The following is a 253,447-nucleotide window of genomic DNA, read 5'->3' on the forward strand; positions in this document are numbered from 1 at the left end:
AGCACAGATTATTTCCACTTTTAAGATCTGCACTTTATTGATTTTCTCATTTACATAGTAAGGTTGAATAAAGACACCAGTCCAACCTGAGTGTCTACAATTGTCCCTATGCCTGTACATTGCACACTCACATCGGTCCCTACCCTCAAGGAGCCAACAATCCAAGGTCCCCATTCATATACTAGTGCCAATTTTGGACAGAAGCCAATTAACCTACCGGCATGTCTTTGGAGTGTGGGAGGAAACCGGAGTTCCCCGAGGAGGCCCACACAGGCACAGGGAGAACATGCAAAAGTAGTGTCGTGCTTTGGATTCGAACCAGCGACCCTTTTTACTGCTAGGTGAGAGTGCTAACCCCTACACCACTGTGCCGCTCATTGCTCATTAATAATTTCTCACACTTAAGCATCTTATTTTTAGACACATTGATTATGTCTATATAGAATCATTTATGCACTGCACAGCTTACACATCATATTTTTATGATTAGGTTTAGTAGCGGGTGTAACAGGTTTTGGTTGAGACATTATCTGATTTGAATTGCTTCTCCTTTCTTTGTAATAATACTAAATAAAGCACATGCAGCACATATATTTAAATTGGAAGGTAAAAGAACAGGCCAAGATGTTATAAAAGGCCAGTGGGTAGTACAGGTAATCAATTCCTACATGTTTCGCCAAAGCATTGGCTTCCTCAGGGAAATGATGTATGCCTGTGCCAAAATCGTAACCTTTTGTTGGACTTGAGGGGCGTCTGATTGTGGCAGCTTAGTGACACAGTGCTACACCTTTGTCAAATATAGGTTGCTAGCCCTTGCCGCAAGCTGACACCATACAATATCCTTCCCTTCTGGGTGATCTCTATATCTCAAATAGGGATTACCGTTTTTTTCCTTTTCTTTTTTGGTTTGCCATCTAATTTCTAGTTACACATTTAAGGAGACCGATTACACATGAATCTCCCTATCAAAATACCCCCGTCATCCATACTTCCCGGCGCCCCTCCTTTGATATTGGTTTTTAATATATATCCGTCTTTGTCTGCTCCCACGGCACAACTTTGTTTACCATCGTGGGGTATCTTCCTCTTGTCATTCCATCTGGAGCGAAGGGAATTTACAATTTTGGCACAGGCATATATCATTTCCCTGAGGAAGCCAATGCTTTGGCGAAATATGTAGGAATTGATTACCTGTACTACCGACTGGCCTTTATAACATCTTGGCCTGTTCTTCTACCTTCCAATTTAAATTTATGTGCCGCATGTGCTCACACCCTTGAATGTATATTTATCGATACCCTTTTGTATATATGTAATAAAGTAAATGGATTTTTTTACTCTTCTATATCTGACACCGCTATAATCCCTTCTTCCTGTCCTTATCCTACCAATATTTTGCCATATTTATTGGGATGAGGTGCCATATATTCTGAGGATTCCCCAGCCACACCCCTTATGCAATGTGCATGGATAAGAATTATACAAAATCAGTAACCAAAACCAATAAAAATTTATTGAAAGAAAAATATTGTGTGACTAGCAGACAGAGGGAGCTTATGCAGTGTGCACAGTTAAATTTTGGGGAGTTTTGGTGCTGTCACAACAGGGTTTGCTTCCTGCAGATGCCTTCTTCCTGCAGTCTTGTAATCATATGTACAGTTGTGAGTTTCTGCGTATCGATGAGTGGCACAAAAGTTATTTCCACATCTAAAAAATAAAATAAAAAGTATTTATTGAGTGAAAATAGCCAGTATTTTAAAAGGAAGCGACCATCATTTATTAAGAAGGGATAAAGCAATAATTTTGCCCAGGATTGTGCACATTTAAAGACGAACTCCACCCCGCCCCCCCACAAAAAAAAAAAAAATGCAGGCAATGTTACACCACAAAGCAGATGCTTATGTCCTGTACAGGTTTTAGCCAAATAGTCGCTGTTAAATGGAGACCCATATTTCCAGCTGCTGCTAGAACGAACCATCTATTGCACAAGAAAAAAATAAAAATAAAATCTTTGCCAATATAGTTCACCTTGAAAAAAATCCAGTACCATGGATGGAGTCCCACTACTTTAGCTGCAAGGCAAAAGGGAATAATGGACAAGGCAAAATGCACACTACTAGGAGATCTCACAACAGAGTCCCACAAAAGTATATATGGCCAGCATAAACTCCAACACATCAGTCTCAGCAAAATCTGAATTCGAATATTGGGCTGTATGCCACCAAAATGTCTGTTAAAATCAGCAAGAGATAAAAACTGGGTATATGTGTGTGCATATATCTATAATATATACAGTATCTCACAAAAGTGATTATGCTCACATTTTTGTAATTTTTTTTATTATATTTTTTCATGTGACAACACTGAAGAGATTGTTACAATGTAAAATAGTGAGTGTATAACATGTATAGATTGTATAACAGTGCATAACTGTATGATAGTGTAAATGTGCTCTTCCCTCAAAATAACTCACGCAGCCATAAATGTCTAAATCGCTGGCAACAAAAGTGAGTACACCCCTAAGTGAAAATGTCCAAATTGGGCCCAATTAACCATTTTCCCACCCCGGTGTCATGTGTATAAGAAGGCTACCAAGACCCTGAAACCGAGCTGCAGCACAGAGGCCAAGACCATACAGAGGTTTAATAGGACAGGTTCCACTCAGAACAGGCATAGCTATGGCCAACCAAAGAAGTTGAGTGCATGTGCTCAGCGTCCTATCCAGAAGTTGTCTTTGTGAAATAGACGTATGAGTGCTGCCAGCATTGCTGCAGAGGTTGAAGGGGTGGGGGATCAGCCTGTCAGTGCTCAAACTATACACCGCACACTGCATCAAAATTGGTCTGCATGGCTGTCATCCCAGAAGGAAGCCTCTTCTAAAGATGATGCACAAGAAAGTCCAGAAACAGTTTGCTGAAGACAAGAAGACTAAGGACATGGATTACTGGAACAATGTCCTGGGGTCTGATTGAGACCAAGATAAACGTATTTGGTTCAGTTTGTGTCAAGCGTGTGTGGCGGCAAGCAGGTAAGGAGTACAAAGACAAGTGTGTCTTGCTTACAGTCAAGCATGCTGGTGGGAGTGTCATGGTCTGGGGCTGCATAAGTGCTGCTGCCACTGGGACACTACAGTTCATTGAGGGAACCATGAATGCCAACATGTACTGTGACATAGTGGAGCAGAGCATGATCCTCTTCCCTTCGGAAACTGGGCCACAGGGCAGTATTCCAACATAAGACCCCAAACACACATCCAAGATGACCACTGCCCTGCTAAAGAAGCTGAGGGTAAAAGTGATGGACTGGCCAAGCATGTCTCCAGACCTAAACCCCCTATTGAGCATCCTCAAACGGAAGGTGGAGGAGCGCAAGGTCTTTAACATCCACCAGCTCCGTGATGTCGTCATGGAGGAGTGGAAGAGGACTCCATTGGCAACCTGTGACGCTCTGGTGAATTCCATCCCCAAAAGGGTTAAGGCAGTGCTGGAAAATAATGATGGCCACACAAAATATTGACACTTTGGGCCCAATTTGGACATTTTCACTTAGAGGTGTACTCACTTTTGTTGCCAGCGATTTAGCCATTAATAGCTGTGTGTCAAGTTATTTTGAGGGGACAGCAAATATACACCGTTATACAAGCTGTACACTCACTACTTTACATTGTAGCAAAGTGTCATTTCTTCAGTGCTGTCACACGAAAAGACATAAAATATTTACAAAAATGTGAGGGTGTACACACTTTTGTCAGATACTGTATATACATACACAATGTATATGCAAAATGGCAAATTGCTCCTTTTTTAATCGATTGTATTTTAATAAGATGCTTGTACTTAAAGAATCTGGGCAAGTACCAACCACCCATAGCACTGGGTGGTGGTAGTGGTGGTCATCACTGGTGAAAGCAACACAGATTTAGCAACCTAATGTTATTACATTTTTTTTTTCTTTTTTTAAACGTTTTTTTTAAAAAGGGACGCCCTGAATGTAAATGATCACCTGCACTCGAAGCTTGTTGCCAAATTGGTTCTTTTACGACACAGGAAACAGTGCTTAGTCGTTTTCTTCTTATTGCGAAAGGCAGGCTTTACAGGAGGAAAAAGATGTGTTGCTTCAACTGTGAAGAAGACAGAAGAATACATCTTTATAGGTCACTTACAGCACTGTGGTACCCATGAAAGAAAGAAATTCCCTCCCAGAACACACACAAAGAAGCAGTTCTTTGGATAAAAACCACTTCATGCCCTTATCAAGATATTTGCTCGGGTTTTGTGCTACAATAGAGAAAACTGCAATTTCTGTGCCAGGAATAGCAATCGTTTTAAAAACAAGCTCTAAAATTTGAGGGCAGGAACAAAGGTGTATCTTTTGTGATTAGAACATCAGGGTAGATACAAATGGCTTTTGGGTTTGACTCCATTCCCCACTGGTGTGTTTGTGTATATTATATAAAAATAAAAAACACATACTCCATACACTGTTGTAAATACCAAGTATAAAAAGTAAATGGTATCAACTGGTGAAAAAAAGCCAATTCATTAATGAAAAATACACCCGTTTTAACATTGGTAAAACTATAAAAAAATAACAAAACAAAAAAAAAAAAAACACAAAAACAGTGCACTTTCAGGAGATATATAAAGCTTACCTGTAGGTAAAATGCATATAAGTGACTACAGCTTTAAAAACAAATACTGAGGCCAACAGTCTCCCTTTTGCAAAATGGTATGGAAAGCATCAATACAAAATGCTTGTGGGGGTCCAGAAGGGTGAATGTGGATGCCTATGGGATGGGAATCGCTTGGGAGGTTGATTGTACTGTACAGTCACTCAGTCCATTATAGTAAGAGAAGAGAATAAAAATATGGAACATGGAAATGCTGCAGCATGAATACGGTGTAACATTAGCTGCATGCATGGCATTTTTTTTCTTGCAGTGTATGTTATCAGAAAACCCCTGGAATTAATTTATAGCAGTTGCTCAGCCCAGGGTTTCTGGACCTGCAGACCCATCCTGATACCTGAAGTTGCTAGAATCATCCATTGATAATTCTATGAACTGGATGACACATAGCCCTTACCCATTTTCTTTCCAAAATCTGCACTGGCCTCACTCTCTCCAAGTCCATGAGAAGTCTAGGGAAAGATTACAGAAAAATAGTATTTATCTTTGATGTGGATGAAAACAAATATTCACATTGATGACAAAAAGATAATCACGTTTTGTCAATAAAAGAAATTGGCAAAAAGTGTAATTAACTATTAACAGATTTATATTACTTTAACCACTTACCCACTGGGCACTTAAACCCCCTTCCTAACCAGACCAATTTTCAGCTTTCAGTGATCTCACATTTTGAATAACAATTAATCAGTCATGCAACACGGTACACCCACATAACATTTTTGTCCTTTTTTTCACACAGCTTTCTTTTGGTGGTATTTAATCACCACTGTTTTTTTGTTTTTTTTGCGCTATAAATATATAAATAAAAAAAAATTATAATTTTTTTTTTTTTATAAAAAAAAAAAAAAGATAAATTTTTCTTCGTTTGTTATAAAATTTTGCAAATTGGTAATTTTTCTTCATAAATTTTGGCCAAAATTTATACTGCTACATATCTTTGGCAAAAATAACCTAAATTAGTGTAAATTATTTGGTCTTTGTGAACGTTAGAGAGTCTACAAGCTATGGTGCCAATCTCTGAAAATTGCTCATACCTGATGTACTTAAGGCCTATCTTATTTCATGAGACCCCCAACAAGCCAGGACAGTACACATACCCCCCAAATGACCCCTTTTTGGAAAGTAGACATTTAAAGGTATTTAGTAAGAGGCATAGGGAGTTTTTTTTATGTTATTTTTTCCCACAATTCTTTGCAAAATTAAGATTCTCTCTCCCCCCTCCACAAAATTGTTTTTAGCAGGTTATTTCTCACACACAGCATATGCATACCACAAATGACAACCCAAAACATATTCTGTTACTTCTCTTGAGTATGGCGATAGCCCATGTGTGAGACTTTTACAGCATTTCCTGACAACTTATAACACCTCTGAAGGCCCTGGAGCAGCAGGACAATGGAAATGCCCACAAAATGACCCAATTTGCAAACCAAACATGTCATTTTTTTACATACATTTTTGGAAAGTGTGGAAAGAAAATGAAAACGCATTATAAAATAAATGTTTTATGGCACTGATGAGTATCCACTGATAGTGTGGCACTGATGAGCACTATTGGGCACTGATGGGGCGTTGTTGGGCACCGAGACACAAATGTGCACTCATGGGGCACCAATGTGGTAATGCTGGGTACTGATGGGGCACGATTTGGATACTGATAGGCACATATCTGGCACAGATGTACACTGCTGGACACTCGCAATTTGGGGGAAAAGTAAAACAAAAAAAACACACAGCCTCCCGTTGCAGCTTCTCCCTCTGCTCTTCACATCGATCGTTCACCGATCGAGAACTGGACACAACGCCGGTTTGTTGACAGTGATCACTCAGTCATTAAACGGAGGAAGAATGTGGTAAAGGGCTGCTCTCATTGGCCCTTTACCCTGACCTTTGACCCTCTGTGTTCCGTGAACCTGGCGGGCACAGACGGCCCTGTGTGTGTGATCCAGGGGGCACGATTCTGGGAGGATGTCATAATTACACCCTCACAGAGTTATCGAGCCACGCTGTAGCCGTCATTCGGCTATGTCACAGTTATTAAGTGGTTAAGGGGACTTCAATCTTTTTTAGACAACCCATTTTACAGCACATGAGCACCAGTTGACCATTTTGCTACCAGGCCCTGCTCTGGATTTTTCATCTTAGGTGGCTAGGCCATTTTTGCAATTCTTCACTTACAGCTTCCAGAGTTTGTAAAAGACCATACATTTCTGAAAGCACTGGACAAACAGAATTAATATATGGTACTACTGATTTTGTAGACCCCATTATAGTTAACAAAAAACAAACAAAACAAAAAACACAAATGGTTAATAATGTACATAAACACAACATAACTATAAACATTCCTACTGTCAGCCTGAGGGACTTAAATTGTCTGCCTCCTATGCATTTACCGCAATGCAGCTTTACATTGCATGGCAATAAGCTACCATGCTTAGAATATGCCATGCATTTTAAATTGTTCATATACATCTTAAAATAAAGTTTGCATAACTGTGCCCATTGATGCACATGACAAATTAGGTTGGAGTTCTAGGATCAAAAATTCCCCATTATTAGTGGTCAGAAAATAAATAAATAAATAAATAATAATTTAAAAAAAAGTACCAGCATTGGTCAGAACAGAGATGCAACTATAATTTCCAGAAGGAGAGGTCAGCAATAACAGCAGCCATGTATCCCTTATGACAAGTTTCCAATAACTACTTTTGAGAGAAGATATTGGCCCCATAGAGAATGGTATTATAAAATGGTTGATTCATAGAACTGCACTGTGAGTAGGAGCAGTAAAGGACAGCCCTTGTGTAGCACTGCAAAGCAAAAAAGCAGAGCCTGTGTATGTAATGAACAAATAAAGTCTGACCCCCCCATGCACATATATAAAATTACAAAATTGTACAAAGAAACAAGGATTATAAAATAAAAACATTAAAGATGGAATTACAGCTTAAACCTAACTTAAAACGAAAACTGAATATATATTACACCCACACTCAAACCAAAATATATATGCCAAAAATAAAAATCGAAATGAAGAACAAGAAAAAAAAAAAAAAAAAGAAAGAAGAACAAAAAGGAAGCTGTCGTCAAGCAATATAAATAAATACCCCAATTTAGGGTAAAGACAGCACTCTACATCTACTATAAATATCAATGCTTATAGTGTATAAATTCACAATTATAATTCACGTGTATAAAATGCTTGGAGCATAAAAAGTCAATCCACATAAACGTGCATCGTGCCCAGTCAAAAGTGTGCCCTCTCCTCCGTGCCTTTAAAATATATACACTGCACACACAAGACATTATTGACTTAATATGAAGTCAAGTGGTGTTTTGGTAACTGATGGTCCTTTTGGTAACTGTTGGTCCTTTTAAGCTTCAGCCTCTGGGTCCTTTGCCTTTTCAGGTCTTGAATATGCCTCCCTTTAAGAACACTCAATAGTAAAGTACATACTAATGCACTTTATACATGTAGATTATAATTGTGAACTTATTTATACACTATATGCATTGATATTTATGGTACATGTAGAGAGCTGCCTTTATCCTAATTTAGGGTATTTATTCAGATGTGCTCTGCTTGTGTCCCATCAATCTCCAGGATTTTCCTTTAATCCAACTGTCAGCAGATGAATTCCAGAAAAAAAAATAAACAATTGTATTATTTTTAGAGAAAATATATAAAATAATTTGAGAAACACATGACATGTTAATCATGGCAGTAACTAATTACCACGTGGAGACCGTGGAGTCACAAAGCAAACAAATTAAATACTTACAATGAAGATGCTCCCTTTGTCATTAAGAGAGGAAACCTTCTCATTCTGAAGATAAGCTGAAGGAGCAACAACAGTGCGGAATCTGGAGTTTTCCCTACTTCCACTTCGAGCCAGCGAAGCAAAAAATCTCAGGTTAAGTGAGCCCACGGGTTCCTGTGATGATTTGCTGGCTACCTCAGTCGCTTCACTAGTTTCCACTTTCGCAACCGCACTGGATCTCTTTCTTGGAGATTCCACTCTAACCCCTCTAAATCTAGACGTCCTAGAAAAAGTGGGATCAGCCATGCTTCGGAGCTGCAGAGAATGGAAAAGATTGTGTGACGCAGGTGGCCTCAAGCCTCCTAAATCAAAGCATTTAGGTTGTCTCTGTGTTTTTGGGAAGACATTATCATTGATTGGGCTATAAAAGTGAATGGGAGACAGAAATTTCTTCCTTGGAGGACTCACTTCTGTTGCATTAATAATCCCAGTCTCCATCAAATCAGAGTTTAGAGCATTTGGGACTGAGGCTTGGTGGGTCTCAATGGTTGGAGCCTCTTTTTCTGTTTCAGCCAGTTCAAATTCTGACTTTACCTTCCCCAAACTGCACAGTTCCTCATACTGCTCTGAAGGTCCCACATCTGTTAACAGTGCAAAGCACTCTGTGTCTGATCTAGTTGCTTCTTCGGAAGAAATTATGTTTAGATTTGAATGCAAGCTTGAGTCATTATCTTTTTTCAATATATCTTTTTTAGGTAAGGAATTAATATGGGGGATGACAGTTTTTGTCAAAAGTTGGGCATTTTCAAGTTCTATCGGGGTTACTTTGGGGGGGAAGGTAATACTCGCAAGTGACGAAATCACAGCTGAACTTTCCAACGTCTCCTCTTCCTTTAGATTATTACCAGCAGCAGCAGTTAGAATAGAAAGTGCATTGTGGGAAGGCCCAGAAGCATGTAGGGTCCCAGGAGGTAGGCACGTCTGTCCAATGTGCGGAAGGACTTTTAACAGCCTCTGACGACCAGATACCACTGAACCATTAGAGGGACGTGGAGCCATAGGGGGTCGTGGTCTCAAGATTGAAGATCTCCTCAGCTAAAAATTAAAAAAAAGTATATATATAAAAAAGAAGACGACCAAATAGAGACAGTCAACATTTCCTGAACAGGGTAAAAAGAGAACAAGTATGCACAGATTGGCTGGAACAGGTTATGACAATTTTCTATGTACCTAAAGCTACCCATTGATGAGACAAACTCAAAGATATCAAAAGATCTTCCCATTGTTTCTGCTACTCTACACTAAGCTCACTTAGACATTTCTACCTGACTTGGGGGAGAAACTTGTGTACATGTGCTGCAAAAAGAAAACTTTCGGTATTAGCAAAAAAATAAAAAAAAAAGGGAGTAATTTTGAGATAGCTTCAGAGACTTTTCAATGCAGGGAAAATATTTGTAACCAATAATGAAGATTGTGAATCCAAAGCACTCAACACATTGGAAAAATCCTGAGATGGAGCACCAAAATTCAGCATATACTGCTTCTGTTAGCCAAGATGGGTAGAGGAGCATAGGAGTCAGACAGTATGCATATACGCGTATCTGTCTTTGTGCAGTGCACTCCCGCACCAGGAGCCCCAGGTCCTGTACCAAGGATCGGGACCTGAAACTCCTGGTTCCAGGTCACCTGATCGCTGCGATAGGCTCTGATTGGCTATTACAGTGGTCAATGTGAAGCCTGCCCCTGTATTTCTCTCTGTGAATGGAGAGGAAAAATATATTGCATCTCCTAAAATACCTAGATCAAGATTTGATCTAGGTCAATGTCAGAGTTCATGCTTGGGTAAAGTAAGGGTTAAAGGTCAAAGATCAGTCAATTAGGATCAGTGTGTTTTAGGTAGGATAAAAAAAAAAAATTATATATATTATATATATATATATATATATATATATATATATATATATAATAATTCTCACTAATGTTTTTGGGCCATACTATGGGTACAAACTAACAAATACATATGTATCGCTGCGATCATATTGTAGGGAGAAGAATTTGTTTTGCATTGTTCTTTGGTGGTAGGTTATGGTAGAAAAGAAGAAATATATAGGTAAATTAAAAATAAAAATGATTTTTTTTCCCCACTATTTTGGGCCAGCTTTCCTTTGAAAAAATAAAAAATTAAATGAGTTATAATCCACCTGAATGTACAAAGTAGTTGTGACGATGTGTGGGTTTATTAACACATGTCAAAGTTGTCAAATTGTGCTTGGGCATTAACTAAGGTTATACCCTCGGCGCAAAGGGATTAAGGAGTAGGCTTTTCAATTTAAAGTTGAACTATAGGCAACGTTTTTTTTTTCATTTTGGTTAGAGAAAGGGAGGTTGCCATAACCCGCCAGATTTTTTCTTTTGCCATCTGTGCCCCATTGGGGAGATTTCCCTTTGCTTCCTGTCCCATAACCAAACAGGAAGCGAGAGGAAATCCCTGCAACTTAAGGGAGTTTTTTGGGGACCCCCAGGTCACCAGAACTAGTGTCCCCATTGGAATATTTCCCCTCAATTCCGAATTTTGGGTTGTCCCCAGCAAAGTAATCGTTTACTTTCACCTTCAACGTTAATGGTCACCAGGGCAAATAGAGGGCGAGTTTCCTTAATGGGGGCACATACAGCAATAAAAACTGACAAGAGTTCTAATCCCCTCCACTATATCCAAAACAAAAGACAAAAAAAAAGTACTAAAAAAAAAAAAAATGCAGCCCTCCATTGCTTCTGCCATGTTCATGAGTAATGCTTTTCTTTGCTGTAAGTGACAACCCCCTCCTCGTTATATGCTTGTCTTGTTTGTATTTTTCACTTGCTTTACCCGCAAATAATTGATATGCGAGCCAAACCTTCAAAATTCACAAATGTAACCTTCCCTTATTTCTAGATCTTTGTATTGTTACTTTAATGACCCCAATGAGATTTCCATCACTGTGAACATTTTTTTTTCCTTAAACATTGTTGGTCTCCGTTTTGGATGCCAAATCTTAAAAAAAATTGATTTTCAAAGAAAAAAAAAAATTTTGCTTTTAGTTACACTTTAAGGAGCCTTTTATTCCAGAGTTGGTTTACCTCCCCCTGTTAATCACCTAAATTCCAACTAACCCGGCAATCTAAGGCCTGATTACGGGATAACCTTTATAGACTCTTAAATGCACTGGCTTGCTGCCTTTGTCATCTTTGGTCTTCTGTTATGTGGTCAAAAAAGACAGGCATGAGGAAAGAGAAAAAAAAAAAAAAGAAATAGAAAAGACAGGAGAAAGGACAAGTTAAAAAAAAGAAAAAAGTAAAAAAGGATTATGAAAGATGAAATGTTGTACAGGGGGCCATTCAGGAGGTTTGCCTAGATTGGTGGAGGATGGCACCTTTCCCTTTCACAGAATTGTATTTTCACTGTGCACTGGACTGATGAGTCGCTTGGTGGCGGTTCATGGACTTTCTTATTATTATCACATTTACATAGCTTATTCATATTTGTCACATGCATATGTTTATATGAGTAATTTATATGGAATAATTTGGATTATTGAGCTCGGTATGACATTTTTCAATTTCTTTTTTCAAAACAAAATATTAGCGGACAAGGGTGACCCTGTTAAGGGTAATTATCGCCACGTATAAAATGAAACCGGATACTCCATCACAATTATGGTTTTGAAAAGGGACAGGTGAAATGCACAAAAACATAGGATGACAATATGAACTTGTGTGCATGTAGTAGAGTGTGTAATGTAGAAAGAAGAATGCTAGTTAAAAGGAATTTTTGATTTATTCTGTCACATTTAAAGACCTTTTTATTGAGGTCCATGCTCTCCATCTTTGATTTCAACAACTTCATTTTGATCCTAGTGATTGAATTATCTATTATTTGATCAGCAGATGGAGAAGCCTCAATTTCATCCTCATCTTCGGCGTACAAGTTATTGGCCGAACCTCCACTACAGAGAAGACAAAAATAGAACACTTTACAGAAGAAACACAAGCTGCACACATACACAAGCATAGCCTCCCATATAAGATCATACATCCACCTTCACCTTTATTTCACGCAATTCAAAAATGGGTTACAGAGCTACTAAGAACTTAACCTTAGCATTATCATTTTATAGAGAACATTATAGTCTGTAGTTGTATTTAAAATTTGGATGTGTCTTTGGTGGGAGATATAAAGGAAAGTATTTAATTGTCAATGTATAAATTAAATCATATTGAGAATGGCCCATTGCCCTTATCTGTGGATCTAAATGTTATCATTGTAAGAAATCAACTCTCCATATATTTTCAATATGTGGCAAGGTTTTAAAAACCTGGAATGTTTAATTTGAAACCATCTACACATAGGCAGCCAAACTTGCTCATTGCAGATTCAACATCTTCCTCAAAATACAAGTATACTGCATGTGTGTCAACTGACCCCTTAAAAAATAAAAAACGCATTTCACTTCCTATGGGGCAAACTTTTTACTAAAAGAAAAGTTGGGCTTTTTTTTATTTTTCAAAAATCATACTCGCCTAGGTGGATGGAGCATCGGTCAGATGCTGCATCTCCCCCTGGCGGCTTTAAGGCCAAGAACCGAGCGATCAAACACTGCTGATTGTTTGGTTCTCAGAGCTCCGTGTGCAGAGAGCTGGTGAATGTCAGTCGCCGCTCTCTGCTCTGCCCTCTCCTCCCTCACTGGAGCGCTGGGCTGGGATGGAGGTGGGAGTAGACAGATCAGGGTCTTAGCGGCTCACTGAGAGGCTGATCTGGGCGGCATTCCAGGCATGTGGGCAGATCCCGACTATATCTTGCCTGAGCCTGGACCGGTACTGACACATCAGCCGACAGCAGCCTGCTGTCTGCAGAAAATGGGTCACAGGATTGCAGAACAAACTGCACTCCTGTGATCCACAGGAGAAGTACAGCCAAACAAGCTTTGGCTGTACTTCTCTAAGAAATGATGCATAGTGATGGCAGATAGAATAAACGTGTCCTCTATTATTTCAAAAATTATTTTATTTTTTAGTCCTGCCCATAATAAAATGATGTAAATAAAACACATAACCACAATATATTCCTTTTCAGAAAGGGAGAACAAGGCTCATCTTGTGATCCTACCAGGAACACTTCCTGTCCTAGGGTGACAACGCCTGCTCATTGTCCTCCAAGTATCCAAGTACAGTGTTGTCATCCTAGGCTGCTCTCCTTATTTGGACTACAAGCACTGCCCTCCGCTTCCCTGCCCATCTACATAACATAGGGAGGAAGTGTATAGTTACTTCATAGAAATTAGCTGACAAAGCTGATAACATTAGTTAAGCTTTTAGTTCAATGCACAGACATTACAAGGACACTGTGTGAACATAGAATTAGATTATAATTATGCCGAGTGAAGCAAGGCCATGCCCAAAGCGTGGCAAGGGCCTCTGTGTTGGAATGTGTTGGAATATGGCGTTGCGCATGCGCACTCCAGCGGGTAGAAAAATGTGATGGGTAGCCGAATGTGACGTGACAGGGGCAGCAGTGCTGAATTCTGTCGTTTGTACAACTGTTATTTGTACTGCTTAGTGCAGGGGTAGGCAACCTTGGCCCTCCAGCTGTGGTGAAAGTACAAGTCCCATGAGACATTGCAAGACCCTGACAATCACAGGCGTGACTCCTAGAGGCAGATGCATGATGGGATTTGTAGTTTCACCACAGCTGGAGTGCCGAGGTTACCTGCCCCTGGCTTAGTGCATAAGCCTAAAAGTGTAATGTTTTTGCCAAAGGTTGTATGGGCATGTGCAGATAGATACAAAAATTACAAACCTTCACATGGGTCCCGGGCCCTAATTATATTGTCTAAAGAGAAGGAAATGGATAACTTCTTTCAATGGCAATCTCATTTTAACCACTGACCTTTCTGCTTCCATTTTACCAGCGCACATAGGAATAGGCAGGCTGATAATGGACTGATGTCCACCGGGAATACTATTATTTTTGAAAGTCAAATTTTTGTAACGCAGTCCTTTTAACAAGAACCTGATCACATGACTTTTCATATAAACCCACGATTTACCTGAGAGATTCTGATAACGGAGTTAAAGCGCCGTTCCTTTTGTCCACCACGCGAAAGAAATTCATCTGATCTCCATCACGGTATACCAAAAATGTAACCTGCTTATTAGAGGAGAGCTTTTCCTGCATTTCATCTTGTACAGGATCCACAAATTCAGCCAGCTCTCTGATCGGGTCCTCCAGAGGAACTGGATACAGCAAACAAAGCAACGCATGTTTAAAGTAACAAAAAAAAAAGAACAAACATTAGCCCTAAAGTGTTGGTGAAGTTTAGGTAACTAAGAACACACACTCATTTCCACACCATTATTGTTTTTTAACGCTAAATATTAAAAAGGAGACGTCCAGCCAAAGCTGGTTTGGCTGGGCTTCTCCTATGGATCATAGGAGTGCAATTCATTTTGCACTCCTGTGACCCATTTTCAGCAGAGAGTGTGACGTCACCGATTTCAGACTGACACAAGTCTCAGCCTCTCAGTGAGCAGCTGAGAGCCCGAGATGGCCGCTCCCCACCCCCTCTATAGTTCAGCGCTCCAGTGAGCGTGGAGGGAGATGAGCAGGAAACTGTGACTGACAGTCTACAGCTCTCTGTTCACAGAGCTGGGAAAACCGAGCGATCAGCGGTGTTCGATGCAGAGGCGTCGGGTACAGATGCAGCATCGGACCCATGCTGCATCCACCTAGGGAAGTATAAATAGGAAAAGAGGAAAAAATGAAACCCATACTTCTTTTTTATGGTCTTCAAAAGTCCCAACACGGAACGGTTTGCTTTTAGTACTGATGTTTTAGTTAACCAAAGTAAAGATTCTGATGTTAATTAGTGTTAGAGATTTGATTAGGAATTACGTCAAGCCTGGTACACACCACTGTTTTTTGTTTTTTTTTCCTCCAATGGGGGAAGAAAAAAAAAAAAAAAAAGAGAAGGACGGACAGCTCCGTTTGGAGCGGCTGTACCAACAATTCAATGTTAGTAAAGCGATCTCCCCTGCTGTTCTATTGTGTTCCGATAGGGGGATTGCCCCTCTCGCCAGAACACTCTGATCAGTGCCATCAGCCATTGGTTAAATTCTTACAGGATTACCAGTTTAGAGTTAGAGAAGGTCTAGCACTAGAACTATACAACATTTGTGGTGTTACCCCACATGCATGGTGCGAACACCATTTACATATGTGATGGGGACACTTAAAAAAATAAATAAAAATGTTTTAATTACTTTTATTACACTGTCCCTTTAATTTTTTATCAATCCTATCACAAGAAACGTAAACATCCCTTATGATAGCAATAAGGGAAGACAGGTCATCTTTACTGCATCATCTGGGTTCTATGAGATCCCAGACCTCTTCTCTACCCTGAAAAGCATGAGATCAATAAAAAAAGGCAGCGTTTACATCTGCCTAATCGGAAGTGACGTCATGATGTTGCTTCTAGCTTCCTAGACCATAGAGATGGCCAGGGACCTTCTAGTCTGGTCCCTGGCCAGCTCCGATCACCCAGTGGCACCGCTGTATCAGATTAGGGCTACAACGATTATTTTCATAATCAATTAATTGTCAGATTATTGTTTCAAATTAATTTGTTAATAACCTTAAAAAAAAGAAAAAAAAAAAAAAAAAAAAAAAGTGTGGTGTATAATTTAGTTAATATGTAATGTTTTTTTTTAAAAAAAAAAGGCAATTTATTCTTAAATATCTCTATGCAGTGGTAAATATAAATAACCAACTACATGGTTAGAGAGCAAAATCTCTAATCCACTCTGAGAATAACAGACAGAAGAGATATACTGTATATACTATTAGAAGAGATATACTATTAGAGGGTGAAGCTGGTAAATATCATCGCACTGCAAGATCACTTTTTTTATTTAAAAAAAAAAAAGTTAGACTGTTTTGCAGATTTTCAAAACAGAACTGAAATATATTATATTATATGTTGGCCATACAAAAACAATGTCTTCCTTCTTTTGAACTTTTCTTTGATTTTCTAATAGTTAGTGGGGTCAAATCAACGTTTGTTTTCAAATTGGGCGGCACAGTGGTGTAGTGGTTAGCACTTTCGCCTAGCAGTAAGGGTCACTGGTTCAAATCCCAACCACGACACTACCTGCCTGGAGTTTGCATGTTCTCCCTGTGCCTGCGTGGGTTTCCTCTGGGTACTCCGGTTTCCTCCCACACTCCAAAGACATGCCGGTAGGTTAATTGAATCCTGTCTAAATTGTCCCTAGTATGTATGAATGCAAGTTAGGGACCTTAGATTGTAAGCTCCTTGAGGGTAGGGACTGATGTGAATGTACAATGTATATGTAAAAGCGCTGTGTAAATTGATGGCGCTATATAAGTAACTGAAATAAAAATAAAATAAACAAACCACAGTGAGGAGAAAATTTTGAAATAGAAAGCTTCTTGTGTATATGGTTTTCGTTCAGAAAATCACATTCATTTTAAAACAGAATGTTAAAAGCAAGTGAAATTTTCAAACATTCTTTCATTCAGTGAACATACAGAGATTTTTCGTATGAATATTCTCGTCTGAAAATTGATCCGTGTGACCAGAATAAGGCATGGTGCACACTTATGCAGTTCGCTTTTCATCTGTTTCTGTAGTGCTTTTTGCTGTGCATTTTGATTTTTGCAAACGTGATTTTGCTGCGATTTGCATTTTTTTTTTTTGCTAAATTTGTTGTTGGGCAGATAAAAAAAAAAAAAAAAAAAAAACACAAAATTGCTGCAAAAACAAAAAACTTGCTTTTCTGCAGCTTCTCCATTAAAGTAAAGTATATTGAACCAAAAAAAAAAGCACGGTTTTGCGTTGAAAAAAAGTCCTTGACCCTTTCCAAATAGGCAGCAGCTGAAAAAAAAAAAAAAAAAAAAAGCATAGATGCGAACGTGTCCCATAGGAAACCATGTTAAATGAACTATAGTGCGTTTCTGCAAAAAAACACATAGGTGTGAACCAGGCCTAAGACATTTAGTAAAATAATGGGGTTAAAAAAAAATAAAAAAAATAAAATGAACCCTTTATAGTACAAAAAGAGCAAATCAATACTGTAAGGGTTTTTTTTTTTTTTACTGTGGAAAAGTGAAAGTAATATTTAGAGTAGCCACTATTTGTTCTTTTTGTACTAGAAAGGGCTAATTTTTGTTTTTTTAACCTCATTATGTTACTGGCTGATTAATTGATTATGAAAATGGTAATTGATTAATTTCACAATCGATTCGTTGTTGATCAATCAATTAGTTGTTTTGGCCCTATATCAGATACTGGGCTCTCCTGCACAGGAGGGCCCGGAGAAGCGCCACTGGGCAGCAGCCTGTAAAGGCAATCTGGTAGTAGGGCTGGGGGGGAAAAAAATAAATAAAATAGATTTGAATCTTGAATCGAGTTGAGAGGTCAAATCTATTAAAATTTTCAGCAAAATCGATTTTTTAGATTTATTTTACCAGGACTGGTGCTGACACCGCGCCGGTCCTGAGGAGCTGCGGGCAGGAGCTTTTAGGCGAGGCCGCGGCCTCGGCCTAGTCTAAAAACTCTTGCCCGCGGCTCCTCAGGACCGGCGCGGTTTTTTTGGAGAAAATCTGCCAGCTCTATCCAGCTTATCAGCTGCTAGGATTGCGTATAGAGGAAAGAGCATATCCAACTGTACAAAATGTATACATAAAATATTCACACCGGGGTTATGGGATACAGCTGCACACATAACCCCAGTATAACCACCTGAAGCCAATCACGTACACCTGTACGATTAGACGTCAATTGGTTAATTTATTTGAAATATTCAAAAGCAAACTCACCCATCTATCCAGGTTTTATATTGCTGAGAATTCACTTTGAAATATACCCACCTAGCATTTCTGGCCATCTTAAGTGAGGGCAGATGATTAATGTAGCATTTACTTACTGGAATCCATCTGCCATTAGCCCTGGCATACATGCAGGAGGGTGTGCTTAGCTCAAAATGTATGACATAATTTACCTAGGCCAGGAAACCAGTAGGTAACTGAAGAAATGTAATAATAATAATAAATAATTAAATATATATAATATCCATTTATTAATGCTAGCAGAATTACAAATAGTCAGTGTTGATTGAGAGAGTGAAGTTCCCCTTTAAAGCCCAACTAAACCCTTCAAAAAAATAAATAAAAAGCTTATACTTCTGGCTGCCTGCAGAGCTATAGCTCTGACAAGGGGTCATGTCAGATCTCTGCAGAGAGACCGCTGCTTCTGCACAGGGAAGACGGTCCTTCTCTGCAGCATTCTGGCAGGGAAAATGCTTTTCAACTTTCTAAAGAAAACAAAAATTACAAGACACTGATTTGATGCATCTGGAATTGATGTAGCTATTTATCCTGAAAGTTCAATTAGGTTTTAAAGTCCTCCTTTCCCAAAACATTAAACTTTATGCATTCATCAGTAAAAACATTTGCACTTTCATTTCTGTCATCTTTCCACTGTCCATTATTTGAGCCACAGTTACCTTTGTGTACCAATTCCCTTACCTGACAATGGATTCCTAAAACCTTAAACCGACTAAAAAACATGGCAAGAGTTGCTTGCCTTTAGACATGCTGTCTCTCATTGAAAATGTGAATAAAAAAACAGCACAGATGGGGGGGAGGTCGCTGCTTTGACACATTTACTTTTATGTGTTTTCAAGTTATTTTTTTTACAGAAGTAGAAAGTAAGGAGAATCTGGAAAACTGAACCATTAGTGCCACCTGCTGGCTGGATAGTAGACTGCATATTTATATGCGATGTAAACCTGTCACAATGAATATATAAAGAGTCTTTTATTGCTTACTTTCTCAAAAATGTTGGTTACCTGGTTGTTATGCTGACCCATAATTTCTGACTCATTAACCTGCAGTTAGCATCCAGATCAGTATATCTGCCCCAGGTCAGGGACACAAAATATAAAATAAAAAGGATCATCAGGGCAACCAGGTGACCGGAAAAGGTAAGCAATGACAACTCAAAAAACAAAGCCACATTGATTTGTGTCTCTTAGATCTGCCACGAGTTCACCTTTAATGAGAGATATTTTTATAATTATATTATATTATATATATATATATATATATATATATATATATATATTTTTTTTTTTTTTTGTTTTTTTTTTAGGGAACTGAAAGTGTTTGAACATTTTTTTCGTTACATCACAGTATCATTCAGCAGCACTTTTTCTAAGCCGCATTCGACAGTCATGTATGGATTTCAGAGTTCAGTGGCTTTAAATGACTTCTATTTAAATTCAGGTGGTTTCATGTGTACAGAACCACGGATGTTCTTTTCCGAGAAGCTTCCTTTTTGGAAACGCCTTTTGGCAATAAAAACAACAAATTCAACTTAACTGGCCCGGTGAATGTATAAATATTTATGAAAACAATCTTACATTGGAAAGTTGTTTTTTTCCCCCTTGCGTTCATTGTTTTTTCTTGTTTTCAGGATTTGACAGATCCAGATTGTCTGCTTTAGTTTGACATCAGGCCTTACCTTTACTTTAGTCTTGCACACTTGGCCACAAGTCTCCACGTACACACGGTCGGATTTTCCGGCGAAAAATGTTCGATGGGAGCTTTTTGGCAGATTTCTGACAGTGTGTGGGCTCCATCGGACATTTTCCATCAGAATTTCCGACACAAAAATTTGAGATCTGGTTCTCAAATTTTCCAGACAACAAAATCCGTTGTCGGAAATTCCAACGCACAAAGTTCTACGAATGTCGAGAGTCAAGCAGAAGAGCCGCACTGGCTATTGAACTTTAATTTTCTCTGCTCGTCGTACGTCACTGCGTTCTTGATGTTCGGAATTTCTGACATTGTGTGACCGTGTGTATGCAAGACAAGTTGCCAACATCCGTCTGAAATAAATCCCATGGATTTTGTTGTCGGAATGTCTGATCGCGTGTACACGGCAATAGTGTGCATTAGAAGCTACAGCAAGTCAGATAAAACCCGACTCATTTTCTGTCTGGAGGACATCCAGCGTTATCTACCCCCCCCGAGCCCGACCATCCATGAGCCACCCCTTTCATTCATTGGATTTCAGTTCCTTCACTCATGAAGGCTCAGCATCACATGTAAAATCCAGTCTTAAAAGGGGACTTTGAACACTGCTTTTTTTTTTTTTCCCCCTAAATAACAAAAATCTCATACTTCTCTCCACTGTACAAGGAAAACTCAAAAGAAAACAAATCAGCACAATAAAATACCACTAAAATATTAGCTGCTAATATAGACCAAGGGTAAAAATTTCAATTCCCCCAAGATAAAAATCACAAGAAAGGCGGGGAGGGGTGCTTGGTTACATGACATAAATTTTTCACCTTAAATGCATAAGATGGAGAAAAAAAAAAAAAAAAACACCAGCCTTTAAAACCCCTTTAACCACTTGCCTACCAGGCCAATTCTGACACTTCTCTACTACATGTAAAAATCATAATTTCTTGCTAGAAAACAGTTTCATGGAAAAAAAATAAAAAATAAAAAAAAATAAACAGTAAAGTTAGCCAATTTTTTTGCATAATTGCAAAGATGATGTTACGCCGAATAGATAAATACCTAACATGTCATGCTTTAAAATTGCGCACACTCATGGAATGGCATCAAAAAAATCTTCATAGGCGCTTTAAAAAATATTTACAGGTTACCTGTTGAGAGTTACAGAGGAGGTCTTGGGATAGAATTATTGCTCTCGCTCTAACATTCGCAGTGATACGTCACATGTGTGGTTTGAACCCGGTTAACATATGTGGGCACGATCTACGTATGCGTTCGTTTTTGCGAGTGAGCACGCAGGGACAGGGGCTCTTAAAAAAAAAAAAAAAATTGTTCATTTTACTTTTATTTTTTCTATTTTTACCCTTTTTTTATTTTAAATCACTTTTATTCCTATTACAAGGAATTTAAACATCCCTTGTAATAGGAATAGGGCATAACAGGTTCTATTCATAGCAAGATCTGGGGTTTATAAAGTCCCCAGATTTCACCTCTAGGCTGGAAAGCTTTTCAAATGCAGAGGTTGGACATGACGTCATAACATTGCACCCAGCCTCCAAAAGGGACAGAGACTTCCGGAGACCATCTGGCCTGCCAGATTCTCTAGGATCAACTTCCGGCGCTGGCTGATTCCTTCTCTGGTTCACCGATCGCACGGGTGAGCCGGTAGAAGCACCAGAGGGCGGCCCGGGGGGAGAATGTCCCTTCCGCCGCCTATAAAATCAAACCACTGAACAGCCGCTACGATTGTTTTTATGGTGCTGGGAATCGCCAGCTGTAAAAGAGGATACTGGAATGATGCCTATAAATGCAGGCATCATTCAAACATCAACAAAGTCTGCGATATCATATGATGGCGTGGGGGTGGGAAGTGGCTAAACTTTCTAAACAAAGGGCCAGATTATTCACTTTCAGACTTTAGAGGGACTGAACTGTGGCTAGTAGGGGTAGAAAATGTCCTGTGTCGGTAATAATGCCCCATCATTGGTGTCCCCGTGGGAGCAATAGTGCCCCATCATTGGTGTCCCCGTGGGAGCAATAGTGCCCCATCATTGGTGTCCCCGTGGGAGCAATTGTGCCCCATCATTGGTGTCCCCGTGGGAGCAATAGTGCCCCATCATTGGTGTCCCCGTGGGAGCAATAGTGCCCCATCATTGGTGTCCCTTTGGAAGCAATAGTGTCCCATCATTGGTGTCCCTGTGGGAGCAATAGTGCCCCCATCATTGGTGTCCCCGTGGGAGCATGAATGAACGAAGCACACTAAAAACTCAGAACTTAAAGAGTTCCAGTCCCTTTTAGGAGCATTACTATATAGTAAATCTCTGGATAGTCCTGACTGAGGTGACGGTGGGCATTACAGACATTTATTATAAGTCATAATTGTTAGGCCTCTTGCATACGATATGTATTTTCACACATTTTCAAGCACATGCGTCAGCACAAATTTCCGTGCATGCGTGGAAACTTGTTCTCGCATTGACAATGTCAATGGTCAAATCTGTGCAATTTGCGAGCTTCCTCCTTCCTGTGTAAACAATACACAGTGGGAGGAAGCTTCTCATTGGCCAGGAGCGATCCACAGGGGGTGGCCGAAAACCAACGGCCATCCCCTCATCACGGAACGCTCCTGGAGCGAACCGGACCGTCGTATCCAGCGGGAGGGGGTCCGATCGGACCCCCCACCCGCTGGAAGGCAGGCACGTACATCTACGTCATTGTGCCTGCCTGTGCCATTGTGATGACGTACAATGGCAATACGGCGGCCCTTAAGTGGTTAAATTACTGACCAAAAATGCAGATTTTTCTAAAAAAAGAAGAAGCTGTATTGAGCATTTTCAGGCTGCGGTGTGCAAGAGGCCTTAGTGTGAATGTTTGAGATTTTACAATAAAAATATCTGATGGCAGTGATTAAAATTGGTGTAGAAAGGGTTAAATTGCTTAGTTAACCAAACCCAGGTACGATTACAGTCTGCTGGCATTTGATTGCAGTCCCGCAAGCTAGAAAATCTTTGTGCAAGGTGAGGCCGAGAGTGTCATTGGGGGTTATTTACTAAAGGCCAATGTATATCAGTGATAGAGCAGTGCGAGTTTGACCAGTCATTTGCCACAAGTTGGTGAAGGCGGCCATGGTTTGATGCCATGCCCGTCACACTACATACTGTATAACTCTCTGGGCAGACTGTTTCATAGACATGCTCATTTAAAAAAAAAAAGTTTCAATTAGGATCATGGTACTTTTATGGGTACTAAAACAAGAAAATAAGAGAAAATAATAAAAAGAGTATAATGCTAAACACAATCTGAAAAATGGCCAATGTACAATGAGCCTTTTTAGTAATTTCCAACTTGGGTGAGGAATAAAGTATGGCTAGAACACAGAGAATTTGCATCAGTTTAATACCTTTATAAGAACAATACAACAAAGCCAATGAAAATAGCAAGCAAGGATTGTATTTATTTAGAATTAGTGGTCATATCATAAGTATTTGGTGACAAGGGTGAAGAGGAACAAGAGGAAAAGTGGAGAACAAAACAAAATTAAGCACTAAAGAGAGCGAGTAGGTGTAACTTCCCCCACCATATGTGGACTGCAAAGTAAGATTTGAGATTCTCAGGAGACCCCTCTACTGCTTTTCTTATATATTCTAATGGCCAAGGATACAAATCACTATGTTTCTTTGATTCAGCTGTAAAGGTCTAGCTTTGGCAGGGTGTCAATCACCTTCATTTCAACAGATACTAAGCAGCACTCTTTGTCTAGACATGGGAACAACTTTTCCGGACGTCTACATACATCAACTGGTAGGCCTATAAAGAGGAGATCTACGGTTTTCATTGGGGCAAAGCAGTCAGTCATTTTATACATGAAGAAATTGGCCGACTTCTATCCATTACGTGTAAATTCCAGGAAAAGTCTGAAATGCACTGAAGAGGGCAAAGCAGTCAGTCAATCATTTCATACATGAAGAAGTTGACCAAATTCTTTACGTATATACTCCAGGCTAGTATAGAAGAGAACTTTCTGAAAATCAAACAAGAGAAAAAAAAAAAAAAAAAAAAAAAAAAAAAAGAGAGAGAAGGGGGAGACATCACCAGCACTTCATTGCAAACATACACACTCATTTATTAGTGCAATGTCACATCAGCCTAATGAGCCAAAGCCTAAGGCCGCGTACACACGGGCGGACTGTTTGCCCAACTTTGTCCGCTGAACAGTGTTTCAGCGGACAGTCCGCTCGTTTGTGGGCTTCAGCGGACAGTTTCAGCGGACAGTCTGACGAACAAAGTTTTTCGGAATTTCCGTAAGACAGTCCGCTGAAACTTGGTTTCAGCGGACAGTCCGCTCGTGTGTAGGCTTGTTCGACAAACTAAGTTTCGCGCATGCTCAGAAAGGATTTACACGGCGAAGGTTGCATTGCAGTGTATTGGACGTCGTATTTCTAGTCCCGTCGTACGTGCCGTTCACGTCATCGCGCACGCTTTCAGCGGACTGTTCGTTCATCGTGTGTGGTCAAGTCCGTTCATGCAAATTTTGAGCGGACTGTTTGACGAACAAAGTTGGGCGAACAGTCCGCCCGTGTGTACGCGGCCTAAGGGGCTGTGAAAGGTCTCTTGCCTTTTCCCTTCCATATTGGCAAAAAGCAGTGTTCGCCAAGTATCCCCACAGCCCATGTTTTGATCATTTCCCTTAGAGATAAGATAATGTCAATGCCAGCTAAATACTATTTGGAGAATAGTTAAAAATGTTTTATTAATATATATATCTTGGAAAAACCAGTGTGCCTAGAATAAAAGCCTGGAAAGCCTTAAGGCCTCATTCACATGAGCGTACTTAAGCACTAATCCATGCAAAGAGTCATGTTTACCTGCAAGGGATGCATAGGTTTTCCATGCATCCAGTCCTATTCTGGTCTCAACAAAAAAAGAAAGGGTGCCCCGACCTAGTGCATTACCAACATAACCATTTTTTATTGAGTAATAAAATGTAATCTACTTACAAACACTTAACAAGCATAGGCATTTAAAACGGTGCAGAAGAGACCACCGCAAAATTCCACAGTGTTCGGCCAGCGGTGTGGAAAGCCCTCATAGAATCCAAAGGTTTACACATTTCAATTGGCAAGCCTTCTTCATCAGAGCCCAACCAGTCCTACTGGGACACAGCCGCTGCTTCCAATTTGACATCTGTGTGGATGCGTCTCTCTCAACTCTTACAGTGACTGTGGGGGCACACACCCACACAGATGTCATATTGAATGTGCATACAGCATATAGATGTCCATACAGCTGCTGTGTTCCAATAGACATGTATGGGATGGCCTGCACATCTGTGCATCCCTGCATCTGCTGCGTTCCAATAGACATCAATGGGACTGCCACCAGGCAGATGCATAGAACACCTGATGCATTCAGTGTGGTCAAACGTCGCCCCTCGCACAGATATATGAAAGTTTGCCCGAGTGAATGAGGCAATTTATAAGGTTACCTATTGCTAACAGAGCTGTATTTTCCATGCTTGACAAAGTCTGGGGCTGCTGAACAAATCCCACCAAGTAATGTGCCGATTAAGACAGAATATCAACATTATAGCACCTCACCACAGAACTAAACCTGGTCTCTGAATTTTGGAGCCAGGCCCAGCGCTATTTCGGGCCGCATGGTGCCTCTGGGACAGATTTTTATCATTTCTAGCAGGATTACAGTATTAGTCACAGGTGTGTTTTTTTTTAAATGTTGTCTGACTTGAAGTTTACTGCATATTAAAATCTCAATAAAAAATATGCGCATCCCACATCATCTAAAGGGTTAGGTAGTATACACGACTGGTACAAATACGATATGCTATATATTGTATGCACACGGCCTGAAGAAACTGGTTGTTGCATCTGATCTGACACACTAACACCAATAAAGAAATGTGTGCACACTCACTAAATGCGGTACTAAATATTACAGCCAATGGACTAAAAAAAAAAAAAAAAAAATAATCAGCTAGACATCTAGTCTTTACTACTGCCGTAGTCGCACATATTTATTTGGCATATATAATTCTGCACTAGAGCTCCTGAATTCTACATGGATTTATCGACATCTGCTTTATAGGTATATTAGCTGTGCTTGTTTAGATGTAGGTTGTTAAAAACCTCACTGTTGTACAGATTTTGCGCCTCACTTTACAATGCTTATGTAACTGTCTGGAAAACTAAACAGCGCTACACACAAATGGAAAAAGGATTCCCTTACCAACATGCAAAATGCTGCCAAATATTATTGCTGGGCAAATCCCAGAGATGCAGCACCAGTGCCAAGTACATTAATACTCGACCTCATTAATTTCACATTATACTGTTAACCCCTTGAAATACCTCTAAACTGGAAGCTTTCCTGCACCACAAAATAAACTGGAATACCTATAATGAAACAATATCTTGTATGTCATTAGGCAAAGCCTAAAGCTTTAACAAGACCACCTTTGACAGAAACATGTAGAAAGTTTTGTTAGTGACTGTCTGAAAGTATATGCTAACCGAGAATTTAATATTTCAGTGATGTGACTGGGTGCATGTTTTTATAAAAAAAAGCTTTTTCTCTCTTAATTCATTATTTTCAAGACAAATACCTGGTTATCTTGCCAGTTGACCTTTACCCAGGTTTAATCTGACCATGCCAAGCACAGAACCACATCCATGCTGGCAGGGTCAGCTTTGTACCTCCTGCTTTGGAGGTACAGGATTCCATGTAACTTCTATACTATGTAAACAGCTACCCCAGCCCTGTCTTGATTGACAGAAGCCCCCAGCAGGACCCTTATTGTCAAACCGTAAACACCAAGCTTATGCGATGTCATCACACCCGCATACTGACATGCATTCTTCTTGATATACAGAACAGGAACCTATGAGAAGGCTTGCCATCACATGACCCTACAATAAAAAAAAAGTAAAAACCCTTTTTTTACTTTAAAAGAGAAGTATGTTTTTTTTTTGGATTCATACTTGGGTGGATGCGGCATCAGTCCGGTGCCTCTAACACTGAGAACTAATCGAACACCGCCGATCGCTCGGTTCCCACAGCTTGCCGAGCAGAGAGCTGCTGACTGTCAGTAGCTCTCTACTTTGCCCCCTCCTTGCTCACTGAAGCGTTGCGCTGTGGAGGCTTACCGAGAGGCTGAGCCGGGTGTAGGTCCAGGGATCTAGGCATATCCAGACTCCATGGTTGTGATGACGCCTGAGACTGGACCGACTCCGACTTCAGCAGAAAGCGGACTTCAGCCCGATCTAGGCCGAAAATGGGATACAGGAGCGCAAAACAAAACTGCACTCTTGTGGATTCATAGAAATACAGCCAAACAAGCTTTGGCAGTAGTACCCCTTTAAATATCATTATGGCAGGGCTTGACAAATTTGTTTCGAATCTAGGAGCCAGCTAAAAAAACTTAGGAGCCAGTTTGTGCGTGGCGATATGCAACGTGTATCACAATGAAAAATTTTTTATGCATAGATGCCACAACGCGTGCGTTTGTAAGTTATGCATGTGCATGTCTCCCATGTGGTCCACTGAATTTAATGCAGATTGCACTGCATTACATTCTTTCTCAGCCTTGCTGGCCGGGGAAACTGAACAGGGATCCGGAAGTGATGTCATACACATCACTTCTGAGTCAGGAATAAGATCTACCCTGCGGCACACGCTATGCCGATCCCAGGCTCGTAGAGCCCGGGATACATAGTGGGGGCATTTTACGCAAAGCAGCAGAAGGCATGTGGACCATCCCGAGTAAAAAACAGGCCCAAAGCAGAAAGACAGCATCACAGCCTGTCAGGCACCTGGCCACCATATGCATGTAAAGCCCCCCCCCCCCCCCCAAAAAAAAAAAAAAAACACGGGTGTTAGTACAGGGATCTCCCCCACTTAGCTATTGTGTTTTGACAGGGGGGCGGCCCCCCAGAACACAAGTCAGCGCTCTCGGCTGCTGATTTTCCAGTTTTACCGGCTTCTGATGAACCAGCTGCCATACACACGGGCCAAATGTCGGCAAGTTTTCATTGAACCGCCCGATGTTGCATTGCATTCGGCCTGTGTATACAGGGCTAGATGGGGTGATGGGCCGCAGCTCACTAGGGAAGGACAGTGCAGCAAGGTGGGGGGCAATAGGAGATCCAGCGACTCATGCTACTTTAGGCCCCTTTCACGCGAGCGTCTCCGCTAAGCAGAATCAGCTTGCTCCGCAGGGGCTCTCTCCGCTAATCCCCATTGAACATGATGATACCAGGTGTGTGTCTGCTCCGCTATGCAGAGCAGACATGGACAAAATCATGCTCTCCTCTTTGGGGCAATCGAATGGAAAAGCACCACCTATCCATTGCCATCCGATCTGGAAAATAGGATCACCATCCATCTGTTTTTGGCGGACAGGATCGGATCAGATCGAATGGCGATGGACGTCAGCGGACATGTGTCCGCTGAATTCCGCCTGTCCATAGAAGAGACGGAAGGATCAGATCAGGTTCGCCTGAAAAAACGGACAGGTGGACCTGATCAGTCAGCTCATGTGAAAGGGGCCTTCAGTTGTGTGGTGGCTGTGGCAGTGCAAACTGAAAATGAATTTTAATGAAAAAAAAAAATGGAAAACTGGTTCCATCTTTGTGAGGGAGGGACAAGACATCTGCTGCAGTCTATCTCAGGCGCCAATGCGACCTGGGGTTTGTTGAGCCCTGAATTATGGTAGAGATTAAATAATTCCTCCTACATTTTACTGTGGCTTTTTTATAGCAAGTTCACATATTCTTTAATGTGGTTCTAAAGTCAGAAGATTTTCTACCCGCGTGCATTCAAGTATAAAAATAAAATAAAAACAAACATCTGTGTACAGCTCCCCCCAAAGGAAGGAGCCAGGAGCACTGGCAGGCGACCTGAGAAGAGGAGGAACAGGGCTGCTCTGTGCAAAGCCATTGCACAGAGCAGATAAATATATCATGTTTGTTATGAAAAGAAAAGAAAAAGAAAAGAAAGAAAAGAAAAAAACACACCTTTACAATCACTTTCAACACATTTCTCCATAGTTTTATAGCATATACTGATTTGTTACTAATGATAAGATATAATATGTATACCTCAAGAAGGGAAGAAAAAAAAAAATAAATAAATAAAAAACACCCCACCACATACACACACCTGTCTTGCAATAATGCAATAACAGACTACAGGATCAATTCGCAAAGCTTAGCAAAAAAGGATAAAGATTTTTATTATAGCAATGCGATTGTAATGTTCAAACACCACTGGGCTCAATGAGGCAATAAATGCCTTTTTTAAAAAAAATAAAGAATCTCATCCTGGTGTGCAAGCTTTGTGAACTGAGCCTTATATAGGCCAATAGGCCCATTCCTGCTATTCAGGGGAATGTGCAAAACAATACAAGCTAGTGCGATGCAGTGCTATTCATTATAAAATGGCACTCCAACACAGCTTGCCAATGGATGTGCGCTGCAAGACACAATGCATGCTAACACACTACTATTCCTGGAAGGAAGGAAGGAAGGAAGGAAGGAAGGAAGGAAGGAAAGGAAAGGAAGGAAGGAAGGAAGGAAGGAAGGAAGGAAGGAAGGAAGGAAGGAAGGAAGGAAGGAAGGAAGGAAGGAAGGAAGGAAGGAAGGAAAGGAAAGGAAAGGAAGGAAGGAAGGAAGGAAGGAAGGAAGGAAGGAAGGAAGGAAGGAAGGAATGGAAAGAAAGGAAAGAAAGGAAAGAAAGGAAAGAAAGAAAAAAGGAGTATATGCATCTTTTTTGGTGTGCTAGGTAGCCTATTTAAAATTGACTAGCTGCTTTTTACACAATGCATGTTAAGGAAGAACTCTAAACTCAACATAGAACATTTTTGATTCTTATGCTGCAAGCATTCGTAAATAGTCAGGAAAGTAGATCATATTTACTGGTTTTAAACTCCCCCCCCTACATTTATTCAGTTGCTTCCCGGTTTCTAGGCCTAGGGCAGGGCAAATGTCTTACATCCCAGGAGCTTTCAAGAGGGGTTTTCTCAGGCAAGCACACCCTCCTGCCTGTATGGCTGCCAGGAAGTAAATACTACATGAATCATCTGCCTTTACTCAAGAAGGCCATGGCAAGAAATGAGGGGGGTTGTTTTTCAAAGATTTCCGAGTATAATAAAGCATGGAGACATGGATTGATGGGTGCGTTTGCTTTGAATATAAAAAATGAATAAAATATAATTTTTGGCTTTGTGATGCTCAGAAGAAGCAAAGTTCCAATTTAATGACTGTGTTCTACTATGGTGCAGCAGCATGAAAGAAACACAATAAAACTTTACCCGTTTACGGTAACATCACCTAAAGTAAACTGACATGGGAGCCTACCCAGGATGGATTCCTGCAGTGGGGAGGCAGCAAGAAGCGCGATTGGAGAGTATGTGTTGTGTAGTGGCCTCTCGGGGGATGCACTTTGCAAAAATTAGCATTTGTAACAGGCAGATTTTTTACTACTACTGTACATTAAGTAGTTATTACAGAACCAATTGTTTTATGTAGAATAGATTAGTAGATAGAAGTTTCTGCACATACCTCTACGAGTGTTAATTGGGCCTGCTCTCATTGCCAACACCAACTTTAATGTACAGCCTTCCGAGATCCTTGGGAGGAAAACACAGTTCCATGTTTAATTCAACAGAAAATACAGCTTTCACCATTAAATGGACAGCACACATTATTTCAGTATACTTACATGTAATCATTTAGGCAAACATCATCCTTGAGATCAATATTATTCCATATTAAGTGTTGCTGGGTTATTGGAATACCTGAAAATAAAACCATCAATTAGTCAAGATTTATTATCTGGAGGGATAAAAAATAAATAAAAATATTGAATTACAAACCTTAAAAGATAATTGGGACATTATAACAAAAAAGTAGCATACTGTGCAGAAACCGCAGATATTTTGGCAGCACCCAGGGAGATGACCAGATGTTAATCAAGCAACTTTTTTGCGCCAAGATTTTGAAGGGAAGTCTGTATTTAAAGTGGAACATCAGGCTTTCAATCAACACTGACCATTTTAATCCTTATGCTGTTAGCATTAGTAAATAGATAAGTGAATATGATATACTTTCCCGTTTTAAACTTGTTTTTATATCTTTCTTCAGTTACTTCCCATTTCCAGGCCTAGGCAAATGATGCAACACATCCCAGGAGTCTTTGCGGGGGGGGGGGTTTCACAGCCAAGTACACCCTCCTGCATGCTTCAGCTAAAGAAAACATGGATTCCAGAAAGTAAATGCTACATGAATCATCTGTCCTTATTCAAGATGGCCACAGCCAGAAATGCTAGGGGTTTTTTTCAACGCGATTTCACAGGGAAATTAAGCATGGAGAGATGGCTGGATAGGAGAGTTTGCTTTGAATATTATACATTTATTAAATTACATTTTTTGTTTGTGGTGCTCAAAGGTTGTGTAGGTATGCGTGAAGTATGAAAGTATTCCCCCTAAATATACTAGTTCTTTGGAATTAAAAAGATCCAAAGGCTTCAAAACTTTTGAAGGCCTCTTTCACATGACCTGCTAAGGAAGATCAGAGTGGTACAATGTCAAATTTGTGACATCCCTGTACGTTCCAATTTTCCCTGGACCCATATAATCCTTATGGTGGGTGGATGTAAGCGGACTTGCTTATGCCTATATGCCCCCACATCAGGTCCAGTCAGTAGAATTTTTCGGAAGTCTCATACCAATAAAAACGTTACCCTAAAAGTTTCAAGAGCCCAGAGGCGGTCTTTTTCACGGTGACCACCATGCTCTTGAAACATTGGTTTACCTGTTTTGTCATGCTCCCACCCTTCGCAAGGGTTACCAAAGCATGGCTGTGTGGTTTGGCTTGATTATTAGCAATAAAGTCCCTAGGCTTTAGATATTGATTAATGCTTTGATGTAAGATATGGTGACCTCTTTAGGCTTTAATCCAGGTTCTTGTGTTATGTTACACCTATACCTCCTTTACACAAAGGAATAAATAGGGTTTGCTCAAAAATGTAGTTTGGATGAAAAATTTCTACTACCACAATTCAACGGCAACACAAAAATAAATTTAATTGTGCAAATGAAGGACATGGACAATAAAAAACAAAAATGACCTTTAACAAATGTCACAGTTATAGTTGAGTTTTATCAATGGCTGGAACTCAGCAGGGGGGAAAGAAAGTGGACTTACTGGAAGTATTGTTTACACCATGTCCCCTAGTGACAATACAATAATTAGCGCTTGTAGAAGGACATAGTGACAGAAAAGGACGTAAACAGATCAGCCAAGCCTACCTGCTAAATGTCAGCTCAGACTAATGTGCTAAACATGCCCTATTCTGTACTACAAACAAGGATGATCCATAGCAAAATGTATTATACGCAACTTTATCACCAATAAGGGAAAGTGCTGCATACCAAGATATCCCCCGCACCATCCTTAGAAGTGTTTTTCAATTTTTGCAGCTGAAGTTGAGAAAACCACCACTGTATGCAAGTTATGAGTTCCCATTCAAACGGCATACCTAAACATAATTTAAAAGCGGATCCACCTTTTACATCGGGTTACATCTGTATTTAGCGTGCAACACGTAGCATAATGCAAATGGTAACCCCCCCCATCTCTATTGGCACATGGCCAACAGACGGATGGGGAACAGATTTTTCTGTTTTTAGAGGATAGGATTGGATCGGATCGGATGGCCAATAGGTGTAAATGGACAGGCGATCTGTTTACATCCGACCTCCCATACAGGACAGTGGGCTGTGTCTGCAAAAGTGGAGTGGACACGTACAAGCTATTTGCCTACTAGCAGAGTCCGACCCATGAAAAAACTAGCCTAATAGGAGGGGACATCTTCCATTGAGGACGCCACTTCTGGTGATATCTAATCATTCCCTCACTTTGCAGGTATTTCCACTCACTTCCAGTTTTGGCTGTGAGAGAGGAAGTGTATCGAAAAACTGACTCTGAAGATCCCTACGCAATTACCGTACTTGAATTCTGTGATGTGTATTCACTATGCCCTGTGAGTAGGCACTGCTGTGTCACACATTTCACAGAGCCTGCCTTCTGAATTACAGAAGTGCTGAGAGGAGGAGTTTCAGGAGGCGAGGTCAGTACAAAAATCAGGCAGCAATGTATCATGGGATATGTAGTCCTTAGAAGTTAGTAGACAGGAAGAACTTAACATGAAAAAGGAGATTTTTCAAGCAAGCCTCTAATGAATTGTCAAACATAATTACAAATTGTATCCCAAAAAAGCAATTCATGAAAGCAATAAAAACAGGTTCACCATTGCCAATCATACTATTATTCCCCGCTGTGTAAGAACCACTTTGTAAGCTGGAAATGCCAGTGTGTACATCCTACTGAATATTAGACAGGTATAGATGAAGTATAGTAGTACAAATGAGGAAATATGCTGCCCTGATAATACACTCAGTCCTAGGCTGAGATCTTTCAGCCAACAAAAGACATCTACTGATATGCCTCTTAACTATTAGCTTTCCCAAGATGTAAACTGGGGTATCTCACGGAATGTAACATGTACCATCTTCATTCCCTGGTCTCCGGTCAGAGCAAGTAAACCACGATTCTCAGGTTATGTATGTCAGCAAGGTGAATCCTAAGTCATTTCTCAGCTGTCAATTCTACCTAGGTTAACCAATCAGTAGGAGGTATGTATTTTGTAATGACAGCACAGGAATTTCCCATTACTGGAAGGGAAACAGCTCAGGTCAGAATAAATATTGGAAACCAGCTCTCATACAAAACACTAAGTAGCCCAAGGCCCCTTTCACACAAGTGGACCGATAGGTCCGCCTGTCAGTTTTTCGGGTGGACCCTTCATTCCCCTCTATGGAGTGGCAGGTGTAAACAAACACGTGTCGGTTTACAACCACTGACATCTAATCCGATATGCTAAAAACAGTTCCCCTTCCATCTAGCGGATCAAAATGGCAGTCCATATACATCCGACTGCCCAAAGAAGAGAGCGGGCTGGCCAAGGCGTGCATTCTTCTATGCTGGAAATCCACACAACCCCCATCCATAGGTCTATGGTTCAAAAAAGTGGAGGAAATCAACAAAATGGAGGATCTGATCCTCACAGCCCGCCATTAACGTGAACACTCTGGAACACATTTGCCTTCTCTGATGAGAGACGAGCCCTCTTTGAAAGTGACACAGTAGACTACTGCAACCCTAGTATAGCCATGATGGACGTCTGTAGCCTGCTGACGCTATTCACCGACCCTTCCAGCTTGTACTGCAACACCTCCACCCTGCCCCATCCCACCCACTACTCTCCCTTCCCTTTTCATCCCCCTCCCTCTGTGCCCCAATACCTTCTTTCCTCCCTCACGCTTCCTGTGGTTTTCTCTTTTTTCCCCCCCTTCAGTTTCTATTTTTATTTTATCTACAGATATATATCTTACTACTGTTTTATAATATTTGAAAAAGGTTGGGGCGGGGGTCCACGAAACCACCCATTGCAGTACATTGAATCCCAGGGAAATAGATATTCAATGATTCAGTTGTAAGGGTTCTCAACCACATTCTCTCAGACCCTTCAAAGGGTATACATTTCATGTGAAGAACAAAAGATGTGCTTGTCGGGTTATGCTTACTTGTATTTAGCAATTCTGTTTATGACATGGTATGTGGTTTTACCTCATCCTATACTGTACCATACCTCTTTCATGCAACTGAAGATGCTGGGTTTCGTGCGCCTTTGCATCTTTCAATAAAAAAAAAATATAATATATATATATATATATTTTAAAAGGGAAGAGAGCGGGGCTGTGTCTGTTCTGCAAAGGCAGAGTGGAAACAGACCAGCGATCTGCCTGCTCAGCAGAGATCATCTGACAGAACCTCTGCTGAACAAGCGGAGCCAATCCCGATGTAGTAGGGGGTACGAAGGATGACTTTACCAGTTCATAAGGCAGGGGGAATGTTTATTTTTTAAACATATATAAAACAAATTGAACACACAAATTTAATTTGCTTCTGTGGACAATGAAAATTGTAGAATTACAAATCTGACCAATATGGGTTCTTGCACATAGACACCTAAAAATGGCAATATGTAGTGCATAAACTTGCACTACATATAGATAAAAAAATAAATAAAAAAAAAGTTACACACATACACTATAATATATACAGTGCGTGAACTCCACAAATCTGGCCTTTATGGAAGAATGGCAAGAACAAAGCCATTGTTATAAGAAAGTCATAAGAAGTCCCGTTTGTAGTTCGCGAGAAGCGATGTGAGGGACACAGCAAACATGTGGAAGAAGGTGCTCTGGTCAGATGAGACCAAAGTTTAACATTTTGGCCTAAAAGCAAAACGCTATGTGTGGCAGAAAACTAACACTGCACATCACCCTGAACACACCATCCCCACAGTGAAACATGGTGGTGGTAGAATGTTGTGGGGATGCTTTTCTTCAGCAGGGACAGGGAAGCTGGTCAGAGTTGATGGGAAGATGGATGGAGCCAAATACAGAACAATCTTAGAAGAAAACCTGTTAGAGTCTGTAAAAGACTCGAGACTGGAGTGGAGGTTCACCTTCCAGCAGGACAACGACCCTAAACATACAGCCAGAGCTACAATGGAATGGTTTAGATCAGTGATTCTCAACCAGGGTTTCTCCAGAGGTTGCTAGGGGTTCCTTCAACATTGGGAAATTTCTGTTGTAGAGATCTAATTTTTAGCAGGGGCTCCTTGAGACCGGAGAACTATTTAAAGGGTCCCTCTGTGTTGAAAAGGTTGAGAAAGGATGGTTTAGATCAAAGCATATTCATGTGTTAGAATGGCCCAGTCAAAGTCTAGATCTAAATCCTATTAAGAATCTGTGGCAAGGCTTGAAAATTGCTGTTCACAGACACTGTCCATCCAATCTGACAGAGCTTGAGCTATTTTGCAAAGAAGAATGGGCAAAAATGTCACTCTCTAGATGTGCAAAGCTGGTAGAGATATCCCAAAAAAGACTTGAAGCTGTAATTACAGTGAAAGGTGGTTCTACAAAAAGTATTGACTAAGGCCGCGTACACACGCGGGGACTGTTCGCCCAACTTTGTCCGTCAAACAGTTTCGGCAAACAGTCCGCTCAAACTTAGCATGGACGGACATGGCCACACACGACGGACGAACAGTTTGCTGAAACCGTGCGCGATGACGTGAACGGCACGTACGACGGGACGAAAAATACGACGTCCTATACACTGCATTATAGCTTTCGGCGTGAAAATCCTTTCTGAGCATGCGCGCAACTTTGTTTGACGAACAAGCCTACACACGAGCGGACTGTTCGCTGAAACAAGGTTTCAGCGGACAGTTTTTCGGAAATTCCGAAAAACCTTGTCCGTCAAACTGTCCGCTGAAACTGTCCGCTGAAAGCCCACACACGAGCGGACTGTCCGCCCAAACACTGTTCAGCGGACAAAGTTGGGCGAACAGTCCACCCGTGTGTACGCGGCCTAAGGGGGGCTGAATACAAATGCACACCACACTTTTCACATAATTATTTGTAAAAAGGAAAAAAAAAATACATTTGAAAACAAACAATTTATCATTTTCCTTCCACTTTACAATTATGCAGCACTTTGTGTTGGTCTATCACGGGGGTAGGCACTCAATCACAAAATTCCAATAAAATACATTTTTGTTTTTGGTTGTAACATGACATATTTTACACACACACACACACACACACACACACACACACACACACACACACACACACACACACACTGCAGGACAGTATTTTACACACATACAACACACCCAAGAAAAGCTATATGATTTTTAAGTGAATGCGAGTGTAAATATGTAACAGCGGGTATTTTTTTACTTAGATCAATGTAAGATGTATTCTGATTGTATTATTGTACAAAACCTATTGCCATGTATGGTAGTCTCCTCTAAACATTCTATCCATATACACACACAGTGAAAATATATATATAGGTTTATCAGCACAATGCATTCTTATGTCGAATGAACCTGCGTTTGCTAGATGAGAGGAGGTGCCATTAATAATTAATGGTACGCACATGTGATTGCAGAAGGCAAAGCCAAATGAGAAGAAATAGTGGTGTTCAGTACCAGACTTTCTATTTTTATCAGGTACAACATAAGCTTCACAGGAACCTGGTATTTGTATTCTGAATCTGCGCTAGGAGTTGCATCACATAAAATCATATCAAGAAAAGATGAATACCTTCCAGCCTCTGAATTTTTGCTTTAACGCAGGCCACGGTTTCAAATGGTGAGACTCTCAGCTCAAAGCAGGTTCCTGTCAAAGTTTCAATGAAGAGTTCCATTGTGAAAGGTCCCTTGCAGAGCAAAGATCCATCTTTATCTTCATTAAAAAAAGGAGGTTCCTTTTTGTGTGTCATTGCATAGTTTATAAAACGTGGAACGAGCAGACTTAAAATTAGGAAACCTCAGGCCCGAGGAGTAACGGCTTGTTATAGCCGTTCATCTTGAAATATTCAAACCTAAAACATATAAGAAAAAAGGAAGTATTAGACAGAAGGTAGTATATGGGCTTGACATATAGTCATTAGAGACATCAAAGGCCACATTTTTTTCAACTCACAGGTAGATGAACTGAGGACATTTGGGAGCTTTATTTTATTACTGGTACTGTACTTATATAGCACCATAAATGTACACAGTGCTTTACATATATACATTGTACAATTACATCAGTCACTGCCCTCAAGGCTTAAAGTCTAAGGTCCCCAACTCACATTTATATATACACACAGATTTAGACAGGAACCAATTAATCTACTAGCATATCTTTGGAGTGTGGGAGGAAACCGGAATACCTGAAAGAAACCCATGTAGGCACAGGAAGAACATGCAGACTCCAGACAGGTGGCGCCGTGGTTGGTATTCAAACTGACAACCCTAGTTCTACTACACTGTGCTTTATAATAACGTTTAGGTCTTGGACATTCTGACTACATTGCAGCAAATTTAGGGTGTACCAGCCTGCATTTGGCAGTGCTGTGTGAACATTAGGTTCACTACTTGGAAAGATCAAGCCAAAATACAACATAAGCAAAGCCAACCTTGAGCATACTAAACAATCCCTGACTGTGAAGCACATTAAGCTCTTTTTGGGATGCCCATTAATTGACCTTGATGGGGATGGACACTGGCACTCTTCACATGTATATTAAAGGACCTTGGTGGTGATGGATATTAGGTTCTCTTTGAAAGCCCAATAACGGACTTTGATGATGATAGACATTATGCAGTCTTTGAATACCCATTAATAAACCTTGAGGGTGATAAGACATTAGAGTCTCTTTGGGTGCCATTGATAGACCTTGATGGTGCTAGACATTAGGCTCTCTTGGAATGCCCATTAATGGGCCTTGATGGTGATTGGCATACGGCTCTCTTTGGATGCCCATTAATAGACTTTGTTGGTGAAAGACATGAACATCTCTTTGGATACCCTTTATTAGACTCCATTGGTGATGACTGTTAGAGTCTTTCTGGATGCCCATTATTTCACCTTGAGCCTCCATCTACCCCAAGCTAAATAAGCTTGCAATTACTTTTCTCAATTTTGACTCTAGGAAGAGAGATGGTACCATATGGTTCCACCCAACCAGATAAGTAAACACCAATGCCGGTTTGCAAAATCCAGGGCAAAAAAAATTAAAAATTAAAAATAAACCACAAAGCCAGTCAAACTCCCTCTTTCAAATTAAATCTACTTTTGTGCATAACATCTTCGGTGCTGCTGCAATTTTTATAGATCTATCCCACTGGCTCTAAAAGTGAAAAAACAGCACTAGGGAAATATATAAGTGTTCAAATACCCCGTGTCTCCGATGCTGAGTTCAACTAGGTGTTGGAATCCCACACTATTACCCAAGATAAAAAAAAGAAAAAAAAAACAACAACAAACAAACACCTCACATGCACAACCAGTACACGAGTGGAAGCTGCGCTGGGATGACAATACCCTCTCTTTTTTTTTTTTTTTTTAACTATTCAACATAAACACATGTAGCAAATGCATGTGGAAAAAAAACTCAATATTTGTATGTGTTCTTCACATGCATTTGCCACACCCGTTTATGTTGAATAGTTGTTTAAACATTTTTCTAGGTATTGTCATCCCAGCGCAACTTCCACTCATGTGCACTGGTGGTGCATGTGTTTTTTGTTTTTTTTATTATACCCCAGTGGTAGAATACTATACAGGTATAACGTTCTGATCCATCCTATGGATGATAACAGTAATACTCCCTATACATTGCTAGCAGACCCATACATGTCTAATACTGCAACGTAGAATTTCTGTTCATTTGGAAGGGAAGGGGAACAGAGGTGGTTACACTCTCAGTGTATTTTGGCAGGCACAAGGATGAACTGTTTGCAGTTTCTCCCTGTCAATATACATAAGGCAGACAGATCATCACTGTCAAAGGAAGGCAAAAATTGGTGCTCAAACCTTGATCCGATGCCTTTGTACAAAGAATTTAATGCTCACATCATCATAAATGAACAGATCTTTAAACCAATAAAACAAACAAACACTCTATGAGATGGCAAACATCCAATCATCAGCAGGGACTGAAACAATAGAATGCAATGTCGTTTTTTCACATAGATTTCCTGGCAGAGTGTAAAGCCCCATACACACTATCAGTTTTTTTCTGCTGAGTTTTTCCTTCAGGTTTACCAAAACCATGTAGCGCAAGGGCCTGCCTGATTGCATACACATAGAAACTCCTACAGTTTGACCTCATATTATATGGTTTTGGTAAATCTGAAGGAAAAAAAAAAATCAGCAGAAAAACTGATGGTGTGTATGGGGCTTTACAAGTCTTATCAGCTACAAGGGCGGGAACATTTCCAAGATGTGGCCAAGACGGGCCGTAGTTGATGAGATCTGTGGTTGCAGGAAAGGGGGGGGGGGGGATAAAAAAATAGGGTTGTTACTGATTACAATTTTTATGTTCGAATAATCGTTTTTTTTAAAATGATTAATCGCCTAATTTCAATTATAATGCACATACAGATCCAAGTACCTTTAGCTGATATCCTTGCATTGCAACTCTGCATTAGTCAGGGGTAAATTTGGTATACGCTATATACAATCACCCGACACTAGTTTGTTTCCACAATCTATGACTTAACTTCACAGTTCACACAAATACGTTTTAAATCCAAACTGTAGCACTGACTTTTTTTCCACAGTAGCGTGACAATCCCTCCACCTCCAGTCTAACTAATCACTTTCCCTTCATGGCATGGACCCCTGTGCAAACAGGTGGTCATGCAAGCAGGTATCAAAAGGGTTAACACGGATCATAAACTTCTCTCATGTCTCCTTAGATCTCAGCAAGGACGCCAGGTCATGGGTAGAAAGAAAAGATCGCTTAAGTACAAGATTTAATTTTTGTGTTCAAACACAAACTACTCACATAAAGATGATAAAAACACAGCATGTAAAGCCGACAATCGTGTTAGTTTCGTAGGACAGCAGCGGGTGACTTCATGTGTAGCTCCTCCCCAGTACGCTTTGCATTCAATCAGAACTTCAACGTCACCGGACTCCTCCCCTTCATTAGCAGATGGATGCACTTGGGGGAAGGGGGTTCAGTGACGTTAATGACCGCAATGTCACCGGATCTCCAACGGAACTCCCTGAAGCCAGCGAAGAGGTGAGTACCAATCAAAAGAATTTTGATCGATCAAAAAAATTTAATCGAGGAATTCATCTTTAATTTCCACAGCCGTAAAAAAAACAAAAAATACAATACAGTCAATGTTGAAGGGGGAACGCCTCCAGCAGAGCTATAGTGTTCTCCTGGCGGGGAAGGGGTGTGAGGAGCAATCCCTGGCATGACATCACTGTGTATTGCTACAGCCCCTGACAATCGCATGTAAAAATCCAACATGCTGGTTATACTGATGTATCGACTTGGGTACAGTCAGCCTACCCATACATGGTTTGAATCTTGGTCAGTCCCTGCTGAACCAGCTGAGATTAGAACCATCTATTGCCAGCCTAAAGCCTTGTAGTCTACCCTAACTTAATAACCAGGTTATGTTACAATGACCAGGCCATTAATCGAACTGGTCGTTAAAATATTGATTGCTGTACTGTATTGTGAATAAAAAGGTCTAAACACAAAACTCCAACTCAATAACGTTGTTTTAATTTGCATAAGTACAGAATAAACGAAAATTCTGTACTGTACAATACAATGAAGTACAGCACGTCGTTCTTGTAGGGAGAGCTGGTCGGAAGTCCGAGCGGTCATTAAACAGGTAAGTCGTTAAATGAGGAGTATCTGTACACACGATGAGATTATTGGACAAACGATTGTCCGTTTTTTTGTTTTTGCATGCTAGTCTCATATCGAAAATGACAGAATAAAAATGCGGAAGTGATGTAATGCATTTGTATTGTATTTTCTGGCCAAAAACTGTACTGATTAATCACTGATCAGGCCATTTGTTTGCGATACGGCACTGCATTACTTTAACTGACAATTGCACTGACCTGCAACGTTGTACCCAAATAAAATTTGTGTCCCCCCAAAATAGAGCTTTCTTTTGGTGGTTATCTAAATACTAAAAAAAAGGCCGACAATTTAAAAGAAAATAACATTTCTCTTACTTTATGCTATAAAACATTCTCCATCTTAAAAAAAAAGAAAAAAAAAAAAAAAAAAGAAGGGTATGTCATCAATTTAGGCTGATGATGCTAAAACCGTTGTCGCACTAGCAGAAAAACTTGCTGCAATTCATTACTAGCTTACCACTAATATACTTTGTCATGTTTATTGCGGAATATAATGGCTTTAACAGAAACAAAAGAAAATGAATGTGAGATTTTCTTAGTAATTTGTAGTTTATGCCTCATTTGCCTAAATGAAAATGTATAAATAATCAACTAATGACTACACTGCAAAGCAATGCAAGCTCTAAACAAAAAAAAAAAAAAAAAAATTAAACTCACCCTTGCAGATCTCCCTGCCACTCCGCACTGCAAGGGTTAAATGCTTGTTATGTCCAGGGGTGGTGCACAGGAAAGGAGTGAGTAAATACTTACCTTAAGCCTCGTACACACAGTACGATTGTTGCCAGGGGATGGTCTGTTGACAGACTTATCCTAAAATCTTACCGTTAGTACGCTCCTTTTGACAATTGTCGTCCAACTTTCGGCCAACAAATGTTGGATGGCAGGGTACTAAATTTTCAGCCGACAACGGTTTGACGTCAGATTTTTGTATGGTCAGTACACAAAATCGGCCATACAAAAGTCGACAGTACAAAACTAACCCCCCCCCTTATGTTTGGAACAAGCAGTGAACATTATTTGTGGTCTGTGCACTGCTCTGTACACACTACAAATCCCATAGTTCATCTCAGGAACAAACGAGAGGGTTGCCATGTTCTTACATACCAGTGGGACCATGGAGAATGAACATAGCCACCCTCTAAGAGGAAGTACAATCACGGCACAATTTGCTGAAACAAATTTCACCTCAGAGAAAAACTAAACTGGAGGAAGTGGAGAGCAATAGCAGGTACTTTGAGGAGAATGTATTTTAAACCAGACTTTAGTGTCAGCTTAAGCTGGCCATACAGATTATTTTTTTGTGCAGCCTGCGAGCTGAACAAAGAAATCTAACAGATTCTGCAAAAACCTCCCAAATAACAGCCGCATCTGCTGTTTGGCTGTCTAGTTCCTTTGATTTTTCATGGGATGTCGGGCTAGAGGCGGCCAACAGAGCCATCCAATGAGCGAATTGAACTGATGAAGCAGACAAAACCCGTACAGTGTATGGCATTTTTAGTCAGGCACCCATGTCCTCAATGGGGCTGCCATTGAAGACTTCCTCATAACATACCTATTGTTTACCTATTTGAACAGTGTCAATGATTTCTTTATTATGATGAAGAAGAAGAAGTATGCAGGTCAGAAGTTCATTCCAATCCAGTTGCTTCCTCTATTCGCTCCAGTAACAGAGTTGCACATTTGAAGGTGGGGACATATGAGTAATATGTTATTAATAAACAAAATGTGCGTATGAGCCGTTTTGTTTAGTTGGGTTTAATTCTCTCATTGGATTCCAAGAGGGTCCTGAAGAAGCTATATATGAGAAACGCATTGACCTTGTGGGTCTAAAACAACCTTTGTAAGACCTCTTTCACAATGGGGCGCTTTTCATGTGTTTTAGTGATAAAAATAGCGCCTGTGAGTCACCTCTCAAGCCACCCCGATTGCTTTCAAACTGGGGCAGTGCGTTTGCAGGACAGGAAAAAAAAAAAAAAAAAAAAGTCCTGCAAGCAGCATCTTTGGGGTGGTGCAGGAGTGGTGTATACACCGCTCCTCCACCTCCCCTGCCCATTGAAATGAATGGGCAGCACTTCCGGAGCCCCTGCAAAGCGATTTGGCAGTGCTGCAAAACTGGTGCTATTAACCCTTTCCTCTGCAGCTAGCCGAGGTTAAAAGTGCCACTATAACAGCGGTAAAGCCCCGCTAAAACCAGCAGTGCTTTAACGCTAACCCCCGCACTGCCCCAGTGTGAAATGGATCTTATGTAAATTGTAGACTAATTGTTTCTTGGAAATTGCGTGCTGAACCACGCTTAAACTATTTTTTTTTAAAAATATGTTGTAAAACAAAAATAAAATGTAATAATTTTTATGAATCGTGTCAGCTCATGTGTACCAGTAAAGTCTGTCGTTTTTTTATTTTATGTGTGGGTTAGGATGGTAGGATATGTTATAGTGACAGTGGTCCTTTATATAATACTTGCTTTCTAAAGTAAATAAACTGAAAGACTTGAAAACCCTTTTGTTTTGGAGGCACATGGAATGCATTTAGCTGGATTAACCTAAAAGTTCAGATGGGGGGGGGGGGGGGGGGGGTTTAACCTTTTTTTACTGTCATTGACACATGTCATATGTCAGGGGCAGTGGGGGGTTTCACACACACTCCCAATCACTTCCACAAACCCCTCCAGTATCTTCCCTCAATTTGCTGATCTCCCCATTAAGTAAGAACCCAGAAGTGATGAGTATTTTGTTTTGGTGTGGAGCACGATCTGTGCTCTATTATCTTCAACGGAGTGCAGGGGACACATCAGGGGTCTAATAGACCCCTGATGTCTCATGAAAGAGAACCTGTCAAAGTAAAAATGCCATCACGTTTGATCTCTATGTGATAGCAACAAAGTTAAATTGGTACTAAACCCAAAACAGTAAAATCAGTCTGTATATGAAGTAAAGAATGCTCGTTATACTCACTATGGAACCTAAGGGGTTAATCCTCTGCATTGCGTAAAAAGGCTGTTTGATCCTGTCTTCTCTGTTCCTGACTTTCTGCCACAGTCCCCAAACCATCTCCTCATAAAACAGAGGCTTGGGGGACAAGATGCAAATGCTCAGTTTGGTGTGTCTTCCTAGGAGTTTCTTTTTTTCTTGGGAAAGTGTATGTGATCAGCACAGGGCCAATCAGCATGGTCCAGACAGAGGGTCAGGCAGCCTTATAGGACAATCAGTAGAATAAAACAACTTTTAACCAGACACTGATAGAAGTCATAAGACTGCTCTAACTGCTGATGAGAAGGTATTTAGTAGTTTATATTTACTAAAATAATTGCATTTCCATGTTCTGTGGGAGACCAAAAATAGTGAACACCAAGTAAAAAAAAAAAAAAAAAAAAAAAAAAAAAAAAAAAAAAATGTATGACCAGTTACACTTACCGGTAACTGTGCTTCTGGGAAGTCTTCGAGGATGGCACCCTGAGCGATGACTGGTCCCACCTGACAGGAAACACAATCAACAAAGAGGTTAAAACCTCTGCCCCTACCTGTGCTCCCCAGTTGTGAAAAAGTATTGACCCACACCAGTGTATGAGAGTGACGCCCTGGAAGACTTCCTAGCAACACCATTACCGGTAAATGTAACTGGTAATTTTCTTAAGTTGTCTTCCAGGACGGCACCCTAAGAGAAGAGATAGTAGCTCAGGCCTACCTTAGGGCGGGACAACAGCTTGTAGGACCTTCCTACTCCTGAGGTGACAGCAACTCCACCCTATAATGTCTCAGGAAGGTGTGCTGGCTTGTCCATGTAGCTACTCCAGGGGTAGGGAACCTCGGCTCTCCAGCTGTTTTGAAACTACAAGTCCCATGAGACATTTGATTCCCTACCCCTGCTCTAGACACTTGCTGACCCTTCTTCTGGCCAGAAAAATTAACTAATAAATGGCTGGACCTTGTAAACTCTTTAACTTTATCTAAATAAGCCAACAGACAACGTCTGACATCTAAGCAATGAAAATAACTTTCTCTCTCGTTCTGATGATTGCTGCAAAAGGAAGGAAGGACAATCTCTGTGGAACTTTGAGGCTACCTTCAGGAGGTACAGCGGGTCCTGCCCAAGTACAAACCTGTCAAATAATAGAAAAAAGGGCTCTTTTATTGACAGAGCCTGAATGTCATTTAGCCTCCTGGCCGTTGTAACCTCCAGCAGGAAGGCTATTTTTAATGTAAGCAACTTAAGAGGGATAAGAGCTAACGGCTCAAACAGTGCCCTGGTTAGCATTTCCAAAACTAATGTAAGGTCCCAGGGTGGAAAACAGGACAAGGCTGCAACCGGAATCCCAAGTGTTGATCGCCAGCCCATGAACCGCACCAGCCTGGAGAAAGTCCAGGATGGCAGGGATCTCTCGTTGGGAAGTCGCCTTTGCCTGGCACCAGCGCAAGAAGACTCCCCAGACTTTTGCGTAAATACGCCTGGTAACCGGCTTCCTACTCAAAAGAAGGGTGTTGATTACTCTCTCAGAACACCCCCTTTTTCATAGGTTCTCCCTTTCAAGAACCAAGCCATCAGCCTGAAGAAGCTGGGATCTGGGTGGCAGACTGGGCCCTGAAGGAGAAGGTCCTGCCTGATTGGAAGATGCTGAGGAGGAACTATGGACCAATTTCCCGGGGAAGGGAACCAGGCCCTCTTGGAACCACCATGGGTCGATCAGAATCAGTCTGCCCTCTGAGAGACTTAGCTTCTGCAATATAATATAATATTCCTGAGGGCTTTGGATATATGAAGATGTGTGAGTAGAATTCCTGCCCAAACTGTCCTGCTGGGACTGGCACTATGACCCCCTGCTCTGCCAGCTCTCCAACACTGTGCAAGATACCCACTGCTTTGAGAGGGTCCTTGGGCAAGTGGGTTAAAAGGAAACTTGGAGGGGGGGGGGGAAGAATAGAGAAACTTCAGTCTGTAGCCCTCTCTTACAATCTGGAGGATGTGGGGACTCTGACTAATCCTTTCCCACTGAGGGAGAAAGTGGGAAAGTCTTCCCCCTACCCAAACCTCCCTTCTGTTTACCTTTTCCGACCCCCCCCCCCCCCCCCCCTCCTCCCCAAATATGTCTGTTAACAGTACCTTTTTAGCACTAAACTGGTTTTTAGCCTGGGGGCCCCTCTGAAAAAAAAAAAAAAAAAAAATTCCCCTATACTTAGGTTTAATGGGAAACTTCTTGTCCTTCTCTGGCCTGATCCAACCCCATGTCAAAAAGCAGGGAACCCTCAAATGGAAGACCACACAACCGAGTTCTAGAAGAGCTGTCCCCCATCCCAGGTCTTGACCCACAAGGCTCTCCTTGCAGAATTTACCAGGGCACCGGTCTTGGCGGTTGTACGCACTGTCTCGACTGCCACATCTGCCAGGAAGGCTACTGCCCCAACTATCATCTCTAAAGAGTCTAAGACCTGTTTGGACTTGGAGGTTTGTGATACATGATCCATTCGTTTGGCGACCCACATGTCTGCTTTCCTCGCCACACAAGCCAAAGCCAAGGCAGGTCTCATTGCTGCTGCATTGGCTTCCCAGGCCCTATACAAGAGGGTCACACCTCATCGGTCCATCTGGTCTCTGATGTTGCCTGCATCCTCAAAAGAGAGGTCAGACTGCCTGGACACCCACGCCAGGGAAGCATTTAGTCTAGGTGTTTTAAAGAATCTCTCTTCCTCTTTAAAAAAAAGGGACACCTACATTTCCACATTTTAAACTTCAAAAGTTTTCCTTCAGGATCCTTCCACTCCCTGAGGATGATATCTTTAAGGGCCTGGTGAACTGGGAGAACTTTGTACTGGGGCTTAACCAAGCCTCTGTATATTCTGTCCTGGGCAGACACTTGGCCTGCTCATTCCTGAATTTGTTCTGATGCATATACTGCCCTAAGGAGGCCCTCCATGTCATCGGGCAAAAAGATATGTCTGCTGGGTCTGGAGTCCTATTCCTCCTCCTCACTGTCTACCAAGCCCTCATCAGAAAGACTGATCAGGAGCCTCAGCCTCTTCTTCCTCCTCAGAATCCTGAGAAGGGAGAGATCTCAGGGGTTCAGGACTCCTTCTACTGCCCTCTGCCCTGTTAGAGGAGGAGCCTTCCTGGGAGGAAGAAGAGACTGAGGATTCTGGCTCCCTAGGCTTAAGGGATGTTTGGAAGGCCTTAAGAGTTGACAGCATCTCCGTCTGTATGGAGAGAAAGTCCCTCATGACCTGAGATGTTTCTTTCCCCACCAACTTGTGAATAAATTTGTAGCAAAAGGGTTTAGAATGCTCCTGGGGTAACTTATCGTTACAATACCTGCATCTTTTAGAGCAGGAAGGAGCCTTCTTAGGATGGCTGGCAACCCCCTGGGCAGGGCAGCAATGTTCTTGCCTGTAAAAAGACACACAAGCTAACTTACAACAAGCACAGAGCTGTGTCCCGTAGGGGTAAGAGTCGGTGTCCCCTCCCCCATCACGACCCCTGGCAGCTAGGCCGACTCACACCCTGTGGCCTCCTCCATAGCTGTAGCCGCAGTGGGCCTCTCCCCTCGCTCCATCCGCCTACGTCCTCCAAGTGGGCGGGTACTGACCAGACTGGCGAGAGCAGGATGTGGACGCCTGTTCCTCTGCCAGTCAGACCTCCGCTCCTGGTTGAAAAAACATTCTCTTGAAGCCTGGAAGCGACACAGGGGATGCTGTGATGCAATTTCCAGTGCAGGAGAGGAAACTACTTCATTTCTTTTCCAAACGCCGGATGGCACTGGGCTCCCACTCCTATGTAAGAGACCTGATGACCATCGCCCCTTATTGGCAGCAAACTGCGCGACCCAGCAGGAGCCTCGAGGAGTCAGGGAATGCCGTGAAAGTGATCACTGTAGATTCTGGCACTCCCCATGGGAAAACTGACTGCCAGCTCTCCTGTTGAACGGACGCCCAGTCAGATAAGGGGGAGGGAGCAGGAAAGTGGCCCCTGAAGTTCTGGGTACCCCACTGTACCCAGGATCCTTCAGTACTCAAGGGGGCTCTTCCAAGATCTGCTCCCCCCCCACGTCCCGAGAGAAAGGGAGACCCCACAGGAAGGAAAGAAATCCTACCAGAGCCAACAAAAAGCTTCACAAGCTTGTGGTCTGGCTCCCAAGGGGAGACCACCAGCCCCAGGCCTTGGGTCTTTTTTGGGGAAAAAAAAAACATTTTTGCAGTGTGGAAATACAATCAAGAACTGAGGAGCACAGGGGGGGGGGGGGGGGGGTGAAGTAGTAAGAAGGAGTACACCCAATCACTAAAAATCCTCCCTGCAAAAATGTTTCACCTATCCTACCCCACCTCCACATCTACACGTCAGGGACACCAACGTTCGAGAACATCAATTGTGTTAAGCATGTTACATAACGCTGCTCATGCTGGAGTGAGAACAATAATTCCACAACTATTACTCATGGTTAACTCTAAACTGATGACCTTTGAAGTGACACCTATTGAAAATTTGGGGGGTCATCACTTCACAGGCGCAATTTTAAGGCTTGACATGTTGGATATCCAATTTACTCGACAAAAAACAAAACAAAAACACATCTTTTCTATTTTACCAAAAATTGGGTAATATATTTGTGAGTGTTGAGTGCACGAGCGCTGTGCAATTTCAATGCAGTGCGGGAAACTCACAGGATTCACTCCATTTCCCGCACTGCATCAGTGTGAACCCAGACTTAGTATATTTTTACCACCAGTTTATTGTCGGCTTTTAGAAAATATATAATGTTTGGGGGTCTAACTAACCTTTAGGCCTAAAATTATTATTATTAATTTTTTTTTCTTAAAAATAAAAATAAAAAAAAGGCTCTGGAAGCAAAAAGGTTAAAGTAGATATAAACCATAATGGAATGAGATTTAGCTGGCTAAAGCAGGGTATTACAAGTAAAAAAAAAAAAATATATATATATATTTTTTTTTTTTTTAATTTAATTTTTTCTTTTTTTATTATTGTTTACACTTTTTCCTTCTCAGCATTGCTGACCTCCTGCAGCCTTTCACACATGTCCTCTCTACATACAATTGGCCGTTGCTGGTCTGGATGAGCTTGTTTGTGATGACATTTCACCAATGTAAGCTGAAACGGCCATTTGCAGCCTTCATCGGACACCAGTTTTGTTTTGTTGTTTTTTTTAAAGCCCGGTGTGTGAACACACTCAAACGCCACCTGGTGCAAAAAAAGTGCACACCAAAAAAGTGAAACACAAAACATGCACAGGGTGTACACATAGTCCTCCTCCGAAGAGAAAGTACCCTAGCCCTGATCCACTGGGGACTGGAGTGCTTCACATGGTCCGTCTGGCCAAAACCAGACGGACCCCGTTCGTTGGGTGTTCTGCTGAAACAGACCCACCCAAGTACTAGGTGGGGCTCCCCCATAGGGAGACCCCATGAGACAGGGCGAACCAAGCCAGACGGCCATGTCCACTCCCTCCCAAGACTTTGTCGGATGCCAGTGTAACAACGTAGGAGAGCAGCTGGGTCACAGCGCTGTCACCCTACCCTAGCAGGAAAAGCCTAAACATGGACCTTCCTGGCAGGATCACCTAGGTGAGAATGACATTTGGTCCTGATGCAGGCATGCCACCAGTTTCCCTGCGCATGCAGATTGCTTTCAGGCCCAGCAGAGGACCATCTGCGCGCACACATGGTGGCCTTCCCCACGCATGCATGAAGATGCCATCAGTATGGAGGTCCCACATCTCAGGTTTGTCTGCACATGCGCAAGAAAAATGTGCCCGAGGTCTCTGCCAGGTGCTGAAGGCTGGATAGAGCCCTACGCCACACCTGCGCCTGTGTTGGATTTTCAAAGATGGAGGCATCATAGGGGGGCGGGGTCATCATAACAGGGACTGAAGTGATTGGGCTTACACATGCTTTAGGGTCCATTTACTGGATTCTGATTGGCACCACAATGCACAAGGTAACATTTCGGAATGTGTCACATATCCGCCTCCTCCTATTTTTTTTTGGATGTGTCAGCAGCCCATTATTTTCCATGCAAAAAATGTAAATGAGCCCTAATGCATGCCAGCCATTCCGGAGACCTGCCACTCATTCACAATGGAGATCCCACCACCAAGGAGGACCATGAGCAGCCCTGGTGATGGGAGAAGGTCCTGATCCATGGATGTCATTGTGGGGGATGGGACAGGCAAGTGTCACCCTTCTCGTCCTCCATAATGGGGTGCTGTGATCACACCCCAGGACGATGTACTGGCAATGGCTACAGGGATGGCAGTGTAGGGGAGGTCATGACCTACCTCTGCATGTCTTCCTGCAGATCACCCAGCGGGGGGCACCACACACACCGCCTACATCGCTCTCCCGACACTGCCGGCTGCTACCGTCACTCGCTCATCGCCCCCCGATTGTTAGCAGTCAGTTCACCCCACTCCGACTTCCCCCACCCCAGCGACTGACCCGGAGCTCCGCCCTCTCGCCCCGCCTCTCCTTTGTGACGATCCGAACTGACAGGCAGACCGACCATTCACCGCAGACAGCTGGGGTCTTCCTCTTCTCTCCCCAGAGGCTGCCAATAGGAGAGGTGGGTGGAGTCAAGAATACAGTGCACTGGGCTGTTGCCAGAAAGGGGGCGTGTCAGTGGGGGGTCTGTTGTTGTTACGGCACGACGCGGTGGCCTTAGTAACTTCGCTCATGTGACTTCTCTTCTCTATGGAGAAGGCGGTGAGGGTTCCGGGTCACGTGGCCGGTAAAGGCCGTCCGGAAATTGCAGAGGTGTCTTATGTCAGTGCTGCGTGCCAGGCTTATAGGCCAACCAGGAGCTTTTTACATTGTGATTTAGTAATGGAAAAAGCCAGATTAAAATGATTCCATTCGCTAAGTACAATACTTTATGTCACAACGTATTTGCGCAGTGTTCTTTCAAGCGCAATTTTGTTGTAAAAAATACACTTAAAAAAATAAGACAACATTAAAGTTAGCACAATTTTTTAATATATAATGAAAGATGATGTTACACCGAGTACATCGATACCCAACATGTCACGCTTCAAAATTGCGCCCACTCGTGGATTGGCGACAAACTTTGATCCTTAAAATCCATAGGCAACATTTACATTTTTTTTCCAGGTTAGCAGTTTTGAGTTACAGAGAAGGTCTGCGGGACGGGGTGCTTTACATATTTTTTTTCTTCTTTATTTTACTTTTTATTTTTATATTGTCTTTTTTTTTTTTTTATTGGGGTCACTTTTATTCCTATTACAAGGAATGTAAACATCCTTTGTAATAGAAAAAGCATGACAGGACCTCGTAAATATGAGATCTGGGGTCAAAAAGACCTCAGATCTCACATTTACACTAAATGCAATAAAAAAAAATGTAATGTCATTAAAAAAAAAAAAATCCCCTTTAAGACCATTGGGCAGAAGTGACGTTTGACGCCGCTTCCGCCATCTATTATGGAGCTGAGTGGGAGCCATCTTTCCCTCATTCAGCTCCAGGCCTGTCAGGGGAGAGGATGCGATCAGCTCCACCGCTACCAACGGCTCCGGTAAGCGGCAAAGACGAACGCAGCGTTATTCTGCTTTAATGATACAGAACTATCACAGTAAGAATATACTATGAGGGGAATATACGAAGACTGGAATAGACACCTGTGCATAGTAACCAATAAGCATTCAAATTCAGTTTGTTCAGGCAAGGCTCATTCACACTAGCAGTTTAGGCAGTGGCGTCACTAGGAGGGGGCCATGGACTCCCCAAAATTATGCTGTGTCCTCCCAATTAAAACGCCTTTTTTTTTCCTGTAGCGGGTGCCTGCGACCCTGCCCCCCCCCCCCCCCCCCCGGTCAACGTCAAGCTGGCACAGGCACAAGTCGGCTTTCACAAGCAATTCCGTGCCTGTCAGCTCCTGCGGGAGATTTCTCCCCCCCTCCCTCTCCTCGCTGATTCCACAGCCAGGCCACTGTTTTGTTAGATTCTGTAATGGAACTGACATTCTGTCATCCCCATCTTGGTGCACCCAGCACTTGTCCACAGTAAGGATACAGTGAGAAGGCGGCAAGTGGACATCTTGTTACACCCACTAGAGTCTTGCATTTCACACTTATTTTTACCAGTAAACTCAGCTTATATAATGAAATTTAGTATTTTGAAATCCATCAGACTGTTAATTTTAAAAGTAGCAGTGTTTTGTCAGATTAGCAAATCTGTGAGATCAGCAGGCTTGCTGCTGTATTTAAAATTCAACATCTAAACAGTCAGATGGATTTTTAAAGTGGTTGTAAACCCTTACAAACCACTTTGACCTACAAGTAAGCCTAGATTAAGGCTTACCTATAGGTCCAAGAAATATCTCCTAAACCTACACGGTATAGGAGATATTTACAAAAAGACAGGCACCGCTGTCAGCGGTGCATGCGCCATAGACAGCGGCGTGCAGGCACACTGAACACGCCACAGATCACGGCGATATGCTGCTCGTGACAGCTCCCGCGCGCATGCGCGGGAGTGATGTCACCGCGGCTCCGGCGAATCACAACGCTGGAGCAGCGAGACCTGGAAGTCACTCCAGGATACATGGCAGCGGTGAAGATAAAGGAGGAGGACTGCTTCGGGGGCTTCGTTCTCAGGTAAGTTATTCATAATGAGCTAGTATGCTATGCATACTAGCTCATTATGCCTTTGCCTTGTAGGTTGCATTTTATTTTTTTTAAAGTGCCTTTACTTTCTCTTTAAATACTGTATTTCACTAAATAAGCTCAGTTTACTGTTAAAAATAACTGTGAAATGCAAGATTCCTGGGGGTGTAATAAGATGTCCTCTTGTCACCTTCTCGCTGTATCCTTACTGTGGACGAGTGTGGGGTGTAGCAAGATGTGGGCAACAGAACGCCACTTCCGTTACAAAATCTGACGGGTCGCCTAATCTGATGAAACACCGCCCGTCTGCTCCCTCCCCTGTATCCTTATTGACAGGAGGAGAGGAGCCAATCACAAGGACTTCACAAGCAGAAGGGGCAGCTGCAAATGGATTCCAGGACATGTAGTCCCCAACCAGAATGGCCCCATAGCCTTGTATGGGGCTGTCACTGCAACTCTTGTTACCCAGTGGCTCCATATGCATAGAGGGGCCCTGCAGCCTCCCCCCTCTTGTCACTGTGACTGACTGCAGAAGCAGCAGACAGGAACCAGCGGCTTTATACTATAGGAATGGCTGTTGTAACCCACACCCTTCTCAAGGCGCCACATTTGATTGAGAAGAACAGAGTACTGGAGCCTGGAGAAAGAGCCAAGCTGCTGTGGGGACTGGGGAGGAGGGGAAGAGGGTGTAGAATTGAGCAGGAGAAGCAGTAGTATCCATTCAGGTGAAGGTAATCTGGAGATTTACTGCAAGAGCTCCTCTCTTTATTTTCTGCTGTCTCTCCTCTCTCCCGCTCCACTCTTGCCCCCAACCCCCCCCAGTCTCTCCTCCTTCCCTCTTTTGCCCTGCTTTTCACTCCCTTCCTCCCCCCTCTTTACCCCCTCCCCTTCTCTCTCTTTTTTTAACCTTTCTCCTCTCCCCCCACACTCGCTCTTCCGCTCTCTCTCGCCCCCTCTCCTTCCTTCCATTTCCCTTTCGCCGCTCCTAAAACAATTCCACTTACAAAAGGGTGTGTCACCATCACTAATATACTACAATTTTATGTTTTGAATTGTTTTATTGTTTGAAAGTTATAAAGTTGTACATTTTGGTTTACATCAGCCTATTAGAAAGAAATGATTAACCGTTGAGGGGAGTGATGGGGTTCATTAACATTGCCAGTAATGCAAGGGGTTCATTACCACTGCCCCTGGTCATTGCTGTATTAGTGGCCATGTTTATTAACCCCTTGCTTTAGTAGCTAGTGGAAATTTTGTTTTACCCTCCCCAATCTCCCAAGAGGTTAATCATATCTTTGTACAAAGCTGCAATAGTGGCAATTGTCATTACCCCCTTGCAGAACTGGGTAGTGGACTCATTTCCCCAGGGGGTTAATAATTTGTACAAAGCCACATTAGTGGGCAGTCACAGTGTTAACCCCGGTTTTGGGCGGTTATTACAGCGTAAACTGGCAAAAATACTAGGCTTTATTTCTGCGTATACTGGCATCAATACTAGGGGTTATTACTGCGTAAACTAGCATCAATTCTAGGGGTTATTACTGCATAAACTGGCATCAATACTAGGGATTATTACTGTGTAAACTGGCACCAATACTAGGCTTTATTACTGCGTAAGCTGGCATCGATACTAGGGGTTATAACTGTGTAAACTGGTACCAATACTAGGCTTTATTACAGCGTAAACTGGCACCAATACTAAGCTTTATTACTGCGTATAAAACAGAAGGGTGATCTGGTGGAGGTGGATAGCTGGTCAGAGGGATGATAATGATGAAATGGCACTCCTGGCAGCACTTTGGTTAGAGGAGGAGTAACTCTGAAGATATAAAAAGGAAAAGAAAGGCGTCTCTAAGTGCAGTATGCAAAATGCAATGAGGTACACAAAGGGTTAAAAGCACTTACAAGATCGTTGAGTGTTAAAAAGCATGATAAAATCAGAAGTCCTCATCTGTGGCATTTGTCCATCCTCGGCACTGTGGTAGAGAGCAGTGTAGAGCAGTCCAGCAGCTGTAAAGCCTTCTCATACGTACTGAAGAGAGGAGGCAGCAGGGAAGCCTGTGTTCTGGGTTCACTGCGGGACACGAGGCTGATGGCTTCAGTGAGGTAAAAGGGGCGGCAACGCGTTTCGGAGCATTGCGACTCTTTCGTCAGACGAAGCCGATACTGCTCAAGCTGGCTTATGAATGGTAAGGGGAGGAGTATGAGCGGATGTTGGATACACAATGATAAGGGAAGTGACAAGTGTATTATGAGGACGGCCAAAACGACCATGCACCTGCAAATTGGATCATTAATGACAGTGCTACATACAATGAAGTCCTGAAGGAATTTGACACAGAGGTACAAGGCACCAATGGCAGTGGTTAAATTAACAATAAATAAGCATACAAACATAAGGTTGACATTAAATCAATATACAGGTATGTTACATGGGCAGCTGGGCGTCTATATGCACGTGTTATAAAGGTGGGCGGGCGTTTGTACATTTGTAAATAAGGTTGTAAGTCTAATGTTGAGTTGACAATTAATAAATATACAGCTGTGTTACAAGGGCGGCTGGGTGTCTATACACATGTGATACGGGGGCAGCCACATGCAAAAAAGGTAATAAATCTGTTAAAAAGGGATTTTAAAAATAGGAATTAGCGATAGGATATAGTGGATGTTGTGTGAATTGTACCAATTAGGGTTGTAACAATGGTAAAACAATGCTGAATATTACTTGACTATGAATAAGTGCATAGAGGTGTTACAAGGGCGGACGAGCGTCTATACACTAAAGAGGTAGCGCAAAGTAGTGGATGCTTATACATTTGCAATAAAAAGTATGTGAACCCTTTTGAAATTATATGTATTTCTGCACAAATTGGTCATAAAATGTGATCTGCTCTTCATCTAAGTCACAACAATAGACAATCACAGTCTGCTTAAACCAATAACACACAAAGAATTAAATGTTACCATGTTTTTATTGAACACACCATGTAAACATTCACAGTGCAGGTGGAAAAAGTATGTGAACCCCTAGACTAATGAGATCTCCAAGAGCTAATTGGAGTGAGGTGTCAGCCAAATGGAGTCCAATCAATGAGATGAGATTGGAGGTGTTGGTTACAGCTGCCCTGCCCTATAAAAAAAACACACGCCACTTTTGGGTTTGCTTTTCACAAGACGTATTGCCTGATGTGAATGATGCCTCGCACAAAAGAGCTCTTAGAAAACCTATGATTAAGAATTGTTGACTTGCATAAAGCTGGAAAGGGTTATAAAAGTATCCGCAAAAGCCTTGCTGTTCATCAGTCCACAGTAAGACAAATTGTGTATAAATGGAGAAAGTTCAGCACTGCTGCTACTCTCCCTAGGAGTGGGCGTCCTGTAAAGATGACTGCAAGAGCACAGACTGCTAAATGAGGTGAAGAAGAATCCTAGAGTGTCAGTTAAAGACTTACAAAAGTTTCTGGCATATGCTAACATCCCTATTAGCGAATGTACGATATGTAAAACAATAAACAAGAATGGATTTCATGGTAGGATACCACAGGGGAAGCCACTGCTGTCCAAAAAACCCCCCATTGCTGCACGTTTACAGTTTGCACAAGAGCACGTGGATGTTCCACAGCAGTACTGGCAAAATATTCTGTGGACAGATGAAACCAAAGTTGAGTTGTTTGGAAGAAACACACAACACTGTGTGGAGAAAAAGAGGCACAGCACACCAACATCAAAACCTCATCCCAACTGTGAAGTATGGTGGTGGGGGCATCATGGTTTCGGGCTGCTTTGCTGCATCAGGGCCTGGACAGATTGCTATCATCGAAGGAAAAATGAATTCCCAAGTTTATCAAGACATTTGGCAGGAGAACTTAAGGCCTTCTGTCCACCAGCTGAAGCTCAACAGAAGATGGGTGTTGCAACAGGACAACGACCCAAAGCATAGAAGTAAATCAACAGAATGGCTTAAACAGAAGAAAATACGCCTTGTGGAGTGGCCCAGTCAGAGTCCTGTCCTCAACCCGATTGAGATGCTGTGGCATGACCTCAAGAAAGTGATTCACACCAGACATCCCAAGAATATTGCTGAACTGAAACAGTTCTGTAAAGAGGAATGGTCAAGAATTACTCCTGACCATTGTGCACGTCTGATCTGCAACTACAGGAAACATTTGGTTGAAGTTATTGCTGCCGAAGGAGGTTCAACCAGTTATTAAATCCAAGGGTTCACATACTTGGTGTGTTCAATAAAAACATGGTAACATTTAATTCTTTATGTGTTATTAGTTTAAGCAGACTGTGATTGTCTATTGTTGTGACTTAGATGAAGATCAGATCACATTTTATGACCAATTTGTGCAGAAATCCATATCATTCCAATGGGGTTCACATACGTTTTATTGCAACTGTACAAATTGGACGAATTGTGCAGATGCCTTTAGCAATAATCTGATGGTTAGGGGTAATACTCAAATGTGAATTAGTATATAGAAGTGTTGCAGGGGTGGCTGGGCATCTATACACTATAGATGGGTAATAGGAGGTGGTGGATGCTTATGCAAATAAAGTATTGCTACAGGCATAATCTGTACTGATGATAATGGATAATATTAGATTGTGAATCCCACTATTCCATCCACTCCCAGCTCCAGGGTCACCATAGACTATTCCACTATAACTAGTGCTCAGCTCACTACAGACGCAGCACTACCGGCAGTCTTTCTTTAGGGCCAAGCCTCTTCCCCACCAGACCGTCAAAAAGAAAACACATCTGGCCGAAGGGGTGAGTTTTACCGGTCTTCTGGCTAGGATTGGTGCTGTCATTGTTCCTGTCAGCGTCCGGTGGAGGAGTTGGCGTCGCCCTGAAGAGGGATCGGGGTGGTGCTATGCAAATCTGCCAGACTGATGGGGGCCTGGAAAGGCTAGTACCAGTGGAGGCTGCTTTATAGTCGGTCCCCGAGAAAGCCTGGAAGGGCTCTCTATCTGGCAGGGATGGAGGACTGCAATGGTCTGGCTCTGAAAAGAAGCCCATGGTGTATGTGCCCCTGGAGTGGCAATCCAGGGGTGCCAGAAAATCACTGTTAGTGAGGGTCACTTTGATTTATGGCAACATGGTCACTGCACCATATATCACTTTTTTTTCCACCTGCCTCCTGGGTTGGGCCTTTTGGCTGGGACTGGAAGAATTTTTGATTCCTGGCCAGAGGGCCTGGTCATTGTTTTACACAATGACCACTTTTCACTCTCCTCCCCACTTTCTTTTAAGATTTTATGTTTGTACATGGTTTTTGTACGTGTGACTGGTAGGGTGTAGGTCCTTGGGCCTGCCCTGAAAGTTTTGGAAAGTGGTGGACATGGCATGGCTTGCCCTCTCTCATGGGGTTTCCCTTCAGGGGAGCCCCACTAAGTACTTGGATGGGTCTGTTTCGGCAGACCCTCCAGAGAAAGGGGCCTGTCTGGTTTTGACCAGATGGATCAAGTATAAAGTACTCCAGTCCTTGTCTGGAGCCTAACGGCCTGGGGGATTTTAGAGGGCTTGTGTACGCCCGTTGCATGTTTTTGTGTTTCACTCTTTATGTGTGTGCATTCTTTTGGCACCGGGTGAAGTTTTTGAGTGTGTTTCACACGCCAAGGACTTTAAGAAAAATAAATAAAAATTCTCTCCCACCTGCTCAGAGTCTCCCTCACGGACGTCTCTCTGTAGGCTCAGTGAGCTTTGTACCTGTATCTCCAGCAGAGAGGAGAAAGCAGCAGCAGACACACCCCCTTCACACAGGCTCGGGTATGTGTCTCATTACAGGCTGTCAATCAAATAAGGAGAGGGGGGGGGGGTAGAGAGGACAGGGGGTCTTCTTCCTGCCATACTTTGTACAAATTTGTGCCCTTGTTCTTTAGATTTAGTGTTCTGTTTGTATTTGACTTTCCAGGTTTACCTCCACTTTATGTTTTGTGATGCTTAAAGCGGAGGTCCACCCTAAAGTGGACCTTCCGCTCATCGGAAACCCTCCCCCCCTCTGGCGCCACAATTGGCACCTTTCAGGGGGGAGGGGGTGCAGATACCTGTACAGTACAGGTATTCTGCACCCACTTCCGGGATAGCTCTCTGCGGAAAGGGGCGTAGATTACGCCCCTTTCCGCAAGTGCCCCGCTGCCTGCTGGGAAACACACAGTTCCCAGAGGCAGCGGGGACCGTCCTTATTGCGCAGCGCGGCTCGCGCATGCGCAGTAGGGAACCGGGAAATGAAGCCGAAAGGCTCCATTACCTGATTCCCATACCCAAGATGGCGGCGGCAGCACCCGACAGACAATCTAGAGATCGGCTTTGGGTGCCGACATCGCGGGCGCGCTGGAAAGGTAAGTGTCACTATTTTAAAAGTCAGCAGCTGCAGTATTTGTAGCTGCTGGCTTTTAATAAAAAAAAAAAAAAAAAAAAAAAAACGCGGAGTCCCGGCGCTTTAAGCTGGCCCTTGATGTTTCAAGCTATGGTACCATGGCTTTCCCCTGCTTATGAGCCATATTGAGTATTTATGGGTTGGACTTGTACCCTTTAAAAGGTCATTAGTACCAATAGCTGTGCTCTGATGGATGGATGCTGTTTCTCATGGACAAGACCCCTATTAATCCATACATTTCCATACATGGTGGTCAAGCCTTAGTGGGGATTTTTAGCGTTGCCCACTTATTCCAGTCGGGTTCAAATGTGCATTTACCATACGAGATGCTACTCCAAAATGTTTGCCCAATCTAACAATCTTGACCTGCATCATTTATTGGTTCTATGAATGACTTGAAGAGCAAGAAGCTGTACATATTTTTTACTGGCTCATATACTGTATATGCATAGATTAAAGTGGTTGTAAACCCTTTTTGTTGACTTTTACCTATAGGTAAGCCTGAAACAAGGCTTAGCAATAGGTAGTGGAAATATCTCCTAAACATGCGCCGTTTAGGAGATATTTCACTTGTAGTGCACCGATATCATCAGCGAATGCGCTGTGAAGAAACAGACTAACGCGCCGTTTCTTCCCCCCCAGCGTGTGCCTTGACTCAAGGGTCCCACGCACATGGCCTTTGAAGGGGACAGCGCGGGCTTCAGTTGCAGGCAGGTATCATATAATGGGCTAGTATGCGATGCATACTAGCCCATTATGCTTTTCATTTGCAGGCCTTGCAGGGGGCAAAAGAAGTAAAAAACCCTTCGGGGTTTACTTCCTCTTTAAGCACTTGAGACATAGAAGAAATACAGAAGTTTGATGAATTTCTTTCAAATCATGGAAAACCTGATGCTACCATATGCTGTGAAATTCCATAGGGGTGTTTTCAGCATAGGATCATTTCATAAATGTGTCACATAAAGAGATAAATGCAGTTTATTGTCTTTTTTTTTTTATGAGGCTGGATTCCCTTTGATACATATATCGTCTTTTTAAAGGTCCTGCAGGGGATAGTTCAAATATAGAACCTGCTGCGGGTTTATCTACTTGATTCAATTTAACCACCTTCAGACCGGACCATTTTGCTGGTAAATGACCAGAGGTCTTTTTACACTTTGGCACTGCGCTGCTTTAACTGGTAATTGCGCGGTCATGCAATGTTGTACCCAAACGAAATTTGCGTCCTTTTCTTCCCACAAATAGAGCTTTCTTTTGATGGTATTTGATTGCCTCTGCGATTTTTATTTTTTGCGATATAAACGTAAAAAGACCGCAAATTTTGAAAAAAATGATATTTTCTACTTTTTGTTATTAGAAAAATCCAATAAACTCAATTTTAGTCATACATTTAGGCCAAAATGTATTCAGCCACATGTCTTTGGTAAAAAAAAAGTCAATAACTGTATATTTATTGGTTTGCGCAAAAGTTGTCACATCTAAAAACTAAGGTACATTTTCTGGAATTTACGCAGCTTTTAGTTTATGACTGCCCATCTCATTTCTTGAGGTGCTAAAATGGCAGGGCAGTACAAACCCCCCCCCCCCAAATGACCCCATTTTGGAAAGTAGACACCCTAAGGAAATTGATAAGAGGCATGTTGAGCCCATTGAATATTTTATTTTTTTGCCGCAAGCGATTGAATAATGACAAAAAAAAATTTTATTTTTTTTTTTTTTTTTACACAAAGTTGTCACTAAATGATATATTGCTCACACATGCCATGGTTATATGTGGAATTGTACCCCAAAATACATTCTGCTGCTTCTCCTGAGTACAGAGATACCACATGTGGTCGACTTTTTGGAAGCCTAGCCGCGTACGGGGCCCCGAAAGCCAAGCACCGCCTTCAGGATTTCTAAGGGCATACATATGTCATTTTACTCCTCACTACCTATCACAGTTTTGAAGGCCATAAAATGCCAAGATGGCACAAAACCCCCACAAATGACCCCATTTTAGAAAGTAGACACCCCAAGCTATTTGCTGAGAGGCATGTTGAGTCCATGAAATATTTTATATTTTGCCACAAGTTGCGGGAAAATTACAAACTTTATAAATTTTTCACAAAGTTGTCACTAAATGATATATTGCTCACACATGCCATGGGCATATGTGAAATGACACCCCAAAATAAATTCTGCTGCTTCTCCTGAGTACGGGGATACCACATGTGTGGGATTTTTTGGGAGCCTAGCTGCGTACGGGGCCCCGAAAGCCAAGAACCGCCTTCAGGCTTTCTAAGGGCGTAAATTTTTGATTTCACGCCTCACTACCTATTACAGTTTTGAAGGCCATAAAATGCCAAAATAGCACAAAACCCCCCAAAATGACCCCATTTTGGAAAGTAGACACCCCAAGCTATTTGCCGAGAGGCATGGTGAGTATTTTGCAGCTCTCATTTGTTTTTGAAAATGAAGAAAAAAAAAAATAATGTATATTTTTTTTCTTTTTTTTAATTTTCAAAGCTTTGTGACAAAAATGAAGGTCTGCAAAATACTAACCATACCTCTCGGCAAATAGCTTGGGGTGTCTCCTTTCCAAAATGGGGTCACTTGGGGGGATTTTGTGCTATCTGGGCATTCCATGGCCTCCGAAACTGTGATAGGCAGTGAGGAATGAAATCAAAAATTTACACCCTTAGAAATCCTGAAGGTGGTGCTTGGATTTTGGGGTACCGTACGCGGCTAGGCTCCCAAAAGGTCTCACACTTGTGGTATCCCCGTACTCAGGAGAAGCAACAGAATGTATTTTGGGGTGTAATTTTACATATAACCATGGCATGTTTGAGCAATATATCATTTAATGACAACTTTGTGCAAAAAAATAAAAATAAAAAAATAATAATGTATTTTTTCCACAACTTTTGTCAAAATATAAAATATTCCATGGACTCGACATGCCTCTCAGCAAATAGCTTGGGGTGTCTACTTTCTAAAATGGGGTCATTTGGGGAGGTTTTGAACTGTCCTGGCATTTTATGCACAACATTTAGAAGCTTATGTCACACATCACCCACTCTTCTAACCACTTGAAGAAAAAGCCCTTTCTGACACTTTTTGTTTACATGAAAAAATATTTTTTTTTGCAAGAAAATTACTTTGAACCCCCAAACATGAAGTGTTTTTTTAAAGCAAAAGCCCTACCGATTAAAATGGTGGGTGTTTCATTTTTTTTTTTCACACGGTATTTGCGCAGCGATTTTTCAAACGCATTTTTTGGGGAAAAAACACACTTTTTTTTATTTTAATGCACTAAAAATCACTATATTGCCCAAATGTTTGATGAAATAAATAATATGATCTTAGGCCGAGTACATGGATACCAAACATGACATGCTTTAAAATTGCGCAGAAACGTGCAGCGGCGACAAACTACGTACATTTTTAAAAGCCTTTAAATGCCTTTACAGGTGACCACTTTAGATTTACGGAGGTCTACTGCTAAAATTAGTACCCTCGATCTGACCTTCGTGGTGATACCTCACATGCATGGTGCAATTGCTGTTTACATATGACACCAGACCAACGCTTGCGTTCCACGTTGCGCCTTAGCAGGGGGGGACAGGGGTGTTTTTTTTTATTTATTTTTTTTTTATTATTTTTTTTGCTTTTTTATTTTATTTTTAAACTGTTCCTTTCATTTATATTAATTTTTTTATGATTTTTATTGTTATCTCAGGGAATGTAAATATCCCCTATGATTGCAATAGGTAGTGACAGGTACTCTTTTTTGAAAAAATTAGGGTCTATCAGACCCTAGATCTCTCCTCTGTCCTCAAAGCATCTGACCACACCAAGATCGGTGTGATAAAATGCTTTCCCAATTTCCCAATGGCGCTGTTTACATCCCGCAAAATCTAAGTCATGAAATGCTCGTAGCTTCCGGTGTCTTAGGCCATAGAGATGATTGGAGCCATTCTGGTCTCTGATCAGCTCTATGGTCAGCTGGCGGAACCACCGGCTGCATTCTCAGGTTCCCTGTTGGGACAGGAGAGCCTGAGAAAACCATGGAAGATGGTGCGGGGGGGGGGACATTCCCTCCCACTGCTTGTAAAAGTAGTCTAGAGGCTAATTAGCCGCTAGGATTGCTTTTACATAAAAGCCGACCGCTGGCTGAAAAGAATGATACCAAGATGATACCTAAACCTGCAGGCATCATTCTGGTATAAGCACTCAAAGTCCCGCAACATACCAGTATGTTGCTGGAACTGGTTGGGCATATATTGTAATTTTTTTTTCATGCAGCCTGTGGGCTGAACGAAAAAAAAATATTGATCGGTGGGTATGCCCACCATTAGATACCTCCCTTCATCCACCCACTTCTAATGGTGGGCATACATGCACCATTTATATATGCCGAAGCATGGGGGCATCCTCCCGCAAAAGGTAGGAGCAGATCGCTCCTCCACCCCTTATGCCCCCATGCTTCGGCATATATGCTCTTTTTTAACTGTGGTGGTGAAATCACCCCCGACAGTGCTGGAGTCGCGGCTTTATGTATCATGGGAGCAAACGCTGTTGCTGTCAAGATAAATAAATCCGCGCTGCAACTGAATGGCGTACCTGCTAAGCAAATGATGGTTAACAATAAAACAAAGTAACATTACAGTATAACAGTAAGACGTACCATACCTGCAAAGCAAATACAAAAAAATAGCAAAAAATAACACATTTAACACAATCTGTGCATAAAATATATATATGCCGAAGCATGGGGGCATCCTCCCGCAAAAAAGTTATGCCGCGTACATACATTCAAACTTTTCCACGGGCAAGCCCTCCGTCGGAATTTTGACTGTATGTAACGTGGCATTAGGAGCAAAATCGCTCCTCCACCCCTTATGCCCCCATGCTTCGGCATATATGCTCTTTTTTAACTGTGGTGGTGAAATCACCTCCGACAGCGCTGGAGTCGTGGCTTTACGTATCGTGGGAGTAAACGCTGTTGCTGTCAAGATAAATAAATCCACGCTACGGCTGAATGGCGTACCTGAAAACAAAAAATGGTTAACAATAAAACATTGCAGAATAGAATACAGTACAAAGGAGCAGAACAATAGAGAGAGAATAGAGAGAGAGAGAGAACAATAAAACGACAACTATTTTTGGTTTTTTTATTTTATATTTTTTTTGGTTTTTTTACTTTTTTTTTAACACTTTTTTATGTAACTTTAACACTTCTGTTGTAACAGTTCCAGCGGTTTGGGTCTCTCAAAATGTGATGGCATCTTGGGAGACCCTGTGAACGTGTGCCTAGCCTGTGCAATGCTGTACCCTACGCTAATACTCAACTAGTTCATGGTAGCGTTCAAAACACTCACCCTGACAAAGACCAGGATTGCCAGGACAGCGTGGACAATAAGAACGGGTGTCACGCCTAAATCCGCGCTTTCTGCAGACACGACATTTTCTTTGGGGGGCTCGTTGGGTAGGGGTACTCGGGAGGACATAAGAATAATGCCTCTCATGCAGCCGGCTTACTGCATCTGGTAGGGGAAGGTGAGGTGGAGCACCGCCTGGATACAGAAGGGCTCTGACGATATCCTCCTGGAATTTGAGGAAGGATCCAGTCCGTCCTGAAGCTTTGTGTAGTACATAAGCATTCAGTATAGCCAATTGGAATAAATAAACAGACACTTTTTTGTACCAGCGTCTGGACTTACGGGCAACTAGATACGGCGCCAACAACTGGTCATTGAGGTCCACCCCTCCCATGTTAAGGTTATATTTGTGGACACAGAGGGGTTTCTCCACAATACCAGTCGCCGTAGGAATTTGGACCGTCGTGTCTGCATGAAGGGAGGTAAGAACGAAAACATTCTTATTATCCCTCCACTTCATAGCGAGCAAATTATTACTGCGCAAGCAGGCTCTCTCCCCCAGCCTAAGACGGGACTCTACAAGCCGCTGGGGAAAGCCCCGGCGATTAGGTCGCACGGTGCCACATGCTCCAATCTGCTGATCAAACAAGTGACTAAACAGTGGCACGCTTGTGTAATAATTGTCCACGTACAAGTGGTACCCCTTTCCGAATAAGGGTGACACCATGTCCCACACTATCTTGCCAGCGCTTCCTATGTAGTCAGGGCAGTTCTCCGGCTCTACGTGACTATCGTTACCCTCATAAACCATGAAACTACGTGTATAGCCTGTGGCCCTGTCACAGAGCTTATACATCTTGACCCCGTATCTGGAACGCTTGTTGGGGACGTATTGTTTGAATGACAAGCGACCAGAAAACTTAATCAGGGACTCATCAACGCAGACAACTTGATCGGGAGTAAACAAGTCTGCAAAACGTTGGTTGAAGTGGTTTATGAGGGGCCGAATTTTGTAGAGCCGATCGTATTCAGGGTCTCCACGAGGACGACAGAGTTCATTGTCGCTGAAGTGCATGAACCGCAAAATCATCTCGTATCGTGCCCTGGACATGGAAGCAGAGAACACGCGCATATGGTGAATTGGGTCAGTGGACCAATATGACCGCAACTCACTCTTTTTGGTTATGCCCATGTTGAGGGAGAGGCCCAGAAAGATTTTAAATTCGGAAACCGTAACTGGTTTCCATTGTCTGGCAAGGGCAGACTGGGGAATAGTGGCGATGTGTTGAGCAGCGTACAAATTGGTTTGGTCCACAATAGATCTATAGAGATCTTCGGTGAAAAACAGTGAGTAAAAGTCAAGTGTCGTAAAATCAACTGTTTCCACGTTAATGCCAGGTTGGCCAGTGAATGGGGGAAGTACGGGTTCTGCAGAAGTGGTGGGCACCCAAATAGGATTGGCGAATTCTGCAGGAAGGGCACTATGGGTACGACGGGCCTGTCTTTGTCTTCTTCTTGGTGGCAGCGGGACACTACTTGTGCTTGCCACCTCGCCAGCTTGAACTGCACTTATGGGACTCGCCACGTCACCACGTGTTACTGCGGTGCTGGATGTAGGTCCAGGGTGTACTAGGCCGCTGGTGCTTGCCAGTTCACCAGAAGGATGAGCGGCTCTAGTACGTCTCTGCTCCATACGAGTGGCCTGCGGTTTATGCACCTCAACAACAGAATGGCCGTCCCCTCGTCCGGGATCGCTCCCGAACGAATACCGACCGCCGCAGGCACCGGGCGGGGGCCCGATCGGGCCCCCAACCCGCGGGCAGGCAAGGACGTACATGTAAGCCCTTATGCCTGCCCGTGCTATTCTGTCGACGTACATCGTCGTGCGGCGGTCGGCAAGTGGTTAATTGTGCTAGAAACAGGCTTTTTGGATGTTATGGTACTGGTCTGCATATTGATTTTAATAATACAATTTGTCAAAAGCTTTCTTTTTAACAATGTTTGTTTATTATGCTTTAAGAAAAAATATGATTTTGTGGAATTAGTATGTGTGCATAGTGGGATTATCATCTGGCAGGTGTTATTTATCACAATTAATAACTATATACTTTTGTATTATCAAATTGAATGAGTTTTGAGTCTAAGCCAGGATTCTATCACTACATTTTTTTTTGTTAGAATTTGCTATACCAGCAACTTCTCCACATTCTTATTTCAAATATTTGTTGAGACTTTTTTAAAATTCCTTTTTGTGATAAATGGACACAGGTCTGTTTACGTTTGCTTCGTTATAGGGCTCTAGGGACCTTCCGATCGGGTCTGCCTGAAAACAGACAGGTGGACCTGATTGGAACAGCTGTGTGAAGGGGGCTTAAAGCCAGCAAATGGCTGGTGTCATAAATGATCACATGTGCACACCACAGCAGATCAGACAGGCTAAATTGGCAGCTTCCTTGGCTATAAAGGATAGAAGAGTTTAGTTCCCCTTTAGGCCGGGTTCACACCGCTGCGATGCGGGAACGCCACGAATCCGCGGCGTTTTCCCGCATAGCACACCTCCCGCCGGCAGTTCACACTGCCCTATGCGGACGGCTGGGAGTGTCAATGATATGTTAATGACACCCCCAGATCCGTCCGCATATCGCAGTGCGATCTGCCGACTCGCACAGGAATCGGATCGCATGGTGTGAACCCCCAATGCGATCCGATTCTGTTGCGGACCAAAAAAAGGGTCCCGTGCGAGTTTGCTGCGGGAGCGATGCGAATTCAGCCATACTATCTGTATGGCTGAACTCGCATCGCTACGGAGATCGGATGCGATTTGCGGTGTGAATCACATCCGGATCTCCCCCCGCAGCAGTGTGAACCCAGCCTTAAGGTTACAGCAAGGACAGCGCAAAGGTTGTAAGGAGGAATTTCATCTGTTGGTCAGAAGGATCTTAACTGCCCTTGTGTATAGTGGAAAGGTCTTTGCATCTGTAGGACCCCTAAAGACCCACAGTCTGTGGGGACCTTGAATCTGAAGCGATAGACACTCTGACCATGGCCTGGCCTCTTAAGGTCGTGGGGAGATCAAAAATTAACTCTGCAATGCAGGCACCTGACAGGCATTAAGAACATACCGGAGATCAGAGTGCCACATGGATTTTTTTTTTGCAAAGCAGGAGCAGCAGTTGAGAAATGCTTTGTCAATGCTAAATGGTGGTAAAGCAAGCATTAAAGCAGGGGTCTCAAACTGGCGGCCCTCCAGCTATTGCAAAACTACAAGTCCCATCATGCCTCTGCCTATGGGAAGTTATGCTTGTAACTGTCAGCCTTGCAATGCCTCATGGGACTTGTAGTTTCGCAACAGCTGGAGGGCCACCGGTTTGAGACCCCTGCATTAAAGTGATATTAAAGGCAATTTAACAAAAAAAATCTGAGCGTGCCTAAGGCTTTCATTTCTGTCCGTGGCTGATTGGAAACATTTCACTGTACCCTCCACAACACCTATACTCTGTCCTGGGTGGTGTATGGTACTAATTGGCTGTGTGCATGAGCCCAAATTTGTATGCGAGTTCTTTCATCTTCCACTCTAGACCAACTAGCCGTATTTATCAGCGTATAACACGCACATTCATTTTAAGAGGGAAGTGTCAGGAAAAAAAAAACCTTAAATTTTTGTATTGGCATATAACACACACACGCTGTTTGCACCAGATTTTCATGGTGTAAAAGTGAGTGCTATACACCAATAAATACAGTATATGAAATCTTTTCTTTTGTACAAAACATGCTGCAGATGTTACAAAATAACAAATGCTACACCAACCTAGAACATTTTATTCAATTTTTTTTTTTTTTACCACCCAGTTAGAATGACTTTGTATTAACATAATTTACAGTATAGATTGCAGATTTTATTTTAATATGGATAAAGATGAAAACATATATGGTTTATAAAAGACTTTGACATAATATATGTTGCCGTTCTGAGTGGAGGATTCTCCAAGTGAAAAAATTGTGACTGATGCATTTTCTAGTACAGCTTGGGAAAGGAGGTTGAGGCTTCTTAACAGTCTTCTTTGAAGTAGAACTATAGGGCAAAACTTTTTCTTTTCATTTTGCAAAGTGTAAAGCCCCATATACACTATCAGATTTTCTGCTGTTTTTTTTTCCCTCCAGATTTACCAAAACCATATAAGATGAGGTCAAACCTTAGGAGTTTAAATTTGTATGCAATCAGGCAGGCCCTTCCACTACATGGTTTTGGTAAATCTGAATACAAAAATCAGCAGAAAATCTGATCGTGTGTATGGGGTTTAAGGCTGCATTGACGCCTGAGCGTTTCCAGCTCGTAAAACACCCAAAACATGCTCAACAAGAAAAATCCCATTCATTTAAATGGCCCCTGTTCACATCTGAGCGTTCTGTAGCCTGAAGCTCAAAAAAGTACATGAACTTCTTTTTGGGGAGATTACGGGCGTTTTTCTGCTTTTTACATTGTGATCTTTTGACCTGTGCAACATCACGGTAAAAACGTGCAACTTTCTACCTGAAAACAAAATGCTGAATGCAGCCTAAGGGAGGGTTATATAACCAGTCAGTTTTTTTGCCATGTGTCCAATTGGGGAGATTTCCCTTTACTCTCTCCCATCGGCAAAACAGCTCAATGCTTGATTTCATTTGTTGCTACCCTAAATAAAGTTATGGAAATTGCACAGTAGCATCACCACGCATTTTCTTGATGAATGGCATTATATGACTGTACAGTATGCTTTTAATCGACATTTTTTTAAATACAATTTTCTATCCAATTTTTATACAAAGTATTTTTCTTTGTATTTATGTGTCCATGCAACTGAAAAGTCCCATATCCCCCCCCCCCATTAGCCTCTAAGTCCAGCACGATCTCCACCCTCCAAGAGCAACAATAGTCAAAAACAGGAAGGGTGAGAAATCTCTGCAAATTAAGGGAACCCCTTAGGTAGCACAGATCACCAGAACTAGTGTCCCATTGCAAGATTTCCCCTCTATTACTTTTCTGGGGACAACCCAAAATGTGGCACTCTTACTTTGAGTGATAATGGTAAACAGGACAAATAGAGAGGGTGAAGCACCCTAACGGAGGCACAGACAGCAATAAAAATTGACAAGCGGCCGCTACACTATCCAAAATTATAAAAGAAGTTTTGCCTTTAGTTATACTTTAAAGTGTAACTGCACTTTTGTGGAGGGGGGAGGGGGGGGGGAAACAACAACATTCCCCCCTAGGTGATCGATGTACATTGCAAGGATTGTAACAAACTTTGTTGCAGATGCCTACCTTTTGTTATACTGAAGAAATCCACGTGTGTGTCTATGCCACTGTTCTGAGTGGGTCTAATGGGAGTGTTTTCATAATTATCAGTCAGGTGTGGAGCTGAAGGGCACTAATGATGAAATCTGCTGGGCCTACATCCCTTTAGACGTGTTCCTATTGAAAGTATCTCTCAAAAAATGACATTTTTGTTGCAAGGGATGCCTGAAACCTGATTTGTATCTTAGGCAGACTTCTGGGAAAATTGGTGAGCCAATCACACAAGCAGGAAATGATGTTCCTGGGGAGTAGTCAGTACACACTCCAGGAAGCCATATTACAACATATAAAATTGCATTGACTACAGATAGAAAAGGAAAGGTAATTTTTAATAACATTCAATTACAATATGATTTTTTTTTTTCTTTATTTGCCATCTCCCCCCCAAAAAAAGTAGAGTTGCCCTTTAAGGCTTATATTTGAAACAACCCGTCATGATAGAAATGTGAAGGCTGCCACTGATTTATGGTTGTCACCCGGCTCCTTTATCCACTTCATAGTTCCCTTTTGTACCACATCATACATGCTTGTTTTTGTTCAGCAAAATGCGGTAAAGCAAGCACCTACTTAAGCAGGTCAACAATAGCAACTTTAATGCTTCTAACTTGGCAAACTCGCATTAAAATGAAACATGTAAGATATTGGGGAAGCAGGGCATGGGTGATGCCATAGCAGGCACAATACAAATGATAGGGACGGTATGAAGCTGCCAATTAAAAATTGTATTAAGCTGCAGAAGGGATAATGTATTCTAATTACCGATGTATACAAAAAATATTTCACGCAATCGCTCTTATAAAATATGTTAACGTGTTCTTAAAGCCATACAGGTTTTGTACATGCAGGGCAAAAAGTAGCAGGTGATGGCAACCCTCCTGCAGCTCATACTTCCCTTTCCTTCACTCCCACGCTGCTCTGTTCCATGAGCAAAACACCAGTGCTACTGGTTAAGGCAGAACGCTCCCCTCCTCTCATGTGATAGTGCTTTGTGATTGGCACAGCACCATCAAATAGGGTTAAGAGAGTCCATAGCCCTGTGTAAAATCCAATACAACTCAAAGCCTACTAATGGCTTTTTTCCCCATCAACTTAATACAGCAGTGTGGGAAGAAAGAGGAGTATGTACTGCTGGGAGGGGAATTCACTTTAGAGCTAAAGAACTCAGAGAAAACAGCTAAAAACACAGATGCAATATAAAAGGGAGCCGTTTTACCTGCCAAATTTGTACCCCTTTTTATCCAGTCCTCAGACTTACACAGCTCTATCACATAGAACAGCCTTGTCTGACAGGGAAGGAGACACAATTTTTTCTCTGCTGCAGTTTAGCAACATTTACAGGTCTTGCCTCTCCTCTACCAATGACTGAACAGTGAGGCAGCAGATTGATGAGCTTGTCTCTCCGTTACTTTGTTTCTCCTATCAATATTTTCCTTGTTATCACATGTGCATGGCAGCACTACCGATTAGCTTCTTGTGCTGCTTCTATATCCCAGGTCCAAGGAACGCAAGAGCCTGGAACCAAGTCAGGTTCAGGTACACTGGTTGCATTTACAAAATACATTTAATGATGTATTATTGAAAACATAGCTGCATTAAGTTTATGTCTTTTACAGCTTCCAGACTTCAGCTTTGAACCAGTGTGTGTGAAATCAATATGGCCGAGTTCTTACCATTCAGAAAACCGGTTTGACATGGTAGGAGTTAAAACACTGAATTCCTCAAAAAAAAAAAAAAAAAAAACATTCTTCTCTTTGTATTTAAATCAATAGTTCGTTTCGGACAATTCAAAAAAAGATACTTTTAGACATGACCTAGATTTGTAAAATTAGTATAGCCACCAGTTAAGAGGTCTCTTTCACATGGGCAGCTGAGGGGGGTTCTGACAACCTCCAGGAACACTCCGATCAGCACTCTCTGCCACTGGCTGCTGGGAGTCGATCGCCTGCTGGTTTTCCAGCATGCATGGCTGGCTTCTGTTAGACAGACTGACATACATGTGAAGAATGTCGGACAATTTGTTTTATACTCTCAAACGTCTTCCGACATTCTACCCGTGTGTACGGGGCTTTAGGGCTAATCATCAGTTGGAAGAGCCTATTTGCATACTGTAGCAAATTTAACACATCCTCCCCAGTCAACAGACTACACCACCTGTCAAAGTCAGCTATTCAAGTCAATGGGGCCTCGCCACATTCATGAGCTAAAAGCTTGGCTCACAAAAAAAAAAAAAAGCATGTATATTGCCTAAACATCACCCTCTGATCAGTTATACACATGTGCAGATCATTTCTCAATCTGAAATCATGGGAAACCATAAAAACGAACAAAACACTATATATTAAAATTATATCCATGTCATAATATATGCTATAAAAAAAAAAAATCTTCATTTCAAGGTTCTTCTTTAAAGAGGACATGTACAGAAGGACATACAAAGTCTCCCATTGCTACCTCCTTTCTGCAAATGCTAACATCTATGCACCATCTGGCTTCCATCCTTTGACCTGCAGACCCAGAACTAGCCCACAGACTAGAAAGTCAGACTTCCTGATCTGTACTGCTGGTCATTGAATCAAAATACTAAAGTCAACATTGCGTCTGACTGTCAAAGCCCCCAGATCAGAATGGCAGCTAAGCAAGTACATTTTTCAGAACGATATGTGAGCAATGTCAGCCTCCTGGGTTTAGTTTAAAGCAAACATCTATCCTTACCTTCAGTCTTGCATAGATGCCCAGGCTCCTTTTTTTGTACTGAAATTGCTTACTATGCATACTGTGAACTTTTCACAGTAGTCATAATAGTTGCATATATTTAGATACAGCCTGCCTAATTTCCTCATCATCTTCTCCAGCCTGACTGTCCATGACCCACCCCTTTTATTTATTGGATTTCAGTTCTCTAAATCATGCAGGCTCAGCATCACATGGGCATTATCTAGAGAAGCCTGCAAACATGCTGTATACAGCCTGTTTAGGAACTCCAACCCTTCCATGCTGATATCCATCAATGCCTATAGATATTTGCATAATTCCTCACAACAACAAGTCCACTGCTTGCATCAGGGCTAATGTCTCTTTAGAGCAGTGATCTCCAAACTGCAGCCCGGGGGCCAGATGGGCCCTTTGCCTTTATCCAGCCCTCGAGGCACTATGCCATACACTGAAACCAACGGTGGGGCACAATTTCTCCCACAGACACCAATGGTGGGACACCTTTCCTCCCATAGACCTCACAAATAGGGGCATAATTCTTGACACCAACACCACCCACTCTCACCAACGATGGGGAACTATTCCTCCCACTGACTGCAAGGATGGGGTACTATCTTTTCTGCTAATGGCAAGGATGAGGTACTATGTGCCACCGGGTGATCCCAACGATGGGGCACCATTCCTCCCACTGACGCCACCGATGGGGCACCATTTCTCCCACTGACACCCACAATGGGGCACTATTCCTCCCACTAAAAATGTGGTATTATCTACTTCCACTAGGACATTTTCAGTAACCACGTGGGCGCCGGGCAACCACCCCCCCACCGATGGGGCACTATTTCTCCCACTGACACCCACAATGGGGCACTATTCCTCCCACTGACACCCACAATGGGGCACTATTCCTCCCACTAAAGATGTGGTATTATCTACTCCCACTGACACTAGGACATTTTCAGTCACCACATGGGCGCCGGGCAACCCCCCCCCCCCCCCCCCAAGTCTGAATGACAGTAAACTGGCCTCTTGTTTAGAAAGATTGGAGAGCCCTGCTTTAGAGGAACACAATGGGGGTGGTGATGTTTTCAGGAAGCCATGTACTGTACCCTGCCAGTCCTTCCCAACAGCCACAATCTGTCTTCAGGGAAACAGAGACCCAATGATGACTTCACTGGGTCTAAAATTTGGTATATAAGGAAAAGATTTTATGTATTGGTTTTTAGAGCACATTGGGGGGAGATAAGAAGGTATCGGGGTAGTCAAAATATAAGCAGATTAAACTTGAGCATAAATGATCTAATGTAACCAATTCTTTTCAAATGTCAATGTTTTCCAGTTTCCATCTTTATCCTTAAAAAAAAAAAAAAATCCATATTTTTATAGCTGTCATTTCAAAGCAATTTACAAACAAGAGAACAAAAATGCTGTTGTGCTGTGACAGTACATCAGAAACAAGTAAACTGCGCTCAGAGGTATAAAATCCAACTGGGTCACACATAGAATAAAATGTATTCTGCTAAAGTATCAGTGCAACTAAAGTAAAGTAACCTGTACAGAGTACATGGGTAGTGGAATGTCTCAAAGAAGAGAGGTTTCTGTACCAGCCAGTCCTGCAGTATCCTATCATTAAGGAACCCTTGTCATAGTTTTAACAAGGCATGAATGTTTGGCACAGACATATAAGTGCTTCAAAAGAGCTAGAACAGTTACTTTGTCCTGCTTCAGCTTGTAAGTACAATAGTGACTACTGTTATTATGTATTGTATGTTCAGCCTTAACATGAGACTGAGCAAACAGCCTCTCTGCAAGGGTTGCTTTACTTCATTTACCAAGAACATTTAATGGATCATCAAACATGGAGGAAACTTTAGTGTCCTGCTTTGTTTCCGATGTTGGAGGAGTGGACTTGGCTTTTGGTTTGCTTTTCTTCGTGCTGGAGGCCGAGGTTGAAAATATATCATCTGCATGAGAAGAAATATAGAATGAATAACTTGTTATACAACAGTAAAAAGGTAGGGATTTCTGTTTATAGATCCTCCAATTTTATATAGCTTTGCAGCTAAAATCAAAAGATCATGATCTACAAGAATGGGTCCCGAGCAGATAAAAAAAATATAGATATAGGTAAGATTCTGCTTCACAGATTACCGGTATTTGAATTCAGAATTGACAACTAGCAGACAGTGGACCGCTGTACCCTCATACTGAATCTCCAGCACCAGATAACTCGTGGTAATAACACAACCTAAATGACAATCTGTGGGGAGGTCTATTAGGACAGTGCCTATATACATTTGTTGAGAAAAACAAAAACTCCCCTCTGGGTGATTTAAGTACATTGCAAGGATTTTAACAAACGTTGGTGTAGATTCCTACCTTTTGTTCTTCTAAAGGAATAGGGAGACGCCGAAACCATCGTTTGAACGTTGGATTCTATCCTATGCTGTTTTTATCTGGAAATTCTTGTAAGTGCAATTGTTTATTCTACCAATAAACCAGTGGCGTTTATACTGCACTATGGAAGCTCTCTTTTTGTTTTCTATCTTTGAGTTCCGCTGGAGCAGTGTGACTGAGGAGACTCTATAAGGTTTAAGTGAGACCTAATTCCCCGTGTCCTGCTGACCTCCTATAACATAGTGGTCATTTATAGCTGGTAAGCAGTTTGTATTAACTCACATTGGGTGTGGAGCAGGATTCTCTCTGATCCCAATATCATCACCCTCCCTGCACTTGTTTTTTGTGCCTGTCACACGGACAAGGACCTTTCTATTTTTTTTTTTTTTTTTTTTTTTGCGTTTTACATATACAGACACTGTATTCATTCTAAAAGGTTACAAATAACATCAGTGGACCAAGCATTTCCTGATAAAGGTGTAACTATCTTACAATAGGTAGTTCAGTGCAGTTCCTTAATCTAATACAGAAACCACTCGGGTCTGCTAAAAACAGGATCTCACCACTACTTTTTCACTATTTCTTCCATATGAGCGGAAATTGAAAATCAAAGAGAAAAGGAAGGGGTCAAAAGAAATAGAGGCAGAAAAGAAGGGTAGCAAGGGAGGGGAGGGACGGAGGAGGGCCAAAAACCGGGGGGGGGGGGGGGGGGCAGCCAGAGCGAGGATGAGTGTGAGAAAGTATACCGCAATATAGTTTTAGGTATACATCTATTGGTCAGCTATGGGTTCTGGAGGGATTTTCCCTATTCTGAGTAAATAAAGGTATTCAAGATGAGCCAAGTAATCGAATATTTTTCCCGTTTATGCTGTGCCAGGAGGACCAGATCCTCCGGTTTATTAATTTCCTCTACCTTCCGCAACCAGTCCGCAACTGTCAGTGGACATTGTTGCTTCCATCGGAGCGGTATGCATGCCTTCGCTGCATTCAGTAGGTGACGGAGTAATGATTTTTTTATATTTTTTGAGTGGGATTCTTGACAGATGGAGGAAGAAAGCTGCCTCCTCCGGAATCGTATATTCCGCAAAACTTCTGAGTGATAAGTCTAACTTCCCTCCAGAAGTTCTGTAGTTTAGAGCAGGACCAGAAGATGTGGAGCATTGAACCCTCTTCCTCTCCACATCCACAACGGTCTGAGGTGTTGGGGAAACACGTAGCCTGGATGGGGTGAGGTACCATCTTGTTAGGATTTTATAATTTGACTTCTGTATTTTGGTGCATAATGACGTTTTAGTAGCACAAGTAATAATTTTCTGCATTTGTGTCTCTTGAGAATTTACAGTCAAGCTCTACCATCTCTCTAAGCATAGAAGATGGGGTTGTGTAGGAGGTGAGTTGAGCAGTGTGTACATCTTAGAAAGGGTTTTCGTTCGAGGTTCCGTCCCTGAGTTCCTCAAAAGTCGTTAGCTGGCGAGAAAAGTCTTGAAGATTGGGTATCGAGTGGAGGAAGGGGTGCAACTGCACTGCATTCCAGAAAGGAAATCGGTAATTACCTGTCCCTTCAGTCAGTTTCGGTATGGTAGGCCAACGTCCCGCCGACACAAACTGCTCTGCATGGTCAGCACCTAAGCTCTCTGATGTTACAAATTTAGCAGGTCGTAGCCCTGGTGTAAAGTTTGGGTTTCCTAAGATTGGATATAAAGGAGAGCTATTTGAGGTGAGGGTTGATTGGGTGGTTGTTTGTGCACTGTGCCTTAGGGTAGTGCCCAAGAGAGGGTGTGTTTTCAGTCCCAAAGGGAGTGAGTCGTAGCACCACAGTGCTCCCTTAAGCGGGATGTCTGTCTGCGCTTGTTCTATTTGTAACCAGAGTTTTGTTGTCATGTTGCGTCACCAGTCCGGTATGCGACCTGAGTGGCCTGGAAGTATTGTTTAACGTTCGGTACCGACAAGCCTCCCTGATGTTTAGGGAGCGAGATTTGGGTCCTGCTCAAGCGAGGTTTTTTATTTACCCAAATGAATCAAATGAAAAGTTTGTGTACTTGTTAAAAAAGTGAGGCATGTGGATAGGAAGGGCCTGAAGCAGGTAAAGGAATTTTGGTAAGATACACATTTTAATGAGGTTACACCTACCAAACCAGGAGTGCAGCCCTCTGCCCACCTCTCTAGGAGAGAGCGGACCTTAATCAGGGTGGGAGGGAAGTTCAGTTCAAACCCTTTCTACTTCTTTTGCATATATGGACAATATTTATTTTTTGTATGTTTCTGGGAGGTGCATTTGTGTTTTATTAACTTTATAAGACCATGTGACTGGATTTTTACCATCCTTTAGTGCTGCACGGTTTGTATATTTTATTTGTTTGGAGTCTGTATCTTGGCTTATTGAGTGCTGGCAGCTAAGGTTAACCCTTTGTTTTCTCTTTCCTTATATTTGTATTCTAAAGGAATGGCTGTTTGTCTATGTCCACGTGCGGAGTGAATCTGTATGGGAGTGGTTTTATAATTATCAATCAGCTGCTGCACCCAAGGTCTGCATTGCTTTTGATGCGATTTCCCTTTGAGCGCATCTCACCAAAAATTACATTTTTGTTGCAGGGGGTGCTAAAAATCGGACTCTTATCTTAGTGCAGATTTCTAGGAAAATCAGTCAACCATTCACATGAGTAGGAAATTACTTTTCTTGGGGGGGGGGGCTGCAGTTCACTGGCAGGGATAGTGCAGTTGGTAAAAGCTGTGCATCTGCCTGTCCCTTCACAGAGAAGGATAGACTTGGAGGCAATGGGTATTGGGGCGCTTCAGTGCAGACAATGCAAATAGGATGGAATTTCTGTGCCTTTTGCAATCCCCATCTCCTTCAAAGGGATGGAGAGGCCAATGCGGTTACCTTGTCGAGAACCCAACTCTGCCTGTGGTTAACTACAGTAGACAATTCTCACCTAATGTCTAACCTCCTATCAGTACATTCTAAGCCTGGCACTTGCCCTGGGTTTCCTTTCTAAGACAGCCAACATCCCAAGTTATACATACCCATATCATCATCAAATATGGACTTGGCCTCCACTTTCTTTTTTGATTTCTTCTCCTTAGGTTTATGTGTGAGATCAGCAAAAATATCTGAATTATCATCAAACAGATTTGCTTCAGACGCAGTTTTCTTCTCTTTTGACTTTTTCACTGGCTTAATAGATTCTGCTGCAAATATGTCATCCTTAAAAATATTAAAAAGAAAGGGCAGATATAATAAATATTAGGGACGTTATAATAAAAATATTTTAGCTGCTATATTTTAACCCCCTGTCTACCAATGTATGTTTATAAAAGTCCTGGAGCTAAAACAAGCTCATGGCTGCTGCTGCCAAACCCTTTTGCCTTTATAACCACTTTAATGGTTAACGCTGAACCAATAACCTGTAAAGACTTTTTAAAGCATAGCCTATGGACAATTTTGGGTACCATCATTTTTCATGTTTTTACAGCAATGCACAATTTTAAGGCTTGAGATGCTTGGTATCTATTTACTTGGGACAACCCCCTCTTATATTTTAGCTATAAAATGGGTTTAAAATTGTGTTTGTTGGTTATTTTAGAGTATTTTTTTCTGAGAACCACATTTGACAAAAAACTGCAAATAACGTGAAATAGAAAAAAAAATGCTATATTTTTGCAGGGGGTTTTAAGTAATATTCAAGCAAAAAAAAAAATAAGCTGCTTTTTACATGTGTGAAAAATGTAAAAATTGCCCTGGTAGAAAAGTGGTCAAGTCTTAAAACTCAACTTCAAATGGACAAGTCAAAGGCTGGTATATCATAATCCTGAATATAACACCACATACCTCAAATATATCTGCTGTAGTCTTAATGTTTTTGGGTGGAACAGGCTGAACATCTACTTTTTTCTGGGGTTTTTGGGCTCCAAAGAGATCGTCAGGTTCATCATCTAGCAGAGATGTGGATTTAAATGTCTTCTTGTGCTTTTCCTTGACGGATTTAAAGAGGTCATCATCACTACCATCAGCATCAAAGACAGAAGATGAAGGTTTATTAACCTCTTCCCTAGGCTGGCTCAAAGCTTCATTCACAGGAAGCTTTTCTTTCTGCCTGGAAGTAACCGGGTCAGGTAATGAGCTACTGCCAAAGAGATCTGAACCAAATAGATCTTTAACATCAGGGGTGAGAGGATTTACAGGAGCTTTTGGTTTGGTTCTGGACTGTACATCATTCTCAGAGAATGACAGCTTCATACTGGGAATAGGTTCCTCTTTATCTAGTTGCCAGTTTGACTGAGCAAGTGTTGCTTCAGATAATGTATCTTGTGTGGGAGAAATTGCTGATGAATCGCTAACATCTCCAGCTTCACCGGAATCTTGGGATGCAAGTTTTCGGCCCATTCTTGTAGGAGGTCGCCGCTTTCCAGAAACCTTGGCACGAGACTGAGAAAGAGACAATCAGCAAATGAGTTCAGAATAAAAAAGGAAATAGAAAATTTAAGAGAATACTTCGTAAAATAAAATCAGATTATTTGAAGTGGGGAAAAAAAAAAAAAAAAAAAGAAATTACAGATCCTGGTCCTTTAAATCAGATTACACAGCACAGTGCTCGTGCTGCGTAATCTACCCCCCTCTAAACAGTAAAAAAAAAACCTCCCTGAAACCCCCACTTCCTGTATGCCCTCTCTAGTCTGAACACTATAACCAGGGCTACTAAGCCCTGATCACCGTGGTCAAACTGCGTCCCTCCGTCATATCTCTCTCTCTCTCTCTCTCTCTCTCTCTCTCTCTCTCTCTCTCTCTCTCTCTCTCTCTCGTCAGCACCCCTCTCCGCCCTGTCCTGCCACTATTATTGAAAATAAAAAAAACTAAAATGGTCACTGCCAGCCTGTTAGAGGCTGGCATACAACGCTGTAAATCCTTTCTAAAAACGAGCAGTGCAAATAGCTATTTAGAGCAGTCTTCGGGCTGGTCACGTGACTCGCGGCCACTTTACAGCTCCGAGATAGTGCAGGAGAAGCCAAGCGGCCACATGATCTCCCTGGCTGACGTCAGAGGGAGATCACAGTCGCTCTTGCAATAGCCGTTTAAAACGGCCACGAGTCACGTGATGAAGACAGCTCTAAATAGCTATTTACATGGCTCGTTTTTTAGAAAGGATTTACACAGTGTTGTATGCCAGCCTCTAAGAGCAGCTGGCAGTTATTAAAAAAAAAAAAAAAAAAAAAAAAAAAAAAAAAAGCCTTAAACACTTTAAAGCTGATTATCATACAAACAAGCAAAGCGTTTAACTCCTTAAGGACAAAGGTAAAACAAATCTCAGTGGAAAGAAAGGCTCTTTCATTCACCTCCCTATAATCAGATAACACAAGAATATTACAGTTTGAATTGTGAAAATGGATTTTTACTATCTTATACGACCTAAAAACTCCTCTTGTCATGTGACTTCAAAGCCCTTGCCTTTAGTTTGGCAGGGCGGATGTTGGGTGTGTCCACTGCCTCCTAGTATTGTCCTTCCTGGAGGACAGGAGGAGCTGCAGCACATTGCTGACATTGGCGCTGATGGTTGTGTTGGGTGGGGTGGGAACAGGGGCATGGCCAATCAGAGCTGTGCTGAAATTAATACAAAGATACTGACAATGGTTTAAGGAAGTGCCATTTTAGCAGACCCTTTCAGCTTTACAGGCACACCATTATTGGTAAAGCTCAGGAGATTGCAGATTGTCTAAATTAGAAACAGCAGTCTAAGCTAGACAATCAGCAACTGAGATAATGAAGAATATAAAATGTTTTGCTGTTTTATATACAACGCATAGGCAAATTTGATTTTTTTTAACTATAATTCCACTTTAAAGCGGTTGTTATGCCCTAGAAAAAAAATTAAATAAAACCTGTAAGGCAAAAAGGTATGTATGCACCGCATACTAGCTCATTATGAAATACTTTACCTTAGAACGAAACTGCCACACCGCCGCTAGTCATCGCTGAGGGAGCCGACATGTTGCCTCTGCGATTCTTCCGGGTTCGTGGCTCCAGCACTGTGAGTGGCCAGAGCCGCCATGACGTCACTCCCGCACATGTGCGCGGGAGTCCTCTTTCCGGCAAGGAGTTCTGATTTTCTGGCAGACACTGCCAGACCTTCAGAGCGCATGTGCCACTGACGTCAGCAGCTGCATGCAAGGTGAATATTTCCTAAACCGTACAGGTGGAAAGACCACATATCCCTCTGCTTAGTAGTGGTATCATCATGCTTTACCTTCCTGTAAGCATGTTCAAAATGTTAGAATGACAGCACTGTAAAAATCAGTAGTGCCGTGTCTGCTGTATACAAGATGGCTTTATAGGAGCCTAGGCTGCAAACGTAAACCTACACATGTAAATAACATTTTCTGATTTTGATGAATATATAACTAAATGAAATTGTTTTAAAGGAAATCTGTAATCTGAGTGTAATTAGGGAGGCTAACCACTCCTTCTCCAGTATACTAGTTCCCTGGCTGCCATCCTAAAGGATTTAGAGCTTTCCAACATGGAACAAGTATGCCAATCAGGATTCTGACTTGAAAGACTTTTCTGATCTGCATACTTGTTTCAGGTCAGGATGTGAAAGTACTGGAGCCAGAAACAGCCAGGGAACAATCACTGTAGGAAGGTGGTCAGCAATGGCAGGCTCTGCATTTTTCTCAGTATAAGGTTCCTGTATATGCGCCTGGAGTTCAGCTTTTACATTAGCTACAATTTACTGGTTCATCTCAAGAACTGTGTTCCCTTATTATTAAAGGAAACTAATCATGAAAGACATACAGTGGCTGCCACTACTGGATCTCCTCCTACAAAAATTCTACATAACTGGTCATATAATTCCCAATCACAGAAAGATTAATTCCAATAAAAGGACGGTAAAGCTGTTTATGTTCAACCTTATTCACTAACAAATCCCAGCACTATTGTCATATTTTTTGCTAAATACATTATCTTAGCTGCCTAAATCTAATAAAACTATATTTTCCATAACTGTTAGTGCTGACCCCAAGTCTATAGGGAATAGCAGGGGAGCTTAGAGCATCATAATTGGCTGCCCTGCTGTTTACCAACAAAACGTCATCCCCCTTAATGCCCTGCACTGTGAGCGGAGAGGAGCATGGTCTAGTGCATGGTCTTAGTGAACCTCCAGCTGTGGCAAAACTACAAGTTCCATCATGCCTTTGCTTCTGGGGGTCATGCTTGTGGCCGTCAGAGTCTTGCTATGCATCATGGGACTTGTAGTTTTGCAACAGCTGGAGGTCCGCTAATTGCATATCCCTGGTCTAGTGGCTAAGATAAGTGGAGTAAGGCTTGTATAACTAAGCAGGCTTTCTAGTGGTGAAAAATGCCTGCTGTGACAGAAAAAGTGCAACTACCCTGTCACTGTACACAAACCTGCCCACGGCTGTTCCATCAACATAGCCTAGAACGTGACTACAGACTACAACAAGAGTAACTTGCCTATAGGTAACTGAGCTGTGGGCAGTGACAGTGGAGTTCAGAATTGCCTTGTCATCGCCGATGCTCACTAGCCTGCACATACATACAATATATTATACAAGCTAGTCACTTATGTTATTGATAACAAGCATACAGGGATGCTGCAAGTGAAGGGAAGACACAATATATAGCTGTTAATGCATTCTACCACGTTGTAGGCTAGTATTCATGGGCAATAACGGGTCAGTTTTCAACTGCCACCACTGATTTTATAAAAGAAGCCGAGTAGCTGTCATCAGTAATACAGAACAACCATTTTTCTAAAACCAAGCAAGTGACTTAAAGCAGAACTAAACCCACTGATTTAACTTTGAGCCAAACATAAGCTCAGGTTATAAATGTTCAATAAAAGGTTATTAAATCCTTAAACACATCAATGTTTTCAATTACAATCGCTGGATTTGGTGATCATCTTATGTTTGCCAGCCGACAACTGTCTGGGGGAAAAAAATATTTATTATATAGGATTTATATAGCGCCCACAGTTTGTGCAGCGCTTGAAATTATCACTTGGGCAGGCAAGACAACGCTGATAAGCTAACGTAGGCGTTCTCTTCCCTGCTCAATCTTCAACTCTCCAAAAAAATTGGTTTACATTCCACTAACATTTTTGACACTTTGAGACCATGAAATGGCAAATTTCATTGTGGGGCGACCATCTTCATACTTACTGGCAAAAGGCAAAAAAAGAGAAATATGTCATTACCTTGTTAGCACTATGAAGGGTGTCCACCTGTGCAGGGGTCTCAAAGTTTACTCCTTCCACACTTTTTCTGCCAACATCCAAACTTTGACTGCTCTCTGCAACAGGTAAACCTGAAATATCTGCCTCTAGAACAGTATGCCTCGGGCCAGACAGTTTAGGAACTGCACCTGGTAACAATGCTGCCGGGTTGATGTGCAAATTTGCCTGTAAATAAAAGAGAAGTGGATTAGCTGATGCCTACTTGCTTTATTAATGCTTGCCAGCTTAATGCATAAATACTGTATATGGTAGATTTTGCAGGACCTGTAGCTGAAGTCAAACAGAATTAGAAAAAGAGCAGTAAGAAAGGTATCAGATACATGCACTACCCAAGGTAAATCCAATCCAGCTGAAAGTATTACCAGTGAGAAAAAAATAAAAAGCAAGGCATTTAGTTTTTAGAGATTTTCTCATTCTTTCAATGGAAAATGTTGGTGCAAAAGAAATTAGGAGAGAACAGTAAATGTAAAACACTATAGTTACTTGTAGTTTCCCAATCCGAGTGGAGGGACTTTTAGATTTAACTGGTGGTGGCACTGTGGGTTTCTGTACAAAATGAAAGTAGATTAAAACAGCTGCACATTTGAAATGCATCATTCATCTGTGACGATATGCTACCGTGTTCTTACCAGTAAGGACTAAGTCTGTAAGTACACCTGTTAGAAGTACAGCTTCTACTATTTAGCTGGCTCCTTTCTGAAAAGGCTAGTTACCGGACTGCTTTAACCACTTGCTGACTGTGCACTGTAGCTTTACTGCTACAGGGTGGGCCGGCTGCACAGAATCATGAAGACGTAATTCTGCTCTTCCAGGTAGGGGGCGCACCGCCTGTGCCGCGATTATTCAGTTAGTATCAGACTGCCTGTCATTCTATCGCAGTACCGCTAAAGGTCGCTGATTGCCGACATTACTAGTATAAATAAAAATTCCAGTATATATAGTTTGTAGATACTATGACTTTTGCGCAACCCAATCAATATATGCTTATGAATTTTGAATTTTTTTTTAACCAGAAATATGTAGCAGAATACATATCCGAAATTAATGAAGACATTTGATATTTAAAATGTTTTTATTGAGTTTGTTTTATAGCAGAAAGTAATGAATAGTTTTTTCTTTTTTTTTTTCCAAAACAGTCTTTTTTTCAATAATAGCAGTATAAATAACGCAGTGCCATATAGCAAAAATTGCCCTGGTTATGAAGGGGGGGGGGGGGGGGGGAGGGGGGTAACTTACATACTTTTAGTCTAAAGGCAAAAACAAGCTTTCTGTAACTCAGCAGTCGAAAGAGTATCAGAATTCCTGATCCCTATAGTTGTTCCAGGTCATTAACACAAAGTACTGAAGCCAAGGAGCAAGAGTTCCTAAAAGCAGAGGTCAGCAATGATAGGGTACATAACACTTTCATTACAGCTGTATGTTAAAGTAAAACAGAGTTGACTTGAAAATTTTGTAAGGTAACAGCAGCGTTGAAGTACAGGTTAAGTCAAGATTGAGCGCCATCCCATCATTCAGTGGAGAAATGCTAGCAATTCAGTTGGCAGGTAGTTTGACAACTAAATGACAGCCGTAATGCCTAAAATTTGATTTGGACATTAAGACCCCTTTCACACTGAGCCGCGGGCAGCATTAGCGGTAAAGTGCTGCTAACTTTAGCAGCACTATTTGGCTGCTAGCGGGGTGCTTTTAACCTCTGCTAGTGGCTGAAGAAAGGGTTAATGCGCCTGTGTAGTACCGCTGCTGAAGCACATTTTAAGGGGCAGGGGTGGTGTATACACCGCTCGGAAGATGCTGTTGGCAAGACTTTTTTTTTTTTTTTTTTCTAACATCCTGCCAGCGCAGCGCCCGCCCCAGTTTGAAAGGACTCAGGCTTTCACATTGGGGTGGCAGGGAAGGCGGTTTACAGCTCTTTATAGGTGCTATTTTTATCCCTTTAGCACCCGTAAAAAACCTCAGTGTGCAAGGGGACTTTCAACCTAATGAGTTTCCCAAACCTTTCATCACATGCCACCCACATTGTTGTCTGGATATTATAACTAGTAAGAAAAAACTAGCCCCTTTTTCAAGCGTCATTCTGCAACACAGCTTAAACTATATAAACTAGAAGAAACGCACAGGATTTAGGATTACCATAGACGTTCATTCAGTGTTGCTGCTGCATTTGTTATCAAAGCATTAAAGCAGAGTTCCAGGTTTTTTTTCATTTATTAAAAGTCAGGAGCTACAAAAAGTGTTGCTCCTGGCTTTTAATAAACAGACACTCATCTGTCTCACAGTCTAGTGAGGCGGCCGCACAGAGCCCCGCTGCTCTCGACCTCCTCTCCATGGTGCGTTCATTAAAACTGTGGGACAGCTTGCAGCTTCACGGCCGGGCGTGGATTGCGCATGCGAGTGTCACGCTGCACTCTGAGTGGCCAGGCAATCTTCTGGGACATTTGACATATTCCAGAAGATTGCAGAGAGGGAGGGACCACATAGGGGGAGAGAAGGAGTCGCCTAGGCGGCCCATAGTCAGAAGTAGGAAGTGGGACAAGAAGTCCCACTTAAAACTAGTCACCCACTCCTCCCCCAAAAAAACCACATGCCAAATGTGGCATGTAAGTGGGCAAGGAGTGCTTAAAGCAGAAGTTCCACTTTTGGGTGGAACTCTGCTTTAAGTCTTGTATACAAGGTCTCCATTATGTGAAAGAGCTGTGTACACCATGGGGGAGATTTACTAAAACGGGAGCATTTAGAATCCAGTGCAGCTGTGCATGGTAGCCAATCAGCTTCTAACAGCTTGTTCAATTAACTGCTTCAGCCCCGGAAAAGATTTTACCCCCTTCCTGACCAGAGCAATTTTTACAATTTGGCACTGCGTCGCTTTAACTGACAATTGCGCGGTCATTCGACGCTGTACCCAAACAAAATCTGCATCCTTCTTCCCCACAAATAGAGCTTTCTTTTGGTGGTGTTTGGTCACCTCTGCGGTTTTTATTTTTTTGCGCTATAAAACAAACAAAAAAAGAGCGACAATTTTGAAAGAAACTTTTTTTTTTTTTTTTTTTTTTTACTTTTTTGCTATAATAAAATATCCCCAAAATACAAGTTTCTTCATCAGTTTAGGCCAATATATATTCTACATATTTTTGTTAAAAAAAAAAAAAAAACACCAAAAAAAAAAAAAAAAAAACGCAATAAGCATATATTGATTGGTTTGTGCAAAAGTTATAGCGTCTGCTAACTATGGGAAAGATTTATGCCATTTTGAAAATTGTTTTTTTTTTTTTTTTTTTACTAGTAATGGCGGTGATCTGCGATTTTTAGCGGTATTGCGATGGACAGATCAGAGACTTTTGACACATTTTTGGGACCATTGGCATTTATACAGCGATCAGTGCTATAAAAATGTACGGATTACTGTGTAAATGTCACTGGCAGGGAAGGGATTAACACTAGGGGCGATCAAGAGGCTAAATGTGTGTTCCCTCAGCATCTTCTAACTGTGTGGGGGATGGGAGTGACTAGGAGAGGAGCCATATAGTTTTTCCTACTTAGGAGGAAACAATATGGATCCTCTCCTCTGACAGCACAGAGATTTGTGTGTTTACACAAACAAATCCCTGTACTGAACACCAGTACAGGGATTTGTTTGTGTAAACACACAAACCTCTTTTGCAAGTGATCGCACATGGCCGGCAGCGATCGTGCCCGCGCATCAGGTCCCCCCGCCGTGCAGCAGGTGCGCACCCTCTGGTGGCCGAAAATGGGTAGGACGTACCCGTATGGGATTTCACCCAGGAGAGCCATTGTGCTGCAGTATATCTGCATGACAGGGTCGGCAAGTGGTTATGCTTTTGGTTTCTCTGCGAACTGCACCAGATTTTGCACTCTCCAATATTAGTAAATTCCCCCCCCCCCCCATTTTTTCCAACTTGTTCCTTAATCTCCCAAATGATATGTAATAAAGCTGTACAAACCTCTCCATCTTCTGCCTTCACAATCGTCTCCTTTATTGCATTAAAACTGCTGGGTTCTTTGGATGGATCCAAACTGTCTTTTTTAATTACAGTTTTCTTTTCTTTCTACAAATGCAAAAAGAAAGCAGAATTCAACCTTTGTTATTTGAATAGAATACTGCCCTATTTTTTAGGCTTAATGTACATGGGACATTTTACAACCGCTCCTGAACGATTTAACTTGACAGATAGTAACTGACGTTTAAAAATGTCAGTTTTGCTATGTTTACATGCCGTCTTTAAACGCATTTGCGTTTAGAAGTGTTTTTTTTTTTATTGGCAAAAATTAAAAACGTCTGTAAATGAAATGCGACTAAACGCGAGTTACCGAGTTTTACAAGCTGTTACAGGCGTTTGGCGTATCAAATGCCTCTGAACATCTGTCCTGAACGCATTTTTTTGCTTTCCAAAAAAAAAAAAAAAAAAATGCTTCTAAACTCAGCTACCTAGAAGCCACTATAAAAGACCCTGTGTACATGGACAGGTAAGATAAAATTGGACGAGTTCAGGGGCAGCCGAAAAAACACCCAACTGCTCCTATATGTCCGTTTATCAGCAGCAGTGTACATGAAGCCTTAAAGTTTCAGGATATTTTGTATACAAGATATACCTCACAAGGAGATATTATAAAATATATATATAAAACACACACACGGATTCTTCAAAAAGTTTCCCCACATTTTTTTTTTAAACTCCATTAAATATAAAACTGTAATATATATATATATATATATATATATATATATATATATATATTTTTTTTTTTATTCTTTTGATCGGTACTCACCTCTCTGCCAACTTCCGGGTCTTCAGGGAGTTGCGTCGGAGATCCGGTGACTTCACTGGACTGCTCCCCCCTTCCCCAAGTGCCTCTGTCTGCTAACAAAGGGAAGGGGGAGGAGTCTCGTGATGTCGAAGCTCTGATTGAACGTAATGCGTACGGGGGAGGAGCTGCACATGACATCATCCACTGCTGCCCTACGGAACTAACACGATTGTCGGCTTTACATGCTGTGTTTTTATCATCTTTATGAGAGTAGTTTGTGTTTAAACACACAAATGAAATCTTATACTTAAGCGGTGAGCACTTAGATCTTTTCTTTCTACCCATAACCTGGTGTCCTTGCTGAGATCTAAGGAGACGTGAGAGAAGATTATGGTCCGTGTTAACCCTTTTGATGCTCGCACAGGAGTCCATGCCATAAGGTGAGAGTGATTAGTTAGACCGGAGGCGGAGGTATTGTCACGCTACTGTGGGGAAAAAATAAAATTACTTACGTCAGTGCTACAGTTTGAATTTAAAACGTATTTGTGTGAACTGTGAAGTTAAGTCATGGATTGTGAAAACTAACTAGTGTCGGGTGATTGTATATAGTGTATACCACATTTACCACTGACTAATGCAGAGTTGCAATGCAAGGAGATCAGCTAAAAGTACTTGGATCTGTATGTGCGTTATAATTAATAGAAATTAGTCGATTAATTGATAAAAAAAAAAATCGATTAATCAAACACGACAATTTTAATCAGTAACAGCATACGCATACATACATATATATATATATATATATATATATATATATATATATATATACACACACACACACACACACACACACACACACACACACACTATATTGCCAAAAGTATTGGGACGCCTGCCTTTACACGCACATGAACTTTATTTATCCCAATCTTAATCTGTAGGGTTCAATATTGAGTTGGCCCACCCTTTGTAGCTATAACAGCTTCAACTCTTCTGGGAAGGCTGTCCACAAGGTTTAGGAGTGTGTCTATGGGAATGTTTGACCATTCTTCTAGAAGTACATTTGTGAGGTTAGGCACTGATGTTGGATGCAAAGGCCTGGCTAGCAGTCTCCGCTCTATCCCAAAGGTGTTCTATTGGGTTGAGGTCAGGACTCTGTGCAGGCCAGTCAAGTTCCTCCACCCCAAACTCACACATCTATGCGTTTATGGACCTTGCTTTGAGAGCCAGTCACACTCTCCTGTCATGCAAATTGGATGCGGAGAAACCCGCATCCAATTTCCAAATATGCAAACCCAGCCTGATGGTTTAAAAGGAGCTTTATCAGGGACATAGCATTTATTTAAAATGTCATTATTGAGCATTTGTTTATTAATTAAAGGAGAACTTTACCCATAACAACTTGATAAAAATAATGTTCTTTAGCAAAGAACATGCATTCCACGTTAATAATTATGCTACCATAATTAGTGTGCGCTGCCTCCAGCATGGTTTTGGTTTCTTCTTCTTGGAGGCTGCCATTTTTCGGAAGCTCAGAGCCCCTGAACAGCAGTAAATCTTTAGGCTGTCAGCAGATCGACCTCTACAAAATCGGCACAGTGCCTAAAAATAGGAGACTAACTGAGCATGGCTGATTATTACTGGATTTTAAACAGTATAGGCACAGCCTGAAGTGATCTAGCAGGACCTAATTTTCTGACTAAAGTTAAGTTCCGCTTTAAACGCTTAAGGACCAGCCGCTGCAGTTATACTGCAGCAATGTGTCTCGATCCCGCAAATCACAGTAGGTGTACGTCGACTTGTACATGGGGGATTTGTGGGCACGCAATCAGTGGGTGGGGCGGACTCTATGTCCGCTGGCCACCCACAATCATTCCCCTGTGTAAACAAGGCAAATCTCCATTCTGACAGGGGAGATCACACAGATCCCGTCTTTCTTCTATGCAGGAAGATGGATCTGTGTGTTTCTCCAGTCATACAGTTCCCCATACAGTTGGAACACACAGTGAGGGAACACATTTAACTCCTTGATCACCCCTAATGTTAACCTCTTCCCTGCCAGTGTCATTAGTACAAGAACAGTGCATATTTTTAGCACCGATTACTGTAATAATGTCACCGGGTCCCAAAAAAGTGTCAAAAATGTCAGTTAGGTGTCCGATCTGTCCGTCGCAGTCCCACTAAAAATCACCAATTGCTGCCATTACTAGTAAAAAAATAAAAATGCCATATACCCCAATTTGTAGACACTATAACTTTTGCTCAAACCAATCACTCACTATACACCTATTACACAAATATTTTACCAAAAATATGTAGAAGAATACATATTGGCTTAAACTGATGAAGATTTTTTTTTTTTTTTAAATAAAAGAAAAGAAAAAAAAAAGTTTTCTCTTTCTTCAAAGTTGTCGCTCTTTTTTTCTTTATAGAGCAAAAAATAAAAACCGCAGAGGTGAATAAATACCACCAAAAGAAAGCTCTATTTGTGAAAAAATAAGGATGTAAATTTTGTTTGGATACAACGTCGCACCACCACGCAATTGTCAGTTAAAGCGACGCAGTGTCGTATCGCAAAAAATGGCCTGGTCTTTAAGGGGGAAAATCTTCCAGGGCTGAAGTGGTTAAAAGGCAAAAAATTCTAATTTGTATTTAAAAAACTTCGGTTAATACAAAAGCTAGACAGATTTGTTCTATTTAGAGATACAAGTGACACCCTATGATATATTACAGGAAGGTTTCACTTTCAACCAATTTCTCTGCAGTCAGATGAGGTGGGAAACACACTAAAAATATCAGTATATTCTTTGTTTTTCTGCATGCTTCAGTGCCTTCCGCTACACCCAGACAGATATAATCCAATTGAAGAACTCTTAAAGCGGTAATAAACCCCAACGGCCTGTTCCCACTAGACTTCAGTGCAAGAAAGCTGCGTAGTCGTACCCTTGCAGCTCCCCGAACTGCATTCCAATCGCACTGCCCTTGCGATATGCTGCGGGGGGTCAGTGCAAAGTTAACGACAGCCCAAGACCCTTTTCACACTGGGGCGCTTTGCAGGCACTACAGCGCTCAAAACAGCGACTGCAAAGCGCCCTGAAAGAGCTGCTCCTCACACACCAGTGTGAAAGCCCCGAGGGTTTTCACACTGGAGTGGTGCGCTGGCAGGACGGTAAAAAAAGTCCTGCTAGCAGAATCTTTGGAGCAGTGAAGGAGCAGTGTGTATACCGCTCCTGCCCATTGAAATGAATGGGGCAGCGTGGCTATACCACTGGCAAAGCGCCGCATTCTTGTGTGATTCACATGTAGTTTCTAGTGTGAATGAGTCCTAAACCAAAAATGTAACATATTTCAGGTTACCGATTCTTTGATGTGGCCGCATTCGTTTTTGTTTTTAAAAGTTTTCACTTGGTGATCTCGCCAATAGCAAACTCCCTGTATCAGAGTGCCCCCACTCTGGATGAAGGAGCACAGAGGGCACATTTGGACAGCAGCATTGTCAGTCCACAGGCTGACAATGCTCCCCCAGGGGGAGCCAAGTCTTAGTTGTACTAGCAGATTTAGACACTCCAGCTAACACTTTATAAGCAATTACAGCAAACAGCTTTGTTCGTTTTGTTTCACATAAATAAAAGCTAATCATTGTAAGCACCCATCAGTGGTAAATGGTATGTCTGATCCCTGTGACAAATGCATCTGCAGGAGAGCTTGCTCCTTTTGAAAAAAAAAAAACAAAAAAAAACAAAAAAAACAAAAAAAAACAGCCTTACTGGCTGGATCACCAGGTGAAAAAAGAAGAAATCCTAAAATAGAAAGACCAATGCAGCCATTAAATCCAAGAATTAGATGGAAAGAATAAGGTGGTAAACTAATGCAATAAGATAAATGTTTGCTTATGGGTTTAGTACTACTTGAATTTCACTTCTCATAAACGTGTAACAAACATAGCATAACCCAAATCAATGTAGGAAAAATAAAAGGCCACAATGAAGTGCTAAGTGAAGGGTGCAGTAACCAAAGAAACAAAATCAGCAAGACTGTTACAGGGCTCTTTCACACTGGGCGGATCCGTGATGATCCGCCCCATGGATATCCGCTTGCTCAGCGAGGATCGCTCCTTTGATCCCTGCTGAGCAGGAAGATGACAGGTCCATTTCTGCACAGGGACGGGCCTGTCAGAGTGCCCTATGGGAGATCGGATGACGACGGACCGCAGAGTCCGATGACTGATGGAAAAGTAGGTTTTTCCTCAGTCACACTTTTTCGGATTGGAGCGGGTCGGATGTCAGCGGACATGTCACTGCTTACATCCGGCGCTCCATAGACCTCTATGGAGCATCCGTTCGGGTCCACCTGAAAAACCGACAGGTGGACCTGAACGGATCGGCCGTGTGAAAGAGGCCTTTCATAGGAACAAATGATGGACATAAAAGGAGGAGATAAACAAGGGCCTGTGTTCCATCACATATTACAGTCAAGACAAATATACTTGTTGAGGATTTTATTAAGAGACTTGCATATGCCCTTAGAGCAAACCCTTTCCAGCAACACATTCACTTTCCTCTCATCCCTCTTTTGAGACCATTCCACTTCACAAATGTTCCTCGACATAAGTGGAAGGCCCCTGATGGCCATGCAATTGTATAATGCCTCTCACTAACACGCCAAAACCTGAAATGTTACTGTTTGACACTCGGACAGTTTTTGTCATACTACACTGTAAGCTTACTGCGGTCACTTGACCCCCTGTATAAGCATTACTGTTATATCTTTTCCAGAAAAATTAAGACATATCGAAAATGGAAAACAGATATGTAGATAAGCTTAAAGTAAAACGTTACCCATAATAATAATTAAAAAAATGAATGTTCTTTAGCAAGGATTATATACATTCCACATTAATAATTATGCTACCAAAATGAGTGTGTGCTGTAAATTGCCTCCAGCATTGCTCCCGTTTCTTCTTGCCGGAGGCTGAGATTTTGCTGAAGCACAGATCCCCTGAACAGCAGTAATTCATAAAAAGGAACTAAACCCACCGATTTAACAGTTTCAAAAAACAGTTACATTCCTGGAATGCCGGGTTGCTAACTGTCACATTTGTTTGTTTCCTCAACCAAACTGTAAAACAATTAAATGGCTGGTGTCTTAACAAATCACATGTGCAGCACCATGGTAGTAGATCAAACTGAAGCAGCATCCTTGGCTGTAAATCAGGGGTGCCCAACCAGTGGCCCGGGGCGCCCTCTGATGTGGCCCAAGACCTCCTTTCCTGGGATGGCAGATTGGCAAACCCAGATCATGGGTTGTGGACCCGCCATCCCAGAGCATTCACTTTGTTAATGAAGCCAACGGTGGAGAAAGCAAACAGCTGTGGAGCAGAGCTGTATAAGCTGATGCTTCCTGTATAGCGCTGGCTCCTGTCACAGGCGGAGTGATGCCAAATGCATTGTACCTGGGAAAGCAACAGCAGATAATACCTGAATGGGAAGACTGTTATTAAAGGTCAGTTTATTACTAAAATTGCAGTGTATATTATGGGCATATCTGCGCAGTAGTTACTGGGCTGCTTTTAAACTGATCCGCAGGTACAGTGCACCTTCAGGTTACCTGCACTGAGGCATAGACTTCTCTTATTACCTGCGGGTTTGGTGAGCTTTCAGAAAATGCACCACACCTGTAGGATATAATAGAGGTCTAGGGCAATGTGTAGCTAACCCGTAGGAAAGACCCAGGTGCACAGCGCTACATTAGTGTGAAAAAGTCTTAGGCCCCTTTAGGGACTAAAGCAGAGCTCCACCCAAAAGGGGAAGATCCGCTTGTTTGCTTTCTTCCCCCCCTCCAGTGCCACATTCGGCACCTGCTTTTGACAGGTACTCATCTCCACTTCTGGACCCCCTCTTTGGCACATGCACAGTAGAGTTTCCCTTTCAAGGAACAGCAGCAGCACCCGATAGCGGAATGAAAAATTCACTGTGCTGCAGACATCGCGGGACTCCTGGACAGGTAAGTGTCCTAATATTAAAAGACAGCAGCTACAGTATTTGTAGCTGCTGACTTCATTTTTGGAGGGGGGGGGGGGGGTACGGCGGCTGGAGCTCCGCTTTAATTTTCCAACTAAAGTTCCATTATAATCTCGCAAAGTGTGTGGGAAATTAAATATAGATTGAATTTGTCTTAGGTATTAAAGTGGTTGTATACCCATTTTTTTTTATTTTTACCTACAGGTAACCCTATAATAAGGTTTACTTATAGGTAAAAATTAATATCTCCTAAACCTGTACAGTTTAGGAGATATTCACTTTGCAAGTAGCCGCTGATGTCAGAAGCACATGCGCTCTGAATTTCCGGCAGGCGCTGGCAGAGCTTGCTTGGAAGAAGACTCCCACGCATGCCGTCATCGCAGCTCCGCCACTCACAGTGCCGGAGACCCGTGAACCCAGAAGACACGTCAAGGTCAGAACGTCAGATCCCTCGGCGTGGATCAGCCTGCGATACGTGGACCTCTTTCTAAGATATTTCATAACGATCCTGGACTATGTTTTTAAATTTTCGTTTTAAATAAATAGTATTATGCTATGGATATTGTCTGTTCTTTTTTTCTGCCCCATCTGAGGAGGAAGTGATCTCTATAGAGTCCATGTCATATTCCATGTGAGCAGGCACTTACCTGCACAAGCTCAGCTATCTTTTTAACTAAAGTAGTCATTTTAATCTGGTAAGGAGATTATTTTATCATCACGATTGGGTGGCTACGTGTTCAATACCTTTGGTGAAGGGATCTCTAAATAATTTCAGAAGACTTTACTGCATTCTGGAAAGCGGATCGAGTTGAAGCATATCACGAATGTCAATCTGTGGTATTTAGTCTTTGCATGGACATTGGATATAGGTTTTTCTTCTAGCATCTAATTGGGACTATTTTACTAATTAATTTTTGCAATTGTTTTTGCATTACTGCACGCACAGTGGGTTGCAAATATCACTATAATTATGTGTTGGTGTTATTGTAGGATATTTCACTTATTAATTCTTTAATTTAATGCCTAGGGAATTAGGTTTTTCCATTTCAACAGCGCCCCTATTGTCACCAGATCACAGATAATACGTTTCTTACTTTAAATTCTTCGCAGGGAGCAGCTATATAAAAAAAAATTCACTATATGTAATAGTTGTCTAATTATAGTAATTATAATTAGTATCACGAGCAAACTAGTAAGTGGCGCAGAGTTTATTGTAGCTGTTAGCTGCAAGTACACATTGATCCTGGACTGTAGAGGGGTCAACACAAGATGGTATGATGTCCATATAAGCCAGGGGTAGGCAACCTCGGCCCTCCAGCTGTGGTGAAACTACAAATCCCATCATGCCTCTAACTCTAGGAGTCATACCTATGATTGTCAAGGTCTTCCAATGTCCCATGGGACTTGTAGTTTCAAAACAGCTGGAGGGGCCGAGGTTGCCTACCCCCGATATAATCTAATCGATGCACACAACATATTGCTGGATTGTCCCAACTGCCATTTCAGTATTCAAATATTTCCCAGAGTAACTGCCAGCAGGTCTGAAGCAGCCAAATCTGCCCGACAACTGACCAGTGCGCGAGAAATGCAAATGACATGCTTGAACTTTAAGCCAAAAACAGAAATACTATAAATTGCATTACAGAAAAATATAACACTGGTTACATTTAGACTAAACACAAACTGCAACTAATAAAATAAAACATATACCTCAGGCAAGCTTGTGCTGGCAACAAAAAATACACAACACATGCTTAGCTATACCCTCCAACAAAGCAGTCATCTAAATGAGGTGGGTCAGTCTCAACTCAACCAACTCAGGCCATTCCTGAGGAGGTAATATTTTGATCAAACACATTGAATGGGATTAGTCTGTGATGTCCTCACATCTAACAAGATAATATTGGGGACCCCACTTCTGATACATGAAGGGAGCAGTGTCCAGTAAGGCGTTTGTTAACCACTTCCCGACCAGCGCACGACGATGTACGTCGACAGAATGGCACGGGCAGGCATATTGGCGTACATGTACGTCCAATCGTCAATGCCGCCCTGCCATCGGTAGCGCCGCCGCCGGCGGTGCGCTCCCGCGCTGGTCGGGACCCCCGTGAGTCCGGTTGCTGGACCCGCGGACTCGATCGCCGCGGGCATACCCGCAATCGTCTCACGGGATGGCTGAATGGAGGAAATGCCGTGTAAACAGCATTTCTCCATTCTGCCTAGCAACTAGTGACGCTGATCTCGGCTCCATGTGATTGGAGCAGAGATCAGTGTTCACTAAATGAAAGCCCAACCCCCCCACAGTTAGTAACACACCCCTAGGAACACTTAACCCTTACACTGCCACCCACTGGTTAACCCTTTCACTGCCATTTACACAGGAATCACTGCATTTATATAGCAGTGATTACTGTATAAATGACAATGGTCCCAAAAATGTGTCAAAAATGTCCGATGGGTCCCCCACAATGTCGCAGTCACAATAAAAAAAACAAAAAAAAAAAAAAAAAAAAAAAAAAAAAAAAAAAAAATCGCTGATCGCCGCCATTACTAGTAAAAAAAAAAAAAAAAAAAACAAAAAAAAAAAAAAAAAAAGTATTCATAAAAATGCTATAAAACTATCCCTATTTTGTAAACGCTATAACTTTTGCGCAAACCAATCAATAATCGCTTATTGTGATTTTTTTTACCAAAAATATGTAGAAGAATACGTATCGGCCTAAACTGAGGGAAAAAAATGTTTTTTTTCTATATTTTTGGGGGATATTTATTATAACAAAAAGTAAAAAAATAATGCGTTTTTTTCAAAATTGTCGCTCTATTTTTGTTTATAGCGCAAAAAATAAAAACCGCAGGGGTGATCAAATACCACCAAAAGAAAGCTCCATTTGTGGGAAAAAAAGAACGTCAATTTTGTTTGGGAGCCACGTCGCACGACCGCACAATTGTCAGTTAAAGCGACGCAGTGCCGAATCGCAAAAAGTGGTCTGGTCTTTGACCAGCAAAATGGTCCGGTCTGTAAGTGGTTAAACAGTGCTTTATAGTACATGGAAATGGGAATTCTTATTATATTGGTTTTTAAGTTCTAAAATGTTTTATGCTATGTGAGCCTCTTTTCCCTTAGACCCCTTTCTCACTGAGGCGTCAGCAAAGTGCTATTTTTAGTGGTACTTTACTGTCATTTTTGTGGAGGTTTTCGGCCACTAGCGGGTCTCTTTTAACCCAAGCTATAGGCAAAAAAAAAAAAAGGGGGGGTTAAAAACGACCCGCAAAGCGCGCTTTGCCGGCAGTTCAGCGGTGCTGCCCATTCATCTCAGTGGGCAGGGTCAGTTATGCACCGCTCCAAAGATGCTGCTTGCAAGAATTTTTTTTAATGTCCTGCCAGCGCATTGCCTCAGTGTGAAAGCACTCGGATTTTCCCACTGAGATTGCAGGGGAGCCGTTTTTTAGGTGATATTTTTAGACCAAAAGCTCCTGAAAAATGCCTCAGTGTGAAAGGGATCTTATTTTTCCTGAGTTGTTCCTGAAAGAGAAGCCTGTACATTGGAGGAGGAAAGAGGCGTAAAGAGAGGGGATTCAGCTGAAAACACAAATTTTGACCAACTTAAAGATAAGTGGTCAATACCATCTGGTGAGTGCTTATCCTTTAGTGCGGGCACCATGGTGAGCAATTTGTGAAATTGGCAGAGGACACAAAAGTTATTGGAAACAGTTTAAACACATTTTCTCCAAGCACATTATTTCTACTGATATTCGTCTTGGAAGATGAGGAATTGTTTCAGAGTGGACTATTTTTTTTATTATATACATGGTTTTATTTGCACTTCTATTTGATATTGAAAATTATGATTGTTAATCTAATTGTTGCTATATAATTTCAATTGTTGTTTGATGGTTTAGACAATTTATGTACATAGTATTAAGTTTGAGAACACTGGAAGCACTGGGCTTTACACTTAAATCAATCGCAACTCACTAAAACGTTCAATTCAAAAGCAAAAAAAAAAAAAAAACTGTCTTTGTTCATTCATATTAGCTATACTGCACAATGGGAATATAATTACCAGAGGCTTTACGGTACTAAAGAGATCATCTTCCTCCTCATCTCCAAACAATCCCAATCCATCTGGTGGTTTAGCAGCACTTGGTTTCTCAGTCTGTAATATACAAACCATAAATCAGTCATTACTAACCTAAAAGGAAAATGGCAGAGAAAAGGTAATCCACAAATTAGGATTTAGAAGGATCTGGTCCTAACAATTGTTCACATATACTATTATTATTTAGAAAAAAATAATGTGAACTTGTCTGGTCCTAAAGCAAACACTGAATATCCATAATTAAAAAAAAAATTCAGCCTTTAGAGAACTTTAAACTTTATTTTAACCTTTACTTCTACTTTAGTCAGCTTTGCCTGGTACCAAAGATGGTCATTATATGTGGTAATATTCAGTCAAATAAAAGAGCAGAGCACATTTAAAAACAGAATTCCAGGATAAAAACATAACTAGTCTAAAAAATGCTCCCTCCCCCCTAAACCCGTGTATTAGGTGTATATACTTATATACTATTTTTTGACTGCTATGGTCTGGTCATATGACCCAGCTCCCCTGTGTCAGTTAGCAGCAGCTGCAGGGGAGAGGAGGAAGCGCCGACCACGAATGGGCCAAAGGAGCATATAAGTGACATCATGGCTTCAGGATTAACCAGTTGTGGTTGAGCGCTGGTTGACACGGGGATCATGAGACCAGAGTGGGCTGAAAATAGGTAAGTATATAAATCTTTCTTACATAGATTAGTCAGCATAGTTGTTATGAGACAGGAGGGAGCATTTTTAAGACTTTTTAGGATTAGCCTGGAATTCTAGATGGATAGAGGAAGGAATAAATGACTAGAGGCTTCAATCGATGATATAACCAGCCAAACAAGATATTTTGTTACAAGTAGATCCTGGTTGGACATGTCAGCTTCTTGTATGTCCAAAATATGCCAACAATAAGGTTTCCCTGTTATTAGTTCTCAACTCTGTTCCACCTGGGAGACTTACATGTTCTTGGCCACCTTTGCCTTTTCCATCATATAAAATAATAAAAAAATACAAGACAAAGAGTGGGGAACACCCCATAATGGCTACCGCAGACCCAGATACTCAAGGACAGTTTAGGACTTCTTAGAGTACTCCGATTTTAAGTTACATTCATATAGTTAATTAAGATGATACTAAAGTCTTGTTTTTTTTGTTGTTTAAAAATAACAAACATGTTATAGTTACCTGCTCTGTGTAGTGATTTTAGATAGGAGCAGCCCCAAACCCCCTCTTCTCAGATCTCTTGCTGGTGCTCCTGGCCGCTCTCTCCTGCTGAGTGCCCCCACAGCAAGCAGCTTGCCAATGGCGCCTGCTGCTGTCTCAGCAAATGTAGAAGGAGAGTTACAGACAGCCGAGGCTCTCGTGCAACATCACTGGATCGATATGGGGTTCAGGTAAGTATTAGGTGGGCTGCTGCACACAGTTTTTTTTTTTTTTTATCTTAATGCATAGAATGCATTAAGATTTTAAAAAAAAGATGCCTTTAGAACCACTTTAACTTAAAATGTATATAATGCATAACAAAGAAAGAAGAAAAGTAAAATTTGGATCCGATTGTAACAGAAATAATAAGATCAAAACAAACTTACAGATTTTTTACTAGTACTGGCAAAGAGGTCTACGTCTGGATCATTATCTTTTTGTAGCTCCTGACTGAAGAGAAGTTCCTCATCTTGGAACACACGTGTACTCCTTGCCTGTGTGCTTTTCTCAGTGGAGACCTATCAAATAAAAGAAAGAGGTGTTACTTGATGTCATCCGTGTTTACTATAAAAGTGTGTTCCCACTTGTAGCAAATTACATCATGAAAGGATCATGCTAACATTGCATAAAACTATAGCAACCTTCCAAAAAAGGAACAGATTTGGCACAAATCGAAATGGACAGTTGTAAAATCACTTGCATCTGATGCAGATATTTAAGCACCCATAACCTGGGTGCATTGTATGTTTGTGCATACATTTTTGCTTTTCAAAGCAGAACAAAAACTTTTTCCATGTTCTTGTTGCCGATCTCCTACCTTCAACAACTAAGTCATCCATGTTTTTCTGAGCTCTGTAGTTCCTCTGCAATAGCCTGCTGAACTTGCTGGAAAAAGGTTATTGCCTGGTGATTTCCTGTTTGCGACACCGCTGGCTACTATTCCTCCTCAGCTAGCGGTCTGACGCACCCTTGCAGTCCTCTGAAAGTGAGCAAAGAGTTCTATTTCCGCCTGGCTTGCTGAAGTGGGTGGAGGGCCCCACTCTGTGCCACCCATAGCGGTGGTTTCTGGCAGGGAGGACACAACCCCCCCCCCCCCCCGGCCATTTCTCTTCAGTGCAGGGAGAGTTGCAGATGCTCCGGATGACAGAGCGGGTCTCGGGCTGACAGGTCTGTATGCTCGTCATACGGCCCCCTCCTCCCTGCACATTGTAACAGTGCGCTGTGTGCTATCCAGTGCGGGGCTGTAGCACAAGCGGTGTACTCACATACAGACCTGTCAGCCTCAGACCCGCTCTGTCATACGGAGGATCTGTAACTACCCCTGCTCTGCAATAAGCTGCACTGGCGACACTGGCACTGATGGGCACTGCTAAGCTGCACTGGCACTAAAAAGCTGCACTGGTGACACTGGCACTGAAAAGCTGCACTGGTAACACCGGTACTGCTATGCTGCCCTGGCGAGCACTGATAAGCTGCACCAATAACCTGCACTGCGGTGGCACTGATGAGGCTGCACTAATGGGCACTGAAAAGGCTATACAGATCGGCACTGATCAGGCTACACAGATGAGCACTGACGAGGCTGCACTGATTAGCATTGGACACCATGCGCTGCCAAATATCAATATAGGAGGGGTTTCCACCATCCCTGCAAAGTTTGCAGTCATTTTAGGTCTTATTTTCAGTGTGACGTGTATTATATGTGACATTACATATATCACAGAGACTGATATTGTGGTGATATTGAAGCTTATTGAGATGGTTACACATTAGATGGTTCCACCATTATTGTGGTATTAGTAAGTTAGCGCTGCACTTTTTAGTATTTTTTTTCTCATGCTGACATCTACTTGTGTTAAGCGTGATGTAAGGGGCATGGCTCAACTCTCTGTGGTGCGGCTAGGGTTGTTCTCATACGCCATACAAGCGCTGATTACTATTAGAAAGATCTCAAAGCTGCAGGAGGAGAAATATTTCTAATAATAAATGACAGCAGAGTACAGTGTGTAGAATATAGAATTATGGGATGTGTATACAGTTCAGTACTGATTACATAAAGCATGTAAGGGAAATCTGCTTATCTGTTGTTGTGACTGGAGGGGAGAGAACAGACATGCTTTACAGTTATAAGAATTATCCCTCTATGTCTGTGTTGGGCTCAGTAGTGTGGCTGCAGAATGAGGTGCATGATTTATGTTGAAGTGGGCTCATTCACATTTAGTGTAGCCCCCACATTCACTGCAATATGCAAAGCATGATGGGAAATGTAGTTTAATGACAGTTTAAAGAGGATACAACTCAATCCCTGTTCTAACACCACCTCCTCGCCAGAAAACTGGCAGCATTGTTTCAACTGCAGAGCGGACTTCCTGAAAATTCAATTCAATTTTTCTCTTGATTGGCAAGGAATTTCACAAATGTAAGAACCATTTAGTGTTTTGTGTGTGTGGGGTGTACTAAATGGGGGAATTTTTGCCAATCCCAGAGTTCTGCTTTAAGCATTAGGTCAAAAATGTGTCGACTTGCCACAAAATTTGAGCACAAACGTTATATTAGCACCAGTAATGGCAGAATTTGTTGTAGCCCAATGATATAATTATACATGACATAATTAAACTATTAACTAAAGTTTTAAGCCTAGGTCTGTTCTGACCAGGAAATACTGGTGAACTAATAATATAATAGTGGAAATCGGCACAATTATCATACAGTGGTAACAAAAATAGTCAAATGTGTGTTGCACATCCCAACACAGTGTGCCCTGTGATATGACTTCCTCAGTTGGCCTACTGAAGAAGCACGATCGCAGGGCGCAACGCATCTAGTATGAAGTAGCCGAGCCTGTGACATCACGCCGGAGTCTGTATTCGGATTAGCGCTTTTAATTCTGTTATCTTGTAAGTGTATTTTAGTGCAGGGTTTTTAGATAAAAAACAAAAACTAAAATGGAGTACACTACATTTGTGCCTCTCTGCCTTGTAGGATATGCGAGCTGAGTCTATGGAGTGCTTTGAAAAGTAGATGGGACGGATGACCTGTGTAAACTGAGGAGGATACGAGAAGTGAGCAGGCCCCTTCACCTGGTGATGGATGTGCACTATGCATGAAAAGTGAAGACACGGGGCGTTTTTTGGAAAAATTTCAAGTGGCAGTTGCATGATATAATCTATCAAATATACATTTTTGGGATATTGGACTGTCTTATATATATCAAATAAATTTTTTTATGCACGTGTTGTGCTACACTGATTTTAATTCCGATACTGGTGAACTATTTCTTTATATTTATCTTTACCTAGGAAGAAAAACTGGATGTGATAGTAATGGAATGCTAAAAGCTGGGCTGGGTTTGGGGGGGGGGGGGGGGGTGTTCTTTGGGGACACTCACCAGAGGGAAATAGCTGGAAGCGCTGGTGGGGGCGCCTGAGAAGAGGAGATTTGTGGCCGCTCTGTGCCATTCCATTGCACAAAGCAGTAAGTATAAACTTCTGTTATTTTAAAAAATTGAAGCTTTACAAGCACTTTAAGTGTGAAATGCAGTTACCTTTTCAGAATCCTTCGAAGAGGCACTGGTTGACAGCTGATCTTCTATATCCTCATCATCCTCTTCTCCAAAAAGACTTAGCACATTGGTGGTCTTAGGCTTTGTATGTTTAAGAGTTGGTGGTGTATCTGCAAACAAACCATCTGACTCTTTCACAGAAACAGATTTTACCTAGGTACAGAAATTGAAAATAATTTTAAGACATAATAGCACTTAAAATTGACAGAATTTTTAAAACATAAAATATGAGCACTTTTTAAAGCTGCATTCCTTTTAAGAAAATAGATAAAATAACTGTAAATGTTCAAAAAGCTTATTAGATTATATGCTTATTAAATTGCATGTTAAATACTGTACATTAAAGTACTTTACTTGGTTTTAACATGACTCGAAACCATCTTACTGTATTCTTTTGCACTGTAGGTGGCACTGCATCCTCAAAAGCTGGAACGGGAGCCTTAGACTCGGGATTTTTATGAACGTCATCAAACAAGGATACCTTCTCTGTATCTACTTTCACAGGAGTCTTTGATTGTTCCTTATTTAAGACAATATAGGGAAAAGATCACAAAAAACAAGTTACGCTGAAGTGTTATTTAGCTTAATTTTAATGCTTTAAAGGGCAACTAATAGTGGGTTTTACTAATTTGGTCAGGACTAAAAAAAAAATAAAGAAGAAGAAAGCCCAAAAAAATAAATAAATATGGGCATGGCAATCCACATCACTGATAACAATACGTTTTTTATATCCTCGTTATAGTGTGGGTTTTATCCAAGAACATACCAGTAAGATAATAGGCTTCTATATAAATTGCTTATAGAGTAACTGCATAAACAAAATAGAACCAGTATGGTTGTAAGCTCTACTGGGTGCAGGGACTGATGTCAATGTTTCAAGCATTAAGGAATATGTTGGTGCTATATAGGCAAATACAACAATAACCAACATCATCTTATAAATGCTATTAACAGTTATACTAAGAGTGGTTAATAGGGTTAAAGGATCACTCCTAACAACTTGAATTTCCTTGAAAATTATATAAACAAACCTTGAGCCACAGATAAAAAACAGGCGTACCAGCAGTTGCTATAACCCTTTATGGATAGTAATGATAAAGAACTAGGCAACTGCGTTTAACTAATTCAGACCTTGTTGTATGTTACATACAAGATCTGAACTAGTTAAGCGTGGTTGCCTATTTTATCAACTTTAGCCCACGTACACATGGTCGGAGATTTTGCCAACCAAATCTGTCAAATTTTGCCAGTCGGATTTAGTCTGAACGGATTGTGTCCCAAACTGTTGCATACACACGGTCGGGCCAAGTTGGCGAAAAATCCGATATTTCAGAACGTGATGATGTAATTTCATTACGATGGGACTACATTCAGGCTAGTAGCCAATAGCTTTGATGTAGGAATTTGATCTGAGCATGCGTGGCACTTGGTCCGATGAAAATGCTCTACACATGATCGGATTAGGTCCGTCCGGCCCAGTTGGTCGGGAAATATTTCCAACATGATGGAAAATTGGGTCGGACAGAGATTCGGACGGAATCAGTCTGATGCATACCACACACAGTCAGATTATCCGACGACACGGTCCGATAAGACTCATTCCGACAGATTCTCCGACCGTGTGTACAAGGGCTTAGACTTCTGCCTCATATTTATGGTTACCTTTATCAATGTGTTAGTCGAAAAGAACACATTGCTACGTAGAGCTAGGAGAGTGCTGCTCACCCCAGACGAATCAGAGTAGAACAAGTTCCCCCACAAAACGGGGTTTTTAGGCAGCAAAAAAACAGTACTAACGCATGTCAAAATAATATAAAAAGTATTTTAATATTTGGTAAAAAACATGAGCTCTACCTGAGCAGTTTAGAAGCGAACTCTTATATACAGAGTACAACAATATCCATGGGCGTACATTAACAGACACAACTATAAATTACACTGTATATTATAATAACAGTAAAAATATATATAATTCTAACGCGTTTCAACCCCCTGGGGGGGTCTTCTTCAGAGAAATGGTGGTCTGTTGATAAAACAAAATTACACTGAATGAATACATCAAGTATTATGTATTATTTGTGTTGGAAATACCTTTATCAATGTGGATTGTAGTCCATGTTACCGCTAAAATAATTGAAAGTTTTTTTTTCCCCTTCAAAAAGCATCTATGCAAAAATGTTATAAAGGGCAGTGAAGTGAATTAATTTGCGTGGTAGCAGCAGTAAATAAGTAAAATCTAAAGACTTCCAGGAGGCAGAGATTAGACATTTTATTGTTCAAAAAATCTGAAACTACTCTGTGGGGAAATACATTTTCAAAACAGTGTGAAGTTTCGCTTTGTGTCAATTTGTGATTGGAGGATCAATAGCCTTAAAGCATTGGTGAGACAAAAGCAATAAAATCCATGGGGACCATGTTAAAAATAAAAACAGGTTAATATACTTTGTTTTTCTAATTCGCTTCTAGGTCTATGTAGTCTTTGATTGGCCACTGAATTCAATGGTTAGAAGCAGAGTGATGTCAAGGCTTTTAGGTTAGCAAGGCATTGGATCTCTCAGTGTGAGCCATTAACTACCAGTGTCATCCTGCATCAATACATCTCTTCTGTTGTTCTCACAGCACTTCCCAATTCAGTCATGTCATTGCCTGTAGGGAAAAAAGAAAATACAGTTCCCTTTATCCTCGCTGCCTGTCACTTACCAAAGTGTGGCCTGTGGATTTAGTAGAGCTCCCTGCTGGTGAAAATAAAGGCTCTTCACTGTTTTCGTCATCCTCAAACAACAGAGAAACCCGCTGATGCTTCTTCTGGCTAGAACATATACATTATGTTATTTTGCACCACACAGCTTTAGTTTCAAACAGCAGAAGTTTCTTCTTTTTTTTTTTTTTAAACAAAAAAGTGCAAAAGCAGCAAGGTGTTTTTTTTTTTTTTTTTTAGAAAATAATTGCATGGTAGCCAGAGAGCTATATTCACCTCCTATCCTGTCAAGATAACCCAACTTGGCCAAACATGGTACAATCTGATCATATTACACACTTGTTGGTAAATTGACGCAGATTGTACAAAAACCTGCTCACTACCTATGTTTTTTTTTTTGGTAAATTTAAAAATGCATACAGTTATTAATATACTGTATACAGCTCTACATCGCCAAACAATTTGGGATTATTATTATAATACAGGATTTATCTAGGTCCAACAGTTTGCGCAGTGCTTTACAATGTTAGGGCAAACAATACAGTTACAATACAATTCAATATAGGAGGAATCAGATGGCCCTGCTCGTTGGAGCTTACAATCTAAAAGGGAGAGTCAAGTGATACAAAAAGGTAATAACTGTGTGGGATGAGCTGAGGGAGAAAATGAAAATACAGTTGTTGGGTGAGGGCAGGCTAGACTTCACTGAACGAAAAGCTTTCAGGGACTGCCTAAAAGTTGATAGAGTTGGAGATAGTTGAATCAATAGGGGTAGAGAATTCCATAGGATGGGAGAGGCTCGGGAGAAGTCTTGGGAGGCGAGTATGGGAGCTACAGAGCTGGTCGTCTTTTTTGCTGTATTTTGAGACTAGGTTAGTGATATAGCTGGATGACTTTGAAAGTTGTTAGGATTTTGCATTTAATTTGTTGGTTGAGTGGCAGCCAATGGAAGGATTGGCAGAGAGGAGCAGCAGACACTGAACGGTTGGTAAGATGGACAAGTGGGCAGTGCAGCAATCATCAGTGAAGCCCACCAGTGCGCCCATCAGTGCTGCATATTCATTCCTCATCAGTGCCTGTCTGTGAAGGAGAAAAAAACGTACTTAACAAAATTTTACCAAAGAAATTAAGGTTAAAAACTTTTTTTGTTTTTTCAAAATTTTCGGTTATTTAATTTGTTTAGAAAAAAAAATGAACTGGCGATTAAATACCACCAAAATAAAGCCCCATTTGTGGTGTAATAAAAATCCTGTTTTTTGTTTTTTTTTGTTTTAACAGCTTACCTGTTAAATACTTTTCTTTGAAGTACAAAACGGGACACAGAGCCAAAGTAGTTACTATGTGGGTTATAGGCCACCTTCAGGTGATGGACACTGGCATGCCCCAAGACAAAAAGTGCACTTCCTATATATAACCCCTCCCACTACTGGGAGTTCCTCAGTTTTGTAGCCAAGCAATACACGTGTATACCAAAGAAGGGAGGGACCTCTGGGGCCCGTGATGTACTTCAAAGAAAAGGATTTTATAGGTAAGCTGTTATAAAAATCCTATTTTTTTATTGTACATCACGGGACACAGAGCCATAGTAGTTACTATGTGGCATGTCCCATAGTAATGGTAACTGAAGGGAGGGACACACAACAAAAAGTAGGGCATTAAGAGACTAGGGGACTCATACTGAAGCCTGCAGTACACTGCGCCCAAAGGCGATATCCTCATGACCTTTTACATCGATTTGATAGAATCTGGTAAATGTATGGACTGAAGACCAAGTTATGGCCTTGCAGATCTAAGCCACGGAGGCCTGGTGATGCACCGCCCAAGAAGCACTAACAGCCCTGGTGGAGTGTGCATTAACATGAAAAGGAGGAATTTTCCTCTTTAGACCATAAGCCTGAACAATCACTTGTCGAATTAATTTGGAAATAGATTTTGACGCTGCCTGTCCTCGTTTAGGACCATCTCGCAATACAAACAAAACATCTGTTTTGCGGATCTGAGTGGTCACCTTTAAATAGACTTTGACCGCTCTCACTAAATCAAAAGCATGTAGTGACCTCTCTTCCATAGACCGAGGTTCTGGGACAAAGGAAGCTAGGACAATATCCTGGTTTAAATGAAAACTCATCACTACCTTTGGTAGGAATCTAGGATAGTAATACCACCTTATCCTTACGAATAAGCAAATATGGCTCTTTACAAGAAAGAGCCGCCAACTCTGATACTCTTCGAACAGAGGATATGGCAACCAAAAAAATGATTTTCCTGGTCAAGAGGACCAAGGGAATATCCCGTATAGGCTAAAAAGGCTGTTTTTGTAAAGCCGACAGAACTAAATTCAAATCCCAAGGGTTCAGGGGTGTCCTGACTGGAGGATTAATCCACGTTACCCCCTGAATAAAGTTACGAACCAGAGAGTGAGAAGCAAGAGGCCATTAAAAAAATACAGATAAGGCCGACACCTGGCCCTTGATAGTACTTAAGGCCAGCTTAATTTCTAATCCCATCTGTAGGAATTCAAGGATCCTACCTATGACATTTTCTGGGTTGCCAACCCCTGGATTCACACCAGGAGACATATGCCTTCCAGACACTATGGTATATGACTCTGGAGGCTGGCTTCCTAGCATTAACCAAAGTAGAAACTACTGAAGGTGACAGCCCACGGTCCTATAGAATGTGGATCTCAATAGACAAACCATTAAATTTAGCGTCTGTAAGGTAGGATGAAATACCGGAACTTGCGCAAGAAGGTCTGGCAACAGGCAGGGTACAAGGGCCCCCTACCACAATCTTTATGATCTCAGCAAACCAAGATTTCCTGGGCCACACTGGGGCCACCAGACTCACCTCCTTCCCTTCCTGCTTTATCCTGCAAAGGCGGCGCAGAAGCAGCTGAACCGGGGGTAACACACAGATCAGTGAAAACTGATCTATGGAAAGACCAAGGCGTCTGTTCTGCATGCCAGTGGATCCCTTGTCCTTGACACAAAGTTGTCGACCTTGTTGTTGCATGCGAAAAGATCCACGTCCGTAACACCCCATCTTTGACATATTGACAGAAAAATGTCAAGGCAAAGGGACCATTATCCCTGGAATGAAAATCGCCGATAGGCAAGGGACGTTGCATTCTGCCCAAGATAGAACACGATTCACCTCTCTTTGGGCTGCACGACTTTTCGTACCCCCTTGGTGATTGATGTAGGCCACCTGCTGTGGCACTGTCGGATTGGATCCTGACAGGACAATTCCGTAGTCTGAGCGTCCAGGCCTCTAGAGCCAGACGTACTGCTCGAATTTCCAGAATATTGATGGGCAAGGTCCTCTCTGACTTGGACCACTTCCCTTGGACAAATGCTTCTTCCAGGACTGCTCCCCAGCCTAGAAGGCTGGCATCTGTCGTTACCACTTTCCAGGATACTGGTAGAAAGGATCTCCCCTGTTGAAGATTGATGGATATCAACCACCAATTGAGGCTCTGGACACACCTCGGGGGATAAGCACATTGGAAAGTCCAAAGCCTGGACCTTCTTGTTCCAAGTTGACAGAATACTGTTTTGCAGCAGTCTTGAATGAAACTGCGCATAAGGAATAGCCTCGAAGGAGGCCACCATCTTTTCTAACAACTTCATGCAAAGCAGAATAGAAGGACTTTGTTTTGACAAGCCAAATCAGTTCCCTTATGGAACTGATCCTTTCCTGGGGTAAGAACACCCTCTTCTGAACTGTATCTATGATCAGCCCCAAGTACTGCAATCTCCTTGATGGTTTTAAGGGGGATTTCTCTAGGGTGAAAATCCAGATTAGGAATTCTAGGTAACTCACTGCTGTGACTAAACTTTGGTTTAGGCGGGTTACTGACTGATCTACCAAGAGGAGATCATCTAAGTAGGTTAGTATTCTTATGCCCGAAGGCTCGATTCACATCTATGCATGTTGCTTTTGAGCGTTTTTGCAGTGCTTTTTGTGGTGCTTGTCGCGTTTGTGGACACACGTTTTTACCGCGATTTTGCCACGTTTTGCGTTTTTTTCCTTTTTTAACACGGTGGTTGCTTAGCAACCAGATATATACAGTGAAAAAAAACACAAATCGCAGCAAAAAAGCGGTACTTGCGTTTTTGATGCAGGTCCATTGACTTCCATTACATAGAAAACCCTGCATTTTGCATGAAAAAAAGTCCGACCCTTTCCAAAAAACGCAGAGGCACAAAAATGCATTGATGTGAACATGTTCCATAGGAACCCATGTTAAAAAATTTCCCTGCATTCCTGCAAAATGCATAAAAAAACGTGTTAGTGTGAATCAAGCCTAAGCCCTTAACCTGGCTAAAGGAGGGGCGGGGATCTTTGTGAACACTCGAGGTGCAGAAGCTAGACCAAAAGGCAGAGCTACAAACTGAAAATGATGATTTTCTACCTCGAAGCGCAAAATTTCTGGTAAACAGGGAAAATTGGCTCATGAAGAGAAGCATCCTTGATGTCGACTGATGCCACAAATTCTCCATTGGAGAATTTGTGTTATTTTTCATTTGTTTAGCAAAAAATAAACTGGTGATTAAATACCACCAAAAGAAAGCCCTATTTGTGGTGTTAAAAAAAATAATAAAAAAAAATGGCCTGGGCAGGAAGGGGTGAAAGTTCCCAGTACTGAAGTGGTTAAAGGACATAAGAGGCTCCTATTTGGTATATATACTTTTTTTACATTGTCTGAATAGTGGTCATATTAACTGGATATTAAAGTTGCACGGATTCAACAGCAGCCTGTACGGTTTCAACGTAATGAGTATATTAATGGGCGGTAAGGAGATGATCAGTGGCAAGGGGTGCTAACTAACGGGGGCAGAATAAGGGGTGAGTAGAAAAGTAAGGAGCAGGATAAAGGAAAAAAAACAGGAAAGAAAAGCAGCAGAGTTGTAGCATGTTAGATAGTTAAAAGTAGCAAGTTGAAATTGGCTGGCAGGTAAAAAAAGAGTGATTAAACAAAATGTTTTTTTTTTTCCCCCACACACTGTAATTTGTGACAGCTGCAGAATTGTTTTTTTTTCTTAAGGAAACCTTATGCAATCACCATGGATTGGGTGTCATGACTGGGAACCATGCAGATAGGTTCTAGTCTGTTGAGTGGGTTTAGCAACATCAGTGACACAGAAGGCGTGTGCTTTCATTTAATTCTCCTCCGCCCTTCTGAGTGCCCCCATAGCAAGCCAACTGCTCTATTGCTATCGAGGCTTTCATTTCTCACTGCCCGCCCTCTCTGTCTGGTGACCTTGATCTAAGTGTGGGGGGAAGGAGGGCCACATTTTTGTCCCAGACCAGCCCTGAGCACAGCGCTGGATTAGGATTGGGCTCAGGCATAACATACCTTATATATTCTCAATCACAACACTAATACTTAAAAATTACCTGTCTTTTGTAATCGCAAATAGATCGTCTTTCTCAAACAAGCTGGATGTTTTCTCAGTTTTTTCCTCCTTTTTTGGCTTTGGTGGAACTGACAAGTCTGTTTTGTTCTTCTCAACGGGTTTAGTGTCATTAGGGACTTTTATTGGCTCCTGTACAGTGGATAAACAAATGTTTATTTTATGATTTTTACTGTTATTTCATACTCTTGGGTACATCACATATTCACATTTGTCATTGTGTGCTATTGACTTTATGACTACTGGCTATAGAATGACAAATTGTTATAGCAAACCTTACATTTTTTATATCTTCCTGTACCACAGACATATTTCTATTTATGCAGATACACAACACTCCCTTTTTAACACTGTACTATGGTAACACTGTATTTTCTTGGGTTACAGTGTGCAAAAAAAAAAAGAAAGAAAGAATAACATGAAATATAAAAAAAAAATAATAATAATAATTTAACATACAGTCACCAGTCAGTATCCCAGTAGCCAGTATGACCACCACACCAGTTATATGATAACACTGTACTACACTGGTGACTGTATGTTAAAAAAAAAAGAAATAAATAGAAAAAATAATAATTTCATTTTCTAAAAAATTGGGACAAAAAAAAAAACCTTGCCATGCCTCTTACTAAATACCTTGGACAGTCTATTTTCCAGAAAGGGTTAATTTGAGGGTATTTGTGCTGTCCTGGCATTTTTTGGCCTTGAGAAATGAGGTACATCAGGATTGAACAATTTTTAGATCCATACCATAGTTTGCGAACGCTATAAAACTTTCCTACAGACTAAATAATATACACCGATTTGGGTTATTTTCACCCAGCTAATGTAGCAGAATACATTTTTACCTACATTTATGAAGATTATTTCTTTGCAAAATGTTATAACAAAAACAAAGAAAAACACTTTTTGTGTTTTACATATTCAGTATTTTTTTGTTTACTTAGTAAAAAATAAAAAACCCAGTGGTGACAAAATGCCACCAAAAGAAAGCTCTGTGTGAAAAAAAATATGTCTCATGGGTAAAGTGTTGCATGACCACGCAATTGTCAAAGTGTGATAGCACTGAAAGGTGAAAATCGGCCTGGGCAGGAAGGGGGTGAAAGTGCCCAGTATTGAAGTAAAGTGGATGTAAACCCTCTCCTATACCCAGTGTAGTGAACAGCCGCAGATGATACACAGAGATGAAACAAATCTCCCTACATAAGTTTTACATGTGTATGAGAGCTGTGCTGACAAGACAAGCCATCCGCTAATCTACTTTTTAAAAGTTATCATGCTGATCACAGAGGAACGAAACAGCAGAAAGACACAGGACGTGCTTTGGAGAGAGATAAGTAAACATTACAGATATATGTGCCCAGGTCAAATTTCATGAAGTGGGTTTACATCCACTTTAAAAACAGAGAGCAGAAGTCAGCCCAATACCCTCTTTTGTAAAAAGCAGAGGAGTAAATAGCTCCAAAGCAGTACTGTACCAACCCTTGTTTTCAAGATGCATGAATATTTAATGGGAATCTTTATTCCAGATGTAGAAGTGAACGTGATCATTTTAAGGTAGATATTTTTATTTTGTGTGTTAACTTTCATTTTACCTTTAGAGTTCATCTAAAGCCTAAAGCTTTTTAAGCTTTCATTAGACTAGGAAATGGTTAAAATTCATGAGGGTTATGTCCTGCCATCCATGTCCCATTGGGGAGATTTCCCTTTACTTCCTATCCCAAAGACACAACAGGAAGTGTGAGGAAATCCCTTCTTTAGTTCTTACTGAAACATGTGTTACCATAAAAAGATTCCCTTCTCTTGTTTCAATGAGTAAAATTTGGGATTTTTTTCTTACTCTGTCGCAGTAACAATTTCTCTGGACAGAGAAGGTGGATCTCACCAGCAGGGATACAGACCCCAAAAATAAACCTTTCACAACTAAAGGGCTTAATCAAAAAGGGCCCTTTATGATGAAGACCATTGGGTGAAACATTTCAGAAGAGTGATTCAGGGGGTGGGACCATGTGCTGAAGTTTGTCGACCGATTATAGTTTTGCCTGAGAACACATCATCCATGTGGGCACTATGAAACATTTGTGTGTCCTCTGCGTGGCAACATTACTTATTGAGCGCAGTGGCATCACACATTGGGGTGTAGAGTTATCTCATCTCATTACCCCCAATGCAATTGTTCTCTTAGTTTGCCCTTACGTCCCGTATGTTGTCTCTCTAGATGAAACCATGCATTTGCATTTTCCATTTAATAACAGCCATTCATGTATCTGCAGTGTGACACGAAGTATTGACCATCCAGGGGACATATATGTCTACCAATGTTTTTATGTAATGCTACCTGTAAAGTACAATTAGACCTGGGGTAGTTCAGGTATATGTAAAAAGTTGGTTTTATTTATTGGTTTGATTTATTAGGTATGTGTTTGTTGAACCTTATATGATTCTTTCAGGATTAGGCATGAGGAAGCTGTATACATACAATCAACCAGCAGAGCAGAATAAGTTACTCTGCCCTGAGGAAGCAACTGTTGGCTGTGAAACACATAGACCTATTTTGTTTACAAAAGCTTTATTCGTCAGTTAGAATGTACAAATAAAGTGCATAATATAGGGTTTCACAATAGATAGAGTAAAAAAAATTACAATAACAAATTGGGATTTAAACAAAAAGCAGGTGGTACAATTCTTAGATAAGGTGGGTAAAGTGATACAGTTAATAGATTTGTGATTCAATGGACGGATCCTGGAGAGGAAATGGCAGAATTGGGGGGGAATAATAAAAAATGATTAAGGCAAGGACCAGTATATCCACTTGTTGTTGAAAATATGCATGCTATCATGTAAGGTGTGGTAGATCCTTTCTGAGATCTTGAGCATCTCCATACGATTCAAAACTTGCAGCCAAGGAAGAGAACTAGTTCTCCAATTGAGTGCTATCATCCATTGTATCGAGCTAATTAAAGAGTGAAGCAGTCTAGTGCAAGGTGTTGGGGTGTTTGGAACATTGGCGTACAATATGCATATTTGTGGTGTGAGGGAGATTTTGTGTTTTGAGGATAGTTCCAATCTGGTGGTAGCTGCTTGCCAGATGGGTTTGAGATGGTGGCAACTCCAAAAAATGTGTGCAAATGTGCCTGGTTCTGTGCATCCTCTAAAACAGTTAGGGGATGTTTCGGGGTAAAAGGAGTGAATTTTGGTAGGGGTCATATACCATCTTGAGAATAGCTTGAGAGGGGTTTCTCTAAAGGCAATCGCATTATTGCTCTTTTGGAGATTACCAATCATCTCGTTCCATAGTTCTGGGGAAAAAGTACAGTTAAGTTCCTCTTCCCAGTGTAGCATTGGGGCAGATTTTTCCGGGATAGAAAAGGAGTTTAAAAGGTTATAGAGTTGTGAGATGAGACCTCTGTCTCGTGAGGAATGTAAGCAGATATGTTCAAAGAGTGTCTCTGAAGAGAGGGTTTGTAGGGTGTAGTGAAGGGCAAAGAATTGTTTTATTTGATTATAATGTGTAAATTCCGTATGGGGTAGGTTGTGTTTAAGTTGAAGTGTGTTGAATGTCGGAAAGGTTGATTTATAGATAAAGGAACCCAATGTGGAGAGTTTGTTATTGGACCATAAAACATATTGATTATGAACATCTTTTGATTGTGAAAATCTTGTGTCACCTAAATATGAGGCTAGTGGGGAAATGGTAGAGGCAAGGTTAAATGGAACTTTGATCTTTGCCCAAATTTGGAAAAGTTGAGCAACAATCATGTTGGCTTTGTTTAAAATGCGAAAATTCCATTGATCGGACCACAAAAGGCCTTGTAGGTATAGAGGAAGGATTGAAGTTGATTCAAAAGTTTTCCATGGGATATTATGTGTAGGGGCATGCCACTGGGAAATTTGTGAGAGCTTGGCAGCGAGGAAGTAGTGCCAAATGTTTGGAAGACCTAGACCGCCAAGGCACTGCGGTCTGTGCATTAGGGAATTGCTACATCTAGGTTTTTTATTTGCCCATATAAATTTGTTTAATTCTCTTTGGAGGGATTGAATTCTAGTTTTGGGAACTTTTATGGGGAGGGCTCTGAAATAGTATAAAAGTTTAGGGACTATGGACATCTTAATGGCACAGATTCTGCCTAGGAAGGAGATATGGTAGGTGGACCATTTATTGAGTAGGGAGCTAATGTGGGAAAATAATGGGGGGTAGTTCTCCTTGTAAAGGGATTTAAATGAGGGAGAGATATGGATACCGAGATACCTAAAGGAGCTCGTGGTCCACGTGAATGGGAAGTTTAGTTGTAGAAGATGTAAAATGTTTTGGGGAATGTTAATGGGAAGGGCTGAACATTTGCTGATATTGATACTTAAACCCGAGAGTTTTTGGAAGTTCTTTAGTTCAGAGAGAAGATTAGGTATAGAAATGAGAGGGTCAGACAGAAATAATAGGGCATCGTCAGCGTATAAACTTAACTTAAATTCATGGGGACCTTTGGTGTACCCTTTAATGTTGATGTTATTTCTTAACCACTTTCAGACCGGACCATTTTGCTGGTAAATGACCAGAGGTCTTTTTACAATTTGGCACTGCGCTGCTTTAACTGGTAATTGCGCGGTCATGCAATGTTGTACCCAAACAAAATTTGCGTCCTTTTCTTCCCACAAATAGAGCTTTCTTTTGATGGTATTTGATTGCCTCTGCGATTTTTATTTTTTGCGATATAAACGTAAAAAGACCGCAAATTTTGAAAAAAAATGATATTTTCTACTTTTTGTTATTAGAAAAATCCAATAAACTCAATTTTAGTCATACATTTAGGCCAAAATGTATTCAGCCACATGTCTTTGGTAAAAAAAAGTCAATAATTGTATATTTATTGGTTTGCGCAAAAGTTGTCACATCTACAAACTAAGGTACGTTTTCTGGAATTTACGCAGCTTTTAGTTTACGACTGCCTATCTCATTTCTTGAGGTGCTAAAATGGCAGGGCAGTACAAAACCCCCCCAAATGACCCCATTTTGGAAAGTAGACACCCTAAGGAAATTGATAAGTGGCATGTTGAGCCCATTGAATATTTTATTTTTTTGCCTCAAGCGATTGAATAATGACAAAAAATAATTTTTTTTTTTTTTTTACACAAAGTTGTCACTAAATGATATATTGCTCACACATGCTATGGGCATATGTGAAATGACACCCCAAAATAAATTCTGCTGCTTCTCCCGAGTACGGGGATACCACATATGTGGGACTTTTTGGGAGCCTAGCCACGTACGGGGCCCCGAAAACCAAGAACCGCCTTCAGGTATTCTAAGGGCGTAAATATTTGACTTCACTCCTCACTACCTATTACAGTTTTGAAGGCCATAAAATGCCAAGATGGCACAAAACCCCCACAAATGACCCCATTTTAGAAAGTAGACACCCCAAGCTATTTGCTGATAGGCATGTTGAGTCCATGGAATATTTTATATTTTGCCACAAGTTGCGGGAAAATTACAAACTTTTTTTTTTTTCACAAAGTTGTCACTAAATGATATATTGCTCACGCATGCCATGGGCATATGTGAAATGACACCCCAAAATAAATTCTGCTGCTTCTCCTGAGTACGGGGATACCACATATGTGGGACTTTTTGGGAGCCTAGCCGCGTACGGGGCCCCGAAAACCAAGCACCGCCTTCAGGCTTTCTAAGGGCGTTACAGTTTTGAAGGCCATAAAATGCCAAGATGGCACAAACCCCCCCCAAATGACCCCATTTTGGAAAGTAGACACCCCTAAATTTAGGGGTACACTAGTGAGACTAGGTAATAAATGGCGGGTGCCCTGAAACTATAAAAAAAATAACTAACCAACCAGCGTCACCTGTAACAGTTATATGGTGATCACTGGTGAAAGGGTTAACTAGGGGGCAATCAGGGGGCTTTATGCGGTAGTATATGGGGGTCCCTGGCGCTATAAAAAGCTGCGGCGAACCTAAATACCTACCTGCCTAACTAGCGTCACCTGTGACACTAATACAGTGATCAGAAAAACGATCGCTTATTAGGCTGGGTTCACACTGGAGCGATGTGGGAACGCCACGAATGCGCGGCGGGTTCCCGCATCACATGCCTCCCGGCGGCAGTTCACACTGCCCTATGCGAACTGCTGGGAGTGTCAGTGAAATGTTAATGACACCCCCAGATCAGTTCGCATATCGCAGTGCGATCTGCAAACTCGGATCGCATGGTGTGAACACCCATGCGATCCGATTCTGCTGCGGACCAAAAAAAGGGTCCCGTGCGAGTTTGCGGCGGGTGCGACACGAATTCAGCCATACTATCTGTATGGCTGAACTCGAATCGCACAGAGATCGGATGTGATTTGCACTGCAGTGCGGTGCGAATCACATCCGTTCTCATAAACCGCTGCAATGTGAACCCAGCCTTAGTGACACTGGCGACGGGGGTGATCACGGGGTTAAACCTTTATTGGGGGGGTTAGGGGGGTACCTTAGAACTAAAGGGGGCTAACCCTAACTGCCCTAACAGTTATTACAGTCACAAATGACACCCGCCGGGTGATCAGGGGGTTAAACCTTTATTAGGTAAAAAATGGCGGGTGCCCTGAAACTATAAAAAAATAACTAACCAACCAGCGTCACCTGTAACAGTTATATGGTGATCACTGGTGAAAGGGTTAACTAGGGGGAAATCAGGGGGCTTTATGCGGTAGTATATGGGGGTCCCTGGCGCTATAAAAAGCTGCGGCGAACCTAAATACCTACCTGCCTAACTAGCGTCACCTGTGACACTAATACAGCGATCAGAAAAATGATCGCTTATTAGGCTGGGTTCACACTGGAGCGATGCGGGAACGCCATGAATCCGCGGCGGGTTCCCGCATCACATGCCTCCCGGCGGCAGTTCACACTGCCCTATGCGAACTGCTGGGAGTGTCAGTGAAATGTTAATGACACCCCCAGATCAGTTCGCATATCGCAGTGCGATCTGCAAACTCGGATCGCATGGTGTGAACACCCATGCAATCCGATTCTGCTGCGGGCCAAAAAAAGGGTCCCGTGCGAATTTGCGGCGGGTGCGACACGAATTCAGCCATACTATATGTATGGCTGAACTCGAATCGCACAGAGATCGGATGTGATTTGCACTGCGGTGCGAATCACATTCGTTCTCATAAACCGCTGCAATGTGAACCCAGCCTTAGTGACACTGGCGAGGGGGGGTGATCACGGGGTTAAACCTTTATTGGGGGGGTTAGGGGAGCACATTAGAACTAAAGGGGGCTAACCCTAACTGCCCCAACAGTTATTAGTCACAAATGACACCAATGCAAAAAAAAAAAAAGCAATTGGTGTCACTGTGACTGGGGGGGCAGGGGTAATTGGGGGGTGATCGGGGGGTAAAGGGGGGGTGTGAGTGTGCCTGGCATGTTCTACTGTGTAGTGTAGTGCTTGTGCAACTCACCGATGCTCTCTCCTCGGTGCCGGAACGAAAAATACCGACACGGAGGAGAGAATACATCACTTCCTCTCCTGTGTTTACATTACAGGAGAGGAAGTGATGTCACCGGACATTTTCATTCGTCGGGAGCGATCGCGAGGGGGTGGCCATGAATGAATGGCCGTCCCCTCGTCCGGGATCGCTCCCGAACGAATACCGACCGCCGCAGGCACCGGGCGGGGGCCCGACCGGGCCCCCGACCCGCGGGCAGGCAAGGACGTACATGTAAGCCCTTATGCCTGCCCGTGCCATTCTGTCGACGTACATCGTCGTGCGCCGGTCGGCAAGTGGTTAAAGCTTGGGCAAGGGGTTCTATGGCTAAGGCGAATAAGAGGGGGGATAAAGGGCAGCCTTGTCTAGTGCCTCTGCTAAGTGGGAAGAATTTGGAGTTCATGCCAGGTATTTTGATCCTGGTATTTGGGGAATGGTAGAGAGCGTTAAAGCCATGTAGAAATTTGTCAGGGATTCCAAATTTGGGGAGGAGATGATTAAGGTAGGGCCAATTGACGCTGTCAAATGCCTTATGAATGTCTAGGCTAAGGAGACAAACTGGTTTAGAGTGGAGATTGGCATCTTGTATGATGTTGGTGACAAGTCTAATATTGTCGACTATTTGACGGTTGGGAATAAATCCAGTCTGGTCTATGTGAATGAGATTGTTAATGACTGCTGCAAGTCTATCGGCTAACAGTCTGCCGAATATTTTTAGGTCGTTATTTAGAACAGATATTGGACGAAAATTTTGTGGAAGGGTGTGATCTTTATGTGGCTTGGGGATCAAGGACATGTTGGCTAGGAGCATTTCCTCAGGAAACTGGTTACCCTGGAGAATATAATTGAATAGGTTAGTTAATTTGGGAGCTAAGAGGGGAGTGAATTTTTTGTAGTAAGAAGATGTGTAGCCATCGGGGCCTGGGGCCGTGGTCGTTTTGAGGGATTTGATGATTTTTGTGATTTCAGGAACCGTGCAAGGGCCATTTAATGAATTAATTTGATTATTTGTAAGGGATGGGAGGCGTAGGTTATTTATCCAGTCAGAGGGTGGGGCTTGGGTCAGAGAGTAGATTTTTATAGAAAGACGTGAACATTTCTAGAACTTCTTGGGGGTGTGTAACCAGGTTGCCCTTATTATCGCGTAATTTATCTAAATGTGGTGGGTTGATTTCTTGTTTGAGTTTTCGTGCAAACATAGTAGATGCGGAATTGCCATGCAGTAGGAATTTAGCCTTAAAATGTCTTAGGGCCTTTTCAGTGTTTGCAGATAGAATAGTGTCAAGTTGTTGACGTTTTTCTTGAATCTGACTATTAATTTCTTGTGATGGTGAAAAATGTATTTTTTTGTATAAGAGATCTAGATCTCTGGTAAGGCACTTAATTGTTGTAAGTCTTTCTTTATTTTTAGTTGCAGCAATGTGTATGAGGTGGCCCCTTAATACCGCTTTATGTGCCGACCAGAGAGTCGTGGGAGATATATCGTCCGTAGAGTTGTCAAGAAAGTAATTTTCGATATGGGTAGAGATCTTTTGGATGTTAGAGGGGTCTGTTAGTAGTGAGTCATTTAGACGCCAGTTAAAAGGGGTTGGGGGCAAACCTATGTAAGAGAAATCAATTGAGACTATATTATGATCCGACCATGGGCAGGAGTAGATAAGCGCTTTGGATGAGTTTGCGAGCAGGATGGGTGTGCAATATATGTAATCGAGGCGGGCATAACAGTTGTGGGGATAAGAGTAGTGAGTGTATTCTCTAATGCCGATGTTATGGGCTCTCCATGTGTCTATCATTTGCAAGCTGTTGAGAGTTCTATTCATAAATTTAGAAAAGGTTTTAGACGATGGTGCTGCGTTGCTTCTATCCAAAGCAGGGTGAGCAGCTAGATTGAAGTCTCCTGCTATAATCAAGTGCGGGGAGTTAAATTTCTCCAGGGTGTCAAAAAATTTGGAAAAAAATGCGTGGTGGGATTCATTAGGGGCATACAGTGATGAAATTGTAACAAGGCGATTATTAATCTTCCCCTTTATAATGATGAAGCGGCTATCTTCATCCTTATAAATGTTTTGGATATCAAAAATGATAGAGTTGCGAATAAATATGGCAACCCCTCTAGTTTTGTTGTGGAATGTGGTAAAGTATAGTTGACTGTAGGATTTATCAAAGAATTTAGGGTGATTTGTGGCTGAAAAATGTGTTTCTTGCATGAGGATAATGTCGGCCTTTAGTCTTTTATAATGTTGAAAGGCTTTTTTGCATTTGTGAGGGGAATTAAAGCCTTGGACATTGTGAGAAAGTATTTTAAGGCCCATTGGGAAAGAATTGAGTGAGATATGTTAGAGATATATTACCGATAGAGGTGACATAGGGTGAGCTAATTGTCAGTTGAAAAGGGATACGTAGGAGTTTAGGTGGTGTGAGTGTATCGTAATAGAAACCCACGTTTCGGAGAAAGTTAGATAAGATGGATCTTGTGAGTGTGTTGGGGATAGTGTGATATGAGATGAGGTCAAGAGGTATCACAGGAGTAATGGTGAAGTAGGACCATTGTACCAATGTAAAGTAACAAACAATATCAATGCATTTTTTAAACTGGGCCGTAAGGGCCAAATAACAACAAAATAAGAAACATAGGATATTCGAAAAGAAAAAGGGGGTCATATGGCAAAAGGCCAAATGACCCAAAAATAAAAATAGAAGGACAATTATGTCCTGAACCCGCTCACAGTGCCTAACGGGGCACCCCCTATAAGAGGGTGAAGTCGTCATGCACAGGGGCGGGTGTGGGGACAAACCAGCGACGGCGGATAAAGGGGGGGGGGGGGAGGGTAGAATAGTCGTACCCATATGTTGGAGCCACTGCCTCAGCAGTCAGTCAGGTGAGCTCAGTGAGAAAAATAAAAGGAGGTGACGACAAAACAAACAAAAAAAAAAAAACCCCTGTTTTTGAGTTGGTATAGTGATATAAAAAGATGGTGTTCAAGTGTGGAAGTTCAGAATCATGTTTTGGTGGATATAAAGTTGACTGAGTAGTGATCAGGTTATAAAGAAAAAAAATAAATAAATAATAAATTTTTTTAAATATAGTGGATTAAGACAAAAAAAAAAAAAAAAAAAAAAAAAAATAAAAAAAAAAAAAAAAAAAAGGGGAAGAAGGGGGGAGGACCTGACTATTCCTCTCTCAGACATTAAGTATATGCAAAAACCAGCAGAGAACTTTAGTTAACTTGGTTGAGATTCCAATAGCAACCATAGATATGGTAAAGTGGTTGACAACTCTCGAATGAAGAAAGGGGTTAGTCCTGGGGGGATTGTCGCCATCTTACTTGACCCCGTTGAGGGCGTCTTGAAGCTGGTGTTGACCAGATCGGCGAAGAGCGTGGGGTGGATACAGGTCTGGCGGGAGGCTCGGGGTCCAAAAGGCCCAGTTTAACTAGGAGTTCTTTTCCTTCAATGATGTTGTAGACGGTGTAGGTTGAGCCATTGTGTATTATTGACAATGTGAAGGGGAAGCCCCAGCGATATCTTATTCTAGCAGTTTGTAGAATTGAGGTGACCTCTTTCATCCTGCGTCTCCTGTCAAGTGTAGCTGGAGATATATCTGGGTATATCTGTATTCTGTGACCCTCAAATACAATATTTGGGGTATTTCTGGAGCCACGCATGACTTCTTTTAGTAGAAAGTCCTTCATACACATGATGATGTCACGTGGAGGTTTGTCAGGTGTTGGTTTAGGGCGAAGGGCCCTGTGAATTCTGTCGTAAGTAAATACAGATATTTGCTTATCTGGTAGTAAATTATGGAAGAGTTTGGAGATAGCTGGAGCGAGGTCGGTGACCGACTCTGGGATTCCGCGAACTCTAATATTGTTGCGTCTGTTTCTGTTGTCTAAATCTTCCATTTGTGCCTGCATAAACGCAAAGCTGTCGGCCAGGGTTTCATAATCTTTCCTGAGGTCATTGTGGGAGAGAGAGAGTTCGTCATGTTTGGTTTCTAAAATGTCAGTGCGGCTGTCTATGTTAGCAATCTCTTGCGTCAGAGCGCTGGTAGTTTTATGCAGTTCATGTTGTATTTTGTCAGCTAGTTTCTCATAAATAGCTGTTAGGCTATCATCTAGGTCAGCCTTGGAGAGAGGAGAGCTGTACTCACTGTTAGGAGTTGTGTGCTGTGCCAGCGCGGGGAGGCCGGAGACAACGGAGGAGCCGGCGCCATCTTGAAGCTTTTTAGCCTGAGGCTTCTCCATAGTTTGAATATGGTTTGTGGCGTGTTTGGAGCGGCTAATCCTCCGGTTTTTTTGGTTTGGCATGTGCTGGTATGTTCCGCAGGGGTGCTGGGTGGTTTTCGGCCGGGACAGAGACGAAAAGCCCTGGGAAATCTGGCTTGGCAGACCGGGTCAGACGGAGCTGATCTCAAGCACGTCCGTCCCACATCGCGCCGCGCATGCGCCCCCCCATAGACCTATTTTGAAGCATAACTTACACCTTTATCATTTTTTTGGGTACACAATAAAGTATTGATTAATGACCCATATGTTGCAGATGCTGTTGTATAGTCCTATCATTTTTGCAACAGTAACATTAAAGATTGAAAGTCACATCGAAAATTACTTTTAAATGAACAAAAACTACAAAGTGCCCTTTATAAATGGTCTACAGCAGTGGTTCCCAACCTCAATACTCAAGTACCCCCAAAAGGTCATGTTTTTGGAATTTGCCTCCCCCTAGCACAGGTGCTTTAAATCAACGTCAATGGCTTGGTATTATGACATCAATTTTAGCTAAGAGAAAATCCCAAAACATGGCCTCCTGGGGGTACTTAGGGACTGAGGTTGGGAACAACTGCTCAAGAGACTTAAACGTGCTACTGAAAAGAGCACTCAACACTGCCTAATTACAGTGCGACAGTTTTGGAATCTCTGTTTGCGTTATTAGCTGCAGAAGTAAGTGTATGAGTAATTGCACAGCAGAACCTTTTACACATGTCTTTCTAAAGCTGGCCATACACCTATAGATTATCTGTAGATTTTCTATGGTTAGATGGAAAAAGTGGGAGATTCCTCCATCCACACAGTTTAGCGAACATGTCGAAATCCGTTGCACGTTTTCCATCTAACCATAGAAAATCTGCAGATAATCTATAGGCGTATGGCCAGCTTTAGGAGGTGATTGCTGCATTGCCCTTGGAAAGCCAGCGGGTGCACTTCCCATCATTACCTGCAACATAAAGTGCTACGGGCATCCGTATTAGGAACACAACTTATTGTGTTGGGGTGATTTTTTTATTTCATTAACACATAATAATCATGTATTCACCATGATATGATACATTATAATTCCACAATAAAACATTACCTCTTCAACACTGGTGAACAAAGTGGACTTCTGGGTTTTTGAGGCTATGGGCAATACAGGCTGCTGAGTTGGTTTAGTAGTGGCTGGCATTGGCTTACTTTCTGGTGCACCAAACAAATCCTGAAACATTCCAGTTAGCAAATTGTATTACAACAATTATAAATAAAATAAATCAAATCAGCGCAAAAAAAAAATTTGTTAAACCTCTAAAAATTAATGCAGCTACCACAAAAGATCATCACATAATCCAAATAGAATTTACACAAAAGGGTGCAGCACATGAATTATATACTAATTAAAAACAGTCCAATATGGTCCAGCAGAAAGATAGGACTACAGATCTCAGCAATCACCAAAAAAAGGGTCCGCGTGTTGGAGCACACTTCAGGTAAAAAATGGTGACAGACCCTCCACCCCCAAAGCACTCGCTTCGCTCACCTCAAATCACCACTGAGCTAACAGGGGGAAATATCCTCCAGAAACGCCAGTTGATTCCCCTAGGGTGTAAAGAGGTGAGAACAAAGATATATCCAAGTTCACATCGTTGGCCAGTTTAAAACAACTTTTTATTTAAAAATGTGCTACTCACAAACATCTGTTGTAAACATGCATATCCAGAATATACCTGATGGTGCAGGAGATGCAGAATGGCATTTTAAACTGGCCAACAGTATGCTCTTAGATATAGCTTTGTTCTCACCTCTTTACACCCTAGGGGAATAAGCTGGAGTTCCTGCCTGTTTCTGGAGGATATTTTCCTAATGGGACTTGCTTTACTGACCATCTGTTAGCTCAGTGGTCTGTAATTTGAGGTGAGTGAAGCGATCCTCAAAAATTGTGAGGAAAGGCTCCCTCACCGAACTGTAAACTCACTTACCCTACGAGCGAAGGTAACTGCCACAAGAAAAATTGTTTTTAAGGTAAGTAACTTAACTGAAATATCCTCTAGGGGCTCAAAGGGGAATTCTACCAGAGTTTGAAGCACCAGGAACAGGTCTCTGGTTGGACAACTTCTAACCACTACTGGCCTGGACCTAAAAATTGATTTGAAGAATCTAGCTATAGTGGGATTTTCCGAGAGAAAATTGGAGAAAAAAAACACTGATAGCTGCCACCTGTGCCCTTAAAGGTACTAACTGGAAGACCTTTGTCGACAGCCTCTTGAAAAAATTCCAAAATTGAAGTAACATCATGAGCTAATCTTTGATCTTCAGATAACAATGAGTTAAAGAGGAAGTAAACCCTGATGGGTTTACTTCCTCTTTATCTCCCTGCAAAGGTAAAGCATAATGGGCTACTATGCATCGCATAGTAGTCCATTATGTGTCACTTACCTGACACAGGAGCCAGCAAAGTCACCGCTGTCCCCTGTAGTTCCGAGCGTCCATCTTCTTGGTGGGTCTCGCTGCTCCGGCGCTGTGATTCACCGGAGCAGCGATGACGTCACTCCCGCGTACGGGAGCCGACATTCGCGGCATATCGCTGCGATCTGCGGCTTGCCCAGTGCGCCTGCGCGCCGATGTCTACGGCGCATGCGCCGTAGACAGCGGTGGCTGTCTTCAGGTAAGTATCTCCTAAACCGTATAGGTTTAGGAGATATTTCTTGGACCTACGGGTAAGCCTTAATCTAGGCTTACCTGTAGGTCAAAGTGGTTTGTAAGGGTTTACAACCACTTTAAATTTCTTCCAAACCTTGGAATATATGGCTCTAGTGACTTGTTTTCTGCAATTTAACAGGGTCTTGACTACTTTGTCAGAGAACCCCCTGGGTGCTTAGTATCTTTTCTTCAGATACCAGACCATCAAGCTTAAGGAAACCACCTATGGGTGAGACACTGGACCCTTCAGGTGCACTGCTGTAATTGAGGCTAGATCCCCTTCTGCCCATGATAAAATCTCCTGGGAGATAGATTGAAGTATCCGACTCCTCGTACCTCCCAGTTTGTTAAGGTACACAACCGTAGCGATATTGTTGGATAGAATCTGGAAATTGTGACTCCTGATTTATGTTCAAAATGCCTGCAATGCTCTGAACCGCTAGAAGCGCTCTCTGATTCGACGAAGGTGGGCTCCCCATCTCCAGGAACTCGCACCCGTTGTGATCCTCTGGTATATAGGAATGGACCATGGTAGACCTCTTGTTAGGTGCATGTGTGTCGTCCACCACCACAAGCTTCTTTTTACTCTGGAGGGTAACAAGACCCTTGATTCCAGGGAACGCGAGTCTCCATCCCAGTCCCTTAGTAGAAACCGCTGTAATGGGCGTTGTTGAAATCTTGCCCATGGCACTGCAAGAAAGCAAGAGGTCATCAAGACCCACTGCTCTTGAAACCTCTCTCAGCGAGACCGACTGATTGGTCTGTAAGGTCTGCTGGGTTTCACTCTTTTAAACACCAGCTTCCCAGCGTCCCTGTTCACGCAGTTTAGAGACAGAAACTAGCGTCTCCGGCGCCCCCTGTGGACGTCACACGTCCTCATAGTGACCCCGCCGGGTACTTCCTGTGGGCCAGCTTGGAACGCATAAGTTCCGCCCCTTTACGAGCTCTGATGTACACCACATTGCTGCCATTTCCCATGCACTGAGAAGCAGAGACGGCAGCCACAAGCCTGCTCTCCTGGTGGATGTGCAGCTCTGGGACCTAAAAAAGGTAGGTAGGTATACCATCCTAAAACACCACAGGAGCCATACTCATGAGACCTAGGGGAACCAGTTCCTGGAAACCTTACCCCTCCATCTGGAGGAAACACCAATACTGACGTGGGGCCTGGACGACCGTCCTTTTAGCTTGTGGGGGTTAACGCATTTCCTGTCCTGGTAGGAGGAGCCCTAGGTCTCATGGGCTTTCCTGGAAGACCCTTAGCGAAAAACAATTTTCTTATCAAGAGAACCATAGAAATATGCCGAATGGGCTCAGAGTTGCCTCTGTAGGACCCCCAGAACTAAATTGAAATCTCAAGGGCACAAAGGTGGTCTTGACTGGCAGCAGCAACTGAATCGCCCCCTGTATAAAGGCTGAAAACTAAGGCATGCAAAGCAATAGGCCTTTGGAAGATAATTGATAATGCCAAAATTTGACCTTTTAAATCGTACCTAAATCCAGATTAATTTCCACACTTCTGCAAAAAAGCAAGAATCCTACCGATTATATATTTACAAAGATGTCTTGGACCCTAAGAAAACAGGTGCGGACGGAGCGCAAGGACCCATGGCCTTCCCACTGCCAACTTTACAATATGCACGCACCAGGTCCTTCTGGGCCAAGCTGGGGCTACCAGAATCACAGTTTTTCTCTCTTCCTTTATCCTGCACAGAAGCCGTGGCAGTTGCTGGATTGGAGGGAAGGCATAGATCAGGGAGAACTGGTCTTAGGGAATCACTAAGCCATATGCCCCGAGTGCAAGTGGATCCCTGTTCTGGAAACAAATTTGTCTAGCTTGTTGTTGAACCTGGATGACAACAGAGCCATGTCCGGGACACCCCACTGCTAGGAAATTAAAGAACACATTCTGGGATGTAGGAACCACTCCCCTGGAAACATCTGCTGGTGATATAGAAAGTCCGAAAGGCCAGTTCTCTACCCCTGGAATGAATACCACTGACAGGAATGCAGGAATGGTACAAATCTCTCTGCCCATGATAGGATTTGATCCACCTCTTTCTGGGCTGTCTGAATCCTGGTGCCTGCCTAGTGATTGATATAGGCCACAGCCATGGCATTGGATTGGACCCTGACTGGGCATCCCTGTAGCCTGGTAGTCCAGAAACTTAGAGCCAAGTGAGCTGCTTGAATCTCTAATATATTGATGGGCAAGCTTTTTTCCATCCAGGATCATTTCCCTTGGACAGTGGCTCCCTCCAGGACTGCCCCCAACCACTGGTGTCCATCATCACCACCTTCCAGACCACAGGTAAAAAGGATTTCCCTTTTTCATGCCAGAGGTCTGACATGAAATCGTGCATAAGGAACTGCTTCAAATGAAGACACAGTCTTCCCCAGCAGCCTCATGCACAGGTGTATAGAGGGCCATTTCCTCCCCCATACGACCTGGACAAGATCTCTTATGAATCCTGACCTTCAATGGTGTTAACAACACCCTTGCCTTTACTGTGTCCAATAACAGAGCCAAATATTCTAGTAGCTGAACCGCCAGTAGGGCCGACTTTGACAAGTTTTAAACCTAACCCAGGCATTCCTGGAACTAAACTGCCTGGGTTACATTCAGCCTTAGACCTAGGGCCGATTGACCTATGGAGTTATACGTCATCCAGGTATCTACTACCGATATACCTTGCGATCTTAGAATTTCAGGAGGCAGAATCAAGGGGCTGTGGCTAACCCAAAAAGTAGGCCAACAAACTGAAAATGGTGGTCTTCCACTACAAAATCGCAGAAACCTTTGATGTGAGCTGCAAATTGGTACATGTAGATATGCATTCTTGATGTCTATGGATGCCAAGAAATGTTTTCCGTGCAGAGAGGCCACGACTGAGCGAACTGACTCCATCTGAAAAGGCTGAATGTTTAGAAACTGATTTCAGAGCTTTGAGATCTAGAATAGGCATCACATCTCAGTTTGGTTTTGGGAATATGAAAAGATTTGAGTAGAAGCCCCTGAACTTCTCATCGGCTGGAACTTCTGAAATTACTCCTTGAGACTTCAGATGATCCAGTGCCTGAAAGCAAGACTTTCATTAACGGATCTGTGGGTATGCTGGATCTTAACCAAGAGGGGGTGTTGAGAGGCGACCCCAGGTCACGGTGTGTATTGGCACCTTCAGCCTGGTTTTTGCAAAGACAGGCATAATGATTGCACACCTGTGGGCTGGGTTTATATTCCCCTCAGGAAGAGAGCTCAGGGCTCACACTTGGAAACAGCTCCACCCTACCGGCAGGTGGCCTGGTGTAGGAGTCGGGTCCACGAAAGAGACAGGTGGGTCTCTAGAAGTCTGAGCATGTATGTCTGCAGGAAGTAGATGTGGCCCGCAACCAAGCAGCATGCAGCTGAGCAAGTAAGCTCCAGGAGGGAGTTTGACTAAGTAAAAGTGAGTGAGCCGGGAGGCTGAAGTTTTCTGTTATATAATGATGGTGGGACCCTCTGCGAGTGAAGACTTTCTGTGAAGTTTATTTTAAATAAAATTGGGCTGCCATTCCCTTAAAAATACAGTCTGAACTGACTTTTTTCCTGAAACTGCATACACCACTTGAGCTTAATCACCCCTATTCTGTACCCCTGAGACACTATAGAAACAACCCATCTGTGCTGGATCACGTCTTCCCAGGCATCTAAGAACTGTAATAGCCTTCCCCCCCCACTTGACTGAGTGGGGCTCCCCTTCATAAGGTGGGTTTAGGGCCAGTCTTGGTAGGCCTTTGCCCCAAAGCTTCTTCAGCCCTTGACCTGGAGGTTTGCCTTTAGACCCAGATGGCTGAGGCCGTCGGCCTGGAATTTGAAGTACTTGGCATTGGACCACTAGCCGCCATGAAAGATGATCATTTACTTCTTCTCCTAACGGGTAGAAGTGCACCCACCCCCCTGAAATCTTTTGGATATACTAATCCAGATCGTCACCAACTAGGCGCTCCCCATGGAAGGGGGACCTGGCTAGTAACTTTTTACAGGGCAACTCTGCAGACCAATTATTTAACCACAGAATTCTGTGCATATGTAATGACAGAAGAGCAAAATGTGAAACCTGCTGAATGGAATCCTTAAGAGCATCTGCTTCAAAACACAAGGCACAAGGTAAATCTGCCAACTTCTCAGCAGACTCCCCTTGACCAAGCAAACCCTTAGCTACCTGTTCAATCCAGTCTTTTAATGACTGACAAAATTCCTATAGCTGCCACCGCCGGTTGTGCTGCAGAGCCAGCAATAGCAAATTAAGCCTTTAGCAAAGATTCCATTAAACTTTTATTTACAGAAGAAATGGCAGCACCCACCGTTTGTATACACCATTTCTTTGTAAACTTTTCCTCCAAGGGGTACAAAAATAAAAACCTTTTGGGAGGAACAAAAACCCTGCAAGGGTGATCCCAGTTAGCATTCATTAAATCGCTCCAACAATGGGTGCAAAGGGAGAGAGAACTCTGTGGAGGGTGCAAAGAGCCTAATGAAGAGAAAGAAATCTCAGAGACCTGTAATGGAGGCAACTTAAAACCAAACCTTACCATCTCAGTAGGATTAAATTAACAATCTCTGGGACTAGGAGGCTGAAAATGGCTCTTCCGACCTAGATTCCCAGGAAGTGGAATACTCAGCCTGACCTTCCTCTAGGTCATTTACAGCCACTTCTTCCACATCTTCTGCCCAATCCTGCTCCAATGGGGGGGGGGGGGGATCAGGTGTAGGCCAGCTGATGCCAAATTTTGCTTTGTCACGTAGGCTGAGGCAAAAGCCTTTGACGTAGCCACCATGCCAGACAACCGTAATGGCTCAGATTGGCCACTCGCTTTTGGCCTTTCAGGGGAGTTTTACACAGAGGATGCACATCGGCTGGCACCCCTTGCTGCTGTGCCCCCCGCCCCCCACTCTTCTCTCCGGGAGGACATTTCTCTAGGCAACAAACTCTGGCGGTACCAAAACCACCTGTGCACTCAATCCACCTGCAAGCTGTAATCAGCTATTGGCAGTACACAGATAGTTACCCCTGTACCGAACCTGTCAGTGCCTGATCCATCCACCCACAGTGACTCCCATGCCCAGCCGGAGTTGCTCTGTGTCCCTTTCAGCTTGTCTGTAGGAGTCTACATGGGTGAGACCTATTGTACAGGCAGAGAAATCCATCCCTGCTGCCCGCCGGGCTATTCAGGGAGGCCGGAAATCACCGAGAATATACATGCACCATAGCGGGCTCCTTGACATCACTGCCCTCTAGCGGGGAGATCCAATATGGCTGTGTCTATCTTTTTTTTTTTGCTTCAGGTAATGGTGCACAACGTCTTTCAAGAAATCACTTACTAATCCTGCCGCAGGATTCTGCTTATAGCCAGACTCCAATCTTCACCCATCACAGCGGGTTCTGTCTCCTATGGACCTTCAAGGACTAGGTCCCCCCTACATCTGTAGAGCACCCTGCCTGGATCTCTTTTGGAGTTTTTCTTACCAAGGGCACAGGATTCCAGGGTCCAGCGCCCCAAAAGGTCACATTACAGGCAACACCTTGTAGTGTTCCATCTAATTGAGGCTCAAGTACCATCTGGATGGATCCGATCATATAGTTCCTTAAATCCTTACCAATCTTTGTCTGGGACTTAATGCTAAAACATGAAGAGCTTCTCCAACCATAACCATCACCTCTCCAGACACTGACAAAAAAAACACAAAAAAAAACGGAGGTACTTTCTGTATGAGAGGTGTTATACAGGGGGGAAATTTCTGTCTTTGGATTTTCCAGTGTCCATTTCCCTATAGGGGGTGTATAACCCAGTTATTATGGCTGCTCTGTGTCCCATGATGCACCATAAAGAAATAATTATGTTCTGAAGGTTGAAGTGCTATGGACTTCTATTTTATAATGCTAGATATGACAGATTCTATATGCTGGCTTCAGCCTTTTGTTCATCAGCCCCTGTGTACCCTCAGGACTACTATCCATAGGGTTCAATAAACCAAACAGGAAACTTTAGACAGCATTGCAGTGCCTGTAAAATCAACAAAAGAGGTTCAGGTACACAGCAAGCATCCCTTTTCATCACACCAATGGGCTAATGTTGATATACCATTATTTATATGAGTTAGGTATGAGAATGTTTTTAAAATACCATTTTTAGAAATGAAAAAAACTTACTTCATCTTCATCATCAAAGAGAGACAAGGCTTTACTGGTTTTGCTTGCTGGTGCTGCCGACGTTGCTGCTTTAGGCTTGCTGCCAGTTTGACTTGGTAAAAATAAATCAGACTGGTAAGACAGAAATGGTGGTTAGATAGAACACTGTAAAGCCAAATAGTGACAGAAATAACAGGGAAACCCAAGTTTCTGGATTTTCCCCAATTATTAAAAATATCTAGCTGAAAACTCAAGCATGTATTTACAGTGTGCCCTCAAACATGATCTCTTCCACAGGGTACATAAAAAACACTCTTTGATTTTTCTTTACCTGTCAGATATAAAAACACCTTCTAGTTAAAGCAGAACTTTAGTCTAAGCCCTTGTACACACGGTCAGAGAATCAATCGGAAGGTGTCCTATTGGACCGTGTCGTCGGATAATCCGACTGTGTGTGGTATGCATCGGACTGATTCCGTCGGAATATCCGTCGGACCCAATTTTCCAACATGTTGGAAATATTTTCCGACCAACTGGTTCGATCGGACATACTCCGATCATGTGTAGAGAATTTTGATCGGACCAAGTGCCACGCATGCTCAGATCAAATTCCTACATCAAAGTTATTGGCTACTAGCCTGAACGTAGTCCCATCGTAACGAAATTACGTCATCACGTTCTGAATGATCGGATTTTTCGACAACTTAGTCCGACCGTGTGTATGCAACAGTTTTGGACAAGATCCGACGGACAAAATCCGACGGATTTGGTTGGCAGAATGTCCGACCGTGTGTACAGGGGCTAAAAGTTAAGTCCTGATAGATCACATCAGGCTGGCCCCTTTTTCAGGTATAGCTTCGTAAAATAATAAAAATAAGCGTCTATACTGTTGAAAATCCAGTAATGCACCGTCTCACCCTGCTCTGCACATGTTCACTTGCTCTGGCGCTGTGCCTAAAATCAGAGCCACTAGAGACAGATCACCTCACAGCTTTAAGAATTACTGTTGTTGAAGGTAGAAGAAAGCAAAAGGAATGACACAGATTGTGCTAAGGGAACATAGATTAGGGAGGGAGAAAAGAAAAGCAGACGGAGAGGTCGACAAGACAAACTCTGCTGCCAAGAAGATCCAAAAGATTTAAACTTACAAGGATATTGTATTATCTCCCTGATATTCTCTCCCATCTCCATGAGGGGCAGCCTGTGAACTTTAGGACTGTAAAGCTTCTGTCAGCCTTCCTCTCTAACTTCGCCAAGACATGCAGTTAAGGTTGAAAATGTACACATTTTACTTAGACCCTTTTCACGTTGGGGTGCTTTACAGGTACTATAGTGCTAAAAATAGCGCCTGCAAAGCACCCTGAAAGAGCTGCTGCTGTCTCTCCAATCTGAAAGCCCCAAGGGCTTTCACACTGGAGCGGTGCGCTGGCAGGAAGCTACAAAAAGTCCTGCTAGTAGCATCTTTGGAGCAGTGAAGGAGCGGTGTTATACACCATTCCTTCACCGCTCCTGCCCATTGAAATCAATATGGCAGTGCGGCTATACCGCCGGCATAGCGCTGCTGCAGCAGAGCTTTGCAGTGGTTTTAACCCTTTTTCAGCTGCTAGCGAGCTAAATGTGCCCCGCTATCAGCCAAATAGCGCAGCAAAATTGACGGCTTTACCGACGACGCACACCGCTTCGGTGTAAAAGGGGCCTTAAAGAATGTGACGCATAGATTTTAAAACCAAGGCAAGGGGGAGAGTTTCCAATAGGGAAGTGAGTGCATTGGGCTTCAACAAATGGTGGGCAATTTACAACACACACTAGTTTTGGTAGCATAATTGTTAATGTGGAACGCATGTTCTTTTGTTAAAGAACATTAATTGTTATCAAACTGTTAAGGGTAAAGGTCCCCTTCGAAGTAGATGTAAACTCTAACCAGATGAAATTACTTTTTTTTTCAAATCTTTACCTGCATCTACTCCAGCCACTTAAGGTCTACATGCACTCTCTCCAAAGTTGACTAAACATCATTGTTCTGGACCAGTTTAATGATAGTTCACAACAGTGGACTGAGCCAACACAAGGCGAGTTGGCACGGCCATTTGTAGTCTCATTTGGATGCATGCGACAATGCAGAAGTGCACGGGGGGACAGCTGCCACCCCATAAAGGAGGCAATTTCATGGCAGAATCACCATGAATTCTTACAATGAATGCTGCAGATTTAAAAGTAGTAAAAGCAACCTTTGGCTTGACATTAACATGTTAAAGCTCATCTCAGATTTTAGAGCATGGTTTAAGATCCACTTTAAAATAGTGATTTTTCCTACAGCTTACCTGTAAAATCCTTTTCTTGGAGTACATCACGGGACATAGAGCAGCCATAATAATTACTATGTGGGTTATACGCCACCTATAAGTGGACACTGGCAGATCAATCAAATTGGAAGTCCTCCCCTATATAACCCCTCCTACAAAGGAAGTACTTCAGTTTTGTAGCAAAGCAATGAATATCCCAAAAAAGAGGGGCGGGACCTCTGTGTCCCATGATGTACTCCAAGAAAATGATTTTACAGGTAAGCTGTAGGAAAAATCCAATTTTCTTCATCTTACATCACGGGACACAGCATAGCAATACCAAACACCACAGTGGCTCTGATGCACCTGACACCACTGTCCATCGGGAGATGTGGACACCACCAGATCACTGAACCCAATACCGGTGCACCTGCCTCCCTCGGCTGCCTCTCTTTTCTGCAACCATTTAACTGGTATAACAGGTAAATAATGTAGCAACTATATTAGCCAAGCTAATAAACAGTCTTTCAAGGATGCAGCCTAAAACAACAATGGTTACCGCTATGCAACCCCTGCTGTCATGTACCTAGGTATGAAAACATGCAAGTATACAAGTATTCTTGCCTTAAGTGCATTTATTTATGCAGTTCAAGGCAAATAAGCACATATGTATGTAGTCCTAGGCAAAAAAGCACACGCATTTACGCAATAAGCAAGCATGAGTTTATGAAACGTGTCTATACAAACGTGTCCATGCAATGTTTTTTATGCAAACATATGTTTACGCAACATGTATCTATGCAAACGTGGTTACGCAAACATGTATGTATGCCAACATGCGTTTATGCAAACACGTGTATATATATATATATATATATATATATATATATATATATATATATATATATATATATATATATATATATATATATACACACACACACACACACATACACACACACATTTATGTACAAACGTCGAACTAAGCTCCTGCAAACCAAATGCATGGTATTCTGGAGACAACTCCTTAAAGTGCACTGATGCCCATGCTCTTATGCCACATTTATCTATGCAAAACGTGTTTATTCAAACATGCGTTTAAGCAACTTGTCTGGCCACACATTTAATTTGTAAAAACTCACACTTCATTAATATCTGTGGGCTGCTGTTATGTCTCAAGAGGCCCTGCTGAACCTGCAGTCCACATGGTAAACATGCTAATATAGAAATAGGCCATACTGAGCAAGCCTGCGTCCTCTAGTTGCTGGAGGAGAAACAGCAGCCCACTCTTCTAAGAAGTACATAGAGCATGACTAAACAGCACACTGCCCCCAGTGGCAACTGAGAGAAGACCAGCCAGATTATTATTATTTTAAAGAGAAACTGCAAAAATGCAGACTTACCATTCCTGCTGCAGGACTCTGAAGATAACAGGAGTCCAACCTTCACCCATCACAGCAGGCTTTGTCATAAAAGACCATCAAGGACTGGGCCCCCCTTAATTTGGGGTCAACGTCCCTGGACCTGTATAGCACAACATAGCACAGGGTTCCATCACGCAGGGCCCAGAGCCTTAAGGCTGCATTACAGGCAAACCTCAAGGACTTCTCTCCTATTCAATGAGACTTGAGTACCATCCATTTTGGCTGACAGCTTTTTATAATGGATCCAACTGAAGTGAATGATTCTTAATTGAACCGCCCAGACCTCCAAGTATGCTCCAAGAACATGTTTATCTCATCAGCGACCACCACCTTACAGACGCTGGCAAAAAAAAAAACAGCGGTACTTCCTGTATAGAAGGGGTTATATAGGGGATGGCATTCTGTTTGATTGATCTGCCAGTGTACATTTACATATAGGTTGCGTACAACCCATGTAGTAATTATTATGGCTGCCCTGTGTCCCATGATGTATGATAAAGAAAGGCTCTAGAAGCGTTAATACATGTTTAGGAATAGATCACTGTGTTTCATATAAAGAGTGGTCATTAAAAGAGTAATTCTGTTCCTTGTGGAGTGAATCATGTTGTGTCTGGAACTGCAAAGTGCAGTGGACTTTATGGTTCAATACACATAAGTGCCACAAATTTTTCACTAACTACAGACTGCAATGTTTATCTGCAAGGATGGTCATTTTGTTATGTTGTTCTGCCCAGGAGACCTTCTAAATATTGTCCTGGCTATATTTTTCATTTAAAAATACCTCTGAATCATCCTCATCAGAGAATAGACCCTTGGTCAGTCTTTTGTTTGAAGGTTCAGGTGGTTGAGGTTTTTCTGCAGGCGTCTGTATATTCTAGAACCAAACAAAGATATATGAATGCAAGGGACTTCAGGCCACTGAAACAAAGCTAAGTATTGCAGACTTAAAGCGGTTATTTTTTCGGGGTTAAAGGTTCTGTTCCCTTAAAGCATGGTATATAGCACAGTGCTTGTGCTGTGTCATTTGGCCCCCTGTATACCCTAAAAAACCTGGCTGATCCTGTCTGGCCATGCCCTCCCCAGATTACAATTGTGGCTGCTGAGCCCCGACATTGAGGTCCGTTTGCGTTATTCCGTCAGCCGAAGCCATGCTATCTGCAGCTCTCCCTCGCTCTCCTCTCCCTCGCCTCCTTGCACCAGTGCCCCTAATTCCCCCCATCCCGACTCCTGCTGTCAAATCTGCTACTAAATGCTGCCATCCTCTCTGTACCATTAAAAAAAGATTTCCTGTGTTCTGTAAAAAAAAAAATAATAATTTGCCGATGGTACCCGTATGAGCTCCGCTCCCGCCACTTAGCTAACACATGTCTCTCTCCTCTCTCCCCCTCCTCCCCACCAGATGTCAGAAGGAGGGCTCGGCTCGGAATCAGTTGAGTGCCGGGAGCAGAGCTCATACAAGTACAATCAGGCAGATTTTTTACAGAATACACTGAAATGTCTTATAATGATACAGAGAGGATGGCAGGATTTAGTAGTTCCCGTCAGAACACAACAGCACAGCGGGGGGATCTTTGCAGCAACACTGCTTATGTTGGTGCGGTGATGTCAGTTTTTCTTCATTCAGCCCGCTGGGTTGAACAAAAAAACCCTATATTTTTTTGTACTCACCGTAAAATCCTTTTCTCTGTAATTCACCGACTGACACAGCTCCTCTCTTAGCCATTGGGTTGTTACGCCATGTTTAGGAGAAGACTAGGCATAAAATTATGAAAAACACAGAACTTTTAGTTCCGCCCAAGGGGCGGTCCCTTGGGCAACAACCCCCCAGTCTGCCATGCAGCCTCAGTACGTCAACAAGCAGTATAACGTAAAGAAAAATAGAAGGGGCGGGTGCTGTGTCAGTCAGTGAATTACAGAGAAAAGGATTTTACGGTGAGTACAAAAAATGTTCTCTTATATTTACCGACTGACAAAGCTCCTCTCTTAGCCATTGGGACATCCCCAAGCAGTGCCAAAATGAGGGGTGGGAAAACCGCATAAAAACTTCATCCACCATGGCAAGTGGGAACTAGTATAAACTTTGCCCACAAAAAACAACAGTGTGGAAAAACCACCACAAACACAGGGTGCTCCTCAACAGACACACTACCCTCAAACTGCACCAAAACTGCGGTAACAAATGCAACAGTGCATTAAACGTAAAGGTACTGCGTTTTTGCCCAAAAAACAGGAAAAAGGGAAAAGGGAAAAAAATTGTACACGCAATTGCAACTATACAGCCGCCTGCAAAACTTTGCAGCCAAAACAGGCATCAGCCGATGCACTGACATCTACCTTGCAAATTTTTTACGAAGGTGTGAACAGATGACCAAGTCGCAGCTTTACACAGATGCTTGATGTCGGAAGGCCCAAGACGTTCCGATTACCCTCGTGGAGTGGGCCGTGACCGGAAAAGGGGGGCACCTGCCCCTTCAAGGTGTAGGCTTGTACTACAATCTGTCTAATCCACCTGGAAATGGTGGCCGACGAGACCGCCATGCCTTTCTTTGGACCAGCCAGCGAAACAGTCTGACTTCCGGGAAGGGAGCCGTGACAGACAAATACACCCTCAGAGCCCGAACTACGTCCAAGGGCCACCTCCTTAGGATGTGTCGGCTTAGGACAGAGATGGAAACACAATGTCTTCTTTGATGTGAAACGCCAAGATCACCTTCAGCAGAAAAGAAGGATGCGGATGCAACACCGCCTTATCCTTGTGGATAACCAGATAGGGCAACTTGCAGGACAAGGCCGCCAGATCCGAAACCCTCCTGGGTTGATGGGATGGCCACTAGAAAGACCACTTTCTGGGGAAGAGTCAACAGAGGGATCTCTCTGATATTTACAAATGGTGTTTGCAGCGCCGACAACACCAGATTTAGATCCCACAGGGCAACAGTGGATGCACTGGAGGAACTACATGACGGACCCCTTGGGCAAAAGTGCTCACTAGGAGAGTGAGACGCCAGGGGTCACTGAAAAGAGACAGCCAAAGCTTAAATTTGTCCTTTAAATGGTGCTCAAAGCCAATTTCTGGTCTACTGCTTGCTGAAGAAACAGCAGGATCCTGGACATAGAAAAAAAGAGTGCAGATGCCATCCTTTCTCCTCACACATGGAGATGTAGGCCTTCCAAGTACTATGATATATCGTCCGAGAAGATTTCCGTGCTCTCAGCATAGTTGGGATCACCGAGTCCGAAAAACACCTGGCTCTCAATAGCCATGCCGTTAAAACCAGCGATGGTAAAGCAGGATGGAGAATCAGACCTTGAGACAGACGGTCTTCTCGTAACGGCAGTCGCCAGGGGGCGTCTGCCACCAGGCACACCAGGTCTGCGTACCAAGGACGCTGGGGCCAATCTGGGGCAATCGGAATTACTGGAATTCCCTCGGCCTCCACTCTGCGGAGCAGAAGTGGTAACAGCTTTAGCGGAGGAAAGGCATAGATCAGCTGGTACTGATCCCACAGAGCCACCAGCGCATCTGACGCGTCTGCTCACGGATGTCTTGTCCTGGACACGAATCTCGGCACCTTCCGATTGAGATAGGCCAGAAGATCCACATCTGGTGTGCTCCACCACAGGCCCAGTAGCCTGAACACCTCCGGATGCATGCCCATTCTCCTGGGTCCAGCATCTGGAGACAGATAGCCCGCCTGCCAGTTCTCCACTCCCAGGATGTAAATGGCTGACAGGGCCGGTACATGTCGCTCTGCCCACCGAAGTATGTGAGCGACCCCCCCGCGTGGCGGCCGAGCTTCTTGTTCCTCCTTGGTGATTGATGTATGCCACAGCTGTGGCGTTGCCTGACTGCAACTTGGATTCCTCCACCGACCAGAGGCCCCGAGTCGACTGAACTCCCATTACTCCACCCCAGCCAGATAAGCTGGCATCCGTTGTGATCACCGTCCATTTCAGAGGTAGGAACGACTTCCCGGACTGAAATACCAGGGACGTCAGCCACCAGATCCTGGAATCCCTGACTAACTGGCTCACCTGAATCTGTCGATCCAGGGACAATGGAGATTTGCCCCATTTTGTCAAAATCTCCTTCTGCAAGACTTCTGGAACTGGGCATATGGTACTGCCTTGAAGGAGGCCACCATGAGTCCCAGGACTCGCATGCAGAAGTGTAGCGACGACCACTTGTGGTTCATCAGCAGTTTTAACGCGGCTCTGAGAGTCTGCAGCTTGTCTGAAGGGAGAAACACTCTTGCTTCCATGGAGTCCAGCAGCAAGCCTAGGTAATCCAAACATTGAGATGGTATGATCACCGACTTTTTTAGGTTCAACAGCCACCCAAATTCCTGCAGGGTCTGCATGGTGATCGCCACATCCTCCTCTAATTCTGAGGCGGAAGATGTTCTCAGGAGGAGATCATCTAGGTATCCCATGTTGCCGTAGCAACACAACAGTAGCCAATACCTTGGTAAAGACTCGGGGGCTGATACCAAACCAAAAGGGAAAGCCACAAACTGGTAGTGGGCTTCCCCAACTGCAAATCACAGAAACTTCTAATGCCGGAGGCATATGGGTATGTGCTGGTATGCATCCTGGATTTCTAAGGACGCCAGGGAGTCCCCTTGATAGAGTGCAGCGACTACTGAGCGAACTGATTCCATTCTGAACCTCTGTACTTTCACAAAGTAATTGAGGGCTTTTATATCCTAGATTGGATGTACCCCTTCCATCTTGGGGACTACAAACAGGTTGAGTAGAACCTCTTGGAAACGTTCCGATTCCGGAACAGGTACTACCACCCCACGACTCAGCAGGTCCCTTACCGCCCCCAAGAGGGCCTCCCGGCGAGCCGGGAGTATGGGTATGCTGGAGGGGAAGAATCTGTTTTGTGGCCAAGAGAGGAACTCTATCTTGTAGCCGGAGCAAATCAGATTGCAGATCCATTGGTCAGACAGCCCAGAGGTCCACCGGGGCTGCAAACTCCCAAAGGCGACCCCCCCACCCGTGTTGCGGGTGGGGGCAAACCTTCATGTGGTAGAACTTTTGCTTGCAGGCTTGCGGTCCCAGGGATGCTTTGGTCCTTCAGTGGTCGTCCTATCGGGCTGGGGACATTTGGTTGAAGCTCTGGGCAGACGAAAAAGCCGTTTGTGAGTGGAAAATGAGGGCCCTTGCCTACGGCGGGGCTCCTTAGCCTTCTTGGCCTGTGAGAGTAGAGTACTCTTACCACCTGTGACATTTTTAATAATGTTATCCAAAGAAGCTACAAAGAAACGGTCGCCAAGGAAGGGAAGATCCGACAGGGCTTTTTTGGATGCCTGGTCAGCAGACCCGCATTTTAACTAAATCAGGCACCTCAGCACCACTGCTGACACTGAAGCCCTGGATAACAGGGGAAGAGTATCCAGGGCCGCATCACAAACGTACTTAAGGCCTTGCACTAGTTGGTCTGCTAGTACCACGCAGACAGGAGAAGCCCGTTTTCCCAGTTCGCGGGTCAACAGTTTTGCCACTTAGTGTCTACGACACAAATGCGGATGCCAGTACTGGTCGCATGGTTGACCCGACAACCGTAAACAAGGAACGAGCCACTGCCTCAGCCTTCTTGTCCGTGGGGTAATTAAATGCAGGAGTCCCCTCTACTGGGATCGTGGTTACTTTGTTTAACCTGGATACTGGGGGGTCCACGACCGGAGGAGCTGACCATCTTTTGAGAAGGCTCTCCTCAAAGGGGTAACGCACCGCCATGTATTTGGGGACCGAAAAGGTCCGTTGCGGTTGACCCCATTCCTTGTAAATTAACTTATTTTGATAAGTCAGATACGGGAACACCTTAGGTGAACGCAATGGCTTATGGAACCCAAAAGGGACCGCTACATCAGGAGAGGGATCTGCTGGCTCCTGAATCTTCAGGGTATCACGCACAGCGGTGATAAGTGCTCCAACAAGAGCTTTGTTGCGCACGGACCCGGACTCATCCTCACTGTCCAAATGGCCCTGGTCAGCGTCATCTGAAAATGACAAAGCAGGGATCACCAGCCTCAGCAAGGCCAGAGTCTGCGTCAGAGGTCTCCCCAGAGGACGGGGGGAGGTGGCTGTCAGGGGGCGCTTCTTAGCACCTTTGCGCCCACGCACCGCCTCCATCTTTGCAACGAACGAATTGAGGACCACCGACAAAGCATCCGGGGTACTGCACATTCTGCAGGCGAACGGTTGCAATTGCCTGGATTTTGGGGGAAGAAACATCAGTTTCTGAAACCATGCTGACCCTACCCTGTCTGCCACCTGATGGGGACTTAGGACAGTGAGGACACCCTCCTAGCTGCTGCTGGCTGAGGGGCTCTTTCCCCGCAGGACTCACCACTCTGACTGGTTCTGCGCTGTCCAGCTAGTAGTGCCTGTGTTCCTGGTCAGCTCCCAGGTGCATAGGAGATCACACTGTCATCCAGAGCTGCTGCTTATGGCGCTGAAACCGCTCTACAATGTGTTCAGGCTCAAAGAAAATGGTCGCCGAGCATCCAGTATAAGGATATAAAACACATGGAAGATGGCCGCCGGACTACAGGAAAGCATGCTGCTCCTAGACCGACCAAAAAATGTGCTCAGGCTTCAAGTAAATGGCCGACGGGCATCCAGTATAAAGGACAAAAACACTGGGAAAATGGCCGCCAAGCTACAGGAGAGCATGCTGCTCCTTGACTTCACCTAAGATGGCCACTGAACACTGAAATACCATGAGGGACAGTGACAGAGAATGGCAGTGAACAGCGCTGCAGGGATTACAGACACAGCCTCATCAGACACCTCCAGGGAGAGAAAACAAAAAAAACAAACACACATGGGGGCACAGCCAGCTCAGCTCCCCACACCCCAGGTGAGCGCCCCCCCCCCAGAGAGCCCCTGAACATGAGACACACACCGCTCAGCAGCAACATGCAGCATCCCCCACAGGGACGGCGGGAGGGAAGAAAAGGGACAAGGAGAGAAGAGAGGGAGGTGAGGGACCCCCGAATCGACCTCCCAGGGAATGCCCAGCTGCTCAGCCCCACCAAGGCAGGGAGAGCTGTACTTACCAGTCCTGCAGAGCTTGGAGACATTCCATCACAGACTCACTCTCCGATCAGTACGGGGTGGCTGCGGGCCACGGCACATTGTGACGCAGACATCAGTAGCCCGGTTATATGTGTGCCCCGGAGCATTAAAGCTCACTGACCACCTCTGGAGCGGAGGTACATTGTGGCCGACCCAGCACGTAGCTCTGGTCTGCACACCTTCGCTGGCCAGGCTGGGGAGACTACAAGGATAAGGGTATCCAGCCTGTCACCCAGCCGGCTGTTGACAGCAGATCACAGGATCTTTAGTCTTGCACAAAAAGCAAAGCTTCTGCAGAAAAAAAACCCAGACCCGATGGGCCCGCAGGGTTCCTAGGTCCTTCTCCTTCACTAGGCAAAATAAAATTGAGGCTGCATGGCAGGCTGGGGGGTTGTTATCCAAGGGACCACCCCTTGGGCGGAACTAAAAGTTCTGTGTTTTTCATAACATGTTATACCTAGTCTTCTCCTAAAGGTGGTGTAACAACCAAATGGCTAAGAGAGGAGCTGTGTCAGTCGGTGAATATAAGAGAAAAAAAACACAACACGTGCAAACACCACCTTTGAAAGTTTGTATGTAGGGGACTTACTGTATAGCAGAAAAGAAAAACACCCATAACACATATAATAGATGGCATTAAATTATTGCATAACTGATATTAAAGACAATATAAAAATCATCGGTATTCACACCTTTTTGTCCAGGTCTGTAGCAACTTTATTTTTGGTAACTGTTGCAGGAGGCATAGAAGGGTGGTCATTAAATAAGTCATCATCATCTGCAAATAAATCAGCAGCTGGTTTGGCTTTAGCTGAAAGGAAAAAAGCGCATGTTTAGGACGTTAAAGAGCACCTATAATGTGCGAAAATATAATAGTGTGGTAGTGGGTGTTCCGGAAGTCAACGATACACTTACAAGTTGGAATTGTCCGGTTTAACCACTTGACCACCAGTCTTTTTCTGGCACTTTTTGTTTACAAGTTTAAAATTTGCATTTTTTTTGCTCGAAAAAATTATATATATATATATTTTTTTTAGCAGAGACCCTAGAGCAGTGATGGCGAACCTTGGCACCCCAGATGTTTTGGAACTACATTTCCCATGATGCTCACCTAAACTGCAGAGTGCATGAGCATCATGGGAAATGTAGTTCCAAAACATCTGGGGTGCCAAGGTTCGCCATCACTGCCCTAGAGAATAAAATGGTGATCATTGCAATTTATTTATGTCACATGGTATTTGCGCAGCAGTTTTTCAAAAGCAATTTTTGGGAAAAAAATACATTTTAATGAAATTGAAAAACACAAAATTGCCGCTCACAGCCATTACTAGTAAAAAAATAAAATAATAAAAATGCCATAAATCTATTACTTATTTTGTAGACGCTATAACTTTTGTGCAAACTAATACACGTTTATTGCGATTTTTTACCAAAATTATGTAGAAGAATACATATCGGCCTAAACTGAGGAAGAAATTAGTTATTTTACATTGTTTTTGAGGGAATATTTATTATAGCAAAATTGAAAAATATAGCTTTTTTTGTTTATAGCACATAAAATAAAAACTGCAGAGTTGATCAAATATCACCAAAAGAAAGCTCTATTTGTAGGGGGGGGGGGAGGACATCAATTTTGTTTGGGTACAGCGTTGCATCATGACCACGCAATTGTCAGTTAAAGCGAAGCAGTGTCGTATCACAAAAAATGGCATGGTCATTATGGGGGTAAATCCTTCCGGTCCTTAACTGGTTAAAGCGATTGTAAAGTTTCGTTAAAACACACAAAAAAAATTAAAACGCAAACAAACATGTTATACTTATCTGCTCTGTGCAGTTGGTTTTGTACTGAGCAGCCCTGATCCTCCTTCTCAAGTCCCTCTTTGGCTCTCCTGGCCTCTCCCTCCTGTTGAGTGCCCCCACAGCAAGCAGCCGACTATGGGGGCAGCCGAGCCAACTCACAGCTTCCTGTGTCTATTTAGACATGAAACTGCAGTTTGGCCCGTCCCTCTCTCCTGATTGGCTTGCTGACCGATTGACAGCTGTAGGAGCCAATGGCACCACTGCTGCATCTCAGCCAATCAGGAGGGAGAGTCTCGGACGGCTGAGGGATTCATGGACATTGCCGGATAGAGAGGGGGCTGAGGCAAGTATTAGGGGGTGCTGTGGAGGCTGCTACACACAGAAGGTTTTTTTATCTTCATGCATAGAATGCACGAAGATAAAAACCTATTGCCTTTAGAACTCCTTTAAGTTATCCAGCCATGTAAACACAGCAAGGGGTGGGATGACCACAAGTACACACACACACACACACACACACACACACACACACTATGAATTCTTGGTCAGAGAACACAGATTCTATGTACATTACACTATGAACTTAATGCGTCAATTTAGCCATTTGGCTAATGATGTGCTTTGTCAATTGCCGGTAAACATTAGATGCAAGCTGCATGGTAGACTTTTTCACCAATCTTGCACAAGCATGCATGTAATGTGAAGAGCAGTGCCAGTGCTAACAATTGCAAAGAGGAGACCATTGGTTGTTTGGATGAAAGATTCCAAACTATCCCTATGAAAACCAGCACACATCAAATCTATATATTGCCGCCTTAGAGACCTATAAATAGCCATCTTTAATACAGTTAAGAATAGAACCACATTTTGGGCAAAGCAAGCAAATTCCTTTTTTGAGGAAGCTTTTTGAAGTTTTGTATTTTGCCACCAACAGTACAGTAAACACGCAACAAATAAGGCAATATTTACACAGCACAACATCTACCACAATTAATGTAAATTAACTGTCAACTATTTTGTGGAAACAAAAGTAAAGCAGAGTATAGTTTAAAGCGTTTGTTACCCCAACATTTCATATTCCTGATATGTGCCTGCTATACCATGTACTTGTATGAGAAAGTATCCTGTTTTTTTTATATTGTTTCTTTTGTGCGAGATCCCTGGTGTCCTTGCCAGTCACTCTGCTTTCCTATTAAAAACTGATCACACTAAGCATGAGAGCACACGGTGGTCAGTTTTTCTATCTATGCTGTGAACTCAGTGTAGTCTCCTCCCACGATTAGACACGCCCCGCTGCACAGCCATTTACTGGAAAGCTCAGTGTAATGTTGCTTCTTCTTCCCGAGCTCTAATGCAGCTGAGAAAAGATGAAGGGTGAACACAGCAAAAAAATAAAATAAAGATTTTTTTTATATCTATACAAAAAAAGTTTTCCCTTTCATTCCTATTTTAAACTGAATGGTTTGTTTTACAAGGGGATGGTTTACAACCACTTTAATTTTACCTGTAGGTTGGGCTGTAGCTGCTCCACCAAACATTACATCATCATCATCAAACAGACTTGGGTTTGTCACAGGCTTTGGAGCAACCTCTGTAGGAGTAGTAGTCTTTTTTTTATCTTTGTCTACCAAGATGGAGGAGTTGACCACATTCTCTCCCCCTGCAGAAAACAAAATACTTACATTATGCAAAACAATGGTAAAATAGTGCTGCTAACAGGGCATTCATAGATAACCAAACATTTGCAAGCAATGTGACTAATTTGAACACTGTGAGCATGAGCGCAAGTCCTTTGTGAGCCCCAATTCACAACTTCACTCTAGCCCCACTCATATTTCAAAGAGCTGGGCCAAGTATGAAACACCAGTGCTGCTGTGCAGGCACTTAAGTGACGCTCTTGCTTTTCCCTAAGACTAACTTTCACACTGGGGCGGGGGGCGCGTTAGCGTAAAACACTGCTAATTTTAGCAGCGCTTTACTGCTGTAATAGTGGCGCTTTCTGGCCGATAGTGGGGCACTTTTAACCCCCTGCTAGTGGCCAAGGAAGGTGTTAACAGCGCTTTGCTGGTGCATTGGCAGCAGTGGCCATTAATTTCAATGGCAGGGGCGGTGGAGGAGTGGTTTTCAGGCGCTTTATATGTGCCATTTTTAGCCCTTTAGCGCCTGAAAAATGCCTCCAATGTGAAAGTAGCCTAAATGGACAAAGTAACAGGTTTGAGTTTCGTTTTAAACCTTTGTGGTTTCCAAGCTGAGTAGTGAGGGGAAAAAAAGTATCTGATCCCCTGCGGATTTTGTATGTTTGCCCACTGACAAAGAAATGATCAGTCTATAATTTTAATGTTAGGTCTATTTTAACGGAGACAAAACAACAAAAATATCCAGAAAAACACATTTAAAAAAAAGTTATCAGTTGATTTGCATTTTATTGAGTGAAATAAGTATTTCATCCCATATCAATCGCCAAGATTTCTGGCTCCCAGGTGTCTTGTATACAGATAATGAGCTGAGATTAGGAGCACTCCTAAGGAGTGCTCCTAATCTCAGCTTGTTACCTGTATAAAAGACACCTGTCCACAGAAGCAATCAGATTCCAATCTCTCCACCATGGCCAAGACCAAAGAGCTGTCCAAGGACATCAGGGACAAGATTGTAGACCTACACATGGCTGAAATGGGCTACAAAGACCATCACTAAGCAGCTTGGTGAGAGGGTGACAACAGTTGGTGCAATTATTCATAAATGGAAAAAACACAAAATAACTGTCAATCTCCTTCGGTCTGGGATTCCCATGCAAGATCTCACCTCATGGAGTTTCAACGAAGAGAATTGTGAGGAATCAGCCCAAAACTACACAGGAGAATCTTGTCAATGATCTCAAGGCAGCTGGGACATAGTCACCAAGAACATAATTGGTAACACTGCGCCGTGAAGGACTGAAATCATGCATTTCCCCCGCAAGGTACCCCTGCTCATGAAAGCACATGTACATGCTCGTCTTTAGTTTGCTAAATTCTGAATGATTCACAGGAGAACTGGGTAAAAGTTTTGTAGTCAGGAGGAGGCCAAAATCAAGCTCTTTGGCATCAACTCGCCGTGTTTGGAAGAGGGGGAGGAATGCTGCCTATATGACCCCAAGAACACCATTCCCACTGTCAATTATGGAGGTGGAAACCGAAAGCTTGGGGCATTTTCCTGCTCAAGGGACAGGACAACTTCACTGCATCAAAAGGAACAACTGACTGGGTCATGCATCGTCAAAACTTGGGTGAAAACCTCCCTCCCTCAGCCAGGGCATTGGCAATGGGTCGTGGATGGGAATTCCAGCATGACAATGACCCAAAATACATGGCCAAGGCAACAAAGGAGTGTCTCAAGAAGAAGCACATTAAGGTCCTGGAGAGGCCTAGCCAGTCTCCAGACCTTAATCCCATTCAAAATATGTGGAGGGAGCTGAAGGTTCGAGTTATCAAACATCAGCCTCGAAACCTTAATGACTTGGAGAGAATCTGCAAAGAGGAGACAAAATCCCTCCGGAGATGTGTGCAGGCCTGGTAGCCAACTACAAGAAATGTCTGACCCCTGATTGCCAACAAGGATTTTGCCACCAAGTAATAAGTCATGTTTTGGAAGGGGTCAAATACTTATTTCGCTCATTAAAATGCAAATCAATTTATAACTTTTAAAATGTGTTTTTCTGGATTTTGTTGTTATTCTGTCTCTTCCTGTAAAAAATAAACCTACCATTAAAATTATAGACAGATTGTTTCTTTGTCAGTGGGCAAAACATACAAAATCAGCAGGGATCAAATACTTTTTTTCTCACTGTACATCATTTCATTTGATGCAAATGAAAGGATAAGTTAACCTTTTGCAACAGGTAACATGCTCTAGCCATATTTAGGGTGGAACACGTAACATGTTTCAGCCCCTGCTTCCAATTCTGTCAATCACCCCTCACTCTGCGACAGGAGGTGGCGAGGATCTTCTCCCCCATTCGCTGTCACTTTTTAAAAAGAACCCGTCAGCATGGGGTACCGCCCACATGGCCTGGTCATTCATTCAGATTTCTGTGCTGGTGAGCACTTTGTAGTTTATGGATACGTCCTGCTCTCAAGTAACTGCCTGCCTGTTCACGTATGGGGTATACAACTATTTTGGGAGTCTGCAGGATCCCTAAATTGCACCCATAATCTGCTGATCATGGGTGCAATGCTCTGCAGGCTCCCTAGAAGAAAAAAAAAGTCACTTTTTTACCTACAAAAAATGTCCATTTATTATTATTTTTTTTTATGAAAAGGTGAACTTATCCTTTAAGCAAACCTTTTTTCTTAAAAGCCCAGTCTGTAGAGAACAAGTTTATATTTCTCGACTGCCAGGATTTATGAATGGTGGCCTTTTTACAGATCAGGTAAAATTGCACGTACACACTATGGAAAAGAAGTTAATCAAAATTCACCTGTGAAATATCTAATCTAACTATTTTTAATCAATCTGCATATCTTTTTGGACAAACTCTACAGCTCCGCTATTACCCTTACCTGGAAAAAGGGAAACCCCTCCGTATGGTGGCTTCTTTTTCACATCAGATGCCAACGTTTCTAGAAAATAATAAACTATGCTTTACAACTGAAAAAAACACATATTTCCTAATAAGGAGCATTCCAAAAAATTTTTGCAGTTGAAGACAGACATTGTATTCTTAAAACAGATATCCCTACCAGGTTTGGCAACAGGTGCTGGCTCTGTTGGCTTGTGTTCTTTAGTCTGGAGGTCAGAGAAAAGATCGCCCTGAGGGTACATAAGCAATATTTTAAAAATAGCCAACCATCTCATTTATGAGGTATTAAAATGTATCCGATTTATAAATTGATGATAGAGGAAAGGAAATTGTTTTTTTTATTAGAATCTGGAGATTTTACAGCATAAATAAATAAAATTCATGCAGCTTTACCAACCTCTTCATCATCGTCATCAAAAAGCCCTTTTCCTCCACTGAAGAGCCCTCCTTTATTGCCAAAGAAGTCATCATCGGTAAGTTTGGGTGGTTTGAACATGTCATCATCTTCATCTAGAATCACATGTAAAGAAGTATAAATGACAAGAAAGCGGGTTACTGCATGCTGTATTAAGCAACGGAGCTGAAGCACATCTCTCACAAAACAGATGTTGATGTCCCATCATGAGATGTATTTTTTTTTAAGAAGTGAATTATATATAATTAAATATAACAGGTAAAAAAAAAAAAAAAATATAGCTTATAATCTTTCCTCCACTCTTCGCCTGTAGACCTGAAATAAGAGAGTTACCTCTACCTACTTAATGTATTAAAAATTAACAGAGCAAAGCAGTAAACACAAGTAACTATTGTAACACTTTTTTTTAAAGATCACTTTTTTTATTTTTTATAAAATCAGTAAATGCACAGGTTTAAAGCGGTAGTAAACCCGCATTTTTTTTTTTTTTTTTTTTTAAAACCTGCAAAGCAAAAGGCATAATGAGCTAGTATGCACCGCATACTAGCTCATTATGAAATACTTACCTTAGAACGAGGCCCCGACATCTCGCCCGATCCACGCCGAGGAAGCCGACATGCTCCCTCGGTGTCTCTTCCGGGTATCGCGGCTCCGGCGCTGTGAGTGGCCGGAGCCGCGATATCGTCACTCCCGCGCATGCGCGCGGGAGATTTAAATCCGGCCGGACGAGCGCTGCCGGATTTTCGCGGAGAGAACCCCCTTGTGCGCATGCGCCGCTGCAGTCAGCGGCGCATACCGAGGGGAATATCTCCTAAACCGTACAGGTTTAGGAGATATTTTTTTTACCTACAGGTAAGCCTTATTATAGGCTTTCCTGTAGGTAAAAGTTAAAAAAGTGGGTTTACTTCCACTTTAAAGGATAAGTTCACCTTTGGGAACATGTTACATCTACATGATTTTAGGGTAGAACATTTAACTTGCTCCCAGTGCTGCCCCTTCTGTGGCAGCAGTACGGGCAGAAGTTCCCGGTACTAGCGGTCACTGTTTGAAAACAGCGCAGCTGTGCGGGGCTCCACCCACATGGCCACGGCATTCATACACACAGCTCCTTGGCGGTGTGTAGTTCTCAATGAACTACCCCGGTGCTGTATAGAGCTGTGATAGTTCATTGAGTCTTCCTGTCAGCGAGTATCGGTTTGCCTGTACAGGATGTACATGCAAGCTGATGCACCGAAAGTGTGCAGGAGACCTGCATAGCATCAGCGATCTGCTGATAGCTGGTGCAATGCTTTATAGCAGGGATATGCAATTAGTGGACCTCCAGCTGTTGCAGAACTACAAGTCCCATGAGGCATAGCAAGACTGACAGCCACAAGCATGACACCCAGAGGCATTATGGGACTTTTAGTTTTGCGAAAGCTGGAGGTCCGCTAATTGCATATCCCTGCTTTATAGGCTCCTACTACAAAAATGAATAAATCCACTTTTTACCTGCAAAAAGATGTGCATTTATATTATTTTATTTTTAGTAGAAAGGTGAACTTATCCTTCAATACAGGTGTAATTCAAGTGTCTTCATACGTACGTATATACAATATCTCAAAGCAAACGTTTTTGGAATATTGATCCTTTAAAGTCGAACTCCAGGTTTTCGTGAACGTAAATAGTTTAAACAAAGTTGGTCCAAACAAACTTATTTCTTTCACCTAACACATGTGCTCGCTGTCAGTGCTGTATAAAAACTGTATGTAGTTTCAGTATACAGCGCTGTTTACCAGCTGCGAAACGGGAACTTCCCGTGCTCTTCCCGGAACAAAATCAAGATATGCTGACCACTGCTCAGCCACTCACAGGAAGGAAGCTTTATATGTTATGAATTAATACAAGGCATCCTCTGATTGGCTGAGGTGGAGAGATGGGGGGGATGTGAATGACTGAGTAGTGCCCAGCCCAACTCTATTACATTTCTGGAACAGGATGGGAAGTTCACATCACTCTGGCAAAAGACAGCACTAGAAATTGTATGTAGCTGATGCTATGTACAGGCATACCCCACTTTTAAGTACACAATGATTATTAACTAAAGCTTGAAAGTGCAAAATCAGGCTCACTTCTGCTTAGAAACCAATGAGCTTCTAACCCCAGCTTGTTCAATTAAGCTTTGGTAATAAAATCTGGACCCTCATTGTTTTTTGCACTTTCCAGCTTTAGTAAATAAACACCATTGTGTACGTAAAAGTGGGGTATGCCTGTACAGTATACAGCGCTCCTAGTGAGCGCATCTATAAGTGAAGCAAATAGTTCATTTGGACCAGCTTAGTCCAAGCAAACTATTTAAAGTTCACTAAAACCTGGAGTTAGGCTTTAATCTTTAATAAACTGAATGTTGCATATTTATGTCAATCCTGCTATAATACACAGAATGCCCCTACCATCAGAAGGAAGTTTTCTAACTTCTTTTTTCTCTTTTTCCTTCTTGGGTTTGACTTCTGATGATGATATAGCTAAAAAAAAAAAAAAAATACACAGAAAGTTAATGAGACTATAAGCGACGTGCAGTAAATCTGCAATTGTCTAAACTGTTCTTACTGGTCTAAAAGTGGTTACATTTTGCACTGCCTTATACCAGAACCTATTATAATGGGAATGTTTTCCCCTGTAAAAACCTCTCTCATTCATATAATGCCTTAATAAATGACAGAACTGTACTCACATGACTCATCTGCCTCCAGCCTTTTTGGAATCTCTGCTTGTATCCGGGCAGCTAGTTCATCAGCAAAAGATTTTGTTCTAGTCTTTGCCTGGGGATAAACACAAATACTTCGCATTGGTGCCACTTCCTATGTGGATTGAATTATACCCAGAATACTGTACAGTGTACTTGATAAGGTATAGTCATCACTGGTACTAGTTCCTAGAATTACCCAATTTCACCCAAAAAAACTTGTGTATTTAGGATAGTACTGTCATTCTGATGCAACTCAATAAATGGTACTGCAACATACGATGATCTGTAGCAAAGTTTAAACTAGTATGCTCACCAAGTTCCAACAACATAAAAAATTAAAATGACAACAGGAAACGAATGGGACATTTTCAATAAGTGCTAAAGCAGTGATGCACCATACGGCGTTTGTCCCAGCATTTGTCATAGGTGAGCCAGATGTCAGATTGCTGCAGAAACCACCTGTTTGTACAGTCAATAAGGGCAGCTTTTTTTTTTTTTTTTTACCCATGCACACAGCTTCGTTTGAATTGTGGGAACTGGATAAAAGCAGCTGTGGAAGATTGGTTAAATATTTACAGTGTGTCGCCATTTCTTGGGAAGAACAATTGCTCCCCAAAACAAGGGATATGAATTACGGTGTACTGTTGTGGGAATTCCACTTTCTGCCATTCTGGTGCATTGTGCCATGTGTAACGTGCATTGCATTAGGACAGACCGGTTATTTTGAACGAGCTACCGACACACCAGAATGGACATGCAGCATGGTTTCTGATGCAGACCACCACAACACATGGCAGCGCATTACTATGTGTGTTGTTGCGCACTGTATTTCCTGCGCGTCACAGCTGGGTCAACTTAATGCGATGGGGTGCAATTCAAAATTAGTGCACGCAATTTGCCTTAAGGTGCACAGCAGTAATGAGCATGTTACCTTAAAGTGGAGAAGGGTTAATGACCCCTTAAAGTAAACTTTCAGTGAGACAAATACAGAAGCTGCCATTGCTGACCGTCTAGAAGGCCAAGTTGCCTGATTGTTATGCTGACCCACTGGCTTAAATTTTTCAAGTTAGCAGCCTAGAACAGGTATGATGATCAGGAGACCAACACAAGTCAGTAATTCTTATCTGCTTAAATGTCCCAAGCAAAAGAGTTGGCACGACAGCTGGGCAGTCTGGGTAGCATTTTCAGAAGCAAAAGTTCAATAGCAGCAGCCCCAATGTTTCTCTCAAGACACGTCTTTATGCAGTGTGTGGGTGTGTAAATATATAAAATATAATTTTATTATATAAAGTATATATAAAATGTAAGGCTGTGAAAATGAAAGATTAATTCCTCAATTTTTTTGATCGATCAAAATTCTTTTGATCGGTGCTCACCTCTCCGCCGGCTTCCGGGTCTTCAGGGAGTTCTGTTGGAGATCCGGTGACATATCGGACATCAACGTCACCGGACTCTTCCCCACTCTTCCCCAAGTGCCTTTGTTTGCCAACGAAGGGAAGGGGGAGGAGTCCGGTGACAAAGTTCTGATTGAACATAACGCGTAAAGGGGAGGAGCTACGCATGACGTCACCCGCTGCTGCCCTACGGAACTAACACGATTGTCGGCTTTACATGCTGTGTTTTTATCATCTTTATGAGAGTAGTTTGTGTTTGAACACAAAAATGAAATCTTATACTTAAGCGGTGAGCACTTAGATCTTTTCTTTCTACCCATGACCTGGCGTCCTTGCTGAGATCTAAGGAGACGTGAGAGAAGATTATGGACCGTGTTAACCCTTTTGATACCCACTTGCATGACCACCTGTTTGCACAGGGTTCCATGCCATTAGGGGAGAGTGATTAGTTAGACCGGAGGTGGAGGGATTGTCACGCTACTGTGGAAAAAAAAAAAAATTACGTCAGTGCTAGTGTCTGAATTTAAAAAGTATTTTTGTGAACTGTAAAGTTAAGTCATGGATTGTGGAAACAAACTAGTGTATACCACATTTACCACTGACTAAATGCAGAGTTGCAATGCAAGGAGATCAGCTAAAAGTAGTTGGATCTGTATGTGCGTTATAATCAAAATTAGTCGATTAAAAAAAAAAAAAAAAAATCGATCAATCAAACATAACATTTTAATCAGTAACAGCCCTAGTAAAATGTAATGCCATAAATTTCAGGTCATTTTTAAAGACACATGCTGGTACCTGCTATTTAGTCCAGAGGACAGTGTAATAACTAAAGTAACTACAGGTAAGGATTAAGATCAGTGAGGGCACTAAAGTAACAGGATACATGCTTATCTCAGTATATCAATGAACATACAAACATCTAGATAGGAAGAATTTAAAAATAAAAAGCTGGCATAACTTACAGATTTATCATTCTCTTCCTCATCATCTTTGTCTGATTCTCCAAACAGATCTGAGCCATTATCTTCATCCTCATCACTCAGGGCTGTACGCTGGTAAAATGGAAAAAATAATGATGCATTATTCAATATAATGCAAGAATGATGGACCTCATTTATTAAAGTATCGCAAATAAGAACTGTCTGTGCTGCCCTTCAGCAATGAAACACATATTCCAACACATACTTCAGTGTTATTTTCCAGTACAGATTTTGATCACACTGGCTGCTGTGGGACAAGAGACATTTCTTACGTAAAGATATTTTTAAGAAATGAGAGGCAGTTTGAAGAACCAGTATTATTCCTATTTCTGAATTCATTCTGTGATTCTTTGCAGCAATGCAATTACATCAGCATAAGCCTTTGTTTTATTACAACAGCAAGTCCTTAGTAGGTGCATATTTCTAAAATTCACTAACTTCCAGTCCACTCGGGATCAGTAAATAATTTTAACTGGAAGGTGCCTGGAGCACACACAAGCCAATCAATCCTATCCTCTTTTCTTAGCCCTACTCTATCAAGGCAGGAAAACGTGTCTTTAAATGCGACTGTCTCCTCCCAGAGAGGAGCACAGATTTTGGAGGAAATATGGGGACAGAGGACTCTCTCTCTCCACAGGTAATTTAAAGAGGAAGTAAACCCTGATGAGTTTACTTCCTCTTTGATTCCCTGCAAAGGTAAAGCATAATGGACTACTATGCATCACCTAGAGGCGATTCAGTTCGCATTGAGCGCTATACAAGTATTTCATTCATTCATTCATTCATTCATTCACATAGTAGTCCATTATGTGTCACTTACCTGACACAGGAGCCAGCAAAGTCTCCACTGTCCCCTGTAGTCCGGAGCATCCATCTTCTCGGTGGGTCTCACTGCTCTGCCGCTGTCATTTGGCGAAGCCGTCACTCCCACGCATGCGCAAGGGAGCCGCCACTCGCGGCATATCTCCGTTGACAGCGCGTGGTGCCCGTCTTTCGGCAAATATCTCCTAAACCGTGTAGGTTTAGGAGATATTTCTTGGACCTACAGGTAAGCCTTAATCTAGGCTTACCTGTAGGTCAAAGTGGTTTGTAAGGGTTTACAACCACTTTAACAATCCTGCTTTCATCTACAGTTCCCATGTGTACACAATAGCAAATCCTACTTTTTTCCTTCTCTGCATACAGTGTGTGCTGGGGAGGAGGTGCAGAGGAATAGAAAAGCACTTATTCTTTAACTAATCAAGAATATGCAGCTCTTAGTGGAGTCCATTAAAAAAAGCCTCTTTAACCCTATTCTGTTACTGCCTCCTGGCCCTTTAAGAGCTTCTAAGTGCTAGGAGGCAGACATTTGGGTCATGTGACGGCTGTGATTGGCTGTCACATGATCAGAAATGTACTGATTGCAAGTATGCATTGGGAGCATATTGGTCTTTGGCGGTGACAGTGCTGGGATCGCGCAGGGCGTTAAAGCCCACCCACCGAGAGCCCACATATATGCTGCATGTCGGAGAGAGAGAGAGACACTTTTTTTCCCTCCCCTCTATTGAACACATTTTGAGGGAACGAACGACAACATAAAATTAAACATTGTTGATGATGTCGATTTGTTTAAACATTTTTTCCCCTGTGTTATGTTTTTCTTTCTTTGGTTATATACATTTAAAAAAAAAAAAACATGACGTGTGTAAATCAATGGTACCCTATGAGAGCCGTCTTAACTGGTCCGACTTTGAAAAAGGTTCCTGCACTACTTTGGTCCTACTTTAGCCCTTTTAACCACTTAAACCCCGGACCAATTGTCAGCCTAAGGACCAGAGGTCTTTTTACAATTTCGCACTGCACTGCTTTAACTGGTAATTATGCGGTGATGCAATATTGCACCCAAACGAAATTTGCGTCCTTTTCTTCCCACAAATAGAGCTTTCTTTTGATGGTATTTGATTGCCTCTGCGATATTTATTTTTTACGATATAAAAGGAAAAAGACTGAAATTTAAAAAAAAGAATATATATTTTCTACTTTTTGTTATGAGAAAAATCGAATAAACTAAATTTTAGTCATACATTTAGGCCAAAATATATTCAGACACATGTCTTTAGTAAAAAAAAATGTCAATAAGCGTATATTTATTGGTTTGCGCAAAAGTTATACATGTACATTTTCTGAAATTTACACAGCTTTTAATTTATGACTGCCCATCTCATTTCTTGAGGTGCTAAAATGGCAGGGCAGTACAACCCCCCCCCCCAAATAACCCCATTTTGGTAAGTAGACACCCCAAGGAAATTGCTGAGGGGCATGTTGAGCCCATTGATTTTTTGATTTTTTTTGTCCCAAGTGAAAAAAAAAAAAAAAGTTTACAAAAAGTTGTCACTAAATGATATATTGCTCACACATGCCATGGTTATATGTGGAATTGCACCCCAAACATATTCTGCTGCTTCTGAGTACGGGGATACCACATATGTGGGACTTAAATGCCAAAATAGCAAAAAAAAAAAAAAACAAATGACCCCATTTTGGAAAAGTAGACACCCCAAGCTATTTACTGAGAGGCATGTTGAGTCCATGATTTTATATTTTGCCACAAGTTGCAGGAATATTACAATTTGTTGTCACTAAATGATATATTACTCACACATGCTATGGGCATAAGTGAAATTACACCCCAAAATAAATTCTGCTGCTTCTCCTGAGTACGGGGATACCACATATGTGGGACTTTTTGGGAGCCTAGCCGTGTACAGGACCCCGAAAACCAAGCACTGCCTTCAGGATTTAAATATAAAACGCTACCAAAAAAAAACTGTTAGCAATCGCAGGGATCAGGCCTGACGATTGCTGCAGTTATGCGTTTAGTGTTTTGTAAGTGACAGTGATCGATCGATACTGCACTTGGGTGGGCTGGGCGGTGGGGCAAAACGCAGGTGCCAGCAGGTATCTGGGCTGATCCCGCTAACAATGCGTTTTTTGGAACCCTAAACTGCTGGGGACGCTAGTATAGATCTGATCAGATCGGATATTGATCTGTTCATATACTATACCACTACGGGAGGTGTATGCTTTGTGCGTGGGTGTTAGCGGTACTGGCACTAACCTAGCGCTGCCTGGGATGACGCAGACCCTGACCCTAAAACATAATTGATATCACCCGACGGGTGATCAGGGGGTTAAACCTTTATTGGGTAATAAATGGTGGGTGCCCTGATGCTATAAAAAAGCAAACTAACTAACCAGAGTCACCCGAAACACTTATACGGTGATCACTGGTGAAAGGGTTAACTAGGGGCAATCAGGGGGTTAAAATCTTTTAAAAATAACTAGCTACCTAGCGGCACCAGTGACACTAATGCAGCGATCAGAAAAACGATTGCTTAGTGACACTGGCAAAAGGGGGTGAAAGGGTTAACTCTAGGGGCAATCAGGGGGTTAAAACTTTATTGAGGGGGGTAGGGGGCTACCCTGGACCTAACACTAACTGCCCTGACACTTTTTACTGTCACAACTGACACTAAATGCAGTGATCAGTGAATAAATGATCACTGCAATCAGTGGCAGTGTGACTGGGGCGGGGGGGGGGAATCGGGGGGTGATTTGTGTGCCTATGTGTACCTACATGTCAGTGTAGGGTTTGGTGCACTTACTATTGTGTTCTCCTCGCAGTCCGGTCAAAAAGACCACCCCGAGGAGAATGACATCACTTCCTCCCCGCCTGTGTTTACACTACACAGGCAGGGGAAGCTTCTCATTCGCCAGGAGCGATCGAGAGGGGATGGCCAGAAACCAACGGCCATCCCCTCATCCAGGATCGCTCCTGAAGCGAAACGGACCGCCGCATCCAGCGGGAGAGGGTCCGATCAATGTGGATCAAAGCAAGCTAAATATCATTATACATGCATGTATTTCACACCATTAAGGTGAGGGCACTGAGAGCACTGTGGTGATCGGGAATAATTGGTTTTGAAGATTCATTGCAATTGAAAGTCACAATTATTCACTTTTGATATGCTTTAATAATTTTGGACTATTTTCACCAAGTGGTTATTTTACTCCACATTTATCTTTTGATTTATTCATTAACCGGTTCCCGACCAGCGCACGCCGATGTACGTCGGCAGAATGGCACGGGCAGGCATATTGGCGTACAGGTACGTCCAATCTTTAATGCCGCCCTGCCATCACGTGCTGGTCAGGACGCCCGTGAGTCCAGTCGCAGGTCCCGCGGACTCGATCGCCGCGGGCATACCCGCGATCGTCTCACGGGGCGGCTGAACGAGGAAACGCCGTTGTAAACAGCATTTCCCCGTTCTGCCTAGCAACTAGTGACGCTGATCTCTGCTCCATGTGATTGGAGCAGAGATCAGTGTTCACAAAATTAAAGCCCAGCCCCCCACAGTTAGTAACACACCCCTAGGAACACTTAACCCCTACACTGCCACCCACTGGTTAACCCCTTCACTGCCAGTGTCATTTACACAGGAATTACTGCATTTATATAGCTGTGATTGCTGTATAAATGACAATGGTCCCAAAAATGTGTCAAAAATGTCTGATGTGTCCGCCATAATGTCGCAGTCACAATAAAAATCGCTGATTGCCGCCGCCATTACTAGTAAAAAAAATTTTTTTTATAAAAATGCCATAAAACTATCCCCTATTTTGTAAACGCTATAACTTTTGAGCAATAATTGCTTATTGCGATTTTTTTTACCAAAAATATTTAGAAGAATATGCATCGGCCTAAATTGAGGGAAAAAAATGTTTTTATATATATTTTTGGGGGATATTTATTATAACAAAAAGTAAAAAAAAATAGTTTTTTTCAAAATTGTCGCTCTATTTTTGGTTTATAGCACAAAAAAAAAAAAAACGCAGGTGATCAAATACCACCAAAAGAAAGCTCTATTTGTGGGAAACAAAGGACGTCAACTTTGTTTGGGAGCCACGTCGCACAACCATGCAATTGTCAGTTAAAGCGACGCAGTGCCGAATCGCAAAAAGTGGTCGGGTCTTTGACCAGCAAAATGGTCCGGAGCTGAAGTGATTAATTGTGATGACATTTTTTTAATATGTGGTAACATACCTATGTCTGAGGATTGGTAGAGCACAATTTTTTTTTTTTTTTTTTTTTTTTTTTACACTGTGTAGACATGCCTTTACACTTAACTGTATAAGTATTCTTACCAATTTCTTCTCCTCTTCAGAGTTGTTGCCAAAATCCTCATCGGATTCCTGTAAACAATATGAATAAAAAAAATTAAAATTTAAAAATGATAAACCTATGAAAAATAGATCCATGCTTAACAGAACTTAATATAAAATGCATTTTCTTTTCTGGAATGAAAAGTACAAAATGAATGAACTGATGATAAATAGGACCATATAAAGATCAGAAACTTTCTGTTCTACTTCAGATGCTCAAATAGATGTCACTAAAATATATAAAATGTTTACCTCCTCGTTATCTTTTTCTTCTTCTTCCTCTTCCTCCTCCTCCTCCTCCTCTTCACTGTCTAGAATGCTTCCTCTGTCAATATCCACAGAGCCTTCTATTGAAAGAAAAAAACTTTAACGCATACAGCCTAAAAGCATATACATGCGTTTGACTAGACTTGAAAACTGTAATGATGTGGGAAATGCCACACGTGTCCGTGCAGCCGCTACTCCCCAAATGCCATCTATGTAGGCACAGGTTCCTGATGGCAGATGGTGTTTGTTCAGGGAGACGCACCTGCACCCACACAGATGTCATATTGGGAGCAATGGTTGCATCCATGGAGCTTCTGCTTCCCAACTGACATCAGTGGGGCTGCCTGCACAAGGATGCACCGAACAGCTGTGCAGGTAAACACGGCCCTTGCACAGGGTATGCATCAAGGCCTTATTTTCAGGTGTTCTATTAAAGAAAAAAATTAACCATCTATATATAGATATAGCTAGATCTCTCTCTCTCGATCTCTCTATCTATATCTATATCTATCTATAATGCACCGAATGGTGTGGTGTGGTGTCCCCTCGAGCAGCCAGTGTGGTGTCCCCTCGAGCAGCCAGTGTGGTGTCCCCTCGTGCAGCCAGTGTGGTGTCCCCTCGTGCAGCCAGTGTGGTGTCCCCTCGTGCAGCCAGTGTGGTGTCCCCTCGTGCAGCCAGTGTGGTGTCCCCTCGTGCAGCCAGTGTGGTGTCCCCTCGTGCAGCCAGTGTGGTGTCCCCTCGTGCAGCCAGTGTGGTGTCCCCTCGTGCAGCCAGTGTGGTGTCCCCTCGTGCAGCCAGTGTGGTGTCCCCTCGTGCAGCCAGTGTGGTGTCCCCTCGTGCAGCCAGTGTGGTGTCCCCTCGTGCAGCCAGTGTGGTGTCCCCTCGTGCAGCCAGTGTGGTGTCCCCTCGTGCAGCCAGTGTGGTGTCCCCTCGTGCAGCCAGTGTGGTGTCCCCTCGTGCAGCCAGTGTGCGTGCAGCCAGTGTGGTGTCCCCTCGTGCAGCCAGTGTGGTGTCCTCTGTGTAGTCAGTGATGCAGCAAAGAGAGAGGAGAGCCGCTTCCGCCGTCTGGTTCAATAGAGCGCCGGGAACATCACTGTATGCGACGGCGCGCGACGGGGGAACACACAGCTATTGAAATTAAAGCTGTGATGTTCCCGGCGCTCTATTGAACCAGACGGCGGAGGCGGCTCTCCTGCGCTATACACCTCCCGTGATGGGCGGCACCAGGGGCGGTGCTCCGCCCCCGCCCCATTTTCGGCTCAATTAGCGGCCGTTTTTTCCTTTCGGCAAATTCAAAAGGGCCATTTTCGGCCGATATGTTTCGGCGGCCGAAATTTCGGTGCATCCCTAATTTATATATATATATATATATATATATATATATATATATATATATATATATATATATATATATATATATATATATATATATTTTTTTTTTTTTTTTTTTATTATGACAGAGCAAGGCTCCGTCCTTATGAAATTGGAGGAAAAAGAGACACAGACACAGAGTTTGCATATCTGCGGACCACAAGACTACAGAGTGTAGCGTTTAAATGGAGAAAACTGCTCTGTCAGTTTTCTCCAGGTTTTGCTAGTTTTGAATGGGATTCTGTAGTTTGGAGATCCCTGAGAGTCATGGGTGGGACGCGATCTCCAAACCTGTGTCCGGGTCTTGAGGATAGCGAGCAGGGTGTGTGCCCAGCTGCACACAGCCCATATAACGAGGGGCTGTTGGGAGTAGAGTGTGGAGGATGGTGGAGTGTGAGCAGCTTGCTGCTGCTTGAAGACAAGCCTGTGTTTGGAGAGTGGTCTGCCCTGTGGGAGACTGTAGTCCATGTAAGGGGCTGGGAAAGGCTGATAGCCTTGAGAGTCGGGAAGACTACGGAAGCCAGTGAGTCCAGGGGGCTGGAAAGAATCAATAAGTCTGTTGGGAGCAAGCAGAGGAACTGCTGACAAGAGAGCCAGGTGGCTTGGTAGGTTTTCGTTTATGTGTGCTGGATGAAGTTAAACCCCTGCGTGGGATTCCTGGATAGACTATTGCTTTGTCTTTCCTTTAATAAATGTGGGCTACCAGGCCCTTAACTAGAAATGCCTGTCTGATGTGGACTGAAAATGCATCTAACCACTTGAGCTAAACACCCCAATGTCACAAGTGGTGCTCGAATGCGGGCATGTAGACGGTGGAATCCGGGTCCTTGCTCCATGGTGAGTCGCATCAGGAACTACAACTAGCTGTGTGTGGCAGCCAGGCAAACAGCATTGCGCATAGGTATTTGATGGACTGTGTTGGATGCAGGTTGTGGACCTGTGAAGGAAGAATCAAACAATTTTTTTTTTCCTCTGCTGAGAACTGTTACAAGCTGCTGTGTGCAAGACCGCAAGGATGGGACGGTCAAAGCAAAAAAAGGAAGCAATCCTTGCTAAAGCCAGGGAGCGGCTATTGTGTATTGAGTGCGACACCGCTGTGACCCTGGGTAAATTGATCATGTCACCCCTAGTTAAAGGAGAAGTGAAAGAGGATGTTGTTCCTCGCAGCCTGAGCCCAAAGGTGCCACAGCATGAGGCAAGGAGGCCTCTGCGCTGCATGCATTGCAGTGGGTGGGGACATGCTGTTGCCCATTGCCCCTTGTCACAGGAATGTTCATGCAATAACCAAGCTGGACGGGAGGTTGATGAATTCTGGAACACATCTACTAATGATTGTGATCAGCTGTGTCCTCAGAAGTGGTATCCCATGGCAACGATGGAGGAGATGCCAAGAAGTGAGCTCAGCATGGCCTGAGAAGATGTCTCCACCTTGTAGGGCCAGTAAAAAGGGGCTAGGGACGTGCGAGACCGTGAATGAATGGTTCAAGAGGAATCGCAAAGAGTGGGGTGCAGTGCAAGGGGCTCAGATCTTGGCCTCTCTGACTATATGCAACCCATGCTGCCTACAGAGGAGGTGGGAGACTTCCTTGTAAGATTTGAAAAAGTTGCTGTAAAGAGAAAATGGCCTAGGGACCGGTGGCCAAAACTGCTGCAAACCTTATTGCGGATAGAGTTCCGGTTGGTTTACCATTTGATGGATGGGGACCAGGATGACTACCGCAAGTTTAAAGAGGAAATCCTTCTTAGAGGAGAGTTCCATCGCATCATGGGCCGCCAGCAATGCTCCAGGATGGGAGAAGTGTCACCGGAAGACCTAGGATTTGGAAATCCAGAGAGAGAAACGTAAGGTTTTCTGTCATGACTGCTTAGGCAAAGGGGTCAGTCCAGAAAGGAGAGTACATCAGCCCGAATCCTGCATGAGGTATAGCCAACCAGATTTGGAGTGCAAGTCTGCAGTTACCCCTAGCAACAGGGATCTTGTGTTACCTACAGGGGGCGTCAGTGGGTCCAGAAAGGCTGCAGTTTTGCTCCATGGCCACATGGGGGAGTCAGCCTGTGGAGACACCACACCTGTGAGACAACACACTCAAGTGAAGGATATGACACCAGCTGCAGGAACTGGTAAGACTGTTTCAGTTTATGATGCTGAACCCAGTGAAGTGGGAGTATATCCAGTGGGGAGATCCACAGTACAAGTGGACATAGACTTGCTGCAGTGTGCTACCCAGAGCCGTTGGGGAGGCGCATCGTAAAGTCCAACTAGCCACAGGGCTAAATACTGAAAAGGACATGGGGACTCTGCATGTGCCTGCTATGATCCAGCAGATGGCTGGGAAAATTGAGCTGGGGTGACCAAAACAGTGTTGGTACCATGTTCCCCAGTGACAGCTGCTGCAGGGTTGCCCAGGGAAACTTCTAAGAAGCCCACAGTGATGGAGCCGAGAGTTTTCCAGGTCAGCTATGGAGCTGCCCAAGTAGGTAAGAGTGCTCCTTTACAGAGAACGGGCGCTGTGAGGAGTCACTCAGAGATTATGGTGGCTCATAGACAACCCACAAAAGCAGTAGCTATGTCTCCATGTAATCAGAATATTGATGGTCATACCGACAATAGTGTTGGCCAATGTGATGTTATTGGCGACGACGACGACGTTGAAAAATGTGTTTCCTGTAATGTTATGACTGAGTCACACAGTGAGAGAGTGTGGGCGCAGCCCCACAACCCTATGTGTAGCCCAGTGGGCAAGGGGTTAATTCAGCCTGCAAAAGCTGAGTGTACAAAGCTGGATGTGTCTGTAGTGCCACCAGAAAAAGGTGTTCAAAATGGTGTGCTGCACCAAGCTTTAGGTGACGAAGCATCACCCCAATGCAACATTGGTAAAAGTGTGGTGTCACAAAATGATGTATATAGAAGTGACGAATGTACAGTTGAAGCTATTGAATCCCAGGTCTCTGTGCGGCCTTCTACAGCAGGTGATGCAACGCTGTGGAACACCCATGAGGAAACCACAATGGACTGGGACAGCTGGACCAAACAATTGCTAGCCATGCTGGGTAAGGTAACAAGGGTGTGGACACAACTGCTATGCCAGACAGGGGGGATCGCAGAGCCGCCGGTGGTTGAGGGCGTCTTGGTCCCTGAAAAGGTTGCTGCCCTCCAGTCTGAAGAAACAGTTTAGGGCACTGGCATCGCAGATGTGTTGTCCACAGCCTCACAGCTAAATAATGTTGAGTGTGATAGTGAGACTTGTAATGACCTGCAGCGGCTCACCAACATTGGTGCAGAAGGGATAAGTGTGAGACATGTGTCTGACAGCGCTCCAGGGGAGCAACAAGCTGCGATGATGGGTACCTCCAAGGAGGATGAGGTCTCTTCAAATGTCTCACCCTCTCAACCTGCAGTCGATGAGCCCCTCCATGTCTTGGACAGGGTAAAAGACCCTAGAAAGTTCTGGTGTTTAGACATGGGATGTTTAGAGATGACAGAAACCTTACTGGAAATGCTAGAGTTGGTAAAAATGAACTTACTGTATACTTGGGTATCTCCACCGCAGTTGGACCAGGTGGTGCTGCGTAGCACCAATGGGTGGAGCCAGGTGGTACAGGTGGTGCTGGGAAACCTTGACCAAGAGTGGAATTGGTGGGACCAATGGTTAACCATTTGGCACAAGATCTCCAGATTCTCTGTGAGCGTACTTCCAGTTATTGATTGATATGGAAGGCACGCGGGAGAACTGTTTGAGATATCAGAGGTCTCTCCGCCTGATGTGGTGACTAGAAACATCTCTGCTGGTGTGGTCCGAAGTGCAGCTGAGCAGTGGTCAGTAGAGGGCGCAGATACTGCCTTACCCGCTAGACCTCATGAGAAGGAAGGGCCCAGAATGGACTCAGCAGTAGCAGAGATGCTTTCTGTCACTGGCCCAGAGGTACAAGTTAAGGTACCCGGAGACACTGTGGGAGAAAGTGTTAATATTGGTTGCCGTAATAATGTAATGTGTACATCTGGAAAAAATGGCTTATGCTTGGGTCAGGGTAGTTTGTTAGAACAGGTACCCATGGAGTGTTGGACAACGGGTGAGGTGGAGCTGTGCTATGGTCCTGTCGGATGTAGTCCCTCCTCAGGTCTTTTTCTAACAAACACTGAGTTGGAAAGCTGTGATCTGTTAAGAGTTCGTTCTGCAAACAATGATTTGGTTGCAGTGGGTAACAAGAGAAACTGTTTTGAACCTGAAATACCAATGGTGAAGGGTAAAATGGGTATTTGTAAGTTGAAAGGAGGGCTCAAGGAAGGCAGAGTTCCCCCAAGAAAAGTGAATAAGCCCAGGGACCCCAAAAGAAGAGGAAGGCTGAGTATAGGACAATATAGGAACCTGTTAAGATCCAGGGGGGAATGTTCCTGGAAGCGCACCCGGAAAAAAAGGGTTGGGCCTACGTGGCTGACAGCCAGCACAGAGGTGTCCCAACCATCATGATGGGTGCTGGTGTTCCTCCCTCTGGATCGAAACAAAGGGGGGGGGGGGGGATATGTGACAGAGCAAGGCTCTGTCCTTATGAAATTGGAGGAAAAAGAGACACAGACACAGAGTTTGCACATCTGCGGACTGCAAGACTACCGAGTGTAGCGTTTAAATGGAGAAAACTGCTCTGTCAGTTTTCGATGGGATTCTGTAGTTTGGAGATCCCTGAGAGTAATGGGTGGGACGGAATCTCCAAATCTGTGTCCGGGTCTTGAGGATAGCAAGCAGGGTGTGTGCCCAGCTGCACACAGCCCATATAACGAGGGGCTGTTGGGAGTAGAGTTTGGAGGATGGTGGAGTGTGAGCAGCTTGCTGCTGTTTGAAGACAAGCCTGTGTTTGGAGAGTGGTCTGCCCTGTGGGAGACTGTAGTCCATGTAAGGGATTGGGAAAGGCTGACAGCCTTAGAGTCGGGAAGACTACGGAAGCCAGTGAGTCCAGGGGGCTGGAAAGAATCAATAAGTCTGTTGGGAGCAAGAGGAGGAACTGCTGACGAGAAAGCCAGGTGGCTTGGTATGTTTTCGTTTATGTGTGCTGGATGAAGTTAAACCCCTGCGTGGGATTCCTGGATAGACTATTGCTTTGTTTTGCCTTTAATAAACGTGGGCTACCAGGCCCTTAACTAGAAATGCCTGTCTGATGTGTACTGAAAATGCATAAAAAGTTAATAAGTCAGCAATTTAAAATGAATATATTAATCCCTAGAAGGGACCATAGTGTCATAATAAATATACTATACATCTTGCAGCACTCTGCATTACATCAGTTTATTTTTTTTTATTTATTTATTTTTTTTTTTTTTGCATCAGTTTATAGCACACCATACTCTCTTGTCAACAAATTTGTGGCAAGTTTTACGCCCTTGTGATTTTTTGGTGCCCTTCTTCTCATCGCCACTATTTTGCCTATTGGCAGTGCTACTTTGACATCACATGCAATCCTTTTTCCTTTTTTTCTTTTTTTTAACATCTTCCTCCATTTTATTTTTATTTATTTTAAAGAATTTCAAAAAAGTAGGAATGTTACAAAAATATGCTTCCTATTCCATAAACTTATATTTTCCCGTCCCCTCCCCCTCAGATCTCCCTCCCCAACCCCCCCCTCTCTCTCTCCGTCTCTCTCTCCCGCCCTCCCCCTCCTCTCCCCTCGGGACCACTCATTCTGGGACATTCCCTTGTTTCTTATACTCCAACCATTTTCCCCATTTGCTATGATAAATTTCCACTTGATCTCCTCTTTTAAAATATTGATTCCTCCATTGATCTTAACCACTCTACTTTAGCTAACCATTCCCTCATGGATGGGGGTTCAACAGAGCCCCATCTCTTTGGGATCAGGCTTTTTGCAGCAATCAATAAGTGAGGTGTCAATGAATTTTTATATTCCCCTATTGTTTTATCTGTGTCATGGAATAGACATGTCCAAGGATCCTTCTTTACCTGTTCCCCTGTTATCTGGAAGATGTTTCCTATTATTTTCTCCCAATAAGGGCCAATCTTACCACACTCCCACCAGATATGTGCAAAAGTTCCCACCTTATCACAACCCCTCCAGCAGAGTGCTGATATGTCCGGCCTTCTCTTATGCGCTCTTTGTGGGACAATATACCATCTTGCCATTAATTTAAATGACATTTCCGCTGACATATTGTCCTTAGATATTGTACCTGCTATTCTTAAAATCTTCTTTCTACGTTCCTTATCTCCCAGAGTACCCAACTCTTCTTCCCATTTTTTTAAAAACAATGGTTCTCCTGGTTCCTTTTCCTCCTCCAGAATTTTATAGATTTTGGACAAACTTTTTTTTTTTACAGCCCGGGTCTGAAAGCATTCTCTCCATAGGTCTAAGATCTCCTTCCCCGCGGAGTGGTCAGGGTAGCGCCTGAACAAAATGTTTAATTTGTGCATATCTCCAACTGTCTAATTTCCTACATCCCCATTTTTGTCTTATTTCTCCTAAAGTACAAACTCTGTCCCCATTCATCACATCCTTCAAAAAAATATCATCCCTTTTTGTCCATCTTGTGAAATAAACATATTCTTCCTTCCCTGGTTTAAAAAAACTTGTGTCTAATAGTGAAATTAAAGGTGAATTGTGCTGCCAGTGATTTAATTCGCCCACTTTATCCCATATTCTAAACAAATTAGTAGTTAGTGGGTTTGTGCTTCTCCCCAAGTCACGGTAGTCCCTAGGTATCCAGATCCTTTTTCCTAAATTAACTCCACTTTGTGTTTTCTCTATATTTACCCACCCTTTATCGCCTTTATCATACACCCAATCCACCACCCGTGAAATTACTGCTGCCTGATAATATCTTCTAAAGTTCGGGGCGGCTAATCCCCCTTCTACTTTCCCCCTTTCCAGAGTCGCATATGAGATTCTAGGATTCCTACGTCCCCATATATGTTTTAAAATTAGGGTTTGGAGTTTCCTAAAGAACTCCTGCGGAACTTTTATTGGGATCATTTGAAACACATATATCAGTTTTGGTAAGATAAACATTTTCAACGCGTTTACTCTTCCTATTAGCGACAGGGGTTTATATCTCATGCGTTTGATCCATTCTTTCACCCTATTCAATATATCTGTATAATTAGCTGCGTATGTGGATGACAATGTGGGTGTGATTTTTACTCCCAGGTACCTCAAATCTTCCCTACACCAGATGAAAGGGAAGAACCTCTGGAGTTCCTCTTGTTCTTTTTTTGGTACCGTTATGTTCAGAATCTCAGTTTTTGACATGTTAATCTTGAAATTTGTCAGCTTCCCATATTTATGGATCTCCCTGATTATATTTGGCAAAGTCACCCTGAGGTCCGAAACATAAAATAATATGTCATCCGCATACGCAGAGATCTTATACTCTTCTCCGCCCATTCTCACCCCCCTTATGTCTCCATTCTTCCTAATTGAAGCCAACAAGGGTTCCAAGGCGAGTATAAACAGCATTGGAGACAGGGGGCATCCCTGTCTAGTTCCATTGTACAGCTTCACTACCGGGGAGAGGTTACCGTTAATTTTAATTTTTGCCGACGGGCGGGAATAAAATGCTTTTATCCATCGTAATATTTTTTCTTTTAACCCCAAATATCTTAAAGTCTCAAACATGAAGCCCCAGTCTACCCTGTCGAATGCTTTTTCAGCATCCACCGATAACAGGGCGACTGGGGGTCCACTGCTCTCCGCCCCATGAATCAACATTAGGGTTTTAAGACAGTTATCCCTCCCCTCTCTGCCCATAACAAACCCCGTTTGGTCCCTATGGACCCATTGGGGGAGCAACGGTTTCAATCTCTCTGCTATCACTTTTGAGAATATCTTCACATCCGTGTTCAGGAGAGAGATTGGTCTATAACTCCCAGGGGTTGTTGGCTCCTTCCCCTCCTTTAATATCAAAGTTGTGTAAGCCATCAATGCCTCTTCCCTCAGATCTTCCCCTTCTGCAACTGCATTCATATACTCGCATAATTTGGGGGCCAATATCTTTTCAAACTTTTTATAATATAAAATTGGGAACCCATCCGGGCCTGGACTTTTCCCTATTGCCATCCCTCTTATTGCCCTCGCCACCTCGTCTACCGTGACCGGGGTCTCCAACATTTCCAGCTCTTCCTCTGGGACTTTAGGAAGATCTATCCCTTTTAAATACTCAGTAGCTCTGTTTTTCTCCATTCCCTGTCCTACCTTATATAGCAGACTATAATATTTATGGAAGACCGTCGCTATTTCAGGGGTGGAGTGCTTCATTTCCCCCTTTTCATTTTTAATTTTGGGTATAAAAGACGCATTCCTTCTCTCCCGCACTACTCTCGCTAACCATTTCCCAGGTTTGTTCCCCTCCTGGTATCTTATGCTCTCTGCCCAGTGGTTAACTCGCACCCTTTCCTCCTCCATAAGTTCTTCTAATTGTAGCTTCTTCTCTTTTAGCTCTACTTTCTCTGGGATCCCCTTTGATCTAGTTTGTTGCTCCAGTTCCCAAATCTCCTTATTTAGATCTTGTAACCTTTTCCCTATTTCCTTTTTTTTCCCTGTCCCGATGCTTATTAGGATTCCTCGTATATATGCTTTGTGGGTCTCCCATATCGTACTCCTCGTAACCGCAGGGGAATCATTTCTTATAAAAAACTCTTCTAGTTCTATTTCAATTCTGCTTCTAGTTTCTGGGTCCTGGATCAAAGTTTCATTTAATCTCCATGTCTCTCTTTTAGCCTGATCCATTACAAGCTCCAGCTGCACCATGACTGGGGCGTGGTCAGATAAGGAGATAGATTTTATTACTGTATCTTTGAGAGCTGGGAGCATTTGATGTTCAATCAGAACATAATCAATTCGGGTGAATGTCCCATGCACCGAAGAGTAGAAAGTATAGTCTCTGCTGTTCGGATGTTTAATCCTCCAAGCGTCAACCAACTGAAATTCTAAGAGCAGGGCCTTTATTTTTTTATATCTAAGCTCCGGCCATCGCGGGGACCCAGCTGAGGAGTCCACCCGAGGGTCGATGCTCATATTCAGATCTCCCGCTACTATCAGTTTACCTTTTTTAAACTCCGCTAATAGTTCCAAAACCTTCCTTAAAAATGTATCTGGGTCCCTGTTTGGGGAGTATATATTCGCGAAGGTGTATATTCCATCCGATAGTTTCCCTCTTATAAACAAGAATCTCCCTTCCGGGTCGGCCATCTGTTTCTCGACTTCAAACCTAACACTTCTCTCAAAGCCTATTGCTACCCCCCTGGCGTTACATGTTGTAGAGTCACCGTAGAACCATGTTGGGAACCCCCGGGACGTCAGTCTCCCTGTAGCCTCATGTGATAAATGTGTTTCCTGCAAGCAGACCACATTCGCTCCATACAATTCCAACTCCCTATTAACTCTGAACTTTTTTTTGGGGAGTACTTATACCCCTTATATTATATGTTATCAATTTCAGTCTTGTCATATCTCACTGATCCCCTCCCCCTCCTCTCCTCCCCCGCCCCTCCGGGAGGGAAACATCCCCCCCCACCGGAGGTCGACGCGGGGGAAGAGAGAAGGGGGGGGCGAGAGAGCGGGAGAGAGAGCACCTAAACCCTGTTTGAGAGAGAGATTACCCCCTAACCCACCCCCCCCTCCACCCCCCTCCCATCCCCCCTCCCCCCTTCCCCCTCCTCCATTCGGAGGAGTGAACAATTTCCACATTTGTTCCTCGCTTAGGTGTCCCGGTGACCCACAGGTCACCTTTTGCCCACCTAGCATTCTTTGGGAGGACCGCCTCATTCACGGCCTATCCACGTGCCCACACCTCCCCCCCCAACTCCCCCCCTCACCCACCAATGATGGTAATTATACCCCCTCCCTCCCCCCCCCCGTCCTGAACCCAAGACCATTACACCACCCTACTAATTCCTTCGTTCCCCAACTCCTCCTCCCATCCTGGTAGTGCTGGTGGGGGGATTTCTAACTTATTACAAAAGTCCGTTAAATCCTCTGGGAACCTTAGTACTGCGGAGCGGCCGCCTCTCCTTCCCCTAAGGCATGCTGGGAACCCCCATTGATAGGGGACATTTAGTGACCTCATCAGATCTGTCAGAGGTTTAAGGAGCCTTCTTCTCCTCAATGTTTCCCCTGCTAGGTCCGAGAATATCTGTATCTCCGCCTCCTGAAACAAAATTTTGTCCAACCTTCGGATATTCTCCAACACTAACGCTTTATCCTCGAAAAAATGGAATCTAATTATTACGTCTCTAGGTTTTTCTGTGGCTTGGGCGCGGTATCCCATGACTCGATGTACTCTGTCTATTTTTAATTTGTCCTTCTCCGTCCTACCTAGAATGGGATTGAACAAGTCCAGCATCACCCTAGGGAGCTCTTCATTCCTAAATTTTTCTTCTAGGCCTTTTATCCTTAAATTTTTCCTTCTTCCGCGATTTTCTTGGTCCTCGATTTTATATAAGATCGATCTGTTTGTTTTTTGGGCTAATTTCACTTGTTCTTTTAGATCCCTCATATTTTGTTCATATCCATTCATTCTTTCCTCCAGCTCTTCCACCCTTCCTAGCACTCGGCCAATATCTGTCTTAATCCCGGCTATATCAGATTTAAGTGATGTTTCAACCTTGGTCAATGCCTCTGTAAATGCCTCTCTCAGCATGCTCAGGCTCACTTGTGGGTCTGCCAGCACTAGGGCTCCTCCTAATTCGGGTTGGATTTCAGGTTGGATTTCGGATAGGGGGGTAGCCTCTCCTTTTCTCCCCAGTTCTTCCCTTTTTTTCCCTTTATCTTCATCTCGGGAGCTTACCCCCCCCGTCCTGGTACGAGTTGGGCCTACGTCCTTAGGCTTTCCTGCTCCCCGCACTTCTCCCGTGTCTATAGTTTTACTCATGCCTGCACCTGATTTTCTTGATATCTTCTGGCTAGGGGTTTCCTGGCTGCTTTCCAGCACACTTATCTCCCCCACTAAGTATCGTTGTATCCCCCCCGGGCTAACAGGTCCCGTACCCCCCCTTTTATTCATCTTCCCCGGCATTCTCTTTTGTTGCAGGTTAACACCCAGATCCAGGCCCTGTCCCTTTCCCCATAACTCTTATGGGTTCCGGGTTGCTCAGATCACTTTCTGGGGGCGGGATATCTCACTCCCTTGTACCTGTATGCCTGCAGGCAGCTACAAGATAAGATTGCTGTCAGGGAGTGCTGGGTACTCGATGGGCGAAGGACCGACAATTGTGAAATGAGCCCCCAACCCGACCGCTATTTTATGCCTCTATCTAAAATTGTGAATAGAGGAAAAAGAAATAGAACTCCACATAGCATTACTGATTATTAATCCTTCAAATGTCCATCTGTTCACCTCTCATCATTCCTCCCCCTGCAGGGTTTATATCCGGCTAATCAAGCAGTGTTGGTAACAATCTGATAGTTCCAGAGAAGGAATCACATTAAGAGCAGTTGTTAGCGTGCTTATATATATATCCGCCTTACCATTTTCCAAGAGAAGTTATTACAATAACAGCTTCTAGTCAATGATGATGACAAGATATGCAGCCGACCATCACCCCTCCTTTCATTCACACAGATTGCTCAGCTATCATTACTCCTCCACTCTGTCGCTGATTATCTCATTCATAACCTTGCCGGCCTGTGCAGGGGTGGAAAGGTCCGTGTCCGACTAATCAGGCGGTATTGGTAGTACACTGATAGACAGGTAGTAGATGTCACATTAGCAGCAATCGTTAACCAGTTTATACATGTATGTACCTTACCGCTTTCAAAGAGAGGTCTTTAGAATGATAACTTCTAATCACTGATGATGACCAAATCTCCAGCGGGCCATCTCCCCTCCACTCATCCATACGGTTGCTCACCTCTCACTGCTCCTCCACTCTGTCAATGACCCTCTAATTCTTTGCCTTACCGACCTATGGAGGGTAGAGAAGGTCCGTGCCGTCAAGCCTGCTCCGCTGAAAGGAGGGGGGGGCGTAAGGCTTCCTACAGAGCCACCTTCCCACCGCTGTGTCTCCGCTTCACAGGAAGCATTCTCCGCTCGCTCTCTCTCCTGGCTTGATCCGGGGCGTCCGCTCGCCTCGTGGAAGCGAACAGCTGATGGCGGGTGGGCGGGGCGGGTGGATCAGGAGGCATGGGCGGGTGCGGCGGGGGGAAAGGACGCGAGCCGACGGCCGCTACGTGTCTGCATTACATCAGTTTAAATCCAATGAAATGTATTGTACATGAATTTGAGCCAATTTGCTAGGTAAATTATTTAGTCAACATGCTGGTCAGACAGAAAAAAAAAAAAACTACAACAATATCCTCAGTTAATTTACACTACAGCCATGGCCAAAAGTTTTGAGAATGACACAAATATTAATTTTCACATAGTCTGCTGCTTCAGTGTTTTTAGATTTTTGTCAGATATTACTATGGTATACTGAAGTATAGTCACAAGCATTTTTCCTATGTGTAAAAGGCTTTTATTGATGATTACGTTTATGCAAAGAGTCAATATTTGCAGTGTTGACCCTTCTTTTTCAAGACCTCTGCAATTCGCCCTGGCATGCTGTCAATCAACTTCTGGGCCCCATCCTGACTAATGGCAGCCCATTCTTCCATAATCAATTTTTGGAGTGCGTCAGCATTTTTGGGGGTTTTTAGTTCACCCATCTCCGGCGAGTTTCCAGGCCATGGACCCAAAATTTCAATGTTTTGTCCCCAAGCCACTTAGTTATCACTTTTGCCTAATGGAAAGGTGTTCCATCATGCTGGAAAAGGCATTGTTCATAACCAAACTGTTCTTGGATGGTTGGGAGAAGTTGCTTTTGTACTATTCTTTATTCATAGCTATGTTCATAGGTAAAATTGTGAGTGAGCCCACTACCTTGGCTGAGAAGCAACCTTACACATGAATGGTCTCAGGATGCTTTATTGTTGGCATGACAAAGAACTGTACAATATCAGTCTGTCCCTGATGTTTTTCCTGGAGAGAAGTGGCTTCTTTGCTGCCCTTCTTGACACCAGACCATCCTCCAAAAGTCTTCATCTCACTGTGCATGCAGACTCACACCTGCCTGCTACTATTCCCGAGCAAGCTCTGCACTGGTGGTGATCTGATCCTGCAGCCGAATCAAATGTAGGAGACGGTCCTGACGCTTGCTGGACTTTCTTGGGCACCCTGAAGCCTTCTTCACAACAACTGAACCTCTCTCCTTGAAGTTCTTGATGATCCAATAAATAGTTGATTTAGGTGCAATCTTAGTAGCAGCAATATCTTTGCCTGTGGATCCCTTTTTTTTTTTTGCAGAGCAATGATGACAGCACAGGTTTCCTTGCAGGTAAACATGGGTAACAAACAGAGGAAGAACAATGATTTTAAATCTTCCAGTCTGTTACTCTAACACAGGGGTGTCCAAACTTTTTTCAAAGAGGGCCGGATTTGATGAAGTGAACATGTGCGAGGGCCGACCATTTTGCCTGACATTCTTTGAACCGTTACAATTCGGTCTAAGTGTGTTCGTTCAAGCTCTAATACACTGCCCAACAATAATTCTCTTGCCTTTGTGGCTGTGTGTGGGAAGAGATGAGCTTGGGCGTATTTGTAAATACTGTATTAATTGGCGAATAACACGCACCTTCACTTTAAGAGGGAAGTTTCAGGAAAAAAAAAATGTTTAAAGAACTGTGAAGCAAAATAATGGTCAGTGCCCACTAATGCAGCCAAATCAGTGCACATCTGCAGACCCACCATTGCCAAGAATGTAGCCTCACCATTGCCAAGAATGTAGCCTCACCATTGCCAGGAATGCACCCACCATTGCCAGGAATGCACCCACCATTGCCAGGAATGCACTCACCATTGCCAGGAATGCACTCACCATTGCCAGGAATGCACTCACCATTGCCAGGAATGCACTCACCATTGCCAGGAATGCACTCACCACTGCCAGGAATGCACCCACCACTGCCAGGAATGCACCCACCACTGCCAGGAATGCACCCACCATAGCCAGGAATGCACCCACCACTGCCAGGAATGCACCCACCATAGCCAGGAATGCACCCACCATAGCCAGGAATGCACCCACCATAGCCAGGAATGCAGCACCACAGCCAGGAATGCACCCACCACAGCCAGGAATGCACCCACCATAGCCAGGAATGCACCCACCATAGCCAGGAATGCACCCACCATAGCCAGGAATGCACCCACCATAGCCAGGAATGCCTCCACCATAGCCAGGAATGCAGCACCATTGCAGCACCATTGCCAGGGACGCAGCACCATTGCCAGGGACGCAGCACCATTGCCAGGGACGCAGCACCATGGCCAGGGACGCAGCACCATGGCCAGGGACGCAGCACCATGGCCAGGGACGCAGCACCATGGCCAGGGACGCAGCACCATGGCCAGGGACGCAGCACCATGGCCAGGGACGCAGCACCATGGCCAGGGACGCAGCACCATGGCCAGGGACGCAGCACCATGGCCAGGGATGCAGCACCATGGCCAGGGACGCAGCACCATGGCCAGGGACGCAGCACCATGGCCAGGGACGCAGCACCATGGCCAGGAACACAGCACCATTGCCAGGAATGCACTGATGAGCGTCAAAGGAGAATCTCCTGTTTATACGGCGGCCTCTTTAATAGAAAGTCCCGCTTCCTTTGATGGACAGAACAGTTGTCCAATGGCAGTGCAGAAGAAGGACTTCCTATTACAGAGGCCGCCCGTAAACAGGAAATTCTCCTGTGTACGCGCTCGGTCCTGTCCTCCCTGTACCTTCCGAAGCATATATATCTTTTGTGGCCCCGGCGCTGGGAGATCGTCGGGGGCCACAAAAGATATGTATGTCCAAATAACCAGGCGGGCCATTCAAAACTGAGCCACGGGCCGCGATTGGCCCGCGGGCCGGACTTTGGACATGCCTGCTCTAACACAATCAGCATTACAGAGCGATTTCCAGCCTTTAACTCATCAACACTGACACCTGTGTTAACAGAATCACTGACATCTCATCCAGTCCTTTTGTGGCAGGGCTGAAATGCAGTGGAAATAGTTTTTTTGGAGTGATTAAGTTCATTTTCAGGGCAAAAAGGGACTTTGCAATTCATCTAATCACTCTTCATAACATTCTGGAGTATATGCAAATTGGCATCATAAAAACTGAAAGACTTTATAAAAAATATTTGTGGAATTTTCAAAAAAAACTTTTGGCCAGGGCTGTACACTTGAATGCAGGCCAAACATCTCAAAACTTTGATTTCCACTACCATTTTGATAATTTCCATCCAAATTTGAGGATTAAGTTAAAAATAAAATACAATTCTATTCAAAGCAAGGGTGTTTTATAGGGATCCACCAAACAATTCTAAAAATGATCACTTTTGAATCGCGTTCCAAAAAAATGTTTTCTCATTCAATACATTTTATTGATTTTTCAAGAGAGGAGATTCGAACTGGAAAGCTCACACAGGGGGCTAAACATTTGCAGAAAACAGATTAACAAAAGTAGTAACAGGAATTTAGACTCCCAAGGGGCAAACTTTCAAGGTTTGTACCAGAATTGGTCGACTGCAGGCCAAATAGGCTGTCTCAAGGGGCTGAGGAGCTCTTTTAAGTGAAAAAAAAAAAAATGTTTAGGGTAGGAGAACAAAAGGAAGTAAAAAAAAGGAGTAGTGGGGAAAAGGGGAAGGGAAAGAGTAAAAAAGGGTTGGAGAGGAGTTACAACTGACTCGGGATCCTGCCCTAACACAAGATAAGGAATATGACACACTTGCAGGGTGTAAAGAACATACATTTTTTTTTTTTTATTGAAAGTGAATAGATTGATGCAGATTCGTTTTCTGCTTGTGAAATAGCAAACCAAATATTTCATACATCCAATCATAAATACTTAAAAACTTTTCTGACAAGTGAATCTCCTGTAAAAGTTATAAATTACCTTCACTTGAAAGATCTCCAAGCCCAACGTCCTCTTGCTGCATGAACGATTGTGATCCAATTAAATAAGGTAGTGGCCGATCTATGTAGAGATCCTGAAATAATATTGGATATCGATCAAAAAAAAAAAACATGTAAGAGTGCCTTCATGTAGTACTGATTAACTCAATTTATTCAAGCATCAAACAAACATGTTTCCACTTCCATCCAATTACAGTAAGGCCCTTTTATATTTCAATATTTTTATTGAAACAAGAACAAAATCTATGACCAGACACATTGACAGAATGGAGTAAATTTTCCAGATCGTCATCACAATGCAGAGAAATAGAAGATATGGCCATAATACATATCCATCATCTGTTGTAATAACAAAACTAACATATGTGATATGCATCTAAATTCCAGTGAGGTTTAATAATAGTTTCCGAGCTATGATCTGGAGAGTAAGGTCCTTTTAAAGCAGCTGATATGTAAATAGGAATAGGGACCCTGGCGCTACCTCAAGAGTGTATATATTATAGGGTACACCCTTATCGCATGAAGTGATCGGAGGTCTATCCGCTATATTAATCCTATATCCCGTGGAGAATAGGAGAAAGAACCCAGAATCCTTTACAATGTAAAAACAGACAAAAGACCAGACTATGTAGACCAGAACACCTGAAAAAAAAAATTCTGTGCTTAGGTGTATAATAACAGACATGGGGTATGGTCCAACCACCCTCCTATTTTCTATATACACCCGCTAAATCTATGAGGGTACTATGTGGTAGGAATAACCTACCAGAGAGCGAGAGCGATTGAGCCTGCCCCTGCCTATCTGGAGAGAACACATAGAGAGAGCTCTGCTGTTCTGATCTGCAGCTTTCCTGGGCAGCTGTAACTTTGCTCTCCCTCCCACACTAACTTTGGACATAACATCAAATAGAAGAGCCAGATCTACTGGCTTGCCTGCACCTGACCTAAAGAGGCATCAACCGCACACCAGAGGAGTGAAATAAGGTTGATGATCTGGCTGACAAGCGTCTGGAGATTGGGATTTACACGCATAATTACCCCCTGTGGGTACAGGGATCCGGTGAGTGGGGACCTGAGGGGGTGAGGACAGAAGTCACCGACTTTTTTGAATGAGCACTAACGTCACCTTATGGTTCACCTGTATGAAGATGCGCTGTATATAGAACTTTCTTCTAATTAATTTTTTGTGATATCTTACAGACTTTTTGCACATTATAGCATAAAATATTGTGAGCATATGCTCTCCTTGCACTTTGGTTTTGCACAGGTTTATCACTAATATGAATTTATTTTTTGGTTGAAAATTTGTTATTTTACACATCTTGTGATTTTTTGCAATTTTTTTTGCACACTCATCTTTTTCACATTTGGTGTGGACTTTACCCAATACCCAGCAAATCGGATTGAGATACCCGTTACACTAGTTTGGAGATTCCTAATATTGGCCTGATTGCACCTATGTAATAAGGACTGCACGAATTTATATTATATATATATATATATATATATATATATATATATAAAATTAGATAAGTGGGAAGTTACAGTGAGCTATACAAGTCAATTATTGTCCTCTTATTTTTATTTCTATTTTTATTGCTTGGCTACGTTTATGTGTCAATGATGTGATATACCTTATCAATTTACATTATTCCTACCACATAGTACCCTCATAGATTTAGCGGGTGTATATAGAAAAAAGGAGGGTGGTTGGACCATACCCTGTGTCTGTTATTATACACCTAAGCACAGAAAAAAAATTCTCAGGTGTTCTGGACTACATAGTCTGGTCTTTTGTCTGTTTTTACATTGTAGAGGATTCTGGGGTCTTTCTCCTATTCTCCACGGGATATAGAATTAATATAGCAGTTAGACCTCGGATCACCTCATGCAATAAGTGTGTACCCTATAATATATACACTCTTGAGGTAGCGCCAGGGTCCCTATTCCTATTTACATATCAGTTGCAAATTCACTCCAAGGGGGTTGAGAATCAGGGGGACGGCAGCAACCTATTAGATTAATACCTCAGCGCGGCTTCTTTTATCTAGATTTCCTTTTAAAGCAGGCTTTCCAATCAGGTGCACCTGTCAGATTTTCAGGTGGACCTGATCAAAAAGCATCATGCAGCTCTATGGGCAGGCAGATGTAAAATGGACTTGTGTCTGTTTACATCGACCTACATCTGGGTTTGTCCCATTCTGTTTTTCCGGACCTAGACATGATGGCATGGAGGCAGCCTGATGTAAAATCCATTTATATCCAGCTGCACATACAGCTATCACAGGTCTGTAGACATCTGCTGTCAAAATAGCACCCTGTTCAGATCTGATTTAGCAAGGGATCTGTTCATGGAGCCCATGCTGAACTGAGCTGACAAAGCCCCTGTGAAAGGACACTTATAAAAACAAAAAAATGATTTCTAGTGGCTATAGATTAGTTAACTTCTCTTGCACAAATGCCAGTTTGTGGCAGATTATATGAATTTATCAGGCACCCAAAATAACCAACCCCCAGATCTTCACCTAAATGTTGTACTACAACAGCTGTACTATAAAATATTAAACAAGTGGGAAAGCTACAGATTAAAAGAGAGACCCCTAGTATGGGGCATTGCAAGTGGTTGTACTTGGCAAGTAATATATCCCCTACAACCATGCTATCCAATAAATCAACAATTTTTATCAACTGTTAGAATGCGAAAAGCAGCGGCGATTAAATATATTATTACATGCACATTTAAAACCAGTGCTAAAAACACAAATATGTGTTACAAATACCAGACCTCTAGGACTAAACCCCAGTTGGTGGGACAAAACATGTAAAAGGGCGAGGCTTGTGGAGTGGTGTAAGACTGAGGCCATGTCACACATGTTAACACTACAGACAGGACGAGATGTGATTTTTCTAAGTATACTACACACTACTGGATGGTGATATTTCATGCCAGCACCTCATTTCTGATCACCAGCGGGATGGGCTGCCATAGTTCATTGATGCTTCCTGTTAGCTTGTAACTGTTGGGTCACACAATGTACAGCCAAACAGCTTACACAGGGTCTGCAAGAGGATGCTTTGTGCCTTTATAATTGCTTTTAAAGCTTATTCTTTAGGTCCCACAAGCCGTGATGAGAACCGAAGCCTCTTAAGAAAGCCACGGCGACACCATCCACTCTCATGCAAGGAAACTTGCATAACTTGCATTACCAGAAAGCTTGTGACCCCCTAATAAGAGTGATCAATAAGCGCTTATTTATAATTGCAGAACTCACATCATGGAAAGGATAATCTTCACAGGAAAGCCCAAAAGAACACATCACAGGGATAAGGCACAGTCCCTTCTCTCGGTGCCCTGCTTTGTTGCTGGCCCACTGCTCCCTTACCAATGCTGCACTGTTTCAATAGACTGCTGCTTTCTTAGCAATATGGCAGAAAGAATAGACCTCAAACACTTCTGAGGTCAAATGTGCTCGTTATCTGTCAGATGTTAACGGCCACTTCATTTTCAAAGCAATGCAAACAATACAGTAGATTTTGTCCAGCTTCAAGACCCTTTACGCAGACTGATTCCAACGAAACAGTGCCATACATTCATAAAACAAAATACTCTATAGCATATTACCAAAGTACTATGCGCATAGTACTCTTGTAATACACTATAGAGTATTTTGTTTTAGGCGTGTCTGCATAGAGTGGCTTGAAGCCGCTCTAGGACAAAATATACTATATTGATTGCATTGCTTTGGAGATGAAGTGGCCATTAACATCAGACATATTACATGCACATATGACCTCAGAAGTTCTGTCATATTGCTCATGAAGCAGAGTTCAGAAAGAAAGCATCAGGCTATTGAAACAGTGCAGCATTGGTAAGGGAGCAGAGGATCCAGCAACACAGCAGTGCACAGAGAGGAGACTGTCCTAAGTGCTTATTGACCACTCTTATTTAGGGGGTCACCAGATTTTTGGCAAGCATGAGTGTGGATGGTGTCACCTTGGCGATCTTAAAAGGCTTCAGTTCTCATCACGGCTTGTGGGACTTAAAGCGGTTGCATACCCGCTGAACTTTTTTTTTTCCTGACCTGCAAAGGAAAAGGCATAATGAGCTAGTATGCACCGCATACTAGCTCATTATGAAATACTTACCTTAGAACGAGGCCCCGACATCTGGCCCGATCCACGCCGAGAGAGCTGACATGTTCCCTAGGCGTTTCTTCCGGGTATAGCGGCTCCGGCGCTGTGAGTGGCCAGAGCCGTGATATAGTCACTCGCGCGCGTGCATGGAAGATTTCTTTCCGGCAGGGTCCGACATCTGCCGGACTTTCAGCCGAGAATCCCCTGTGCGCATGCGCCTCTGCAGTCAGCGGCGCATTGCGAGGGGAATATCTCCTAAACCGTACAGCCTCCTTATTATAGGCTTTCCTGTAGGTAAAAGTCATAAAAATGACTATACAACCACTTTAAAACTCAATTGATCACAGCAGTTTTTCCTGTTTGGACATTTGAATTACTTTTTTCTTTTATATTGGACACTTATGATACTGGAATACTATCACTGCTATTCATCATATTTTTATCTTTATGACTGATAGCCGATATCTCACGTTTCAGAGAAATGCTGCACTGTTGCGTTTTTTCTTTCTATGTCAAATGCCTGGTATCAGGGTATAGTGTTTCAGCGGCTATTTCTGTATTACTCTTTACCCAATGTGTGGATTTTTTATTACGTTTTTCATAGAGCTGGGTGGCTGCAGCATTTGTGTTGTTGTGGGACCCAATACAGATGGAAGGCTTTCCACAATTGCATGCGGGTCATCATAGTGCTCTGTGTATTTAAGTAATGTAAGCACAACTATATTTATATTCAGTTTTTGAAAAAAATAAGTATTTCTCTAGTGGATTGTAATTTATGTTTATAGCTTCCCAAAATTAAGTTAGAATGATGGAAAAAAATTGGATTTTTAAAACAGCTTACCTGTACAATCCTTTTCTTGGAGTACATCATAGGACACAGAGCCTCAAGTAATTACTTGGTGGGTTATGGGCCTAACTTCAGGTGTTGACACTGGTATAACCAATACAGGAAGTTGACTCCCCTATATAACCCCTCCTCCTCCCAGGAGTACTTCCGTTTTTGTAGCCAAGCAATATAAGTAATATACTCTAACGCCCAAAAAAAGAGGGGTGGGAGCTCTGTGTCCTATGATGTACTCCAAGAAAAGGATTTTACAGGTAAGCGGTTTTAAAAATCCTATTTTTATCATACATCATAGGACACAGAGCCTCAAGTAATTACTTGGTGGGATGTCTCATAGCAATGTTACTTGAGGGGAGGGAGACACAACCCGTAGGGTAACCCCCAGACCTGAGGACTTATACTGCTGCCTGCAGCACACTGCACCCAAAGGCGATATCCTCATTCCATCTACTTGATAAAAGTTTGCAAATGTATGTACTGAAGACCAAGTCTCGGCCTTGCAATGCACTGTCCAAGAAGCACCAACCGCTCTGGTAGAGTGCGCTTTAACTTGAAAAGGGGGAATCTTTTCCTTTAAAATCATAAGCTTGAATTATAACATCCCGAATCCACTTAGCGACAGTGGATTTCGACACTGCCTGTCCTTTAAGACCCTCTGGCAGAATAAATAAGACGTTAGTCTTACGAACCTGAGCAGTTTTCTTCAAATAGATCTTCACTGCTGTCACTACATCAAGACAATGTAGTGACTTTTCTTCCCTGGAACATGTTCTTGGGAAAAACGAAGGCAGGACAATATCTTCATTCAGATGAAAGCCTGAAACCACTTTTGGCAAAAATCCTGGACGAGGGCGTAACACCACTCTATCCTCATGAATAACCAAATATGGCTCTTTACAAGAAAGAGCAGCCAATTCTAACACCCTCCTTGCTGAGGATATAGCAACCAAAAATGTATTTAGTCCTCTTGACAAGGAAGCTGGTATGTGCTGTAACGGTTCGAATGGCTGTTTTTGTAACACAGACAAAACTAAGGAGGGAATATAGGGATTTTGATTCCGTAGATCTAGAATTGGTCTGATATCTCCATTCGGTTTTGGCACTGTAAATAGGTTTGAGTAAAACCCCAAACCCTGCTCTTCTTTGGGAATCTGTATGATCACCCCTTGAGCCAATAATTGGTCCAATGCTTGCAACAGGGATTGCCTTTTGGCTGGATCCCTGGCAACGTTTGATCTGAGAAAACGGGCCGGTGGAAACTCTCGAAATTCTAGCTTGTATCCGAGAGAATCCATCTGTCCTGAATTTCCCTTTGCCAGACTTCTGAGTACCTCCGAAGTCTTCCCCTCCACCTTGGAGTTGCCTCTTCACGACAATACACAAGTAAATGCGCAAAAACAGGGTCAAAGATTTTTCCCAACGTCCACCAGTCTCTCACCAATTGAAACCAAAAATCCAATTATATGAATGAGAGTCCATTATGTAAAGATCCGTATGATTATAAATATAAAAGCTACTGTCCAGTAGAACAAAGGAAAGCATTTAAAACCAGGAGCTCCATATCCAGGGCTGCCATCATTGAAGGACAGAAACCATGTTCCAAAGTCTGTGAAAAAAAAGCAAAGGAAGAGGAGCCTCTGGGTGTAGAGATAACATACACTTTAATAAAAAAAAAACGTATTTAATACAGGCAACTCACATTTTGGATGTGGTCTATGAGCATTCAGTCACTTTAAAAGCTGAGCATGGATGTGGTCATCTGATAGTCCGTCAAGCTGAGGCGCTGTAGCCGCTAGTGGCCAGGAAGTGGCACAGACGCCGGCCGTGGAGCGCAGTTCAAAGCAGAGCGAAGTCTGGAGCGCCGGCGGAGAGAGATGACATCATGAGGTGGGTGCGACTGGTTTCGTGAGTGTACAGGCTGAGGTTGTTTGACAGCCGCGCTCCTTCATCAAGCCTTCCTTTGCTTCTCTTCATGACGAGGCCTTGGTATTCTGCTTTGCAGACTTGCGGCCCCAGGTTCTCCTTTGTGCCTGGGTTTGACCCTGAGATCTTCCCGTAGGGTCTGACGGCTAAGGCCGTCGCCGCTGCCTAGAGGAGGATGCCCTTGGCGCTGGGGAAAAGGTCTGTTTAACCCTTTCATGCCTATTTTTGGAATTTGGTGTTTACAAGTTAAAATCCATATTTTTTGCTAGAAAATTACTTGGAACCCCCAAACATTATATATATTTTTTTAGCAGAGACTCTAGAGAATAAAACGGCGATTGTTGCAATATTTTATGTCACACGGTATTTGCGCAGTGGTGTTTTAAATGCAACTTTTTGGGAAAAGGGACACTTTCATTAATAATAAAAAAAAAAAAAAAACAGTAAAATTAGCCCAATTTTTTTGCGTAATGTGAAAGATAATGTTACGCCGAGTAAATAGATACCAAACATGTCACACTTTATAATTGCGCGCACTTGTAGATTGATGACAAAGTACGGTACCTAAAAATCTCAATAGGCGACGCTTTAAATTTTTTTTACGGTTACCAGGTTAGCGTTACAGAGGAGGTCTAGTGCTAGAATTATTGCTCTCGCTCTGACGATCGCGGCGATACCTCACATGTGTAATTTGAACACCGTTTACATACGCGGGCGCCACTTCCGTATGCGTTTTCTTTGCTTCGCGAGCTCGCGGGCGCTTTAAAAAATTTTTTTTTTATTTTAAAATTACTAAATTGTTTTAAAAAAAAAAAAAAAAAATTTGATCACTTTTATTGCTGTCACAAGGAATGTAAACATCCCTTGTGACAGTAATAGGTGGTGACAGGTCCTCTTTATGGAGGGATCGGGGGTCTAAAAGACCTCCAATCCCTCCTTTACACTTCAATGTATTCAGATCGCCGAAAACGGCGATTCTGAATACCGGATATTTTTTTAAAACCGAGTAAACGGGAAGTGACGTCATGACGTCGCTTCCGTGTTTACGATGAGGAGACTGGAACGAAGCCGATTACGGCTTCGTTCCAGTTCCTCCGCAGCAGCCGGAGGCGTCGGATCTCTGATCGGTGCTCCCGATCGAGCGGGAGCACCGGTAACAGCGGCGAGAGGTGGCGGGAGGGGGGGGACGTCCCCTCCCGCTCCTCCGGCATAACAGCCGAGCGGCTTTTAGCCGCATCGGTTGTTATGCCTGGATAGCCAATCGCCTGCTGCAAAAAACGGTACTGGGATGATGCCTGCAGGTTCGGGCATCATCCCGGTATAACCCCCGGAAGCCGAGTACGCATATATGCGTACGCTCGGCGGGAAAGGGTTAAACAAAGGACGTTTATATTTTCTTTTGACTGGCAAAAGAGTACTTTTTCAGCTGGAAATAGTTTGAATGTATTTATCCAAACTATCGCCAAAAAGACGTTCTTCCTTAAAGGGGAAACCAGTTAGATTTTTACAAGGCATTTCAGCTGACCAACCCTTTAACCAAAGGGTCCTTCGCATGTGTACAAGTACGAGCGCCAGACGCGATACCTGGTGAATAGAATCCTTTATAGCAAGGATATGCAATTAGTGGACCTCCAGCTGTTGCAAAACTACAAGTCTCATCATGCCTCTGCATCTGGGTGTCATGCTTGTGGCTGTCAGAGTCTTGCTATGTCTCATGGGACTTGTAGTTCTGCAACAGCTGGAGGTCTGCTAATTGCATATCCCCGCTTTATAGCATGTATAGCAAAGCATAATGCTTTAGATAGCTCTGTCAACTTCCTGTATTGGTTATACCAGTGTCAACACCTGAATGTAGGCCCATAACCCACCAATTACTGGAGGCTCTGTGTCCTATGATGTACGATAAAGAAAGATGCTTTGTGAAATTGGGTATTCCTATGCAGATGGTTTTTTGTTTTTTTTTCTATGCGAGATCTGGAAATATTGGTCAAAATGTGCATCTGACCTTCATAATTTAAGGTCCATCCCATCTGGAGAGTGAGCCTTTCTGAAAATGGTGTCTGAGCAAAATTTTATGTGGAATTTAGTACACATGCTGTGTTGAGGATCATTTTACCTGGTTAAAAGGTGGTGAATAATTTCTAATGACATTTTTGTATGGCAAATGAAAGTCACACAGAAAGATAATGGACTTTGCAACATTGTATATCAATTTAGCACATACTTGTGGATTTGGATATAATATTTACAAGGGAATTAGAAGCGTCTGCAATTTTAGTTTTTGGTGTAGTGAGCCTAGAGGCAATTCAGTTTGCATGGTGCACTATACAAGTATTTCATTCATTCAACAAGATATATACCAAATCACAGTCATTACTTACCTTTGGCTCCAGAATAAGGTCAACCCTTTCATTTACTTCTTCATCCTCAGAATCAGAATTTCCCGCTTTGATATCAAGCTGTTCAAATGCAGTTTCCAGTACTTGTAAACCATAATTCACAGCTTCCTGAATCTTAGGAATCAATTCTGCTTCCTTTTGTTCTCTGGTCCTCTCCTTAAGACATAAACAATTAGATAAAAATTTGTTTTTTTTTTTTTTTTGTGTCTACGATTGGAAAAATATTCAAAAAGGAAAGTACTGACATATGCTGGGAAAACAGCCTGAGAGCCTCAGTGGACAACCAAGGCTCAGTTATTTGATAGTGGAATAACAGCGGTGCCCACACTTTAGACACTGTTCCCACTTTAAAGCTGAACTCTGGGCAAAAAAACGGTCATTTAAAGATTTTGTGTTTGCAAATCCAAATATTGCCTTGTAGATGTAGTAATGGCATCATCACTGGCTTGTGCAAGACCAGTCATCAAGGAGCGAGAACAGTAGTGACCTGTCTTAATTACAAGAAGCACCTGGATTACTGCACAGACCTTGAAGAAATACACAAAGCACACCAAAATTCAAGGAAGAATACAAATGATTTTTGTATTGGATGATATTTGCATATCCCAGAGTTCAGGTTTAATAGAGCGATGTCAACAAAAGTGATGATTACAATATACTCACAGATAAAAACATATGCCACCTACTTGCTCAGGTTTCTCTCCTTGCTCAGGCTTTACGATATGTTCTTCAACCTCTTCATCATACACTCGCTGCAAAACAAAAAATACCATGATGACATCCGACATGTTAGCCTTGCACTGAACGAAGCAGATCAGTTGCCACTGTGGACCTCTTTCTGAAAATGCTAGTTGCCTGGCTTAAATACTTCCAGTCAATGACCTGCAGCAAGTATGCAGCAAGATAGGTCAGAGTGAACTCAGAACACACTATCTGCCCATTTGTTTTGGGTCAATGTCTCAGAGTATCGAAGTCAATGGATCAGTTTGACAGCCATGCAATAAGCATTTACAGAAGGAAACAGCAGCCTACTACTTGCAGTACAGGCTTGCCTACCATTTGTACACAATAATCAATACTTATTGACTGAATGATAACACCTAAGGATTTAGGAGTAGCTGTACAAGTTATATGTTTGCAATATCACTGTCACAATAATAAAAGAGAAGGCCTTTTTGATAGAATCTACTGGATGGATGATAGATAAGATAGTTCTTTGTGCAGATGTTGCACACAAATTTTGGGTATAGCATGAAACATGGTTGCATTAACCATCCTCAACCCCCCCACTTTCACAAGTCACGGGGTTCTTCTTTATCTTTTGAACTTGGCACGGTTCAACTTACACAGCCACATCATCCATTGGACGATCCATTCACAGGGCTCTGTGAATAAAAGACTACAAGTCCCATGTTCAACTGCAGCAGTGGGACTTGTAGATCTCAAAGGAGCAAAAGTCTGGTGATATTACCGGGCTCATAGTGCATTGCTTACTTCACCCACACCCCATAACGGAAGGTCAGTAACTTTATACAGACCTGGGGTTTGGAATAGCCAGCAGGAGCCTGTGTATTGAACCCACTATCCACTGATTGTAGTTGCAATGCTTTGCAGGCGCCAATGCAAAAACATTAATAAATGCACTCTCCTTTATGTGCTGCATTTATAAAAGGTTTCCAAAATGTGGATATTGCCTTTAAGTGGTGTGCAATTTCTATGTTGCAATTTTCATAAGAGGAAGAGCATGGCACTTACATTTTCAATGAACTGCGTGTTAGACAGCATAAGGAAATCATTAAAGACATTGTGCAGTCTGCAGTCAGTAGTTTTTACTTCCCGGACCAGTCCATCTAGTTGTTTCTCGATCTCATGTGTTCTTGATATAGTTTGCTGGGAGAATTCCTTGAGAAAATTCAAGAGCTAAAGGAAAAAAAAAAAAGACAAATATCCTATTACTGCTGCATTTAATGTTACCACACACAAAAGACATTTATTAAAAAGTAACGAGAAAACAAAAAAACAAAACTGTACATCTGATATGATTTTAGCTTTTCCCTGCAAAGGCACTCAATGTGAGCTCTTGCAGAGAACAGTTTGATACGGGTTTCAGTGAATCGCACTGCTTCATTTTTTAACTGTCAAATAGTGACACTGCATTTGTCTTTGCACAGCTGCCCAGTGACGTGGTGCCATCCAGTATACCACATTTTTCTACACTGCACCACACATCACTCCAGGGTTGTGATGTAAACAGAGCACAAAGAAAAACAATGGTTTTCTATGTGATCTGCGTTTATTCAGTGTGGGAAAACACATACCACTGGACATAGTGTGAACAAGCCTTGAATTGTTCATCTGATGTAAACAATGTGCAACTTTCTAGAAGCTCTCTCTTCTTCCCTTTAGTAAACACCCAGTGTCTGCCTCTTTAAGAGGCTGCTGGTCTCCATCTTCTTTGCTGTCAACGTATTCAAATAGACATAGAACAACCTCATGGTGTAGTATAATGTATACCAAGCATTAAAGAATTTCACATACAAAGTAAAAGCACCTTTAAGAAATCTCACTGTACAGATGCAAACCTTTACTCCTGTGGCATCAGAGTCAGCTGGCTCTTCCTACGTGTTACATGACACCCCACGTGACTTCCTCACGGGCGTGATATTGACAGCGAAAGAGACAGAGACCAGCGGTCTGATACAGACAGACACCGGTTGTTTACTAAAAGAAAAGAAGATCTACCTGAGAGAGATTCCAGGAAAAAAGTGGCCACCATATTTGTCTGTATACCCCATGGAGGAAAAGCTCATATGGACCCAATTACTTATGTGTTAGGTCCATGGGTATCCAAATCAATGGCTTCACAGGAACGTTCCAAGAGGTCCAAAAGTCTATCAATGGGGTCTCAATGTTACCGACAGCCACTGAGAGGTTGTTGACCAGATGGAAGGGCCAGAAAAAAAAAAAAAAAAAAACCAACCCTCACATCCAGGAAGATATCGAAAGAAAAAAAGTGTCTTCCAATGGTGTAGGGCAAAAGATGGGTCTTTTATTTATAAAAACCAGCATAAAAGGATAAAATGTGATCACAAATAAAAGCAACATGGGAAGCAGTGAAACCAAGTCAGCCACGTTTCGTCCCACTAGGACTTCTACTGGGGCCAAGTAGAAGTCCTAGTCCAAAACACAAAAGGTAAAAAATAGTGTAGCGCTTCTATAATAGTGAGTGTGGTCAACACATACAAAAAGAATTTCTATATGAAGTAAATGGTCATATGGGGAAGTCCATATTGTATGAAACAAAGTCCAATTGGAATTAATAAACACTTCCTGATGCAGGGATGGTTAGACCATTTCAAGGAAGATAGAGATCTTGCTAAACAGATATGCCCAAGTAAATCAGCTTGTCTGTAGACATTAGAAAGGTAGATAAATACTCTTACCAACTGCGTTGGACTCACACGGTCATATGACAGTTGAGTCAAAAAGGCTTGGGGTCACAACCTAGGACCAAAGGGTGGATCGATGAGGATCTGTCGAGCTGGTGAGGGAAACTCCAACCAACTGTATACCGAGCGATATGTCTCACGAATGGAGCATCAGGATGATTTCTTATCCAGCTCGAACACAGCACGATCAACACAGGTACCCCGGTCGCCCCAAAGATAGGGTGAGAGATGTTATGGGTATTAGGCCAAAAAAGAAAAAGGAAAAAAAGAGCTCCACATGGTGCGGGTCAGACGGTATTAAACGGCAAATTTATTTAAAAGTCAAAAAAATGAATAAAATTTTTTTTTTATGACTTAGTGATCACAAGAAATTGAATAAAAAATGAAAATAAAAGCAATGTAGGGTGCCAACGGCTAGCCCAACGCGTTTCGACATAAATGTCTTCAACAGGGGCATGATGGAACCCGCCACATTGCTAACAAATTTATGGAGTGTCTGAGACAGTTCCGCCTACAAAAGGGGGCGGAGACTTTAATCTGAGACAACCCTTTACAGATGAAATAAACAATCGTGTCAGACAGAGGGAAAGACTTAAACACAGTGTGCAGATTCATATATCAATCTGTCATCTATATGCGACAATAACCTCTCATACAGATACTCAAGTTGCATTTAACAACAACACAAGATAAATAGAAAATAACAATGACAATAAACATATCTCATGCATTGGTCCCGTCTGTGCCTCCTTAGGCATCTATGTTCAGAGGGCACCAGTGCTGAAATATTGCACAAACAGTGTTGAATCAAGCTCATAAACATAGCTGTCAAACATGAAATATTACCACCGCATGTGCTGGATTACACATCTGTCACCTATAAAGCTTTACTCACAGTTATGTTATATCAAGGTGGGTCTGTATATGTCAGAGTGGCAATGTCCAATAATACTCAATCATTATATAAGTTTGTATGGATCTCAGTGACTTGATATCAATATGCAGCCGCAGACTGTGTATATGTTGCCATGGTAACTATTCGTACGTATATTACACTTTAAGGGAACTCCGATCACGTGACGGAATTGCGTCATGACGTATGGCTCGTGCGTGACGCCTCAACCAATCACTAGTCTGCACATTGCATCATCATGAGAGGCGGTGTTAGAAGAGACGTGCGTCTCTCACACCACGAGGCCAGAAGCGCACACGTCAAAGCATCACATGGTGTGTCGTAAGGTCATGGAGGAGGGGCATGCAAGCTTCGCGCCACTTAGCCGCGTCATGTACGCCTGCTACCACGAGGCGTGACGCGCGGCGTCATCCCATCATTCAAGGCGGCCGGAACCCGCGACGTAATCACGTCGCGTCATGCGTCATGATGCATAGCATCATCTCTCTACCTGAGACGAACGGAGCGAGCGCGTGACGCGACTACGTCACGTCGAAAAACACGCCCGGCCAGAACGGAACCATGGCAACCCGTCCCTCGATGCGTGGGAACCGTCGTCATGGAGAAAGAGACGCCACAAAAAAAGGAAGAGATCCCAGATTCTACATTGGGACTGACGATAAATCATAAGTGAATTATGTCAAAATAAAGTGAAAGATAAATGAAACAAGAGGATAGCCCAATTATGTAAAGTCTATTTTTAAACCTACAAAAAGGACTAACATTGTAAGATGTAGACGCCAAGGGCACATAAGCCTCAAAGAGGGCAAAGTTAAATTGGCCCAAAAATGAGGCATGCACAACAAGGGCGCAAACTGTGTAGAACGGCCAAATAGAAAAGTTGGATTTATTTGTATATTTCCCAAAGCGATACTGTACTTGCCCTAAATCACATAAGGCTCAGGGGAAAATGCAATATCGCCCGTGGGCACACGTATCTGTAGTATAACGTTGGGCAGAAATTCAAAAACGTATTGGAAGAACTTTCAAATAGGCTGTAAATTTAAATGTAGATGAGTCACATATAGACTCAAAAAATATCAAAAGTGTGCAATGCATGTTCAAAAAAATATATAGAAAAAATGAAAAAATAAAAAATTGGTGGAAATGTAGTGTAGAAAACTATAACAGAATTAAGCTTGATTAATAAAGCTGTTGATGTCCCAGTCTGTGTTCATGCCATGGGGGGAGTAGCACCTCAATTCGTAAATCCAAAACGTCTCGAGGCGCGACACCCCCCGAAGGCAGGAATCTCCCCTCCAGCTTGGAACAAATTTGTCTATGATCTGAAAGCGTGTGCCTGTAGGGTCTCTGTTGTGTTGTTCAAGGTAGTGTCTCGGGACGGTATGTTTGTCACAGCCTTTTTTGATTTTACTGAGGTGTTCATTAACTCTGATTGAAAAATTGCGAATGGTGCGACCGACATATTGCTTGTTGCAAGGGCATGTGATCAGATAAACTATATATCTAGTGGTGCAAGTGGTGAAGTGTTTCATGGAATACCTACGTAGGGTGGCTGTGGATGTAAAAGAGTCACTCCTCCTTTTACCCAACATGTTGTGTATGCAGACATTGCATTTTCTACAGGGGAAATATCCCTTGCTCTGTGGGAAAAACTGGATAGGTCTAGGGATGTCTATTACGTTAGGGGAGATATCACTTTGTATCGATCGAGCTCCCCTATAGATAATTCCTGCTTTCTCAGGGATTGTTCCTCCCAGAATTTTATCACTGCATAATACCTTCCAGTGCCTGTTAATAATCTTCTTTATCTCGTTATGTTGTGTAGAGAAAGTGGTGAAAAAAGACCATTTAAATTTGTCATTTGTTTTTATTTTGGGTTTCTTTTGAACAAGGGAAGACCTGTCTGTCTGTAAGGCTGTTTGGATATCAGCATCCAGAGCGCATGGATCATAACCCTTGTCTATGAACCTCTTTCGAATAGTGTAGGATTGAGAAATGAAATCACTAATATTAGTGCAGTTACGCCTCAGTCTGAGGAATTGGCCGCGTGGGACGGATTTAAGCCATTGATGGTGGTGGCAACTATCGACAGGAATATATCCGTTCCTGTCAGTTGGCTTAAAGAAAGTTCTCAAGACTAGGCGTTTCTGTACTACTGTGATTTCCAAATCCAAAAAGTGTATGTTAGTGGTACTGGCTTCGAAGGTCAAATGGATGCCACGATCATTATGATTAAGGGTTGCCATGAAGGCATCCAGAGACGGCCGACTGCCTCTCCACAGGAGGAGGATGTCGTCTATATATCTTGCCCACAGTACCAATTCCGGCCTGTCCAGGGCATAGACGACATCCTCCTCCCATTGGGCCATAAACAAATTGGCCAAACTGGGTGCGTATTTTGCCCCCATGGCAACCCCTTTGATCTGGGTATAAAAGGTGCCCTGAAACCAGAAATAATTATGGGAAGTAGCGAACTCTAATAATTGCATGAGAAAGTTTCTGTGTATCACAGGAAGTGTAGAGTCCCTTGAAAGGAATAACTCCACAGCACTCAAACCTAAGTGCTGTGGGATACAGGTATACAGAGCTGACACATCGGCCGTGACCAGGATAAGATCGTCATGATACTGTATATTCTCTAATAGTCGAATAGTGTCGCCTGTATCCTGTAGATAGGATGGTACGCTTCTTACTAAGGGCTGGAGATAAGAATCTATATATTTCCCTATTCTCGAAGTGATAGAATCTATACCACTAACAATTGGACGGCCTGGTGGATTCGCTGGGTCCTTGTGTATTTTGGGTAGTTGGTATATTGTCGGGATACGTGGTGCTAGTGGGACCATAAATTCCCTCTCCTTTTTATTTAGAATGTTCAAAGAAAAACCCTCATCTATAATCTGTGTGAGTTCTTTTTTATATTTGGAAGTAGGGTCCCCAGGTAAGGAGCTATAAGTGGTAACATCACTCAACAATCTATTCATTTCATCGACATAACGTGTTTTATCCAGTACCACTAGACCACCCCCCTTATCTGCAGGGCGGATGATAAGATTTTTTCTTTCACACAGGGATTTGAGGCCCTGTGCTATAGCTGGGTCTTGATGTACCCTTTTAGTAGGCAACTTGTCCAAATCATCTAAAACAAGGTTTTTGAAAACATTAATGGATGGGGGTAAAATGCCTGGGTTAAACAAAGAAGGATTACTCAATCCAGAATGTCTAACTGGTGTGGAATCGGGAACTGTGTTAGTTCTACTGGGTGAAGACAAAAAGTGTCTCTGTATATGGAGCTTACGAATGAATTTCTGCACGTCAATAAATGTATTGAATTTATTAAGTTTTTTTGGTGGGACAAATTTAAGGCCCTTATCTAAAATGCGTTTTTCACTCTCAGACAATATTGCTGTACTAAGGTTAAAAATGCCTGATCCTACTGTGTCCGCTTTCTTTTTCCATTGAATGCGCCGCCCCCCTCTGGTGCCTCGTTTGGTTTTGTATTTCCTCCACGGATGGGGGTGGCCCTGTGAAAATCCTGATGGTATGAGGGCCCAGGAGGATAATTGTAATTATATGAGGTTCTAGACGGGGGCTCATCGTTATATGTCATATAGGGAGGAGGGTCACGTTGAGAATCATAGTGGCCCTCATCCCTAAGGGGCAGATAGTGATTGTAAGTACGTATGGGGGTACTGTGGGGGTACTCCTCCCTCCTATAACTGAATTTGTCATCTCGCCGAGGTCTACTAGATTCACGGGGAGTGTATAAATAGCCACCATTGGTGTCACTGCGGTGTCCATCTCGGCCGCGACTCTGGTTACCTCTGCCTCTACCCTTGTTCCGGGGTTTAGAACCCTTACCTTGATGGTTAGGGTATTGAGTTACCACAGGTGATCTATATATATGGTCATTTTTTCTAGCGGAGCCAGAGGGAATGGACTGGGGTGGAGGGGGTTCGTAAACCAGATTGTTGAGTGATGTTACCACTTATAGCTCCTTACCTGGGGACCCTACTTCCAAATATAAAAAAGAACTCACACAGATTATAGATGAGGGTTTTTCTTTGAACATTCTAAATAAAAAGGAGAGGGAATTTATGGTCCCACTAGCACCACGTATCCCGACAATATACCAACTACCCAAAATACACAAGGACCCAGCGAATCCACCAGGCCGTCCAATTGTTAGTGGTATAGATTCTATCACTTCGAGAATAGGGAAATATATAGATTCTTATCTCCAGCCCTTAGTAAGAAGCGTACCATCCTATCTACAGGATACAGGCGACACTATTCGACTATTAGAGAATATACAGTATCATGACGATCTTATCCTGGTCACGGCCGATGTGTCAGCTCTGTATACCTGTATCCCACAGCACTTAGGTTTGAGTGCTGTGGAGTTATTCCTTTCAAGGGACTCTACACTTCCTGTGATACACAGAAACTTTCTCATGCAATTATTAGAGTTCGCTACTTCCCATAATTATTTCTGGTTTCAGGGCACCTTTTATACCCAGATCAAAGGGGTTGCCATGGGGGCAAAATACGCACCCAGTTTGGCCAATTTGTTTATGGCCCAATGGGAGGAGGATGTCGTCTATGCCCTGGACAGGCCGGAATTGGTACTGTGGGCAAGATATATAGACGACATCCTCCTCCTGTGGAGAGGCAGTCGGCCGTCTCTGGATGCCTTCATGGCAACCCTTAATCATAATGATCGTGGCATCCATTTGACCTTCGAAGCCAGTACCACTAACATACACTTTTTGGATTTGGAAATCACAGTAGTACAGAAACGCCTAGTCTTGAGAACTTTCTTTAAGCCAACTGACAGGAACGGATATATTCCTGTCGATAGTTGCCACCACCATCAATGGCTTAAATCCGTCCCACGCGGCCAATTCCTCAGACTGAGGCGTAACTGCACTAATATTAGTGATTTCATTTCTCAATCCTACACTATTCGAAAGAGGTTCATAGACAAGGGTTATGACCCATGCGCTCTGGATGCTGATATCCAAACAGCCTTACAGACAGACAGGTCTTCCCTTGTTCAAAAGAAACCCAAAATAAAAACAAATGACAAATTTAAATGGTCTTTTTTCACCACTTTCTCTACACAACATAACGAGATAAAGAAGATTATTAACAGGCACTGGAAGGTATTATGCAGTGATAAAATTCTGGGAGGAACAATCCCTGAGAAAGCAGGAATTATCTATAGGGGAGCTCGATCGATACAAAGTGATATCTCCCCTAACGTAATAGACATCCCTAGACCTATCCAGTTTTTCCCACAGAGCAAGGGATATTTCCCCTGTAGAAAATGCAATGTCTGCATACACAACATGTTGGGTAAAAGGAGGAGTGACTCTTTTACATCCACAGCCACCCTACGTAGGTATTCCATGAAACACTTCACCACTTGCACCACTAGATATATAGTTTATCTGATCACATGCCCTTGCAACAAGCAATATGTCGGTCGCACCATTCGCAATTTTTCAATCAGAGTTAATGAACACCTCAGTAAAATCAAAAAAGGCTGTGACAAACATACCGTCCCGAGACACTACCTTGAACAACACAACAGAGACCCTACAGGCACACGCTTTCAGATCATAGACAAATTTGTTCCAAGCTGGAGGGGAGATTCCTGCCTTCGGGGGGTGTCGCGCCTCGAGACGTTTTGGATTTACGAATTGAGGTGCTACTCCCCCCATGGCATGAACACAGACTGGGACATCAACAGCTTTATTAATCAAGCTTAATTCTGTTATAGTTTTCTACACTACATTTCCACCAATTTTTTATTTTTTCATTTTTTCTATATATTTTTTTGAACATGCATTGCACACTTTTGATATTTTTTGAGTCTATATGTGACTCATCTACATTTAAATTTACAGCCTATTTGAAAGTTCTTCCAATACGTTTTTGAATTTCTGCCCAACGTTATACTACAGATACGTGTGCCCACGGGCGATATTGCATTTTCCCCTGAGCCTTATGTGATTTAGGGCAAGTACAGTATCGCTTTGGGAAATATACAAATAAATCCAACTTTTCTATTTGGCCGTTCTACACAGTTTGCGCCCTTGTTGTGCATGCCTCATTTTTGGGCCAATTTAACTTTGCCCTCTTTGAGGCTTATGTGCCCTTGGCGTCTACATCTTACAATGTTAGTCCTTTTTGTAGGTTTAAAAATAGACTTTACATAATTGGGCTATCCTCTTGTTTCATTTATCTTTCACTTTATTTTGACATAATTCACTTATGATTTATCGTCAGTCCCAATGTAGAATCTGGGATCTCTTCCTTTTTTGTGGCGTCTCTTTCTCCATGACGACGGTTCCCACGCATCGGGGGACGGGTTGCCATGGTTCCGTTCTGGCCGGGCGTGTTTTTCGACGTGACGTAGTCGCGTCACGCGCTCGCTCCGTTCGTCTCAGGTAGAGAGATGATGCTATGCATCATGACGCATGACGCGACGTGATTACGTCGCGGGTTCCGGCCGCCTTGAATGATGGGATGACGCCGCGCGTCACGCCTCGTGGTAGCAGGCGTACATGACGCGGCTAAGTGGCGCGAAGCTTGCATGCCCCTCCTCCATGACCTTACGACACACCATGTGATGCTTTGACGTGTGCGCTTCTGGCCTCGTGGTGTGAGAGACGCACGTCTCTTCTAACACCGCCTCTCATGATGATGCAATGTGCAGACTAGTGATTGGTTGAGGCGTCACGCACGAGCCATACGTCATGACGCAATTCCGTCACGTGATCGGAGTTCCCTTAAAGTGTAATATACGTACGAATAGTTACCATGGCAACATATACACAGTCTGCGGCTGCATATTGATATCAAGTCACTGAGATCCATACAAACTTATATAATGATTGAGTATTATTGGACATTGCCACTCTGACATATACAGACCCACCTTGATATAACATAACTGTGAGTAAAGCTTTATAGGTGACAGATGTGTAATCCAGCACATGCGGTGGTAATATTTCATGTTTGACAGCTATGTTTATGAGCTTGATTCAACACTGTTTGTGCAATATTTCAGCACTGGTGCCCTCTGGACATAGATGCCTAAGGAGGCACAGACGGGACCAATGCATGAGATATGTTTATTGTCATTGTTATTTTCTATTTATCTTGTGTTGTTGTTAAATGCAACTTGAGTATCTGTATGAGAGGTTATTGTCGCATATAGATGACAGATTGATATATGAATCTGCACACTGTGTTTAAGTCTTTCCCTCTGTCTGACACGATTGTTTATTTCATCTGTAAAGGGTTGTCTCAGATTAAAGTCTCCGCCCCCTTTTGTAGGCGGAACTGTCTCAGACACTCCATAAATTTGTTAGCAATGTGGTGGGTTCCATCATGCCCCTGTTGAAGACATTTATGTCGAAACGCGTTGGGCTAGCCGTTGGCACCCTACATTGCTTTTATTTTCATTTTTTATTCAATTTCTTGTGATCACTAAGTCATAAAAAAAAAATTTTATATATTTTTTTGACTTTTAAATAAATTTGCCGTTTAATACCGTCTGACCCGCACCATGTGGAGCTCTTTTTTTCCTTTTTCTTTTTTGGCCTAATACCCATAACATCTCTCACCCTATCTTTGGGGCGACCGGGGTACCTGTGTTGATCGTGCTGTGTTCGAGCTGGATAAGAAATCATCCTGATGCTCCATTCGTGAGACATATCGCTCGGTATACAGTTGGTTGGAGTTTCCCTCACCAGCTCGACAGATCCTCATCGATCCACCCTTTGGTCCTAGGTTGTGACCCCAAGCCTTTTTGACTCAACTGTCATATGACCGTGTGAGTCCAACGCAGTTGGTAAGAGTATTTATCTACCTTTCTAATGTCTACAGACAAGCTGATTTACTTGGGCATATCTGTTTAGCAAGATCTCTATCTTCCTTGAAATGGTCTAACCATCCCTGCATCAGGAAGTGTTTATTAATTCCAATTGGACTTTGTTTCATACAATATGGACTTCCCCATATGACCATTTACTTCATATAGAAATTCTTTTTGTATGTGTTGACCACACTCACTATTATAGAAGCGCTACACTATTTTTTACCCTTTGACTGTTGAACTTTGTTTGTTTTAAGTGTTGGCAGCTGCTCTTTTTTGTTTTTATTTTGTCATAGCACAGTGTTTTCCCCCACTTTCCTAGTCCAAAACACATTGGGCTTGGTTTCACTGCTCCCCATATTGCTTTTATTTGTGATCACATTTTATCCTCTGTGCTGTTTTTTTATAAATAAAAAAAACATATATTTTTGACCTACACCATTGGAAGCCCCTTTTTTCTTTACATATCTTCCTGGATGTGAGTTTTTTTTTGGCCCTTCCAACTGGTTGACAACTTCTCAGTAGCTGCCAGTAACATTGAGACCATTGATGGACGTTTGGACCGTCCTGGACCTCTTGGAACGTTCCCATGGATCTGTTGATTTGTATACCCATGCCTGACTGACCTGGTGTCGCTGACATCTTGGTCCCCTGGTTCCAGTAAGAGTATTTAATCTCATTTTACATTGGATGTCACACTTGCTTAGATGTCGTATATACTCAACCTACCATCTGGTCCCACATGAGAACAACTATTCGGCCGGGGTGGATTACATCTTCCGTTTAGACTGACCTACCTGGGACTTGTTTTTTTATTCATTCACTGATTGGGACTCTGAATGTTATAGATTTGAGTTGTCACAGTTTTTTCATCATTACTGGTTTTTCACTTTGAGCGGTACATTTTCACATTTCTCCATTTTACGAATTTTATTCACATTCGTATGTAGCTGCTTTATTTTCTTTTCCTCACAGGTTAGCACAATAATTATTTGCACTTTATACATATATAGAAGTGCTTTAAACTTTGTGAGTATGTGTATATAATCAGCAGAACCTTGGATTACGAGCATAATCCGTTCCAGGAGAATGGTTGTAATCCAAAGCACTCGCATGTAAAAGCGAGTTTCCCCATAAAAGTCAATGGAAACGAAGATAATTCGTTCCACATTGACTTCTATTGTATGCAGTACCGCCTGTGGCCAGAGATGATGGGGGGGGGGGCGCACCGGGGAGACCACTTGGATGCATTCGGAAAGCCTCGGAAACGGAGTATTTCTGAGCGGCTCCGAGTGTCACCAGCGCCCCGCACCTCTGGCCAAATGCAATATTGCACACTGCAGAGGATTGAAGTCTGCTCATTTTATAAGATAACACTCGCAAACAGGAGTCAGGATTTATATATATATATATATATAAAAAACACAACACACAACAGCTTGCATTGCGAAACGCTCATTAACCATGTTGCTCGCATTCCGAGATGTGTATATATCTAAACACACATACAATTTTGTGTACACTGAGGAGTCATTGTTAATGATCCTGGACAGTTTAGTTACTGTGCTGGAAGTATGCAGAGTAGAGCTGCAACTAACGATTAATTTGTCTGTCGACTAATCTATCGATTATTTTTTAATGAATCTAGTGTTTTTTTTTTTATTTAGATAATTAATTCTTTGGATAACCTTGAGAGTATTGGCGGGCAGAGTATTGTATTGTATTGGCGGGCAGAGTATTGTATTGTATTGTATTGTATTGGCGGGCAGAGTATTGTATTGTATTGTATTGGCGGGCAGAGTATTGTATTGGCGGGCAGAGTATTGTATTGGCGGGCAGAGTATTGTATTGGCGGGCAGAGTATTGTATTGGCGGGCAGAGTATTGTATTGGCGGGCAGAGTATTGTATTGGCGGGCAGAGTATTGTATTGGCGGGCAGAGTATTGTATTGGCTGGCAGAGTATTGTATTGTATTGGCTGGCAGAGTATTGTATTGTATTGGCTGGCAGAGTATTGTATTGTATTGGCTGGCAGAGTATTGTATTGTATTGGCTGGCAGAGTATTGTATTGGCTGGCAGAGTATTGGTGGGCCGAGTATTGTATTGTATTGGCTGGCAGAGTATTGGCTGGCAGAGTATTGTATTGGCTGGAATAGTATTGGCGGGCAGAGTATTATATTGTATTGGCTGGCAGAGTATTGGCGGGCAGAGTATTGTACTGTATTGACTGGCAGAGTATTGGCGGGCAGAGTATTATATTGGCTGGCAAAGTATTGGCGGGCAGAGTATTGTATTGGCTGGCAAAGTATTGGCGGGCAGAGTATTGTATTGTTTTGCAGCAGAGTATTGCTTTGCAGCAGAGTATTGCTTTGCAGAGGCTGGCAGAGTATTTGGCAGGCAGAGTATTGGCTGGGTATGGAGGGATGGCTGCTTCCATCCGACCTCTCCCCTCCACTGCACAGATCAGTACAGAGAGGGGAGAGAGAGACATGACGCCGGTTTGTTTACAAGTGATCGCTCCGTCAGAGCGATCATATTGTAAACGCCTGGGTGTAGAAAGATGGCCGCCGCTTTCGGAGCTAGGCCGAAGCCGCGGTCTCTGCTCCACGGATCGTGGCATGCGCGCTCGGATCACGGATCTGTGACGATCCGTTGCACCCCTAGGGACGGCGGCATGGAAGGGGAGAAGAGAGGGGGACGGCGGGGGAGAAGAGAAGAGAGGGGGACGGCGGCACGGAGGGCAGCTCTAGATATTAAGCACTGCCACCACTGTGACGCATCGACGCCCAGAATGTCCTTCGACGTATTTTCTTAGTTGACGTAGTCGATTACGTCGACGCGTCGTGGCAGCTCTAATGCAGAGAGTACACTCTCAGCACAGGAAAGCCATTCCTCATGGATGTATATATGTGATAGCTCAGTGGTAAAGCCCACCTGCAGCATTATAGGCATGCAGATGTTGGGAACAGGTTAGTGGCTATATTAACCACCTCAATACAGTGCAGTTACACCCCCTTCCTGACCAGACCAATTTTCAGCTTTCAGCGCTCTCACAGTTTGAATGACAATTACTCAGTCACCCAACACTGTATCCATATGAAACTTGCGTCCTTTCTTCCACACAAATAGAGCTTTCTTTTAGTGGTATTTAATCACTAGGGGGTTTTTTATTTTTTGTGCTATAAATAAAATAAAACGTAAATTTTGTGAAAAAAATGCCTTTTTCTTCGTTTCTGTCATAAATTTTTGCTAATTAGTAATTTTTCTTCATAAATTTTGGCCAAAATTTATACTGCTACATATCTTTGGTAAAAATAACCCACATTAGTATATATTATTTGGTCTTTGTGAAAGTTATAGAGTCTACAAACTGGTGCCAATCACTGAAAATTGATCACTTCTGATCAGGCCTTCAGTACATCAGGTGTACCTCATTTCTTGAGACGCTAACAAGTCAGGAAAGTACAAATACCCCCCAAATGACCCCTTTTTACAAAGTAGACATCCCAAGGTATTAAGTAAGTAGCATGGTGAGTTTTTTTAAGTTGTCATTTTTTCCCACAATTCTTTGCAAAATGAAGATTTTTTATTTTTTTTTACTAAATTGTCATATTATCAGGTTATTTCTCACACACAGCATATGCATACAACAAATTACACCCCAAAATACATTCTGCTACTCTTCCCGAGTACGGCGATACCACATGTGTGAGACTTTTACACAGCCTGGCCACATACAGAGCACCAACATTGATGTAGTACCTTCAGACGTTCTACGAGCAAAAATGAAATCTCATTTCTCAACCACCTATTACACTTTTGAAGTCCCTGGAGTACCAGGACAATGGAATTTCCCATAAAATGACCCCATTTTGGAAAGCAAACACCCCAACGTATAATCTGTGAGGAATAATGAGTCTTTTGAATGGTTAATTTTTTTCCAGAAGTTTTTGGAATATGTGGAAAAAAATTAAAACGCATTTTTTTTTTTTTTTTACACAAAATTGTCAATTTATAAGATATTTCTAACACATAGCATGTATATAGCAAAAATTACACCCCAAAATACATTCTGCTACTCCTCCCGAGTATGGCGATACCACATATGTAGGATTTTTTCACAGCCTGGCCACATAAAGAGGCCGAACATTGAAGTAGTACGTTCAGGCGTTCTAGGAGCATAAATGACACATCTCATTTCATTCCTACCCATCACACTTTTGAAGGTCCTGGACCACAGGACAGTGAAATTACCCCATTTTGGAAAGCAAACACCCCAACGTATATTCTATGAGACATGGGCTGCAAATAGGTACTCGGGCACTCTGATGGCCTGGTGACGGGCACTCTGATGGCCTGGTGACGGGCACTCTGATGGCCTGGTGACGGGCACTCTGATGGCCTGGTGACGGGTACCCTGATGGGCCGGGACAGGTACTCGGGTACCCTGATGGGCCGGGACAGGTACTCGGGTACCCTGATGGGCCGGGACAGGTACTCGGGTACCCTGATGGGCCGGGACAGGTACTCTGATGGACTGTGATTGACAGGTACTATGAGGGGTGGTGACAGGTCCTCTTTATTGGGGGGGGGGGGGGGCAATCAGTATGATCTCAGTATTGGGGGGGGCAATCAGTATGATCTCCTCCTCACACACGATCGGTGTGTGAGGAGGAGAACCCGGTAGCATCCCGTTACCGCGGTTTGTTTACATTTTAGTGATCGGCTGTGAAAGGATCACAGCCGATCACGTGGGTAAACAGCCGGCCAATGGCTGTTTACCAGCGTCGGTGACTAGCAGTGTTCCCGGGGAACACGCCGCCACCGACGTGCACGCGCAGCGCGATCGCGCGCATGTGCCGTGCACGTTCGGGGTGTGACCATCTGTGATCGGCCGTGACTTCATCACAGCCGATCACGTGGTAAACAGCCATAACGAATGGCTGTTCACCCCCTTCGGTGGCGAGCGGTGTCTCCGTGACACGCCGCCACCGAAGAAACAGGGATGCACGCGTACGATCGCGCGCATTCCCTGTTTAAAACGGGAGGCCGTCATATGACGGCCTCCCGCCACAATAGGTGCGCCGCCTGGCCGTCATTTGACAGCCGGCGGTCGGCATCTAGTTAAGGACCTGACATATACCAGGGGAAGTTAAATGCTAGATTTTTGTGGCGATTTCATATACCATGTGCTATATGTCTCGTCTATACTTGGCATTTATCCCATAGATGAGATCCTGGTGTTTTCATGCAGGCAGAAGGCACATGCGCACCATCCAGTTATGCTGCCTGCAGTCTGTAAAACCCTATGAGAGGTTGATAGACGTTATGGCTTGATAGTGCATAAAGTGGTAATAACACAGACAGACATAGGGGATAATACCATAAGAGTTAGTATCACAGCATTCAGCGGCTCATAGAGGTTTACAAGTTTCTAGCAGCGGAGTGCCTGAGCCTTCTCCCTGAATGAAAACGCCAGGATCTCATGCACAGGTGCTAAATTCCCAGTGTGCATGAGGTCACATGTAACAATTACGTTGACCTTTTGCATCCTCCAAACTCATCTCTAAAATGAAAGGTCATGCTCCCGTTAAGGCCAATCAGGTACTGTCCTGGGTTACCTGTGGCACAAGTATACAAAAGAGGAGGGAAGCTAGTGATGTCAGTGCCCTTATATGGTCACATGTCCATATTTAGCCAATGTCATTAACAAAATATGGGCAGGGTGTCCATAAAAGGGCAGTGAAATCACCAGCATCCCACCCCTTTGTATATGTGTGGTGCAGGAGGAATAATGACCCGACATGCAGCTGGACTAGAAAACAGCGCAAACAGTGGAAGTTTGGATAGGAGGTGTGATCAGAGGACACCCAAACTCATCTCTAGTGACATTGTGGTATGTCGTAAAGGAGTATGATGATCTATGTACCTATGTATCTATCCATGGACTCCACTAGACCTCTTAAGGTATGCTGTGGTATCTGGCACCAAGCCATTAGTAGAAGATTCTTTAAGTTGTGAGGGCCTCTATGGATCAGATTTGTTTTTCCAGCACATCTCACGGATGCTTGATTGGATTGAGATCTGGAGAATTTGGAGGACAAGTCAACAACTCAAACTTGTTGTGTTAATCCAGGCCACCTTCTTCCATTGCTCTGTGATCCAGTTAGGAGGCTCGTGTACCCATTGTGGGCCCTTTTGGCTATGGGCAGAGGTAAGCACGGGCACCCTGACCAGTCCATGGCTATGCAGCCCATACACAACAAATTGTGATGCACTGTGTGTTCTGACACCTTTCTATTGGAACCAGGCATTACGTTTTTCAGCAATTTGAGCTCCAGTAGCTCTTCTATTGGATTGGACTGAATGAGCAAGCCTTCGCTCCCCATGTGTATCAAAGAGCCTCATCCGCCCATGACCCTGTCTCTGGTTCCCTTGCTCGCCTTCCTTGGATCCGCTTTCGAAGGTTCTGACCATTGAAGAACGGGAACATCCCACAAGAGCTGCGGTGTTGGAGTTGCGCTAACACAGTTGTCTAGACATTATGACTTGGCCCGTGCCAAAGTCCCTTAGATCTTGTGCTCGGATTTATTAATTTTTTTTTTTTTTTTTTTTTTATTAATATACACTTAACCCATCAATGGTCTACAACTATAACTAAAGGCAAAATCTTTTTTTTTTTTAGATTTGGAGAAAGTAGAGAGGGATTAGAAAACCTGTCAGTTTTTATTGCCGTCTGGGCCACCCTCTCTATTTCAACAGTACAAACAAGTGACCACTGCCCTCCCCTATAACTGGCCATTGCAGCAAAGAGCAACACATGCAAAACAAAAGAAAATTCCTGGCTCAACTTACCAACCAGCCTTCTAACCAACCAAATTTTCCAAACAGTATGCGTTAAAAACAGGGGTTTAGTTTGCATACATTTGTAAGTACAGAGTAAGCTACAGAGACCCGTCAAAGCCCCCTGATATTTTCTGTATTTCCAACTAAATTTGAAAGCCTCCACAATATAAGCACATGTATTATAATGGATAGGGAGAGGGCAGGTGAGCCTGGAGGGAGCTCACCCTTTCTTAAAGGCATGCCTTGATGGGGTCTATAGCTTTTGCATGTATTTGCTAGGGATGCACCGAAATTTCGTCCGCCGAAACATATCGGCCGAAAATGGCCTTTTCGGCATTTTGCCGAAAGAGAATTCTTGCCGATAATGGCGCCAAAAATCTCGCATGCGCAGTAGCGGTGGGAGAAACTTCGGATGACATCACTCGTTCTGTGGGTGGCTTGCACGTTCCTCGCGGATAAGACGCCGCTCTCGTAAGCACGTTCCCTGCTGAGACGCTGGCACCTTCCCCGCGGACGCTCCTCGTGCTTGTGAGACGCTGCTGGGACCTGGGACCCGAGAGACGCTGCTGGGACCCGAGAGACGCTGCTGGGACCTGGGACCCGAGAGACGCTGCTGGGACCCGAGAAACGCTGCTGGGACCTGGGACCCGAGAGACGCTGCTGGGACCCGAGAGACGCTGCTGGGACCTGGGACCCGGGACCCGAGAGACGCTGCTGGGACCTGGGACCCGAGAGACGCTGCTGGGACCCGAGAGACGCTGCTGGGACCCGAGAGACGCTGCTGGGACCCGAGAGACGCTGCTGGGACCCGAGAGACGCTGCTGGGACCCGAGAGACGCTGCTGGGACCCGAGAGACGCTGCTGGGACCCGAGAGACGCCTTCATAGAGGGCTGCACATACTGAAGTACAACAGTGGGCACTGTCCCTCCTGGGTGGCTACCATTACTACTATTCGCCGGTGAGCAATGCATTGCCTTAAACTGCCAAACAATCCAGCCAATTTATTTTACTATACTACTGAAACTGTCATAGCAGTCAAACAACATGTATTACTTACGCCTTTGTGCCTTTTGTGCCATGCAGTATGGTATTAATTAAATATGTCTTACAGTACATCGTGACGTAGCAAAAAAAAAAAAAAAAAGTTATATAAAATTGATTTGAAATGGAATGGCATGCCATTTATTCTGTAGTACTAGTCTAGTATACTATAAAATGTATGCCCTTGTTATCATTGAATTTGTCATTTTGGTATAGTATAGCACACTGACATGACAGCAAGCACATGATTTTTTAAAACATGACCGTACGCAATATAATATATTATATTTAACAACTATATATATATATATTATATATTTTATTGTACAACAACAAGCACATGAAGTTATAGTATATTATACTGCAGAATAGCGCAAAAAAAATTAAATATAGCATGCAATTGCAATTTGCATGCAAGCAATCCATTCCATTTGCAATGAAATTTAATCAGTGCAATTATATTATCTTTTTGGTACAAGTCAGGAGATGTACTGCAGTGCAGACATATTATTAACTACCTTGCATGGCAAGAGCTGCAGCGTTTAAAAAAAAAAGTGATCGTTTGTTATTTTTTAAAGCTGCCTCCTGGGGTTTAGCTTTAAAATTAATTTCGTCCTTTTTTTTCCTTTTCCCCCTCAGATTTCACTCCCACTATAGATCATTCTATGCTATTATTCTGCGCTACCAGCAAAGGTGGACCATGTCTGCAGTGTGGAAATATTTTAAAGTTTCTGATAAAGACCCCAAATTTGCAATCTGTAGTCTTTGCTCAGCAGAAATTTCAAGAGGGGGTACAGTGCCAAGGCATTTTTCAACAACAGGTTTGATACACCATCTGAAAACACGACATCCAGTTCAGCATTCAGATTACAAGAAAACAGTGCCACTTCCAAAAAGTGACTCAGGCTCAACACCATCTGTGGCCATGGTCTTTGAAAAGGTTAAAAAATTTGCAAGTGACAGTCCCAAACCTCGTGCCATAACAGATAAAATTATGGAATTTATTGCATTAGACGACCAGCCATTCTCTGTTGTGGAGGACATTGGATTCCGTAGGCTCATGCAACATATTGAGCCGCGTTACTCACTACCAAGCAGACGCTACTTTGCAGATACCTGTCTACCTGAATTGTTTTGCAGTGTTAGAAAACACGTTCAAGAGCTCATGACTACCGACATCATAGCAATCAGTTTTACTACCGACATTTGGAGTTCAGACGTCAGTCCAACGAGCATGCTTAGCCTGACAGCGCAGTGGATAGATGACAAATTTCAATTGCAAAACATCCTACTTAACGCACGTGAGTTTGTTGGATCACATACTGCAGCAGCAATAGCTGACACTTTAAAATCCATGCTTGACACTTGGCACATTGAGAAGTCTAAAGTGCGTTTGATTGTACGAGATAATGCTCGGAACATGGCAAAGGCAATGGAGGACAGTGAACTTAAAAGCATACCGTGTATGGCACACACGCTGCAATTGGCTGTGAATGAAGGATTGCTGAGTCAGCGCACCATATCTGATATTGTATCAAAAGGAAGAAAAATTGTGGGTCACTTTAAGCATTCTCCGCTTGCTTATTCCAGATTACAAGCTTTGCAGATACAGTTTGGAATGCCACCGAAACGACTGCAGCAAGATGTAGCCACTTGTTGGAACAGCACCTACTATATGCTGCAAAGTCTTTTTGAACAAAAGCGTGTTTTAGCTGCATGCATTGCAGATTACGAGCTGCCGGCAACATTGAGTGCACATCAGTGGATGTTAGTTGAAAATAGTTTGTCTCTTCTATCTCCATTTGAACAGTTAACAAAAGAAATAAGCTCAACTAATGCTTCCATTTCTGAAGTTATTCCCTTGATTGCCGCACTGAAGCGTCTGCTAGGAAAAGAGATAGAAACAGACCATGGCGTAAAAACAGCTAAAACCACCTCTACTGGAGGCTGTTACCAACCGGTTTCAAGACACCGAGTCCAACCCTCTGTACTGCATTGCAACAGTTCTAGATCCTCGATTTAAAGAGCATTATTTTAATGTTGAGAAAAAGCAGCGTGCACGGGAAATGATACAGGCACAAATGAAGGTGGTGGAAGCATCCGGTGAAGGAGTTTTGAGGTGTAGCACAGAGGAAAGTGAGAAGAAACGGTTGCATACAAGTGAAGAGGAACACGCTCCTTCCATATCTGATATGTTTGAAGAAATTTTACATGAATGCACCCGGTCCATAGCAGTGCAACAAGTGCAGCTACCCAACAGCTGGACATTTATTTAGCTGAACAGCCTATCGCCAGAAGTGACAATCCCCTTGTGTACTGGCGCATCAACAAACAACGTTTTCCTTTGCTTGCACAGATTGCACGCAGATATTAATCTTCCCCAAGCACCAGTACAGAGAGTGAGAGACTATTCAGTCTAGCATCTCATATTCTTGACGAGAAGAGAAACCGTCTCTCCTGTGAGAAAGCGGAGCAACTTTTGTTCTTAAAGCAAAATCTGCCACTTATACTGAAATAGATTTATAAATCCGTAGCATAGACCAATTCCTTTACCATGTTGTTGAACATAGTAAATGAATTGGCATTGGACTGTGCTATTGGACAATTGGAACATACAACATAGTATGACTGACTACCAGTATGTTCCAGTTGTCTAGTTGTACCATACTGCCATTAGTTGTTTGTTCACTGTAGTAGTTCTACAGTTTTTTGCACTTCTTCAATTTAAGAGATCTCCAGTTTTAGTACTGTACACACACATCATACATAGTTTGCTGCTGTTGGGCCAAACTATATCTCTCTCTCCCCAAGCTTTCAGCCCCGCTGCATGTGCAAAACTGTATGTCCTGTATCTGTGGCTGTCTACATATTCCAGTACTATACACTGTGTTCCAGATATGGGCAGAGACTTCCAGAAACAGACTAGTCTACATTGCTTGCTGTGATTGCCCGAGCACCGCTGCTGTAGACCAGACTGTAGACTGTGTTCCAGGCTGTCTCTGCTCATACCCGGGGGCCGGAAAACAGTGTGGTCTACTGTATGACTGTGTATGTAACCCGCAGCTACATACATACACTTTTATCGCACATGCAGCCGCTGACACCTTAGGGAGAGATAACTGAATTACTACTAGTTCTTCTGGTTTAAGTTGAAAATTAATAAAGTCTAAGTCTAAGACATTAAGTCTTCTTAGACTTAGTCATTTTATTTTTATATTATTTCATTTTTTTTATTTATTTTGTTGTTATGGTTCAATGTGCACTGACTGCAGTCTACACTGCAGGATATGCGGTAGTAATTTATCATTTAATTTTGTATTTTATTTGATTTTATGATTTTATCTTCTGTGTCCACTGTCCAATTTATTTGGGTTGCTTTATTAAAGTACTGTTATTTTCCATTACTGGACTATTCTTTTATTCATAAAATTAATGATTCAGTTGAATATGAATACTATAATGAATAATACTATAAGGCAATTTTATATATATATATATATATATATATATATATATATATATATATAAAAAAGCCATTTTCGGTTTCGGTGCTGTTTCGGTATCGGTTTTCGGCCTAGTGTATTTTTCATTTTCGGTATCGGTCTCGGCACCAAAAAACCCATTCGGTGCATCCCTAGTATTTGCAAATGTGTGAAAACTAAGCCCGTTTTTAACCCATACTGTTAGACGGGACAATACAGTTGGTTAGCAGGCTGGTCGGTAAATTAGGCTTGGAATTTCTTTGGTTTTGTTTTGCACTCTCTCCATTTGTTCTGTTTACCATTATCATTGAAATTAGAGCGGAATGATTATTCGTAAAATAAAAATTGCAATCTCGATTTAACCCCCCCCCCCCCCCACGCGATCTTAATCCAGCATTTCCATGATCCATTTAATAAATGCTAAGCCGTTCTCTGCTCACAGCTGTGAAAAAAAATAAAGCAGACAGAAAAGTTTATCACAACATTGCTCAGCGCTGAGAGATAAAAAAATATTATATCATTCGGTTCTTTTAGATCAAAAGGATGAACTTAGGTCTGCAAATGAGGCCACTTTAACCACTTAAAGTGGATGTAAACCTGAAAAAAATTTTTTAATGAAGACTTCTACCTGGTAAAGTAGAGGATGTCAAGTCATCTGTGCCCTGTCTTGCCACAAAGACTTAATCCAGCGCTGAGCAATCCTCTTATATTTACATTGCTGTGACCAACATCTACTTTCTTTATCTCATGAATGGCATGAGAGAGAGTTACAATTCCAGCTTCACATCCCTCCTTTCTTCTCCAGCTCTCCCAGGATTGGCTGCTCCACACCTCAGCATGATTGGGCCTGCTGAAGTCATGTGGTGCCTTTCCTGAGTTTTGACTGGATGTTACTCCCCAAATGCAGGAATAAGAGAGTAGGAGAGTGTAGAGGTCGGTGGGGAGTCTTGTGACATCACAACTCTGCCCACTGAGCTCCGGCACCCAACCACCAATTCCAGAGTTTTGCTGAAGGGGGCGACATATGCAAGGAAGGGATACATGCAGGTGGGTGGCATGTGAGGCTATTTAATTGGCATATGTAGCGTTATATAAAAGTTATTCAGTCATATACCTTAATAAATTATACATTAACCACATGCCGACCAGAAGCCGCAGTTTGCGGTGGCAGGTTGGCATGGCAAATTACCTTACACTGCTTCCCATTATGGCCACTATGAAGAGCGCGCGTGCCCGCGGCTCGACGCCAGAGCCGATGCAAGTGCTCGGTGGGCGCGATGACCTCCCGACACCTGCGATATAGATCCCAGTTCTTTCAGGGGAGAAGAGACTGATCATGTGTTCATACAAAGTATGAACCACAATCTTTCATCTGCCCTAGACAGTCCCATACCCCCCTTCAGTTAGAACACAGTGAGTGAAGACAGTTAACCCCTTGATCGCCCCCTAGTGTTAAATCCTGTCAGTGACATTTATACAGTAATTAGTGCATTTTTATAGCACTGATCGCTGCATAATTGACAATCGTTCCAAAATTGTGTCAAAGGTGTCCAATTTGTCTGCATCAATATCTCAGTCCCAATAAAAAAATTAATAAAAAAAAAAAATAATAATAAAAATGCCATAAATATATACCCTATTTTGTAGGCACTATAACTTTTGTGTAAACCAATCAATATACGCTTATTGTGATTTTTTTTTTTACCGAAAACAATTGCGCGACAATGTACCCAAACAAAATTGATGTCTGTTTTTTTTTTCCCCACAAATAGAGCTTTCTTTTGGTGGTATTTGATCACCTCCTGCGGTTTTTATTTTTTGCACTATAAACAAAAAGATTGACAATTGTGAAAAAAAAAAAAAAAATCAATATCTTACTTTTTGCTATAATAAATATCCAAATAAAAAAAAAATAAAAAATATTCATCAGTTTAGGCAAATATGTATTTTACATATTTTTGGTAAAAATCACAATAAAGCGTATATTGACTGTTTTTTAGCGGGACTGCAACATTGCGCCAGACAGATCGGACACTTGACACTTTTTTGGGACCAGTGACATTTATAGAGCACTGAGCACTAAAAATAGCCACTGAATATATAGATTTCACTGGCAGGGAAGGGGTTAACACTAGGTGGCGATCAAGGGGTTAAGTGCATCCTAAGGAGATGCTTCTAACTGGGGGGGGGGGGGGTAGTGTAGTGACTGGAGGAGAGAGATCGCTGTTCCTAATCACTAGGACAACAGATCTCTCTCTCTCTCTCCTCCCTGTCAGAATGGGAATCGGTTTACACACACAGATCGTGGGTGGTTGGTGGACATCTCCGGCCATGCGCATCGGCTCTGGTGTCACGGCACGCACGTGCCCCCTATACCTCTTAAAGTGGCAGACGTACACCTACAGTGGTTTGCACAGCCGCGCTAAACGGCGGCTGGTCGGCAAGAGGTTAAAGACTTATGGCCCGTACACATGATCCGAATATCATACAAAAACGGTCATCCGAGGAAGGATCATTCGATTTTCGGATCGTGTGTACATTACTTTCGACAGCCGATCACAACCGTTCATCCGATATTCGATCGGACATACACGGAAATTTTTCCTCGTATGATTTTCCTTTAGTCAGTATAGTTGTCGTCCGAAAATACAATACAAATACATCCAGGGGCGGATCCAGGGAGGGGGCAACAGGGCAATTGCCCCCTCCGAGAATGCGGGTGGCTCCGCGGGTGATCAGGCGGTCAGCTCCGCGGGTGACAGCCCGCGGGTGTCGTTCCGGGCGGGAGCCGGGAGGCTCCATGGGTGACAGCCCGCGGGCAGTTCCGCGGGTGTCATTCTGGGCCGGAGGCTCCATGGGTGACAGCCCTCGAGCGGTTCCGCGGGTGTTGTTCCGGGCGGGCAGCTCAGCTGGTGACAGCGCGGATGGGTGAGGTTGGGACAGCTGGGCGGCTCAGTGTTCGAGCAGGGGAGATGACATCATCTCTCACTTCCCTGCATCTCTGCAGTTCCGCCCTCACTGTGCGGGAAGCAGTGGGCAGCAGAGAGACTACATTATCTCTCTGCTGCCTAATTTCATTCTGGGAACAATCCGCAACGTGTGGCAGGCGACATGGCAAGTGACAATCTGCAGTGTGTGGCAGATGACGTGGCAAGTGACAATCCACAATGTGTGGCAGGCGACGTGGCAAGTGAAAATCCACAATGTGTGGCAGGCGAAGTGGCAAGTGAAAATCCACAATGTGTGGCAGGCGACGTGACAAGTGACAATCCACAATGTGTGGCAGGCGACGTGGCAAGTGACAATCCACAATGTGTGGCAGGCGACGTGGCAAGTGACAATCTGCAACGTGTGGCAAGTGACAATCCGTAATGTGTGGCAAGTGACGTGGCAAGTGACAATCCACAATGTGTGGCAGGTGACGTGGAAAGTGACAATAGGCATTTGGTAACAAGTGACAATGTGCAGTGTGTGGCAAGTGACGTGGAAAGTGACACCCTCAGGGCTCCCACTGATTCTGCATTATGGTGAGTTGAACCATTTATTTTTATATTACAATATAATAATAGAAATAATACGCTTCAATCATCCTGACACCATAACAACCATGGTGCCGTGATGATTGAAGCGACAATACCAGCCATTTCCCCGATAAATTGCCCCCCAAAAAAACATATTTTCCAGCAGTGCCCCTCCCGAGACTATGCTCTGGATCCGCCCCTGAATACATCACAACACATGACATCACTTCTTATTTTTTTTTTTCCATCGTACGAGAATTTGTGACTTTATTTTGTTATTCAATTTCTACTTGCGATTATTAACCGAAAATGGTCGTACGATATTCGGATCGTGTGTACGGAGAATACATTTTTTTTTTTGACACTTGTTGCTTACAAGTTAAAATCACCATTTTTTTTATAAAAAAAATTACTTAGAACACACATATACACATATATATATATATATATATATATATATATATATATATATATATATATATATATATATATATATATTTTTTTTTTTTTTTTTTAGCAGAGATGCTAAAGAATAAAATAGTGGTTGTTGCAATATTTTATGTCACACTGTATTTGTACAGTGTTCTTTCAAATGCAACTTTTTGGGGAAAAAATACACTATAATGAATAAAAAAAAAACACAGTAATGTTAGACCATTTATTGTATAATGTGAAAGATATTACGCCGCGAATCGTGATCTTAATTCTAAGCAAAAAAAATAAATTGTGATTTTCATTTTATCTAGAATAGTGCACTTCTAAATTGAAAGTAAAAACTCAAACATTGAGTTGTCCCCAGAAAAGTAAGAAAGAAGAAATTTTCCAATGAAAACACTAATTCCGGTGACCGGGGGGGGGTTCACTTAATTTCCAGGGATTTCCTCTCACTTCCTGGTCGGCTTTGGGACAGGAAGTGAAGGGAAATCCCTGCAATGGGGCACAGATGGCTAGGGATGAGCTCAGGCGTGTTCGCATGGAACACATGCAGAGTCCACCAGGAAGTCAGCGCAGCGCTGCGCTAATCACAAGCAGTGAGACATTGCCTGGTCTCTGCAGCCACAAATCGGGGCAATGTCTCACTGCCTGTGATTAACGCAGCGCTGCGCCGACTTCCTGGCGGACTCTGCACGTGTTCCATGCGAACACGCCTGAGCTCATCCTTACAGATAGCAAAAAAATCTGAAAGGGGTTATAACCCTCCCTTGCGTTATCCAAAATGAAAAAAAAAGTTTTGCCTATTGCTCTACTTGAATGCTCCGGCTAATCGGTATATATAGCGCCAAAGATGAGACGCAAAGCAATCAGTGGTTTTACATTCAGAGGGACCAGCAGATATAGCATGTGCTGTGATGTCACCGCGCTGGCGGTCCATTGACCTGCACCTGGGATGTATACAATGCCTTCCACCCACGATACACTGATACACAGGTGCAATGCTCTGCAGACCTCACTGGGAACATGTTAGTGTTTATTTTATGAAAGTGTTCCATTTGTATAAAAATAGCTTTCTTCTGACTGACTAGAGAGCAGTGATGAGGTGTAGTCCAGGCACACAGCACTCACCCCGGCATCGGCCCCCAGTGACCAGCTGTGACTGCTCCTCCTGATCTCCTCCAGGCTCCATGGTCTCTCCCACACCGCCTCCTCCCCGGTGCAGCTCACAGGGCCGTTCATCCCGGATCACACCGACAACAATCAACCTCGCATTACACAACACTCCGCTCTACTCTTACACAGCTACCATGTTGGTGCAACTCAGCTGACCCGCATCACGTGACCTGCTTCCGCCACGTGATAGGACTGGGATAAAACACCGGAAGCTGAATGCAGGCGACTGCTGACACTGAGCCCGCCCCTGTGCGCGGCCCCGCCGCTCATAGCTGACACTGAGCCTGCCCCTGTGCGCGGCCCCGCCGCTCATAGCTGACACTGAGCCCGCCCCCGTGCGCGTCCCCGCCGCTCATAGCTGACACTGAGCCCGCCCCTGTGCGCGGCCCCGCCGCTCATAGCTGACAGCAGCGCACAGCTGTGGGCTTGTGCATTGTGCTCAACATAGGGCGACCAGTTTCATACCTCCCAACTTTTTGAGATGGGAATGAGGGACACCTATCAGCAAAAGTATGCAGGCATAGGACACACCCCTTGTCACGCCCCCTTAAAGGAGAATTGTAAAAAACAGTTAAATCCACAAGTGCTTTTTTTTTTTTTTTAACCACTACTATTCCTTTATATTGGCTTTTGAAGCAATTTAGAAATCAGATGAAAGGTTTAGCACTGGGAAACACTTTTTGAGAGATAAAAAGTGCATTTTATATACAGCTATATATATATAAGACCAAAATGAGGGAGAAAGAGGGACAAAGGGACATTGATCCAAATTTAGGGACAGTCCCTCGAAATCAGAAATGCAGTTTGTAGAATAAAAATAACTAAATATTACTGAAGAAGATGTGGCGTTGGTTTACTAAAGGCCTGTTCATATTTTCCCATAGCGGGAATAAGTTTAGAGAGCGATGTGCAAGGCTTAATTATTTTTTATAAGCTGTATATGCCATTTCATTTTTGTAATTTTTTTTTATTTTGTCTTTTTTATGCAAAATTTATTTGCGATTTTTTAATATATTTAATTTTTAAATTGCAATTGATTAGTATATTTTTTGTTTATTTTTTATGATAAGCTGTATATGTAATTTCATTTTTTTTATTTATTTATTTTGTCTTTTTTATGCAAAATTTAATTGCAATTTTTTTTATATATATTTAATTTTTAAACTGCAATTGATTATTAGAATTTTCTGTTTCATTTTTTTTAAAAGCTGTATGTGTAATTTCATTTTTTATTAAGTTCTTTTGTCTGTTTTATGCAAATTTTAATTGCAATTTTTAAAATATTTTTAATTAACCCTAACCGTAAATTCTAACCCTAACTTGTTCTTCAAGGAGAAAACCCTAACCATAACCCCCTAACCCTAATGACAAACACTAACCCTACCCCCACTGGAAACACTAACCCTAACAGGAAACTATAACACTTACCATAACCCCTAAACGTGTTCTTCAAGGGGAAAACCCTAACCCTAACCATAACCCCCTAACCCTAATGGGAAACCCTAATCCTAACCCCTAACCAGAAACACTAACGGGAAACCATAACACTGCTTCAAGGGGAAAAAACCTAACCATAACCCCCTAACCCTAATGGGAAACCCTAACGGGAAACCATAACACTTACCATAACCCTAAACGTGTTCTTCAAGGCAAAAACCCTAACCATAACCCCCTAACCCTAATGGGAAACGCTAATCCTAACCCCTAACCGGAAACCCTAACCCCTAACTCTAAATTTCATGCAACTATGTTTGATCAAGTCTGGGGTGAAGCTCAATGGTGGGGTCATCTGGTTGAAATCAACAACAGATAGGTCAAATTCCAATTATACTTTGGCTAACAACAATGCTAGTGGTGTATTGGATTGGATCATGCTCATTAGGGGTATATAAATGGTCTATGAAGCATAGCAAGCAATTACAAGTTTTTTCAAAAACATTTTGTGTGTTTTTTCATCATTTGCTATATATATATATATATATATATATATATATATATATTTTACATACTAGAATATACTACATTTAACTGTCATTTCTATGGCTTTTTTGTTCCAGAAGCCTGCAGTGAATATCCTCTTGGTACCGTGTTTCGGATCCCTGTGGCATGTTGGTATGATGGTTGGGCGTGCAGCCAGTAAGCCACAATACAGTATTCATGTAATCTGTAATTGCAGCGTGGGTCGCATTCTGGTTGGAGCCCGTGTGGTTCCTTTTTCCTTTCCCCTATTTGTTTTTGCCATCTAAATGGCAAACCGCCCTACCTTCCACAACCTCCTCTTTTGCCGCCCCCTCTCTGTTTGATGGTTAACACCTGCTCTAAGAGGTATTGTTCCATCAGTTGTCCTGCAGCATTTTTAGCTGCCGATGTTTTGGGCTGCTGGCCCCCAGGGGGAGTGACCAGCTTTGTACCCTTGAAGCTGACCCACTTCTTATTCGTGTGGCGCAGAGTGGTGTTTGTGCGCCGCGCGTGCGCCGGAGCGATCGCCAGCTCCATCTTTCTGGTGGTGTCTGTTCTTCCAGCGATGTGAGAGGCGTGACATGTATTTCACGCTGCTCACGCGTGTGCGCTCCATGTCAGCTTTATTGCTCGTAGATAGGTTACTGTGTGTTTGGGCTAGCTATCAGACGCCCAATACACCACCTGTGTCCTTGCTTTAACAAACATACTGGGTGTCTCTGACCCATACATTTTAGTGTTACCTAACAGGTGAGATTAGCCAAGTGTTAAACACTTTAATATCAATCTTATCACTGCCATTGTTTGGTATTACATATTGACCATTTGTTGACATATGCTCTTGTGCTTTAGGTCACTCTGTGGTCTGTTTATGCTTTCTACTATATTATCAACACTACCTAGTATCTGGCTGCCTATGGAGATAGCTCCCGTATGGTTTGTGTGTTGAGGTAGGCTTATGGTTAATAATACTATCTAGTTATATTGTTGCTTTCCTTTCTCTGTCTCTGTGCAGGAAGTGGCTTCCTTTCAATATGCTATCTCTACCCCTTATTTTCTTTTGAATAATGAACGTCTTGATAATGGGTATACATAAACTTGTCTTTCTTTATAAAGATCTGCCTTCCCTTTTTTCCCCTTCTTCTTAACTGGCACACCCCCACGTTCAACCTTGAATTACCTGTTGCATGTCACCTATGGGAATCCACTTCATGTCTACCCTCTGGATAAATTCTGTTAAAAAAATGTGGAACACTCTATCAATGTATTACTATAGACTATGTACTGTTTTTTGCACTTGTATATGTTTATGTGTCTCTCCCTTTTTTTGTAGAACAGCTATTAAGCTCCAGATGAAGCATTCAGTTGCGAAACATGTAGAGCAAGCGTGTTACTGCACACCATACATTGTTGCAGGATTAATATGATTTTTTTTGTATCTGCTTTTTAGAGAGAAAAGTAAAAACATATTTTTGCATATGTTTATTTTGCAAAATAACCTTTAAATGAAAATTCTTTTTTGTACTATGTGTTTAATAAATGATTATGTCATTTTTATAATTGGTGCCTACAAAATCCATGTTTTCTTTATGTGCTTTTTGATCTAAAAATTATGGGAATTGTAGTTCCTGAACGACTAGTTTGAAGACCCCTGTGCTAGACCATTATTATGCCTCCAGAATTAGCAGTTGTAGCATCTACCCAACTTCTCTCTGCTGGTGGACACAAAAGCCTACATCTATAGCTATATGTTTTAAAGCAGAGCTCCACCCTAAAGTGGAGCTTCCACTCATTGGAACCCTCCCCCCTCCAGCGCCACAATTGGCACCTTTCAGGGTGGAGGGGGGTGCAGGTACCTGTACAGTACAGGTATCTGCACCCACTTCCGGCATAGATGTCTGCAGAATGTACGCCCCTTTCCGCAGAATCTACGCCCCTTTCCGCAGGTCCCCTGCTGTCTGCTGGGAAACACACGGATCCCAGAGAGAGCGGGGACCATCCTTATTGCGCAGCGCGACTCGAGCATGCGCAGTAGGGAACCGGGAAATCAAGCCGCAAGGCTCCACTTCCTGATTCCCATACCCAAGATGGCGGCAGCAGCACCGGAGAGACGATCGAGAGATCGGCTTTGGGTGCCGACATCGCGGGCGCGCTGGGCGGGTAAGTGTCCTTATTTTAAAAGTCAGCAGCTGCAGTATTTGTAGCTGCTGGCTTTTAAAAAAAAAAAAACGACGGAACTCCTGCTTTAAGGCCAAATCATTTAGACATACACACATGACCCACACAAACACCAGCCCATGTAAAAATAAATTAAAAATTATCTTAATTTTCAAAAAAGGATCATTTCTTCCTCAAAGAACAATGAACGGGGCACGGTGGTGGGAAGAAATTGGCAGCAGTAGTGTCAGGGCTGGCTTAGCCCTTCCTTCTCTGGCCTGGCCGCTCAGCTGTCGGCTAATTGCCAGCTCTCTTCTCTCTCCACAGTTACCAGCTGTTCCTGATGATGCTTGTCTGACCTGCCTACTTAAAGCCTTCCATCTCACTATACCTCTGCCTTCGCCTTGGTCACATCACTAGAAACCATCTCCTGTGGTTTGTTTAAAGACTGGCTTTCTGACATCCCTTCTGGCTCCTTATCTTGCTTGTTGTTGCTCAACTTGGATGCCTGACATCTGGCCTGGCTGATTACCCGATCTGGTTATTGAACTTTGGGCTGGCTGACTACCCGATCTGGTTACTTGACTCTGGCTATGCTTGACTACACTTTTTCTATTTACCTTTTTATTTTTATTAATAAACAAGTGTGATTTAATTATACTTCTGTCTTAGTCTGATTCATTGTTTCTGACAGTAGGCGAAGGCAATCCACTTGTTGGTAATATTTTTTCCAGATTGGATGAGCAAGATCACCGCATGGATCAGTTTTCCATGGCGTTGCAAACGCTCCTGAATCGCACGGCTCACCTGGAATCCCCCACGGTGGCTGCTCTGGTACAACCTGAGTCGCAGGCCGTCCCTGCTGCTGCGCCAGTCTCTGTGCAGGCACCCGCCTCGAGTATTACCTCTATAAGAGGTATGTCTGGTTCTGCTCTGCTTCCCCAGCGATTTGGGGGCGATCCAGTTCAATGCAGAGGGTTTCTCAATCAGGTTGAGTCGCAGGCCGTCCCTTAGTCTGATTCATGGTTTCTGACAAGTACAAGCAACTGAGAGAGCCTTGGCCTGGGCTAACCCTCTATGGGAGACACAAAAACCTGTTGTCTTGAGTTACCCTCAGTTTGTGGCCACCTTTAAAAGGATTTTTGACGTTCCAGCACGCTCCGCTTCTGCTGCCAAGTGCCTCATGTCCATCAAACAAAGTACAAGAACTGTTGCCGACTACGCCATTGAATTCTGTACTATGGCAGCAGAGGTTGCTTGGAATAATGAGGCCCTCGTGGCTGCTTTTTCTCATGGTCTCTTGGATTCCAGCAAGGATGAGATAGCAGCCCGAGATATACCCACTGAGCTGGAGAGCTTGATCTCGTTTGCCATCCTCATTGACTCCAGACTCAGAGAAGACTTTCTCTTAAGGAGCGCTTGCAGAAGCCTCCTGTACGTTTGCCTCCGAGCTTTGTAGTCCCACCCATGCCTCCCTCACCTCCCATGCCTCCTGGTACCGAGTTGTTCAGTGAAGATGAACCCATGCACCTGGGCTTCATGCGTCTCTCTGTGGATGAGAGAGCCTTTAGGTGGAGGGAGAGATTGTGCCTTTATTGTAGCCAGGCAGGTCCCTTTTTGAAGTCTTGTCCTACCCGTCCAGGGAACGCCCGAACCTTGAGGTCCTGTCATGGACAGACCTTAGGTGGTGTTGTTTCGTCCCCAGTTATCCAGAAGGATAAGCCCCTGCTTTTGGTCACCCTTTCTTGGGCTGAGTCGTCCATCGAGATACAGGCTCTAATCGACTCTGGGGCTGAAGGCCTGTTCATTGATGCTGCATTTGTTTCGCAGCACTCGATTCTGCTGCAGCTGCGTGACACTCCACTTGCCATTGAGGCTCTTGACGGGAGACCTTTACAGCCTGCCCATGTGACTCATGAGACGGTTCCATTGTCCATGGCCGTAGGGGCACTTCACCATGAGATAATCCAATTCCAAGTTATTTCCTCACCTTTCCGCTGGTTATTGGTTATCCTTGGTTACTGAGGCACAACCCCTCTTTTGATTGGCTCCATGCTAAGGTTCTCTCCTGGTCACCACAATGCAGTGAGACATGCTTCCTGAAGGTATCCAAGGTCCTGTGCACCTCTTCACTCCCCTCCCTGCCGGAGGAGTACCGTGATTTTAGCGATGTCTTTGATGAAGGTCAAGCCGGTAGTTTGCCTCCACACCGGTCTTATGATTGCACAATTGACCTTCAGCCTGGTGCCATACCTCCTTGTGGCCGGGTTTACCCTTTGTCGGTCTTGGAGGATAATGCCATGGAGGAGTATGCTGCTGACCCACTTTCTCAAGGTTTCATTCGCAAATTCTCGTCTCCTGCTGGTGCTGGTTTCTTCTTTGAGAAAAGGAAGAGCGGTGAACTGAGACCTTGTATAGATTATAGGGGTCTCAATCATGTCACGATTAAGAATGCCTACCCGATTCCATTGATTAGAGTTACTTGACCGCCTCAAGGGAGCAACGGTTTTCACGAAGCTTGACTTGAGAGGGGCATACAATCTTGTGCGCATTAAGGAGGGCGACGAGTGGAAAACTGCGTTTAACACCAGAACAGTCCATTATGAATACCTGGTAATGCCTTTTGGCCTTTGTAACACCCCGGCAGTTTTCCAGGAATTTATTAACGATGTCCTCCGAGATTTGTTGCAGTTGTGTGTGGTGGTTTATCTCGATGATATCTTCATATTTTCCAAGTCCCTGGAGAGCCACCACACAGATGTCTGTCGTGTGCTTCAGAAACTAAGAGAGAGCAATCTCTATTGTAAACTGGAGAAGTGCGAGTTCCATCGTGAACAGTTTACATTCCTAGGCTATGTCATTTCCACTGCTGGCTTTTCGATGGACCCAGAGAAACTTTCGGCAGTCCTACAGTGGCCTCGACTTATGGGTTTACATCCTCTGCAGCGATTCCTGGGCTTTGCCAACTACTATCGGAAGTTTATTCGTAACTTCTCGTCTCTGGTCAAGCCACTGACTGATATGACCAGAAAGGACGGTAACCCACAGAGTTGGTCTCTGGAGTCCATTAAGGCCTTTGAGACTCTCAAGACTGCCTTTGTTTCTGCTCCTGTGTTGGCACATCCTGATCCTACGCTGCCTTTTATCCTAGAAGTTGATGCTTCTGAGACTGGAGTTGGCACTCTTCTGTCTCAACGTCCTAACTCTGAGAGCGCTATGCATCCGTGTGGCTCCTTTTCCAAGAAATTGTCACCTGCTGAATGCAATTATGAGATTGGTGACAGAGAGCTGTTGGCGATCATTTTAGCCCTGAAAGAATGGAGACATCTTCTTGAAGGTACCACTGTACCTGTTCTTATTCTTACTGACCATAAGAATCTTATATTCTTGTCTGAGGCTAAGCGACTCTCTCCCAGAAGGGCGCGATGGGCTCTTTTCTTGTCGACCTTTAATTATATTGTCTCATTCTTATCCGGTACTAAGAATGTAAGGGCTGATGCTTTGTCACGGCAATTTTCCTCCCCTTCCATGTCGGAGTCGGTTACGGTTCCTATGGTTCCTCCTGATCGTATCTTGGCTACGATTGGCTTACTTCTCCTTTGGGTGACAAAATTCTTGCTGATCAGGTCCATGCTCCTCCTGAGAAACCTTGTGACCGCTGCTTTGTCCCAGAGAGTCTCCGTACTGCTGTGCTCCATACTTACCATTCTCCCAAGGCAGCTGGCCATCCTGGGAAGAATCAGCTCATTTGGGCCATTTCCCAACAATTCTGGGGGCCTAGTCTACGGGCTGATGTTACTGCCTTCGTAGCTGCCTATCCCGTGTGTGCTCAGAGTAAGACTCCACGACACCTTCCAGTGGGCCTCCTACAACCCATACCCAATGGAGAGAGGCCCTGGACTCGCCTGTCTATGGATTTCATTGTGGAGTTGCCCAACTCCCAAGGCAACACTGTTATCCTTATGGTGGTTGACCGGTTCTCTAAGATGTGTAATTTATTCCATTTAAGAAGTTGCCCACCTCTAAGGAACTGGCTTCCATTTTTGCTCGGGAGATCTTTCACTTACTTGGGCTACCCAAGGTGATTGTCTCGGATAGGGGCAGTCAGTTTGTCTCCCGATTCTGGCGAGCCTTTTGTGCACAGTTGGGAATCCAGCTTGTGTTCTCTTCTGTGTATCACCCGCAGTCTAATGGGGCTGCAGAACGAGCCAATCAGTCCTTGGAGCAATTTCTACATTGCTATATTTCTGACCATCATAACAACTGGTCTGACCTATTACCTTGGGCAGAGTTTGCTTACAACAGTGCCTTGAATTCTGCCTCCCGATTGTCTCTTTATTTCTCTTTATCTCTTGTCATTTATGGAGAATTATGGTTTCCAACCTTCCATGTTGCCTGACTTGTTTGTTCCACAGAGTATTCCTGCATTATAGGAACATCTTCGTTCCACTTAGGTACAAGTCCAGGAGGCTTTGTGTCATGCTAATGATAGGTACAGACTCCACGCTGACTGCAGACGCCTGCCTGCTCCTTCCTACCAGGTGGGGGACAGGGTCTGGCTGTCATCTCGCAACCTCCAGCTTTGTGTTCCCTCACTGAAGTTGGCAGCTCGGTTTATTGGGCCTTTCCGTATCCTTCGCAGGATTAACACAGTGACCTTCCTCCTAGTATCCGCATCTCTAATGTGTTTCATGTCTCCTTATTGAAACCATTGGTCTGTAACCGATTTACCATATCAGTGCCACGTCCTCACCCTATTAAGGTTGAGAACCATGAGTAATATGAGGTACAATCCATTGTGTACTCCTATAGGTTCCGTGGGCGCTGGTGCATTGGAAGGGGTAAGGTCCTCTGACGTACATGCCCGGTATTTCTCCGCAAGTTCCATAGATGGTTTCCCTTCAAGCCCGGTGGCCCTCCGAGGGATAGGGGTCTTTGAGGAGGGGGTACTGTCAGGGCTGGCTTAGCCCTTCCTTCTCTGGGCTGGCTGCTCAGCTGTCAGCTAATTGCCAGCTCTCTTCTCTCTCCACAGTTACCAGCTGTTCCTCTGTCTTCGCCTTGGTCACATCACTAGAAACCATCTGCTGCGGTTTGTTTAAAGACTGGCTTGCTGACATCCCTTCTGGCTCCTTATCCTGCTTGCTGTTGCTCAACTTGGATCCCTGACTTCTGGCCTGGCTGATTACCCGATCTGGTTATTGAACTTTGGACTGGCTGACTACCCGATCTGGTTACTTGACTCTGGCTATGCTTGACTACACTTTTTCTACTGACATTTTTATTTTTATTAATAAACAAGTGTGATTTAATTGTACTTCTGTTTTAGTCTGATTCATGGTTTCTGACAGTAGGCGAAGGCCATGAATTCAAAAATACAGTCAATCCACTTGTTGGTAATATTTTTTCCAGATTGGATAAGCAAGATAACCGCATGGGTCAGTTTGCCATGGCGTTGCAAATGCTCCTGAATCTCATGGCTCCCCCACGGTGGCTGCTCCGGTACAACCTGAGTTGCAGACCATCCCTGCTGCTGTGTCAGTCTCTGTGCAGGCACCCGCCTCGAGTATTACCTTTATAAGTTATGTCTGGTTCTGCTCCGCTTCCCCAGTGATTTGGGGAATCCAGTTCAATGCAGGTTGAGTCGCAGGCCGTCCCTTAGTCTGATTCATGGTTTCTGACAAGTACAAGCAACTTCCTGGAGGGGCATGATGTCATACCTGTGTGCAGGCCACCACTTCCGGGAACCAGATATGCGCCACGGGTACACACCTCTGTGCACACAGCAATTGCACATCTCACATACACAGCTGCCATGCATCTAGTTGCAGGAACCAAATTTTTATGGAAATGTATAGTAAAGCAGATGCAGATTTCCAGGACTGGACTAAGAAATGTTTCTAGAGAAAGGCAACTGGTGTTTTCTATTAAACAAGGTCTAAATGGGCCATTGACATGCATCACAGTTGAAGGAATGTGTTATTGCAAAGTTAAACTAAATTAAATCCTTTCTTGTTTTTGCTTAGGGATAGAGTGCAGAGGGATTAGAAGTCTTGTCAGTTTTTGGGGTAGTCTGCACCCCTGATAGGGTGGGGGACACCCTCCCAAATTTTGCCAGTTTCTCCTTCAAATGTATTCACTTCCTGTCACATAGCCAAACAAGAAGTCAGGGTAAAACTCTACCAATGTCTTTTCTTGGGGACACACATGTCAATCTAAATAGTTTAACCAATAGGGAAATTGCACTCTAACCATTTTGCTCTGTACACCCCAAATTATTAGGCATCTTGGACTTTGGGGTTTATTTACAAAAGGCAAATCCACTTTGCACTACAAGTTCACTTGGAAGTGCAGTTGCCGGAGATCTGAGGGGGACATGCAAGGAAAATAAAAAAAACAGCATCTCTGCTTCTACATGATTGGATGATAAAATCACCAGCGCTTCCCCTCAGATTTACAGTGAGTACATGTGTATTGCAGAGTGGATTTGCCTTCAATAAACCCCCAAAACGCCTAATAATTTGGGGTGTACACAACAAAGCGCTAGAGTGCAATTTGCCTAATTTGGACACTAGTTTGATTGACCTGTGTGTCCCCAAGGAAAGACATTGGTAGGGTTTTACCTTCACTTGGCTATTGGCTACTGTTTGGCTATGTGACTGGAAGTGAAGCAAATTTTCAGAAAAGGGACATAAAGCCCACCCTAAAAAAGACACGCAGGGGTTCTAACACTCACTTGGTTTCCCTCAAATGCCCCCAATTAGAATAGGATTGTCTTGAGCTAGATTTTAGAAAAATATTATTTTTTTTACTTACCAGAAATGCCTGTTGCTGGCACATAATCCTAATCTTCCTCTTCCTCCTCCGCGGAGATCTTCTTTCTTCTCTCCTCGTCGTGTTGTCTTCTGGGTAATGGGTCGCGCTGTGTTCTGGGAACTGTGTGTTCCAGAACACAGCGCGTCCCATTCACAAAGCGCTGCACGACTCGCGCATGTGCAGTAGGAAACGGGCAGTGAAGCCGTAAGGCTCCACTGCCTGTTTCCCTTAGAAGGAATGGTGGCGCCGGGACCCGAGAGCCGAGGGACGGGTCGGCCTCGTGCAGCCGACATCGCGGGCGCCCTGGACAGGTAAGTGTGCTTATTAAGTCAGCAGCTGCAGTGTTTTTTAAACAGCCCTCCTCTTTAACAAAACACATAAAACAAAAATTTGATACAAATTTTATCGATTAACTAAACAGGACTTGGAAAAGAGCAAGGAAAGCAAAAAACATATGTATGTTAATTTGAGACACTAACAGAATGGGCGTCATTTACTATAGCACTGCGAGCGCTAATTAGCGCTAATTACTGCTAATTAGCACTAATCTCGCTAATTGGCGCTAAAATTGTATTCACTATAGCGCTGGTAAAAAAAAATCCTCCCAAAATCGAATTTACTATAGTTCCCTGAAAACAAATAACACCTAAACCCTTATGCCACGTACACACGATCGGACTTTCCGGCAGACTTGGTCCGCCGGAATTTGCAGCGGAGGTCCGCCAGACTTTCTGAACGAGCGGACTTGGACACACACAAACAGACTTTCCGACGGACTTCCTGACGGACTTTTGGCAGAGGGTTTCAAAATGAACAGACTTTCCCCCACACGGACTAAAGTCTGTTCATTTTGAAATTGAATGACGGGACTAGAGAAGGAAGTCAATCTCGCCGCTTTCCTCAGCAAGATTGACACCTTGTGAGCTCCATCGCCTGGTATGGATTTTAAGGGTAACCCCTACACCGAAAAAATGGCGTGGTGGTCCCCCCAAAATCCATACCAGGCCCTTATTGGAGCACGTAGCCCGGCCAGTCAGGAAAGGGGGTGGGGATGAGTGAGCACATCCAGACCGCATGCCCTCAACATGGGGGGTGGGGGCTTTGGGGAAGGGGGGCACCCTGCGGCTGGTTGTCGGGGTCTGCAGGCGGGGGGCTTATCGGAATCTGGGAGCCCCCTTTAATAAGGGGGCCCCCAGATCCCAATCGCCTACCCTATGTGAATGAGTATGGGGTACATCCTGAGGGGAAAAAGTGTCAATAAAATACACACTACACAGGTTTTTAAAGTAGTTTATTAGGCAGCTCCGGGGGTCTTCTCGCCAGGCTCCTCTGCTATCTTCTGCTCTTTTGCCGCTCTTTTGCTAGAGGAGGAGCCCGGCTTTCTCCTTCATCGCCGTTTGGGGGTCTTCTTTCAACTTTGAGAGTCTTCTTCCGACTTCTCCGCGCTTTCCGGTCCTTTTTGCCGGGCTCCTCTGCTATCTTCTGCTCTTTTACCGCTCTTTTGCTGGTGGAGGAGTCTGGCTTTCTCCTTCGGCGTCACCGTCTTCTTCTTCCTTCTTCTGTTCTTCCGATGTTGACACAACGCTCTCTCCTGCTGTAATGCAGTGGACGCGGTGTGCGGCGACTTATATAGGTATAAGGGGCATGGTCACCGGGTGATGTCACGTGGTGACCCCACCCCTTATGACGTCACAGTACCAGCATGCCTCGGGACCCGGAAGCACCCACCCCCCATGTTTAGGGCATGCGGCCTGGTAAGGTTCAGGAGGGGGGGGGCGCTCAATTGTCCCCACCCCCTTTCCTGACTGGTCTGGTATTGATTTTGGGGGGACCCCCACGTAATTTTTTTGTCGTAGGGGGTTACCCTTAAAATCCATACCAGGCCTAAGGGCCTGGTGTACAGTACCCTGTAGCCTATAGGATCGTGCTGAAAACGTGGGCAGGTGCTGTAGTTGCGTCGTAGTTGGTCTGTCGGACCAGCATACACACGAGCAGACTTCCCCACAGGGACTGGGATCCGACGGACTTTCGCCTGAAAGATTTAAAACATGTTTTATTTCTAGGTTCACCGGACTTTGGGGAAGAAAAACTCCGCCGGAGCCCACACACGATCGAATTGTCTGACGGACTCTGGTCTGCCGGACCAAGTCCACCGGAAACTGCAATCGTGTGTACACGGAATTTCTCTGCTAAAACCTGGAGTAGTGCACATGGAAATAATGTTTAGAGCATGATATAATTGCCTAAATGGTACTGAAATATGCAGTATATTATTTAAAGATAATCTGCTTTTAAACTATGTGAAAAAATTATTACTACACTACACTGAAATATCTTTAAAAGTCTGAAAAGAGATAAATTCCCCATTTCTGTACATCTAGGAGCATGCTCAGACCTGCAAACAGCTCTCATTTTAGCTCCCATGGCTTTTTTACCCGGCACTATAGTAAATACCAAAATTAGCGCTCGGCTAAAATGCGTTTTTGAGAATGAAAATCGGCACTATTAAGCCCCATGTACACTGCTGCTGCTAAACGGACGTTCAGAGGCAGTTGGACACTTTTTTCAACTGCCCCTGAACTCATTCAATGTTATCTTATGTGTACATGTACACAGGTTCGTTTACTGTAGTTTTTAGGCAGTTGTGTTTATAGGCCATTTTTTGAAGACAAAAAAAAATGAGTTCAGACGCCAAAGTTTCAGACGTTTCAGATGCCAAGCATGGCTAAACACGGTAACCCACATTTAGCAACGTTTCGTTTATAGGGGTTTTTCATTTTTGGCCATTTAAAAATAAAAATAAAATTTAAACTTTTGAAACACTTCTAAACACAAACACGTCAAAACGTCGCTAAACACGGCATGTAAATGTGGCAAAGCTGGCGTTTTAAACATGGGTTACTATCTGCCAAGTTAAATTATTTAGGAGAGGGGGTAAAAATGTCCCGTGTACATGAACCCTTACATGTCTTGAAAAAAAGTGTTTTTTCATGTGCCTTGTATAATGCCCAAGAAATATCATTTGGAAAATACAAGTGGGTCATGGCACATCTACATTCCAAATTTGTCACTTAAAGATTGTCATGCACTATGCAATCTGATTGGCCAATCTCTGTACAACTCAAAATTATGGCAAAATAGGTAATAGAAATACACACTTGAACAATCAATTCAAATTATAGGAAATCAAACGGGCTCTTGCACTAAATCTAATTCATTTAAGATCTAACTGATTGCAGTGCATGGTCACCTTTAACCACTTAAGGACCGCCGCCTGTACATTTACGTCGGCACAATGGCACGGACAGGCACAATCAGGTACCTGTATGTGCCTTCCAGCGGGTGGGGGGTCCGTTTCGCTTCAGGAGTGATCCGTGGCCACCCCTTCGCGATCGCTCCTGGTGAATGAGAAGCTTCCTCTGCCTGTGTACTGTAAACACAGGCAGGAGGAAGTGATGTCACTCTCCTCGTGGTGGTCTTTTTGACTGGACGGCGAGGAGAGAAGACATCCAAGTAAGTGCACCAACAGTACACTGACACATAGGTGCACATAGGCACACAAATCACCCCAATAAAGGTTTAACCCCCTGATCGCCCGGAGGGTGATATCAATTAGGTTTTAGGGTCAGATAGGGTCTGCGTTGCCCCAGGCAGCACCAGGTTAGTGCCAGTACCGCTAACACCCACGCGCAAAGCATACACCTCCCTTAGTGGTATAGCATCTGAACAGGTCAATATCTGATCTGATCAGATCTATACTAGCGTCCCCAGGAGTTTAGGGTTCCAAAAATCGCATTGTTAGCGGGATCAGCCCAGATACCTGCTAGCACCTGTGTTTTGCCACTCCGTCCAGCCCAGCCCACCCAAGTGCAGTATCGATCGATCACTGTCACTTTCAAAACACAACACACATAACTGCAGTGTTCGCAGAGTCAGGCCTGATCCCTACGATCGCTAACAGTTTTTTTTTGGTAGCATTTTATACAGTCGCTGACAGCCTAGGTGCTTTTATACCTGTGAATCTCACTAGTGTACCACTAAATTTAGAGCCCAAAATGGCAAATCGAAAGTACACTAGTGAAGAGGCCTACACGTTTCTGAGCATGACAGATAGTGAAGAGGTCACTCATCTGTTGATTCAGGCTCAGAATACGATCCTGTAGAGGACAGCGGTTCCATGACGGATAGCTCTGACGACGAAGGTGAGGTCCCTGCTAAGGTCAGGCGTACCTGATCCCGAACTTCTGATGTTGTTGAGGTGCAGGAACCGCAGGATGGAGCAGAGAGCCAGTACTAGCGCCACTCATCCTTCTGGTGAACTGGTAAGCACCAGCGGCCTAGTACACCCTGGACGTACATCCAGCACTGCAGTAACACGTGGTGACATGGCGAGTTCCATAAGTGCAGTTCAAGCTGGCGAGGTGGCAAGCACAAGTAGTGTCCTGCTGCCACCAAGAAGAAGACATAGGCAGGCCCGTCTTTCCCATAGTGTCCTTCCTGCAGAATTAGCCAATCCTGATTGGGTGCCCACCACTTCTGCAGAACCCGTACTTCCCCCATTCACTGGCCAACCCAGTATTCAGGTGGAAACAGCTGATTTTATGCCACTTGATTTCTATTCGCTGTTTTTCACGGAAGATCTCTATAGATCTATTGTGGACCAAACTAATTTATATGCTGGTCAACACATGGCTGCTAATCCCCAGTTGCCTTCCCTTGCCAGATATTGGAAACCAATTACGGTATCCGAATTTAAGACCTTTCTGGGCCTTTCCCTCAACATGGGCATACATAACTTCATGATGTTGCGGACGTATTGGTCCATGCATCCAATTGACCATATGCCCGTGTTCTCTACCTCCATGTCCAGGAAACGATATGAGTAGATCTTGCGGTTTTTGCACTTCAACGACAATTAACTTTGTTGTCCTCATGGAGACCCTGAATGCGATCAGCTCTACAAAATTTGGCCCCTCATAAACCATTTCAACCAACGTTTTGCAGCCTTGTTTATTCCCCATCAAGTTGTCTGCATTGATGAGTCCCTGATTAAATTTTCTGACCGCTTGTTTTTCAAACAGTGCCTTCCCAGCAAGCGTACCAGATACGGAGTCAAGCTCTATAAGTTCTGTGACAGGGCAACAGACTATGCATGGAGCTTTATGGTTTATGATGGGAAAAGATAGTTATGTAGAGCCGGAAAACTGCCCAGATTACATAGGGAGCACTGGCAAGATAGTGTGGAACTTGGTGTCACCCTTATTCAGAAAGGGGTACCACTTGTAAGTGGACAATTATTACAGGGGCGTGCCACTGTTTAGTCATTTGTTTGATCAGCAGATTGGAGCATGTGGCACCGTGCAACCTAATCGTCTGGGCTTTCCCCAGGGGCTTGTAGATTCTCGTCTTAGGCTGGGGGAGAGAGCCTGCTTGCAGTGTAATAACTTGCTCGCTATGAAGTGGAGGCATAATAATAATGTTTTCGTTCTTACTTCCCTTCATGCAGACACTACAGTCCAAATTACTACGGCAACTGGTGTTGTGGAGAAACCCCTCTGTGTCCATGAATATAACTAAAATATGGGAGGGGTGGACCTCAATGACCAGTTGTTGGTGCCGTATTTAGTTGCCCGTAAGGCCAGACACTGGTACAAAAAAGTAACTGTTTACTTATTTCAATTGGCTTTGCTGAACGCTCGTGTGCTATACAGAGCTTCAGGCGGGACTTTATCCTTTCTTGTATTCCAGAAAGAGATTGTCACAGACCTTCTGTATCCAGACGGTTCTGCACCTCACCATTTCCAACCAAATGCAGTAAGCCGGCTGCTTGAGAGGCATTTTCTGTATGTCCTCGAAGAGTACCCCTACCCAACGAGCCCCCCAAAGAAGATGTTGTGTCTGTTCCAAGAGTGGATATAGGCGTGACACCTGTTATTATTGTCCATGCTGTCCTAGCAATCCTGGTCTTTGCATTGGTGAATGTTTTGAATGCTACCACACATTAGTGAAGTTTTAGCGTAGGGTACAGCATTTCACAGGCTAGGGCACACTTACACAGGGTCTCCCAAGCCATGACTCCAATGCTGTAGGAGGTGATTTCACCACAGTTAAAAAAAAGAGCATATATGGCGAAGCATGGGGGCAGCAGGTGGCGGAGGAGTGATTTTGCACCTAATGCCGCGTACATATGGTCGACGCAGGGCTTTCCCGTGGAAAAGTCAGACCGTGTGTACGCAGCATAACTTTTTAGCAGGGGGATGCCCCCATGGTTCAGCATATATAAATGGTGCATGTATGCCATCTTTAGAAGTGGGTGGATGAAGGGAGGTATTCTAATGGTGGGCATACCCACTGATAAATCTCTTTTTTTTCATGCCGCCGATAGGCAGCATGAAAAAAAAGATTACAATATATGTCCAACAAGGACCAGCAATGTACTGGTATGTTGCTGGACTTTGAATGGTTATACCAGAATGATGCCTGTGGGTTTAGGTATCATCTTGGTATCATTCTTTTCAGCCAGTGATCGGCTTTCATGTAAAAGCAATCCTAGCGACTAATTAGCCTCTAACCTCTAACTCTAATGGTGTGGTCAGATGCTTTAAGGGCAGAGGAAAGATCTAGGGTCTAATAAACCCCAATTTTTTCAAAAAAAGAGTACCCGTCACTACCTAGTGCTATCATAGGGGATATTTACATTCCCTAAGATAACAATAAAAATTATTAAAAAAAAAAAAAAAATGGAAGGAACAGTTTAAAAATAAAATAAAAAAGCAAAATAAATAATAACAAAAAAGCACCCCTGTCCCCCCTGCTCTTGCGCAAAGGCGGTTTGGCGTCATATGTAAACAGCAATTGCACCATGCATGTGAGGTGTCACCGCAAAGGTTAGATCGAGGACAGTAATTTTAGAAGTAGACCTCCTCTGTAAATCTAATGTGGTAACCTGTAAAGGCTTTTAAACGCTTTTAAAAATGTATGTAGTTTGTCGCCACTGCACGTTTGTTCGCAATTTTAGAGCATGTCATGTTTGGTATCCATGTACTCGGCCTAAGATCATCTTTTTTATTTCGTCAAAAATTTGGGCAATATAGTGTGGTTTAGTGCATTAAAATTAAAAAACATGTTTCTTGATCATACATCACGGGACACAGGAGCTTCATTACATAGTGGGTTATATAGGCACCTCTGGTGATTGGACACTGGTTAACCCCCAATTAAGGAGAATTCCTCCCCTATATAACCCCTCCCATATGGGAGGCACCTCAGTTTTTCCGCCAGTGTCTATGGTGGTCGGTCACGTAAAACATATGCTCTGAAGAAAGCTTTGTGCAGGTCCCTGCAGGGGCCTAAGGGCTACAACAAACCGGATCCATATCTCGGGCCAATATTTTGACTCCCAAGATGATATGGTACCCGGGCCTCGTCATCCGAAGAAACAAGGTTTTGCGTGTAAGTCCTTTCCTATTGGAAGACTGGGCTCTGGGAAAACCAGACTTGGTGTACTATTTACATAGTGGCATGAAAGTTTCTGGCAGAGTCTTTTACAAGGTCCAGGTAGGAGGCTCTTCTGAGAAGGAACCCCAAAAAAACCTGAAGGTTGGCACAACTCTGCCCGCCGTGATGGGTGAAGGCTGGAATCTGTCTGTTTTCAGCAATTCCTGTGGCAAGGACAGGTAAGGGAAGTTAATCCAATATAAATGTATATTATGGATTTCTTCATTGAGTAGTTGTATGTCTTACCTGGTTTCCACCACTAGAGGGAGTAAGAGCAGCCTGATGCATACTTACATGCCTTTCAGATACACACGCTCAGTGAAGCCTGGTTCCTCCAGATGATTCACGTTTCCACTGCACTCTCTGCCACAATAAAGGTAATACAGGGGTCCCACGTAGTCTGGGGGTCCCGCGCAGTGCCGATGGTGGTCCCCCTTACCCCCTAGACGTCCGGTGGTCCGCGTGCACGCGTGCTAAACGCGCTCCCATGCTAATGGAGGGGGGGAGTGTGGTTACGAGCCGCGCACGTTGGGGAGCACGGCGCTGTACTGCAGGTGCCAGGCGGCAATTTTAAAAAGCCCAGAGCGCCAAGGGGCTGTAAGTGGAGACACAGGAGCTGTGGGCAGTAAGCATCCTAAGGGATTGGATCCAGGCAAACCTAAGACACCTACTCAGCATCAGGTTGTGCAGTTTAAGCATATATATTTATTGTGAGACTTTGAGCACAACAGTGATTGCACTTTGTACTAGTACCTCCGCTTTGTAGCTTAGGACTATGTCTCCTCGTAAGAGGGTCTCAGGGGGAGGTAAATCACCGCCTAAGTCTAGGGGTTCTAAAGATGCCTGTAGGTTACCATCCCCCCCTGCAAGACTGAAGCCAGCCTCACAGGATGAGTCAGTGCCCCTGTCAGGTTTTGCAGCCTCTCCTAATGTCTCAGCCCCGGTATACATCACTGAGGACTCCCTTAGGGCTACATTGGAGGGTTTTGAAGGGAGAATCATGAATTTTATTTCAGCTTCCCTAAAAGATAGCTGGAAAAGGGGTAGATCCCCTCCCTCTGCTGAGATTCCTCTTTCAGATGACACTTCTGACAATGAGGAGAGATCCCTATCTTGGGACAGGGATCTTGAGCAGTCGGATGAATCAGAGGAAGAGGAGAGAGTCCCTCCTCCCAGGCGCTCAGAAAACAGGTGCAATATTGTACTGAGTTGGTGCGTACCACATTCAGAATGCCTGCTGCTGAAGTCACTACGTCCTCTGTTTCTTTCCTGGGAGTCTGGAAAATCCCACAGACTGCCTTTTCCTTTCCAATTCATCCCTTAGTGGATAAATTGTTGTATGAGGATTGGGGACATCCTGATAAACTGTTTGCTCCTCCTAAAGGTTTTCTATGCTTTATCCTCCGGAGGAAAGTTTCGCCAAGAAATGGGAGGTCCCATCTGTCGATGCAGCTGTTTCTTGCGTGAATAGAAACATGACCTGTCCTTTGGATAATGCTCAGGTATTTAAGGATCCAACTTATAAGAAGCTGGAAACCTTATTGAAAGCCTCCTTTTCCATGACTGGCGCAGTAGTGCAACCTACTGTCACAGCCGTGGGGTTGTGTCAGTTCCTCAAGGAACAAGTTAAGCAGATGCTTGGCCTCCTTCCCAGTGAGGAAGTGGAGAACTATGCAGAAATACCTCAAATTCTGTGTTTTATGATTGATGCGAGTTTGTATTCTGTCCAACAAGCATCTCGTTTGTCTTTCCTTTTGGTACACATGCGAAGGGCCCTATGGCTAAAAAATTGGGCAGCTGAGTTATCATGCAAGAAGCATTTGATTGGGTTCCCATTTAAGGGGGAACGTTTATTTGGAGAAGAATTAGACAAGTTCGTCCAAAGAATTTCAGGGGGTAAATCTACTCTCCTTCCAATCAAAAGGAGCAAACGTCCATCATTTAGGCGTTCTCTCTCTCCCGGAGCATCAAGCTCTAAGCAGTGGCGACGGCCTTCCCAGCCTACCAACCTACAGGAAAGGCTCAAGGCCGGGCCCAGGGACAGATTAGACTTGGGGGCGAAAGCCTGCCAAGCAGAGCCCAAAAGCTTCCTTGTGAAGGGGCGCCCCCGCTCGGCCGAGTGGGGGGAAGGCTCCTGCAGTTTGCAGAAGCCTGGCGGGAAGAGATCCAGGACAAGTGGGTAGTCTCCTCGGTATCTCTGGGCTACACGCTAGAGTTTCAGGAGATTCCACCTTCTCGCTTTCTAAGGTCAAGGATCCCAAGGGATCCAGTAAAGCAAAGACCGCTATTCCTGGCCTTAGATCACTTACTATCCCAGGGGGTGATAGTGGAAGTGGACCCAAAAGAACAGGGTTCAGGGTTTTACTCAAATCTCTTCACCGTTCCAAAGCCAAATGGAGGTGTCAGACCTATCCTGGATCTGAAGAATCTGAAACGGTTTTTACGCATCCGGTCCTTCCAAATGCAGTCAATACGTGCTGTGGTCTCCTCCCTGCAAGGGGGAGAGTTTATGACATCAATAGATATCAAGGATGCATATCTTCATGTGCCAATGTTTTCCGCACACCAAAAGTATCTAAGGTTCGTGGTAGAGCGGCGCCATTTTCAATTTGTGGCTTTGCCGTTCGGGCTCGCTACGGCTCCTCGAGTCTTCACAAAGATTCTAGACCCTCTCTTGGCAACCCTAAGAGCTCAGGGTATAGCCGTCATGGCTTATATAGACGATTTGCTTCTCATAGAGAAAACAGTAGCGCTCCTGAACCACAGTGTTACCAGAACGCTAGACCACCTGGAACGCCTAGGTTGGATTATAAACCTAGAAAAATCATCCCTACAGCCTGCTACCAGGTTGGAGTACCTGGGTATGGTCATCGACACCGCTCAAGATGGGGTGTTTCTACCAAGGCCAAAAGCCTTGGCCATTGGGGGTCTGGTGCGCCTAATTCTGGGCAGAAGATCTTCCCCCATTCGGTTGTGCATGAGACTGTTAGGGAAAATGGTCGCCTCCTTCGAGGCTGTTCCATTCCCCAAGTTCCACTCAAGGCCTCTGCAAAGATGCATCCTTGCGGCGTGGAACAGGAAGCCCCAGGCCTTGGATCTTCCTATGTATCTGTCCCCAGGGACACGCAAGAGTCTCGTTCGGTGGTTACAAACCGAGAATTTGCTGAAAGGCAAAACTTTTCTTCCTCTTCCATGGAAGATTATTACGACAGATGCCAGCCTGACAGGCTGGGAAGCAGTGTTGGAGGAGACGTGCTAGCAGGGGAAATGGTCTGCGATCGAGAAGCTATTGCCCATAAATGTCTTGGAGATCCGGGCAGTTTATATGGCTCTCATAAAGTGGTCTTACAGACTACGGGGTCTCCCTGTTCGGGTTCAGTCCGACAATGCCACAGCAGTGGCCTATATTAATCACCAGGTGGTACCAGGAGTCTGGTTGCACAAAAAGAGGAGAATCGCATACTTGCCTGGGCAGAAAGGCATGTTCCATCCCTTTCTGCAGTCTTCATTCCAGGAGTGGAAAATTGGCAGGCGGATTTTCTGAGCCGCCAGCAGTTGTGCCCAGGAGAATGGGCTCTGCACCCCGACGTGTTTCAGAACATATGTTGCAGGTGGGGTACTCCAGACGTAGATCTGTTTGCGTCCAGATTCAACAGAAAGCTGGAGAAATTTGTGTCAAGGACAAGAGATGTTCTTGCTCAGGGGTCGGATGCTCTGTCAGTTCCCTGGGGACAGTACAATCTAATTTATGCCTTCCCCCCGTGCCCGCTTCTGTCACGGTTCCTGGGTAGAATCAAGAGGGAAACAAAGTCGGTGCTTTTGGTAGCCCCAGCTTGGCCCAGGCGACCTTGGTACGCAGAGATCATGAAGTTGGCAGTAGGCAGGCCATGGATCCTTCCTCTCCGGCCAGATCTGCTCTCATAGGGTCCAATTTACCATCCTGCTTTACACAGTCTGAATTTGACGGTTTGACGGCTGAGACCCACATTCTGAGGGATCGTGGGCTTTCGGGGCCAGTCCTTTCTACTCTGGTCAATGTCAGAAAGCCGGCCTCCAGGCTTATTTACTACAAAATCTGGAAGGCATATGTTTCCTGGTGTGAACTCAGGGAATGGCATCCTAGAAAGTATGTCATTAGCAGGATCTTGGCCTTTCTCCAGTCAGGCCTAGAAATTAATTTGGCCGTAAGCACTATCAAGGTGCCCATTTCGGCCTTGTCAGTGTTTTTTTTCAGAAGCCACCTGCATCACATTCCCTGGTGCGTGCTTTCATCCAGGGGGCCATGCGGATTAGACCGCCAGTCAAACCTCCGGTATGCCAATGGGATCTGAATTTGGTTCTCTCAGCTTTGCAGGGGCAACCATTTGAACCTTTGCATCTGGCTTCATTAGTTCTTTTGACTAAAAAAATTGGTTTTCTTGGTAGCCATTTCCTCGGCTAGGAGAGTGTCAGAGCTAGCAGCTCTCTCCAGCAAGGAACCGTATCTAATTATTCATAAGGACCGGGTGGTAATGCGTCCCAACAGGTCCTTTCTGCCTAAGGTGGTTCGGGATTCCATTTGAATTTAAGATGTAATCCTACCATCCTTTTTTCCGGATCCACAGTCCATAGAAGAAGAATCTTTGCACACTTTAGATGTGGTAAGGGCAATCAGTACCTATCTTCAGGCAACTGCTCAGATAAGAAAGACTGATTGCTTATTTATTTTGCCGGAAGGCCCTAGGAAGGGCCAAGCAGCATCAAAATCCACTCTCTCAAGGTGGATTAGACAGATTATTTCTCAGGCCTATAGTGTTAAAGGGAAGATCCCTCCTTTTCAGGTGAAAGCGCACTCAACTAGGGCTGTAAGTGCTTCTTGGGCAGTGCATCACCAGGCCTCCCTGGCTCAGATCTGTAAGGCTGCAATTTGGTCATCAGTCCACACATTCACCAGATTCTATCAGGTGGATGTCAGAGGGCAAGAGGATATTGCCTTTGGGTGCAGTGTACTGCAGGCTGCAGTTTAGGTCCTCCGGTCCATGGCGGTCTATAATTATGATCTGTGTCTCCCTCCCCTCAATCTGAGCATTGCTATGGGACATCCCAATATGTAATGAAGCTCCTGTGTCCCGTGATGTATGATCAAGAAAATAGGATTTTTATATACAGCTTACCTGTAAAATCCTTTTCTTGAGAGTACATCACGGGACACAGGGCTCCCGCCCCTCTTGGGTTTTACGTGGTTTCCTATTGCTTGCTACAAAACTGAGGTGCCTCCCATATGGGAGGGGTTATATAGGGGAGGAATTCTCCTTAATTGGGGGTTAACCAGTGTCCAATCACCAGAGGTGCCTATATAACCCACTATGTAATGAAGCTCCTGTGTCCCGTGATGTACTCTCAAGAAAAGGATTTTACAGGTAAGCTGTATATAAAAATCCTATTATTTTCCCTCAAAAAAATGCGTTTGAAAAATTGCTGCGCAAATACTGTGTGGGAAAAAAAATGCAATACCCACCATTTTTATCTGTAAGGCCTTAGTGACCCAGAGGACTATGGACCGAATGCCTTAGCTAACCTACGCTGCATGGCCTCCCTGATCCTGCAAAGCCTGCGGAAGGATCCTCGTATTCTTCGGATCAAGGAGAGGGACCATTACTGGCTGGCCACTCTCCTTGATCCACGGTACAAGGGTAAGGTTGCCGACCTTATCTTGCCATCGCAGAGGGAGCAGAGGAGGAGACATCTCCGGGAGGCCTTGCAGAAAGGTCTGTGCAACGCGTTCCCAGAGACTGGGAGGTTACAAACTCCTGGTCCTGGACAACGTGTTGCTGAGGCATCGGTCAGAAGGAGCAGTGGAGAAGGTGGCCGTCTGACTGATGCTTTCAGACAATTTTTTAGTCCGCAGCCCCAAGGTATGATCGGTTCCAGCAACCATCGCCAGCGTCTGATTTACATGGTGCAGGAATACCTAGGGGCAAGGTCAGACTTGGACACCTTTCCCACCGAAAATCCTCTGGCTTACTGGGTCTTGAGGATGGATCACTGGCCAGAGCTTGCACAGTATGCAATTGAGCTACTGGCCTGTCCTGCATCCAGCGTTCTTTCGGAACGCACCTTCAGTGCTGCTGGTGGCTTTGTTACCGATCACAGGGTGCACCTGTCCACCGAATCAGTTGATCGACTGACCTTCATCAAGATGAATCAGTCTTGGATCACCCACAGCTACCAAGCACCTGAAGCTGATGTAACTGAATAATTTTTTTTTAAATATCACATCTCTTCAAGACTGCCTATGCTGATGCTGAGTGACTGTCATGTTATGTTGATTGTCTATCCTCTTCCTCCTCCGCTGATATGTTGGAAGAACATTTCTGGTTCTGGGTGATGCCATCAGCCCAATTTTTTTGCCCCTGTTTAACAGGGGCGTTTAATTTTTTTTTTTTTTTTTTTTAAATCATCTTTATTATTTTCTTATATAAAATTCAGCAGACAATTACATTCAATCCTGAAGCATTGAGGTTTACACAGATCCCCCAATGTCTTCACATTTACATGCGTACTTTTCCACTTCATATCTATAACAATATTAGGTGGTGGCCCGAGAGGTGGGGATATTTGGGGGAGAGTCAACCTGTGTGTAGGAGAGGGAAAGAAAAAAAAAAAAAAAAAAAAAAGGGGAGTGTGGGGGAGGTTTAAATTTCTCCCCTGTGTTATTTCCCTTCTTTATGTGTTTTTTTTGTGCCCTTGTGATTCCTTTTATTTATATATTAAAAAAAAAATAAAAAAAAAATAAAAAAATAAAAACAGGGGCGTTTAATTACAATTTTTTATGCAATGCTTTGCAGCAGGGCTAATTCCTGCAATAAAAATAGAGTATATGGGAGAGGTTGCAGTGTCGTGGCACCAGCACCAGTGCCTAAGGTCCAATTTTTCTGCCCCTGTTTAACAGGGGCCTTTTAATTACAATTTTTGATGCAATGCTTTGCAGCAGGGCTAATTCCTGCAATAAAACAAGAGTATATGGGAGAGGTTGCAGTGTCGTGGCACCAGCACCGGTGCCTAAGGCCCAATTTTTCTGCCCCTGTTTAACAGGGGCGTTTAAGTACAATTTTTGATGCAATGCTTTGCAGCAGGGCTAATTCCTGCAATAAAACAAGAGTATATGGGAGAGGTTGCAGTGTCGTGGCACCAGCACCGGTGCCTAAGGCCCAATTTTTCTGCCCCTGTTTAACAGGGGCGTTTAAGTACAATTTTTGATGCAATGCTTTGCAGCAGGGCTAATTCCTGCAATAAAACTAGAGTATATGGGAGAGGATGCAGTGTGGTGGCACCAGCACCAGTGCCTAAGGCCCAATTTTTCTGCCCCTGTTTAACAGGGGCATTTAATTACAATTTTTGATGCAATGCTTTGCAGCAGGGCTAATTCCTGCAATAAAACTAGAGTATATGGGAGAGGTTGCAGTGTCGTGGCACCAGCACCAGTGCCTAAGGCCCAATTTTTCTGCCCCTGTTTAACAGGGACATGTAATTACAATTCTTGATATAATATTTCACAGGGGGGCCCGTTCCTGTGCCCACCCAGAGTAACTGTGAGGACTTATATTGTTGTGGCACCAGCACCACAACCACCACTGTTCAACAATGGCATGTAATTACAATTCTTGATATAATCGTTCACAGCAGGGCGCTCCAGCGCCCACCAAGAGTCACTTTCAGGGCTTACAATGTTGTGGCAAAACCAACACCTTGTTGCGCCATTTCTGCAGAGCATATAGGGCAGGCCCCTAATTTCAAACATCCAACTTACAAACATCTCCTACTTGCAAACGGAAGGAGACAACAGCAAGTGAGATGAAAAAAGATGTACGACAAAACAAATTATACAGGGGTGATAACCCTTCCCTCTGTTTTCCAAAAAGCTTAAAAATAGTTTTTTTGACTGGAGCTACACTTTAAAAATGTACCAGTTGAAAATTACAAACAGATTCAACTTAACACAACAAACCTGCACAGTCCCTGTCTTGTTTGCACCGCCTGTATACTGCTGTTCTGAGTATATAGGGCCTGGGGGCCACACGCATTTCCTTTTTTTAATATGGGTACTGGGTTCCTCTTAATATGCGTACAAGACCCAAAGGGGCTGGTAATGGGCAGGGAGGGCTACCCATGCCATTTTTCTCAATGATTTTCAACCATATTGCAGGAACCAGATATAACATTAAAACCGCAAGCAGTTTTAAATGATGTTATTTCCGTTTAATGTCATTTTGTGCAGGGACTGTTCTAAACTGTTCTAAACACGGGAAACACGTGGCACTTCACAGGCATACTACAGACACCCCCCAGGCACCATATTTAAAGGAATATTTCACTTTTTTTTCACTTTAATCGTCATTAAAATCAGTGCTCCCGCCAAAACGGCCATTTTTAAAAACATTTTAGGCATTGACCCATGTCCCCTGGGGCAGGAGCCAGGTCCCCAAACCCTTTTTAGGACAGTATCTTGCATATTAGCCGTTAAAATTAGCACTTTTAATTTCGAACATTCGAGTCCCATAGACTTCAATGGGGTTCTAAAGTTCGTACGAATTTGGGGTCCGTTCGAAAGTTCTGGTGCGAACCGAACCGGGGGGTGTTCGGCTCATCCCTAGTAGTGATAGGTAGTGAGGAGTGAAATCAAAAATTAATGCCCTTAGAAATCCTGAAGGCGTTGCTTGGTTTTCAGGGTCCTGTAGGCGGCTAGGCTCCTAAGACAAAATAGTCCGATTCCAATACACAATTCCTACGTATTCTGGTAAATTGACTGCTGAGAGTGTTGTATATCCATTTTTTATGGTGACAGCTCGTAGTAGGTATATAACTATTGTGGCCTGTTTTTTGAATAATATTAAATCAAGAAAATTCACTTGGTCTGAGCTCTGTCAGGGCTGGGCTCAGCCCTTCCTTCTCTGAGCTGGCCGCTCAGCTGTCAGCTAATTGCCAGCTCCTATCTCTCCACAGTGACTCACTTGTTGATGATATCCTGCTCGTCAGTCATACCTACTTAAGCCATTTAGTCCAGATGATCTCTGCCTTCATCTTGGTCACATCTCTAGAGAGTTCCTCTAGAGCTCTTGAGTTCCCGTTAAAGACTTACTTAGCTGATATTCCTTCTGGTTCTGGATCTTGCTTGCTGTTCTCTGGCTACCTGATGTTCTTGTCTGACTATCCATTCCGGTTCCTGAACTCTGGCTACTTTGACTACGTTTACTCTGTTACCCTTTAAGCAAGTGTGATTTAACTGTACTTCTGTCCCAGTCTGATTCATGGTTTCTAACAAGCTCCACTCTCCAGTGAAACTCAGGCCATAGTAATTTTGGTCCAAACATTCTAAGAAGCACTCAAAGTTTGCCTTCCCGTATTAATATATCATCTATGTAGCTTTTTTAATGTACCACCTCTGGCCATCTATGATATATGTTTTCTGCTTCCCATTTAGCAAACAATTTAGCCACACTGGGAGCATACTTAGCTCCCATGGCAACTCCCTTAAATTGCTGAAAGAAGTTGCCACTGTACCAGAAGTGGGGAAAAATCATGTAAATATAATGGGGTCCGAGGTCACTGGAGGGTCCGTGGGGAGATGAGCTGTGTCCCAATGAAGATGATAAGTCGCTGGCTGGCCACTGGAAAAGGGGGCAATGATAGAGTCTCTGTGGATGATCCTCAGGCTGGCACCCCTGTGAATGGTGTAGAATCAGCAGCGTGTAGTGTCTGCAACGTCCGGAAAGCCGAGAGCCGGAACCGGTAGTGCGCCTCAGCGTGGAAAGCAGGCTCCGTAGACCGTAAGTGACGTGGCAACCTTCTGATTGGTCTCTATCATTGCCCCCTTTTCCAGCGGCCAGCCAGCGGCTTATCATCTTTATTGGGATACAGCTCATCTCCCCACGGTCCCTCCAGTGACCTTGGATCCCATAATACTTACATGCCTGTTTACCTCATCTCTTTGTGAGTAGCCATTTTATACTATATTAAATGGAATCTGAAATACTACACTTAATCTGGCGCACCTTGTTTTTTCCCTATTGCTTCTCCTCTCAGGGTTTCTGCCGATGGTATATATCCATATTGACTATTAACTTATTTACAGCGATCATCCCCCCCACCCTGTATATTATATTGGACTTATTTATTTACATAATAGACTTTGCCATGTTGGTTCTGGCGCCATCTTATCCCTCTTTTTTTACTGTACCAGAAGTAATTATTTGTCATTGCAAACTCAAGAAGTTCAAGAATTAATTTTCTTTGTTTGCTTTTAATCTTAGTTTTTTTCTTGCAAGGCCCATTTTACAGCTGACAGCACATCTTCTTGTCTACCCCTGAAAAAGCGCCAGGGATAATGGCAACAACAGGGTTAGACGCTCCTCACTGAATGACAAAGGAATCCCCCAGAAACATAAAAGTCTCAACGTACAGTTTCAAAAAAGAGATCCCCAAGAGGTGCTTTAAACCACAGGGCCCAAACCGCTCCAGAGGAGGATGGCATCAAAGGGGGAGGGGGTTACCAGGGTTACAATAAGAGAGGAGGTGGCCAATTTTACAACTGTGGACACAATATAGTATATTATCACAGGGGAGGGTGGAATCATCCACAGGATTACAGGAACCAGTAAAGAGAGCCCATGGAATATGGGATGAAGAATGTGAATCCATCAAAACCGGAAAGAAGGGAAGGAGAAGAGGAGTCAGAGGAGAAGGAGGAAGAAAAAGGAAAAGGAAAAGAGACAACTAGGGACTGGCATTTTTAATCTTAGCAATGTTGTTTTAACAGAAGAAGAACTTAGGGTATTAGATTTAGGGGATTACATTTTATACCTCATGTCAATATGTAGAAATTCAATACATACATTGATTTACAAAAGTTCACTAGAAAGTTGAATATTGAAAAAATGTTTGAATTGAATGAAGAGAGTTTTTACAACGATAAGCGTAATCCATAGTATTTACATAGTGGTTTAAAAAATGCTTCCACCTTCAATCCCACAAACAAAAACGAATTTTTGGAAGTTTTTAATGTTATAGTTGAGCATGACATCAAAGACATGAATGTTAACAATAAATATAGAACTCCTAAAAACTTAGACGAAGGCATTAAAAAATTAGAAAAGCGAAAATATATTTTGATAAGAGCAGCCGACAAAGGAGGAGCCATTGTTATTTTGAAAAAACAGAACTATGAGGAAGAAATGTTGAGGCTATTATAAGCCAAAGATATATATAAAAAACTTGGGGGTAATTCCACAAAAATTTGAAATGTCAACTTAAAATGACAATAGAGAGGGGTAAAGAGGCAGGTATTCTTACGAATAAAGAAGCAAAATATCTAGCACCCAGAGTCCCCACAATTTATTATGTCCCAAAAATCCACAAGGATGCAAATTAATCGCCTGGGAGACCTATTGTCAGCGGGATCAATTTTTTTTTTTTTTCAAGGATAGGGGAGTACATTGAACATTTTCTACAGGAGATTGTTATAGGTAATGATTCATATCTTAAAGATAGTGGTGAATTAATCAATATTTTAAATTCCAACACATACAAAGATGATTGTCATCTGGTTACAGTGGATGTAAACTTTATACCAGTATCAGCTGTAAAATGGGCCTTGAAAGAAAAAAATAAGATTAAAAGCAAAGAAAATTCATTGTGAACTTCTTGAGTTTGCAATGACAGATAATTACAAATTCTATGGTCTGAGTTTCACTGGAGAGTGGAGCTCAGACCAAGTGAATTTTCTAGATTTAATATTATTCAAAAAAGAAGGAAAAATACAAAAAAAAAACATATTTTAAAGAGACACACCGCAATAGTTATATACCTACGATGAGCTGTCATCGTAAAAAAGGGATATCCCAGCAGTCAATTTACCAAAATATGTAGGAATTGTGTATTGGAATCAGACTATATTCACCAGACAAATAAACTAATAGAAAGATTCCTTGAAAAAAGTTTCAAATAAACATTTTGCTAGCTGAAAGGGAAAGGAACTTGCCAAAGATAGACAAGAACTTTTATACACAAAAAGCAAAAAACACAGGATGGCCTTGCCCTAAGTTTCAGCACAGATTATAATAAACAATCAAAGGAGATAGAAAGAGTAATACGTAAACATTAGCCTATTCTTTTGAAGGACGATGTTTTGAAGAAAATATTGCCTTCTCATCCAAAGTTCATTTATAGGAAAAGCAATGCTCTAGGTGGAAAACTTGTAAAGAAAACAGAAAATTGTACCATACTTACCGTAATTTTCTTTTCCTGGTGCCTATCCATGGCAGCATACCTGTGACAAGCTCGCCTTGGCTCCTCCCTCAGGACTAGTGAATATTATAAAAGAAATGGTTAGCGCAGCCCCAGCATTCTCCGTAATATAGAAAAGCGAGGGTGGGATTGTATGCTGCCATGGATATGCACCAGGAAAAGAAAATTACGGTAAGTATGGTACAATTTTCTGTTTTCCTGGTGCCTCCATGGCAGCATACCTGTGACAAATAACTAGCTAAGACGGGTGGGATGATGCTTAGAAGTTTATTTTAAATAAATTATTATTTAGAAGAAGCAAAGGCTGATGTGACTGCCTGTCAGCCAAACTCTACCGATGAGAGAGCTCCTGGGTCCACCCTGTAATGTTTCAGAAACGTATGTTGGGACGACTAAGTTGCTGCCCGACAAATAGTTTCAATTGACACATTCACTCTTGCCGCCCAAGAGACAGAAACTGCTCTGGTGGAGTGCGCCCTGACCGCCGAAGGGGGTTCCAGTCCATTTGTCCTGTACACCTTGTGGATGAGTTTAACGATCCATGAGGCAATCGTTCTTGTTGACGCCTCCTTGCCTTTGTTTTTACCCCAGGGAATTATAAACAGCCTGATGGAACCCCTGGATGATGCTGTGGCCTGCAGATAGCATCTCAACGTGGAGGCAATGTCTAGCTCATGAAGAGAACCAGAGTCCTGTTCCGAAAATGTTGGGAGTGCCCAAGGTTCCTACATGTTCAAGGATGATGCGACCTTGGGAATAAATCCTCACACTGTTCTGAGTTCTAATCTGTCCGGATAGAATATGATATGATTATGATCTTCTCCTAAAGCTTGGAGCTCTGAAACCCGTCTTCCAGAGGTTATAGCTATCAGGAAGGCTAGCTTCAAGGTTAGATTCCAGAGCGATGCCGACTCTGAAGGGGCAAAAGGTGGATTGGCTAAGGACTCTAGGATGATAGCAAGGTCCCAGGTGGGAAAAGATCGTTTAGTTGGCGGACAGAACTTTCTGACAGCTTTGAAGAACTGGATTATCAATGGATCCTTGGCCAATCTTCTACTGGTTGCCACTGAAATTGCTGATACCTGTACCTTTAGTGTACCTAGTGCAAGACCTAGGTCTAGGCCTGCCTGCAAAAACTCAAGAATTTGAGAGGATGATGGGGACTCTGGATCACAGCTTCTGCAAATCATGAAGGCCCTAAACTTGTTCCACAACTTATCGTGTATACCGTTTGTGGATGGTTTTCTTGCTTTGAGCAGGGTTGCGATCACTTTGTTGGAACACCCTAGGGATTGGAACCTTTCCCTTTCAGCTGCCAGATGTGAAGCTCCAGCCTGCGGGGATCTGGGTGGGTGTGACATCCTTGCGACAGGAGAAGAGATACTATTGGAACCTTGACTGGAGGCCGGGTACTCAGATACATTGCTGTGGGGAACCAAGGACGTCTTGGCTAGTACGGTAGGACCGCTATCATCGTCGTGGTTTCCCTCATAAGTCTTGACAAGAATCTTGGAATGAGAGGCCGTGGAGGGAAGGCATAGGCCCGATTGCATGCCCAGGGGGCTGAGAGGGCATCTATTGCCTCCACTTGGGGGTGAGCAAACCTTGAGATGAACCTTGGGAGTTTGATATTGAATGTTGTTGCAAATATGTCTAGCTTGAGGGGACCTCACTGGTTCACTATCCAGTTTAAAATCTTCGGGTGTAGAGACCATCCGTTGGTATCCACAAACTTGCGGGAAAGGCTGTCGGCCCTCGAGTTGAGATGACCAGGCAGATAGATTGCCCTTAGGTCTTTTAGATTCCTTTCTGCCCAGAGGACTATGGGTTCCACCTCCTTCAGGAGGGACCTGCTGCGTGTCCCCCCTTGTCGGTGTACATAAGATACCACAGCCCTGTTGTCCATTCTGAGGAGAACTGGTTTCCCCGTAATCTCGAACTCTAGGGCTAGTAATGCAAGGTAGGCCGCTCTGACCTCCAGGACATTTGACACCACGCCTGCTGTATGGAATAACCATCTTCCCTGCACTGAGATCTGGTTGCAGTGTGCTCCCCAACCTGCTGCACTGGCATCAGTAGTAATTGTGATCCAGTTGACATGCCCTAGCGGGCGTGATTTCAGAAGTGTCTGTTTCTTCATCCACCAATGTAGACTCCTGAGCATCAAGGTCGTCAGGTGTATGGGTTGGGATAGATACCGTCTGTTTCACAATCTCAGGAACTCCAGCTGGAAATGTCTCAAATGCCAATGGGCACAGGGGACCATAGGGATACATGACAATATCCGGCCTATCAGGCTCAAACAGTTTGAGGCTGCCAGGTAGGATCTCGTACTCACTTTCTTCATTTGTTGAATAATGGATGTCGCCTTCTGAGGTGGGAGAGCCACTGTTCCGTTCCTTGTGTTGAACAGAGCGCCCAAATAAACCATCTCCTGGGTTGGAGAAAGGTGACTTTTCTCCTGGTTTATCTTCCATCCCAATTCTGTTAGAGTCGTCAAAAGAATGTTCCTGTGTTCCACTAACTGGGCTGGATCCTTCGCCAGGAGTAGAAGGTCGTCCAAGTAGTGGTATACCCGAAGCCCCAATTCTCTCAGAGGGCTATGATAGCAATCAGGGTCTTTGTGAAGACTTTTGGCGACGTGCAGAGGCCAAATGGAAGGCCCTGGAATTGGAGATGTACCTGCCCCACTGCGAATCTCAGATACTTCTGGAATGGAAGGAGTATTAGTATATGCAGGTAAGCGTCCTGCAAGTCTATTGACAACAACCAGTCCCCTGGTTGGACTACACAAATAATCGTCTGTAGTGGCTCCATCTTGAATTTTTCTAGGAAGATATAGCGATTTAGTCTTTTTAGGTCTATCACGGGTCTCCACCCACCATTTCTCTTGGGGACTAGAAACAGGGTGGAGTAAAAACCCTAAAATCTTTCTGATGGAGACACTGGGACTACTGCTTGCTGTTCCTGCCAGGAGAGAAGAAATCGCTGTAGCGCTTCCGCTTTTTGGGGGGACCTTGACGGGAAGAAGTCCTTGGGAGGTTTGTCTAGAAACGACCAGAAATGGCCATATTTGACTGTGGAGACTACCCAAGGATCCCTGCACTTTTGTTCCCAGGTCTTTGAGAAGTGTTTTAACCTGGCCCCTACAGGGATCGCTTGGGCTGGCCTGGCGACAAAAGGATTTAGTGGAATCCTGTGGGGTAGGCGCTGGTCTCTGTCTTCGGGTCTTGAGGAACGTGGACTGTGTGCTTTTCCAATTATGCCTGAAACCTTTCCCTTGCCTGGACTGTCGGTAATCCTTATTCTTGCAGTATTGGAATCTGGGTGCGAATGTCCTGGAGCATCCGGATCGCCTGTCTTGGGGTAGTAGGCCTGATTTTCCACCAGTGACTCGAGAGATGGCCTTGTCCAGTTTTTCCCCAAACAAGGCTTTGCCGTCAAAAGGTATCTTGCACCAGTTTTGTTTTGAGGCAATATCCGCTGCCCGCAGTTTCAGCCACAGGGCCCGTTTGGCCATCACTGTGTGGAGCATTGCCCTTGGGGATCAACGAATTGAATCAATGGCGGCTTCACTAATAAAGTCTGCTGAGAGCTTCAGCTCATCCAAGGCCCTGATTATATCCTCCTTTGAGATGTCCTGTTGGATTGCCGACTCTATATTATCCGTCCAGACGCGTAGTGCATTGGACACTGATGTCAGGGCTATCGCAGGCTTACAGGCGTCGCCTGCCATCTGGTAAGCCTTCTTGAGATCGAGATCCATCCTTCTGTCCAGTGGATCCTTAAAAGAAGTTGAATCTTCTAGGAGCAAGGTGACATTCTTTGCCAACCTTACCACTGCTGCATCGACCACTGGAGAACCCTCCAGCATTGCAGAATCAGCTTCTGAGAGAGGGTATAACTTTCCCAAGCGATAAATGGAGAATCTTTTCTCTGTCTTTTTCCACTCTTCCTCAATCACATCCCTGATCTTGTCCATGAGAGGGAAAAAGGAGATCTGGTATTTGAGAAAGGGGAAGTATGATTTAGACTTCTTAACCTCTGTGTTGGTCACTTCCCAGCTGATCGCTTGTTTAACTGCCTGTACATAAGGCTGGGCCATGGCAAAAGCAAAGCCAGAGGCATCTAGGTCATCAGATGATTCCTCTGAGATAGCACTCTCTTCTTGATGTTTAGAGGAAGGTGCAGGCGTCAGACGAAAAATTCCACTTGTGGACAGCCCGGGAGTGGAAGCCTCAGCCGTTTGCTCCTGAGGAGGGGAGGCTGGTTGTTGCGTCGGCATTGTGGCTACCAATTCCGCAAGGGAATATTTTACTGCTTTTTGAGCAGGTCCGCCACCTGCAGACCTTCAGATTCTCTGTCCGCTGCATAGACCTTGAGGCAACTTCGACAGATCAGTTTGTCTGGAAGTGGGGTAGCTCCACAGGCCTGCCATCCAGGAGTTCTAGGTTTCGGGGAGCACGAATGATGGCGCTTTTTGGCCGATGCTTTCCTGCCACTTCTATAATCCCCATGCCTGGACGACCTGTCTCTGCTGTGACTAGAGTCATCGTCGTCTTCATGACGCCTTGAGGTCCTCTTAGACGTCTTCTGGCGTACAGGACTGAAGTACATAAAAGTACCAGCCTCAGTGCACTCTTTTTTTTTTATTTTTTTTTTTTTTTATATAAACTTACCTGGACGTAGGTCCTTACCTTGGGAGTAGAGTAGGATCTTGTGCAGGCGGCGAATGGCTCATGCTAGGCAGAGGCAGCAGCTAAGAAAAGAATCATAGGAGAAGCATCAACTGACCATGTCCCAACTTGAAAAAAGGGATTACCTCTAAAAATAAAGGGTTCTCTCTTTTTTTTTTTTTTTTTTTCCTGGGACCCCAAATAAACATTTATTTAATTTATTCATTTTATTTATATTAATAATTTAATATATATTATTTTATTTATTTATTTTATATTATTTAATTACATTTTTTATTTATTTATTTGCCTTACCTGAAGTGAATGGGTTTCCTTGCCTGGAGCTCTCCAAATGCAGTTCTCCCTGCAGCCACAGGCGTCCCACTGAGACCGCCAGGGAGATACATAGGAACAGTTGCCCTCCAATGGGCGACCCTGGAACACTGTCCCTTATGCTTTGAGGGCTCAGCCCTCAACCAAAATGGCCGCCGTGGCCTCCGGATTTACCGCGCATGCGCCGACCGGCAAAACGAGCACCCGGAGGACCTGCCCCACCGGCGCATGCGCAGAACATGGCGGGGAACGCCAAAAGTGTAGAAAAAGCCGGCGTTGAGCGCGCACGGCTCCTAGGGAGCCTGGAGGGCGACAGGGGCTAGGAGGGGGGTCTTCTTTGACAAGAAATGAAGAGGGAGAGAGTAAAAAAAAAGAGAGACCAAGAGAAAAAAATGGAAAGTTGGGGAGAGGAGGGGAGGAAAAGAGAGAGAGATGAGGAAAGAGAAAGGAGGGAGAGAGAGAGGAGAAAAAAAAAAGGAATGCAGAAATAGCTGCTGCCTCTGTAACCATAAGTGAGCTAATGCCTAAATGACCAATTTGCAGATAAAGCTCTTACTTAAGAGACAAACTGCTTGTCCCAAAAGATCCTACAGAAGGGACTTCCAACCTTATAAGCGCGTTTAGCTGCCCAAGAGAAGAAACTGCGTCCGGGAGAGGCTTGCCGAATGCAGAAGGTAAGGACGCAGACCAGAATTCACTGCCATGAGGTATGAGAAAAAAAGGAGAATGCTGGGGCTGCGCTAACCATTTCTTTTATAATATTCACTAGTCCTGAGGGAGGAGCCAAGGCGGAGCTTGTCACAGGTATGCTGCCATGGAGGCACCAGGAAAATTATTTATACACCAAAAAAGGTAAAAATGTTTGGAAATTTGGAAGGCTTTTTTAAGTGCAATAAATGCAAGGCTTGTAAAAACACAAAAAATAGATTTTTCCCCATTTGTTGACGGTAAACTTCATAAAATTTAATTATTGATCACTTGTGACTCCACCTACGTGGTATATGTACTGGAATGTCCATGCCGGAAACAATACGTGGGTAGGACCACAATAGGATTAAAGAAAAGGATTAATAAACATGTCAGCAATATAGTGAAAGGATTTGAAAAACACAGTAGGGGTCATTTACTATAGCACTGCGGCGCTAATTAGTGTTAATTACCACAAATTAGTGCTAAAACTATATTCACTATAACGCTGGTAAAAAAATACTCCCAAAAACAAATTTACTATAATTTCCTGAAAACAAATAAACAAATAGCACCTAAACCCTTATGCCCTGTACACATGGTCGGACTTTCCGATGGAAAATGTCCGATCGGATCTTGTTGTCGGGAAAAAACGATTGTGTGTGGGCTCCATCTGTGTGGCGGAATTTCCGACACACAAAGTTTGAGAGCAGGATCTAAAATTTTCCGACAACAAAATCCGATTGTTTAAATTACAATCGTGTGTAGACAATTCCGACGGACAAAGTGCCACACATGCTCAGAATAAATTATGAGCCGAAAGCTATTGGCTACTGCCCTCTTTATGGTCCCATCGTACATGTTCTACATCACCACGTTCTGAGCGATTTTCCGTTAACTTTGTGCGACCGTGTGTATGCAAGACAAGTTTGGGACAAAATCCATACAGGGCATAACTCTGCTAATACCTGGAGTAGTGCACATGGAAATAATGTTTAGAGCATGATATAATTGCCTAACTTGGTAATAAAATATGTGGTATATTGTTTAATGATAACCTACTTTTAAACTGTGTGAAAAAATGATTTCTACACTAAAATATCTTTAAAGGTCTGAAAAGAGGTAAATTCCCCATCTCTGTACAACTAGGTGCCAACACAACTGAGCATTCTCAGACCTGCAAACAGCTCTCATTTTAGCTCCCATGGCTTTTTCACGGGGTGCTATAGTAAATACCAAAATTAGTGCTGGGCTAAATTGCGTTTTTGAGGCGTGAAAATCTGAGCTATTGTAGTCCAATGCAAGTATCAGCCATTGATTCTAATGGTAAAATTGTAACTTCCCCAAATAAATACTTTTAATGTTGAGATGAAATTAATCTTTCTCTGAAATAAATGTTCCTTGCAACAATGTTGCTGCTTCTATTTTGTTTTTTCTCATCTATTTTGTTTTTAACCTCTTCAGCCCGGAAGGATTTGCCCCCTTTCTGACCAGCCCATTTTTGCGATTCGCCACTGCGTTGATTTAACTGACAATTGCACAGTCATACGTTGTTTTACCCAAACAAAATGTATGTCCTTTTTAACCACAAATAGAGCTTTCTTTTGGTGGTATTTGATCACCTCTGTTGTTTTTATTTTTTGCTCTATAAACAAAAATAGAGTGACAATTTTGAAAAAAAAACCACA

At 43.2% G+C, this 253,447-nt stretch overlaps 2 protein-coding genes across 4 annotated transcripts; both read right to left on the bottom strand.

Moving 5' to 3' along the window:
* Window positions 1-1,491: 1,491 nt before the first annotated feature.
* ZFAND4 (zinc finger AN1-type containing 4) lies at window positions 1,492-50,998 on the bottom strand. 2 transcript variants are annotated; one of them, XM_077454382.1, is made up of 11 exons: window positions 50,702-50,998; window positions 44,838-44,897; window positions 37,300-37,579; window positions 30,773-30,848; window positions 30,613-30,680; window positions 14,538-14,724; window positions 12,290-12,437; window positions 8,476-9,549; window positions 5,085-5,139; window positions 4,003-4,120; window positions 1,492-1,707 (listed from the first exon to the last, which is right to left on the bottom strand). In XM_077454382.1, exons 3-11 carry the CDS (start codon window positions 37,475-37,477, stop codon window positions 1,572-1,574), a joined length of 2,040 nt encoding a protein of 679 aa, XP_077310508.1. In that variant the 5' UTR covers window positions 37,478-37,579; window positions 44,838-44,897; window positions 50,702-50,998; the 3' UTR covers window positions 1,492-1,571. The 2 variants fall into 2 exon arrangements, with proteins under 2 accessions (XP_077310508.1, XP_077310506.1); XM_077454380.1 differs by lacking the exon at window positions 44,838-44,897.
* Window positions 50,999-68,592: 17,594 nt separating this feature from the next.
* WASHC2C (WASH complex subunit 2C) lies at window positions 68,593-215,560 on the bottom strand. Of its 2 annotated transcripts, XM_077454383.1 has the most exons (30): window positions 215,311-215,560; window positions 188,359-188,523; window positions 187,290-187,355; window positions 186,586-186,759; window positions 177,284-177,377; window positions 159,975-160,069; window positions 159,705-159,752; window positions 154,503-154,592; window positions 152,132-152,219; window positions 151,851-151,922; window positions 149,401-149,513; window positions 149,164-149,233; window positions 148,984-149,043; window positions 145,950-146,105; window positions 143,338-143,456; window positions 136,338-136,430; window positions 131,872-131,982; window positions 124,083-124,202; window positions 111,227-111,375; window positions 105,826-105,934; window positions 103,511-103,645; window positions 103,108-103,278; window positions 99,950-100,081; window positions 98,338-98,430; window positions 87,449-87,553; window positions 83,973-84,035; window positions 83,451-83,654; window positions 79,067-79,663; window positions 78,262-78,442; window positions 68,593-74,804 (listed from the first exon to the last, which is right to left on the bottom strand). In XM_077454383.1, exons 1-30 carry the CDS (start codon window positions 215,419-215,421, stop codon window positions 74,665-74,667), a joined length of 3,924 nt encoding a protein of 1,307 aa, XP_077310509.1. In that variant the 5' UTR covers window positions 215,422-215,560; the 3' UTR covers window positions 68,593-74,664. The 2 variants fall into 2 exon arrangements, with proteins under 2 accessions (XP_077310509.1, XP_077310510.1); XM_077454384.1 differs by lacking the exon at window positions 83,973-84,035.
* Window positions 215,561-253,447: the final 37,887 nt, after the last annotated feature.

The sequence above is a fragment of the Lithobates pipiens genome, unplaced genomic scaffold, assembly GCF_037356315.1.
Source record: "Lithobates pipiens isolate NorthernLeopardFrog02 unplaced genomic scaffold, aLitPip1_a1.2 Scaffold_25, whole genome shotgun sequence".
In the NCBI taxonomy this organism is placed as follows: domain Eukaryota; kingdom Metazoa; phylum Chordata; class Amphibia; order Anura; family Ranidae; genus Lithobates; species Lithobates pipiens.

Bases quoted from the DNA above. Each gene is read 5' to 3' on its own strand.
- ZFAND4 (XM_077454380.1), bottom strand. From the start codon at position 37,477: ATGACACACAAAAAGGAACCTCCTTTTTTTAATGAAGATAAAGATGGA. The intron at 12,438-14,537 runs GTAAATCGTGGG...TCTTCTCTGTAG, and splicing joins CCGTTATCAGAATCTCTCAG to TGGAGGTTCGGCCAATAACT. The intron at 5,140-8,475 runs GTAAGTATTTAA...ATCTTTCCCTAG, and splicing joins ACAAAGGGAGCATCTTCATT to ACTTCTCATGGACTTGGAGA.
- WASHC2C (XM_077454383.1), bottom strand. From the start codon at position 215,421: ATGAACGGCCCTGTGAGCTGCACCGGGGAGGAGGCGGTGTGGGAGAGA. The intron at 149,514-151,850 runs GTAGGGGCATTC...ATGTGATTCTAG, and splicing joins TAGAAAACTTCCTTCTGATG to ATGAAGATGATGACATGTTC. The intron at 149,234-149,400 runs GTTGGTAAAGCT...ATGTACCCTCAG, and splicing joins TTGATGACGATGATGAAGAG to GGCGATCTTTTCTCTGACCT.